We start from the raw sequence: 288,358 nt of genomic DNA on the forward strand, positions 1-288,358 counted from the left end.
GGTAAGTCATGTTCCAGTTCCCAGGAACGGAACTGGGTCATCCCCCAGAGAGTGCCAAGCCCAAGCTGAGTCCCTTCAGGTTGCATGTACAGGATGAGCACACCTGTAGCTAAGCTATAATGGACTGGTCAGGGTGTAACCTGCCATCCCCATGAGTGGCCAGACACCAACCTGGCAAACCATCATCCACAGGCTGTTGATGTGGGCCTCTGGAACCAGCAGCTGTGCAGCTGAGGTGTGGCCTGGCTCTAAAAGCAGTTTAGTCACATTTGTACAATGTTGCTTTGACAGGTGTCACTTGAAAGATTTCACCTGTAAAACTGGTAAGATCTACATACACAGAGTATTGTGTCTCTGCATCTTTGACCTTCTTAATCTGCAGTTTGGATAAACAAACCCAGCATTACTGTCTTGGATAAAAGTAGTTGTATGCTAGTCAAGTTTTAGATAATTACAAGGTTTCCCAAAGCTCCAGAGCTAGGTGATTGAAAAGAGTGCCTTTAAAGGGAGTAAATCAACCTTTACTACAGGCCTTGTCTATGTGCCAGATTCCTTCACTGAATATTCCTACTGGTCTTTAAGACTTGCCACTTATGTTTTTGAGATCTGCACATCCTTTTTCCTCTCCAGCCCACTTCAGAGAGACAGTTTGTTACTGTAACTTGCTAAGGCCTTTTGATTCTTTTAGGGATAGAGATTTTCATTGCTGTAAATTTTGATATGCCCTCTTTGCAAATATGAAGTGCATTAAGCAATTGTCCAGTGTTTTTAATGCTGTGCATCACAGTCATACTCCTCTGAATCACTCCAAATAAAATGCATTGGGTTTGAGTTACATGTATTTATTTGGGATGCCTGTAATCTTATCCGTGCATCCCACCTCTCACACCCCATTTAAGTGGTCACAAATTTATCTGTTGAAAGAAATGTCATACAATGGTAGCAAAACCATCTTCTTTTGATGGCCCAAGTAGGCAGGAATAGCAGTGATAATCTTCAAAAGTGAAGTGCCTTCATACTACTGGTTAGGAGAGTGCATGAGGCTTTTTTTCCTTGCCATTAAGTGCTCTGCTAGGGTGATATTATCACTCTCAGCCCCTCTGGACCAGTTTTTGGGAGAGCTTCTGGCAGTGGGCAAAGCATGGCGCAAAGCTAGAAGTATCTTGGTTGCCAGAGCTGAGCTCAGTTCAGATATTGAGACATTGAAAGCACATACTAGAAAAAGAAAAATACCAAAACAATGAAACCCATATTTTAACTTCAAGATGCAAATGAATGAATGAAATAAAGAAATAAATTAAATGGAGTCTGTAGCTATAGACATTGGTCTTAAGGATGTGTCTCTCATGATCAGCTCTTTGGCCTTCCTCAAATTAACTCTTACCATTTCTTGTGTGTCATTTCTTGGTTTTTTTCTCTGTTAAGAACAAGCCTGAGATTGTAGCAAGGGAACAGAAGGGTTCCAGTGGCCTGTAGTCACTGCCAAATGCTCAACCAAATGTTGCTCGTAAATACAACGAACTGAGCACATCTAGGTAATGATTGATGTTCTACGAAATCTAGTCACACAATCAAATATTAAAAAAATCTTTTAGAATTTGGTACCAAGGCAAGTGCCAGTTGTTTAGATTTCATGTATATTACTTGTTAGTTTTTCTATGACCCTTTGATGGAAAAAGAAATGTCTTCCTTCAGTATTTCTGCTTTAAACCATTTGTGACTTGTCTCAGAGGTATATTAGGATACAAAATGAATATGTAAGCAGAAAGTGTCATATATTATCACTTCTGTCCTCCTTATTGATTGTAAACTGCAAACACAAGACATTCTCCATGGAAATATGTTGATTCGTCTCTAGATGTAGCTGACAGTGAGTCAACAACATACTCTTCATGTCATCCTTTTCTTAAATCAATAGGGTGTTTTTCTAAATTTATAGCGTTCTTTTTTTAGAAGGAACACAGTCCTTCAAACCAAGAAAAATATATGCCACCATGGTTAATACTTTAAAGAGTCTCTGAGCTTCCCTTGAATGAGTCATATTTAAAGGAAGTTGCTGTATTTATAGCAAATAAACAGCACATATATTATTCTGAAAATAATGTTTTCACTTTATTTTTGCCTGTTTTTTTTTTAATCAAATATGGAACAATATGTAATTTAATTTAAATGAATTAAAATTTAACTTGTGGAGCCTCTCTTCTGTATTTGGGCTGATAATACCCTGTAATGTATTAGCGTATACAGTTTACAGTAGTAAAGTTACTGATAGTCAGCTGGCCTATGTTCCATAATTTTGGAGGCTTTTAAGATCAACTGATTACCAGCTACCTAATAGTCTCCAAGTACTCTATTTCTTACATGCAACTTTTATCTTTAAGTAGGAAAGATGATGAAAGCTATCTGCATGTTGAAAATGTGTAAAAAATGCTTCTAGTTCCATTTCTAACTCATTTAATATTTTTGACAAAGTGAGAAGGTTATGTTTATATAATTTTTTTTCCCTTAAAATAATTTAAATCTCTTAATCAGTAGGATTGAGTTGTTAGAGAAATAAATTTGGTCTTCTTTTTATTGTCTAAAAGCATCCTTTATCAACAGACTACCAAAAAGGCAGGGAAAATTTAATTTATTTTTTACATATTAAAAATATATTAGTATCAATTCAGTTCATATTATATCATGTCCTCTAGTTTAAGTAATTTTTGTGAGACATGGACAAATATTACATTATATCCAACAGGCTTACCCAAACGTTTGTGTTTAAAATGCAGCATGCAGGTTTCTCTCAGAAGTTTTATGACAGAACATAATCTTTTCTTTTAGCCTCCTCCAAACTCCTGATGCTTTAAAAAAAATAGAATTTATATTTTTCTCCAAATTTTGCAGAGGTTTAGCACTTTTTTTTGTCTCTTTTTTTTTGCCTTTTTGGATTATGCAGTTGGCTATTATTAAGTCTTTGATATATGTGTAGATGGCAAAGGCACTAAAAGTGAAACTTCATACTGTATCTGAGGAGCACATTATTTAGTAAGTTAGATGCAACTTCATTGTTAGGAGAGCTGCAAAGTATCTCTACAACAGATCTCAACCAATGAATTAGAGTGTTGTCTTAGAGTCCCTCATCTGCAGCTGTACACCACAGGCTTAGGTATACAGTAAAAAGAATTAAATGGCCTGCCCTTTTATCTCCTGGCTCCTGGAGCAATTCTGAGAAAGGTAAAAATTTTGAGATGTTAGCTAGGTAAGATACCATCACTGAAGTCAATTAATTGACTGTGGATATGGGGAGCAATATGCATTTCTCTTTTTGGCTTCATGAGTCTCTCTTTGGCCATTTCTCCAGCTGTTTCTCCTTGCACTAATAGTAAGATCTTTTCTGCCTTCAGCTGTTCTCATACAAAGCCATATAGATTGAAGCACAGCTAGACTCGCTGTTGTGGGCAGGAGGAGCTTCATAAAGTTTATTAAAGAAGACCTCCTGTTGAGTCACAGGGTGCAGAAAGGGCCCCTTTGCTCTCTAAACTTGTTCTCAGAGTAGCCTGGGTGTGGCTGGATCCAATCTTAGTCCCAGATTTTCAACAGTCTATGTCTAAAGGATTGTACATGTGTAATTGAACTTTGTCCTTCAGGATTAAGGATGGCAAACCAGATTTATTTATATAAATATACATTATTTATTATGATAGCAATTAGACAAGAAGATATTTATCAGAATTATTTATTACACAGTATAGGAGCTATAGCAACTATTTTAATATAGGGTATTATAAAACAATGTTGAAGCAATTTTATTAAAGCACTTGTATTAATAATTAAGTAGGGATCGGTGTTATTCACCCACACCAGTGACTGTGGGCAAATCTCTTGCTCTGCCTGAAGAGGTTGCATTGAGGGACATCTCCTCTCGTGGGAGGAACCTCCACACATACCCTCCTAGAAGGAATGCGTTAGAAGACTCTGCTGCTAAAATTTGGGACTGGGCTTTTATGGTAGAGAGTGACTGACTGTCAGTCATATGTCTCCAGGCCAGCTGTGTCAGTTCAGCAGCTTTAGATAAGTTTTGGTAGTATCACTTGTTAATTCCTTTATCTCGGTACTTTACCAGTCCTACCACATCTTCATATCACTATCAGAATGCTTAATTTTGGGAATAATGAGTCAGAATGGTTTCAGCTTTATTCAACACCAAAAGCAGTATGATTCCCCCTTCTTCCTTTACCACTGGTAAATGGGGCATTGTTCAAGATTTTTTACCGCATTCCAGGAAGAGCATCCTGCAAGCGCTTGTGCATGTTGGAGGGAGAGTTACTAGCACATTTTGGAAAGGAGTGGCTACAGTGGGAGAAGAATACAAGCTACTGAAGGCAAATCTTGTAACTGAGTATGCTCATAGTAAGTGGTAGATTTGAGCTGCCCATGCACAGCTGTTTGCATTATATTAATACTTTCAGAGGCCTCACTTCTAAGAGAGATTCATTTTGACAGGAATAGTGGTCAAGTACCAGTCAGCAGTAATAGAAGGACTCCAAAGCTAAAGGGAAATGAAGAGCTGAGAGCAGCCACAGCAGAGGATGAGTAGAGCCAGGGCACAGTCTGATCTGAGAGCGGGATAAGCAAAGGAGACTGGTAATAGCAACAGAGTTTATGGAGAGATCATAGAGCAAAAGCAAGGCAACAAGCCAGAACACCAGTGTGGGGGTGGGGGTAACACCTATAGGATAGAGCAGCCTGAGGCTAACTGAATCATCTCAAGCCACAGGCAGGGCTTGTGAGTGGGCTCTTATCACTAGTGCACATCATGGTCTAGTGCACCATTACAGCCTTTTGGTGCACTAGACCATGACGTTGAGTTTTTAACCTGATCAAGCCCAAATGGAGCTCTTAAAGGACATAACTTGGCAGGCCAAACTTTGCAGTGAATATCTAATTACAGGGTGTAATAACCAGATGAAGATTGTTCTGCTTTGTCATGTTTAGGGTATGCCAAGTTAAAAATCTTCTGATAGTTTCAGCAGCCTTAGGTAGGCATTTGGTCTCTTGTAAATATTATGTCTTACTGCCATGATAAGAAATAGGCTAATGATCTCTCTCATTTTTTTAAATTTGGCCTAATGCATCTATCTTCATGTGCAAGACAAGGATGAGTAAGCTTGTGTTAAGCCTTGAGCAAATGCTGAAGGCCAATATTTCCCCCTTAGTGCATACTGGTAATAGTGGAAGATATTGTTAAAGCCGACTTGTTCTTGCATGCAACTACAGGACTGAACATTCTGTACTCCAAAAGATCTGCATGAGTGCCTAAATCTCCGCCCTTTAAGTCATGTGAAAGATTGTATCATGATGAGACTTTGGAAGAAGTTGCCCAGAGAAGCTGCAGATGCCCTGAATTGTTCAGAGCCATGGTGGATGGTCTTAGAGGGAAGCGAGCCTGCCCATGGCAGGGAAGTTGGACTAAGTCATCTCTAAATTCCCTTCCAGCCCAAGCTGTTATATGGTTCTATGTGTGTTTCTTCTTGATTCTTGGAAATTCTCAATTTTCTACTAACCTAAAGAAATCAGAAACCTAAATAATCAACTATTTGCCAATAAAAAACTATAAATCTTCATAGGGGTTATATGCCTTTAATTGTATTACCCAATCTCTAATTTTTCATACAATTACGTGAAATGAAAAAGAAAAAAGCATTGGAAAAACACAGGCATGAGAGATTTTGAAAAATACTCTGCTAAAGTCTGTGACTTCTCAAATAAAACAACAGCCAGAAATCAATGGGGCAACAGACAAGTGTGAAGGTATACTTTACATAGCCTTTTGTCTTGAGTGCATGTTGAAACTTTCAGTGGCAAGAAAATGTTCAGGGGACTAAGTGAGAAGAGTATAAATGTTTTCTGCTAACATTATGCTATACATTATAATAGTGGCAGAATCTGGTCCTGGAACAATTAAAATCTCAGTATATTAAAGAAAAAGAACACAATTCTTTGTTTTACATGCTAAGTTTGTCTCTATGACTTGATGGCCTGCTACTAAAGGAGGTGAAAAGACAGTGATAGTACAAACCTCATTTTCCACCCCCAGGGTATGAACCGTGTTTAACTGATGTGCTTTTTTTTTTGCATTTTCTAGCATGTAATTGGAATTTGCACTCATGAAAATGTCTTACAGTGTTTAGGTAGCAACATATTATTGTTAGAGAATGCTCACTAATTATCTCTATTGGACTTCCTGTTTTAAAGTCTGTATCTAGGTCATTTTTGAGTGCTTCAGTGCTTCACATAACCACTTCCTATTGAAAAAGTGGAACTCAAAGCATACTCTAGATCACAGGTAAATTTAGCAGTGGCAGGTAAACATGCCTATTTAGATTGTGCCAGCATCAGCTTAAGTCAATGAAAGTTTACACTTTAGTCTCACTTTGGCTTCTAAGTAGTTGTAATTGTACAACTCTTCTGATTTCATACTTCTGTTCTCTGAAAAGAACGTTGATGCTGTAGAATAGAAAATGAAGCTCAAGAACTTTCTTTTCTGTGAAAAAGTGTAGAAAGGAAGAGGCTGTCCAGAGAGATTGTGGGGTCACCTTGTGTGGACATATTCAAAAGCTCTCTGGACACAAGCCTAAGTAACATACTCTAACTAAATTACTCCAGTGGTCTGCTCTAACCTTATCTGTTTGGTGAAAATAAATGGTCCTTTCTCTTGTTTTGTTTTTACCTGAATAAAGCCACTTGTATTTTTGGCATATAGTAGAGACCTGAATACATAATGTACACAAAGTTAGTAATTAAGACCCATGAATGGAGTTATATCCAAATAATTTAAGTCTCTATAGCAGTAATTTTTAGGCACTACTCAGCATGTAAGTAACCACGTAGGGCAAACTTGTATGACAAATGAAATTATTTGGTATCTGAGTTCATGGGGATTCTTCAAATAATCTGTATTAAAGGTAAAATTCCATGGATATATTAAAAAAATAGGTATACAGTATATACAACAAAAACAAAAACAGTCCACAGAATTCAGGTTATTTATTCTTGCTCCATTTTGTTCATACATATATTTTAACATTAAAAAATTAAATAAAAGCTACTGCATAGTTCTTCATATTGTTTATGACAGTATTCTGTCTTATAAAATTTGCTAGAATCTTTAGATTAAGTTTTAAAATATTAAAAATAAAAATAAATAACAATGGATTCCTGAACCTCAGCTGTAAAGAGGAAAGAGTAGAAGCACCTTATTTTTTTGGAATAATTCACAAGAAACAGATTTTAGAAAGCCACAATGGAAAATGCATCCTAGATACCTCAGAGTTGTTCTGAATAATTTTACAAATGTTACACTTACTTGGATTCTAGTTTAAGAGTTTTTTCTTCTCCTTATGCCACAGAAGCAGCTTTTTACTGTTTAATCCTACTTTATCTCAGATACTTAAAAATTTCTGTGAAATTTTCTGCTTGGAACTTTTGGGTACTTTAGACCTTGACAGTCAGAGTAGCTTCAGTTTCCTGTGTAATGTGGGTATGCTTCTCTTAAAAGTTCATTTAGCCAAATGACCCTGAGGCTTTTTTCATTGCCTTTCATTTGGTACCATCTGCACTATCACTGACATTATTAATTAAGTCAATGTAGTACCTTTCTTTATTCTGACTTTCCCCCTGCAGTCAAGAAGGGTCATTTCAGACAATAACTGTAACTCATCTTTATTCAGGTGTTTAAATGTAAGACATATCTTAAGGCCCCTCATTTAATTAATTCATTGACCTCCTTCAAACATGAGAATTTATTTTGTCACACGTTAATTAGTTTTTCACAACAAAGACAAACTAAGTATATGGTTGTAGTGTTTGTGTGGCTAGTTAAAACTAATTTAGCTGTTGCAGAAGAGTGACACCATTCATTGCAATCAGAACTGGGGAATCAAAACACAATTGGATACTGAGTCCAGGCTGTAATAAATATTTGTTTTGTGACTCAGAGCTGCAGGTGACTGTAATATCTGAAGACTTTTATAGTTAGAGGATGAAATACACTTTTCATTTCATAGGAAAAAAAAAATACATAGAAACACATAAAGGTAAAGATCTGGCATTTGAATAATGTTGCCTTGTTAGTGAGTTGTGATGTAAACCTTTCAGCATGCTAAGATGTGACCTTCTATAACCAGTTTCAAAAATTTCAAACCAACTTACTCAATACGTACATTTTATTCAAACCTTAAACACTTTAAATATCAATTCAAAAATACTAACTCTGATAAATTTCTTTCTTGATGGTTACTATTTAAAGAACTATAAACATTCTTAGGGTTGTTGTAGCACCTTTTTTTTTTCCCCCAATAGTCACAGGGATCAGTAACACCCAAAGATGGTGTTACTGCAAAGTACAATAACATCCAAAATATCTTCACTATTTTCTCTGCCTAAAACAGTGTAAATTCTTTGGGAACTGGGGATGTCTTTACATGGGTTTATTACTGCATCTCACCTATCTAGCTCAACTACCAGAATTTTCCCTTTTAATAGATCAGTAAACTTCTGATGTCACTGTCTAGTCTCCTTTCTCCTGACAGCTCTTCTGATTTTGTAAGAGTTGTTTTCAGAAGCACAGTCTTTGGTTAGTACAAAGGAAGGAGGAAGTCTCATTAATAATTGTTACTAATTTTCAGTGAGCCCTTAGATCTGATTTCTGTTTTACGGGAAATTCTCTGAAATACCTTATTTTAGTCAGCACAGTGTTGAGAAGAAGTTATTAAAATTCTATATAGAGATTTGTGTTTAGTCAGCTTCCTACTGTTGTTCTCCTCTCATCTGGGATGTTAACACCAGAGAGTTTGATTTCTTTAGATAGCTTTAGATAATTTTTCTTTGCAGTGTAATTACTAGAGCAGCACTGTGATGTTCACAGAACCCACAAGCTCCCAGACCTGAAACACTAAAAAATGACTGTGGAGAACCTAAACTAAACTGGTGATGCGAGTTTGATAGAGGTTCTTCCTCCTTTAGATAGAAATTAGGCTCTGTTTCCTCTAAAAAGACTTGGTTTTGCCAGTTAATTCATATAAATACCTTTACCCATAGAGAAAATAAGGGACTGTGGTGTTCATTTCTTCTGCTCTCTCTTGTTATGTTAAATACCGAAGACTTTAATGGAAGTTGAAGGATAATTTTTAATACAATTAAATAACAGTGAAGTAATGATACTTTTCATTCCCATAGCTTTGAAATGTAAAGATAATTATTTTCCCAGTTCTCTGTAGAATAGGCATGCATCATTAGCCTTTAAGTACAGTGAAGTACAGCAAGGTTAAACAAATTTTTCAGAACTAGGAAAAAAATAAGGAAAACCAAGAATAGCACTCTAATTTCTTGTCATCTTGTTCTGTTCTGTTTTCACAAGATCAGCCTTTATTAAGTTGTCATCTAAAGCACCTTTAACAGGTTATACCCATGAAGAATTTAAATTAGAGGCTTTGAAAGTTTATTTAGGAAATTAACTACCAAGATAGGGGATATAAAAAGCATTGCACTGATGATGAGTTTTGTCAAGTGTACACAATTTAAAGTCCCTGTCATGCTGCTTGCTTGGATGCAAATTTCTTGTGGGTTTCCTTTTCATGGTTGGAATGCTTACCAAAACAAAATCCAAAATCGTTATGTAGGAGAAATACCTAGGCTGTGATACTTCTGGGTTCCCTTAAGCAGAAGAAGTTTCCTGCTGCTTTAGGGAGCCCAAAATACCAGGAGTGTCCTCTGGTAGCTTTTGCACTACAAGCCTTACATTTTTCTCAAGGCGAAGGAGTGATCTCTGATTTATGGCATGCAGGGACAGAGCTCTTGGCTTTTCTTTGAGCCCACTTTTACTTGCTCGTGTCTGATTATGGGGAGTTGGGCAAAACAGGAACAACCAACATTTATGTTTTTTTATTCTTCAATAGATTTTATCAGATTTTGTAGAGTTCAAGGTGAAATTGCTAGAAGCAAAACAGTCTCCTGGCAAAATTTTATGAGAGATATCCAGTCTAGGCAGCTTTACAAGAAAAATAAGTCTTAAAGTGTTTTGTTTGCTTTTTGTTTTGCTTTTTTTTTTTTTTTTTTTCCCTATGGGGAAAAAAATCCAACCAAACCAAAAGCAGCTTTAATATTAAGCTGTATAGCCAGTATACCAAAGAGGGTTCCTGAAGTGAGTTAAAAACTACAATCCTGACATTTCTATTTAGATTTTTCTTTAGGGAGATCATTTGGATGAGTTCAAAAGCTGTTTTCATGAGTTTTTTGCAATTTTCTTCTACAGCAAAATTTAGCTGTTTTCACCAGGCATCACTGCAAGTTGCCAGGAAAGTGTCAGAATTCTTCTCAGTAAATCAGATTCTACAAATTTGTATCAGGTAGAAAAAACATTTGCAAATAAAATGAGTCTTATGACTAAAGAAAAAAAAAGTAACAAATCTAGTGATGGGGAAAGAAAAGTAGTGTTCTTGCTAATGACTATTTAATTTTATCTTTGCAATTTCTTAAAGACTATTATTTATTTATATCCTTGTAGTAAGCTCTCCTGTTTACTAATCTAATAATTGGTAGGACAAAATGCTTTACAACCTTCAAAATATTTCTGTGATAGATGAGCATAAAAAGGTTGCTAAACTCTATAAAAGATAATTTTTTGTGTAATAAAATGTTTTGCTCCCATATTCTTACTACGTATTTTTTATCTTGTAGGGTTAGCGAGCTCTCTAGTCTGTGCTTAAATAAGTCTGTCCTGTGGCACCTTGAACCCTGAAAACAACTGGACAAAATCAGTTCTTCCTTTAAGCCCCAAATGCCACTAGTGAGGCACACACTGCCAGAGTGGACCTCACCTTCCCATGGTGGAAGGAAGGGTCAAAGCTGCCTCCCTACAGAGCTTCATTCCTACACTAGCTCCCCAAAGCGGCAACACTAAGGAATATTCTGATTAAATACAAGAGTAATTCAGGTAAGACTTGAAATTAAAATCTTTTTCCGACTTATTTTTTCAAAGAGACTGTCATGGTTGTTCAATTTAAGGGCTGTAAACAAGTAGTGCAGCTCTGGCACTGGCTCCAGATATATTAGAGTTTTGTTACCAGACTGTACATCTTATTTGCTGGAGGTCTTAACACTCTACTGTTAGAATCCTTGGCACTGCAAGGAGAGGAATGCCTGGTACTTAATGCCTACTCCTTAAACATGTAGACCACACTTGAAACATCTCCAAGATGTAGTCTGTGGTTCAAAGCAAATGCTGCATTCTTAATCAATAAAGGAATTGTGATGCTGCGTTTGCATCTCTCTCTTTGTTGAATAAAGCACTCTTGGGAGGATTCTTATTTTGGGAAAGAGATATTCTGGGAGATTTAGGAGAAATCTTGGTACAAAGAAAAGAATTACAGGGTTAGACATTGCTTGGAATGGATGCATTCTATAAGAACACAAAATAATAAAAGAAAAAATTGTGCTTTAATTTGGGATTTGTTATATCTACATCTAACATAACAGACCTGAATCCAGAGTGTGTTGCAAAACACACACATTCTGCTGCTGGACTGTCTTCTGTCAGAATTGATGCTGGGGTTTTCTGCAAACTTATGTGGTAAGAAATTATGATTATAGAGCTAGTCAGGCTTCTTGTCCAGGGACTTAATGAAGGTCACTCAGGATCTCTGTCTGTAAGGCACACTAAAATGTGTCACAGATGAGAAGAAATATGTAGACATTTCTGTTCATTTAGAAAAGGATTGTGTCTGCAAGCATAATGCCATTTGTTTTCTTTCTGAGATGTTTTCTTAGAGAAATGTCAAAAGGCAAAACCCTGAGGGAACCATTGTGCTATGATTTCTTTTATATTTAAAGATAGTGTTCAGGAGAAGCAGTGCACTTGTTAAAAGGGTAGGTGTTTTAATCTGAAGTGAAAAATTGAAGGCATTCTGTAAAAGACTTGAAAACAAATTCATCATTTCACACATTAGGCTATCTAGAGATGAAATTTTGGCACAGTGTTTGAGGATAAATGGCATGTCTTTTTGATCAAAGTTTTTGGAGATTAGCTGAATATTAAAAATGTAAATATACTCACATCTAACAGGTATGTAATTGGCAAGAATGATCAAAGTATCCCTTCAAATCTCTAGACAGATACTAAGTATGTATTTTCCTGTGTTCAGAATTTTACTTTTTTTTTTTTCTTTTTACAAGAGCCTCTTCATCTGCTCTTCTTCAGGAAAAAAAAATCATTCTGACATAGAAGACTTCTTTTGAAAAGCTTAAAGAGGAGCATTTGCTATGACTTACTGATCCTTTGGAAGCACCTGATAGTGGCAAAGCCCACTCCATCACTTAGGAGTCTGACAGCCCTGGAAACAGGCTGGCCAAACTGCATGAATCTGATTTTTGCATTGCTTACATCCCTGTACTAGCAGCTGTTGTCATAGTATTAGCCTTCTGTAGTCCTCATGTAACCTCTTGAAACTTATATGGGCTTCATGCTCTGAGATTACCTGCCAAATATTTAAAAAAAGAATCATCATCACCTCTCTCTTTCTTTTCATTTTCCACCTGGGGAGAAAATAGCTTGATTAGTTTGGGTGATGATAGGAAGCTGGAGGAAATCCAATCATGATTTTTCAATCTGAAGGGTTTATTTCCTTTCATTTCATTCATTTCCATTCAGATGAAGGTAATGAGGTTATGCAGGTCTGATTTCAAAGGGCACAATTTTGAAATGATGGGTTTTGCTTAGGTACATTATAGCTTTAAATTGGTGATTTTGATGAAGTTGCATAAACTAGAGTATAATGCAATATCTTTCTCCCCCCCCCCCGCCCCCGCCACCCGCCCCAGAGATATGGTGGCTCAGCAGTGAAGACATGCAGTGGTTTGTTTTTTGGTTTGTTGGGGTTTTTTTCTCTCTCCCTACTAGAGCATACAAGAACAGATCTGCTGAGTAGGAAGTGCTATTTTTACATAATCACTTTTCAAACCAGAGCCTCACTGTAGACATTTTGAAGACACCAAACTAAGCATTCTAGCAGTCACTTACCCTCCAGCTGCAAAACTGCATATAAGAAGCTGTAGTGTAGGTAATTAAATAATTTAGTAGTCTCCTCTTTATCTGTTCTGCTGTCAGCTAGCTGAAGTATTTCCCAATAAGTGTTCTTCACATTTCTGGGGTTAGCCATCCAAAATTTCCTTGCTTACATACAAACAGTTTATGATTTCCATAAATTTTTTTTAAAATCATGGTATCTAAAAATAATGTAAATGTAGTTATTTTGTTTTGAAAATTCTTTTTAATTTACTGGGATTCTTTGCCATAACATCTGAGCATCTAATTTGTTTTCATAATCAGCCCTTTGAGACAGAGAAATGTTATTGTTATCCTCATAATTCAGATGAGAATTGTTCTGCTTAAAGCTGTCCAGGCCCTGCATAAAGGAGAAGGGAAATAAAACCATCTTTCATATTTCAATCTGAATTGTTCAAATGCTAATGAAATAGCAAACATGATTAAAGTGCTTGTTTACAAGTTGTTGCAGAGGCGTCCCTTCCTTGACCATGAGACTTCCATCCTCTCGCTCTTTTTTTGTCTCCCTCCAGCTGCTGCCATTGACCTGCACTTTTTATTCTTTGCACCCGTGATAGGGGCAACATATTTTCCCCCTTTTGACTGAGGCTGAATTTCTCTTTTTGTCAGGGTTTGTTATAATCTGCGATGATTTTTAGCAATTCCCTAAAAAAACTCTCTAGATTGTTTTTGAAAACAATCTATTTTTTCCAAGAAAAAAAACCTGTTACATGAAAGACAAACAAAGCCACCCCAAACACATTCAGAAATCATAGCTCCAATTAATGATTCAAAACATTTGCTGAAAGCCAACCTTTTGGCTAGAGAGCATAACTTTTCAGTTAGTTAATTAGTGGTTAAGATATGGTAAGATATCCATAATCTTTCTTTATCATTTCTGCAGAAATTTTTACTTAAGAACATAAGGCTCACTTGAGGCAAATTAACCTCTTTGCATCTCAGCTGGATTACCCAGTGTTTATGATAAACAGCTGGCATTAAAAAAAAAAAAAAAGTGTCAGCAAAAGTAGTAAGAAATACAAGGTATTTTGAAAGTTTTCTGCCACCCATTCCTTCCAACATGAAGCAGAAGAAGGTTTTTTTAATTCCTGAGAGCAGTCTCCTTGACTTTGATAGCTCAAATTTCAGAGCACTCTGTAAGTTTTTATAGCACCATAGCAAGGGACTGCAGGGCCCATATCCAGAAATGGGCTTTGAGCCAAGTTCTAGTTCAGTGACTTATGGGCTTTGTGAGTAGAAATCTGTGTGCTTAAATTCAAAGAACTTTTTATTTGTGTTTGAGACTTTCTCAATTCAAATACTGTCCTTATTAACCTTAGAGTTTGAATTAATCTTGCTCCATAGTTTCCAGTTAATATATATTCTGCCTATCAGAACATCTGTTTTAGACAAATTAGCCTTTGCTTCAGAGCACAGTTCTCCCTGTTCGTAGAGCAGCCTAGATGATGCTGAAAGTTAAGATCATTTTAGGCTTAGCTGAACAAGGACTTCTGTCATTTGTGACCAACAAGGTGTTTTTCTGAGTTCTGAGACAATCAGAAGGAAAATGTGCAGAAAGTGTCAGTGAGTCATTTGTGTATGTGCCTCTGGGCATTTATCCTCTTGGGAGGACATTTTTTCTCTGATTCACTGAAGCAGAATGAAATAATATTTTAATTTTAGGACTGGACTTACACGTAAACATTGTACTTTCAAATTGTAGAATTCTGATATAGACATTATAAGCTAGTAATTGGCTATGCCAGTGTTCAGATAAGGAAGCAAACTCACCCTGGATGAACAGGCAAGTGAGTGCATCCTACCCTGTAATGATATTCTGAAATTCACTTTGAAAATGACCCAATGGGCTTCTGCAATCCAAGGAATATATTTAAGGCACTGCACACCCTTGCCTTGTAAACACACGTAAAATAATTATTGACTTGTAAAATAATTATTATGTTTACATTCTTACATCTGAAGTTAAGTATTTATCTACAAACCTGAAAAGCTGGATGCTTTGTATAATGGGAAGATCATTGCCTGCTATATTCTTTACATCCTTGTGTAAAAATAAGTGTTATGCTGAAGAAAATACTTTCCATTCTTACTATTTGATGACTTACCCACATCTTAGATGTCTTACTTTTCTTACATAACAAAGTTTAATCAATGACCTCAATGATAATTCAGTATTTTTGTAAAAAGGAATGCATTATTTTACATAGTTTATTCAATAATCTTTAATTTTACTGCATTTCAGAAATATAGATTATTCCAAACTTTGTCTGATAGGTGAAATTAAAAAAAAAAAGTTTGTTTACTCTTTTTTTTTTTTTTTTTGTTAAGAATATTCTAGAAAATTGCTAGTGTGCTACACTGAAGAAGTGGCTATTAGAGTATCTGGTGACACATAATACATATAATTATGCATTGATACGGTAGTATGTGAACTTTCCTGTTTATTGCTTTTCCTGAAGATACTGTTTTTACCTGAAGAACAGAAATGCAATACTATTATGAAGTAGCAAGACATTACTTGGTAAAAAAGAGTTTGTGAGATAACTTAGTTTTGAATGTTGAAATGGACAATAAAGTTGTTTTCATGTGTGAAGCTTAGGTATCATTACAAATGCTAAAATCATCAGACTGTGGAAAAAAATGCAAACATTAAGCGAAATGCAATGAAAGGTGTCAAAGAAGTATGAGAAATGGTGTTTTCTTTGTCTTTTCTTCAGTCATTTTCTTTCAGTTTTAGTGACAGCATTAATTTTTCTTGATTTATAGAAAATTAGAATTTATAGGTATTAATTTAGAGGCTGTCTACATGTTAAGTTCTTTGAGATGGAAAAAATATTCAGAATCCTTATACAAGATTGCAGACTAGTAAAATGAAAGTATATTTTTCTAATAAAATTTTTAAAGGACAAATGTACTTCCAGCTGTGCTATATTTCTGTGACTAATGATATGCAAAAGGCTGGCTTCTCAGCTGATGGAATTCAGTATTACTTGACACTAGTAAGGCAGAATCCACATAAACACTAGAAAAACCTGCAGTGTGTTAGCTAAACATTAGGAGAAATGAAACCTAAAACTATGCAATTGCTATCTGACAAATCAACATTCTCCTAAGTTTTTCATCATAATAATTTGTGAAGGGGAAATATGTCTTCAGTTCTAATAGTTTAGTTTCCATCTTTGTTTACATGTGAGAACTAATTAATATACTATATTTCCCAATAAAGGAGCTACTGTTGAGAAGTACCTGATAGATGCTGCAATTGGGATAGTTCAGTTTGTAGTAGGCTTTTGATTCGTAATATGAAATGTCCAATATCGTCAGAAGACCAGAGGAATTATTCCCCCCTGCTTTGGAATTGTTTACCGAGCTGCATTTTATTGAGGCACGGCATGCCCTCTGGTGGCACACAAGCTTCATGGCAAGGTAAAGCACTGGAAAAATGGGAATAAACAGTCGAGTGTGCAGCCGCTCTTCTGCTCTGATTTTTAGCTCAGTGACAGAGCTTTTCCAGCGATCTGCAGCTGTGATAACTTTTGGCAAGTGGCTGAGGTTGGTAGTCAGGCTTTATTCAGCGCTGCCTCAAAGAGCTAGAAAGCTCCTGCAGCCCTGCCGTGAGCAAGTGGTAGTGCCCTTGGAATAGGTAAGAATTCTGCCAGTGCTGAAGCAGATTAAAGTCAGATTGAACTTGGAATTGCTCTCCCTTTAGGACTAGAAATAAAACACGTATCTAACTCAGAATTTAGTCCTGTGTATCTTTATTGCACACAGAGGACTATATAGCAAAGACAGAATTTGTCTTGGTAATAAGTCCAAGGGCCTGTCTTTAGCATTTTTTCAAAGTTCATCTCAATCTGGAGCATAGAAATTGAACAGTTCTGTTGCTGACAGAGATAAGAATCTTTTAAAATTATTTTCTTAACCTTATTAATGCTTTAAAATCACCTGTTGTGAATCTATATCAGTTTTTTTAGCACAGTTATTGGAATCAGATGGTGTAAATACTTCTTTACCCCAACAGGTAAACACATGGAAAGAAGAGTAATCTAGCCTGTGTTTTTGTGAGGATTTCAATTTTTGTAGGAGATGAAAAGATTATTGAAAAGATGATGAATAGAGAATTGATATAGGCAATCTCTTCCCCTATTGTCCATCCCCTCCCACCCCCAACCTATTTACCTGATACCTGATACTGTCTTTCTTTGAAAAACTGTAAATAGAAATAGTAATGGAAAAAAAGTAAAGAAAAATATATGGAGTGGTAACTGGAAATGGACTTCAAGCTGCAAGTACAGGTACTATCTCTGGCTGGTTTATTCCTTCAGTGTTCCAAAAGACAGTATTTTTTGCTCTATCAAAAGGATAACAGAAACATATATGCTAAGAAAATAGATAATTTTTTTTGACCCAAGTTTTTTATATAGCTTTATAAATCTATTGGCTTTTTAATGGAGAAGTCACTTTCCTATGGCATAAACCTTCAAAGTTTTTAACCTTTACACTCAAGGCAAAACACCAAGTATTACCAAGACATAGAAAGAGGAGAAAAAGAGCCCCCAGCATTTATAACTTACACAATTCCAGCAGGAAGGAAAGAAGGATGGACATATAGGGCTTTTTAAAAAATCAAGCATTCTGTTTTGTTCCACTCCAGCTGTATTTAAATACTACTGCTGCTGAAAGGTGTTGAGATTATTCAAAATAAACTGATCTAGACATTAAAGCAAGTTTTGCCTTTGGTTAGATTGCTAGTGACAGTGTTGTGGGTTGCAAAGGGCTGATTGTGAAATCAGGCGAACAACAATAATTCAGAAAGTTCATTTTAATATGACAGAGCTGACTGGAGGCTCATTATAAATACCAGCTCCAAATAAAGAAAGGCAGAAGGGAATTGATTTCAGTGTTTTTATTGCTAGAAATGACAGACACACACACAAAGTGAAAATAAACAATAAATAAACAAAAGCAACTTTGCTTTGTAAAAGGTCAAGCTTGTTTCACTCACAATTTTGATTTAAAATTGTTTTAAAACCCCACAAAATTCAACTTTTACATCTCTTTGACTGAATATTGTTCCATGTATTCAGAGAACAATATTATTATTTTTCAAATCATGACTGTTCTGTTACCCTGCTGATGTCTTAAGATCTCTCAAAGGAATTCATGTGAAAGCCCTGTTTTGTCATTTAACCTGAGATATATCAACTGGCTGAGAAAACTATGGTCCATTTTTAAGTGCCTGACTGTAGTTTAATTTTTAAAAGCCTTAATGTATCTCTCTGCCAGAGCAGTAAGTGTAGATATCTTGCCCCTTAGAGCACATCTTCAGGTATTTTAGGGGAGTGACAAGTTCAGTCTGACTGCTCTGAGCTGAGTAAAAACTGCATAGCCCATAAGATGAAGACAAGACAGACAGTGTACAATTTCAGAGCCAACACAAATAAAGTTCTCACTGTATTTTCTCTACATGTGACAACTGAATAGTTATTCTTCATACTCAGTGCTTGTATAGTAACACTGGATGATGCTTTCTTCCTCCTGAAAGCCTTCAGTGATTTTGTAAATGTATAAACGTCAAGTAAAAAATGTGCTGGATGATCCATCTAGTACATCTCAAGCCATTAGCTCTGGTTATTTTGGGGATGAGCACAGGAGGATCTAGAACTTCCTACCTGGAAAGTGTAAAACATGCCAAGAGAGGTATTTGAAGGTGTTCACTATTACCTACAGCAGGCATGGGGCCCCAGAAATCAAAGGCATGTCTTCCAGAGTTATGTGGATGCCATTTGGCATAGCAATTTGAACAGAATCTGAAAACTCAGGAAGCTACTAGGATAGCAGAACACTGACAGATTGATGGTGTGGTAAATCCCTTAGTCAAAGGCGATCCTAATAAGCCTTGAAGAGACTAACTCAGAAAAGGTTAGGGGAAACAGAAATTCATGGCACACATTAAAGTTCAAATGAGTAATTGTCATGTGGATTCTGTTTCGTGGCTTACCAGCTTCTCAGGTTTGGAGCAGAGCATTTATTTTTTTGAAAAAGCTGGTTGCATTTATAGGGCATTCTGTCCCTGGATAATTTTATTGACAAATTGCAGTTTTATCTGCAATTGCTCAGACAGTACTATATTGATTACCTTTCACCTTATATTGTGTACTCCTTAAAGATCAAATCACCTAGAGTACATTAAGGAGTAAACCAGCTTTTAATTGGGTGCCTTTTTATTATACTAGGTAGTTTGGATTAGTGGCACATCAGTGTGTGGAGTGTGTTTACAGCTTCCTCTATTACTGTGCTTCCATAATAACTAGAGGAAGGGAAGCTGAGGCCTTAAAAAAAAAAAAAAAAAGGTAAATCAGTTAAATCAGTTTAGATATCTATTCACTCTACAGAGAGCTTAATTGACTAAAATATGATTAAGTTAATGGAGTGAGGTCAGCCAGTAGTATAACTATAGATACTTGTTTAAGACTAAAAACGTGCAAATCAAATATGTGAAACAAAGAGAAACAAGATGCAGATTTCCCTAGACAAGAAGAAAGCACAATGTGAACCAAGAGAGCTATAGGTGCATTAAAAAAAAAAAAGATGGGGAAAATGCCCACAAATAAAAATTAGATTTATCTTAAAACAGGCCAAAAGTGATAGAAAAGGAAAACAACAACTATATGTGGTGCTGTGTAAGGTGACTTTAAGGTGTCACACAAAGGTGTGATTTTAGTCACAAAATCTGAAGTGTAGGAAGACAATATTCATGTCAACGATTGATTATTTTTATTGCTACCCAAGTCCTGTCCTTTGCCCCAGCCATGTTTGTTTTTTCTTCTTCATCTAGTTTTCCTGACCCATCTCTTATTCTGTGGGAATCAATGACCTTTGCTTGTAGGGCTTTCAGTTCATCCCAAAAGGAGAGAAGACACAAGAATTTCCAATACTTTAATCAAGGTATTGATCTGCAAGTGATCTGCAAGGGGATGTGTTTTGGCCAGGGTTTAACTTTCAGTTTATGCAGCATCCTCAGACCAATGCTATACTCATGCGACACCTTTTCTACCCAGGAGCTCAATAAAAGTGCAAGAAGGGTTTTCAGTCTGTCTTTCAGAGCTGATGTTTCTCCTTCAGCCACTAACTGTACTAGGTCCCAGCAGGTGACAGGATGGAGGAGGGAGATGAATCATTTGGATTCTGCTGCCATGGACTGACTTATCTCTGACTTATCTGTGAAACAACTGATATGTCCTCCCAGAGATGTAGCCAGCAGCCCCCGCTTCAGGACGCTTTCTAACACAAGGCCTCTGCCTCCTCCACCTCCTGTGAGCATCAGCTTTGTCAATCCAGTGCTCCCCCACCTGATTGGTAAAATTATTGAGGATGCATTAATCCCCAGAGAATTTGTTTATGCAGTTCATCATGTTGTGAATTATTTTTAGTCTCTCTTAGTCGCTTCTGGACAGACCAATCACAAAAACAGAACTGCAAATCTTACTGTTCCACTTGTGCTTCTTTATTGTTTCTCATCAGCACATGCTGATGAACACATGGCTCAGGCACAGTGAGACTAGAAGGTGGGAGAACACCCCAGCAAAATCATCTATGATGATTGCTGGAATCATCATAGAACCATAGAATGGTTTGGGTTGGACAGGACCTTAAAGATCATCTACTTCCAACCCCCCTGCCACCTTCCAATAGACCAGGATGCTCACAGCCCTGTCCAGCCTAGTCCTGAACACTTTCAGGGGTGGAGCATCAACAGCTTCTCTGGGCAACTTGTTCCAGTGCCTCACCAACTTCACAGTAGAGAATTTCTTCCTGGTATCTCACCTAAGCCTACTTTCATTTTAAAGCTGTTGTCCCTTCTCCTGTCACTCCATTGTCCTCTCCAGTTTTCTTGCATAGTCCCTGTAAGTACTGAAAGGCCACAACCATCTCTCTGGATCTTATTGAGCCTCAGAAGAAGAAAATTCCTAATTAATCTCCCAATAGTCAGAAAATCTTTTAGTTCAAATTATTTACTTTTGTTTTTTTCTTTGTTTTGTTAGAAAGGAAAAATTAACAGGTAGTACAGATAATAGACTAGGGCTTCTACCTGGCAGCATTTTTTACCATTTGCACAGAATGGCTGACTGGCTCAGAAATTCCATTTTGGTATCTCACATCCTGTACAAGTTGCCCCTGATACCCCAGCAGTTCCAATTGCCTTGTATTGGCTTGGAAGTTGCGCCCTGACACCCCTCTGCTCCAATCACACTGTGTGCAAGGCATCAGTGAACACCCACACTGGGACCCTGACAAAAATACAAAACTCCCATCAATATTTTTTCAGCCAGATCAGCAGGCTGGAGATTTTAGCTTCATTACAAGACCACTAGGTGGCAATTTAGTAGCCCTGTTTTAGATGTTTAATATATTTGATTTCTTTTTTGCTTTAGATACAAACTTGATGAATGGCAAATTGAACAGCATTCTGGAAAACCTGTACTGGTTGTTCCTGCCAAATATATCAAAGTCTTTCTGCTTATCACACTTCTCCCAGAGATTCATTAAATTCAGGGAATGCCTCTGAGCACTCAGTAAACACCTCTGGCCAGGTGGCAGGAAAGGTAATTGACTATCAAGAAAACAGAAGAGTCCTCCTAGCTCTTTAATAAATTTTTGATGTTGCAGGCTGTATAGGAGTCATAGATGTATATGCCATGAGGAGACTGACCCTGTCCACAGCCACAGCTAAAGGATCATGACATAACTATCTGCATACACTGAAGGGGAATTTCTGTGGCAGCACACCAAAGACAACAGGAGAGCTACTGTGGCTTTTGCCTGGGTCTGCCAAATGTGTTCACAGTGACCCCACAACACCCTCACCTCAATAACTGTAGATCAGGAAGATGGTATGGACCACTTTCCCAGAGATTCAAAGATCCTAAGAAGCAACTATTGTGTGGTTGTCTGAGAGGACTGGATTGCTGCAGAAAGCATTTCAGGTCTGAAAGATTTAAGACTGGCATCTAAACAGAGAGAGGGGGTGAATGACTCAAGTGTATGTGTCTGTGAGTTTGTACAGTTATTTTCATTGCAAATACTATATAATGGATAGAAATTTTTGTGATACCACAAGGTATATACCAAAACACAAATAAAAGCTGCATACAAGAAAAAATATTTTGACTGTATACCTCTTCTCCTTTGGGATAATGTTTTTTTTTTGTCCCCTTGTTCAGTGTTGAGAGTCTTTATGAATTTTACTTAGCAGTGAAGTGATGCTGAAATAACTGATCCCAGAACTTTTGTGAAAACTATTTATAGTAGCGCCCACGGTTAATGATTCAATAAGGAGGCTTACAAAGTATTTTTTCCCAGTGATCTCAAGTGACATATACTAAAAGCAGTGAGCTTTTGATGCGCTGACATTTGTTCCTGGGGGGAAAAAAAAAGGGCAATAGCATATTGTAAAATTTCAGCCTTCAGATGCTAAAAATAGGAGGAAATGGAAGAAAAGAATTGCTTGAAGTCAGAAACCAACATAACAATATGTAGTGCTTCTGTAGCTTCAAAGCAGGCTGACTCAGAAGCTAATGTTTTGGTGGAAAAGGTCAAGAAGAAAATGGTTTGTGATTTTCAGTGATCTTTATATTAAGTGACTCTTAGGTTTACAATTACTGAGCTGCTACCTGATGAAAAAAAAAAATCAACCAGTCTGTTAGTATAAGAAAATATTTCAAATGAGTGCAGTTTAAAAGTTTTAGGGTGTGGGGAGGGGGGACAGAAGAGATAATAACATGGATGAAATGTAAAGAAATGTTTTGTGAAGAGTGCTTCAATCCAGATGAAAAATAGAACAAAGAATGCTCCCAGATAGCACAGTAAGAGGAGCCAAATTGATCAATAAATAACTGCATTCATGATAGAGAGATTGATACCAGTTTAGAATTTCTTATTTTCTATTTCCATTTTCTATAGCTCCATTTCAACTGCGGCTTTCAGTTGTAAAGGATCTGAAAAAGGGATTCTCACTTCAGGTAGGAATATCTTAGCATTGAAGAGAATCAGCTGAAATTGGAGCAGGGTGAAGAAGAGAAGGCAGCTGTTTCCAAACCACGTAGGAGAAAGAACTTGCTTCTTTTATGTACAACTAGGAAACTGCACTAATTTTTATCAATAATGAATATGAAGCAAAAAATAGGGAAATAAATCCCAGGATTTATTGGAATAAGAAGGTTTGAGCACCTCATCAATGTATAAACATCTGAAGGGAGAGTGATAAGAGAATGGAGCCAGGCTCTTCTTAGTGATGCCAAGCAATAGGACAAGAGACAATGAGCAGAAACTGATGCTCATAAATTTCCACCCGAACATGAGGAAGAACTTCTTTACTGTGAGAGTGACCATACAATGAAACAGATTGCCCGGAGAGGCTGTGGAGTCTTCCTCACCAGACATGAGCTAGAACCATCCGCACCCAAACCTGTGCCCTGTGCTCTAGAACGAGCCTGCTTGAGCAGGGAGGTTGGACCTGGTGACCCACTGTGGTATCTTCCAACATGACCCATTCTGTGAATACATTATAAACCAAAGATCTTAGATTTCCCAAGTCGTGGGGTTTTTTTAAAGTCGAGATCAAAGAAGTTGTAAGAGTGGTGCTGCTGCTTTTCGTTCAGTGACTGATAACAGCCGCTGGTTTCGCGTTTGTTCCCAGCCCTTGGCCTGTGTTACCTGCTGGAAATCCAGGGCCATCAGCTGAAGGAGGGAGTTTACCAGAAGGTACTGAAGGACAAGAAAATGCTACGATTTATAGAGATGTTTAAATGTTGGCATTTTTCTATCTGGATTCTTTCTTTCCCTGTGCCTCGCGGAGACAGACTCACCGCCAGCCGCCGTGGCGCCCTCTCGCGGCGAGGGTCGGTACTGCAGCGCTCCCGTGCGCTCCGCCTGCGGCTTTGGGCGCCGCTACAGACAGACAGACCGCGGCCCCATCCCGCATCTCCCCGAGGCTTCCTGCACCCCAGCAGGAGAGAGTCCCGCCAAGAATCGTCCTGTGAGGAGAGGCTGAGAGGTTTGGGGTTCTTCAGCCTGGAGAAGAGAAAGCTCTGGCAGACCTTAGAGCAGCCTTCCAGCGTCACCAGGGGGTCTGTAAGAGATCTGGAGAGGGACATTTTACAAGGTCTCGTAGTGATAAAAGAAGGGAAAATTACTTTAAACTGCAAGAGAGCAGGTTTAGATTTGGTATCTGGAATAAAATCTTTATGGTGAGGATGGTGAGATGCTGGAACAGGTTGCCCAGCTTCTCCCAGAGAAGCGGTGGATGCCCCATCCATCCCTGGGAGTGTTCAAGGCCAGGCTGGATGGGGCTCTGAGTAACATGGTCTAGTGGAAGGTGTCCCTGCCCATGGCAAGGGGGTTGGAACCAGATGATCTTTAAGGTCCATTCAAAGCCAAACCATTATGATGTCCCACAGTTTTATTGAACAGGTAGAGGGAAGCTGAATAGAGGCTGCAAAGCTCTCTGTCAACGGCTTTCCTTATTGACACTGCTTCTTTGTATTAAGTGGTTGTTAGTTACACTGGCAAAGTCTCAAATTTGAAAATTTTCTATTAAAAACTCAATTAAAAGCACAAGAAGTATTTTTTGCTTGTTTACTTCCCATGTGCAAACTGAGAAACTTCATGTTCCGTCATAAGTAGTAGCAGTAGGAAACTACTTTCTGTATTAAAGTCCTAGACAATTCTTTCAGAGATATTTTTTCTTTCTTTCACAGAGAAAAATTATTTTAGAATACACTAGAGAGTACTCTAAAAATAAACATTGTCTTTAACATTGAGAAACAGTATGGAGATTTTATTTTCATCAAATACGTGGATTTTGTTTCCTGACAGCCATTTCTTTCTTTATCAACAATTAAAACAATTTCATAATACTTTCTTTTTGATAAAGTAATAATTTTCCAAACACTCATTATTTTTCCCTTTAAGCCAAGACAAATTAATATATTTACTATATTTTCAGCATTTCAACATGACAGGCTTTGAAGCACTCTTTTTTTTTTAACAGTGATTTCTGTGTTACTTGTTGCCTGTATTAATTTTCTCCTTTAAATAAAAAAACCCAACCAATAACCTCTTTCATTCCATATCTGAAACTCATTAAAAAAAACAACTCAGATGCACTGTTATCTAAATAACATACTTAAAACCTGAACTATGAATAGAAATTAAAGGCTATAGAGTAATTTTTACCCCTCATTTTTGTGAATTATACCAGTTGTCTTCCTACTTTATAGCTCTCTTTTATCTTCCAGCAGTGACACCCCCATCTGACTTATGATCTCTCCACAGGAAGTCATTGAGTGACACAATAGAGTTAATGAATTGGTCTTTCACCTCCAAAAACCTGATCTAAATGCTAGCCTGAGATAACGAGCATGATGGAGTTCAGTAATGTCAGCAGAGTATTAACTTCTGTTTAAAGGAAGAATGAGCACTGGCAGGAAAATGGATTTTAAGAGAGATTTGGAGCAATTGCACCTGCATGCATTATGGCAACTCCAGCCTTCCTTCATTAGAGTCATATTCACATTATCCCTGTGCTATTTGAATAGAATTTGGCAGAGGTTTGTCTGCAGTGTATCATTTATCAGGGATCTTTCTAGATATTCAAGTTCCCTACCATTCTAATATCTGAGCACTACACCTTCAGTACCAGAGAATCAAAGAAGACCACTTAACCAGTCAAGGGTAATATATTTTATCACAGACATCCATAATGGCAATGTATTTCAGGAAAAAAAAAAAAAGCCAAAACAGAAAACAACAAACACTACCATCTAGGAAGCACTGGGTTAACTGCAGAAGTCAGCAGGACTGAGAGTGTTTATCTTTCCACCACAGAAAGGCCAAATACAGTGTATTTCACTGAGGATCATCATCCCTGCCTAGGAGGATTATTGGGATGTCCTGGGGCATTCAGAGGTAACTCTACAGAGGGCCTACAGAGGTGTAACACCTTCGCTCATTTTTGGAGCCTCTCCCTAGCTGCAGCTACATCAAGAAGTCAAACAGAAAAAGAAAATCCCAAGCAGCAAACCCCAAAACTCACCACCAGCAAAAATAAGTCCAAAAAAAGTAAAATTTTAACACAACAGGAACAGCAGAAGCTATCTCTTCCTCAAATTTATCCCCAGTGAATTTCTTTCCCTGTGTATGTCCTGTGTCTTTGGGAGAGAGATGGCAATATTCCTGACTGCTCCTTAAGACTATAAGGGAGAACAAGATGCTCAGAGTAGCTCTGCTGTTGCCCTATCTGATTTATTTCCCTCACACAACAAAATTCAAGCTTTTACCTCAAAAAAACAACAGCAACAACCACAAAACAAAACCGTTACCAACGAAACAAATGTCACCAAATCCCCAAATCCCAACCCAACCTAATCCATACCAAAAAAAACAAAAAAACAAAAAACCAAAAAAACAACAACAACAACAAAAAAAAAAAAAAAAAACAAAAAAAAACAACCAAAAAACCAAAAAAAAACCCCACAAATCAGGTATTTTCAAGCTAACCACTGAAATTTTTCAAGGCAATAGAACCCTGAAAAACCAAAGGAAGCAAGATTTTAGAATAGTAACATAGTTAGTACCATCATATGTACACAGAAAACAACACCTTTACCTCTTAGGCAAATCAGCTTTACTTTTTCCTGAGTGGCAGCAGCATGTGAGTAACTTGTTCCTTGCACAGTCATTGGCCCCTCACACTCTTACACAGACTGACATTTTGTACTCACCAGTTCTGTGTCTCTCTGACTTTGAGCTTCCAATCCCAGCAAAATATTTCTATTACAGCAGGCATGCTGTAAACAGTTTATTACAGCAGGCAGCCTGTAAACAGGCTGGTATTCTGTTAGCTTAACCATTACCAGGGATTTTTTTAGTTTCTTCTTGGTCTTACCATTGGTTTGGCTTGCTTGTTTGTTTTTCTTTCACAGCTTTTGATTCACCCTTAATTACAGTCCATAAAGAGCTTTAATATAGCTTTGTCCTCCTCTTGTGCTCTCCTGCCCTCCCCTCCACAGCTGCCTGCAATACCCACCAAGAGGCTGGTTCAGACCCTCAGACCCCTGTGCATGTGTTTGTATCCAAGTTTATCTGAGCCCAGACTATGCCTGTCTTTGATCAAAGGTTAATTTTAAACTAAAGCAGAAGTTTGTCCCCAGAGTTTACATAGTTTATATATTTAGAAGACAAATGTTCTCTTGGCTTTTGTTATTCTATATTAAAACAAGCCAAAATCCATTTGGGTATGACCAACAGGGAGCAGGCAGTGGTGTTTGCGCTCAGTCAGTGCTCAGGGGCCAGCAGAACTGCAGCAAACCTATGCCTGAAGCCAGGCAGGTCCATGTGTGTGGATACCTGCTCAGTGCCACACTTAGAGTATTTATTTAGTCTTGCCCCTGGGGGCTTGTTTCAGCAGCAGGGATCAGCCCACATCCACCAGGTGCATTATTTTCAGCGCTGAATGGATTTGCTTTGGTCACAATACAGGTGGAGAAAATGCACCAAGATGTGTGAAGCAGGACCTCAGTCTCTTCTCAGACACGCTCCCCGGTCACACAGTTTAAGAAGTTTGTAGCTGTTAAACAGATGATCTCTCTTCTATTCATGGAACATTGTTCTTAAGAGCTAATCCTTACACCTGGTAAGTTTCCAATAGGTTTGAAGGTTCTATTTGGGTTTCCAGTAGGTTTGAAGGCTTTATTTGGGTTTGTTTCTTTTGTCTGAGACCCAGAGCTGTAGGGTTTGGTGTAGATGACTTTCCCTGGTGGTATGACCTAGAACTTGCTCCAGGTGGCATGAACAGAGCACTCAGCAGGGCACTGATGTGTCAAATGCTGACTAGGCACCACTGAAGAGCTGAGTGAGGCAGACAGGAAATGTCCTGTGCACCAGGGACTGGATGTCATGTGTGGGACGTGCAGACATGCAAGCTTCAAGTCCTGCAGGGCCTGGCATGAGCACAACCCAGGAATCACTCCTTTAGAGTGCATGTATGGGGAGAGGAGGAATGAAATGATGTTTGGGAAGGAGTTGTCTTCTGCTTTTTCTGCCTGCCTATTAACTCCATTTGTTCTGTGCTCCAGCTGAGAAGGAATCTCTTAGATGTACCAGCACATACTGTCATGGCACATTTGCTCAACTCCACTAAGATTTGCTGTGATTTTGTATCATCTTAGATATTTTTAAAATTTCTTTCTTATTTTTCCTTTCTTTTATTTTTTTTTAATAATTTTAAAGGTGCATTATGATAAGATTAAAAGGATTTTTTTTTTGATATATGGGGAGTATATCAGTATGCCAGAAGTTTGTCTTAATTTCTTTCAAAAGTGTGTGTCAGGTCAGTGGAAAGGAAGTCTCCTTGCCCTGTCCTAGATTCAACCACTAGGTCTTCCTCTGCCTTCTGGAGTTGCCACCTTCCCCAGAGATTCATGGACATGATCAGAGAAGGGAGGATTCACAACTGAAGAACAGGACCGATAAAATGATAAATGGAAGATCCAGCAAGGAAATAGCACAGAAAACAGGCATGGGTGGCTCCTGAAGAGAACAACATCAAAATCATCACCAAAACAGCAGATGAGCTAAAAAATCATCCTTCCCTAAGGTTTGAAAAAGGACAGAGTGGGCACTTGGAAAGTCACTGAGCTGTGAGTTTGAAACCCAGACTGGATGTGAAGGCTGCCTCTGCTGTGATACTTGGGACTGAAACACCCTCAAATTATCTTTGGTCTTCCCTTTTAGTTTTAAATTTTCTCAGATTTAAAAGTATGCTCTTCTAGCATCTGTTCAGAAATAAACTGGCTTCTGAATATATATATACATACAACTCCTTTATTATTCTGAGAGTGGTTACTTCCAAGAAAGGAGTTTATACATGTCTACCTTACATTGTGGTGTATTCAGGATGAGCATCTAAACAGTTCCAAAATATGTCTCCAGTACTTGTTGGTGGCAGTAATTGCAGCCTTTCACTGTGCTCCTGAAGGAGGGAACAGGTTCAGGTTCTGCAGCTTCGTCCTGCTGCTTGTTTTGCTTAAGTCTTTTGGCTGTAGAGACTGAACAGACAACTCAGAGATTTAGGAGTGTGCTTGTTTATGCCTTCCTTTTCTCTGAGCGTTGCATATTCACGATTGGATTTCAAAGTGTAGCTGTGCAGGATATCTCATGTCTGGATATGCTCAGAACAAAATAAGAAATGGCAGAGACACATTTTACATGGTGCTGTGGTCAGGTTTATAAATCTTGCAAGCTTTCCAAATGGTATGTCATCTTAAATATTGCTATGTAGCTTCTTCATCTTCAAAGATTTGCATCTAGTCAGCTGAAAATATGCAAAGACCAGGCTCATTTTCATCTGCAGAATACCAAGTAATGTACCCTAAAGAATTCCATATTTGTGCCAAAAAATATGTACACAGAAATAGCAGTTATATTTCCAATCTTTAGGTTTGCTTTTTAGCAAGCTAACAGAAATGGCTTTGTTTTAAAATCAGCAACCATGTCTATAAAAAGGTATGATACACCAGAAACATTAAAATAGCCTTATAGGGATACACAGTATGTCTCTGGTGATAATACTAACAGTGTGCCTTGTGCACATAATTTTATTTGCATGGCGGGCTAGCAGAGTTCTGCTTCTTTTGATCATATGCATGGTGGAAAATTGACCAGATTAATGTTCTCTGGACAAACTGAGATTTCGGATACTCTGATCAGTATTTTATTGACCAGAGTAAACATATCCTATGATTTTAGCTGGCAGTGAAATGGCTTTGAAGCTGTAAAACAGGAAAGAAACACAGGCTGTGTTTATAAGATGTTGAAGATAGAAATAAGAGAAAAGCAAGCAGTGATCTTAAAGCATTGGCAGAATGTTTCCTCTAACTCAAACTCAACAACAAACCACAGGAAAATGTGTGGTTTTGAACTTTCTTGAGAAGTGCAGTGTGCCTGTTCCTTAGGGGAGGAAATGTGGCTCAGCAGTGCTGCCAGGTAGCAATGAGCTCTCAACCCCCCAGCATTTAACAAAGAGGCAGCCATGAAGGGATAGGTGGCTTCTCTTCCTGCTGTAAGAAACCTACCTTTTGTTACTTGAAAGCACTTTTCACATTTTTTTCATGGGTTCAAACAGAAACCTATCCAGAATTTTTTGTCCCAGGATTAATTTCCATTTTTGCGACACTGGAGAATTCCATAATTCATGTGGATAAACAGAACCTAGCTGTGAGGAGTCCTGAGATATTTCAGTTAAACCTCATTCACATGCAAATTATTTGGAATTCCTGGAAAATTCAGGACAATTATTTTGCCAGTTTTTTGAATCTAACCAAACTGACGAGACCTCAAGGCGCTCATCTCAGTCCTAGGGCACAGAGTTTAGCTAATAGTGACATTTAAGGTTATTTCAGCAAACTGTCCTTGCTCAAAATAGACATATCCATGTTTTCAGGATCTGAGAGCCAGGATGCAGTGAAGAAAGGGTAAGAACAAGAATGTTCTCCCACAATGAGCAGAAAACCTGCACTGATCTCCAGAATGATGAAATAGAGAAGATCCTCCTGAGCTACTGGCAGGAGCAAACAGAAGGTTCTGCCTCTTCAGTTTACTGCAGCTGAGACTTGGAGATAGTTTGGATTTGTTATTACCTAGTGTTGATGTTGTCATACTGCAACATGCACATAGTCTGGAGTTTCTGGCATCATTGTGGCCTTGAGAAACGTGAATTAAAGATTTCTTTTAATAATTTTACTAGATGATCTACTGGCAGTGCTAATTTTCACTGGAGAAAAAGGAAGTTTTCAATTCTTTCTAAATTTAAGGAGACAATAAATCTGAAAGAAAGACAATAATTCTGTGGTGTAGGTTTAGACTTTGCAGTTGTAGAACTTGCTATTTTTAATTTACGTTCAAGTAATTTAGATTCATTTTTGAGGACAAAAAGCAGATTAGAAATCCACAATGTGCTTTCAAAAGCTTCTTTTATCTTAAATTTGACTTATGTGGTTACTACTACTGGGCTTTGTTGCTCAAACTATCTGATGAGTTTCTTAAGTAGATTTTTTGAAAATCATTGCTTAAAGCACAGCTCTCCTCAGAATACCTATAAAAATAAAACAGATGAAATAAGAATTAAGAGGGAAAAATAATACTAAAGAATCTAATTATACTTAATAAGATAGAAAGTTATGGAGATTATTTAAGAATGTCTTTTCCAGTTATTTAGAAAGGAGAGAACATTGAAACCCAAACTATTACTGCCTGCACCCAGGCCCTTTGCAATAAACTGCAGGTTCCAGGACCTGACTTCGGAGATCTCTCATCTCCGTTTGTCCCGACCATCCTACCCCCCATCACTCCTACAGACACAATTGTTCATTACTGGAAATACCAGAAGAATGTTTTTAATCAGAATTTAGCAGCAATGTTTGGATGCTTTCCTGCTTTACAACACTTGGTAGGAAACTAAATCAGATGGCTGAGTGAGTGACTTTGAATGTCTGTCACACATCAGAATGGGGATGTGGAATTAAGAAGAGCAAGCTCAGGAAAAGTGCATTGTTCTGGTGCCATTTACAGGTGTGGCAAAAGGCCTTGTTTACATAGTCCAGAGGGAAGAGGGAAATACCCCAGCTGGCAGGGACTGTTCCTTCATAGGCAGAACTAGCAGAATTGTTGTGATCAACTACATGGGAAAATCCCTGAAAATGAAAGTGAATATTTGCATAGATCCATACACACATACCATTTCCTTTTTTTTTTTTTAATTTAGTACTATTTATTTAAGTGCATGCCATATGGACATTTGACTGTTTCCTGCTAACAGTATATACATGCTGCCTGTGATCATTACCCTGGAACAGGAAAATTGGAACTTAGAAAGGATTTTGTTAATAAGCCTTTCCTAAATGACACTTTTACAGTCCACCTCTCAAAGGAGTACAGTGCCAACTTTGTTGTGAGGCAGATGGTACTGAAAAAGGTGGATGTGACTCTGATAATTTAGCAGGGAAATTAATTTATGTGGTACTAACCAGCCTCCAAATTGGGTTTATTGGCTCATTACAGTTACTCCAAAACCCCAAAGCTTTATGTTTGAAAGAAGCTGAAGGTTATTTTCAGGATATTTGAGAGAAAGGGAGAAAGAAAGCAAGTAAGAAAGCAAGAAAAAGAGAGAGAGAGAAAGGAGAAAATTGACTGAATAAAGAGGATCTGTATTAAAGGTAAGATGACAACTTTAATGCAAATTTCAATGAATGACTGCAGATCAACCAAAGAATGTTGAAGAAATTCTCCTGTCTGGTAGGGAAATGCATCTTTATCCACCTTTCACTGTTGTAGTATGAATGTTCTTAGATTATTAGCATTGTGATTTTGGCATCAATACACCTCCATTGCACAAAGCAAATGGAATGCACCATGGTCTAGCATTACAAGAGATATATATTACCATCTTTTTTTTAATAAACAAAATGTGAATGTCCTTATAGCAGAACAAGGACATTGTGTCTATTTAGTATGCTAAAGTGAGTAAATTCAGAATAAAACTTGGACAGCAAAATGGAGATCATGATTTATATTTCAGAATTTTATGTCAGATGGGTAATCCTTATATTATCTCTGCTTGGGGCATTCTATGGCCCATCATTATCCTAAGGACAATTAGGAGTCTTTACTACCAGCCTGCCTGAGGAAACAATAGTGTTCCTAGATCTGGTGCCTTAAACTTTTTTGCTTCATTTCTTTCAAAGTAATTATTTGTGCCTGTAAATTACCTACTCTGAAAAGGATTTATATAATGCATTGAAGTTTGCGCTGTAATCTGATGAGATTTGTAAAAATTTCTTAAATTCTAGTTCTGAATTTCTGTTAGGATACTGTAGTCAACTGTTGTCTTCAATAATTTTTTGACATTTCATGGAATATACTACAACTGCAAGACTAATAAAACACTAGCCTGTGACTTGGTTTTAGACATCTTTCCTTATACTTCTGCTGGGAGGGACCTAATAGGTCATCTAGTTTCAATCCCCTGTTATGGACAGGGACAGCTTTCACTAGATCAGGGACTACTGTCAGTTTGAATCCAGTACTCCATATCCTGCCACCACTTGCTCTTGTAAACAGTCTCTCTCCATTTTTCTTGCAGGCTCTCTTCAGACACTGAAAGGCCACAATTAGGTTGCTCTGAAGCCTTCTCTTCTCCAGGCCAAATAATCCCAATGCTCTCAGCATTTCCTCATGGGAGGAGTGCTCCATCCCTATAATCATTTTGGTGGCCTCCTCTGGACTTGTTCCAACAGGTCCATGTCCTTCCTGTGCTGGGAATCCCAGGGCTGGATGCAGCACTGCAGGTGAGGTCTTAGCAGCACTTAGTTTGTGTTTAACTCAGTAGAAATTATTCGAGTTGTATAAAATTAATTTCCTATGGATTTTTTTCACGAACAAGTGGTATTTTTGTCTTTCTATTTTTATCACAGTCTTTTTTTTTAACTTCATGGAGTGTAGGTTTTAAAAATATTAGCAGTTTGTATCCAGGCACACCTGAGCAGAAGAACAAGTCGTGATGTGGGTAATACTCCTAGATTAGAGTGACTCCTTCATATCTGTTGGATGGGCTTTTTATAGATCCTACACTACAACCTGAAATTTGCAGGATGCACATGATTGTACTTTACACTTGAAACAGGGCCACTCTCATGGTTTCCTTGTTTTCATTCTGTGAGCTTATATTTATCATCAGAAAGAGAATCACAGAAAATTTTCAAAAGGAACAAGATTATGAGAGCCAGAAGCTTGGGGGGGGGGTGGGGTTTGTGGCTTTTGAAGTTTGAGGGGAGGGCTACTTATATGGTCAGGTGACTTAAAGTTCCTTTTCAGATAATGAACAAAAATTTCTGATGCTTTTTGAAAGTGGGAATGTTGCATAGAGGCTCATGTGTGTCTTCTATTGCATTTCAGTCCTGTACTAGTACTCATTTTCTCCAGAACAGATTGTCTGTAATTAGTTGAAATAAATACCTGCTATGGAGTTGAGGACATCCTCCAGAAACACTTGGCAAGAATCAAGGCTTCCCAAATCCCAAATTGAGACTTAAAATAGTCCTCCCTAATCATGGGGATATTTATATTTGACAGCTCAACCTTGTTTGACATAGTAGTTTTCAAGGCCTATGCTTCTAGTCCACTTTTCTAGAAGTAAATTAAGTTTGCCTCCACTTCATTCTGTTTTTGCCAGCCTGATTAGGTTTCTCATAAAGTCTCACATGTGGGATGTACAAAAAAAGCTGTAATCACTTCATGTAGCAAGTGAACGTGGTAAAGGCTGTGCCCAAGCTCAGAGTTCCGAGCATCTCTGTAGGTGCACACCTTCTTTGCAGAGAACAATTCCCTCCCATGGTATTACAAAGAAGAAAGAGTTTTTTCCAGTTCTGCTACAGTCAGCAGATGTAGATTTAAGTGGTTGAAGTGATGAAGATACATTGGATTCATAAGTACAAGAATTTCCTCTCTGCTGGTTAGGCTTTCCTTTCAAGTACAGCCTAATCCTTCCATAATTTATGCTGAAGACTCTCTACCTGTTCCAGTTGCCTGACTTCTTCCAAGTGTCAATATGGTTGTAAACTTTTGAAGGGCAGTTAGAGACAAGAGAATTCCATATAAAGCTTGATGAAGTGAAATGGAGCAAGGAAAGAGAAGGGCTTCTTATCAAGTGGTTTTCAGCAGCACTATTGGAGGGTGGAGTAGCTCACTGTGAAAAGCTGTTATCGTCCAGTTATCTGAATAAAATGCAGTTGTGGTGTGGAATAGGTGCATGAGGCCCTCTTGCAGCATCACACTTCTCTTCTCCTTGCCTAAAATTAAAGGCTAACTTTGAATGCTAAGGTCTGAGTCTCTCCAGATGACAAGGTGGAATCTTGAGGAGTCTGGTAACAAGCAACAAAAACATAGCAGATAAAACTTTGCACTTTAGGGTGGAAAAAATACAAATTAAAGGACCTGTTCCATGAAATACTGCAGGTTTTCTGTTTCCTCTAAATCTATGGCAGTTGTAAGTGTTCACTGCCTACAAAAGATAAACGGATCTATGGTATAATACTCAGAGATTCCCATGGGAACATTTTGTGGGATAGCATAATTTATATAACCCCAAGTGTGAATCCTCTGGACCAAAAAGTCGACGCACTCCTTTCTGATTTAACTCCTTTCCTATTCAAATGCTGATGTCCACCTGCAATACTATATTCTTATTTCACAAAAAAAAAAAAAAAAAAGGAAAAATAAATAGAAAGGAAACAAACACTTTAAATGGCTTTTAAAATCCCATACACCATATTTTTGATTGTTGTAATTTTAAAAGATTATCTCTTAATTGATTAACTGTAGCATTTTATAAAGCCTAGATCACACTTTTTGGAATAATCTAGTAGGCATTGCCACTCCAGGTTTTAAGTGACTATTTTGAGCATATCAAAGACAGATTTTCAGAAAATGGCAATATTTTATCTATAAAGACTGAAAGGCTGAGAGAATTTGAACTGCTCAGCCTGGAGAAGAGAAGTCTTTAGGGTGTCATAATTGAGGCTTTCCAGGATCTAAAGGGAGCCACAAGAATGATGGAGAGGTGATTTTCAAAAGCATGTAGTGACACAACAATGGGCAATGGCTTCAAAATGAAAGAGGGTTGGTTTAGATTAGATATTAGGGAGAAATTCTTTACTGTGAGGATGGTTATGGACTGGAACAGGTTGCCCAGAGAAGCTGTTAATGGCATGGGGGTAATAACTTGATGAAGGTCCATTCCAGCTCAGGCCATTTTGGGATTCTCTGAAGTCAGATGTGTTTTTCCTCATGCTTCACAGTGTTCCGGGTCTAGGTGCAGACATGCAAGGAAGACACACAGAATGAGATGGGTTCCTTGCTAATGCTGTGGGGGTCTGCCATCTCTGGTGCACTGCAAGAGCTTGTAGGATGAGGTTTACCAGAATATCTAATTTTCTCTGCTTTAAGCCCTGTTTCTGAAGTGTCTTTGCCTTAGCACCAGAGTCTGTCACAAGACATATTCTGGGAAAACTCTGAGGTTCAGGATACCACATGATTTCAACTTGGTCCTTGTGCAGGTGCTGTGCTTCAATAACATCTGTCAGCTACCCCTGAAGATAAAGTGCCAGCTGCTATAGGAACCACACACCAAAGTGGCTCTGCAGGGCCCTGTCTGGTGTCCTGAAGTGCTGGCAGTGGGCCAGCACAAAAGAGCTCAGCTAGCACCATGCATTTTCTCCCCCATAAATTCTTGGGGATCTCTATTCTTCCTGGCATCCTACTGTACTAGCAGTCAGTTCCTTGTGCTTTCAGCAATACCTCAATCAGGTCTTCCCCCATCTGAATATTGCTTGTGCCCTAGTCTCAAATCAAAGATTTTACAATAGTAGCTCTGAAGTTAATTTTTTTTCTTTAACCCCAAAAAGAGTACTGACCATGTATTTTTCATTGTTGGGGATGTACACTATTTAAATCCCTAAACCTGAGTATTTGTTATTTAACTGGTATATAAGGTTTGCTGATATTAGGAAAGAAATGGGAGTCCATTTGTTAGTGAGAGTTTTTTGTATGTATCCTGGCTTCATAAATTCTTGACTGTCAATCACCCATTGTCTTGGTTCATTACACAGACCATTTCTTAAGACACACCACAGCAGGAATTGTTTTCATTTTTGTTCTGCTAATCGAACCTGATTTGGAAAAACTCAATGGAAGACATTGAAGGAGCCTTAGCTTCAAATGAAAAATATGAAACAATTTATTTCCCATTGGGGAAAAATGTGGGTTGGATAAGAAAAAGGCAGCAAAAGAAAGAAATGGAGATAGATATAGAATCACAACTCAGTCCAGAGTGTGAGAGCATAAAACACTGCAGGAGTAATCCAGGTAATGAACCAACAGTCTGAGAAACCCAAGGGGAATTTTCAAAACATTTTGTCTTTGGAGAAGATAAAAATAATTTCCATAAGAATTATATTCATGGGCTTACAACCGACACAGATATCATATACTACGTTTTCAGCCAACTGTTTCTCCAGTATGGCTGAATAGAACTTGTTAAAGCCCTTCTCATAGATAAAGGACATTGTTCTGCAGCTCATGTAACAGAAATATCCTTGTTTCAAGTCCTGTTGTCACTACCCTAAAGAAGGATTGCTCTCTATCTTTGATACACAGCAGTATTTCCAGATGACAGCACCACTACAATGTTTAGTTTGTTCAGAGTTGAGCTTGACAAATAATTTATGATGCTTCTCAAAAAACTCAGTATCAATAACAAAACTTTTCTCTCTTAATAAATTTCCTACAAAAGCTTCTGTGAGTATTTTTCATATTATTTTTTGTAAATATGCCTTAGAATATGGGGAGCAGAAGAACCAAAACACTGATTATTTGCAATTCACTTTATGAGTAGCATTTGTTTTTGTGCATGGATATTCAGCACTGTGATTATCAAAACTCTTTGTGTCAACAAATTTTTCTTTCAGTGATTAAGTATCAGGAAAAAAATCAGGAAAACATCACAATCTCAGGATTATAAAACTGTGATTAAATGGTTGCATTATTACCAGGGAAAACAAAGTACAGCATTTGGTATAACTAGGTTGTCAAGTGCTGAATCCATTATTCTTGGGAATTCTATGAATTACTATGATTTTTATAAAAAACTTATGGAAGCACTAAAAATAGCATTTAGCATAGCCAGAACTTGAAAACTAAACTGGCAAGCCAGATGAAACTGGTGTTAAAAGCAAAGCAATGATCACTGAAATATTTGAATCCTTCTCTTAAAGGGGTGGTTGGAAACCATGAGAAAAAGAGTTTACAAAAATCTTGATGCAGACCCTCTGCACTGCTTTCTGGTCAATGTATAAGACTAAGCAGGAATTCTTTGAGGCTGAAAAAACCGGAATTTCTCCATGTCCAGCCCTACCTCTTGACTGACAAATCTGACTCTGAACTTCCTTGGTGAGGGCCCCCTTGCAGCTCTTCACAGTAGCAAGGTCCTTCAGAGTTTCTTTGGACCATGACACCTCTGAACAACCCCCCAACCATCAAGTTTCTGCATTCAGCAAAATCCAGATGGATTCAGAGTTGAGGGTACGAGATAATTAACCTCAAAATCTGTTTCCATCCTCTTACTTTGAAGTCCCATATTCACAAGTGTCAGAAAGCACAGGTAGAAATACTGCTTAAAACATGAGCAAGTACTTTCTGTTGCTTAATGCAACCAAGGTCATTCACTCTGGAGTACCTGCTGTAGCTGTGGAAAGATGTGTTGCCTAAGGGTTTGAACTGAAGGATGCAAAACTCGGTTACACTGATATTAATAGAATACAGCCAGATGGTGCAGTCATCAATAACCTAAAAATATCCCTGGTGCATAGTCAAAAGCAAAGTAGCATGAAAATTAAAGTTTAAAAAATGCATTCACCAATAATGTCCTAAAAACCCTTTAATCACACCCTGTGTTTGCTGAAAGGTCAATGCAGAGAGACAGTGAAAGTCTTTGGCCGTGAGAAGTCATTGAAAGAGAATCTTACCCCTCACCTACTTGGCTGGTTTCATTGTTGTGCTCTTAAACAAGTGAGTTAGAAAAAAATGCTTTAAACAGTGTCTTTAAATGACACCAAATTTTTGTTAAAAACATGCACTCATCCTTCTGTATACCTGGCCCACCAATGAGTCAAAATTCGTGTGACAAGCCTGATTCATCACTCCTGTGTGGGTTTTGATATTGTTTCTAAACCCTTCTGCAGAAAGGGCAAAAATGTGCCATTCTGGTGCAGTCCTATTTGTGCAACTGTTAACTGTCTTGAGTGGTAATCAAAATAATGGTCTTCAAAATCAGAATATATGTATTTATGTTTATATGTAAAGCTATGAGAGTACCATAACTAATGTATATAACTAATATATATATATATATAAAACTGATAGTCGTTCAAGTTATTTTTGTATATATACATATATGCATACATATACATGTATTTGTGAGCAGTGATCCACCCTGCCATCTGCACAGCAATAGATCTAGACCTCAGCTGCTACATTTTTGCATTACTGTAAACCTCTCCATCTAAGACTGTGGTTGATCACTGAATTAAAGAAAGCAAAACAAGCACTAAGCAATAAGCACAATGTCTATTTCAATGTTTACTTAAATGCTAATAAGATTTTTAACATGTTTACAGAAATTTATGAGGAAATAGTCCACATTTAAGTCTTAGCAATTAGTTAGTGCAAGCTTTACATTCAACAATATTAACTAAGGGAAAAAAAGTACACACATGCATTTTTTAAAACCCTTACCTGGGATGATCTAGAGTTTTGATTTTTTTCTAGGCCCAGGGGAGAAAACACCACCAAAAATAAATCAATTTTCATTCTGCTAATCCCCAAAGAAAAAGGCTGATACAGTGCATTTTTATTTTGGGCACATAAGCTATTTCTCACTAACTCAAGTCTTTTTATAGTACATGTCAAAAGGCAAGTAGGATGGGTTTTGTTGGTGTTTTTCTTTCCCCCACAGGTATTCCCTAGCAATGGATTTGGGAGCCTTTGTTCTATGCAAAGTCAAAAATCTCCTGCATGCCTTCAGAGATCTACATGCACAGGCTCTGTAAAAGAGTACATGGAATTTCTCAGGGCATGTCAGCTTTTATGAAACTGAGCATTTCTTCAGTAACAAGAGAAGTAAATGGAAAAAGACACGGCAGGAGATTATACTTGTCAAGTGGAAGAAATAGCACAACTGCCTACCACAAAGCCACCTCAGCCCCACGACTGCCTGTATAGCTCACAGAGATAAGTCAAATAACAGTGCTTGAAATGGTGATATGCAGGAAAGACTCGATGAATCTTCAGAGCAGGAGAAGATCTAAAGATTTTTTTCTTGGTTTTGGAGATTTTTTTGTTTGGTTTTTTGCTTGTTTGTTTGCTTTTTGGTTTTGTTTTTTTAATTTGGTTTTGTTTTTGTCTTGGCTCACTTTCCCCTCATGTTCTGTTCTGACAACCTTCTCACAGACTTCCCTTTTCCAAAGCAGCTCTGGACTGGGTTGCTGAGACCATGTGGACTTGCTTTGTCAGTGGTGGCTTCTCTGAAGTATGGAAAAAAGTTATTTTAGAGGGAGCAGACACCATAAAAATGGGACATGAGATAAAGGTTGGGATGTAAAGTTTGGGGTGTGCTAGAGATGGCACTACATGTAGAATGCTCCTATACATGACCGTAAGAAATGCCCAAATTATGAAAGAAAAAAGGCCCATTTTAAAAATGCTTGAGAGCTGCTGAGAAGAAAAACATTTGAAGGAAATGAGTAGATAATATAAGGCTTCTTTTGCTCAAGAGGGCAAAAGGCAACTAATGCAACTAAGGCAAGGTGTTCTGCTCAGCCTCATGTCTCACTACATGTGCATATTATAGAAATGCAGCAACATCAGAAGCATGCATAAGAATGTTATCTGTGCTGATTTTTCATTGGTGTAACCAATGATTGAATCTAGCCCAGATTTATGCAATTCTATCCAAATCTTCAGCAGCTGCTTCTTGGAATGATACTTCTTTTCCTCAAAGTTTGAACCATTCAGAGTAGAAAGGAACAACCCTAAATCACACTGAAAGACTAGTAACAACTGAAATGAAGGTAAAACATATGATTTTTATAAACCTTTGTTTATTTTTTATGCAAAAATAAGACAAGAGTTGTTGTGACTTTTCTTACAGTACAATATTTCAGCAGCTATAAAACCTGAGACTTCTTTTTGGCATCACCCAAAAAAAAACAATTGAAAGACCCAAAATATCCTCATTACCAGAATCCTGTAATCAAAGGCTCACAGTGCCCATGAGAGATACTCAGAAAGTATTTGGATTTATATGTTAAAAAGTTAAGAGGAATACATTAAAATTTTTTGGGGTTTTTTAAAGCCAATGAAAACCAATTTGTTTCAAAGCGATTCACTGTAAAAGCCTGAACACCAGTATGATGTTGGGCCTGTTTTATGCTTCCCTTTTTCTCAGAGAGCTGGTGATACCCTTATTTTTATGAGTAATTTTTTATTCATGCTCACTTCAGGGATGATTTCTGAAGTTAGCAGTGGTACTTGTGAAGGAAAATCACTTTTAAACATCCAACTTTTAAGGATAAATTTTTCAAAGGCACATAAGTGACTTAGGATCCTACACTAATTTTCAGAAGTGATTTAAGCCCCCCAGCCTAGTTTCCTGACAGCCAGAAAGATTTAGGATTTGAAAGGATTTATTTAGATGGTTTTCAGCATTGTTTGGCAGAGATGCACAACACAGCTCCTCGACCGCTCACAGCTTGGAATTTCAGCACCAACTTGTCTGTTTGCAGCTTGGGATCCCTGCATGGGAATTGCTAAGCTTGTAAGAAAGGGATTTTCAGCTTTTTAAGGCAAACAGCTGAGCGAGAAAGCTGCCTGAATTAGCCAGTAGTGCAAGGCTGAAGAATGGGGCTTATGTGTTTGAGCAACTGATGTGATGCCAGTTTCGAGGTGGCTCCCCTCGCTCAGGATCCTTGGCTGGGAGCTCTGCTGGACGTGGGCACTGCAGCCAAGTCAACTACTTAAGCAGCCTGTGCCCTAGTTGTCAAAACCTCTGCTTGTCTTGAAGGCTGTCTCTGCTCCCTTATTCTATTATTCTCGTTATCCCTCAGCTGTCAGGTAGGCTGGAATTGAGCTTTTCTTCCATCTAGAGGTGTCCCTGTATTTGCTTTTCTGCCATGGTGCTGGGAGACAGCCAGCCTCAGGCATGCTGAGGACACTGCTGGGTGGGTAAGCCAGTAACAGAAGGATGTTGTTTAGATAGAAGGATATATATGTTTAGATGTCCAGGCTAAAACCCTGGTGTCAGGGATTGAAGAATCTTTGCTTGAGGCAGGGCTCAGAGCAGCTCATTACTGTAGTGCTGAGGTTGAGATTGGGCTGATTTGAATGTGATGGATAGCAGCAAGTGGGAAGATATCATTACTGATTTGCACTGAGGGATTCACTGTGATCTGGTTTTAAAATAATCAGTGAAGCCTCTTCAGGTGCATAGTTTGATTGTATGACCTGGTTCAGAAGAAGTTGTTTTTGAAAATGGAATTTATCATCATAACCTATTTATGCTGGGATCCCTCAAGGTGATCAGTATCACAGTATTGCACAGCATAAGTTACTAAATATTTAGGTATCTAAGTATTTGTGTGAATCTGAATCTTACATGCTTTAAAAATCATGGATGTCTATCAGTATCCTCTAATGCGTAAATATCCTTACAAACATAACCCATAACTTCCCTGAAACTCTGGGGTTTTTTTAATTAGAAATTGTTCTGAACATCTGAATTGCAATTCACAGATTTGAACATTAAATTATTATAAACATATTTTAAAAACCCTCTAAAAATAGTTTCTTATGAGATAACTCTTAAGCTTATAAATATTGAGGCAGCTGCACTTTCTATTTCAAACTTCTTTGTAATGGAACATGGCTTTATTATTTCACAGTTTGTTTTGAAGTCCTGCCACCTATTGGTTTATCAGAGCACTGATCAGGGCAGCTGGATGTCTCCCTGTGAAACTACAAAGGAAAATGGATCTTACAGCATCAAACCCCTAAGCACTAAGAAATCTAACAAGTAAGCAGAAGTAATTTAGCCCCTTTTCAATTGCCAGATAATTTGGTAGTGCTATATTTGCACCCCATATGGACAAGGCAATTGCTAAACCTTAGTTTCTCTCCTTTTGAATTTAGAAAAAAAAAAAATCCTCTTTAAAGATAAAAACACTGAAGCCCTGGAATCTTATTCAGAGTATTTGCAGACTACACTAGAAAAATGTACATATGTTCATTGATGCAAAATAGTTTTTAAATATACAGATATGCATGCACTACGTTTACTTGTTTTGAGCCAAATTGTGCATAAATAACTTCTCTCATAGCTGCAAACAGATCAATCACTTTGCCTGTATTTGCAAATGCCTTCTTCTCTACCACTAATACACTGCACTGGGAGAATATTTTAGAATCCTCTTGCAGCTTATGTTAATGTTATCCTGGTACCACATTACTTTCAAGGTCCTTACTATAACACTAAAAACTGGTAATAATAAGAGTATCTGGGTAGTGAAAGCAGAGCACAGACAGAAGATAAGAGTTACATGAACACTGCAGGACAAAAGTCTAAGGAGTAAGTATCACATGTATGATAGCAGAAGTAAAAACTGGGTGAAAAAAAATGTATTTCTAACCTTAGAAATCTCTAACCTTCTGGTACTGAGATATCTGAAATTTTGCTATGAAAGTGAAGATTTTCCAAGACCAAGCTGAACCTGCTTTTAACTTTAACTTTTCTTAACACTTTGTTCAGGAGATGTTTCACTTTTGGGCAGTGACCGTTGTCACATTTACTGCCTGATTTCTGTCTGGTAGCTCTCAGGGCAAAATAAAACAAATAACCTCCTGAGTAGAAGAGACTTGCAGCTACTGAGGGCCAGTCACTCAACCAGCCGTCTGCTTTCCCTGCTAGTACCAACGCAGAGCAGGCAAAGTAGCATTGTACAGAAGGAGCAATGATCAACTTGTCGCAGCTGCAACCATAGACTGCATAGAATAAGGCATCATTGTCAACAAAGCTTGCCCTGACAGCTCAATCAAGGCATGTTATGCTTATTCATGCAAAAGGGTCTGCATGAAGAAGACAAAATATTTTAAGAAAAGAGCTTCAAAAAATATTTCACCCACAAGAAACTTCCAATTAGTTAACGGTTCTTTAAATATTGGGGAAACTGCTTAATTCAGAAGTCTTGCTGTCTTCTGTTCATTATTTTGTGTACCCAAAAGAATTCACTAAAGTGCACTCCACATGATGACAGTGTGACAAGGGCCAATTTGTGAATAACTTGTCAACAGCTTGAATGAAACTCTAGAAATCCATAACAGGTGCTCGATAGCTATAATCGAGTGACAGATGGATTAGATACATGAAACCACAACAAACTGACTGAATGAGAGAGGGAGAGAGAACAAGGGTGAGAGTGGGGGAGGTTCATTAACTATAGAAGAGAGCAAAAATACATGAATTATTAAAGAAGCAGCATGAGCCAATTTGTGTGGATGCTTCCTGCTCATCTTCAGCAGCCCTGGGAAGAGGAGCTGCAATGCCAGCTACTACACACAGCAGCATTGGTCTAATATCTTGACTCTAGGCAGGGGTGTACCAGAGCTTGGCACTGGCCTTGATTGCAGAAATCACTGTTGTATTTCAGTACACACACAAGAGCTGATTCAGCAGTGTACTTGAGTGCAGGCCTTGCTCTGAGCATGTGAATAGCACCATTAAGGTCAGCAGAACAACTGTGTTAACTCACACCAACACGTTTAAGTGCCTTGCTGAAATTTTGCTCTCTGTTGAGGGGTACAAAACACAAGGGGATGAACCCCAGCTAGTATAAATGGTTGCAAGCCCCCTGGGTGCTGCTGACACAAGCTTTGGAGTGCCTCTCAGGGGCACAGGCAATGATGAACCAACACTTCTCTGCAGGCTTTAGGTGAGCAGGCTGCCATCGGGGCCAAACCTGGCCCCTGCAGGTCTGTTCCTGTGCCAGCAACCCAGAGGGCCTCTCACCAAAGCCAGAGGTTACCTGCACCCACCCCCACCTTTCCCTGGTAGGGGACCCACAACACCATCAGTGCTGGGTACCCTGTGTTTTAAGCAACCAGAGCCATTGATAGGTGCTCACTGACCACACACAGCTTTGTTCTAGGTGTGTCAGAATATTATATTTAATCCCAGAAAAGACACATTCTACTTAACCAGTGCCCAGCCTTTCTCTTCTACCTGGCCCTAATTGCAGGCAGGAGGGGGGCTCCTGTTACCCCTCCTCATCTCCAATGACTGTTTCCTTAAATTAATTTTTTTACTTTAAATTAAATCTTCCATTTCCTTATTTTCCTCCTGTGCACCATGCTTAGTGCCACAATCCCAGATTTGCAGTTATTCTATCCAAACAAGGCTTTTCCACAGCTACCTATTAAGGGAACAACCAAAACCTTGACAGCTGGTTTGCTTTTATAGAGTGACGTATCTTTTTTGTTCTGTCACAAATCTTGCTGTGCCTAATATCTTCCCTCAGACAAGAAATTGTGACATTTTGGAACCTATTCAGATGACAAACAAAATACTGTTCCTGAATATTTCAGGCACGAAAACAAGACTTGCTTTTGTAAAAGAAACCAAAACAAACAAACAAACAAAAAACAGTAGAAACTTGATTTCTATTTCCCTTCTCCATAAATGTAATGTAAACATGGACTAAACTACTGCTTAGGAAAGGGATTTGCTGTGCAGTTATTATCATACCAAAAACCCCTGTGATAATAAAATGCAGCCAACATTTTGCAGTGAATGTTGGACCCTGAAACCATTTATTTTCTTGCACTTTGGCATAATACTTATGTTTATTATATATTTACTCCTGCCACCATCCAGGATGCTCTGTTTTCCTGAGGTGAGACTATTCCTTCTTGCTGTGGGTAGTGATCCCCAAAACACCACACTAGCACACTCATACTCCTATGTCAACCTTGGATCAGTGAATTCAACCTGTCAGAATTAACCCAGGGAAGGCACTATTTCAGATTTGAATGCCTTTCAGATCCTAGAAAAGAAAAAAGAAAGTTGAATTTCTAGATCCAGAATGTAGGGATAAGGCAGTCCTGCTTGCTGCATTGATGAAATTCCATTTTGTTTCATTTAAGCTCAACTTTATAGTGTTTCAGCAGCGCATAGCTGCTTGCCTTGAAGGATTGCCTGAAGAAAAAATGATTTTTTTTTCTCTGAGCTGTAGTAATGTTCATCTAAAGATATGACTGGAAGGCTGAAAGAGCATAAGATAGGGGGTGAAGAGATCCTGAGCTCTGATAAAGGAACTCAGCTGTAACCACTGCCAGGGTGGTCAGTAATGATAATATAATAGCTAACACCACTGCTTAGGACAGTGCAGAAAGGCACATGTAGCAAGCAATAAAAGCATATTAAAGAAAATTGCAGCTCTACAGACAATCAACTGTGTTTCAGTGTCTGGAAGAGTTTGTGTGCTTGGGTAGTTCTTAACCAATGTTTCTACAGAAACAAAACTAAGATTGGAGAAAGTTTCCTCTTCAGTAAGTGAATTTCCTCATTCTACATTCAGATCTAAATAAATGTTCCTCTCCTTTGGCTGAGAAACCTATTTTATGTATATTAGCCTTGGATCTAACAGTGTTTCTCTGTTCCAAAGTTAAAAACCCCAATCTGATTGCACGCTCTTATGTCTGTGCCTCCTTTGTAATGCACACTGTAATTATCACCATGCAGAGAATTTTGCCTGTCTACTCCACAGCTGTTTGTGGGTGAAACAGCAACTCTGTGTGAGCAAGTACACAGATGTTCAGCTATTGAATCACTTCTTTGCAATCCAGACCTGACAATAATTAGGATGTCAGTGATCTCCAAGCATCTGACCAGTGTTGGCTCTTTCTTATTTTGAGAAATCAAATTAAACTTTGGCCTGGTAGATTTTAGGGTACTGAAGCAAAAAGTGATGGTTGTGTAGACTGGGAGAAACTGGCAATTGCACCTTGGATCTACAAGGAGATGATTATTTTGAACCTCTCTACTTTGCCTAACCCTTTTGAGGAAGATCCAAGGCTAATATACATAAAGAAAATCAGCTTCTTTCACTGTAATGAACAAGTATGCTAGACAATGGTTTGGGTTTGGTCTGGGATTTTTTGCACCTATTAAACCAGCTACAGAACTCTGTCTGAACTCCCCCAGACTGTGTGAATAGCTGTACCACTGATTTACACTTAGGGTTTTATTGAGAGCATTCTATAGACCACTGCAGGTCTTGCTCAAGTCTACAGCTAACAGCTAGATGAAAAGAATGTTATTAGCCCCCCATTTCACAGATGGAAGGTGAGAAAGAAGCAGCAGCAGCTTCTTCACAGTTGTGGATTCATACACTTGTGTAACCAAATGGCAGACAAATGCCTGTGCACATCTTTCACTTCTCCATGAATAGGAGTGAGAATTTGCACATGTGCCATTTGCATGTGGTCAGCTGTTTGAAGTGTAAATGGTGTTAAACCATGCAGATTTGCTTTTCAAACTTATTCCATTAAGACACTTTGCCAAGACTTGTAGGTTGTAAGTGTTAGATCCAGGAACAGCTGCAAGGAGAGCACCTTTCCCCTTGCATTGTGAGAACAGCTGTTGAAAGAGGTGTTCTCCTGATTGAATACTGTAAACAGAATATAGCAACAATCTAAAATGATTCACATTACAACTTTTGTAAAATCCAGTCATCTAGATGATTCATCTCCTAGTAGCCCATATGAAAATGAAGAACTTTAGAAAGTCATTACTTTAGCTTAAGTAACTTTTTCCTTTGGCTGATCGAACCTGAGGACACCAGTTTCTTCACAGGTTGATTTGGCTTAGCACTTCAGCTTGAGCCATTAGAGAAAAGGAATAAAAATGTCACACAAAAAATTTTCCCACATAATTCACCACCTTCCCAGCCAACTCATGTATGTTATTTCTATGTCAAAACAAAGGAGGCATGAGAGCACAGTTTTTACCCAAATACTTTTCCTGTTCTGTCTTCTGGACCGAAAAAACCACAAAACCAAAGAAAACTCCCAACACAACAAAGCAATCTAAAACATCTCATCAAAACACTCATTCTTTATTTTCAGCTTATGTCAATGATGCAGAGTGAATCACAATGTAAGGACTGGGTCTAGGTTCTGAATTTTCAAAAGTTGTTTTAAAAGTCCATGAATCTAACCATAATCAACATGAACAGACCTCCTTATATTTAAACATGAAGTTAAGAGTTGTCTTTAAGCCAAAAATCCATGTGTATATTGTAACTTCTAGGTACATTTGAGACCTGGAATAGTAATACTTGGTTGGATCCTAGATTTCAGAGTTAGAGCTATTCTGTGTTACTGAGGTACATGCCAAGGGCTGCATGAGAATGTATTAGAAGATGTGTTGAGCAGACGTCATGTTGATTTTCAGCTCTTCTGCATCTTTTTGGGGTATCTTAACTTACAGACTGGCTTTGATATTACATATCACTCTGAAATGGACAAGAAGTCTAAAGGATGAAAGACCTGAATCAGATTTCAAAGATGTGTATTCATACTACAGGGGAAAGAGAGAGAGTATTAAAATTTTGGAAGCTGAACACTTGTGCCCCTCAGGCCAATGCTGTACATTCAGCAGCAGGCTGTCATACCCTAATTGCCAGTACCCCTTTGTGAATCAACATCTCTGAGAAGCCAATTCTACACGAGGCTTCTTTAATATACATTTTCTCATTTGCCCCACGTATATTTCAGTTTGCCATCTGATAATTGGAATTGTGTGGGTAGCAGCCGGTACCATCTGGCTTGTTAATAAGTAGAGGATAAAAATGTCTAATGCCTTGCTCTACATAAATACAAGAATTACCCTACAAATAAACAGCTCCCTAAAACCTCAGCTGATGAGAACAAAAGAAAATAGTGTGGTCTTAGCTCATTAAAAAAACACTGAGGAGAGAATGAGGGAGCAGTGGGAAAGCCTCATCACTTCCCATCTGAAGTTTTAGTGTAACTAAAACATATGGGGAAAATAATGCAAAATTAAAAGTGATAATGCACTTTTCACACCAAAACATATTGGGCCACTATACAAATGATGCAATTAAAACTGCTGCCTTCAGGAGCCAAAACCTAAGCTGAATAAGTACGGTACAATTAAAGTTTTCGATTTAAAACCAGTGAAAGATTTATCATAATGAAGCTCAGAATAGAGATAATATGTCTTGGGGGCATCAAAGCTAAGCTATAGAAAGCCACATGTCCTACAACATGGAGTTAGAATTGGAAGACTGACATCAGCAGATTTTAGGGCACAGAAAGGCTTACAAGTTCATTTGCACGTGAATGGCCAAGACCGTGCAAAATCTTGCATGTAAACAGTGTAGTATTGTAATCACTACTTTAATTAACAGGAAGGCAGTGCAAAGCTGTCTGCATTGGGGAAATAAACTCTGATCCTGTGGGCTGGATGCAAAAGCTGTGCTGTTGTATTTGGAACCTGCTGGAACTTGTACAGCGCCTTATCTGGAGGGCTTCACGCGCATCACGACAATGTCCCCTAATCTGGCAATAAAAAGGGCATCATGAGCGGTGGCAGCCGGGCCAGCCAGCCAGGGCTGCAGTCACGCTATGCTCCCAAGATGGTGAAAGGAGATTTAAGCCTCTTGCAGGAAAAAAACCCAGCAAGAATTGCCTGCAGCCTGGCCTGGGTATGGAGAGGGGGAAAGGGAGGAAACACAGCTGGATGGTGGCTACCTGGCTGGGGCTGGCAGTACGTGGGGAGGTGCCACCAGGCAGAAGGGAAAAGGCACACAGCCAGCACCTGGGTTCCTCCTAGCCACCAGCCACCTGCACCAAACCTCAGCTTGCAAAAGCAGACGTGCTGGCCGTTGCAGTTTTGCACCTCTGGGGTTGTTCCCAGTAAGGCTTAGCCTACCCTGCTGATGTTGGGTAATACCTTCATTCTTCCAGATATAAACTCATCCCAGGAGGAACCAGAGCCTGGAGGTAGCATGTGCTTCCCCAGGAAGGAGAGTTAGTAACACTACTCCTGATGGTCCCATAGAAAGCTGGAGAGGGTATTTAGTGTGACAAAATGTGTAAAGACCCACATTTGGAAAACAGTCTTGTTCTGCACTGGGTGGAGCAGATGTGGTGTGACTCCCAAAGCACGAACATGGTTTTCTACCCTGTGCCCCAGCCCTGTGGTGTCACTATAAACAGTCCTATAGTCACTGCTGCTCTACCTTCATTCTTGCTGAAATATTTACCCTCACACATGAGACTTGCACTATTTGCATCCTTTGACACTGCTCCAAGCACACAAGCACAGTTCTCTGGCCAGCCTTGCGCTAACTCTTGCTGCTACTCTGAGTTGTACGTCATGCTGATCTGGAGCTGGCCCTTGCCAAACAGAAGCTCTAACAGCTGAACCTCCCTCCTCTTCCCTCTTCTCATGAATCATAATTTTGCTCTCATAGCAATCAGCTGATTTTTCACAAAATCTGTAGGAGCTCCATTATCTCAATAAAAATACTTCTGCTTTTATAGCCTTTGCTTCTGCTGTTTTGAAATTTGGCTTCTGCATTTTGAAAATTTTGTTTGAGACTGGCCAGCAGCACTAACTGGAAGATATGTTCTAGGGAAACCATAAAATAAAAACCAGGGCAATAGAATGAAGGCTATAATAATGTCTTATTAAAAAAAAAAAAGAAAAAAAAGGGGGTGTGTGTTATATGCCCTTACACATCTGCTCTGGCTCTTTCTTCCTCGCTGTACTCATGTCTGTACCTCATGCCCCTGTGTAAGACTGCTGTTGCTCGTTCCCAATGCACTTTGTAGTGATTTTCACTTCCCAGATGTGGAAACAGAGCTAGAATCAAGTATCTTGCTCAGAGCTACCTAGAAGCCTGAGTAAGGTCCCAGTCTGGGGTATCTGAGGTGGTGTTTTGTCTCCTGCCAGCTGGAAAACACAAGGTTGTCCCCTCATAGTCTTCAGCACTGGTGCTCCATGTGCGGTACCTCTGCCACATGTGTCTGTGCAGAGCTCAGCTCTTCAGTCTGTGGAGATGGCACTGCACTTCCACTGAATGAATTCAATTTACACTCATCCTTCTGGTAAGTTTTTTTTGAGCTTTTTAAAATTTTCATTCCTTCCCTAAAACCTTTTTGACCATATATCAGAATTAAGGAAACTGACTCCCAATTCTAGGCACTTCCCTCCCAAAGGAACCAACTTCATCCTGTATCTAAAGGATCAGATTGATTTCATCTCAATAATTTTGAAATCAGTCTAGAACCTTGGTCCTAATTCAGATTTCTTTTATTTTTTTTAGAAGTAAGCAGAGGGTGCATGGAAGATGCATGTTACTGTAATTAGGAAATATTGCTAACCAGATAGCTTCAACCCTAGCCCCGGCTTCAGAGAAATGTTTGGACAGACAATATCATCAGTTAAAAAAAGAATGAAGTTAATTCCTTACTTTTTTTTTTTTTTTATTTTTCTTTGAAAAGGAAAAAAAAAGGTTTTAAAAAAATAAAATAAAAAAGGTGCTCACAAACAATAAATGAGGAGTTTGGTAAGGTTTAGAGCCTGGCTTGGGGAAATAAAACTGATGTTTTCTTCAATACCTGGGATGGGTACAAGTACCCACCTGGAATTTTATGATGTATTGTTTGTAAAAACAAATGTTAGCATGATACATATATTAAATATATATAGATATATATAACAATGCTATGAAATAATATGAAAACTTAGTAGCTGGTAATTTGGATTGGCCAGAGAAGAGAATTTGGAAAAAACCCTGCTTGGCAAAACCAGCTGTGCATTTAGCTTCTAAAAATTAGGTTCCTCCAAGGGATGTAAAGCTGAACACCAAAAGCTGGTTCTGGGCATGAAAAGCTGGTTGGAAAAAATCTTGTGCAGTAACAGTTTCAGGAGCAGACAGCAGCAACCTAAATAATAATTGCTATCACATAACTGAAAAGTCCTGAGATTTACTTAGACAATGTCCCTGGGAACATTGGTTAAGAATGAAATGCAGTTGAAGCAATTTGTACCATGAAGTCAGACAGGAAATCAGACTAATCCCTGATGCAATTATGTGTAAGCTTGGCTGTCTAAGACTTACTAGAGCAAAAGAGACAGAAGAAAACCAAGCCAGAACGAGATATTGAAAGGTACTGAAAGTAGGTCACTGTCCTACATTACACAAAGGCTATCATCCCACAGTATCCTGAGCAAGTTGAACAAAGGACTTTGTCTGGTGCAGATCTCCTGACAGCATCCAAGTTACACAGCTGCAAAAATCATAAATAAGTTTAGGCATAGGAGAATTTCTAAGACAGGTAGAATGTATTGCACTGAATAAGTGCAGGAGGAAACCAAGGAGAGGACTTGTGTCATATCTCTGTGTCACTGCATAATAGCAAATTCCCACCAAGAAATCCTGTGACTTATTAAAAGTACAGGGTAAGTAGGACAAAGAGGCATTGAGCAGAAAAGCCATGACACTGTTAAATCAGCAAGAGAGAAGAGATGCTTAATTAATAAATAGAGATAAAATTACAATAGAAAACAGAATCTGTTTTCTACAGAATCTATTTTCTACATCATAGACTCAAAACTCTTTATCATGGTTAGTTAAGAGAGAGGATAGGCTTCCTGAGCTGTCAGGACAGCAGATACTGACTATTCTTTCTCCCCTTCTTTTTCATATTTAAATCTTCTACTCAAATTAATTTAAAAATTGGAATTGATGTATTTCTACTGAATTAAATACTTTCCCCCCTTCTATAGGCATCGTTACAAAACAATTGTTAAAAATGGAAACTTCAGAAGATGAAAATGGTTTGAAATGTTGCTCAAAAACAATGGGTTTTGTTGTTTTGGTATGTCCCCAATGCCCCAGCTTATATTAGTTTAATAATGAATATAGCTTAAGTGTTTATTCTTTTTTTTTCTTAATGGAAAAAGACCATAACTTCAACACCAAAGCATTATCAGAGCAAGTTGTTTAAAGATGAATGTAGGTAGTCTTTAGATAATAATAATAATTTCATCACTTAACTGTGGATATCGTATTTCTATCCAATACCATTAGGAAAAGTATTTTTCTGCTCACAGTCCTTGTTTCAGATTGCTGGAAATATTTGAGATTAAAGCATACTTTTCTTAGGTGTATGTAGAGCCCAACATCCTCATAGCACTGCCTTTCCAGAATCTTATAAACAGCAGACAATCATATTTATTATAGAACTTTGAAAATTACATGAGAAGAGTTGTCTGTCTGACAATAAAGCTTTCTAAATTTGTAATTTGATTTTAGGAAGCCAGACAAACTGAAAATATTGGCCCCAGTCTTTATCTGTTTAGCATTGAGGCACATTGTTGAGACAGACCTGTTTTCTGCTTCATCTGTGATGTGTGAGGAGAGTGTCCCACTAGTGTCCCGTGATATGAAGATCCACAGCAGAAGTTTAATAGTAAATTTTAAGAACCCTTAAAAATACTATTTTATTTTAATTGTCATATGACATAAATAACTAATGACTGGCTTAATAAAAAGAAATTGTTCATAGTGCCCTCTGAACTCCACTGGAACAGAGCTTCCCAGAACAGGTCTGTCTTCATTCTAGGGCTTTGCTGACTCTACAGCTTCAAACCTGGCAAGATTTGTGAGCATCCCAGATTCATGTGATACAGATTTTTAAATTCCCTTCTAGCTAAATGCAGTACATGTAATTTTTTATGTGTCAGTCCATTTTGGTTTATCTGAATATGTCTATTCAAATAAATAACTATCAGCTGCTTTATGTAATTTAAATTTCACTTCTTTTCCAAAGGAAAATTATTCTCTATCTGTGGAAAGTTGGAATCTGAGACAAGAAATGCTCCTGAAGCTATTATCACACATCCTAAATAAAACTGTTTCCTGTTTTTGCTACAACAAGCAGTGAAAAAAGAAAGTCCATTAGATGGACATATAGTCTTTCTAAAACCAGCACATTTTTATTTCTGCAATGCCTGAGCTCTGTAATTCTCAGCAGAAAATTGCACCGGAACAGTGGGCGGTTCCAAATTGCTGGAAACTTTACAATGGCTTTTATGTCTAAACATCATTTAGCAGCTGTTAAAGGTCAGCACAAATCCTGTACTTTGTCAGTATAAATGAAGTCTACAACTGCTAAGAAAAGAATGCATTAAATAATGCAGTGATTTTCATCTCAATTTTTTTTTCCCTTTGGAAGTGAAAGGGACCTCTTAAGTGGTTCTGTTTCTCTCCTCCTTATTTCAAATTGACAAAGTAAAACACTAATTAAATTATTTATATCAGAAATTTACTTATGAGGGTGACACATTTTGTACACAAAGCAAGTGAAACATATGACACATCCTATAGTGCCAGGTGTAGCTAAGAAAGTGTAATATAAGTCGGCATTTAGAGGCTAAAAACCCAACAAACTTGCTGCAATATTTCATTATCAATTTTATTTCCTACCATACACCAAATGTACAGCACAGAACACAATTTTGTTGTTTTGATGTAAGAAATATTAATTGTATGAAGAAACAGTATACAAACTACTCCAAATTAAAAAATGCATACATCATTGCTCTTTACAAAAGGTCTAATTTACAGTATAGCTCATCAATGCATTTAAACACAAAAAAAAGAAAAACAGAAAAAAAAAAAAAAACAGTGCACATTACAAAACACATCAAGTACAAGGGAGGCAAATAAATACAAACATACTTCACAGAACATCCTGAGCAAACAACCAAATACAGATAAATTAACCTGAAGCCATAGTAAATCATAATAATAAATACATAGGTCAGTAAGAGAATTTTTTTTACTTAAATAAAATATATAACAAATTTGTTAAAATATTTAGTAAATTAAACTTTAGTCTTTGTGATGAGTGAACTCATTTTGTATGCATTTAACAAGTATAACAAATGTTTGCTTTTTGAGTTTTTAGCAAGAACAATAACTTTAATAGCAAATTTTTGTTTGGTGTTCTCCTATTTATATTAGACAGCACATATGGTAGCTTTTGAAAAATCAATTTAAAAATAAACACAGCTCCTAAGAACACACATTTTCCCCTGTCTAAACTAAGATCGGAGAGTTGAATCAACCCCCCCAATAAAAAGCAAGCCCCACCTAATGCAGAACAGTGACCACAGTGCATGAGAGTTGAATCACTTCTGGATAGTACTTTTGTGCAGGAACAGTAATAATATAATTGTATATGTCAAGCCCGTGAATGCCATCATATTCAATCTAAATATAAATGCGGCTAATAAAAATAAACACTTTCATTATAGCACGGAAAAATTAAACACACGCTAGATCCATGTATACATTTACACTGAGGCACATATGCACATGAGGTGTGTGTGCATACAAAAAAGGCAGTTTAGCTGGTTGTTTATACCTTTTTCTTAAAAAAAATAAATATAAAAAAAACTTCTGAAACAATGCTTAATTACTTACAATCCCTGAAATAGACATTGCCTCTGTTACAGCAACCGCTAGTTTCTGACGGATTCAGAAGTTCCACACCCAGGCTAACCGGATACCTCTGCGCAAGTGCTCGTCTGTCCACACCTCCACCTGTCTGTCTGCTCTGTAGCACTTGGGACCCTACCAGAAGACTGCTGACAAATTCAGTGTCAGCCTAGTCTTAGTGAAGAAGGATGGGAGAAACCAGTCACGGTGTTGCTACCGGTCATTCAAAGGGACGAGCCACCACCGTGGTGCCAGAGGGGTGTTGCTGCCCTCCAGAGAGACCGCTGCCTTCTCAGCTGCCATTACCTTCAAACCAGTATTAAATGCCATTTCAGGGGAGATGTGTTCGACTCATTATGTACAAAGACTTTAGCTTGGGATGTGTTTGCGTTTTTTCAATCCAAATCCATTGCAATACTGGTCACTTGCTCAAAACCTCAACGTCTCATACTAAAAAAGTACCAGTACCTACCTAATTACCCTTCTTGTTTAGAGATAATTGTCATTTCCCTCCATGAGCTAACTCTGAACAAAAGCTGCAGTGGTAAAATAAATCTGAAGTTCTCTTGAAACATTTTAAATAATCATTCTCATAGGCTAAATCACACAGCCAAGTCAAGTGCTTTGCTGATTGCTATATTTCATTATTGCTAACATATTCTTTAACACACTGTTTTCCAGCATACTGTGCTTTTAAGAGCCCAAGTTCCCCACTAGTGGGCACCATTTATCTTCTCATTCCATGCATCTTCACATCTTGTGTTACTGCAAACCCATTTCTGATACAAAGCCATTATAAAAAAGCAGGATGTGAGGAAAATAAAACTAGAACCACGGTTCAGTCATTTGTTACTTTCATAGGTTTTTTTTTTTTTTTCTTCCTGTACAAACCCAGCAAGTTATTTAATTTACAGTATAGCTTTCAGTCTATTTAAAATCCCATTGGAAAATAAATTAATAAACACATTTGTAAAAATATGGCAGGCCGCAAAAATGCTGTTAAAAGATAAAAAAACCAACTCTTTGATTAGAAATAAATAAAAAATATAAAAAATAGTTGCACACACTTTTTACATTCACTTTACAAAAACTGAGTGCAAAAGAAGAAAAAAAAAGAAATTGTACTGAAATAAATACAATATACTAACAGAGTGCATTGCTGTTAATACAAATAGTCTGTTGTGGTTTTATTCTTTTTTTATGTCAGCTGGGAAAAAATTAGTGCAATGTTGCAATTGTAAATGCAGCATGGCAACCTACACCCCTTAGCAGTACATGAACTCCTAACAGATCCATCTGGAGTTTACTGCTGTTAAGTAATTTCTGTTGCCCAGCAGCTTTCACATCCTACACATGGATGCCCTTCACTGCCTGTTTGATACTTTCCAGCAGAGCTTTGCATTCGGGGGAATAGTCCCGTTCCAGATTGCTGTACATGTCTGTGAGTGTATTTACATATGCTTCGAAATTCTGCTCACTGATTGGCCCCTAAATGAAGACAAAACAGATTATAATTGTAGGAGGTAAAATCAAGGCCGAAAAAACCCAAACACCCAACCCCAAACCATGCCAAAGGAGCGATATGGCAACTGGGGAGAAGTCATGAACAGGGCAGCCATCCAAATTAATGGAAGGGTTGTGGAAATTACAGGAGTTGCAAGTCCTGGGGAATCCATACTCTGTCCAAACAAGAAAAGGGGTTGGAAATATTATGGTTAGTGTAACCTTTTTTTTTTTTTTTTTTTTTTTATTGTGGTCTATTTGTCTCTGGGATTGTGACTGGCATTCTCCCTAACTGCGCTTTCTTAACCTTCCAGTGGCACTCTCGACATTTGGAAAGGGGACTGGAAAAATTAATACCTCTGTAGATTTAGCCTTTGTTTGAAAGTGAGATGTGAAATTCTTGAGAAGATGGAGCTTGGTTATCTCCAGAAAAAACATCTGTATGAAACAGGTTACAGTTTTGATCTGGGAGCTAAGTCATTGAGGATTCTCATGAGAGTGAAGGTTTCCCTCTTTGTGAAGGGTGGGTGTTCAGACAGGGAGGTTTGAAGGAAAAGCCTACTTTGCACAGTGTGGTACAGGGCAGAGAAACCAGGGCTGGCTCATTCCTGAAAGAAACTGCACCTACCACCACACAGACTTCATGATCCTGCAGCTCTGCAAAGCAAATCAGCCTAAAAGTGCTCTCTGCTAATGCAGCTCCAGGGCTCCTGCCAGTCCCTGAGCTTGCTCATCTGCTTCAAGTGCTGGCAAAGCAGCCTCAAAAGAAGGTGCTAACCTGCTGGCTCTGGGCTTACCATCTGTGGCAGCTGAATGTCAGCGAGACTGGAGATAAGGGCTTGGCTTAAGCCAGCTAACTCCTTCAACAGGCTCTCGTTGTTCTGCTCTATGAGTTTGTTCTCCTCTTCTATTGTTTTCAAATTGCTCTCCATAGATGTGATCTAAAAGAGACAGGCAGACGCAAACACAGACAGACAAACCTTGGCAGCGTTGTTACTGCAGTTTGAACCCAAAATATCAGCTGGGTGATTACGAGGGAGGCCATGATGAGTCTGAAAGTAGCTATGCTTTTTTTTAGGAGAGATGTAACTTCTCCACAGAACATTCAGAGCAAAGAAGAGGTTGCATTTGCTCTGAAATGAGGGGCTTTGCTGCTGGTTCATGGAGAAACCCTGTGGCAGCAAGGCACTAGAGAGTGCCCCAGAGTGGGAGGAGGGAATTGAGCTTGGAGAGGAGGGTCAGTGTGGTGCTGGGATGTAGTGTAGCCTCAGGGCTGGAGGAGGGAAGGAGAAAGGAGGCTGATGTTTCCATTGTTGTCCTGCTCTTTCAGCATCCCTGCTGCTCGACCACAATGGCAAGGGCACGGGTATTGGGTATTAGCTGTTGTGCTGCTTTCCACCCTGCTCCTGGGTGAGCTCTGGGCTGGCTGGGATTAGCAACAGGCCTGGTGCTGGGAACAATGAGAAAAAAATAGAGTGGAAAGGAAACTGAGAGGCTGAGCATGTATCGCAGAGATGATCTCTGACCAACAGAATGCAAAGGAGGGTTTCTGAAAGAGCAGGAAAAAGCAGCCGAGGTAGAAAAAATATGGTATCTTTTTAAAGTGAGAGCTCAGGTCTGAAAGCTTAGATGTCAAAAGCAGTGCTGAAAAACAAAACCAGTAATGGCAGGGTCTGGTTCCCTCCTGCCCTGCTCCTAGTTCCGGGAGCAGACAGCTCAGCAGGGCAGAACCAAGGGCTGCCATCCCTGTGCCCCAGCACAGCTCCCCAAGGCACTGACCAGGGCAGTCATACCCACAATTGTCATGCCCACCCTTCCTTATTAGTATGCAACTCTTTGCACTACTTAATTGCCTCCTGTCTGTGGCCACTTTATTTCCTTTGCTCATGCACAGCTACATAGCAAAGCTCCCCGGTGTGAGAAACCCCTTTTTGTGTGCCTCTCTTCCACTACAGCCCCTCCTCTGGAGGGTGTCCATAGCAGTCTAACCCCTGGCTGGGGTAGTGTAAAAGGAGGTAGGAGATTTATGGCTTCTGCTGGAGTTCAGTTCAGGCTTTGCTGATCAAGCTGCCTTCACCAGGGAGAAAGTCCAGCGTGAAGAAACTCCCTGCACAAAGCTGCATTAACTGGGAAATATCCATGTAAATAGCTCAGTGACCACCAGAGAGAACCAAGTGTCCTGAGACAGTGAGCACAGCCCCCCTGCAGTGCAGCTTGGGCTGGATGTTCCCACAACTGCTGTGGTGTGCAGCCAGATTGTTTAGATCCAGCACAGGTGGCACAGGCTTCTACCTTGTTTAGACCATACACTCAGTGGTTATTGCAAAAACAGCAGGGCTCAACACTGCCCATTCCAATGTGGTGCAAATAGAGGGGGGTATGGTTACACTCAGTTTAGTTTAGATCGGTTTGGATCTATATTCAGTTCACAGATTTAATTTTATTTCACTCTTATTCTGAAAATTCTGAAGCTTCTGCTCATGTTTTTACCCAATCTGCCCAGGTTATCTTCCAGCTGTATATGGGAGTCTGAAGGGATGGAGCTATACAGCTCACTCCATAGAACCCCTATCAGAGTATTAAAGACAACTTAATCTCTCCAGTATACAAAATAATGAAAGAGAATGACTCTTGCATAACTCCTGTCAAAATCCTCTGCTACACAAACTAGCAAAAGGTATACATTCTTTACCATCTGTTGCCTGGAAGCAAAATTCAAACTATTTGAATAATTGATAGTAGGTGAGCTAAACTAGGAAAATTTTCTTAGGTACACATAAGAACCCATTAAATTCAACTTTCATTAAGACTTGGAGTGGGTTTGTAAGAGGAATTATCATCCCTAAAAACTCAAGTCATAGGACCTCCCTGGTTTGGTGAGCAGATGTTTGGTCAACAAAGGAAAATGGATGTTTTGTTTGGTAAGTATTTTTCAGGTCTGCTTGCTAAGATTAGCTACAAACTGTCCTGAATTTGTCATTCAGCAGATCTTTAAGAAAATACCTGCTGCTCATTTACAGAAAACAATAAAAAAGGAGAGCTTGGTAAAAGAAGTGCAGAGGAGACTTCCTATTTTTAAACAAAGCATTTACAAAGCATTTACATATTTATCATGCTTAAACATAGCATAGGAAAAGGTTTCACATTTATGGCATACCTGAGTTTGAAGTTTCATCATGTCGGCTTCAATTTTAAGATTGGATTCATTCAGCTCTTTTATTTCCTCATCCAAATGTCTTATTTCTTCATCACTCTCAATACCTGTAAATAGTTGAAAATAACAACATCAGATTTAGGGTGTCCACATGTAAATGGATGTATGAGTAACAAGCTGCATTACCTGGTACTTAACCATAGCAAAATAAGCTTTTCAACAAATAATTGATCCTTGTATTGCCTTTTACTTTGATTTTACTGTCAAAATTCTTTCCTTCCATTAAACATTTATATGAGCTGAAACATAAATGGGGCAATCTTAGTCCTAATTTTTTCACTATTTCTTTTTTTTTTCACTGCATCATGTAACCACAAGCTGGAGGGTACAAAAAGGAAAAATTGCCAAGAAGGGGGAAAGTTTATCATAATACATGAGAAGATTTTTATGTTTCTTCGATGTGGGGAGTTTTTGTTTGTTTGTTTTGGTTTGGGTTGGAGTTTTTTTTGTTTTGTTTTGTTTCAAAAGGAATGTAATAGCAATCCTTCTTTTTCAGGAAATACACCAGGGCGACATCTTCGCTAGTATTATAATTGTTCACTCATCTGTACCTGTTTCTGATTTTGCAATAATCTCTGTGGGGGCAAGTTCTTGTGCCAAATAACTTCAATAAGCACAGCTTTAGTTATATCTGATAAACAGTGAAGTTTAAATAATAGGAAAGGGTGAAATTTTCAGAAAGCTAACAAGTATTACAGGGGAAAAAAAAAGGAGAAAAAAAAAGGAAGCCAGTCTTTTTCATCCCAACAAGTTAGGTAGCAAAGTAAAAAAGCTCCAGTTCTTTAATGAAAGCCTTATCCTGAAAAATACTGAGCTTTAGCAGCTGCTGGCAAATGCATGTGCCTGTTTCTGTTTAGTATCACTCTGAGCCCAACTCTGCCTGGAGATTTGTGCCACTGTTGTTACTGCTTTAAAGCCTAGAACTGAGTCTACTGGGGAGCCAGCGTGGGAAATCTGTAAGCAGTAATGCAACAGTTTTCCTCAGCAGTTGGAGGCTAAAGACTGAATTTCCTGAATCCTGGCTCAATGCCCAACTTGCTAAAGCACATTGTATAAGAAGGGAGACTCCTACACATTTCCCCCTGCAACTCTGTGGTAATTATTGCTTTGCACTTAGGTTAGCTAAATTGCACAAGCCCTGCATAGATACTAAACCATGTAGGAATGAAGTTAGAGATGAGTCAATTTCTGCCCACAATATTTCTCCCTTTGTACCTTATTAATCAGATAGCTAAGTCCTCCTGATCTGTAATTAATTGTTTATTAATTAAAACAATATTGAAAGGGTATTCAAATAAAAAAATAATGCTCTGGAACAAGAGCATATCCTCAATGTTCAGTTATCAAGATGTAAATGAGAATAATTTTATAATCTCTCATGCAAATATTTTTTGTTAGTCACGATTTTTTATTGCTAGAGACAAAGTACTGAGAATTAATGCCAGAATGGCATAAAGGGGCACAAGTATAAATGGGAGTCAGGGCCCTTCTATCTAAATAAATGTCATCATTTTTTACAGATTTCCTTACCGCCACTTGCTTTAAGCTTGATAGTCATTAATTCTTCCGAAATTTTGCCCTTTTTTATGGTTTGTGCATTCAGAGGACAACCAGACAGGCTGAAACCAATAGGAAAAAAAACATTAGCACCCACTTGAAAATGGCAACAATCCTTTCAGGCAATATTATCATGCACTTGGACAGACCTCTGTACCTAAGGTCACATCAGTATCTCCATTATAGCATGGCTTCAGGGAATGACATAACTCATAAAGAGTCATTTAGCTGTATATTCCAGCTTGAAAATCGGCACAGAAATCTCAATCTACGGGTAAACAACTCTTAAGCATATTTCAAAATGATCAAAATTGCAGTAGCAGCTACTGTTAAGTTATATGAAGATGCATATACAGAATTCTTTAAATTCAAACACTTATAAACTGTTTATATCAAGGTATTGTTCTCCAAAGGAGAGGAGAGTATAGAATTTAAAATGGCAAATTTACTATCCTAAAAAAAATTAGTTAATGGGATGATGTCCACAGTGCCCAATTATTGTATCAATTTGTTGATACATAATAATGATCAATACAATAATAACTCTGGATATACCCTATAGGCTGTAATAGCTTTTTTGAATGGTTCCATTATATAGTCAGTTTGCTTTTTAACCACTGTTCACATTAAATTACATTTTGCTATTTCAAAGCTTACAATTTCATCAGCTGGTAATTATCTGAGGCAATTTTTATAGCCCACTAAAGGGCTAAGAGGAATTGCGCTGTCTTAATACTATCTTTATAAATAACAAAGAAATACCCATATGCTGAAGAACTGGCAGCAGGATTTGTTTTTAGGTGTTTCTGAGTAAGGAGAGAGGGAAAATTTTGTTTGGTGGATGTGTGTGTGTGTGTGTGTGTGTGTGTGTAAAAATTTTTAAAGAAGAGAATCCTAACAGACATGGCATTTCTATATAGAAAAGAAAAAAACAAACAAAAAAGAACAAAGCAGCAAAACCTAAGCTTTCATTAGCTTGGCTAAAAGCTACACAGAAAGATGCTATTTCTTCAGTTCTAAATTTCTGCTTATGATCTCTGCCCAGAGCAGATAGCTGACTGGGAGACTGTTTGAAAGCCGTGAGTTACTTGTGAGGTTTCTAACGTCCTAGGAAAGGATATCAAACAAAGTTATATTCTCTATGTCATTTTAACTAATGTGATCTTGAGAGTGACCCAGTCTCATACAGGACAGGAATCATCTGTACTACCAATTGCTACCAGCTAAAATAGAGTTTTTGCTACTTGCTTAATTAGTCGCAATTTACAGTAGTGTCCTAATGAAAAGACTTTTAGATGGGATGTAGGAAATAAAATTAGGATAACATTGCACTCTGACTGAATTTATTCAAATGACCATGGGCATTTCTTGTTTCAGAGAAGTTGGCTCAAAGTGTTAGGAAGAAAGCAAAGGAGACAGAACGTAGACTTAAGTACTGTTAAAGACAGAAAACCAAACTTGCCAATCACACCCTTTGCTTACTTTTGATTCAATATGGTCAGATTATTTTTCACAGTGATAGATGGTGTTTATTGTTGTTAGTTATATGTGTGACTTCTCTGCAAGGAAAATTTGTGAGATTGTTATAACTCCAAACTTTTTTAATCCATACAAGAGATGCATGCTTATTGTTTTTCATTTGTGCATCTTTAGCTGCTTAAATACAAAGTTTATGAGTATAACTTTTCCATTGGTAGAAAGAAGAAATGAATGACTCTTGGCTAAAGCTTTTCTGGTGGCATTTTCTGGTGATATTTCTCTTTTCTTTGGAAGACATGCAGACATGCAACTCCATATTTCCCCAGGAAAGAACTCTACTTAATTTTAAAACTCATAGACACTGTACTAATCTTAACACCTTGGAAAGTCATTCCTCAATGAAAACATAGAAAAAACATAAAATTTAAGTCTCTCAAATTAATTCTCTTTTGTATTACTTTACCTGCAATGTTATTACTCGAATGACTTTAGCACAATTCATTCTGACTCTAAACCCACATGTTGCCAATTCAGAGTGGAATGTTAAGGAAAAATAAAAAGAGAAAACACAAAGTTATACCTTCTGTGGGTGACAAAAACATTATTAACATGACCCAGCCCGTTGCAGCCTGGCAAAGGACAGTGTGGCAGCTCCTGTTTGTTCAGTTTCCAGGATAGCGAAGACCCATTGACAGGACTCTCCTTCTGTCTCTTGGCAGCCAAAGGACAACCAGAAGCAGTGCGATGAGAAGTGTATTTACCTGATATGTGACCTTGGCCATCACAGCCTATCACTGGGCATCTACAGAAACACAGCAAAAGAAGCCTCATTTTCACTGGAGACAGCAGGTAAAGGCATTCTCAAAAATTTGTGAGAAAATCATTCTGGCTGCCTTCGCTACTTTGCTTTAATGGAGTAAGAGTTGGTTCCTGTTAGCACACTGTACCAGAGCAACCAACTCTTGTCAAGCTGGGTTATGGTGGTTCAGCTGATCTTAAAATAAGGCAATTTAAAATACAGCTGTAGAGACTAAGGAAATAAGACATTCGTTTAAATAGTATTTTACTGGAAAACAAAATTGAAATTCTATCCTGGGCAGTAAATCACATTTCTTCAAGTGTATGAAAAGTCACCATTGTCTCCTTTCTATCTTGGTTTCTGATATGAAGAAGAGGGTGAGTTCCTGTAACTGGAACACTTGCATAGAAACCCTTGCAAATACTTGCAAAGAAAGGAGAGGGAATTTTTTGTGCTGCCCTGTCAGTGTTGTGCAGTTTTGCATGTGTCATTAGCAAGTATTAAGACAATATTCCATACAACTAAGTCTTCACTTTTATATTCTGGCTGTTATCACTTACAAATTTTAATGGAATTTGCATTCAAGCCAGGAATGTAGTGAATCTCTTCTGAGTTTCCAGTTTTCACTTTAAGTGAAATTTTCATTCATAGATATAGAAAAGACCCAAGAATTACAGATATTTAAGTTCTCTGGAACATATTTTTAAGGTGTCACTCGGATTTAATTAGCTGACATGTTTCACCTCAGTCAGTAACAATTTTCCTTCATTTTGCCAAATTTTTCAACCCATTGGCGTAGCACTCTTTAAAATAATTGGAGCAACACAAGCAGATACAGCAATCCTTCCTCACTGTTCAGTCTCCTAGGTGATGGACTCCACCAACTCCACAAGAAGCAGAAATACTTGGTTTGGTTCCAGCTCTGGGCACTATTTTCACATGGTTGAGATTAACTGGGGCATCTCCCTATGGTTCACCAAGTCCTGAACTCTCCCAGGCCATTTCCCCCCTCCACTGGTGGTGGAGGACCCCTGCTTCTGTACTCACTTAAGTTCAGGGTCTTCTTTTTCTTCCTTGGTAGGAGTGACTTTGATACCTCCTTTCCTGGCACGAGGACAGCCAGACAAGCTGAAAGAAGCACACAGAGTAAGAGCCACCTCTTTCTGCTGCTGCCAGCCGAGAGCCCTGAGCACGGCAGCCCCATGTGATGAGATGGTTGTTACCTTCTGTGGGATGCATAGTTCCCTGTCACATGGCCAGAGCCATCACAGCCAGGTGTTGGGCACCTGTGGAATAATACAGAAATTACAAATTATAGTCACAAAGATACAGAGTAAATAATGCACACAGTCTATATTTTATCTAGAGTGGAAGAAAGAGCAGCAGAGCTTTTGCTGAATAACTAAACCTACCTCTCCCTGTTTTGTTTTTTTTCCCTTAAATAAGCAGAGTCCCTTTTTTAGGGGAGGTTTTTTTTTAATAGCATAGTTTTAATATGGAATGTGAAATATATTGTATATGATCTGTTGATCTAATGACTTTGTATCAATGTTTGCATCAAACATTTTTCCTTGTACAGAATCAACATTGCAAAGAAGAAAAAAACAGTTTGATATAGATCTATCTGTAAATTTGCTATTATGTGTTTTTTAATTATTGGTATGATGTTTTCAGGTCGAGATATAAATAAGCACTTTGCCAGTATTTACAGAGAGGGAAATAAAAGCAGAGAAGCAGTTTTACTTTTGGCCATGGGTAGACAGTAACCAGAATTTGAATTTCAATAATTTGTGTATCCTAGCACTGTAAGCATAACACAGGACCATCTCTTTCTTGCTTGAGATTCAGTTGGGTGTTCAGCTGAGCAATTGGATTATGCTTATTTCTCATAGTTAAGGAGTTGCTCTGTGCATGTGAGACAAACAAGCATTTTCAAGTATGAATTTTTTATACTGAAACATCCTGACAATAAAAAGAAAAAAGCCTGCTGGTTACTGTGCTTTTGCCAGCAGTCTGGCCGGCTGACTTCTTGCTTGCTGTGCCCCAAAAGGCGACTTGGGTCAGTAGGTCTTTCCACTGACTTCTGTGGGGTTTGGAGCAGGACCTCACAGGTAATACCTTCCATCTCAGAAGTACAGAGATTTTATTTTTGCTTTAATTTTTCTTTCTTCTTTTTTTTTTTTTTTTTAATTTAAGGCTGTTGTATATTTGTGGAGTGGTTTGGTTTGAGGTTTTTTTCAGAGAGTATTAACATACCTCAGCAAACAAAGCAGCACCAAGAAACATTTGCCTTAGAAGTTATGCCAGCCTTTTCTTTGTTTCTGTATTATACAACACAAAGTTCTTATACTAAGCAACCCTAAGGGACTTTGAAATGCTATTATTTCTACAGAGCATCAGAATTACATAAGAAGTTGTGCCAAATAATGTTGTACTGAACCATTAAGGAAAGTTGCAGGGTTCACTATTCTCTTAAGGGTCCCAGTTGTTACTGAATCTTTCCTGAGTTAGAGATTCGTGATTTCATCTTGTCATTGGTAGGCTGCCATGGAAAACACCTACAAATATAATGGTAATAGCACATCTGAGTGTGCAGGTGCATCTCTTCACAGAATATTTAAAACTAGTTTTCTGTGAACAATTAATTTGTCAAAAATCTGACTTCTTTTGGACATGAGCAAATTTATGCATTTATTCAAGCAAAATTCAGCATTATTTCAAATGAAGAAAAGGGTGAATTTTTTAAATATAATATCAAAACATTTCGTGATGACACTTAGTGAACTATATTTTTGGTGGAATGAATTACCTCACACTGACAGCAAAGGTAAAGGTGGGGGTTTGCAGAGTGCCTGGACATGCTTGACTGTGTAGAACTAAATGTTGACCTGTTTAAGTGTGGGACAAGGACTGGGCACAATGTCATGTGGAGCAGGCAGCAAGGGCAGATGTCTGGAGAGTGTGAATGCTCACAAGTAAATCCAGAACACCTGCCAAAAACTAAGGAAATTAATTTTGGCTACTTGTTTTATCTGATGCTCACAGATGGAAGGGCTCCCTGCATAGACTGGAGGTGGACTTTAATTCAAGAAAAGCTCTTTGGGTGAGACATTCAAATCGGAAAGTCTGGGAGTTGTGAATATACTTATAAAGGACACTGAACCAAATTTTGTATCACCCCATCTGTAGTTAGCACTTCTGGCAGCAGACAGATTTCCAACTGCATTGGAGTCCAAGCTATTCTGGAGGTCACTGAAGATTTCAGGCTGAGATATTGTCAGAACTAATGAAACTGTAAAAGGATATTTCAGGTGGGCTATAAGTAAAAAGCTTTATTAGCAAGACTCTTAATCTTGGCCACTGGGTTGGGTTTTCTAAATATTGGTTATATCTTTGTATGGATTGTGAAATTCCAGAACACAAAATACACCAAAAGTCTATTGCCTTTCAATTAGTAAAGCTGGGGAATTTCATCAGCCTTTAAGTGGTCTTTGGACTGGTGCCCCAGCTCAGGGAGTCATCCTCTATATTCAATTCCTGTGCAGAGCCAAGAAAATAAGATTAACATCGAAGGGCCAGAGGTCTCAGGACATCAAATTAAGAGATGTCAACCCTCAGGTGGGTGTAGGTTACAAGTTCTTGTACAATTCTTCCAAATCTGTTATTCAAAAATAAATCTCTCAGTGATTTCACATATAAATTCTTGCAAATGGACATTGAGTACCTCCTATTTTGCCCCTTTCTCCAACTCGAGGATTGCTTTATCTTTAGGAAGATTAACTACAACTACATGTAAAATTTAAACACTGAGCTGCAAGTTTAGGAGCATTTCTGGTACGTTGTCTCCCTCAAAAGCTCACCAGAGGTGTTGGATATGACCTGTAGTCAAGGCAAACCCATAGAGGTCAGCTGAGAAAACCATTTCCTGAAATTGTTATACTGCCTATGGAAGGCAGTATAACTCAGTATAAATCAGTGTCAATGCTGTATGTGGAACCCATGTAGGAAAACTGCTCAAATCTCTCCTAAAAATTGACATTTAACCAGTGCAAATATGATTCTATGGGTAGGACTGACCACCTATTCTTAAAAGTCTCTGATATGTAAGTAAATGCCTCTCTAAAGTACACATTTGAAATTATTTAAGGCTAGATAAGCAAGCTCTTGGATTAAATAGGATATCAGCCACAATTATGCCTTTTAGCTTTTAAAATATGAGTCATCATCAAATGTATGTTTTAAATTGACCACCTCAGATTGTTCTGAGCAGCAAGAATCCTCATATAGAAATTTTCTTGAATCTGACTCACAGGCCCACTTTCTGAGCAGATCTTCCTTATTTCCAAACTGTGGATCACATGGAAGCCTTGTATCTTTGCTGGCATAGAGTTTCATAATTAAAGCCAAAATCTTATCTTGATTCTGGCAAATTAAACATGAATAACATTTGGGAAAAATACACAGCTTTTTCATATTCATGCCTAACTACATGAGGGTACTTTCCTGGCCTGATTCTATGAGCATTTATGCCCTCTGCTCACACAGCAATGTTACAATTAACTATTGCTATCACTATACCAGAACAAGCATGATTGCAGCATTATGGAAAAAGATTTAATTAAGACAGAAGCAAAGTTTTGTTCAAAATATCACCTGAACTACGTTTGCAAGAACCTAAATTAAGGTGGTACATTTGTGAAAAATTATTTTATTTAGCCTATTTTCCTTTTGCAAATTGTCTGTGAACAGATTTTGATTTTTGCTCTTTTTCTAGTTAATTGAAATTAAATGCTAACTGCGTTATGCAACATATTTCTGTCTGTGAAATGTCCATGAACTTTGACTTTGTCTTTCACAACTCACTTATTATACATGGCGTACAGTGTGCAGTTTGTCATTTAAGTCATATGCTGTTGCTCCTCTTTCCTTATGGCATGACCAAAACTCTAGAAGCTTTAGTGGAAAAATAACCATATTGGTATGCAAATTTACTTATTCACACATGAATGGGGCGGGGGGGTGATGCATGAGGAGCAACTATTCAAAATATTTGTGTGAGTGTCTTTGTATGGCAGAAAGCCAATAAAAGCAGGGACAAATAGATATGACTCAGCAAATGACTTCAAATTTGTCAGCATTTTTGCAAGCCAGTTCCTTGCTAACCGTTCTGCTCTTTTTAAAACAAACTAAACCTAAATTTTATACCTTTGAGTATCAGAGATGTCAAAAAATGCAGCATTGTGCCAGAGTGCCAGTTTACCTACTGGCTTTGCAAACTGCTTTGGACAGCTGCCTGCATAAATGGTCTTTCTTTGCTATTTTGCTGCATCTCCTGTACATTCAACTTCATAGCTTCCATCAGTTCAGCATTTCAATTATAACTGAAGTTGTAAGGCTAGGGAATGAGACCACTAACATTTGATCTGGGGAAGCCAAACACTGCTCCAAGCCTAAATGTTGCCACTTCTGCTATTAATACTATTAGAAAAGGAAAATAGTCACATGATCAGACTTTATTTTCTTCTATCTGGACTAGAGATGAACCTAAAGGACAGAAAGGACAGTCACGGGGTTCTCCCCTTTTTACATGCATTCATGAATTTTTCCAAGCCATCTATTAAGGGATCCAATTTACAAGTTGCAGAGGGAAAGCTATGAAAGAACTCTAATTATCCTTCCCTTTCCCCCACATCCTTATTGACAAAGCCAATTCAATAACTAGATGACTGGTTGCCAGTGCCTCTCTTGACTACAGATTTTTGAAATATTCATATGTCCCTATACATCTGTCTATATAGCAAAGCCTGCACAGTCCTTTTGTAAGTGACATTTCATGGTGAGAACTATGCCAGCATAAAATCATATGACTTGATGCCTGCTTCAGTGGCATTAAACTCATAGTATAGGGTAGTGACAAAAAAAAAAAAAAAGATTTGCAGGTATTCTGGTCTCATTTTTAGATTTATTCCAACTAGATTTATTTCTAACTAAATAATTCCAATTAATTCTATCTGGATCAGTTGCCAGATCCATCTTACATATTAGATATTTTCTATTCCTCTCTGATTCAGAAATACTGAGAAAACTTCATTTTTTCCTAGTGTTCACAATTTTTGTCCCCCCAGGCCCTGATTAATTAGTGAAAATGAAGGGGTACAAGAATAAAGGAAGGCAAATGGAGAAAAGTAAATTTTATTTCACACAAAAACTTTGCAACCAATTCACTACACTTTTCAGAAAAAGGTGTGATACTGCTCAGAGCAATTCAAATTTACAACTTAAATAACACAGGGAACATGTTTGTCAGAGATAAAGAACAATAACATTTGTGCTATTGTCAATACTTACTTGAGCTCCTGAGAGTTAGCAGCCATAAGGGATTTTAATGTCTTGTCAGCTAATGGGCACCCAGAAACACTGAAAAGAAAACCTGATGTGAAATATTTTACTAAACCAAAGCTTTTTTTTTTAATCTAAAACACCAACATTCAGACAATATATGATTTATATTAGTTAAAATTATACTCTCAAACATTTAATCTCGGCAAAGAAGGACAAAAATAAGACTGTGGTTCTTAAATCACTAAAAAGATTATGTAGTTTGGGACAAAGGTTTCTAGCCCCTGTAAATTTTGCTGTGGGGGAGCAGTGGTACACAGAATCCATCCTTTACGTTTCCTATACGAAGGACAGCTAGAGGATCTGCTCCATGGGATTAGCAGAAGGGAGAAATCATTTCCATTCTGTTCCCAATGGAAATGCAGGAAATTGTTTTTTCAACACCCAGGTTGACAGTAGGCTATTTTGAGAAAAATATTTAATATCCTCAGGTTAAAATATCAGATTATTAATTTAAAAGCCATTCATAAAGAGGTATGCAGAAACCTCATTTATAATCAGATGAAACAGTGTCTGTATAGAGACTGCTTGTACACTCAGGGAAATGCAAACTTCACTAAATTACTTTTCTGCAGGTCTCAGCTGAGCAATGCAGCTACAGTAATAAGCATGTGCTGCTTAACTGCCTCAGTGTATTAAGTCCACACCTTCACAAATATAACAAAATCAGGAAAACCAGCCGCGTTTCTCTGTGGATTGTTTTCTGCAAATTGTTTTTGAATACTTATCCATGGTTAGTACAAAGGGGTTCAAAGATGACAAGGGCTAGAAGTAGCTCTATTTCCTGTTTTAGGCTTCCTGTTGTTTCTTACCTGCGGTGTGAGGCATAGTTTCCTGTTACATGACCGCTGCCATCACATCCTGGGGTTGGACAGCTACGCAGAGAAGAAGGAATGAGAAATTAGAGGATATAAAATGCACCACACAGCCCACCATACCCTGCAGTGAATTATGTAATGATCCTTAGGGCAATCACGTTCATCACTACACACTGTCACGACACTGCAGTAATCTAGAAAAACTTCATTCTAGTTTTCAATTATTACTTGACACACAGAGGGAAAGAATTTCTCCTATTTCCACGGTGCAAATAATTCAAACCTTTATTTTATCTGCATAGAGTTGCCTTTGAATAGGCATTTTGCTTACAAAGTGGGTTCTTAAAAAGACTGTTTTATTATTGGCACAAAATTTTCACAGCAGTTCATAAATGCTGGAGCTGAAGTTTCTGATCTGACCTCAAGTATAACATACTGGAGGCCAGAGAACAGTAATATTTAAAATAATATCTTTCACTTCTGACTAAAACGAGACACCTTCTTTAGAAACATATCCAATATTTGTTTACTGATACAAGTGAGAAAGGTGTCAGGATTGCTAGCAGAAGAGAAAGCACGTCAATATCACACATCTGAAGTTCTGAAAGAGAACAAAACTTTCTCAAGCTGTTTCTCAGCTGAACTGAGAAATGATAAAAAGGTTGCTGTGGTTTGGGAATGGTACTCTCCAAATTAGTGTTCCCACCAAGACTCTCTAAACCATAGGCTGCTTGCTCGCCCAACCCCACCCCCCTCCCCCCATCCTCCTTCCCCTGCAGGCTGGAGAGTAGAATTGGAGGCACAAAGGGGAAAGCCACATCTCAAGATAAGAACAAATCACAGGAAAGAGCAATGAGATAACAAAATGAATGGCAACAGCACAAGTATCCATAAGAAAGTGCACAAGGTAGGCAAATGATTGCTCAGAACAGAACTGGTGTTACCCAACCCTGTCTTTGCCAAGTTTACTTGACTGAGAGGAAAACCTTCTCCCTGGGTGAGGTTATAGAATAACCCCCAGGTCCCAGCCACCCCACCTCCTGGCTACTGCAAAATTTAACCCTGTCCTGGCTGGAACCAGGTGTATGTTTAACAGAACAGATATACTCATTTAAATCTAGGGATGGAGGAGATGCTGGAGAAGATGTCACTGCTTCTCTTTTTCCTCAGCCCTTCTTCAGCTGTAACACTGAAGTCAAGCTGGGATACAATCCTCTGCAAAAGGGGAAAGCTACCAAGAAATGTAACTTGTGCATGGAGAGGGAGGTGAATTAAATATACCATTGTACAGTACTTTGAAACACTCTAACCAACCCTAGAGAGTTGCCTTATAAAGAACTGGTTTTCTTTCACTGGGAATATGGATAAAAAGGGCAAGCAGATGCTGCACAAAAACTGTTAGTAGTGCTCCATGCTAATGAAAAAAGGGGTGCCTGAGATGCTCACCTGGCTATTTTCTCTGAGCTGGCAGAATGCTAGGAAGTTTTTCAAATCTGTAAAAAAGCCTTAGGAAGACATCAGCCTCATTTTCACAGCCCATTTCAACCTGAGCCATGCTGTTATGGCCAGCAAAATTAACATGGCAGAATAGAAAGCACATACTAGATGGTGGGATTCATACAGTAGTTTGCTCCAACTGTGTGCTAACCATGTTCAAAATTTTTCTCTGCAAGTGCTTATGTCATTTTAAAAGCTTCCTCATGATGGAGCCAACTGTACTGAATTTTTCAGTAAAATATCTGAGCTCAGTGGGATCATAGGAATTTAGTCTGATCTCTATATTGCCTATGGATTCTTCTGATAAATTAAAACTATTCTTTATTTAATTTTTGGCACAATTAAATTTTAGATACCTGTTTTTAGATACTTTTTGAACCACTGCAAGCTCATCATTGCCCTAGTTAATACTTTGGTGTTATTATTTAGGAGGGTAGAAAAGTATATTATAGGTATCTCAAAACAGGTCAGTATCACAAAGGAAAAAATACCACAAAAGAAAAGCCATTAGCCTTCAGCAAATAAACTCTCCGTGATTTTTGTATGCATTTATTTTAGAAGAAGAGGCAAGACAACCTGACCTGTAGCAATTTAGGTCATGAGCTATGACTGCAGATATAATGTGGTGAGTAGACAACATGCAGACTGAATGACATGGGGGGAAAGAATGGCTCTTCACAGCAGCTTGCCCCAAGGAAATGTTAATTCTAGAGACACAGACAGATCTAACAGCTTCAGTGCCACACAAGTTGGGTGACATGACTTGTTTATTCATGGGTGAGCCTGCAGTTATGGGCTATCATCACCAAGTGATCTGGACCACCCTTGTTCAGAGAGACCTGCTCTGCTTTGGGACAAAAATAAAAGTGCCATATAAATGATTGCTGAGTCCTTGCTGACTATTGCAGTGAAAACTCTGTGTTAATATCAAAATGATATTGATGTGAACTCAAATGGATTTTGTGAGGAGCATAGATGAGATTTTTAAAAAGTGACTTGTGTTATGAGCTGCTTGGGAAAATTTTAGTGAGAAATTCTAAACTGAAGCAAGCTGTTTTATGCAGACAGATGTAATATAATTATTTTGCTGTTCTAGATAGTAAAGTTTTGGAACTTAACACAGAGCAAGTAGATCTCAGTAACTGGGAAAGAAAGTATTAGCCTATAGTCCCAGGGCGTGAATTTCTACAGCCACTGGATTTTCAGCAGGACTGAATGTTTAATTCTGCTTGGAAGGAAGCAGATGAAGGACTTAAACCTGTTTCCTACAGGTTGGAAAGCCCCATTCTGCATTGTATTTTTTCTTTTTATGAACTCTGCATGTTTTCTGTCTGAGAAATCCTAACTGCTTCTACACAAGTTCTAAGCAATGGGTCTATAATGACAATTGTTCAATTAAAGTTTATTCAATTATATAGGCATTTGCAGAGGCAATCTGTCACACGTTATGAAACTGTGTGTTTTGCAGAAGGAGTTAAGTGCAAGTGCCCACTTGTTACCTGTCTATCTGAGGAGTGAGGAGTGGCACCCAGGATAAATTTAGTCATTATTCTGTCCAGACCCCCAGGCACATTGTGGCTTGTCACAGCTCCAAACTTCACATCTGCATAGCCACAATGCCTACTGCCTCCTGTAACTCACACTTCCCCTACGTATAGAAATTATGCCATATTCTTGCTGTATCAATTACTACTGATTTTTTCAACCACATTTGTACGGTTAATTTTTTTGAGAATAATCTAATCTGATACAAATATAGAAAGATATAGAAAAATATACTGGCAGGGAATTGTGCAAATCTCCCTGCTCAGCTCCTGCAAATCTACTTCAAAACAGAAGTCAGAACAGCAGCATAGCAGTCTTTACCAGGGCAAAGGAAAATGCAGCTGTTTTTGTGACTCACGTGATGAGTTCCTTTTTGAGATCTCTTGAATGGAGCTTGGGTTTAGGACTGGGTATGGAGACATCTCCCGGGTACTTCTTTTCCTCCATGTTTTCTGGAGAGCTCACTGGATCTTTCTGAAATATTAGTTGAGAATATAACAAAAAGTTTTCACTTCAAGTCCTCCCACACATTCAAGAAACAATTTGTCATGGCAAGAGAACCTCTTTTAAACTTAAAAAAAGAAGAAAAAAGAATTTAAAAAGAAATGATGGAGAGAAATTAGGAAAGTTTAGTGTAGTTTCAGGTTCTTACTGGTAGACCTTTAAAAATGTTGTGTATTTTTGAAAGCAGATGCTAGTTTGAGCCATATGTAGGAGAAATTTGTGTTTGTTTTATAAGATGGTGATAAAGGCCAAAGAAAAGTACACAGAGAAAAGAGAAGTGGTTGCTGGTACAGCCAAACTAGACTTTGGCAGTTAGGTTCTTTTTATTTGCTGTGTAAGTACATTGCTGACTTTTGAACATGGTTGGTGTGGCCATTGCATCATAAACTACAAAATTGCAAAAATAAATTTTAAAAAGTGTCATTTACATTAGCAAATGTTAATGCAAAGCTTTTTAGGTCTGTGGAATGGAATGTCCTGTTATCTTATTGAAAGGGCAGATTCTTGTTAAAATAAAAAACATAAAGAACAAAACAACTTTGAAGCTTTCTTAATAGCAGGCTGCTAAGGGTAGTTCTTGATTTCTACTATTTGTAGATCTAAATCATCACTACTACCATGCCGTTTGGTGGATGGTATGAGTCATGAGCACTTGCTCCGTTGGGAAGGCATTTTGGAAACTTGGAGTTCTGGCAGAAAATTGCATTTTTGTTTTCTGAAAAATCTTCTTTTATAATTTCAAAATAAATTGGTTTATACTGTTTTGAGACTTAATGCCTTCAATTATTATTGTCTTTATGAAAGATAAGGATTTTCTTTCTGGAGGGATGCTCAGTAGCTATTTTATCATTCAAGAATTCTCCAAAGTTTATGGCATCAATTATCATTCCTGTATGAATCTCTTCCTGGACTTCACATTGGTTGTGCGATTCCATTCCAATACTCAGGTGTTTCCCAGAGATTCCCATCTGTAGGAGCAGAAACTGTTGCCCATGGTTGAGAGGGGAAGGTCCCAGATCCTGCTAAACTCATGGTGCTGGTGCCATGGATGTTCTGGGCTTGTGCAGCTGAGAAATGTGCCAGGACAGAGGAGCAGGCTTGTCTGGAGAGCTGTTAACACAGAGTGCAGGCCTGAGTGGAATCTGGACTGAAAAGGGAGTTTCTGCCTCCTGGGTCTTGTAAGCTCTGCAGGGGTGTTTCTTCTGATAAAGCTTCCATATGGTCCTCAATTCTGGCAGCTCATCTTTGCCTGTTTGGAGGCTGGATCCTAAATATGACTTTCTTCTGCATTCTGCTGCTGGCTACCTATTGCCTCCTGTTACTCACACTTCCCCTACATATAGAAATTATGCCATATTCTTTCTGTATCAATTACTACTGATTTTTTCAACTACATTTGTAGGATTAATTTTTTTGAGAATGATCTAATCTGATACAAATATAGAAAGCAAAAATACATATATTCAGCTTTACTAAACACACAGTAATTAATGAGTAATTATTTTAAATAAATAGAAAAACCCTCATATATTTCAGGCTTGGGGAATTATATTTCTGAAGGAGAACTTCAGATAAGGAACAACAGAGAAAATTAGCAACTACAGAAGGTCTTGATGTTAGTGCAGAAATAATAAATGATTGAAAGTCTTCCAGACATGGGAACTAAAATGCTAAAATGCAAAAGTAGAAAAATGTATGTCAACTTTGTTCAAGATCCAAGAAACATCAAAGATATTTTCCGAAGTTGGGTTAAATCTTCTTCCCAGTGGCCTACAGGGGTAATTTTGGCAGTGGCATATAGGGTTGATTTTGCCATGGGTATTTGAATTCCTGACTGCTTCTATCCACAAGTTCTGACCTATCTTTCTTACAAACACATAAGTGCAAGCAGGGATCATCACTGGCACGAGTTAGTGTAAAATCAAAAGCTCCCCAAGGAAACAACCAAAAATTCTAACCCCATGTTGCCAGCTAGAAGGGATCAGATGTCAAAATAACTTCAAAAAACACAGATAAAATGGTTTCCACTTAATTTAATGGAGGTTAAAGAAGAGTGGTTTATCAGTTTCCTGTCTATCAACTAACTCTGCCAGGCTACATCTACATCACTGTACTGATGTGTGTTTCTAAAAATTTAAAGCATGCCTTGCCTGGATCCCCTGTATCTAAACCAGACCTCTTCCACTTCTTTTGAGAGAAGCCTGGATTAGGGGGTGGTGAAGAGGATGCTCTAGCACTCCACTGTGATCCTGTTCTGGGTCATGTACCTCAGGATGCAAGTGCAGCCCACCAGAATTGCCGTACTTCTATGTGCTGCAGGCTGTGTTAATATTTTCATATGTGCAACTTATATATGTGTAACTTGTCTTCTTTGTTTCAAACGAAAGATATTCTGATCTTTTGCTGGTGATGGACCAGAAAATTTTTGTGTGTGTGACTGTGTATGTGAGTTATCATATCACTCTTTGATACCTGCTGCACAGAGCAGACTGATGGAGAATTATGTATATCCAAGGCTTGACAAAACTATACAATATTGCAGTTCACAACAAGATTTCATGGTGAAGACTGACTGAAGTACACCTATAGCCACCAGTATAACTGATATAGAGGACTTAGAATTGCAGTATTTTCATTTTCTATCTTTAAATAATTAGATTTTTTCAAATCTTAATGGTGAATTTCCTGAACTCAGCTATTAAGATTTCTAATTTTTTTAAACTAAAGCTTTACACACACACACAGAAACAACAACAATTTTATACAGCTTTTCTCCTAGTGTATTTCCCAGGAGTAAGAGAGATGTACAGACATTTAAATAGGTGACTTCTTTAGTCACCTTTAGTCATTTTCTTCGTTTCTTGAGGGACACTTGGTGTTATTCAATCAACATAAAATCTTCATATGTGTAGAAGCTGCAAAATCAGGACAGTGCAAAGGAAATGCAGGCAAAGGAATAATTAAACTCTGCCTTTTTAGAACCTTACATCACTACATGTGGCCCAAAAGGGGTTGCATCTGCCTGAAACACAGAAGGTCAGAAATAAAGAAGAAATATTTTTGATCCACTGCACTTAAGATTAAAAGTAGATCATCATATCTTGGCTTGTGTGCTTCTCCAGCTATTTATCCTTAGAGGGAAAGATAATCCTTTGGGAAAACACCTTTAGCACTTCTCTCTTTCTGATATGTTGGGTGATGATCATTACAGCTAGTCAAGCCCAACTGTATGTATAATTTTTCCTTTTCCATTTGAATGGATTTATAGTTAAATGCTATTAAAATCTAAAGAATTTCAGACTAAAAGAAAAATCAGAACCATCCCAATTGGTCCAAGCACTACTATTTCCTGCAAAGAGCATGTGTGTATTCATGCATGCACACTACTGAAAGAAAGCAAGCAATGATACTCCATTAATGTACAGATGGAAGTTTATATTGATTTCAGCAAAGACCAGAACATAATGGTAACATGAATAACAGATAATAGCATCTGGCACTTTTAACATTTTTAAGCCCTGAAATCTTTGGAGAACTGACAGTTGAACTAACTGACAGCTCTAGTTATTTCTCAGCGCTTTCCTTTTGGAGAGATTTTGAGCTTTTTCCAAATTCAAATTTTTTTTTTTTAAGGGGGCATCTGGACAGGCTATTTTGCTGAGAGAGAGAGAGACAATATTTTCTGGAAATTACCACCAAAATTAAGCAACTGTTGTGCATATGAACCAGATAACAATGAATTAGAAATAGATATAATCAGTCATTTTCTTTGCATAAGGATAACTGCCAGTCTTTGATTTTGAAAACAGAGCCTCTGGCCCTGTCATCACTGGATGTATCAAGGCTCCCTGGGACAGCAAAATCACACAGCAGAGATCTGGGGCCAGATCCTCAATTAGGGACAAAATGCTCAGTGTCAAAGCAGCAAGTGCAAGGGGCACCAGTGCCTGAGTGCATTGGACCATCATATCCTGTCGAGTACTTTAGTTGCCTCCAATTCCCTGTGCTGGAAAGAGACAGAGAAACATCCAGATAGCCATTCTAGCCTTGTGAAAGTCAGGCATGGACTGGAGGGGATGTGGAGGTGCTCCTGTCTTGGCCCTTTTGCTGAGCTGTGATGGCAGCAGGGAGGAAGAGTGATGTGGCAAGTCCCCTGCCAAGTCTGTGACACCTGATCCCAGCAGCAAGGCAGTCCTCTCAAAGCTGGGTGTGCTTGCTCATCCTGCAGCACGAATGGGATGCCTCCTGCTTCAGGTCCAACCCTCTCCTAAACCCTGGGACATGGATTGTTCTGTCATTGGTGAGATAAAGAACATCACTAGCCCCAAAGAGGAGACTGCAAAGCTTTCAAGACAACCCAGCCTCCAAGAAATGCAAGCTTTTTCAGTGGACACATTGCAACCTTCTACCCAGGGCAGATAGAATTTTTTTACTCATGCAACTGAATAATCTTTAAATTCCAGGTGGTTTTTGAATTGGATGCCTTAAGCCCCTAACCTCAATTGTAAATAGCTTTATCCCATCTATGTCTTCTTGAAGTGTCGGATTTGGGATTTGGACAAAAGATAATTTCATATTAATATAATGATCAAATTCTATTAATAGATATATAAAACCAAACAAGGAGTAAGTAGTATAAAACCTTCCAACTAGGGCATCTTTTATTTTTTTCCTGAAAGCTGCAACGTAGGCTTTTATCTAATCAGCTTTTTAAAGAGCTGGTGGTCCCTTCCTGATTTAAGAAAAATGAAAGCAGTCCATATCATGAAAGTCAGGCTCATGAGAAAAAAAAAAGTTAAATAAAACTTGCCAGCAAAGTAGTAGAATAAGACAGAAAGGCCATAGTAGATTATGCTGCCTTGTTTTCAAGACAGGATAAACAGACATGAAAGAGCAAAACAGAAACAAAACCAAAATCAAGACAATTATTGATTTGGAAATGACACTCTAGAAGATTGATCACATAAGTTGCAAGTTGGAGATCTAAGATTCAGTGGCTGAAATTTATTGCAGAATGCAAAATATAAAGTTTTCCAGTGAAAGAATATTACAGGCAAGGTTTTAAGTATGAGTTTAAATGATTAGATAGCAAGTTATCTTGAAGTCTAAAGAGTTGGTAAGGAAAAATTGCCTTTTGTTTCAGTGTGAAAAACTCTCTTGGTTTGATTTTATTTGTTGGGATTATTTTGTTTTGTTTTTCCTTTTTCCCCTGGTGATTGCTAGTCCATTTGGGTGTTTGTGTTACAGAACTGAGCCATTAGGAACAAAATTTAAAAAGCAGACTCTAATGATGGTAACCTTTGTTTCCCTACCTTAGAGACTTACAGACATTAACAAGTAGGCTCTGAAAGCAAGATTTTCCAAAGTGAGTAGCAGGGGGATTTTTTATATCCCATCCAAGAGACCATTAAAACCAGATCGATGTTCACGAGCCTCTACCTGTGGAAACTGATTCCTTTAAACTGTGCTAGATGGTCGTAAAGACTCTCTTATGGTCTCTCATGCAAGGGAAAATGTCACTCAGAAATTGAAAAAATACCTCTTTTTCTTCTTCTTTCCTGCCATGGGTCTTGCTGTAGTTGATTGGTGTGTCCCAGCCTTCCTGCTCACAAAGTGCTTGGTAGAAGGCTGCATTTACCAGGATGCTACTTGCTTTGAAAGGAGAAGAGGAGGGAGTGGGAAGTGCTGTGCTGGAAGAAGTGAGAGGCATAACTTTGTCTTGGCTTCGATTCTTTTTCATGCTCAAATCCAGAGTGCCATTTTCATCCACTTCTATCTCAGCTCCCTGACATGCAACAGGAAATAGAGACATGTTTAGACACGGACGTGGTAAGGCTGTAAAATAACCATGTGGTGCTTTTAAAGGATAAATATAAATGCACTCTTTTATTTAAATTTATCTGAATCTAAACCCAGCTTTTCGATTTATGTCAGTTAATGTCCAACTCTTAGGCAGACTTAAGAGTAGCTTCAGTAATGGTATCCCTGCATCTCAGCTTAAACATAGTAAGTAGAATTTAAATAAGATGCCACTAAACCATAACCTATACACCCTAAATCTAGTTTTATTTAAAAAAAGTTTAGCTTTAAATCTTCTTGATCTTTTCACTCTTACAGAGAACTATGACCCCAATTCACAGTTAAAAGCATTAATGCATTGTTTAGGTCATCAACAGCATTACTATTACATATCCTCCCTTCCCCCCACACCCTGGAAACATTACAACATCTGCATCATGGCGGGGGAGAAGGAGGGGGAAAGAAATACATCTAAAAGTAGCACAGTAGGAGAATTTTTCACTGGGGATTTCTACATCACTTGAAATAACATACTGCCTTTATCATAACTTGATTAGGCCACTAAGGCACAGGTCTGCACCGAGACCATTGGACTGGGAGGTACAGGAGGATTTTAAGGAGGTTCTCCCTAATGGAGATATTCTGCCAGAGTTAATGAACCCTTTGCATCCTGGGGAGTACAGCAAAGAGCAGCCTCTAATTGCAGAGGTGTTTGCAGTTTGGGGAGAGACCCAAACTCTATTTCTAGTCAGGAAGAAGCTCTTCTGCTTACCAAAAGGGGCAAATGCTGCTTGGCTGTACAAGAACAAAGGAAGGAAATGTCACTGTTCTGCCTTACACCATTTGGTCACAGAAAAAAGAGGACAAACTCCTCTTCTTGCAATGGTAAAAAGCTGCTGAAAGTGCAATTTACTAATTTAAGTAACAAAAAATTTGCCCTCATGCTTAATATGCTACACTGCATATTGACATATTTTCTATATACGGATGAACATAAGACTAGTCCTTGCTATTGCCAACATTTGCTGAAGGGCATGTAGGGGAAAAGATGAAACGTGGCTTCTGGAGGACTACTCAGTAGTCTAGTTCAGTGTTTTCCTTAATAATGTGGAAAAAACATTCAAAGGCTATGGAGATAAATAGCAATGTCAGAGACCTGCACATAGAATACTGTAATCAACACTGGTCATTGTCATCACTACTATTTTTAATTTGCATCACCACAAAGCTTGGATAACACTTGGGAATTTGGGGTAGATGTGTTCTGTGCTGTTCAGCTGTAGGAGACAGCTGTATAAACCTAGATTTCCTACCTTGAGTAATAAATTGGGAAACTCATGGTGTAAGTGAATCACCTAGATGTTGTGCTGTAAATAGAAAAGGGTCAGGTATGCCCAGGGGGCAAGTTTGTCTGTCTTTCTTAGACCTTTTCCTCAGAAAGACATTGGCCGGAGAAGCCCCTTTCTTCTTCTGACCATTAAATATTTCTGGGGCATGATGATTAGTCAACCATCCAAATGCTAAAGATAGGGCAGTCAGACCTGTCCTTGCTTGAGGATCTTAAGAGTTGTGGTGAAACAGGGAGCTCTTCCCTTGTGCTGAAAGTGTGACATGGCCACGCTGGCTGGACTGAGGGTGTGAGCTTCCTTAGTGCAGCCTGGCCTTCTACCACTGGCAGATGGCTAATTTAAAGGTAAGATTGACTAAATCTTCTGAATTAGAAGGAAAATATTGGTGGTAGATGACAATTTAAGGCCTGACAACCTCTCTTCACTCAGCCAGCATGGCTCCCTTTTGCATCCACGAGCCTGATGCAGATGCCCACCTAGACTGAAGCACCAGCAAGCCATCTGCTTGTCCCTGGTTCAGAAGCTCAGGCACCTCTTATGTTTGCTTCTCCCACACAGCCAAGTTCACATTTTCAATCACACAGCTTAAAGAGAGAGATGTTTTATTATATTTATGGGAAGTAAATACACTTCTAATATGTTCATACTAAGACGCTTTTGTTATATCTTTCTGCCCCTTTTTAGTAAATAGTTTAATCTCCTGTGATAGTTTTAAGCCCTGAATTTGACAGTGCAGCTTATCCTGGATAATAACTTAGTAACCACAACATCTTATGCCATCTGTATAATATCAAATACATTTTTATACCAGCATTAATAAACCTTAGTTACAAAAATCCAAGATATTAACTATATCAGTGCCAAGCACACGCTCCAGGATCTGACAATGCTGCTCTGCCATGATCGCCCCAGTGTTTTTTGGCTTCGTAGTTGATATGTAACTATAGCAATGAAACAGAGCTACAGTAATCAAGTTTAATGACCAATGTAAAGTAAAATGCTAAATATTGTAGTTGCTGACATTTTTCATAATAAAAAAACTTGGGTTAAGTCTGCACAACCAACATTCACATAAAATTCCAGACCTCTGTGACAGATGGCTTAGGAAAGGAAGCCATGTGACTGGGCTGCAGTAGTTTTATAGTGCAAAACCCATAAATAGTGCAGATTCTCTCTACTGACAAAATATCAACTACTCAGAAGGCAACAGCAATGGCAAGAAGGACCAAAAACAATCAAGGTTTCCTTCTTAATGCAGTTTGTCAGAGAATAATATTAGAAAATCATTCTCTTTGAGAAACAGATACCAATGGCCTCCACAAGGAGTTCTGACTGACAAGCAGAACATTTACTATCATGGATATTTAAAGCTTTCTCAACACTTGCCTGAAATTCATGCAGAAGTTGGGTTGTCCAACACGTACCTAATTCCAATCAGGAAAGGCTGGGCAGTGTGTTTGTGAAGTAGTGTGCAGATGGGTTTTAAGTGAGCTCACAGATGCACACCACAATTAAATAAAGTCATGGGAAAAATGTCCCCCTTTGCCCATTGCAGGGCTGATCACAGGTTCACAGCATGGCTTTTTACTCAGGATGGCATAAAAGAGCTATTGCTTTGGTGCCTTCCTAGCAAACTCCAAATGGCAGAGCAAAAAAGGGGAAGTGAGAGTTATTGCTCCAGTTTACATTCTTACTCTGATCCCACCCTCCTCTCAATATGTCTCCTTTGCTTGCTTTACCACATTTATTTTTTGCATCAACTTTTAAATTGAACTAAAAAGACAAAAATGGCAAATGGGAAAAAATGTTAGAGCAGTGCTCTGACATGCTGACAGAAAGTGGCACTTACTATGCTTAGCTCAAGCTTGTAAAGGCTGTGTTCCTCTCACTGAAGGCAAGATCTTATTACTGTTGACTCTAGTGCGTGTGTGAACAGGCCTATATTTATCCATTTATCATGACATAGTTAAAATACAGCTCCTAAAACAATGTAAACTGTTCTGATTATTCCTTAAAACTGTAAGCAAAACAAAGATGAAAATGTATTTTTTAGCTTCCTAACTTATGTTTGTTTTGAGCTGTGTAAATCTTTGAAGCCTGATTTTGATCTTACTAACATTTATATTTACACTGGTGTAAACCAGGAAAATACCCTCTGAAACAACGAAGTCAATGAGCATGATAGGATACACACATTAATTAAATTCAGCTTTCTTCTTGCCTACTATCTCATATGTGACAATCTAATCCCCCCACCTCACGTTTTACAAGCAGCTGATAAAAGGATTCCAGAAAAAAAAAAAAAAAGAAAAATGATGGGAGCACATTTTCTTTATTCCAGTAGCTATTCAGTGAAAAGATAAGATACATACAGTAATTTCTTACCAAAAATGAAGACTAATATAAATATATAAACCAAAACAAAAAAAAATGGCTCTGTACTCCCCATCTGCTTTGTACAATAAAGTCAATCTTTTTTTCAGCCTTATCTTATGACATAAATATTAGGGAATATTTTCTAGTACTTACTTAGGTCCTGTCCTTAGAACTGAGTTACAACAGCTAGGTCAATAAAGGATGCTAGTTTTTGTGTCAGATTTCTCCTCCATTTTTTCATATGCTTTTGGACCATCTGATCACTCATAACATTTAATACTCTCCAGTGTGTCTCCAGTAATGATTACAAGTTAAGCTTTATCTCAGCTGGATCAGAAATAGTAAATTATTTTGTCTGCATGTATCTTATTTCAGACCTGTGACATCAGGGACGTTGTGCTGTGACATGTAAGAGAATTCATGTTTTCTTTAGTTGGTATCAGCCATGGAACTTAATGCCCAGCAAGTCCAAAGGAACAACATGATCAATGATTGTGCATTCCTCCAGCAGTTCAGTCTGGTTTGGAAAGCTCAAAAGAGCTCTTGAGTTCTGGTATTGGGAGTAAATGAGACTCCTATCTTGCTGTGTTTTTGAATAATATTCTTAATACAAGTCCATCCAAAATGGTACAATCTTTCCTGTTCCCAACCAACAAAAACACATGCACCAGGTCCTCAATTCTTCACACTTAATTTTAAGCAACTGAGTACTTCTGCAGAAAATTAAAACATTAATTTGGGTCAAAATGAGAAAGCATGTAACAGCCCAACAACATCTGAGACAAAAACGGAGTCACAGTTTAAGCCCAGAGCAGTTGACAAATTAAAAAAAGCTAGCCAGGAAGGTACTTAGAGAGCAATATGCACAGCAGTACTACAGGATGGTACCTAGTGATGCTCTTGGATGATTTTTCATCCTGTTTTTAGGCTTTAAGGTATTTGGAGTAAAGTACTGCCTGACAAACATGCTGAGTGCTAACTACAGTTTTTAAATAATTGATGCAATTTTCACTGTCATCAGTATCCAAGAATGGAGAGATGACACAATTGTGTTGAAAAACTAGAATTTAAACTTTAAACATTTTTAGCAAGTGTGATTTTATTTTTACTTTTTTTTTTTTTTTTGTTGTTTTATTTAAAGGCATAGTGTGCATATGCCATTTTGTCTAAACAGGTGGGAAAACCACCAAAACAGTCAACAAAATGTTTGGCAAGCAGCAGTGATGAGGATACAGATAAACTCTTGCTTGCAGCTGCCTCACTGAGACGTGTGTGGTGAGGGCTGTAAACAGGGGAGATCCCTGGAAGTCAGGATGATGTGGATTCTTACACAGAGCTAGAAACCGCAGGCTAAGCCTCCTAGGGGAACCCTTCTGCTGACTTCTGTGGGAGCCGAATGAAGGAAGCTACATAAACTGCAAATCAAGTACAACCAGGAGACTGTCTTGGGCTACTGACTGCATGAGAATTGCCTGGTTGGCATTATATTCAGGGGAAAAGTCTACTGCAGTCCCAGGCTGTATGGCTCAGACAGTGCAACATTAATGTGGTATTAATTATTTTGAAAACTGTGTCATCAAAGTATCTGATGATCTTACTATTTTGTATGCAACTGATACATAATTCATAGATAAGGTTTAAGATTCATTTTACTGCTCATTTCAGAAAAAATGTATTATTTTAATGACTTTTAAAAATTATTTTTAAACTTGGGATATTTGTCAGATCACCTTGAACATAAGGTCTCTTTGGAAGTGTTTCTTGCCAGTGGTACTGTTAATGTGGAACATGACTTCTCTATCCTTGCTATGCTTCTCTTTCTCTTCTGTTGTCTTGGACTCTCCCTTTTGAACTGATGTGTAGAGAATGAGAAATACATATTTGAATACCTGTTAAATTATTGACATTTGTATTTTATTACTATGTTATAAAATACATTTACTCTTTCATTTAAATATTATCTGTATATACTGGAAAGGGTTGAATATTCAGGGTAAACCATTTGACTTTCTAGGAGAGGGACAATGCTTTGGGGTCAAGAAATAAAATTTAAGAGGCAAAATAAAAAGAGAAAATTGGGAACCCACTTGTGCTAAAAAGCATTTTGTTGTTTTCCCCACTTGTTTAAGCAAGGCAACATATGCATGCCTTGAACAAATACAAGAAAATGCCACTTGCTTGAAATGTTTGAACTTTAAGTTCTGCTTTTAAAACTTAGAGGCACAATATTTTTACATCTCTGACAATTGTGCTACTGGCAAAATATTTCCAGCAAGCCTGAGAATTCCTCTGCAGTCTCACATGTCCTTGTTCTACCACCACAGAGCCTCCCATCTGTAAAGAGCCAAGGACTGGATTGCTGCAAGGCTGCCTGATGCTTAAACACCTTTGCAAGTCAGGAGCTTTGATCTGCTGAAGTATGGACAATGCTAATCAGGTTTTCTTAGAAAAAGGAGTAAAAGGGTGTTTCAAGGGGCAGGGCTGAGACACTTGACACTTGTTCAGAGCTGTGGGGCTCTGAACATAGCCACTCCACACCGTTATTTTCAAATGTGTCAAATGTGTCTGCTGTGAAGTAGAAAAAGGAAATATTTAACTCTGTAGTACTGCACTGCATTATTTGAGTCAGTTTCAGATAAAGTCTCAAGAGGAGCTTTATACTAATCTAAAAATTTGTAAGATATTCTAGCAATTAAACATTTACATTTGTGGCCACCACCAACCACAAAACAACTCAGAAGCACTAATAAATAGTATTTTATTTTTTCATATTTTAAAATTAGAAAGTGTCTTCATTGAGGAGAGTCTGGCAACTTAATTCACAAATTTTTGGTTTGAATCCTGTATGTTCAAGGTAATAAATATCCAAAACCAAATAAAAATGTGTTTTGTGTACTTTTGGACACCAAATCTGTTTGGGGCTTACTTGTCTGTATTTTGGCCAGAAGCTAATTCTGATTCTTCTGTCAGATGTTTTGTAGCATTATGCCCTCCAGAAAGTCTGGCAAAAGTGGAAGCAGGCAGATAGCAAGGTAGGCAGGTGATTTTCTTTCAGGCTGGATTCCTGGCTGTGAAAGAGGAGTCAGCTATGTGCCCCAAGTGCCCCTCTGTATCATCCCTGTTATGTTCACTTCCATTCAATCCTTCCCCATGATTTGGCAACTGTGAAGCAGGTACATAGGAGAAAATCTTTGGGTTATGCCTGGTCCCTTTACTGCTCTTCTCTGGCAACAAAGGTCTATTGCTGAGGTCAGCCAAAGGCTGCTGCAGCAATTTAATCCAACCATTGGCATCAGTTTCCATTTCCCTACTAGAAGAAGTCTCTATTAAAGACTGGATGGAAGAAGGATTTTTGCAGCGGATATCAAGGATAGATCTGTCATTAGGAAAGGTTCTGTGAGCAGTCTCTGGAACAGATAATGCGTTACAGGGAATGCATGTGGACAATCTAAAAAAGTTGACCCTGTGGAAGCTCCCAGCATTGATTTTAATGTCCAAAACTTCACACACAAGTAGAAATCAAAAGCAGCAAAGTAGAAGATACCACTCTGCAAAGACACAAGGCTCAGAATACCTAACAAGGTGTTATGCTGGTGGCAAAATTATTGGTTCCACTCCAAAAATAATAGCTAACCTCCTAGCAGTGGTGAATAAACCCTCAACCAAAATATAGATCAAGAGCTGTGGAAGACACACATAACCAGAATGAGCCTTGTGAGGCTCAGATAACAGAGCGATAAGGTAGAATGACATTGACTTGCAGAAAAACATATCATCTGTCTTTCAAAGAAGCACACCTGCTATGCTGTGTTTTGACAAATGCACCTCTATTCACTCCCCAGTGACTTCTCCTTAAGTTCTTGTAATGACTCCCTCTTATCTACAAAGAGCTTTCAAAAGTTTCATTGCAGTGGAACATGTGTGACTTTAATGTAAATAATACACAACAGTGCTCCCACACCACTGTCATCAGAAGAAAATCTTGTCTATTTTCATCAGCATTATAATACTATGTAATGGCACAGAAAATAAGGCTCACAGCTCACACAGCACCATTTGTAAATCATAAAGATCTGTGAGGAAATGCAGAGCAGAAAACAAAACACGAAAGCCACACAAACATCTACAAAATTAGGCAGCTTTCCATTATGACAGACTTGCCCAAATTATCTATCTCCAAACGCAGTGGGCCTGATTCTCCACTCTTGCCAGCAGAAAGGGGAATGTTACCAAAGTCAGTTGTTATTCCCCCTTCTCCACCTTGCCAAACTGTTAGGGGCTCCAAACACAACAGACTCCATAGGTAGTTCTGTTCCATTGCTAGCAAAATATCTCCTTGATTAATCATATGATCTTTACAAATTTTTTTTTAAGTCAGTCTCCAAAATAATGGCAGGTTTCAGAGGGAGGAAAATTCCTTCTTAAAACAGATCTTACTCATTATCCACCACAGATTGTTGTTGGATAGCAAATAACCTTTTTCTTTTTTCCTCCCAGAAAACTCCCCCCCTGTAATTAGGGCTCAATTATGAAAAGAATTAACAACATAATTCCTGCTATTTTTTTAGTTTTATCAGAACTGGTCACTGCATTACTGGTTTGGTTTTTTTTTTCTCTCTGCCTCTCTTCAAAAGAGCATGCAAACAGAAGCCTCCTTTTGGGGGATTTAATGCAGTCACTAACATGAAAGACAGTTTATTCGCACAGTTCAGTAGCTAGCACACCCTCCAGGTTCTTGGACTACCCTACCTTGGCAGACAGACTCTGTGGTTTGTTGGAGAGGATCTCTGCTGCTTCCCTGCAGCGGGTGGAAAGGTTCAGGATAGCAGCAGCTGCTGCTATGTGGGTGTCTTCACTACATTGACCGTAGCTATAAGAGTTGGCATGGCAAGGGCTCTGTGTGTGGGCGCTAGCACTAGGCAGTCGATTAGAAAATTTCACTGGATTTGAAAAATGCTTTGCTGTTGAAGAGAGATTTGATTAGCAATTGCATGTATGAAATTCTCCCCGTTAAATAGTTTCGCTTCTCAGACTACAATTTCATACATTAAAAAAAAAAAAAATATTCAAAGATTACATTTAAAACAATTGATTTGCTATTGCCAGTAAGGATTTACAGTAAAAATGGCTTCAGAAACACAGTAATTTAATTTTTCCTTGAGAAATACACATCTGTCAACAAACCTTCTGAGATTTTTTACTCATATTTTACTTATCCTTAACACAGGCATTAAAAACAATGATGTCCAAAGAAAGACTGAGCAAGCATTAGTCTAGTATCCATCAGAATTTGACCACCCCAGTGGAAAAATGCAATTGTAAATGTACACTTATAAAGGCTTCCTCTTGGAGCTCTATTGTGCAAAAAAAAAAAAAAAAAAAAAAAATCAACAGTGACTTGTCCAGTCTTAGCTAAAACAACACTGCTAACTCTACTTAGATGAATAAGTCTGTTACCTAAATAGCTTTGTTTATGTGACTAAGGAGAAAAAAAACAGGCTTTTGAATGAAACAGAGAAATCAGATAAAAAACATTACCTGTAAGGAACATTCAGTACTAAGTATTTTGTGGTAATATTTAGAAATTTAAGGCTATCCTTTAAGCAAATAAAAAATAATGAGCATATGAATGATCTTGGTTTACAGTCTTTTGTTGGCTATATTTGGAAAAATACACAAATTTATTGGGCACAGGGAGGTCTCTTGAAGATTAAGTGCTAACAGGTGAACAGAAAAGCACTTTCACAGACAAAAGTGGTGTGTGTGGTTCCTTGTTTTCTTCTGCATCAGCAGCATTTACTCTAAAACAGTTAGAGAGAACTCTGCTCTCTCTTCTGTATTTTGGAGCTTGAGATGGCATAAAATGTTGCATGGAGAACACAGCACTAGGATTTCAGCTCTAAAGAAGCAATAATCATTTCTTTTGTCTCCAGCCCTCACAGTGTCCTACAAAGATAAACTAAGAAAAATCCAAATTCTCAGCCTACACCCAGATACATCAAGAACATTTCTGTATATGGCCATCTGCTCATTCCCTAAAGATCTGAGCCCCAAGGCTCTGGATCCCTTTGGATGTAGAGCTTTGGCTGAGTGCTTTCTAATGCTAAGGCATAGGAGGACTCATCTTCCCTCAAACTTGGGATGCTCTGAAAGAAATGCTGGTTTATGTGCTTTGACTGGAGCTGAATGCTCTATTCCATTTCTCTAAGCACTAGAGGCATCTCAGTAGAGCAACACATGAAAGCCTCATGATCCAGTCCTCCCTTTCTCTAGTGAAAATTAAAAAGGATTTATCTACCCTGCTGTAAGCACAGCACTGTAGCACAAACAAGACTAACTACATTTTTAAGAGTTCCTACAATCAATTTTGAATTGTATTTAAAGACCAAAAAATGCATTTTTAATTACCTCTCCTAAATAAAAAAAAGCAAACCAACCAACCAACATAAAAACCACCCAAGGCTTTAAAGGGTGTATGTTTTGTTAAAAAAAAAAAAAACCAAAACAAAACAAAAAAAAACCCACCAAACAAGTTTACGTGTGCAGAATCCACAGAGGGCTAATGATGGGCTTTTGTCTGGCTACATATTTACATAGGACTCTGAACCCATCACTACATCATCAGCTTCTTATTGCCAACTTTTGTATATCTGAAGAGTTAAATCACTCACCAGCTCTTTTACTTTCACCTTTCCATTAAAATAATATCTGCACATTGCAATCTTTGCAAGAACAACAGGCTGTAAACTTCAGCTCTGATATACTTCATACATAAATTGCATATATATGTATTTGCATTTGTATAAAAACATTTCAATCATTTTTTTCCTTGAAATGAACCTGTGAAATAGACATACATCTGTGCAAAGAGACAGCTAATAGGGAATATTCAATTCTACAAACAAAATTGGAAAATCTGCCACCCAAGAAGCTGGCAATGCATATATTTGCTTTCATTTAAGCAAGCCTATTTTCCAGGTCAGATAAATATCTATTTTTCATTTGCAATTTTAAATAGAGCATTTGTATATATACACACAAAAACCAGATACCTACAAATATATATGTGTGTTTTTGTGTACTCAAACATGTACACAAATAAATATAAAAATATACAAAATTTTATCCATATATAAAACATACATAACATTTTATAGTATTAGATGCATATTATTATTAACTAATATATGAATTTATTCATTAACAAAATTATTTTGCTTTTCTGTTCACCTTACTATGAATGTTCTTCTTTGTTGAAGTGGGACAAAATTTGCTTTCCTATTTCATTTTCCTTATTGTCATTAACAAAAGAAAAGTCAATTAAAAAGTCTTTTGTCACATTGTTCTGGATCTGTTTTCTTCTAAACCCACAACTGATGGAATGAAACATTTGTTTTCCATTTCCCTCATGGAAACAGATTTTTTTTTCATTTATTTAAACTAAAGAATATTTTATAATGGTCAATTCAGTGGCAGAACCTTGCCAATGTTTCCCATGCAGAGTCTGAAGAGCATCTGCAATAAACTCTCAGTGTTTGCACTGTGGTACCTCATTTTTACTGAGTAGTGCCTCAGCAAATCTGTAAATAATGCAAGAGGAATCTGGATAACAATTTGATGCATTGGGTATGACTGCACTGCATATATGATTTACTAGAGAAATATGAGGTACCAAACCAAATTCAGCCCCGGCCTGGAGAAAATGTAGCTGGGGCACATGCTCATCTAGGAGGAATAATGCCTGTATAGATTCACCTAAATGGTACTTACAGTACCTTTGAAACTTTACTTGGATTTTTCTGTATTACAGTTCATTACACCTTGTGCAGACACGTTCCATGGGATTTGTCATCTACCCCATAAGATACCTCCCTTTAATCAAGGAAGAAGGTAATAGGTAAAACATAAAGCATTCCTTTTTACTCATCTTTTCCACTGATAACTGCTTTTAAAAAGAAACATCAAAAAAGTAAACTTTGTAGTGATGATATTTAGTGTTTTGAAATTCTATATTTCACAAATTAGCGATTCTATCTAACATTCTAGACACAAGTTTTAGATGGTTTAGATTAAAGATGGTTTCTACAGACCTTTTTAGAACTCTAGAAGTTTGAAAGCAGAACAAACAAAAAGGAAAAAAAAACCACATTTACATTTTGCCCCTTTTTCAAGAGAAAATTGAATTTTGAGCTTACATTCAAGAAACTGAGGTGTTTTTCGACCTTGTGACGCAGGTGCTGTTGTGCGTTTGCCAAAGACTTGTGCATCAAAACTGGCATAATCAAATGGGACTTTCCCAAACTTCTCCTGCTCTTTTCCCAGTGTGCCTCTGGAGGAAGTGACTGGCTGTGAAGTTCTGTAACTGAACTGAGATAGCTCAGGCTGCTTTGCTAAATTTGTCCTGCAGACAAGAGGAAAAGAATGAAGGAGAAAGACGAGAATGTCTTTAAATAACCTTGTCTTGAAAAATAGGATATGATTGCATCTCATAAGCCACAAGTGTGCTATGATCACATGCAAAACTTACTGGTGGGTGTATACAAGAAATAAACAACACAAACACGGGGGCTGACTAGTAGTCAAAAAGTACCTTGACTACTTCACAAACTAAAAGATGGGGGCATTAAAAATGCAGTATTGTTTAATAGCAGTTTGGGCTACTTACAAGGAAGTTACTGACTCACTGCTAGATGGCCACTTCTTTTGGTTCTGAAAACTTGACTCATTTTTTTCTAGCTCTTAGTTTTTTTGGACCAGTATTGTTCTCACTTCACTGCCAATGAGTATGGTATAAATATAAGATGATCTGAAATAATTGCTTGTGCTGTTTGGGAGGAACGAATGATTTATGGTGTGTTATTCCATTTAGTTAATGTTCAGTAACTACTTGTCTTTAGTAATTTCCTTAGGACTTTTCATATGTAGAGTTAAGGCACGTGCAGTTGGCAGACACATGGACATAATATTCTGTAATGGCTCTGAAGGAACCATTAGAGCTGATCATGTCAATAATCCACAAATTAAAGTGTCCCCAAATAGACCTGAATATAATAGGTTGTAATGGTCGTGGTGCCAATGATGTGCAAATTATGTGTGTCTGTAGGGTCCGTATAACTCAGACAAAATACAATTGCACTAAAAAGTGTTTCTCCTTTTTGATGTCATTGTATAAAATATAAATTAAAGCAATTAAACCGATAAACTAAAAATAAAGAAATTCTATGAATTGTTCTGATCAGGTTACTTGTTTGGAAGCAAGATTTAATAGGAAATATTTTATTGATTGTCCAAAGATCTGTCTCTCATCTTTAATGTCAGCCATGTGCACAAGAACCAACAGAAAGATGGTGGTTTATTTTAAGAATCAGTTTTGCAGAGGCCCATCTTGGGGAACTGGGTAATCACTGAAGCCAAAATCTGAAGTGGGTGAAAGATCTGAGGACCAGTCAGCCGAGTTTGTGCAGAACTAAGAGTTTGTTTGTTTGGAGAAACTGGTTTGTGGGGGCTCCTACCTGTGAGTCTGATCATGGCACTGCCCAGCTTTTGGAGACTCGAGCTGGTTCTTTTCCTGGGACATTGCCAGCTTTTCAGCTGCAGCAATTGGACAACCAGAAAGGCTGTTGAAAAGCAAAGGTGAAGAACAAAGAAAAACAAGGAAAAAAATTGAAATTAATTATTTTGCAAAGGACATCTGTGTAGTTTTTCCGTGGAAACCAGTGACTTAGATAGTCTGTGCACTTAAGGGAACTGCTGCTGCTATAGCCCAGATTCATCTGTTTTTTAATCCTTAATGCAAAACTGTGAAATCTGTGTATTTTAGGTGATATATCTGGAAACTGAATCATGTAGGAGTTTTCCACAGTTCAGCTTTGATGTTTTGTGTCTGGCGAGTCACTAGTAAATTTTTTGACAAATGACATTTACTTTATCAGCTAAACCATGCATATAAGCCTCCTGCTGATTAAAAGAAAAGTGAATTTGGGAAAAAAACCCAGGGATATATGAGAGACTGTTACCAAAGAACACATTTTATCATTTTGAGTTGTGCTAGCTTATATTTTCCTGTTTGTTTCATTAGATTAGAACATGTTTTCTTATCCTATTCATGGGTTGCTCATGATACAGCTGATGTGCTTCAAAGATGACTAGGGATTTAAAACAGGAAAAACAAAGGGAAAATATCAGCTTGTGCCTTATTTATTCTTGTAGACAAGCTTTTCATATGTCTGATAAAGACTGACTTACTAATTTTAGTATTAAAAGAGTATGATAATTGTTAATTTTGGTGCAGTATCAAATCAATCAATAAACACAAAAACCCCAAAATCTCACAGAAATTCAGATCAACAAAGAGAGTTGGTTTTGAAATTCTTATGTCCCAAGTTTGATTTTAAGATTGACTTTACATTTTCCCAGAAGCAGTATGATGGAATATACTGCTTCCAGCAGAAAGCAGTACTGACAAGAGCTGTGCTGACAGCAGTGGCTTGCTGGAAACAGAGAGTGGATCTCTGCCTCACCTGCAGTCCAGCTGTGATTACCCAGCTGCCTGTCTGGAAGTCTTTTCCCAATTTTACTTTCTCCCTCCCTGCAGGCAGCATGTTAAACAGACAGGAGTGTTCCAGGCAGGAAGATGGTAATCCTGAGGGTAATAAGTGGAGCTTTTGAACAGATTTCAAAATAGTTTACTTAAAATTTTCTGGTTTGCTAAAAGGGAATGTGCCCTGATTGGAAGTTCCTGTCAACGGCTAGCATGTAGCGGTGCAAAATAAATGGGTTTTGGTTTCCATTGGGTTTTCCAGTTGTAGCAATAATAATGCATTTTTTTTCATTCCTTCCCCTTGTACAAGATGATTTTTCAATGTGAGGACTGTGATGAAAATGTAGCTTTAAATCTTGCCTATGAAAATACTAGTGGAATTTGAGATCCTCTGTAGCCATTTTTTATGTAATGGAATTAAACATAATTATTTGGTTATAAATAATACAGGCTGCCCTTGCAGTTCAAAGACACTCTTCAGTGTAGTACATAGCATCTAATTCCAAGATGTGCCCATCAGTTTACTCCCGAGTACATGTTAGGTTTTCAGGGGACAGGAATTTTTCTGATCTACCTTCGGTGTGTGTTGCGATTGCTGTTGACATGTCCTCTTCCAGTGCATCCTGGGGTGGGACACTTTAAAACATTTTCATGCATGGCAAGAACTAAACAGAAATAAAAAAAAGAGAAGTTGGTAATAAAATGCATCAATTAAAAACATATATCTTTAAAAAAATGAACACATACTCTTTGAACCCAAATTCTCAATTCTTTCACATTTTTATCACAAAAGAATAGGGGAAGCAAAGGACCTACAACACAGTGACCATGGTGCCTCCAGTATAAACCAGTTTACTTCTATATTACTGTGGTGAGGCTTCCCACATGCACAAAATTCTTTATACCAACTTCAAAAGAACATAAGAGGAAGTCAGCAAAGGTGTTAAATCATGAAGCCTTTTATACACTGGAAAAAACAGGTGACAGAGGAGCCCTGGGGCACACAGTCCATGTTCCACTGAGCTGCAGTCCCTCTCTCACCTAGGAAAGGAAAGCTCTTGAGAACAGGAAGGCTGTTTATACATTTTATCAGATATTTTAAGTATCTCCCTTTGAATGTTACACCTTCTGGTCACCTGAGCAGTGCTGGAACTGCCTTGGACCAAACAGTAATAGTTCCAAGCACCAGCCTACGCTCTTAGCAGCAATTACCACCTCTTGCCTGTACCTTTCTAATGTCCTTGGATGTGGATCACCTTCACTAAAACTGACAAATACATCCATGTTAAACATTAAACATCTTACAGTGTTTCACAAAAGCTGACTGTTCATTCCAAGGGTTTGTTCCACCAGGAACCAAATTCTACCTTTTTTTTTTTTTTTTTTTTCCATTAGGACAGAGCACATCGAATTGGAAGTATGATAATTTACAAAGACTTGTTAATTTTAAGTTTTTAGGAAGTTAATGTTGCTAAGAACTTCTAAATGCAGCCTGCTTAATTCAGCAGATGTTTCCATGAATGCAGTTTAGTATCAGATTTTAAAAAGGGGAGAGCTACAGTTAGGAAGAGGATTTTGGTAAAGTGCAAATATCCTTTTAATTTGTTGTTATGCATACCACCACAAAGAACAATCTGACTAATTAGGTTGTTTAAGTGGATAGTTTCATGTAAAGTTTTTGGCTTATTATGCAGCATTTCATTGCATCTTGTTGCAGGATTACACACACACACACACACACACACACACACACATACACACACGCCAATGTGATCAGAGCAGCACAGTCAGAAATAAGCACAGAAATTCAGGCTAGACTGGGCAGAAAAGGGTTACTGTGATGCTGTCATAAGACAGGGACCTGCTGTGGACCAGCACTGGGATGTACTGATGGAAATAACCTTTTTGAGCTCAGCAGTAAGGGGGATGCTAAAAACATCTCTGCATAAGCATGCCCAGGCCTCTCATCTGTTGGCAGGGAGAGCCAGCAGCTTCCCTGTGCGACTGCAGCAAGCGCGGCCTCGGCTCCAGAGCAAGCAGGCAATGTCTGTGCCTTAGCAAAGGTGTGAGCAAGCAACTTCCTGAAGGTTCATGGGACTGCAGCATGCAGGTCTGCTGCCAGCATGGAGATGGGTTGTCTGATCTTGTTCTTCCCAGGCTACCTAAGGAGCCTACTGCTGTTTGTAACCGTGCTGCTGAGGAGCACTTGAGCTGCACAAGGGTGGCAAGCAGGGCTGTGCATGAGCTGGAGGGCAAAGAAGGTGTGATGGCTGCTTTCCCAGTCTCATCCTTCTATCTTATGCAGAAAAAAAGGGCATTCCTCTCCAGTATAAGCACACACTACCCACAATACTGAGAGAGATCCAAGTGTTATTCTGGGCTGCAGGGTGATGATACTCACTTTCTAGTGGCACTCTAACTTTATGTGGGCAGCCTGAGAGACTGCGGTGGTGAGGGTACAGCCCAGTCACATGCCCTGTGCCATCACATCCTGGGATGGGGCATTTGGTTTCTCTCTTTTCGGGCCTGGGTGAATCTGCAGAGAAATCAGACAAAGATTTTGTTTGGATTTAGCCCCAGTCTGTACTCAGCTGAGTGATCCTAGCAGTATGATATTCTCTATTTTCTACTTCAGATTTAATTCCTGTCCAAAGTTTTAACAGGGATGTATGCAACTGAAACATCACTTCAGGTTTTCACAGTGTCCTTTAAACAATGATTTCCCTCTCCCAACATGCCATTTATGTGCTAAATTATATAGCTTTAAGATTGCAGTATCATTTATTCCATTCAGAGCCTCAAACAGGACAGAAGCCACAATCCAATAAGCCAGAAAACTGGCAGCATGAGCCAACAGCAAGATCTATAAAGGAATAAATAAAAAAGGAGAAACAATCTTTTGCTCTGTTAATGTCAGACTCCAGGAAGCTGGGACAACCAAATAAAAGCTGAGGTGTGAAACAAATAAACAAACAAACAAAAAGCATTTCAACCAGAAGCCATTCCTTAAATATCACAGATCTCTAGGCTGTAGGTTCTTTGTTAGGAAACTGAATACATGCCACTTTACATTTGAGAGGCAAGGCAAGCAGCTCCCTCTGGTACACATGGCAATGCTGCTTTGTGGAGCAGCCCACAAAGACACTGAAAACATGGAGCAGCCGATACCCTTTCAAAGGCGAGGTCTCAGCCCAGCCCCACTGCTACCACTCTGTAACTGCCTCCCAAATTCTGTTTCAAGCACCTAGAATTGTGCAAGAAGCACTGGTCAGAAAACCTTTATTTGATTTCCAATGCAGGATCAAAAGTCTGGGCGCGAAAGGAATGATTTCTGGTCCAGAAATTCTCTTGTGAGAAATCTGGAGGAAGTGGCCGCATAAATTGCTGAGGATGGTTTTAGCTCCATCTGTGATTGGCTGCCAACAGCATTTGGTGCTGGGGGAGAAAACAGCTGCAGCCAGCACAGGGAGCTGCCTCCTTCAAGCTATTTTTTTCTGGACTATGAGGTAGAATACTCTTAGGGACAGAACCGCCAGGGACAGCTGAGGGTTAAAATTCCTGGCAAGTTTTTAGATCCCAAAAAAAAAAAAAAAAAAAAAAAAAAAAAAAAAAAAAAAAAAAAAAATGGGGAGGAAAGAAAATAGATTCAGCATCATCAGGAGACCACATGCTTTTTAGAATCACTGCAAATGGAAAGTGCTGCAATAGTGAACAGAAAATAAAGAGGGACCCAGAAATATGATTTAGTGTTTTCTCTGGTAATTGGAAAGGTTTATCATGAATAGATTTTTTACTGATCTAGCATCCAAGAGTGAAAATTAAGAGCTGATGGATTTGGTGGTAGATTTTTAGAAATAAAACCCAGTTAATTATATAAAGTGGCAAAATTATGTGCCCGATACAACATTGCCTGCAATCATGGTGTTTATACAACCCGAACAAAGCCTGGTGTGTTTCTCCATGGGTATTACCTCTGAACTCACCTGGAAACCACAGCTAATTATATTATGAGGTAAATCAGGAAGGAATAGATTCTGCCATTCTTACATCCCTGCTCTTTCCTATGTATGCTGTGAGAAAGTCACATTGACACCAATGTCAGCCTGGCCAATACAGCTGCTCTCAGGGCAGGAAAAGATATCTATGAAGTTCCTGTATATGCCAAAATCATCTAAGTAAATAAAGATTCACCTAGCAGAATTCAAAGGTAGATTAATACTATGCATGCACAGCTTAAGACATGCTATGAAAACACTGCTTGAGACACAGAAATGAGATGTCTGCATTTTTCTCCCTAATACTGCAGGAAATGTTTTATAGTTGCAGCTCCTAAAAATGCCTGTCAGTTCTCTTTCACACTAAATGCTTTAGATAAGTAAATTACTATAATATTTACAATGTCCACAGGGACTACTCTAAAGTTGCATTAGAAATACCAAAGTAAATCATTTATCAAAAGCAGAAATAGCATCAGTGCTAGGGTGACCTGGGGATGTTTGCAAGGCCAAAAGGAAAAGTCAAAGGACAGATGAATGTATTGTTACTTACTACAGAAGGGAGTGTGCTCATAAAATGACATCTCTTGATGCTCTGTAATTATCCTCAATTGAGGAGCTTCATACCAGACAACCCAGTTTATAAATCAAACCCAAATATTTTAAGTTTCCACTTCTGGAAACCTGATTAAGTGATGAAAATTGAATTATGTTCCTACGGGTATGTAGGATATAACAAACCCTCAGAAACAATAAAGACTTTGGAATTTACTGCTGTTTCTGCTGATGGCAAGTGAGGCAGAAGAGCATGGCTTGTGCTTTCCTGGCTCAGAAGTACCAGATGTAGAAAAATGTAATGTTGATTGATACAATAATGATCAGTACTAATATACTGATATTATACCTATACTTCACTATACTACACTATACTTGATACTAATTAAGTAGACTGAATTCAGAAAACACATGGCTCAGGAATTAGCTAATATTCTTGGGAGAGGCCAATTTTTCACCTTAAACTTGCCCTTGAGTACTGTTTAAGTGCCTTGCCTTTTGCCTGCTGAAACTTTGGAGGTTTGTATCAGCACCCTACGGAGGAGGAAGCAGAGGAGGAGGAAAAGGAGGAGGAGGAAAGTCAGTGCCAGCTACACAGGCCTTTTAGTACCCATTACTGATGATTTCACATAGCAGTTTGGAAGGGAGCCAAGTACCTAGCGTTTAACCTGGTTAGACGTGAGGCACTAGTGCGAAGGTACATAATTAACAAAATTACCAGCTAAATTCCAGATTCTTTACTGTTGCTATAAAACCCAGCTCAGAATCCTCTATCAGTCACGGGACAAATGCTTAAGCCAGCAAGAAGAGCCAAAAATACTTCCTTACGTTTGCTGCTAAATATCTGTCTCCCACCAATGTCAATAACTTTGGTTTGTCTCCTTTCCCCTGCTAGATGCTCCAGAAGAAACCTATCCAGTTCCTTGTAGGTGCTGTGGAACACATGCCCTTGCTCTGCCTGCAGAGCGATTGCTTGCTCTAGCAAACTCAAGTTCCCTTTCGTTTTGTCCAGCTCAACTGACACGTCTGTGGTTTCTGACAGGCACTCGTTGTCGTCTTCTTCACTTTCAGGGAAGAGGTTTGGAATTCTCTTCTCGAAAGCATCAGAGTGAGGCTCCTGGGGTGCTCTTAGCTCTGTTTCTGAATCGCAGAGTGTTTCACAAGGACCATATTCGACCTCTTCCTTCTTAATTTCTGGGACTTCCAGGATGCTGGGTTGATTACACTCTCCGATATATTTCTGAGTTACATGGGGCTTTACACTAGTTTCTTCCGAGAAATTCGAAGAGCTATCCCACTCATTGTCCATAATTTCAGAGTTACTTTCATTTTCCTCAGATGAACAGTATTTTGGGTCAGAGATAGCAGTCTTTTCCTTTCCTTCAGCTGAGCTAATCAGGTAACATTCATCAGCTTCATCATTTTCTGTTTTTAATGATTGAATGCCACTATCATTTAAATTTTCTGCCACTGTTTGACTGGGTGCATCTTTTGCTACTTTTCCCATGTTCATCAAAGATTTGGCCACTGCATCTTGATAGCTGGAGTAGTTGTCTTTTCTTTGACTGGGATTTTCTTGCCCACCCAAGTGAGGGGTTTCCTCAGATGATTTTGTAGTACTCTCCTCTGTATGAGAAAAATAGGTAAGAGAAATATGTAAGAATACTATTTTTTGTATCTTGTAGAAGTGACATGAAGACATTGACTTACCAATCGCTGTTTCATTACTCAGAAAGGTACTCTGAAATGATCAAATTCACACCAAGGATCTGTTTGAAATGACTACTTGTAGGATGATGAGAAACCCTTCTAAAATGATATATACTTTATATAATAGTTCCAGCACTGTGTGAGAAAAAAATTAAATCCCTGTTTCTCACTGATGGTGAAAACACATATTTTCTTAGAACACATGCACATGCACACAGAGTCATATACATGTATGTAAATATAATGTTCAATACGTTGATATTACATATATACATATTATATATATATATATATATATATATATATATATATGTACACAAGCACACAAACACATTTTAAAATTCCTCTGATCTATTTTCACTTTTATTTCATCTAAGATTCCCAAATATTTTCTCAAATTAAACCATTATTACTTTCCCCTTCATCCCGGATGCCATGAAAGACCTTGATGGAAAAATCCTCAACACTTCAAAAAGGGCAAGCTCCTGGTCACCACTGAAATTGCCACACTAAGTGATAGATCAGGTCATGCACAGGCAAACAGAAGTGGTTGTTATGTACAGACTCATAAAGGACTTGTTAAAGACACCACTGAAATGCATCCTGTCTTTATAAACATCTTTCCTCAGAAGAAAAGCAGCAGCCAGCAGGTAATAAAGGCTGCATGTAGGAGAGGTTGTCAGTGTGGAAGACAATATGCCTTTTGTATCTCATTTAATTTTTTATAAACATTTCCTCTGACAAGGACACTCAAAAATACATCTCCATCATCTTCCTTTCTGGTAATTATCTCTCTAAAATCAACACTGGTTTTGCCAGGATCAAGTAAATATTGCCATAGTAACTAAAAGCATTTTTGGATGAAGGGAAGAATTTAGTCACAACACTAGCCCCTTCAATAATGCTGATTATAGGGTACATTCTTTTGTTGGGATCTATTCAACATAAACTGAAAAATTTAACATTTTACTTCCTAGAAAGGAGGATGAATAAACAAGTGTAGACTATTTCATAAGATGTGTCTGTCCTTTCCTGAATCAGAACAACTCCAGGTTTAAATAATAAATTAAGCATAGGCTAAAATGCAAATGAAGTTTCTCTCAATAACACAGTGAGCTATTAAGAGAAAGTGTAAAGGGTTATGATAATTTTAAAGTATTATGAACTACAGAAAACAAATAAAAAGCATTTTCAGTGAATATGTCCAATTCATTGAACTATTCTCTCAATCCACTTAACTACCCACATGTGTACAATAATGATTTATAGACATTATACCTAATTATGCATATTTGGGCTGTGTTAGAGTGCCTAACAAAAGCTCTAGAAAGCAACAATTACCTCTGTTGCTTAGCTACATAGTTTAAAATATTCCTATTAAGTGCAGATTATTGTGGAGGGGAAAAGGGGGACAAAAATGCACATGTGCACCACAATGCATTTCACTTTACTGCTGCCAAACTGTTAGCATTTTGGGTCATTTCCAGTTTACATAATTGTTTGGTTCAACTGTTTGTTATATGTTAAAAGAAAATATTGATTAATTCTTATTCTTCTTCAGAAAATTGGACTCAAGCAGGGAGAGGTGGCCTTGTGCACTGTGTGCATAAAGTTGTATTTAAAGAAGTGTCTGCAAACCTTCATGTAACTTTTCAGCAGCTGGTCTAGTACCACACACATTGCAGTATTCTGAACAAAGTGTGCCATCTTTTCACATCTCAGCAAGTAAGAATGATGATTTGGCTCTATAACTAACTTTAGTCAAATGGGTTTCCATTATTCGCTGTTCTGCCATTTGGAAAATAACAGAATCCCATCAGTGGGTAATTTCAAAAAGGAACAAGATCTATCTTAAAAGAAATCTCCTGCCCATCAAAGGAAAACAAACCAAAAAAAAAGAAAATGTTCAATGGTGAAAGGTTTTTTCAGTTATTTTTATGTGTGAAAGAGGAAAAATATTATAAGCTCATGCTACAAAAATGTTTGTTCCTTAAACAATCAGTAATTTTTAAAGCAATCTTTAAAAATTTGTCGTTGAATCAGTCTTAATGGTTCAGCTGTCCCAGCTTTGCTTTTTACATCTACAGGCTATAAATTTACTTTTAAATAATCAAAACTCAGCTTAGTTTACAGTTGCATCAATCCATGAGCTGAATCATTAACTGATCAAGTGAAAAGAGTTATGAGTTCATAACAAAGTGAGCAATATTGCACTAAGAAATCCCAAGTACCCAAGACCAAATGTAGGTTTTCACTGAAATTTGTTTTGTAGCTGGTAAAATTTATGCAAAAGAGATAGGCTGCATTATCACTGAACAAGCAGGTTGGAATATATCATGTTAGTATCAAATAAATCTTTTTGAAATCAGGTGGGATTTTTTGTTTTGACTGAAGGGCATAGTTTCCCTTCTTTTTTATCAATGGATTTGGTCCAACACTTGCCCTTTTTTAAAAAGGGAACCTAAAAAATTAAATAACTTAGCTTTCTGCCACAGAGTCTACTTTTACACCCATCATAACAATTTCCCTTCATCAAATTCTTCAAGATGTGCAGAGAACAGAAAAAGGGGAAGAAAAAAGATGTTACTGAGTGCAATTCTGGATGGTCAGGAACCAGGCTGAATCAACATAAAAAAATTAGCTAAAATGTAAATATCTAAAAAAAAAAAAAAAAAAAAAAGAAACAAAACCAAAACCAAAACCAAAACCAAACCCCAAGACATGAACCATACAGGAACTCTTAGTCAAACAGATTCCCGTCTGGTGTTAGGAGCTAGAAACTCTCCCTGCAGCCTTAACAGGCACTGAGAGGTATGGAGTTTTTTCCTCGATTATTTTTTCTTAAAAATGTCACTCAAAAGACAAAGACATTGTGTACCACATTGTTAATTAATGTTCTGCTTGAAGATGGAGCTACCTTCTAGGCTTTTACAGCAATGGGATGCAGACTTTAGGGCAAATCTCTTCCTAGACGATTTACAAGTGACGGATGACTGAAAACTTTTCTGTAATAGCCACAAAGACTTCCACTGATTTTGGTAGAATCAGGATGTGACTCTTTAATGTGAAGGACATTCTTCTTCCTCTTCTGTGTGTTTTATCGTAATCATATGTATAAAATCTATGGTGTTTGTTTTGTTTTAAGGGATTTCAGTTTCAAGTGGATAAATACACAAAAAAACTAATCTTAGTTCATTATAAAATAATAGGATATGCCAGGCTGGAAGGGACCTTAAAAGACCATCTAGGTCCAGTCTTTTGTGGTAAAGGGACCCTAGATGACATGATCTGCCACCTTGTCCTTCAAAAACATTTGATAGTAGAAACTGAGTGGAAAAAAAATTATCTTTTAATTCTGACAGCAACCAACAACTGAGTGACATTTAAGTTCATTCAGTGTACATATTATCTGTGATTGCTAATTTCCCAGTGCCAGATCACATTCCTTTTATTTTAACATTTGCTGTGTGCAGGTGACTGCCAATGTCTTCCTGATATCTTCTTGCTTGTCTGATTAACTATTTTGGCAGGACTTCTTAGACAAATATGTGAAAAACAATTTGGTTTCAGACTTTTTGTTCAACTGGAATATATATGTATATAAAATATTAGAAAGGAACAGTAATCAAAACATTCTATGGCTATATTGTTCTATCCCCTCATCCCTGTCTATATTTTCCAGCATACACATTGTGGAAGCTGCTATAAATTGTTGGATGTGTTTGGCTTACCAGTGTTGGAATAACAGGTATAAAAGTGCTGAGTCTAATAATCGCGTTAAACAGAACACACACAGCAGTCACACGCATGACATTGCTTTGCTAAATGTTAAAGTCAACAATGTTTTGCTAAGCATTATTTTTCCTTCCTAAGAGCTCTATATATTCCAGTGAAAATCTGCTCTTCAGAAGTGTGTGGGATGGTGGTGGGCTTAAGCTTGTTCTTTCACAGAGGTAGTGGAGAAGCAGATGCTGCTCCAAATCCGACCTGCTGCAGTAGTTGTCTCTGGGTGACCTAAAAGGCATTTACTAGACCCCAGGAGAAGTTATTGTACAAAATAAATGGAAGTATGATGGTAAAACCTGGACAGAAAGGCACCATTCCAACTTTTAGAAGTCCAACATGTCCTGCATCCTGTTTCAAAATACTGGTTTTTTTATCTCCCTTCCTGTGGAATTCAAGTTCAAGTGGAGTTCAAGCAACTACCTGGAGTTGAGCTGCTTTTGAGGACACTGATATCTTCCTGTAACTCTGTCCTGTCTTCATTTTCTTCTTTGCATTCCAAGCTGGGGCTGTAGTGGCGGGGTTTCATTAACAGGGACTTCCTTTTGTTGACAGGAACTCCTGATATCTGATCTTCTGCTTTTCTCTTCTTAGCCATGGAGCATTTGTAGGCACTGCAATGATCAATTGCCAGGGAAAGAGAAAAAATGGGAGAAGTGAGGAGCAAACTGTTTTAAAAATAGCACCACCCTATAGTTTCATTCAATGTATAAAAGTGAGGATTGACAAAATGTTAAATCACTTGCAGTTTCAGCAAATTCTGTCTAGCAGATATTTAATTTTAGCTCAGGTAATGAAAGTCCAGGCCACAGGCAAGTCCTGTTTCTTTTCACTGATGCCAAAATCTTTTTGGGGGAAGGGGAATGAGGAGTAAGACAAAACCAAAAAATAATCTATGACCCAACCGCCTTAAGGAAAGGATAAACAAAATTGTATCCTGTGTTGATAATCCAGGAAAAGAGCTATAGGGGAAAATTATACCACCAGTTAACCTGAGCCTTTGGTTCTTAACCTTTACATCAGTATAAGCATGCAATTACACACATGGAATTCAACAGCATAAAATCTGTGAGAAACACACTGTACATTGATAACATGGTGCAACAAAGTTCTCTCTTTTAATATTTGTCCTGAGCATTGGTTTCATTTAATTTACTCCAGCCATAAAGACCTGGTTTCAGCTCTACTTATTCTCTGTAAAGACAACTTAAAAAGACTCCTGCAAAGGGCTGTTCATCTCACTTGAAGCTATTTCTATGTGATAAAAGGGGGAGCTGTTCCCTGGGAAATGTCCTACCCAGTTCAGATACCTAACTTTCAGATGACTGACAGGAGGAGGAATGGCAGGAATTTAGAGAGGAAGATCTTTAGCAGGTTTAATATACTTTTTTCAGCTCCTAATAGACCCATATATTGATCTGAATATTCACTTGGTTCTAAAGTTATTTCGCCAAACCTTTGTCACTGTACAAAACTCGATGGCATGTAGGTGTTACAACATAAAACACTTCCCTAAAGAGGCTGGAATCTTCAGCACTCTTTTCTTAATAATTTTTCATGTAAGTGATTTGACATGATTTTATTTTTCTCTCTCACACAGTATACCAAGAAATTTTTCGTAGTATGAATAATACTGTTCATATTATATCTGTCAGAGATGAAAAAACTGCATATATGGATCTGTGTAATCCACTCAATGGTTTCTCCACCTTAGGTACCCTCAGGGTGCATTACAAATCTGCACGATGCCCTCAGGTGATGGATTTTGCATTTAGCTCACTGACTTAGCTGCAAGATTTGCAAGGAAAAGCCATGTATGAAGAGAACTCCTATTGGTTACACATATTACAAGCTCAACAGCATAAATTCATCCTTCCAAGGTATCTTATGTGCACTAAATTGGCTCAGGTTCTGATTGTTTTGGGTGAAAGCATATGACTAACTTGAGCTTTTTGTTAAAAAAAAAACAACGAAAAAACCAACAAAACAAAAAAAGTGGTTTTGGCTAAGCACCTTTTTGGCAATCCCTCATTTTAAACATAAAGGACATGTAAATACAAAGATCTTCATTTTAGGAGGAATGTTAAAATTTCATCATATACATCTCAAACACTGGATATTCTTGATCTTCTGGAGGCTAAAATGCTATGGGCACCTGGAATCCAGGAATATGGGATGGTAAGCATATGCTGTAGTTGAAGAAAATATGGCTTCTGTGTTATTTCTCTATTTATGAATAGAGGATAACATGAATGTCACAATAAAGGTCAGAATCACAGTAGTATCAATGTACCTCTGGAAATAATGCCCATGTAACAGATATCAGAGGTGGATGCAGTGTCAGAAAATATTCATAATTTTTTTCTAAGGAAATGCAGTTACTTAGTCCATATTTGTGAATGGCATTTCATATCAATCGTGTTGTTCCAGGAAAATTGAAGAAATGACAAAAGTTTGAAATCCCTTCATACACAATTGTTTTTATCAACCAAAACCTTCACTAGGTGTGCTTTTGATGTCTCTCATTTATTTGTCAAGTTTACCACCAGTAGCTACTGTGAAAGTGTTTAGGATATGATGAATTTCCAGTGTTTAATTCCCTTTTGACAAAACTACAGCTGCTTCTTCTACCAGAATAATTTATAGATTTTTTTGGGACAGGAGATCCAATTGGATCATGTAATATACTCTCCTGGGCAACACAGGTCACAGAACTTCACCTATTTCTTCAGTTTTAATCCTTTAATTTGTCTGAGTATTGTCAAGATTAGACTAATCTCAAGGGAAAATGTGACAATATGGTAAATTTGTTGCTGTGTTCTTGCTCACAGAGTACAGTCTTTTTCCAATAACATAATATTACATGTCCCACATTGGGGACTGGCATAACACTTAAGACGTGTGTTTTTCACCACAACAGGGAAAAAGAATCAAACTCAGATGTCAGCAGGCCATGGTCAAGAGCAGTGGGAGCACTGCTGCTCCTGCCACCCGCAGATCTGCTCGGGAAGTGAGGGTACAGGAATCTCACCTGGCAGAACCACCACGGTTTGCAGCAGTAAATCAAAAGATGCTGCATCAAAGCTGGGAGAGGAGGCCCACACATCTTCCTGGGAGCACATTAGTCATCTTAAAAAATGTCTCCTCTATGAAAGGCTGTGATGCATTAATTTGTCCTTATTGTATCTTTTTCTGTACATGAGCTGTCACCCATACAGATTTTCTCCATAGGTCCCATAATTTTTTATATATACATTAGATTCAACTTTCATTGAAATCATTCCTGACCCCATTCTGATTACAGGAAGTTGACAAACATAGTTATCACTTACTTCCTAGGAAATTCAAATTGCTCTCCATTCCCCAGGAAGAGATTTTCCAGCTCTTGCTTTTGCTGATGGTCCTTTAAACTGCTGGTTTTGAGCTTTAATTGCAATCTATTAGTTTGCAGGAACCAGCTTAAAGTTCTATCACATATCAGAAATTCCTCCCATTTTCTACCTTACAGTGCTTAAAATGAAAAATTTAAATAAAACCAGAAAAAATTCACAAGTGGCAGCTTTTTCAAGTACACAGGATTTACTAAGGATTTGATAATGGAAAACAGGAATTCTAGTACTGTGAAAAGAATATGATTATGCCTTTGTAACATTCATGTCATGCCAATTTCACCTTTGTCTTTAAAAGTTTCTATTTCTCTCTTTTCCTTGCGTGCATTCATACATAAACTCACATGTAGGTTATCACTGATTTGTCAAGCTGTACTTTGTCAAGTGGTAAACCTATAATTTAGCTTCTCTATTACTCATCTCTTAAATTCAACATCTAATAGTTTTGTTGCTATTTATCAATGGCCTGCTTGTTGTCATGGAACACTGATTCAGCTGTCAAGGTTATTTGGTAATCCAAGGCTCATAAAACAGGAGAAGCTCTTTTTGTTATGAGCCCAAAGCCAATACATAGTTGGGGTTTTTTCCCAGTTAAACTGTGCTTAAATTTTATGGGTAAAAAATCATGTCTGTATTATCTAGAGTGAGCAAAGTTTTTATTATATCTTTTTTAAGAAATGATTCTGTTACCAAAACCCTTCTTGTGTCAATTATCATAGTGTGAGTCAAGAGGTTAAAATCTATTACATTTAGGACCTCGCTGCATGTACTGAAAAAAGCTCCAAGATAAATCTTTCATAGATATTTCATACCTAAATATATTTTGGGGGAATTTAATGGGTAATTCTCTTTCCTTTATTTCTTTTCAGATCACATCTTGCAGACACAGGCAGTACTGCCCATTGGATCCCCACCACAAAAAGTCTCAGAAGAAAGAGAGACGTTTTAAGCAGTCCCAAACACATAAAGCTTTTCCTAAAAACTGTCCGTATTTGGTTTTTTGTTGGGTTTTTTTTGAGTTTTTTTGGTAGTTTGTATGTTATGTGGATTTGTTTGTTTGTTTGTTTGTTTGGGATTTTTTGAGTTTTTTTCTTTGTTTTTTCTTTTGGTTTGTTCTTTTTTTTTTTTTATTTTTTGTAATTGGTTCATCTAAGTGATGTGTTTATCAAGCCTTCAACCTGACCTTTAACCACTTTTTAGCCAGCAAGGATTTGTTGAAGTTAATCTGCTGAAGAAGACTTCCAGACTTCTGAGGATTTTTTCTTATTCACAGTAGCCTGCAGATTGGCAAAGCATGAAAACAGAACAAAGAATTGCTATAGCTGGTAAAACTAGAGGTACATTGAGCCTGAAAACCAGTGTTTAATAATGCTTGTAAAGGATGTCATGTCAAATAATGAGACCAGAACACACCACATCTCATGTACACTCCTTAGATTCAAGAGAGAAAATAAATGCTTTTGAATATCAAGGCACTTGATTTCCTACTACTCTGTAAGAATCCCATACCTTATGCAAGTTTGTGCAAGAAAACTTAGTGGAACTTTTCAGTTGTGGAGAAAATAGTTTTAAATTCATAACATGAATTGGGTTTTGACTGTTTGCCTAACTGCTGAATTACAGTTAAAGGAGACAGCATCTTCTGATGTGCAGAAGCATTTGACTTCACACCAGTATTTACACAGAGAAGTCTAACTATTTCTTAATCATATTGTGGTTAAAAATATTGCCAGATGTTTTAGCCCTAAATTAGGGTTTTTTTCCCAAACTAACAGATGCCCTAAAACAATGTAGTCAAAGACTACATTTTCCTTGTAGGAACGTAGAGTTGGTATTTGAAAATTCAGGGACACTTGCTACTCAAAGATGAAGCAATAACATACAAATGTCTGTCATGGTTTGTCTTTTTTCTAAGATTTTTAAGAATCAGAAGTATCTGTGGAAGATAAATTTCGAACATCTCCCCATCTTAGTCTCTCTTTTATATCAGTTTGTTCTCCAAACCACACAACACCTGTATTCTATCTAATTCTTTAGCATAAGGCTACAGCAGTGAAAATATCTGATCACCTAAAATCACAGAAAAACTTTGAGTTCCTCATAAACTGATGATGATAAGGAGAATTTACTGACACTGGATACAGAAAGGGGATGATTTGCTCTTAGGATGGATCACATGTCAGTTCAAATTATGTTGCTGATATAATTTACATCAACCATCAATGACAGAAGTTCATGAAAGGAGCTGCAATATCAGAGTTCAAAAAAGAGTGCTGGTAGTCTCATCACTGGAAACTCAATAAATTGGAAACCCAAACAGGTGTTGCTAATTACAGTAAATTCAGATGGACAACAGATGTTGACAAGGAAGGGGGAGTATTACTATGACTCAGTGGTTTGTCTTCAAGTTAAAACAGATCTATATTCCACTTTCTTAATTAACTCTCATTGTTTGTGAAGACTGTATGTAAATCTTGTAGCTCAGGGAGAGTGAAAGTGTTGTCAGGTCAGGTTTTTCTAAATAGGACAACAGACAGAAAGATGGTATTAACAGTTTCAAGAAGTCAGAGTCTCCACAGAAAGTCTGAAAATCCACGGCGCCAGCTGGGTCTGCAAGAATTTTTCCAAAGTCGGGTCTTAGGGTGATGTTTCCAATGCCATGAAATCTCTTACTGAATATGAAAGAATTCATGAAATCTAACTGTATACAAAATCAAATCCTAGCTTCAGAAAACTAGATACAAGAGACTTTAAAACACATAGATTGGTCATGGATAATAGATAGATAGATAGATAGATAGATAGATAGATAGATAGATAGATAGATAGATAGATAGATAGATAGATAGAGATGATATAGATATAGATATAGATATATAGATATGTAGATAGATATAGATAGATATATATAGATATAGATATAGAGATATGTAGATAGATATAGATAGATATAGATATATAGGTCTGTTAAAAATTTATATATATGTGAATGTTTTTCTAAAAGAAAGCAAGAAAAATGCATCACTTTGGATCATGGGCACTAAATTTACAAGTTTATAGACACTTGGAAAAAATGATACCTAAACAGTAATTCTGCTTACTCTATCCCACTCTAAAATCCATATATTTGCTGGATGTAAAATTAAAAAATTCTCTCAAAGCATATAAAGAAAATTACTTGGGTATTAAAGAAGGATTTCTTGACCCATTCCTTTTATATTTTTTAAGAAAGATGCTTGATGAGATGCTTTTCACTAGTGAGAATGCCAGTTAAGTACAGGCTGTAATGACTTTAACCCATTTGTGTACCTTTCAACTCTCAATCTCAGAAGGATTTGTCTTTCAGTACTTCCTTTTTATCTGCTGTATGGATTAATAAAAATGGATTAATTCATTATGTTAGGATTTCAACTGCACTGTGTTCTGATGTTCCATTCTGCAATGAATTTTCCAATTCCAAACATCTTTCTACTCAACACAGTATGAAACTGTGGTTTTGTATGTCCATGAATTCATCCCTGAATAGTGGAATATGATGGAGCAAGGGATAAAAGAAATCTACTTACTTAAAAGAAGTAAAAGTGCGATTTGTGAACTGTAGGGTGATGAAAAATTGCAAATGTCCAGAAACATCTGTTTGATTTGCAAGTTATAGGTAGCCCCACATCGACTACCTGAAGAACTTCAAGAAGTAAGACTTTGACTGGCAGCTGAGAAAATTGCCATCAAGGTTTGGGCTAAAATTCATTAGCAGCCTAAGAACAAGCTAAATCAGAAAACAGCTGTTTTCTTTCTAGCTATTTTAAATAATTTTTGAAATTGCAGAAAATATCCAAACATGCAAATGAAAAGTTATGGATTTAGGTGAAAATATTAAAGTACATTTGTTACCTCTAATATGAGATTTACAGATGAAATTTTGAAGGCTAGTCCTAGAAAGGACCACTGATTTGTCATCACTGACAAGAAATTAAACACATATTTGCCCCAACTGCTCATCTGGAGACAGAGTTATTGGCATTAACAGTTTCTTCTATTTTATAGAATTAACCAAGCTACAGGATTATTTCAGATAATTTTAACATTTGGAGTCCATGACTGAGTGTATTGTATTTTACTGATTCAGACTAGGAACTGCAGAGAAAAATCTGCAAAACTATTTCAGCTGGAAACTCCTCAAAAATACATTTGTGAAATAATTCATCAGGTAAAAAACATTTTCTTCCATTAACATTTTAAAATATTAAAATGGAAAAAATATTAACCAATAAAATGTGTTGAAAAAATTTCTCTTCATTTGGGCAAAGAGAATTGGTTGCAATGAAGCTTAGAACCTGAAGGACTTACTCCAGTGATAACTATAGAGAATCTGACTGATTCTAATTTTTTAACAGCATACAAAACACACAAAAAAATTAATGTCATCTCTTTGTAGGTCACATACTTGGCTCACAAGTCGTATCTGTGAAAGGGACAGAGGCTGTTCCTGTGTTCTGTAACAACCATTCCAGGGTTAAAGAACCTTCTAGAACCATGGAGATTTTATGCAATGCTCTTTTTTCTAAAGTGCCAGAGTTGTGAAAAGTTCAGTCCAGGGCTGGACAAAGATGAAAGGAGATATAGATGGGGAAAAGATAAAAGGGAATTTTTTATTTATGAACACTAATATAGGGAAAAGCAGATCAGTAACTTGGGGATATTAAATGTCTTCTATTTACACAAATGGAAGGTTTAGCTAGAGAAAAAGGAGCAGAACTGGACAGATAATAATGTGGAGAAAATATGGTATCATAACTGAAAGCTGGCTAGAGCAAAATATTAAAAGTTGTATTTTATTTTAAAAAGACATATAAGGAAAGGAAAGGAACTGTCATAGCCTTGTTGATAAAAGAGGATTTATTAGACCCCATAAGAAGAGGCTGGGGGGAAACTGGTAATGGTGTTGAGTCATTATGTACTGAGCTTGGAGGTGTTTCAGGCAGTAAACTGAATGTTACAGGCCACCTGACCAAAAAGAACAACTGGACTGTGAAACGATTGAGCAAATGCAAAGACACATGAAAAAAGAGTGGAACAATAAGTCAGCAGTAATAGAGGAAAAAGACATGCAGTTATGGTGAAATTCACCCATGCCTCAGTCTCCTGCCTCTGTGGTCAAAAATTTCAGGCTGCAAGAGGTTAATGAAATGGCTATTTATTTTTCTTTTCAAATATATATTTTTTTTATTCAACTTATTTTATTATTTTTTCAGGATTCTCCAGAAGGGAAAGACAACTCAGAGAAAGACAACAGGGATTTAACTTCTCTGATTTTCTTCTTTTCAGTTAATAAGCTTGTAGGATCTTAAGGATGTTCAGATCATATGAAAAATATTACATATAAACCCTCAGTTTGAAATACTATGTCAAGGAAATGGATGACTTTTTCATTCCATAAATCAAGAACTCAAGATTGTTAAAGTTGTATGGCTGGACCCTTTTCTAACAGGTAAGTTATTTTCAGTAAGAGCCAGTTTAGAGAAAATTTAGTTATTCTGTGGAGCTCAAGAAGTTCTTAAATTCAGTATCATGAATGAATGCCCAAGATCTGGGCCAAATCCAGCCTCCCTAGCCTCTTTTTCATTTACTCACTCAATCTGTCTAGGTTCAGTAGGTCAATAAATTCCAGTGGGACCCAGGCCAAGAATTTGGCTTAGAATGGATTAAGTTTCTAGGCAAATCTACAGATCATCCACACAACCTTTGCATCCAGAAAGCCTTGCACACGAGTGGTCAGTCTGCTAGCACTAGTAAATGCTTTAAATAAAAAACATATTGGCAACTGCAGTCTAGTTAAAGAAGAAGTAAAGATCAGCTTTTTCTTTGCCAACAGAGAATGGGACTGTAAGCAGCTCATTGTCAGCAGCCAGGACCTCCCTTTAATGTAGCAGGAGGTCCCATGGCTGCATTCCTTCCCTTTCCTTGCTATCTCCAGGCTGTACACAGTCTGTTTCTGCTCACTTTTGCTTGGCTGAATCAACCCTTGACATCAGTCAGAGGCAGCAATTCAGCTAGCCATAATATTTAACTCATGATTGATATATATGAGGCAGGAGTTATGGGCTGGCATTTCCATCTCTGTGTGGCTTGTGGTCATCTACAGGGAAAAGATCTGCCATAAGAGGAAACGAACATTTGGGGCTGTAATGTTCTGATGCATTCTGTCAGGCAGCAGAAGGCATGAAGGCATATACATCCCTAAATTCCTGTGTAGGTTTGGGAGGATAACATTTACTATGTGCTGATAAGCACAGAACTTGTGATGGGGAAGACAAGGACTCGTGTAATATATTAAATTGCATAAAAATTTTACTCCAAGACAGGGAGTATTCTAAAATACAACTAGTTTTTTTTCAGGTAAAAAAAACCTGAAAATAACTATCTCAATCTAGCAGCCACAATAATGTGATGTGGATTTGACATATATTATAATAAACCTCTTACAGAAAAACATAAATTGAAACTAAATTATAATTACTCTTTTTAATAAGAAATGGAGGATTTAAGTAAAAAAATTGTAAAACCACAACCAAATATAATAGCAAAGAGAAAGAAACACTGAGACTGTGGATTTTGGCTATAAATCAACATGGTAGACATCAAAAGAGGCCTATAATATGCTAGAAATATTTCTAATGTAGTTGTTTTTAAACATAGCTATAAAAGTCACCTATAAAACAAATACACATAAAGTATCAACTAATCCAAATCCAATCCAAAAAAGAAATCTGAACATGAAATGCTGTCCCTAAAAGTTCTGAATAATCCAGGAAGAAAAGACAGAGATCACAGTACATAGATCAAAAGGTCTGAACATGTATAGGAATTAAGCAAATTATTCAGCATAATTAACAGTTCCAACCACAGTTGTCTCAAAAGAATTATGAGATACAGTTCTTATTTCAACTATTTTAGGGGTTACTCAGAACAGTCCACTGATTATTTGAGTCAAAGAACTGTAAACCCCAAGGTTACCTGCAAAATCTTAATAGTCATTACTTGTGGTCACCCAGAACCATGTTATGGTTTACTGAAACAGAATGGTGCTTCTTATTACCTTATTACTTTACATTCAAAGTGACATTTTAATAAGAGTGCAAAAAATTATCTGATCTTCTCTATACACAAGTTGCAAATGTTTTATGTAAGCCTTAAACCAGTCACATGAATATTGAAAGAAGAAAAATTGGAGATGTTTGAATTTTTACTTTCTGCTTTGTTTTTTTTTTGCTGTTAACTGTTGTCTTGGCTACTGGTTTAACAGTACTGAAAGAATAACTTGGTTCTGAGCTATGAAAGCACCTGGACAGTGCTGTAAAACAGTCAAAAAGCCTGAGGTCTATCAACTCATTCAAACTCTAGGAAAAGAGGAAAGGAGGAAAAGAAACGAGATGGAGAGGCAGAGTGAAGGGAGAGGAGGGATGACAGCTCTGTAGATTTCACAATTTGATGGATAATTAGAGGGCAACTGGGAGGTGAAGGAGGAAACAAGGAAGGGAGTTAGACATGATGGACTATAAACTTGATTGCCATTACAATTTTCATTATTGCTTGATATTTTTTAGTTATGATGACTCTTTTGACATACAAGATATAATAAGGATAGGGGAATTCTAACACTATTTTTGTCACTACTATGACTGTGACAATGTACTGTGACTATGTACTTACCTTTGCCTTGCAGTAAATTGTACCACATAATGATTGTTCAGTGTTTATGTTTGACTGTTCAATGTTTTCTATCAAACATCAACTACAAAACCATTCTTGTTTAGTGTAAATATAGATTTCAACAGATTCTTTGAGGAGAGTAAGGTCTAGCACATCAGATAAAGTTCCTAAGGAACCTAACAATTGTCAGAAAAGAATAGTAAATGAACAATATTTAATGGGAATTGAAGAAAGCATGATTCATAATAACATGACAGACTTGCTTATACCAAAAATCATGGAGCAGGAGACAGAGGTTAATATTTTCAGCACCCCATAACCATTTCTATTTCTACAATGGCTAGGGCAGGGAAGAACTTCTTTTTCCAAGCTAAAGAGCAAACAGGAGGTACTCTAACTCACTCTGTTAACAGATCTTGGGAATAGCTACTCTTAAGATTAATGCCTATTGTTTAATTGATGATCACTTATCAATAGAAGCAGCATGATACAGAACTTTGACTCAAGTGGAGTGCTTAATCCAATATAATACTTAAGAAATACTTAAATGCCAAGGTGGCACATCTCTGCCCCAGCCAGTCACCATCATGGGGAGCACTGGGAAGGAGAACTGAATGCATATGCTGTCAACATCAAATCTTCAATTGCAAATAAAGGACTTTCTATGAAGCTCAGACATGTCTGGCAGTAGCTATAACTACTGACCATCTTCATTTAACATTTACTTCTAAGTCTGTGTGAATTCAGACTTAGAATTTGTTTCAGCAAAGCACATTAAAGACTGCAAGAGTCCTACACTTTCTGCCAGTGGAGACAGATGAGACACCAAGAAATGCAAGAGTCCACCTCAGTTTCTGTTCCAAATGTGCTTATTCAGGATTATGTCAAACGTGCTTTTCCACAGCAGTTTCCAGAAAATCAGTCTCTGACCAACTCCTGTGGAAACAGAAGCCAAGCCCAAAGGACAAACCTGACAGGTTTTCCAGATGCTAGCTAGGAACAAACAGATTTCTCAGTCTCTGTCTCATTTCTAAGCAGTGCTGTGGGATAACAGCACTGTGAAGGTGATAGCTACACAAATCAACCACAATCTCAATTCTTACTAAGGAACACCTTGGAGCCTTTTTATGTGACTTTTCTTCATGTGCTCAGTTCTTCCATCATCTGAATATCGCTTTCACCTTCTTCTCCAGTCATCTGCCATACTACTGCTTTTTTTCCCACAAATCCTTCTTAAAAAATCTGCTTACTTTATGAAGTTCAGAAAAAGATTTGCCAATCAGTCCTTTCTGAATGCAGCTAGGCATGAACAGGCCTTTTCTTTCGTGCCATGAGCATTTCCTTCTATCTACCAAAATCTCTGCCTTCATTCTTCTACTGGTTGAAACCAAGCTCAGTTATAATTGCATACATTCAACTTAATAGTTCTTAAAGGAAATCAGGTAAACATTTGGCAATTTAGAATAAGGAAAAACTACCAGGTAGTTAAGTGGTTTTTAGCATGATGTCATATATTCATACACAACAGTATATGAATGTACCTCTTCATTACAGGTAAAATAAAGGAATACATTTTTGTAATACAATTTGGTAACTTTCTGAGATACTTCAGTTCCATTGCTTGCATGGTTGCTTTGCATGTTTCTCACCCTCCTAATCAATAGACAGCCACAAAAGGGTGAATTGTCTGGTTATTACTTCTAACAAGGAGATATACAGATAGCTCTGCTCTGTTAGTCCTCTCTCTACTAAAGTATTCAAGATACTCATAACTCTGTACATTCATAATGAACAGTTCAACTTCTCTGAATATCTAAAATGTCTCCCAACTCCTGGAATAAGGGTTGCAGATCAAAAAAGTAATTTTCCTTACTTTTGAAGAAGCAATGCAACAGTGCAGAAAGGGGAAATGTAACTATTCCTACCAAATAGCAATGCTGTTCTCCATGATTTGAAACACGTTGTGGACTCTACATTAATCATCAGTGACAGAAGCCCAAACCACTTGGTTTCACCTGTATCTAACTCAGAAAAGGTACCACTTCTATTCAGATATGGATTTAGCCAAACTGATCTATTCTTTCACAATTTTGTGCTTGGATCAATCCAATTTGCTCTTCCTTGGTCTGACCCAGATGCCACTCCATAACCTACAGATGGTTCATTGTACTGTATCCCATCTGTTAAATAAAACACAGTAATGAGAATACATCACTCCAATAATCCTCACTTTACTTTGGTTTCCATTCTAATCCTGAACACAGCTGAAGGTCCTGGTCCTTTCATTGGTCCATGACAAAGTTGTCTAAGAGAAGACCTCTTCATTCTGCTTCTCAGAGAAGATGGATACAACAGAGCTTCTATGCCCAAAATGTGTCAGATTCAAACTTAAACATATGGAACAGAGATCTCCCGGCTTCAGCACTCACTTCTACCACACATTGTTGTTTGCTATATTTAGCTTGTGATAAAAAGATTCATGTTTTTTTAAAGGAAATGGAAACACCACAGCAGTACATTCCTAAATAAAAAATTAAATCATGTTGTTAACATATGAATGATCAAGACTTCAAGGGGTAACAGTTCTGTTTTGAAAGACTTACTAAGTATAGCATACTATGCTTCAACACTACAGCACATATAGTAAATACTGTTAAAAATAACCCCAATAAATTTGAACTAATATCACAGAAATGTTAATAGTGTTCATGTAAAAAGAAAATTGTTTCTATTTTACTGAAAGTTGGGATTCCTTAGGGTATATAGTTATACGAAATAATTGTAAGTTTGACACATAAATCATTGTGTATACCTGGAAGAAAAGTCTGTTCTCTGAAAAGTGAAAGAGAATTTTTAGTTATTTCACTGAGAAAAAAAAAAATTCTAAACTCCAGCCCGTCTCTTAAGATAATCTTTCTGAAAATATACATTCTTATGCAGAAAAGTAGTCCTATTTTTCAGAAGATGGATGATAACAACAACATTAGCAAGTTTTCTTGGTGAAATCTTGGCTTTTTTGAAATTAAGAGATTTTTTGGCATCGAATTCCATTAAGAAAGATTTCAATGCCTGAAATTTAGAAGAGAGACATTTTCATGCTTTATTGAATCTACTTGGTGATTGAAACTCTTTGTTTTGCTTTTCATTTATTTTATTCTCTACTTTTGTGAAACAAAAGTTACAGAATAAGAAAAGGCTAACAAATGCTCTAGAACCAATCAATGTTATGAAATTAATAGTAACACAAAATGAGCATGTAAGCTTATGTAGTGTCTTTCATGTAGAAGTATCCCAAGGCACTTCGTAACAGAAACTCAATAAGGAGTGCAAAAGTGCTTTGTCAGATAGGATAAGCCAGGGGAAAAGGGGAAATTAATTAAGCATGGATTTAAATTTCTCAGCCAACACAGCATTTAGAACCTCGGTCAGAAAAGTCTGTGGTTCCAATATCTGTATCCAGGGAACACAACAGACTATTTCAGTCTTTAATTCTTGAGGAATGTTCAATAGTTTTCCCACAATGGTATGGGTATGACTAATAGGAATGCAGTCCAATGCCTGCATTTCCAAAGATCCGTCCCTGCCTCTCTCTCTCTACTTTTTCATGGACGAGTAGATCCATAGAAGCTGATCACCTGACTGGTATTCCAGTCACTTGACTGTGGAGACAACCAATATGGAATTTGGTACAGCAGAAATCATAAATACCAAGTTAAGGGCTGGATAATGCTTTTCTGTGATGTTTAGCTCACTGTTGTAAACCAGTGTCTGTTTCCTTATGGAGGTAGTCCCCATCTCTGACAGGGGGTTCTGCTTGCTACACAGTAGCATGTGTTTCACAAGGTAAAATACAGTTGCTTGGGAAAAACTATAGCAATCAATAATACATAAATCACAGCTTCCCTGATGTTGCAGAAACTTACACATCCTCTATTTTTCAAACATTTTTCTCTTAGGAACACATGGACCATCCCTTTTTTTGGATGGCTGCCTCTTCGGATTAATGCATCCTTCTGGTGCATAAATTAGCGATGCACAGAGGAAAAAAAGGAGAAGCACTAAATCTCAGGAAACTGAAGCCATACAAAAAAATGAGATTCACAGCAGAGCTGAATGAGTGACTCACCATGAATAATTTATCCAAAAAGTTAGCCTACACTTCTGCTCATGGAGTAGCTATAAGAAGCTTATAATTTCCTCAGTTTTATTATGAAACAAAACCTTAAAATGTTGTATGTCTTCACTGCAAATAACTTCCTGTAAATATTTTAAGTCCTATTTTAAGACATTGGGCTTTTTTGGTTGATCAAAGTAATCACACAATGAAGTTTCTGTTCCCTAGATGGATGAATCCACAAGCATATATTTTGGGTTCCTGCTGTGATTAAGCAAGCAGCTCAGTAACATGATGAAAAGTGAGTGTAGGGAATATAAGTTAATTAAAAAAACTCCAAAAATCTTTCTGCAATTTTTTTTTTAGTACTTACACTGAAGATGTAGTGAATTGTAATTCTGATTAATAACTCTAGGAATTTGTAGGTACCTCTAAATATTTTCTTTCTTGGAGATTTGGTACAGAAAAATCTACCAGTCTTTCCAGATGGTAAGCTTTTGGATCAGTTATTGGGATTTGGTGCATGCTTAGGTAGATTAAAGTAGTTATGTTGAAATTTTGCTAAATATTTGCAGTATGAAATATCCTTGTGTATTTTATGGTTTTGAGTGGGTTGACATTCTTTGTCCACGCTTGAAAAATACTCCCTGATACTTCCATAAATTACGAAACCTCAACAAATACTTAAGGAAGAATGAGCCATTAGTGAGTTTTGAATTTACAGGAGTATCCAGATCAGTTTTATAAAAGCCATCTAGTGAAATATGTTATTATCTCTTATAATGTTCAGATATTGAAATAGTATAATACATGTGACAGGAAAGAAGACTGAAGAGTTGAAGATTCACCAGAAATTTTTTTTTGTGTGCCCTAACACAGGCTGAAAATAAAGACGACATACCACAGTCCTACCCACGTCACATTAGATTTGATTATGCTTGCATAATTATTGCTAACATTTTGCTTTAGTTTTTTGGATATATAAAAAGTGAATCCACATAAATTGTCCTTTTTCAGATCTATGCTAAAGCTTTAGAAAATACATTTGCTTGATTCTTCATTTTAAAGCAGTAGCAGTGGTATAAATTTGTCAATATGATAAGAAAATAAAACTGAAAAAATAAACAATGTAAATTCTTACCTGAGCTCTTGAGCTATAGAGTCCACTTGAACTGTTAATAAAAGCAGGAAAGAATTAATTAGTTTACACTTCCAGACTTGTGCTCTCTGCAGCCTTGCACCTGCCTATCTGTAATGACAGAGGAGTGGCTATCAAAACACAGGTGGTTATTTCATGCTAACCACAGGATTGTAGCTACTAGTGACAAATGCTGAATGAAGGTGTAATTGTCCCAGTTATTTTAGGATGCATGAAACCTGGAGTATGATGTTCAGTGGAGCAATAAGAAAAATAATAAAAATAAAAGTAAAAGCAATGACCTTTGTTTTTTCCCTAAAATAAAATGCAAAATCCCTAATTTCCAGAATGTAAAATAAGCTTGGGAATTGCAAAGGCTGGTGTTTACAAATTCCTGCCCACACAGGAGCATACAGCATATTGACAAGGCCAACAGGTGTCTCTAAGGATTACTCATATTGCAGAGGCAACTTTTGTTGTTTCCACTTCTGGGGAAAATGTTCTTGATATATTAATTGCTATAAGAGTGCATGCACATGTATAAGAACATGAAGAAAAAAAAATCCCTTAAGTTTTAAAATTGTGTTATTAGCCTTTTGAGTGCAAGGGTATGAAACCCCTGTTAGCTAGGACTGAAGTTTGCTCTGCCAGCCAAACTGTTTTAACTCACTGTCTGGACCAACAGAGAAGACATGCCCTAATGCTGGGGTGTAAAGAACTTCCCTACTCAGAGACTTTCCAAGTTCTCTCTTTGGTACTCTTGGAATATATATGAATTTTGTATTAATTTCAGTGATCACCAGTGAGGGTTGCATCAAAGTTTTGATATGACAATGATTATGTTTTTTAGAAAGGTTTATCTCTATCTATCCCCTTATCTGCAGTCAGTCTGCAGTACTTCAACATTTTTCCTCTGTCTTTTCCTGAGTGAAGTCTAGCACTTTTTGCCCCTTTGATAATTTGAAAATAGAGAAGTAATACCAAACCACTCTAATTTTTCATTCTGAACAAAACTTGAACCTGAAGACACAATATTAACAATTCAAATTAGTGAGTTGTGACAATGAATAGAGGTAGTCTGTTTTACACAATCTTTAGAATCAACAATTCTCATTAAAATTAGAGTGAAGGATGGGTGCTTTGTGCCTCTGAAAATAGTCATAAGCAAAAATGTTCACAGGATAGGCAAAACTTTGACATTTATTTTTAAGTACATCCATTTTTCACTTGTTATCAAGAGCCACAAAAACTGTTATGAATTAAAATAAAAAGTTATTTTCCTGGAAGTGCTGTAGTGCTAGTCAGTCATGTTTTCCAGATGTTGAGATCATTAAGGGATGTTTATCTCTCTGTACTGCATTTCCATCTGTTCCTTACAAAAAGAGAGTAATATCTGGGAAATAAAACTATGTCATAACTTTGCAAATGAAACATGAGCACCAATACTTCAAAAAAACCCACAAGATTCTCTTCTGCCACATGCACCTGCAATTTTGATAAAAGAAAATTTACCTCTGGACCATTTACACAACTATTTTATAGATAATTAATGTCCATAGACAGAAAAAAACCATTCAGGTGGCTGAGACAAAGTTTTGATATACAATTTTTTAAAGCACCCATTCAATGTTGTCAACTCAGCTCACTGCGGAAAATAATTTTGGGGTTTTTTTTGATTTTGTGGGGTTTTTTTGGCTTTTTGGTTTTTTTGGTTTTTTTTTTGTTGTTGTTGTTGTTTTTGTTTTTGTTTTGCATAATAAAAAGTGTAGCCTTTATTGTCTTTGAAAAATAACTCAAAGAAAACAGCATCAGTAGATTTTTTTTTTTGGCTTTTCTTTATACCATAGCTAATAACATTGTGCCTCTTAATGCCAGCAGTCTGTGTCCTGCCCTGATTAAAAAAAGCAGCTGTAAGGAAGCTACAGAGTCTCTGAGTGCACATTAAGGGCTGTGCACAGGAACTGTGATATTTCATGGTGTTCTGGGCACAGGGTCGTGGAGTGTGCTTGCTAACTCACCCTTGGTTCCTTTGGAGCGTGTGCGCAGCTTTTTATTTTCCCCATCTGCATCCATCTGTAATATTAACACAGGGTCTTTATTCATACCTTTTGCCATTGAGAAAAAAAAAAAAACAAACTCCAATGCTTTTTTTTTTCCACATTTCCAAAGGCTAGACAGTAATAGAAAAAAAAAGAATAATCATGCCTTATTAATCTTGTCAAAGAGATAAAAAGCCATCTGTGAATATCTAGTAAATACCTAGGAGATACCTTTAATGATGCAGATTTGTTTAATAAAGTGATAGTTATGAGTGACTCTGTAAGGTTTAATGACGAGGTCTACAGGTGTTAGTTGAAGGCATGAGGTTAGAAAGAGTAATGCTGCATGAGTGCTGCTTTCAATATCCACCTCCTGAAACAAAAGGTCCCAGAAAGCTGCCATGGCTACAGGAGCTCTGCATTTTCATTGCAACTGAGGCACAGCTCTATAGCTATGTTGGAACCTGCATTTCTGACAACTTTGTCCTTAAAACATGAAACCTTCTTGCTTGACAATGCATAACTACACATATACAGCTTTGAAATTCTTCAACACTTAATCAACTACTTCTTTAAGAAGTTTTGCTTGAAGAAACAGTGAATTGCAGATTTATAAGATTTTTTTGGGGAGAATTTAATGTCCATATTTGTATTTTGTATTAAATAAAACCAAACCCAAACAACCAAAAACCCCAGAACCCTCCAGAAGTCAGCTGATGTCATAAGTTTTCTAACTGAAATAAGAGAATCCTTTCAAGATCAGCTGTTCTCACTACACATTTGGCTACATCTAAACCCAAACTGGAAATATGCACCTTCTGGTCTTGGATGTGGCCCAGACACATAATTATAGGGGTAGGCTTTCAATCCAGGGATTTTATTGCAAACCCCTGAAATTCAAAGGGATTAAGATTTCATGTTTTGGTGTCGAGAACTGCAGTGACATATAGCAGATTGTACAACAGTGCAATTTTGACCATGTCCAGGGAGGCAAACTCCTTTCTAAAAGTAGCACTTTATTCATAAGAAAGACTCTATCACCAGGAATTTTTTTTCTAAGCAAAATTTTGGGAACTATGGAATTTTTCTTCAGTCACTGAAGGAAGCTTGCTATCTGTCTTTGACTTGAATCTCAGTTTCCCTGTTTGTAAAATGCTGATGACAAATATATTGTAGACAAAGCAAGTCCCATGGGCTTCTGCAGATCAGTTTGCAGACACCAGTGTCTGATTTATGAAACTGTGTTGGGTGATAGGTAGAGATGGAGACCAGAAGTTGCCAGGCACCTCTCCCTGGAAAATGTCACAAGATAAATACTAATGTCAACACAAGATGCTGTCAATTATTTCACTTTTTCTTTCTGAGGATCTGCTGAACTGCACTGAACTGAGGAATGATGCAAGAAGTCCTGTTTGTGCCTTTTTCCATTTATAGAGTTTGAAGATCTGAGTATGCTTTATTTTTAGCTCAGTATGACTCAGATTACTGAGTTGTTTTGAAGGTCTTATCTGAAAGAACATTGCAGAATATTACTAAATTGACCTGAGAAATAAAAAGAGTAAAGTCAGCCTTTCTTGGGGATAAAAAGTACTTCTCTAATTTCCTGGGGTTTATTTGTTTTTATATGTGTTTGAACGTTATAAGCAGATATTGGAATCAAAATACCAATTTGAAAGAGAGAACACAAACATTTGAAAAGGGCATTCATGGACTTGAAGAAGTTTAATTCTAGAACATAGGGTAGTGATGTCTGAAATGAAAATATAAATTGATGGAAATGCACATCAAAGCCAGACATTATACCTTTTCTCTGTTTAAATTTACATCTGATATTGATTATTAGCAGAGAAAAACATGAGGAGCTTCTGTTTATGTAGGCTGATGGCAGCCTTTACTTGCTACTACACTCAAAACCTGGAGAACGAGTTTTTGCAATGTGACTGCAATGGTAATGGGAAACATGGCTCTGTTCTCTGATGCTGAGTTGTGATTGAAGGCACTGACCTGCCATAGACTTATAATAGGGGAGCAGGTGTGGCAATGATGGACTTTAATTTCCTTTAATAAACCTTTTATGTGCCACACTTTTACTGCCATTCTATGCTCTCCAAGGTCCTGCACATAATAGGTTCATTACTTTTGATTACTATAGTCTATTGAGACAAACAACTCCAGAACACACTATATATTATGTTCAGTTAAACCAATATAGACTATTTATCCACTGTGCATTATTTCACCTGCAACTCTACAGACAAAATTAACAACAGCTCCTGTAAGCTAAAACTATTAAAAGCACTGGTACTCCTTTGTCATCATTTCATAATAAATACCACACCAATCACAGTGCTGCTCTTTTAATTATGAAACAAAAAGTGCCCACTGCTTCTACTGAACAGCAGTTACTTTGGTCTAAACAGCAGGTTGCATTGTGATGAATATTTAAAAACTGCACAAAGAGTGAAAACCAATGATAAGATCAATGCAGATGATTTTTCAATTGATTTTCTTTCCTTGTAAAAGTTTCACACTATGAGATATCTTTTTATCAATTCAAACCTATAATTTATAAGACAGTTTAGCCTGGTGCATATACCTATCAAAATAATCATCATGTCTGTGTTGCACAAAAGACACCTTAACTTACAAAATAGACCTATGCATTAACTTGAAATACAAAACAACTGAATAAAACTGAAATCTCTAAACTGTGCCAGCAAAATAAAAACCCTTCTCTTGCTCAAAATTTGAATGTACTATCTCTGGAGCTTGGTAGTTCTTTTAGAGACTGCCTGATACTGATACAAAGTGAACAAAGTGTCTCACTTCTGTTTTTCTTCTACATAGTAAAAACTTTACATGAAATTACATCCAAGGATGGTCAGCAAGAAGCATTCAAACTTTCAAATCACTCATGGAACAACAAAAGGATTAAATTCTGAGAAATTCTAGCCAACATTTTTAGAGGTACTTGTTATGAAGGTGTTAATTTGAGACATGTATTTTTACTGTTGTAAGGGTTGGATGGATTCTGGAAGGTGCTTCATGCTGTCATGGCTGGGGGATGGTCACCCTTCCTCACACTACATGTGTTGTCTTGAGTCAAGAATCCATAAGGGGTAAATATAATGGTCATGTCTGTACAAAATCCTCACACAATATCTCACTGATAATTTTTTTAGCCATCAGGACCATGGAGATAATGAAATGTTTGCCAGGAAAATTTTATTGGGTGTTATAGTCCCATAATTTTTAAGGGCAAGCTTAATGAAAATAATGGCAAGTGAATAGTGGAACTAAGTCCACTTAATCTTTGTGGTTTATAGCTATATTCTCTGATTTGATGGATTTTAAACTCATCTAAACATTTTCTTTTCAAAATTAGTTGAAGCTAGCTAATGGACTCTAAAGAAATTAGTGGGAAATACACAGTCAGAAACACAAGGACAACGGTGCAGCAGCTCTGCAGTCCCAAATCATTAAGCAAGTAGGCTAAGAAATAAATGCTTTCTGCTTCAGTCATACTCCATTTCTGTGATCTCAAAATTTACTGAAGATATTGATGTTGAATTATTTTCTGAAAACATGTTCCAACAAATCCCCCAAGGTTTATGAATGCCCTCTGCCTGACTTTGTGAATTTCATTCTGATCTTTTCTCTACTTTTCCTTCAATGTTGATTGAGATTTAAGTGTAAGTCAACAACTAGACCACAGAAAAATGACTGGAGTCACTGAGAATACCCCAAATTCTGCTTGGCTGAAACTGTAATAATTTGCTATTTAACTGCTACTGGGTATTCATGTTTCTCCAGATTAATTTACTGGTGCAATAGCAGCAATCATACTTTCTGAGCAAACTATTTCAGAGTTCCTGGCTGCAGGAACCAAATGGCACTTCTTTTGTTTGTACCATCCCACTGCAGCTAACAGACTCAAGAGCAGCACCTGGAAATACTTCCCTGAGTGAGAGAATCAGGATTTGGCTCTGAGTTTGGTTTTTTGTGTGCCTGGAGTCTGCCTGTGCACATGTGCATGTACTGATGTTATAGTAGGATCCAAGAATATGACTAACAGCTGAAAATAGGACATGTGCAATAAATTATAATAATAATAATAGTAACAACTATTTCAGTTTACTTGCACATTTTTTAATTTGAATTTCAGAAACTAAATTGACACTACTATCTGGGTAGGATAGTTTTACAGCACATTACTGTGAAATAAACTATGGCTTAGGGAAGCCAGTGCTGCTGACATAGGGAAAAGTGAAATGCATCTCCTGGAAAGAGCTCATGCAAGAGCTATGCACTTTGTAATTTCCATTGTAATCTTCATACAAACATGGCTTTCCTGGAGTGGGTTTCACACTGCTAGAGTGTCAGTCTGTTTCCTTTTTCATAACCAGCTAGAGGGACAGAAATCGCCAGTTTATCTAGAGATAAAGAGTATAAATTTATCACTGCACTGTGAGTTTCTGACTTAAAGTTATACCAGATTTTCAAAATTAAATTCAGGGAACAATTTCACTAGGACAAACTTTACCTGATTTTGAGAGGTCTAGAGAAATAATCACTTTTCTCTACTCTTTTTAATTTGTGAATTACTGAAGTTAGTATTGAGATAACAGCTATATCTGTCACAAGCTTAGTGAAATCGGTCCGAAGAAAAAAACTCACTGGTTTTTAAAGCACCAAAAATCCATTCTCAAGTCTCCAACACAAGCTACAGACTTCAAAGATGAAGTCAGATTCTGCTAAGGACAATTAATAGGACTGTGCTATACTGTATCCCAAGGTGACATGACACTCTGTGTGCTTTTCCCTACAGTAAATAATACCCCGAGAGCAAAATTTTCAGTGGTTTGGATACTCATATTTTGATATTTCTTTTCACTAACTCATGTAAGATTTTACCACATAAAAAGAGAATAAAGTGATAGAGAAAAATAATTTCAATAAATCTGAAATCAAGATTTCCTCTAGCCCACCCAGAAGAGCAGATTGCCATTTGTCTGTATGTTTGTATGTGTGCTGACTGAATCTTTCTCTTAGTCTATGTAAACATTTTTAATATGAATTACTAATCTCACACTGATGGTGAGAAGTATACTGAGAGAAAGAAATGCAGAGAACACATCTAACAGCTTCTAGAAAAAGTTGTGCATTTTCATTTCTGGCAGTAAGAATAATCCAGAATCCAAATACAATCTTTTTTTAGGAACATTGCTTGTAGTGTGGTTAAAGTTTCTTGCTCTTCTTTTTCTTTCTTTTTTTTTTTTTTTTTTTAATAATATATTGATGACCAGAAAGGAAAAATATTTAGAAATATGTTCCTAAAGACCATCACTAAAAACATGGTTTTTTGGTGATTTTGACTATTCTTAACCAAGGAGTCATTGCATCTTTATTTTTGAAAATTTTGTTTTAGTCAAAGCTGTGCCTGATTTCTCTAGGAAAAAGTTGAATGACATGGAAATAATTGGTTCAGCTCTATGAATTTCTTTGGAATTAAAATAAGTACATGTACTAAATGCAAACTTTAATGTTTGTGTATAACACATATAAATCATCCCATCACAATTTGGCATTATATAGTGTGATTGAATGGTGTACCTGTTTTTGAGAAGTAGATTTTTTTATATTGAATTCACTACTTGAAAATATGCAGAGACAAAATAAGCCTTAGATCAGAGGCAAGCTTGAATATCTTTGTAATGAGGATGATTTATTTTGATTCTCACTTCTGATTTCTGAGTTGTCACTGCTGTTGTATACTTCATCCATGCAACTTTGCACAACTGGCAGTGCTGAATATAAACCAAAGCCATATGTTTATGTCCTTTTGCCAAACGACTACAGCAAATAGTTCTATTATTCCCTTAGGTAACCAACATGTGCCAAGTATTTCTATTAGTCTTCTTTACCAAGGCTTTAGAGGGCAGAGTCACAGCTTCATGAAATTAAGGGGCAACTGCTAGTTTTTAAATTCAGAGAAAAACCATATAGTATACTAAGCTGAAATGCAGCTCAACCCAGGCTACTTTCTAGAGGTTTTTCTTCCTAGATAATTATTTTTTCTTCAGTTCAAGATCTTGTCACTATTTCCTGTGCTAATATATATTAAACATAAGTTTTCAGAAGAAAGAGAGTCAGCAAAAAAAAAAAAAAGCTTTGATGCTTTGAGAATTTTTTAAGTACACTAAAGTTTTAGCCCACTCAACTGTTATATAGTTTAAAAAGTCCCAAACCAATAAACCTTATATGTATATAAATCACCAATAATTATCAATCAACAATTTTAAATTTAACCAGTACACTGTGAAATATATTCTCATTCCTGGAGTCATATAGATTCAAAGATACTTGTGTTACTGTCAGTATGTACGGCTAAACAAGTGTAGTTCACAAACTTAGGAGCTAGAATTTCTATGCATTTAAAAAATTCCTCATCTCTTCTACTGTTTAGTACTGCTATACTTGACTGTTGAAAACTTTCTTAAAACAGCAGATATTATGCAAGGAAAGTAACCCTAGTGCATGAGGCTTGACACATGAAACCACATAGTATTTTACTACTAATATATAGCCATATTTCTACTCAAATTAAATTTTGTAAATAAATTATCCCACCTTTGCGTGTTTCCAGTTGAAAATATGTGCAGATTCCAAAGGTTCAAATTTGTCACACAGCCCAAGATGCCTTGCCTGATTTAACAGATAATCCTCAAATTCATTCTCTGGAAAAAAACAGACAAAGAAACAAAAACAAAAACAACAAAACAAATAAAAAAAACCCCAGCTATACTAAATAACACATAGATGAAACAAGACACTCTTTAAATCAAATGGGTAAATAATCCAGATGCAATGTTTTCTTCAGCAGTTTTACTAAGATAGGGTGTAGAGGAATCAATGGTGCTTCAAAAGGCATAAAGTGTATTTTATTTTTCTTTTCTTATAATAGTTTCTTTACATCATTAATGCCCTTTTCATGGCTTATGAAATAGACCTGCTCTAAGAAAAGTTTTTCGTCTTGTGTTGACAAAAATCTACTGTTTTTATATGTAGAAATCCTTATTCAAATGTTTTAATTGCATCAGAACCCCTTTGACTGAGTGGGATGGCTCAGTTCATGATGTGAAATAAATGAGAAGCATTCTGAAACATTTTAAAAGCAGAAGGAAACTCCTCCATTCTATTTTTTCTGACTTCAAATATTAAAATTTAAAGTTTGGCAGGCTGAAATGTTCTCAGCTTAAGCCAAATTAAGGAAATCTTTGACATTTCTCCATGCACAATTTTTATTCTTTGCTGTGAGGGATTTTATGCTAAATCAACAGTGACAGCAAGGGAAGTAGAGTTGCAAAAGTTTTCCTCTGAGTGTACAACACCGAGATCCTTGTTTTCAGAAATACTGAGTACCCAAACCCTCCTAAAGCTTAAAGTTTTAGTTACCTGCAACCTGGAAGAATCTGACAATGAGCAGGTATTAAGGGCAAGTTTTATTTAGAGGTTGCTCCTAACACTAGTGACCAAAGCATTAAAATTTTGCTACCAGTTGCAACTTTGGAGATCTGTTTCACATATCCTCCAGTGTATTTTGTTAAATAGATCTATTCATAGATCATTCCAATTATGACAAAATTTGCAAATAAACTTTCAGAACTTTAACTGTTCTCTTAATGATATCTGGTGATATCTTTTTCAACAAAATTTTGAATGTTACATTTCTTAACTTGCAAAGGCTCATTCTAAACAGATTCTCAGGGAAGCTGGAGTTTCTTGAGCAACTGATTTCAGCTTGTGTCCCAAAAGATAGGATGTTTGTTTCATCCCATCAAGTACTTTTAATTATATTTAGTACACTTTGAACAAATAATGAAACAGGCAACAGATGTAAGATGACAAAGGGAGAAAACCCAGAACAAACAAGCCCGATACCAACAGGATTTTTACAGCTTTTTTAAAACTACATTTTACCAGAAAGAGATGTTGTTTTTCCTCAAAGCCTTATTTTCCTGTTATTCTATTTCAACATTCGTAATAAAAACCCAAAACCACAAAAGAAGTCTCAAAGCCTTCTACCTTCCTCTTCCTCTTTGTTCAAAACACACTAACCTAAAAGACCTCTAAGAGTAACTACAAGGGTGACCAAAGCTTTCTATAGACTTAGCAGATTTTTGTCTTAAAATTCTAGCAACTTAAGTATTTATTAACAATATATTTTTCCTTTATTTTTTCAAAGATTTCCAATAAAGAACCAAATCACATAAGGGAGTAGCTGCAAACCCTTTGAGTTCCCTGATGTCAAACTCATTAGCATCCGAATAACCACACAGCAGCACATCATCTGCACAATTGCAATTTTTTACTACTTTTAATAGCGTTTCTCAAAGGGCTCATTTTCAACTTTCTTCAGTGGTTAGTTGGTTCTCTGGGGAAAAGGAGCTTCCTGACGCTCACAGCTTCCACTCAGCAACCAGGCCGTTTGCTGTCAGAAGCATCAGCCCTCTGCCCTAACCCCATCTGCTGTCTCTCTCATCCTAAGGGACTGAGAGTTAAGGCAGCACAGCTGAGATCCACTTGGAAAAGTGCACAAAGGACAAGGAAAAACACACTCAACTTTCCACATTTAGCTTTACATAATTAGCTAGTGTATTGAAAGTCCTCCCTATAAGAAAAGGAGTTTGGACTGGGATGGGTCCGGGGGGAAGGTTTTAAAATCGTGCTGAAGAGCTACATCCAACAGTGGCAAAACACAAAAACTTGCACCCTTCTGCTGTGTTTAAACACAGCAGAAGTTGCTGATGGTTAGTAAGTTTAAATGTGCTGGGTTTGATTTTTTTCACATTACAGGGTGCTGGCTGCCATTCAGCTGTTTTGTGGGTGAGTATCCTCATTTGAAGTTAGGGTGTCTCATAAAAAGTCTGATACAATGTCATGCATCTTTCATGCTACAAACAGGGTCTGCAGGATTATGCTGCATCATGGGATGTGGCATGCCCTTAACGTAACATAAACTGTGTGTCACCCCTGTCCTCACTCCAAGAAGTAAGTTCTATTTCAGATATAAATGTTGGGATCTGATAGTTCAGGTAGCAAAAAAAGGCTTGGTGCTGATTTTACAGGAATATCAAGGCCTTATACTAAATCTCTTTAGGAAGCTTTATGAGTTATAAAATTGACCATGGGCCACATTTTGAGGTGTTGCAAGAAGTGCAAAAATCTGCAATACCAACTGGAGAAAATAAGGTCTCAGACACAAGAGCCCACAAAGTACATCTAACCAGGTTGTTAGTGGCATTGATGATCATTGTTGATAGAATGAGGCAGAGCTAACTTATTTATTTGTCAATCAAGGTTCCTTGGTGGGGTCACTCCCCTTGGGTCCACATGTACGTTCATTTGGCCCAATCTATTCATAGCTTGCATTAACTTATTTCTCTTTTTAATCAAGAATTCAAAACAATTTACAGATGGTAAATTATGCTTACACTTCAACTGTCTATGCCCCTGAACAGTATTTTTTATTCTAGAAGGTGAAGGCTACTTGCCTATAAAGAAAGCTTCCATCTTTTCAACCATCATCTCAATTCAACTAGAATAATAAACTTTATAAACCCACAAAGATGGAATATATGAGTTGCTTGATTTGTCTGTGTAATTGTTCAGTGAAGTCACCTGGAGCCTTTGCAATTCATTCCTTGGTTTATAGCCATTTCCAGTGCTACATGATTTTGTACTGACTCTGAAGTGCCATCCTACTGAGATCCATGAGTCATACCAGGATACTGATGTGAATGACAGTTTAGGTCCTGATCCTCTACATCAGATGTTGGTGACAAATCCCTTCAAACAGCTATTTTTGTTGACCCATCATCTGTGGGTAAAAGTCCACTCATTCAGGTCAGATTACCAGAGCTCCTGAGGATTTTAAAATGAGAAAACACATATTGTACAATCACAAAATTATCTCAGCAGAAGTCCCAAGTTGTTTTCTCTATCAGAATTTCAATACTCAAAGCTATACTATATTTGTGAAAGTTCCCAAAAGCTTTTTTAAGCATAATACATTCCATTTCCAACAGGTTAATTTCATTTTCTCTAATTTACCACATCCCTGGTTGATATATTGTAAATGTGGGAATGAATAATGGCTTCAGTCTGTGATTTGTTAACTCAGAATAAAAGTAATATCTAAACAAAATCCAATGTGCTCACCATTATGATTCCTGAAAATTTCTTGTGGTTCTACAGTGACGGTGAATTCTCTTTCCCAAGACAAAATAGTGCAGTGTACTTAGTATTTGAGAAAATAACATGTGAAAGAAAGATACCAGTACAAATAAATAAAGATAATACTGGCCTTCAGTCAGATCTTTATCCTGTACAGTCTGAAGTCTGTGACTTTGCACATTAAGTTCTGCACGAGCCACAGGGAGATCCTGAAGTACATGTAAAATGTTCAGCTCACGAGTAACTGAATTTCATTTGGCTTACACAATCCCTGCAAGAAATCTGCAGGACTCTACTTGGAAACATTTTCTTTTTTGTACATAATTTGAGCTTCAGAAAGGAGTTTCCTTGGGGCAGACTACTTGTCTTTGCTCCTGTTTCATTTACTACAAAGTACATAGAAAGCAGGATTATTGCTGTTTCAACAATTGCATTTTCTTTCTCAACCTTAATGCTAAACTTTATCTTATTTTGTTCTACCCTGACATGAACAGAAGGTCATGTTAGCAGTGTGGGACATGCCGGTAACCCAGGCAGTTGCCCTTCCAGTATCTCTAAAAAACTTCACTTCCCCTTATCCTCTCTTTTAAACAGGGCAGTAACTCCAAAGCCAAGATCATATTTCACCAAGCAGAGTTTAACTTTCACCTGATTTAAGCAAGAAACTATCCCTCAAAGATGCCAGAGACTTTGCTGTAATTAACATAACTGCATTTAGATGCTATTCATGACCGATAATTCCAACACCTTGTGAAAAAAAAAAAGGTTGCAAGCTGTAAACATTATAAACATATTCAAATAAGCTTAACGCAATCTGCCATGCTTATTTCTGCCTAGATCATGGACCAGCGAAATGGTTAATGCAAATGGATTTATAATTTGCTTTGGGGGGCCAGTTTCTTCTCCTTATTTATTAGCCCAGCTGATGGGGCAGATTTGATGAGGCACTTCTGGAATAATTGAGTCATCACACAAAGAAGGCTGCTAGCATTCAGAGTGGTTTTATCAGCAGCAAGCAGGCCTGATTACTGACAATTACACTCTGATCCGGTGATGGAGGAGAAAGAGCCAACGAGTGGGAAATGTCCGTGTTTCTATCCAGGAATAATTTCTACATTCATTTTACATGCTAAGTGTTTCCTATCTCTGCATAATAAACTGTAAACAGGAATAGATGGCACAATGTCCCTTAATATTTCCTGGTAATGAAGACACAAATGTACAGTGAGTGCTGATAAATATAGATGAAACATAAGCTATTCTCTGAGTCGGTATTGTTACCTTTAGAATAAATGCATTTTGGTGGTAAAAGCATAATCATAGCTAATGCAAAAAAATGACAGAAGATTGAAGCTGTCCTTGTAACTACACAGAAACTTTGTAAAAGTCCTGTTAATCACGACTGCTCTAGAGGCTCATAAGCTGAAGGTGATATACTGGAAAGAACATCATTTTGTTTCTCAATAGTCAACTAAGTAGGAACTCTTTTGCTTCGACACAGTAAAGGAGAGCAACAGCAGTGACCTCCATTAACACTTCAGGGATAGAGCACATCTCGATGCTAAACTGAAAAACAATGGAGCTGGTCCTAGAAGACATCTTCACCATGATAAATTCTCATTTCCCTCTCATCAGCTTTAAGACAGTGTTTATAATGAATAATAGAGCCAGACCATAGATTTCATGAGTTGTGTTAAGCAATGCATTATTGCCTTTCGAACATTATTTTTGTAGCAATTTAGATGCTGTAAAATGACAGTTATAAAAAAAATTCTGCAAGCAGAACTTTGAAAAACTGTGTTTCAGGAGAAAAAAATGGGAGAAAACATGAAAACAGACATAGTGGAGAGTTGTAAAGTAATTTTATGTTTGTTGATGGGCAATTATAGATTTCAGCTAGAAAAAGTTAATGTCCTAGTCTAGGGAGAGTTTTCCTTTTTAAGAGTTGATCAGGCATGAAACACTGAATAATAAACTTTTGCATGCTTGTTTATTCCTTTTCCTCTTCCTAAACTAATTTATAGCTTCAAAAGAACTAAAAGTTATTCTCCGCTTGCTAACAGTAACTATGGCAACTATATTTCATTAAAGTAGCCACTTAACTTCAAGGCTTCTGTTACAATGATATGCATTATTTTGAGTAAAACCACTCCATAACAACCTCATGATTTCAGAGTAATTTTAAAAGAAAGTTCAAAGAGTGTGCATCGTTGACACTGGAGCGCAGGGTTTGTTTTCTTCTAAAGCATGTTTACTCTTTCCCAGCCAGGATGACTTTCCCTGTGGAGTCATCTCTGCTGCGAGGCGCTGCGTGGGGGGACCGCTGCCGCCTTCAGCAAGAGGTGGCCACGCTCTGCTCACGGAAGAGCTGCCCAGTAGTTGCAGAACTGAGGCCAGCAGGAGATGCCTGAGCACACAGATCAGCACAACCAAGATCAACGAAATTGTTTGGGTTTAATTACTCCGTTACTGCCCTCTTCCACGGCAGGAGGATCCTGGTCTGATTGTGGTCTTTGGGGCACGCCTGCTGTTTAACTGCCACTGTCACAGTCTTTCTACTGTACCTGATTTTTCCAGTTAGGAAGTGATGGGTTTCAAGGGCAGCTTTGTGGGGTGCTGTTATGGTTGCACTGGATCTCTGTAGAATTTCTGAAGCTGGTTAGGTTCAGGAGAAGTGGTCACTTCTCAAACACAGGCTTCATCTAAGTTCCTCTATTCATTCCCTGTGAGTTCTGACTGTTCCAGCCATATTTTTTTAGAAATATTTTAATAGTCGGAATTAGGACATCATAATTCTAGAAAAAAAATCGCTAAATAGCTGACTTGACATTTTCTGACATGGAATCAAAAGGAACAATAAACTTAAAAATGCAATCTACTTTTACTAAAAGAAATACAAAACTACCACTCTGCTATCCCGTGCATTCATCTTGCCCTTTCTGAACAAGTTCTCTTCATTAAGCATGACAGGCATGTCCCAGGAAAGGGAAAGTCACACAAAGGGAAGAAGTGTGCCTTCCCTCAACATGCAAATCACATATGTTCATTAACTTCAAGAGTGCCATGTGAAGTACAGTCTGCCACCATTTGAAAGACTTGTAATGACCCTAACTGCTAAAGATAATGGGGGCTTTCTTACACTACTGCATTGCCCTGAAGATCTTAGAAACATGTTGAAGAGAAGAGGAAAAATAAAAACCTCCAAGAATAAAAACACCACCTTGCAAATCAAAGCAAAAATTGACTAATATTTGTTGGATAAAAAAACATGCATGTCAAATGTTCCTCAGGACAGACTTCTTATGCAAAAAGTTTTACTCATCATATGTTTGCATCAGGTAAATGGAGCAAGGAAAAACATATTCAGTTTATTCAAACTTATGATAAGGGGTCTGCGTCACCAGGAGTGGTGGTTCAAATTCTCTTTTCAGAGCCTTTTATGATTCTAAAGTGAGACAAATATTATTTCCGAAAACCACACCTGCCTTCTGTCATAGGCATAAATAGAAGGCGCCATGACTGAGAAAATAACTGGGAAAAAGGGATTCTAGAATTCTCCTCCTGCCTCTGCCACTGATCTGTTCTGTGTCCCTCAGCAAGTCTTTTCACATTTCAGTTAAAGGAGGATAACAGTGTAGAGTGCTGTAAAGTGCTTTTGTGCATTTCTAAACATACTTTAATGTAGCAAATATTATTTTCATCATCATGGATTCATCAGTTAAGCAGTAGCTCATTTAACTTCCTCTGAAACTCAACTTGAAATGTTTCCTCTTTCACTGCAGGCTTTTTTAAAAATTAAAAAAACCCCAACAAAACAAAACAACCCGTCCCCCTCACCAAAAGAAAAAAAAAAGAAGAAATATAAAAGGACAGCAGTGAGAAGGATGGGTACTAAAAAAACATATGGTGAACAGCAAAATAATTTAAAACACATTTCCTTTCTCTTCTCTCCTAATATCTTAGGCAATCTGGATATAACTGTAATCTTTACACATCAGACACTTATCAGAAAAATCTGTTTGTTTTGCTGTATAGAGAAACATTCTCAGAGAAAATATCTTTAACTCTTTTCCTTCGACTATTTTTGCTCTCATTGCTGAAAATGTCAATAAGGTGTGTGTGTATATTTATAATGTCTGTGTAAGTATAAATATATACATTTCAGTGTATATAAATTTATTTACATGTTTGTGGCAACATTAAGTTCAAATATTGCACACAACAAGCACTGCATTTAATTTAAAATAATTTGAAAGAGGAAAGTTTGTTTCAATGTGAACCTCAGATGTGTGGTAAGAAAGTTACCTGTGGTACCACTGAACAATACTGAATTAAGAATAATGCTACAAGAATATAGCAGTACTATTTGTAGTACTAATATGTACCAGTACTAATTGTAGTACTATTTTATATTAGAAAAATAATAGTAACAATTCTATTGTAGCAAACTGGACTATGGCAAGACAAAAAAATCATCCTGTGGAGAGATGTCTTACAAACTTTGTCACTTAAAGCTCAGATTCCCCAGTGTAAGCCTGGCTGCATTGAAAACAGCCAGGACACTCTGGTGGACCTCAGTAGCAGAAGCTATCTGCAAGTGAAAGCACTCACATACACTGGGTGTTAATCACACAGATATACAAATACACACTCCTGGTCAGAAGGTCTGACAAAGTGAGGAGATTAAAACAATTTTGCATGTGACAGCTGTAAATAATAAGCAGCAGTTTAGAAATTCCAAGAGCACTAAATGAAATTTTGTTATTTTAGGTGATAATTATTTCGTTCTTGATAGGTAGGCCTTAATCAGGTGTCTGTGTGAAACAGTCCGGTTTGTTTTTTGGGGTCTGATTAAACCATGGGCTGTGTCTTGAGTTGGTACCTCAAATGTTAAAGTGTGTGCAGGAAAAGGGATGGGCTGAGGGGTGGTTTTTGTGCTCAGGGCATAATCCTTTTCTTCTCTTTTTTATTTTCATATGCTGTGCTTACCTATTCAGGAGACAGGTTTTTGCTTTCTTTTGAAAAGGTCTGATAATTTTGCATCAGAACTGTGTCCTGACACAAGAAGTTGTAGCAGTGACTTTTAAATAACCAGCCTCACTAAAGACTCCATTATGGCAACCAACAGCCTTAAATCACTTTGACAGTGCATTTTCTGCACTGCCCGTGTACTTGGAGGCTGTCCTCAAAACATTGAAAGCTGGGACAGTATTCATGGTTAAGAAAAGTCCAGAAGCAGCCAAACAGGTGGGCACTTCTTTCAGAAAAGGCCTTTTTAGATAGAAGACCTTTTGTACACTGGTTCTATCCTAGGCCCTTTTCAGGGGCTACACCTGAGAGAGAAAGTGAATTATCAATAACATTTTTTTAAAGAATCAGTGGTTTAACACTAATTTCTAATCAGATCCTACAGAAAGGAACAGCTCGCATGGCAGCTGTACTTTTCCCAGGGTTAATTACCTTTCACTGCTCTCTACTAATGAGTCAGCTGTTCCTGTCATCACACAACTACACTGTGTTCATCTGTAGCTCTAGCTGTGGACAAACACAGTAGCTAGAGCCCTGTTTACATATTGGCGAGGTTTGTTGTGCAAAGAATTTGCAAAGCAGTTTAAAAAAAAAAAAAAGAAATACTTAAAACTCCTTCCAATCCAATTTTTTATTTTTTTCATGGAAACAACATTGCTTTTTGGGCAAACACCATGTTCTTCTGGTTACCAAATGCATCAACAGGAGTAAGAATCTAAGGACATAAAAGCTAATGAAAGGGGTTTTTTTGCAATATTGCATAATAATTTGTATCAGGAAGATTAGATCCTTGTAGCCATCTACCTTGTCTTACCTAATTGTTGAGTGAGGATGTTTATTTATATATTGCTGATCCAGGAAATAGAAAACTTTTAAATAAAATATTGGTTTAAGTAGTATAATTGATAATAGCACAAGAATTAATGTAGTTAGGGAAAGAGTTTGTATTATTTTAAATGACAAATTTTAATGAGACAATGATTTAGGATTTTCAGTAAACTGTTCGTGGTTTTTATGCAATTCTAAGAGGTAATGCAATAGTAAATAAATAGAACACATAATTTCCAGCTAAGTTGAAGGGGATGTATTTTCTGTAGCCATATAAGATCAAGAGTAGTCCTCACTACTGGTTATTTCAGCTTTCTTGTGGGAGGCTACAAAGACTATGGCTACAGACAGGCATAGAGACAGCTCTTCCAAAGTTCAAGTCCTGTTTGTATCAACATTCAGAAGAAGTTTTTTGTATAATTGAGGGCAGGACTCTGAACTGGTGCTGTCTTTATAAAATGATTTGACGCTGAAAATTTCTGTGTGGAGGTTACCCTGCTCTGAGGAGATTTCCTCAGTGTAAGATCTGCAGGTGTTAGCAGAGAAAACAAATTTTCACCAGACACCAAGGAGACAACATACACACACATGTCATATGAGTACATGTCATCTGAGAATGAGCTCAACTATGTGCAGTTTCATCTGCAACTATTCATGAAGTTATCATTTGAGGCTGAATTCCTTGCTAGCTGTCACATGAGATAATGGAAATTGACAAATTCGTAGCAGGAACACAGATATCTTAATATGAAGATGGAAGAAGAAATTTAAGCTTAGAGCTCCAGGTAAACCTTGCAGGACTGACAGCTGAAAATATGATGAATTTCCTTTTGAGAACACCAAAGCAAAGTACCATGGCAGTCCAAGGGACCACTGCAGTGGCCATCTAGGAAAAGAATAGTACACTTTCCTTAGAGCATTACTGTAGCAAACCGCTTCTTTCTGTCAGGCAGCCTAGGTTGTGCACGTTGCATTGACAGCTCAAACACTCTGAGCAGAGAGAAAATGTGAGCTGTGTGGTTTTGCTCTTTTAAAAGGCAGATATTCATTTATTGCACCATTAGAAGCAATTCTCCTGCTTGATTTTGGATTAAGTGAAAGTGAATTTCCTGAAGGTGCATTAATTGGGTTTAATGATTCACCGAAACCCCTGATCACTCAGGTCAGACCAGGGAAAACTGTTATGTAATGCTCTTTTTTCTCAGATTCTTCTCCTGACCAGATTATTTCTTCTTCCAGCACACTGTATTTGAAACAAAAAAAAAAAAAAAAAATTCCCAGGGATAGCATGACTATTCTCCATATAGTCAAAGTCTTCTCATGTTACTGGCTTTTCTTAGGTTTCCTGAGTTCTCAAGAACTTTATATCTCCTTCATCCACAGGCAGGAAATAGGGAAAAATCCTTTCTACTTGGTGAATAGAAAAGCTTCACCTTTGGAATGAGTTTCACCTTTCCTGAGGTCTGGTCTGCTTAGCTGGGATTCTATCATTACCCAGGCTCAATATGTCCCTACTAGAAGCAGGCTTCATGCTGTACACTGAAGGAACTTGGAATGCTAGAAGGCAGCTTCTCTAAAGAGTCTGCTGAGCTGATGATATTCCTCTTGTGGGGATCTCTGTGGGAAATTCAGGAAGAAGGAAAAAAAAAGGTGCCAAAACCCATGGTGTCTTCCCTACTGTTTCCTCTTATAAACTTCACTTCTTTACTCCTAAAGTATCATGTAAATGTGAAAGACAGGGATCATCATGCAGCTAACAAACAGATACCAAGCCCCAAATAAACAGGGAAGAAAGCCTGTGACCTGGAGGGTGTCTGCAATGCTGAACTTGCTGTTTGTAGGCTGGCAATCATTGATTGAAAGCAGCTTGCACTTCCTCAATATCCCAGTACTGTATCCCATGATCACAATATAGGAGCATGTAAGTCACATTAATAACAATAAAAATAACTGGTATTGCTAACGTTGTTGCTATAAATAACACTGGGCCCAAAGCATTCAGGGCTAAAGCTGTTTATTCTCCCATGCCATTCAGAATGACTTAGGGATATGTAAGAAGACAATTTTTGATGATAGACACTAAAGCGTTGATTTTTGGGAAGAAAAATCTGAGAATATTATGGTTTATTTTTAAGTTTTCTGAAGAAATGTTATAACATTATAAAGGTTTGTGTTTATTGAACTGGTGCCAATTCATACTACAATTAATGGCCACAATCCTGTGCATGATTTTGATTGACTTTGACTCTGTGGAGGTGCTACTGGAGGTTCACTCAGCCTTTGCAAAACTCCTCATTTCAAAATAAGATCAAGCTGAGCATCATCTTCAAGCAGAATTTACTCCTGTGCCTTTCCTACCCTCAGGGAAAGAATCTGAAAAGGCAAAACAGCATCAGAGACCCAGGTATCACTCCCTGCTTCCAAGGCCCACCTGTGCCTTCTGTGGCATGGATTAGGGATGTGCCTGGCCAGATACTGTCCCATAGGGACCATCCACTACATAAGGGTTAGCACAGATCTGTGGAGTTCCATGCAACTTTGAAGCCTGAAAGAATCATGAACTGCCCACTTGGAGAATTTAAGAACCTTGCCTTGCTCTGAAGGAACTTCGAGAAGCTGTACCTAGGAATTTAAATGATTATTTGTTTAAAAATCACATGCCTATGTGTTAAAATCATGGGATGATAATTCTGTAAAAATCTAAACTCGTGTCATCAAATCTTTTGAAAAATGAAAGAAAATAGTTGAAATCTATGCAAAGTATGCACAGCACCTGCAATTTTAATCTGAAAGCTTCCTTATAGGTTTTATGAAAGCACGGGGAATACTGAATCGCTATAATCAACCACTGAAACAGTGCAAAACCATAATCAAATCAATCTTTCTATTACTTTGAAGTTTGAGAAACAGAGTCTTGAAAGCCTGAGGAGACAGAGAAACCACCCCTAAAAGTGTCTCCGGATGCTAAGTGGTGACTAACAGGAAAAAGAAAATGTCTGGAAATGCTTCTATCAGCAGTGTTTAAAAAAATACAACAGATTCAAGGCATTTTTGAATTAATGGATATTGTTAAATCTTCACAGTTTGATTCTCTTTATTTTTTTAAGCAGTTTTGAGAAAAGAAAATATTTCCTTTTTTAAAAGGAAATATAATGGCTTCTAAGAAGGAACTTATACCTTTCTTTTTGTAAAAATTACATTTCAGGAGCAAAATTTAGTCCTGTGAGCTGCACAGCAGTATTTACTTCTGTTATTCTGCTCTCCTGCAATAGCTAAGTAGACAAAGATTTTCATCAATGTCATGTGAGGAGAGGAGCAAGAGAAGACTTTTGATCTACGGTGCATCATGTTATCCATATCACTGTCTTGTATGAACATGTGAGAAATGTTTCTGTGTAGAGACGATTTAAGAAGAAATCAAGTCCAATTTGGAGGCTGGATGGGAAAGACAGGATTCATCTTCATAACTTTGCATGCCTGAAAGGCAAATATGTACTACTGAGGCAATAACTGCTGGATTCCCATGGTCTCTGGGTAGCCTGTAGGCAACCTGCAGGCATCTCTGAGGCTGTGTAGATGTGTGATGCATCTTACTCATTTCATACCCTTCAGAGTGAGATGAATTGCACACCAGAAATGTCTTTTTCCTCTGACTCTAAAGGGAATCTGGATGACTGGCTCAGGTCTAGCCACTTCCACTGTGCACACTGACATTTCACCAAATGGTGATTCCTAACCAAGGAGCCTGCGCCTATCACTGAACAGCGTCTTAAAGCTGAAATAGCGCCTATGCCGTGTGAGCTGTGTTGGGAAGTAGGGCTGGGAAGGCAAGAGAAATAGAGCAGGAGAGCATCCTCCAGGAAAGAAGGCAGTGCCAGTCCTTGTAGGAAAGAGCTGGCAAACAGCATGAAGCTGATGAACAAATAAAAGGGAGCACTGGTAGATGTTGTAACTTACAGAAATGGAGAGTTAGCCATAGCTTTGACATGAGCAATGTGGTGTCAGAGATACAGGAGAACACAGTGCCAAGAGGCAGAGGAAAAGGTCAGCATGATATGGTAAATATTTCTCATCTAGATATAGCAAAAGAAGACAATCAAGCTCTAAGCAGAACAGAGAGAGACGGAACTCTAAGCATTGGTATGGACTGAAACACCACCACTTTAGTATTTGCATTGGAAAATATTTTAGGAAGGAAGTAAAGTAAGCAAATTCATCACATGGATTAATGTCTGATAAATGGAAAGGGTCTGATATGAATAAAAGTTGCTAATAGAACTTAACTGTGTTTCTTTTAATATGAACTGCTGCACACCAGACAAACCTGATGTTACCAGCACAGTGGATTTGCATTTAATCCTTTTGTATTGCTTTGTTTTAGCCATACACAATTCCACCTGTCTTGTTTAATTCGGTGTCATCAGTTCTGAGACAAGTTTTCAACCATGTACGTAAATAAATTAAAACCCAAATTCCTTCTTGCTACTTTTGCTGGCCTTTGGGAGTTAATAAGAACCAGATTTTCAAAAGTTAAACTGCCATTATGCCTGCATTGCTGGCCACAAACATGCCCTCTTTTTAGCATGTGAGGTGAGTGTTTAGGCAAAGAATTATTAGCACTATTCTTTGCTTGATTTGTGAGTGTCAAACAAATCTGAGTCATATGCACTCAGTGAAATGCAGTGTAAAAAACAAAATGAAGAAAAATATTGCATTATTATTATTATTATTATTATTATATATTTTTTTTTTTTTTTTTTTTTTTAATTTCATGTATTTCCCTAAAGGAAAAACCCTTGATGGTGAAATTCATCATATCTAAACAAAAGTCTGGCAGCTTAAGTATATGAACGGGGGAAGGGAGACTTATTTCCTGAGTTTCAACAGATGTCATACTTAATTGGTTGTGAAATAAACCAGAGCTACTCTCGGCCTGTTTCCCTAGTTTCAGCTGTGAAGACACTTTTAAACATGTGCATTTCCCTCCTGCTTCTCATAATGAGGGTGTGGGGTGAGAATCAAACCTCCAAAAGGAGTAAAGCAGCGTGCATGTTGCACACAGGCCTTTAGATATACTAATTAAGCAGAAGTGAAAGTTGCATCTTTTGTCCCTGCAAGATACACATCAATACAGAATGAGCCAAGACAACTCTGTTGAAGGGTTACTGCCTTTACCCTCTGCTGATATCAGGAAGTCACTGGACTATCCCATTGTGCAGATCGCTTTTCCATCTTCCTGTATTTTCTCTCAAAAACACTCTCCTAAATCACAGCATTCTCAGTATATTACAACTAGTTGAAACGGGATTTTTTTTTTATTTTTGACAGAGACAGCACCTTAGAGGTTGGGATTTTTTTTCCCCTTGTGGTTGTTTTCTGCTAGAATCAGCAGAGTAACACCACATTTACCACAATGGCATCTACAAAGATGCCAAACTATGTGTAGCCAAACTATTTTGTGTTTGACTGTTTTTTCTAAAAAGAAAAAACAGTCAAACACAAAATAGTTTGGCTACACATGGTGATGGACACAAAAAAACTTCTCACAGACCAGAAGCCCAACCATTTGGAACTGTGGCTAACCACCAGTCAGTGGTATGCTAACATAAATAAAGTCATTTGTTTCTAAAGGGCTATGGCAAAGAATTCTAGCCTTTGGTGTTATGCCTTATTGGATGTAGCCCTCTAAATCAAAATGCTCTTTTGAGCTTCACAGGAAAAAGCTAAATACATGATAGGTGCCTCTCTGTGAAACTCAGTAAACAAATTAAAAAAAAAAATGGAATAATGTTTGTTAAAACATTTCAAATGGAAATGCAATGAGAATTGTGTAAAAAAAGAAAAATTAAGGCCAAGGTTAAATACATTTAATTCACCTGTGGCAACCAAACTGAACAATATTTGTTCTTTTAGTTTAAACTTGGAACCCAGATCCCAGAGGTGCTAGGAGAGAGCTTTAATCCCTAGAAAAAAATTCAAATTCCCAAAGTGTGTGATGAAAACCAATATAATCCTTCCTGAAGTGAGAAGCAAAATAGAAAATACTTTTTTTTTCCCTATGAAAACAAGAGCAGTCAACGTGATCTTTATTCTTTTAATGTTTTACAGGTCTGACTTTCGGCAGATGACCTCTCTTGTTTGTCCCTACATGTTTTCCAAAATATAAAAGTGAAATAGAGTCCCAAGGGCACTGTACTTGAAAGGTTATGAGAGTTAGAGAATTTTAACCATGCCTGCCAAATCAGCAGATGGCTTGTGATTATAATTATATGCATCAATAAAACGAATAATCTTTACAAAATTTGAATTTCTACTAAAGTAAGGGATTTAGTAAGCAGATGCAACAGAATGCATTTTCTTTAACCCTTTTTGTAGACAGTACTGTTTATCACAAAAATAATGGGAAGGTTCTCCATAGATTAGCTTGGACATACACTTGAGCAATAAATATATGTTTCTTTTGACCAAGTGTCAATGCTATTTAGTGTGATTTATGTGCTCAGTTGCACTCTGTTCACTAAATGTTGAATGCTTATATATAGGATGATTCCCATCACACACATTCTTCAAAATGGTCTTTAATTTTATAAAATGTTAGAGATGCAATGAAAATGTCATGTGCACTCATTCTCTCCATTTTTGTTGCAGTGCTTGTTCTTTCTGTTTAGGATTTGGTGACTTTCCATGCCTCTTATGGAGCCTGAGTTAACCACATTATTAGTGAAGAAAATACTTTTCCCCCAAATATGGGGTATTTAAGAAAGGTGTTTTGTGTGTGTGTGGTTTGGTTTTGTGTTTTTTATCAATTAGAGAAAATAATTTTTTCAATCAGAGAGAAGAAAACATTTTAATAGGAAAAAAATCACTACTGCGATTTTTTATGACCACTGATTTTACTTTCAAACTTACTTTTGTAAAAAGATCATGTGTGTGAGATTCTGTCAAACCTCTGCCTTAAGGAGGAAAAAAAATCACACAGTAGAAAAAAGTAAACAAAACAAACAAAAAAAACCCTAAGCCAAATTTATTTCTGGACTGCCCCATAAAAATTCTGTTTGAAGACATGATATGCACATCCTTTAATACTTCTAATATGGTAAGGAAGAAAAAATTGAGAGCAATAAGTACATTTTCAAAAAAGTCCCATTTGGCACACTGTAGCTATCTCCCTACAGTATTTTAACATTTTTTTAATTCAAATATTTAAATGAGAAATTTAATTTCAGGAAGTTATATATGTTTGTCTTTTTAGCTCCCCACGTATCTCTGATGCGAAGAGTGCGAAACAATATTTTTCTGCTCATTAAAAAGTGGATTTTTACTTCAGAAATGACAGCACCATTACTCTGTACCATGTAAATCCTTCTTAACATAAGGATTATTGACCTGATAGTCCATAACAGTGCCTTTGGAGCCATTACTACTTTTCTGTGCCAATCCAGATGCTGTACATGTGCTTCAATGTGGGGGCAGAAGGGGCAGCGAAAGTGTCAAAATTTCTCTTGAGATTTAGGGAACTGACCCAGTGACTCTACCACTGGAAAACGAAGACCACTGTTTAGAAGAAATTGGGATCTCCAGTCCTCATCTGTACCAATGTTTTGAAAAGGTTCTAAAGCCTTTTTTAAATTTAAAGCCCAACAGAGAAGAGTTCAGATACATGCCTTTAAATGAAAATCTAGCTCTTTTTCACCAAAGTTCCTTATTGAAGGGAAATGTTCAAATATGAAACCAAACCTGAAATATGTGTTAGCAAATGTTATTTGAATCTCTTAAGCAAATCAATAAAACCCTCATCTTCAAAATGCTTTCACACCTGCTTTACTGTATTAAAGTGAGCCATGAACCTCACCTCAGTGGAATCATTCACATGTATGAATGTTTTTGTCAGTGTTCACCTACCCAAGAAGGTAAACTCTTTTAATTCTAAAGTAACTTTTGCTGTTGGGTTATCACCTTTTCTTGAATCAGAAATCTGTTATTTAGAAAGGCAAGAGTGGCTAGTATCATTAAAAGTCTTCCATAAATATAAAAGAAAGCAATTCTCCTCTACTCCAAAGAAATTTGATGTGAATACTAAAAACGTTTAAGAGGAAAAGTTTTTTTTATTATTATTAATTAAACAGTATCTGTAATCTTAAATACTTCAAGGTAATTAAAATCCAGAAAGACTGACTTTGCCCATGTAGTTTTTAATAATCCACAACTATGCGCACAACAGATATAAAGTGACCCGATCCCAGGTATTTATGTACATTTCCAAAATCAATCAGTTCAGTAAAAAACTTTGGTCTAGATCCTCTACATATATTTGTCAAAATAGCAGAATATAAAGTTTTGTCTGCATATTATCTTCTATATTTTTATTTTGAAGCGATAGCATCAGGCCTTTATGAGGATATTGCCACTGCCTTTGGAGATACTTGCTAGTCAGTAATATCAGATATTTTGGGATTACTGCCTTGAAAAACAGTAAACATGTAAAAAAAAGCACATTAGAATTGTTCAAATCAACTGCATAATACCATACAGTTTTTCAGATCCACATACACAGCTCATACCAGAGTTTGCGCTAAGGTAAAGGTAGAGGCCTCATACTGGATTGTAAAGTCCAAAAAAGTCGAGTGAAAAGTGGTTTCTAAAAATCTGGAGCGTTTATTAGTTTATCAGGGAGACCAGATAAATTTCATTAATAATCAGAAATCAAGTTTTGTTTGTCTTTTCTCTTAGGTGTAGTATAAGACTGACAAAGATGAGGAAAAAAAATGAAGCTGTGAAAAACTGCTGAAACTTACTGAGGCTCAACCTGTCGGATTAGAGAGTGCAATTGTCTGATTGCAGCAGTATGATTTCTGCAACGCTGCTGCATTTGCCTTACCCCTATGAAACCATCCTGTGCTTTTAACAGTATAAATAGCTGAACTTATTAATGAGGTGAATGCTGAAGCATCAAATACCCTTTACTCTCGTTGGTGTAGGTATGTAAAAAGGATACATGACTGTGACACAGGGATGTGCTAATTTTTAAAAGCTGTAGGGATGCACTTGAACATCAAATATGTTGGAATGTTTTGTTTTCAGTTAAAATAAACTGAAAACTTAGTATCAGTTAGTGTATTTTAAAGCAAAACTGTTGCAAGACTGAAGCTTGCTAAATCTCTGTTGATCTAGGTTTAAATTATAAGACTTAAAAATCTTGTTTTCTGATGCCTGAATATCTCTTATTTGCTGAGGTAACACAAGGAAAACATTGCTGAGATGCACACAACTTTTAAAAATATAGAGAATAAAATGGAATATACAAATTTACTTCAGTTTTGTTACTTTCTGATTATATTTTCTCAACTGGAATTACTGAGAAACGCAAAAGCAGCTATAACTGCAGGCATACCTAATATAAAGGTGAGTATGGTTTTTGTCTATCTGAACTTTTTAATAAGTATGCACACATGTATTTGTATATATGCATATGCTCATACCCCTTTGCAAGGAATCATCAAATGTGTGTGTTAGAATCTCACATTTTATCAGTGTCTGTAAGCTGTGGTGATAATTCTATTGCCCATGCAATAAAAAGGATGTTCCTGGGTAAGCGACATATCATAAGGAACTGACTTCTGTGACCTGTGAAGAGTTTTAATTAAGTGAGCAGGTTATCCTGATATGTCTAAATACACATATGTTGACAAGCTTTTTTTCTAAATTAAATAAGTCCCCCAAAGAAAAGCAAAGAAAAGCAAAGCAAAACAAATTAAAAAAAAAAAAAACCAAAACAAACAAAACAAAGAACTAAACCCCAAAAACCCAACAAAACATCAATTGTAATGCAGACTGATATCTAAACACCACTTCTTTAACTGTGTGTATTTGATAAAGACTTCTAAAACATATGGTTTGCAGTGGTTTTGCAGGGAAGAGAGAAGAAGCATTACTTAATGCACGCAGGCATCTTGCAATAAGATCATGTTGTTTTGAAGCTAACATCCCCTGAGCCTCCAAAGTGCAAAGCAGACAGAAACATTTTAGTAATGCAAACAAGACTTTCTGGCAACTTCCTGTTGCCATTTTTCAGTGAAATAAAGGGTCCTGAGGTACAACACTGAAACACTTCTAGCAAAGATTTTATCATTGGTTACACAGGCAGGCACCTGCTATTATATCAGCTGAATATTTTGCTGCTGTGTAAGGAAAATAAGTAATGACTGTGAAACTGTTAAACAGTAATCTTCAGCTCTAATTTCAGCTCACGTAAAAGACAACACAGAGAAAGACATCATGTAAAAATCTTTTCTAAAAATCCCAAAATTATAGTAGCAACTTCATTTATATCTGCATACTTGTAAAAACTGTACCAGGGATTTAGGGGTGTAAGTAGCTGCCTAGTGGATTGAAATTTTCATTCATATATATATAATACAATTTCAGCAGAATTTTACAGAGAGGTAAAAAGAAACTTTCTGTCTGTAAAGTTCATCAGATGTAATGTACATCTGAGGCAATGATTACAGTGTGGCAGTTCCTACAAGTAATATTTAATTCCTTAGACTATAATTGAAATATCCAGTTCACAAAACACACTGTTTCACGTTACTTTCGTAATTCCAGAAACTTTTGAAAGCTGACAAATCAGACAGAAAGAAAAGGAAACAAACAAACAAGAAACAAACCCAACCATGATTCCAGAGACATTTTTTCTCCCCTTCATGAAGTGACAGGGGGGGAAAAAAAATCCCTTCATTATGACCTACTTGTCTAGAAACGGACTTTCAACCCCATGGTTAGGCTAAGATTTGCTCTACTTTCTCCCTAGGGCATAATTGTCAGACTGACTTACCGTGTGCCTTTTAGCCTTTGTTCTGCCTCTCACGCTGACATCAGGGAAGCAGTGATGTAGAATAAAGCAGGGGTGGGCTAGGTTAGTCCACTGTTTGTGTCGTTGTGTGGTGTGCAGGGACACTCTGTGATACTCTAGTGAGCTGCTAAGCTTTTTTTGTAGGCTTTGTGTCATTTACTTAACGACCAATCTCATTAGCTGCCAGGGTACAATGGGCTGATGCATTTTCTATGTACATACTCTACACAGTGACCCTCAAGGTTGCCGAAGGTCTATTTAATCAGTCAAAATGCTGAATATATTTGCAGTAAATCACAAAAAAAAAAAAATTACAGGACTACAGAGGTATCTCATGAGTGTTTACTCTTTCCTGGGAGTTATTTGCAGGTAATAAACTGATAGGAGTTGTGGGCAAAAGCAAGGGCAAAGAAGGGAAAAGGGCACTCACTGGGTTTGCATTGGTCACCTTTAATTTAGGGAACCTTGGGGGCCCTGCATATCGCTGTGTCTCTGCTTGTTAATTTCTCCACGCAGTTCATGCTTCAGTGTAATCATGTTATCACAATTAAACCCCTTTAAATAAGAAGAGCAGCACTAACAAAAAACCACAGCCTTTCGCACGTTGGGGAGGGGATGTGTTTGTGTGTGTGCGTGTGTGTGATATTTATTTATTAACTTCCTTACTACAGGCAACCTCAGGGCTGGCATCTTTGCATTTCTAACCTCTCGTCAGTTACAAGGTAAAACCCTTTTAACTCTTATGAAAAATGAAATGCTGAAAAGCCCCATGAATCACGACAGCTGTCCATAAGTAACAGGGAGAGTTCTATTGTCCAACTTGTCCCTGGATAAAATGAATACTTTACAGCAGAGGCTGTTCAGCTTGGCTAAAGAGTATGGGGAGAAGGGGAGGAGGTCACTGGAGATTTCGCACACTAATTTAATCTGGGAAAAGGACAGGCACTGCATCTCACTTGAACAGACTGGCGGCAATCTGGGCTCCCACAGAACTATCTCCTTTTGCCTGTGCTCTATTTATTCCTTATCTCTGTTTACCAACCGCTAGGTCCCTTTCATTCACACCACGAGGCCGTTCTCCTACTATCAGTCAGCAGCTGACACTGTGGAAGAGCCTCAAAGGCAAAAAAAAAGGGATCAAAACTAAACCAAAGCTGTATAAACAAAGCAACAGTAGAAGTAAATGCATAAATCCTAATTCTTAACCCAACCCACAGGGTGCGAACAGAACCTTTATAGTAAATCCAACAAACCCACCACAGTGAGCTATGGGCTACAGAGGAAATGGGAAAAGCCAAATATCATTCATGAAATCACCATCTCAAGCAGAAACATTGAAAATAGGCATTGGAAGATATTTAGCTGGTTTCAGGATAACAGGTTCATCAATTCTCTGTATTCCTCAGCAAGTAATGAAGCACAGGTTCACCTGTGTGCCTGGTATAAGATGAACAAGTGATATTTCCACTTGACCATCTTACTGTTCTGGAGCCTTAGCTAACTTGGCACTCACTGCTTGAGATTTAGATTAAATTAGAGGCAACCACTTAAAAAAATCTTTATCTGGAGATTGTGGTTATTTGGAAAACTTTATAGCTAGAACTTGAATGTCAATTTATTGTTTAAGAATTTTTCCAATTAATTTTGCCTTTAAAATGCTGGATTTTTAAATATCACCCTTTCTCAGTTGTTAACTTAAATTTTTCACTCATACTCTATGCTTGTAGCACTTTACATGAAACTCAAATGGGTAAAGACAAGAAAAAAAGATTAGGCTTGTGGCTCTAATAGAAAACTTGGGACTCTAATAGGAAAGCAAAGAAATACACTCTGCATTTGATGTTCTGGGTTTGGATTATTATAGTGATTTAACTATGCATAAGTCTGCTTTCTAATTTCAGTGGTCCCTTATTTTGGATTCTTAAATTGACTTAATAAGACACAATCTGCAAATATTCATAGAAAGACACCAATATTGTTTCACTGAAACAACCTAACTTTTAAAACATACACAATCCGTAACTCTCAAAGTAGGGATGTTCCTTCTGGGAAAGGAGAGAGTTGAGAACTATTCTCAACTTTTTAAGACATAAAAATACCCATTAGCTGTTTACAGTCAATATACTGTCAACTGACTGATCAAGATAATTATAACAATTACCAAGAAAATCTTTCTCACTATCAAAGATGATCAACTGGACCTAATTTCAGTTTTGATTTTCACCTATGTGAATTATGAGCAATGAACTCTTTACTATTTGGATCCTTTTTTCCAAATGAATTAATGAATTAAATTTATCCTTTCACCAGCTGCTAGGCAGCAGATGGAACCATTTCTGAAGCCTTGTTGAATTCAATCCATAAAACTCATTTCCTAGGATTAGCAGTCCAAAGTTTCTTTTAATGTTTATATACCGCTTGGGATTTTGAATTTCATGATGTTAAACTTTCAATTTAACTATTTTTTTTTCATTTCATATCAAACAAATATGATCGTTTGGATTTCTATAGCTTTATAACCACACATTTCAGGTCACATAAGGACAAGAATTCATTTCAAAAGCAATCAAGTAATGCAAGATTGGGATCTGCATGGTTTTTTTTTTTTTTTCCTTTTGTTTTGTTTACATTACAGCACTACCATAGAAACCATTTGTGTTGTACTCATAGATTAATTCAGACTGGTAAAGTTTATTGTCTGTAACTTTGACAAAAAAAACTTTGCATAAAAATTTAATCTTACTAAGCAATTTTTGCAAGTGACTGTGATCTGAGGGTGTATTTGCTATTCACAGAAAGATGACATGCTCCTGAGTTAAGTCTTTCATGCGCATTATTTTTATAGTCGACTTCATTGTAAGGTGGGTGGTTTTTTTTCTGTTTCTGAGGGGGGCAATAAAAAGTAGCAAATGATGGCAGTTTTGTAAACACTTCAGTAAAGATGTTTTTCAGTGCAGTAGCAGGAAACACCAGTCAGATGCAGTACCCTGGACAGCTCCTCTTCTATCGTTTTCAGTTTTCTCACCTCTGCTAAACACCTCTGTCACGAGAATCTGAGATCAGGGGGCTTGAACTTCAATTTCGTTCACAAAGATCCCTATTCACAGATCTCTGAAAAAATTAAGTTATAATTTAACTAAAGTTTCTATTAGAAACCTATAAGAGAAAAAGCCAAACAAAAAGGCACTCTCTCCCGCTCAGCTTTCAAAGACATATTATATTAAAAGTCTTAAGAATAAAACATCATGATGTCAAAGTCTTCCTGTTATTCAACAAAGTAAATAAAACTTAAAAAAAAAAAAAAGTGATCCGTTGTTGTATATAACAGTGATTTCCGCTAATTTGGCACAAGAAATCTATATTAATCTAATAATGCAGTAAGCCAAGAAGGCCACATAATAATAATTACCATTGAGTAATTGAATATTTAGAAGGAGGAGGAAAAAAAAGGAAGACTGGTAATCTTAGCCTGCAGGCATGAAAGTACTATAACACAAAGATGATATTTACAAGTAACAATAAAATGCTCCAAATTGGGAAGTTAAGAGGCAAAGCCTATTTTTAGAAATTCCTGACTCCAAATTTGTATTATTAGTTAGTCACCTTAGAGCAGAAATATATTGTTATCTCAGAGAAAGCTTTCATCGCAAATGCTGTAATTTTCCTTTAGAATTACAAAACCACTGCACAGCCAAACCAAAGAAGACACATCTAGGCAATTAACTTAACTAATTTAATTGACAAAAGAGGTAGTAAATGGTCATTTTGAATCCCACAAAGATCCTTAACTGAGAAAGTTCACCCCATACAGTTTTACAGTTTAAGGATAAAATCTAAGGTTTGTGCTTTTATAATTTCTTAAATGAAAAATCCACAGCACCTTGCACAAGATTGTCTTGCTATTTACATATGAAGGAAGAGAAACATCTGAACTAAGTGCTTTGTTAAAGACAAAAGAAAGTCAGAGAGAGAGAGAGAGAGAGAGAGAGCTATTGCTGATCAGAGTGTTAAACAGACTTTCTCTAGCATCAAATGCTATTTCATAAAAATTATCCTCCTGCAAAATGCTGTCCCAGAAGGTCCATTTCATCCTTCAACCTTGCCTGATAATACTGTCATTTAACTTTCTAAAGATTTTCCTGACACGTACATTCATTCTGAAGTACAGTATTCGCTTTTTTAATCAGAAGCTCTCAATTCACTCTCTGAATCCCAAATAATTTAAAGGACAGAAATGCCATGCTTTGAAAGATCCTTTTCCCCTTTGAGTAAAGTTAATAAGCATATTGATCAACAATTTTCATTTCAAAAGCATTACACATGATTTTAAAGCGTTCTAAAACATCCTGAGAAAGCTCTCTGGTCTGTAACACAGAACTGCAAATGAACCTGCATCTATCGAACAGCTCCTACAAATACACTGGTCGCACTCTCCCTCTCCCACTTCATTTTTTTATCTCTCTTTTTAAAAAAGCCAGTATTTAAGTTCAGTAACTTTTCAAAATGAGAGAAAAAGAGTCCTTGTGATCATTTCCTCAAATCAAATAGCCAGAGCTGCAAATTTGCACAATTGTAAAATGTATATGAACAAAGGCTTTACTGAGGCAGTATAAATGCAATTACACCATGACATTTTATTCAGAAAGCTGTCTCAAAGCAGTTACAAGTAGCTATTTTTTAATTGGGGCCCAAAATAGCATTTAAGATAATGACCAAGCATACATTGTGGAAGAAACAGCATTAGTGTCATTAAAAAAAAAAAAAAAGCCAACAAAAGTTTGCAGAGAGCATTTTAAACATGGATTAAAACCCCTCAAACTTCTTAACACAAATCTCTTAAGATTTTAACATCAATAAATGGACAGGATTTTTTGCTTTTTGCAAGCTTAGAGCACAAACAAACAAAAAAAAAAGACAGAAAGTTACTAACAGTACAAGTTGCTTAAACATCAACGGGTTCATAGTGTGAAAAAGTTGTTAAACTTACTTTATTTTTGTTTCCAAAACTTATATGTTTCTCCTCCCTTGTGTGCTGAACTGTGCACTAAAGCTGTGTCTTTGAAAGGTAGTTCCCATGATATGACATCCAGCGCCTTTGACTGCCTAGAGATAAGCACCTGCGTTTGTGTCCCCTCTTTACGTCACACCTCCCTATTCAAACCTTCTCAATATGATTCACATTTGCACATCAACAGCCTCATGCGCATACACAGATTTTTTTCGGCTCTGGGCCCAAAACTTTCACTTTAATTTTCATCACATGATTGCTGTGGCATATGTCCTTCCAAACCTCCCATATATCAGTCATCATGCAAATGAGATGGAATATCACTCCTCTGCAGCAGATGGCCAGGGATGATAACAATGGCTCAACAGAGGAGATTCAATGTCCCTGACTTTATCGCCACGGCAACAACAACCTAAAATATATGTAATGGAAGTGGTGCTTATTAATTTTGCAGGCTCGAGTGTTCTGATTTTGTGAGTGAATGGGCTGAGTTAAAAAGGGGGCTGTGTCCTCCTGCCTCTAGAAGACTATCTATAAAAGCCAGGGACCTGGAAATTATTTTCAGTGACTAAGAAGGCAACAGCCTAGCAATTATTTGAGTAATTAGGTGTAATTCCTCCCTGTAGGCCTTGTACCCTCCTGTGCTTGTTTCACAGAAGCTCGTGAATTAGACAGGCACAGATACTGAAAAGAAAAGTGCCTCAAGATATAGCAGGAGAGCTTGCAGGAACTAAGCTTCAGTGATATGACACTTGGCCTCCACCAGGCTTGGTAAACACAAGCCCCAAGCCATAAGTAAATAGAGGCCCCACTCCACAAACACAGACCAATTAAAATTACAAAGGCAGCCACACTTCTGGGTGGGGCTGGGGGAAGCTTTTTTCTGCCGTGGTCTCACTGTGAGTTGCACACATAATGGTCTCTTAGTTCGGAGCACTGAGTCCCATATTCCATTGCTATCTGTCACTATCAAACCCCAGCACAAGGCTCTGTCCAGGCTGTGAATTTCTCCCAAGGGATTGATCCTGCACCTTTAAGAAAATGTTTCAAAGTGAATTTTCTGTGAGCTCTCTTCTGAATGCAAACCAGGAAGAAGAAGTAAATGCAGCAGTTTGCTATTTTTCTTCAACAGATTAAGAGGCAGGAGTACTGAGCTCCATTTTACTCCTGAGCAAGCAAAATCTCCTCAGTGTCTCTTCCATCCTGTTCATGCCACAACTTTTGCATACTTTAATACTTTGGGTGTGGGAGTAACCATTTAATTCCTCAGAAATACAGTTCAGTTATAAACTGTAGGTTTAACTAAGAAAATATACTTAAAGAAACTATTTGTCTTTTGTTCTGTTCCCCAGGGAAGACCTTATAAAAATGGAGAATCCTTTGTCTCCCTCTGCAGTAGTGGGGAGGATGTTTAAGTAAAACTGATGAAACATTCTGGGAAAGGAGTGGCTCCATCACGTGCTAGAGATTTAGTGCAGAATTGAATCAAGGAAACTTGCTACCCCTTACATGAGATAATCCTCCAAATTGGTAAGATTGTTGAAAGCAATTTTCAGTGCTCCCCTAGTAGCCTACATTCCCTGAGCCTTAAATCTAAAACCAGAGAGGAGACACCACTGAGTGGCATCTGAAGGAAAATTGAGATACCAGATGCTTTCTTGAAGTGAGTGATACAAAACTACAGAGGCAATGCTGGGACTGTGGATTCTTCTCCAGATGTGTCAGGGCTCAACACCACCTCAGCACTGCTCATGTTCTCTGTTAGCATTTCCATTTTTTTATTAAATATTTCTTCCAACTAAAAAAAAAAAAACAAACAAACAAGAAAGGAACCAATGTCATAAACTTCTGTTGTGCACCCATGTCATAAACTTCCAGAACATTTATTTGCTTATTTACCTGGTGTACATCACCCAGCACTCTCACCTTCAGACCTAATAATAGACACTACTGGAGTACAAATGTCATTAGCTACCACAACAATTATTTGAAAAAAAAAAATTTAATGTAAACCTTATTGTTCATCTTTACCTCACACTTTGGTATGAAGTTCGCAATTACATTTTCCAAACATAATGTTGTGGATGGGTTTTGTTTTCCTGTTTCAGAAAAGCTCAGCTGAAACGAAAACCTAGATTTTTTTTTTATGTGTAAAAATTTCTTTTATGTGTTTTTTATATGGTTTTTTTTATGCTTTTTTTCTGTGTGTATGTCCATGTGTGTGTACATGTGTAATTGGATTCTAGAATTCTATATTTCCATGTTCTTTACTTCTGTACATTTAATTCTCCACCTTGCTAATTTGAAATAACTCATGAATGAGGCACTGAGGTGAGATGCAGAGATCGGTTTGGTCCAAGCCTATGCAAAGCTCTGAAGCTCCTTGTAGTGGAGCAATAGTTGGACAGAAAGGCAATTCAGAGAGTACTTCAGGAATGATGCTTTCCTGACAGCTTGTGTTATTTATGGGACTGGCCACTGTCTTCTGAACCAGATGGAGCTCTTTTCCTAGTCTTTTTTTTTTTCCTTTTTTTGTGATCTGCTGTGCATGGCCTTAATTGATCATAGAGATTGGCATTTGGGCCACTGTCTTTATTTTCTCCAGGGTCAAGTATATGCACCTCATTTACCTTAAAGATACAGCTCATTTAGCAGAGATATTCAGATCCCCTTGAACATGGGAGGAGCATGCAACTGGGAGGATGAGTAACATTTGTACATACAGATTACTTTTCCCTGTTTGATATCTATTTAGTTGTAATGGAAGTGCCATGGATATTGAAAACTACATCCTAAAAAAGGATTTGGAAGGTATTTGTTACATTCCACTGAGACACCTAAGAAGGAAAGAAAGAAAGAAAAAAAAATCTTTGTCATTAAATCAATCCTAATTAAAGTTCAGATTTAACACAACTTTGCATTTTGCATGGTTTGCAGTCCCATAAGTTATGGGAAACTGGAAGATGGGATTGTATTTAGCATCCATTTAAAAAAATGTACTTAGGATTAAGATGTAAGTGCTTAAAACTTAGCAAAACTTTAGGTTGCAACAGTCACACTGCTTTAATCCTCTAAGTGATAGGAGGTTCTAAACTAGCAAGTTTAAGACTAATTGAGACTAATTAGGAAAAGGAAAAAAAAGCTAAATTATCCCTCAAACTGCTACTTAGGCAAAAGTAAAATGCAATAGAGAGTGATGGCTTGTTGCAGAAACACAAATAACACAAATGTGCATTGCAATATGCAGTAGTTACTAATCAGACTTGTTGTGATGAGAAATTGTGCTCTCATGGTCAGGTGCACTACTTCATAACCTTCAACTGATAAATAAAATACTCTTCAAAGACCATAGATAAAATTATAAATTAAAGGTGGTAGTACATCAGATCAAGCAGACTGACAAAGAAAATTTCCTTGTAGACTGTACAGCAGTTCAGTCTGCTATTCAAATTCAGGGAAAATTTCAAAAACTGCTCAGAACTTTAAATAAGTACCATGAATATTGCATTAAATAGTACTAAAAATTCCAATGTTTTCACCTGAATTTAGTTTATCTTCCTGTTATGAAAGAGAGACTATCACAGTGAAAAAAGGTAGTTTTCCTTTGTCTGCAGAAATAGATGTACTCTCTGTATCCCCACATCTTACCAAATGATATTACAGAACTGCTTAAAAGAGAAAAACTTGTTTATACTTCCTCCCAAATAAAACAGAGATGCCTAAGAGACATCATGAGACAAAAATAGAGAGTGACAATAATTATAAAGAAACTTCAACATAACAAATGTATTTCTACTTCTGTGAACAGCTTTTAGCCCAGCAGAATCATAACTAAACACTCTGGAAAGGGAGATGTATTGAAGAAATCAGAGAGATTACACGAGACGTATTGAAAAACAAGCAATATGGGAGATGGAGCTCACTGCTTCACAAAGAGATAAGGGAATGAAATATTCTCTGCTGGTGCCAATAAATTCATTGCACACTTTGACATCATCAAGCACCAAGTGCAGAGTCATTATAGACAATAACATTGCCAAAGTTGCCAAACCCATGAAGCACCTGGTTGAATAAAAATAATAAATCAACCTGGAGTGAGTTATTTTAGCCAGCTTATGCTGAGGAAAGCTGGCAGGGATATACATAGCATAAAAACTACAAATCATTAAGCATTCAACTTTGAAATGACATTTAGAAAATGTGCTAACTATGTTTGTACAACATATTACTTCAAAGTTTCCATTTAGAGGAATAGAAAGGAGGAAGAAGAAAAGATACCTGAACTAATATTAACAGGGGGAAAATTATCCAATTAAAATTATATATTGGCTCATAGGAATGTAAAGGTTTTCAGCATGTTTTCTGGGAAATATTCTATTCACTGAAATAACAGAGAGATTTCATCTTCTCTCCAGCCAATTTCTTTCTTAAATGTTTGCTCAACATTGCCCTAGAGAAAGCCAGCAAATTTTGAAGTACTCCTTTCCTGCCAATAAATTATACCACAGAATGCTGAAAACAGACGTTTCAGGTGAGTTTTCTCAAAGTCTCCTAGTGAAGGCATGCACCCAATTCTCTTAAGCTTTCTATAAAAATGCTCAAAGGACTATGGAAAACTCTCCAAGCAAAGGATGTAAAAAAGTATTCTTAATGGGGCTTATTGATGGGATTGTACCTCACTGAAAGCAAGATTAGAATGTTGCTGGTTACAGTTGCAGTTTTATGAAATTCAGGCAGATCTTAAACCAGGGGGGAATTTGTCTTTTTTGCAGTCTTATTTACTTTAATATATAGCCTTAATAAGTAACTGAAAGCAGTTATTTAATATTCACTGAAAATTAGGTGTAGGTGATGTCAAATATGGATTAAGCCTTTCAAAAACTCCCATAATAAAGCTAAATACTAACAAATTCTCTCAGCTCTTGCTGCTAATTAAAAAAAGCTCTCAAACTTATCTTTCTTCTAATCATCGTATTATTAAATGCATAAATATAAACCTAATAATCATATTGCTATTGTAGTAACTTTCTATCCTAGATACTATCCGATTTTCATTTGCATTTTAGACAGCTGATCAGCTGGAAAAATTATTTTGAGTCACAATATAGGATCTTGTAATAAATAAGTAATTTTTAAGTCCTGACTCAGAAATAAAAATTATTATATTTATGTAAACTTTGTTTTAGAGAACTTTTGATATTTAAATTATTGATCTGTTTCTGCCTATTTTAAGGATTTGTGTCTGTATGTGCCATTTGTACCTTTCACACACTGTCATAAATTTTGTAAGAAGTAAGGGTGTAGGATACTTTTAACTTCTACTGTTAACCTCGAAAAACTTCATCATGGGTATTTGCATCATCAGACTCTGGGAATATAATTATTTCTACCAGAGCAAATGACCCCTGAAAATGTTACCATGAAGCTCACCTAATCTAAATAGTCCTGAGAAGTACAAATCTCAACACAATTTTGTAAATATCCTGATCTCTGACAACTGCATCTTTCCCTCAATTCCCTTCATATTTTTCATTATGTGTATTTTAATAAAGCCTACCTATGGCAACTGGGAGCATTCCAGTTTCTGTTTGGGAAGAATTTTTTATCTGATTGGGACTTGTCTTGCAGGCAAGTGTGTCTGCTTCCTCTGTTTCTGTGGCTCACATTCCACAGTTTTCCAGATTAGGGAGTTCAACAGGTAAACACCCACCTGTCTTGCAGTCTAAGTTCCTGTCCTCATATTTCCCTAGGCTTCCAGCTGTGGTTCTTCAGAATTTTGTAGTTGATAGCCATGCCCTGGGAGAGTGCCAAGGCAATCTTTTCTGCTGCCGTCTCAGCTACAGACACAAAACTTCAGCACCTATTGCCAGCAACGTCTTACCTGATCCTTGACAGCTGCTTCCTCCAGGGAAATCCTGCATATCATTTTCCTTTCTCTTTTCTGCTTGTGCAAAGAACAGCCTTATTCTCCAAAGAAAACCCTAATGACACTGTAGAAACAGTGATCTTAGTGTTCCTGGGGTATAAAAATTCTACATGGTGGATCAAAATTCAAAGGGGTCTCAACATTAATTATCACCATGAAAGGAGCCAGTCGAAAGAAGTATTTTTAAACATATCTTTTGTGGATATAAAGACAGAAAATATTGGCATCCTCTTCCTTTTTTAACTCATCAGGATTTTGGCACAGGATTTTCCTTCTGCTTCTACATTTTTAGGATCAATTTTATAGATATATCCTACTAAAACCAATCTGACTTGTTCAGTAGAACCATCTTCCTAGTACAGAGAATTCTATTATATTTTTAAAACCCTGTCAGGTTTCATTGTTAAAATTTCTAAATTTATATTATTGGGGTTTTTTTCTAATACCATTGAAATAATGTTGCTGAACTTTGAATAACTTAACTGGAATGTATTCAGAAAGTTTTGCTATAAAACACAGAAATCTCACAAGGAAATCCTAAGCATTGCATGAAAAGGATCCAAAGTCTGTGTATGAAACATTTTGAGTAGATGACCACAACTGGATTTAAATTTAAATTTTATGCACCTTTTTAGGACTTGAAAGTACCATTTTAATGCAATAAACAATTACAACACTTAATGCTATAACACAGCGTGTGCAAACTTTGGCTGTCCAAACCACTATAAATAGGCACATGTAAATTAATCTCTTCTTTCAAGTATCCATATACAAATATATTCTTCATATAAACTTGTAAATATATATATGTAAATTTTAGGCACAATTTAATTAAACTTTCAGGGCAAAAAAGTCTTTCTAACGCTGAAGAGACAATTTTAATAGAGTGGAAATAGTACTATAAACTTTTTCTAAACGGTTTGCATAAAAGTAAAGGAGAACAATCAGAGGGTTTTTTGTCTTCTTTTTTTTTCTCTGTGAATCAATGAGATCTACAAGAATGCCTGGTCTTTAATCATGAAGTATTTAAAGAGCTTAAATCCAGAAAGGGATAACAACCATCTGAAAAAAGGGGGAACTATGTTTCCATGGACTAGACTTGCTTTCTTTTCTTACACACTTTGTTGAGCAGCCTACATGGCCAGAGGCTATTCTGGACCTAATCCTAGGAAATGAGCCAAGCGTGATAAATAAGGCTGAATGCTGGGAGTGGCTAGTGTAAACCACTGTGTCATTAGTAACTAGCCCTCAGTAACTAAGTAATGTTTTCTTCTGGCGTTTCTAAAAGCAGTCTTTTAATTTAAAGCTCAGTCATTCCCTCTGTGTTGGAAATGTCAACCAAGAATATGCAGAGAGCCCCAGAAACTAATCACTTGCTCAAAAACTCCAGGTAGATCAACACATGAATTATGCTCTGCTGTGAGAGATACACCACACTCCCAAACATGACTTCCTTTTGAAAATGCTAATCAGATTGCCTACTCCTGTGTCCATAAAAGTCATCAGCAAAATATTCTTACTGTCACCAGCAGCAGAAAAATTAGGCCCATCCCTCCTACTAGAGAAAAGCCAATGTTTTTTTCTCCTAAATTATTTGAAAACAATTTCAACTAATAAGGACAGATATGGTAGCAAGTGTAAAAAAACTCAAAAAAACCCCTAAAAATTTAAACATGTTATTTTTGTCCTTACTCGCTTAAACTTTTTTACAGTTAAAAAATTTGTCCTCAATTAAAAAAAAAACAAAAAGCTTAAAATGAAACCTAATCATCACACTCGTCTACCCCACTAAATAAACAAAAAAATCCTCAGCTATTCTTCTTTGCTTTTGGAGAAAATATGGCAATTTGTATTCCAATTTTTTCAAGCCAAAGTTACAGGGGGCTAAAATAGGGCTTTATAATGGAAGTTGATTGCAACCCTAACTATAGAGGGGCCACTGCCTTTCCATAATAAAGAGCTGCACATTTCCAAGGAGGGTAGGAGAATACTGCTCTGCATGACTTCTTGTAATTTTGCTTTTTTAAATTAAGGTTGTGTCTCAGGAACTTTCTTAGTTTTTTTCTGAGCATAAAGTTTGATATTTCACTTCATGTGGTTTTAATTCTGATCCTAGAACACTGGCATTTTGCAGTTGCTATGTATTAGAAATAAGGAAAATTATGAGGCTTTGCACTTTTTCAGAGCTGTGATCCCAATTAAGTTTGGAGTTAGTGGTTTTTGGGGTTTTTCTGTTCTTTTTTTGGGGGTTTTTTTGGGGTGGCTTGTTTTTGTTTTTGTTTATATGAATCAAATGAAAAGGCCATGCAGGCTAAAGCAGCATTTCAAACATGTTTGGATTTCATTTGCTTGCTCCGTATTGTCTCCTTGCTTAACGGTAGAATGATTCTTGGCTGTTTAAATTTCAGTCTGGAATGCATGCTGGCTGTTTTTCTCTTTTCTGGGCATAAAATGGGTGAGACCACAGAGACAGTGTCAGGAATGTAAACTGTGACCATAATAACCAGTGCCCAGGTATGATATTATTAGCCTCAGCTTCTACTGCACAAAGGTTTGACTAGCAGTAAATGTTTTTCACTCATCTGGGTGTTTTACCACCATTAAAGGCTGCTGACAAACAAGAAAGAGCAAGTAAAAGAATGAGATCATGCAAATATAAACTGGGATTGTTTTCAAATAATCATAAGTCATATTGGTGTGGGGTTTTTTCAGTGTCTTCAAGGGAATACAGAGGGGATGAGACGTGGACATCCTTGGAGAAAAGATTTAATTGCAAATAAATTCAGAAATCTGGTCTGGTCTCCAAAACTTTGGTGTACATTTAGGTCCATTCATATCTATTGCTCCATTGTTTCAATCTGCAAAAAGCCATGGAGGTGGATTTTGTGTTATGTCTGGATTAGTGAACCTAACACTTTTAAATCTTTTCATAACAATGGCAGGTGAGAACATCCTTTCAACTTAAAGAGCTTTGCATTAAGGCATGCAGGTTAAGAGCCTACCACACTTAAAAGCACAACTCCTGGGTAAAAAGGCTCTTGCCTTTTTTGAGATAGCAGGCAAAAAATCTTCACTTGTACAAAAGGCAGGTTTTTTTCCTCATAGTCTGGAAACTCTGGAGCAGAACTATAATGTACCAGTGAGGATTGCTAAAAGATTCATGCATTTAAATTCTTTTCTGCAGTATTAAAATCCTAAGTGACTATGGAGGAAATTAGTTTAAAAATTTAATTCTAACACACATTTATTAATTGAAATGATGGAATAAAGGACTGTATTTAAAGACAAAATTTACATTTGACATTTACAAAATGTCTCCTAAAATTACTACGTAAGTATATAATACATCTTTTTTTTGTGTATTCTTTCCCTAGAATACTCTAAAGAGTAGGCTTTAATGTTAAAATTGTCCTTTCCAAATATTAATGAAAACAGCAGTATTGTTTTTCAAAAGTCTTTTTCAGAACACAAAAGTGTGGCATTTCACACTTGAAAAGGGTGTTATTACATTACTATCAGAGAAAACTGGAACCATGCCTTTTTAGTATCCAGGAATACCCACTACCCCTTCCTTTCTGGTTTAGGTATTCTAAGTGAAAAAAAAAAAAAAGAATTAACAGGTCTTGAAGAATCAGTAACACTTTTTTCTTCTTCAAGTCCATGTATGAATAGACATGTGAATAAAGATGGGAAAGACTAATCATAAACCATCAAACCATACATGGAAAACATTATTACTTTGTTTTAAAATAAGTTCTAAGTGTAGAATATTTCAGTACTTTTTATAAAGTATCTAAACCATAACTTTATGTATCAATTATAATATCAATGTTTGATTGTCTTAGTACCACAGTGAATTCCCATTTCCCCACAGGAACAGATGATAAGGGCCCACATGATAAGGATAAAAATTTAAGTCCCTTAAATAAAAAAATTAAGACAAATAAAAAAAGTTTAAAATATTTTAAAATTTCAAACAAAATACTCAAAATAAGCAATTGAAGAAATGTACATTTAGGTGAATTTATCCAAATGTGAAACTAGTATATCTTCCTTGCTGTCAAAAAGAAGTAGCAAATGTAACAAACTTTCTTGCTAATTGAAAATCCTCGTCTTCATAGTTCAACATTGCACTAAGAAAAAAAATGCAATTCTTCAATTCTTGTATTAAGAATACAAATGCAATTCTCTGAGTCAAGCTTTATTGCTCATTTATTCAAATGGTAGTAAGAACTAGATATTTAAATTGCTGTGACTTTCATCTGTCTTTACTCATCTAGGTTCAGCCCACATATCTATTTTAATTTATTTTATTGTATTTTGATTAAAATACTGTGGTATAAGCTCTATAGACCCCTAACCCCATAGAATACATTGATCTTAAATTAAAACTTAGTAAAGCCAGAAAAACTACCAGAGTGTGAATGGATCAACCAATATTTTTAATTCAACTTAGTAGATGCCACTGGCTATAAAACAAAATGCAATCACAAATTTGCCAAGAATGGAATAAAAAGAAGCATTTGATTGTTTTCCTAATTAACTTACTAAAGACATGACTAATTTTATAATATTTTAAAGCCTCCATATGCTCTAATTTGCATATTTCTGTATGTCAGTTAAGGAGAGAAATTTTTCAAGGGTAAGCACTGTCAAACACAGAACAAAAATCAAGGAGTCTGCAAGCCTTCTTCACAAAAAGTTTTCTTAAATCCACAATCGGAGTTAATACATTACATCCATAAAATACAAATTTAGACCTTTAATATGTCAGTCATTTGCTTAATTAGTTATTTCTGTTGAAATTATTTTGTTCTGTTTCTTGAGGAGTGAAATTTACCATAAATAAACAGTACATCCAGGAGTTTAAACACACCAGACTCATTCATACAGAACACTAAACGTTCTGTCACCAAGAAAAATGCCTGTCACAGGGGCTTTACACATTTCAGGATATCTGACAACATTCCTAGGAAAAAAATTGCAGTTCATTGTGAAATGTTGATTAGGAACAGCACACAACTGCATCGTAATGGGGAGTTTGAGTGTTATAACAAGTCTGAAATTGTGTTCCAAAAAAAAACAAACAAAAAATAGTCATTTCTATTAAAGAACAAAATAATTATGATTTAAGGGACAGTACAAAATCTTAACACTGTATCTCAAAAATCAGCTTTGAGACACTGCTTGTTAAAGAGAGCAGGTTTAATGTGCTGTGAGACTTATGATTTAGTGATTACTCACCTTTAGGTTCCTATATGGAGCATTGCAAAGGGCTACCTGCCCTTATACAGTATTCACATAGGAATGCCAAGATCCAGTGCAGAAGTGTTACCTAACAAGCTCAGAATGTATCTTCTTTCATTAACTTTAGACCTTAAACAAAATACAATATTTTTTTGTGGCTTAAAAGTATATAAGCATCTGTTAGCAGAAGCCCTTTATTTCACATAACAAGAGAATTCTGTTTATAATGTGTCACCAGCTGCTCAGTCAAAATGGGTTCTATTAGAACTAATTTAATTTTACATAAGTTGATCTATTTGCATTCTGAGTCTCCAGTTAAATGACTAGGTACTATTTTGTAGACTGATCCCGCTTCAAGCCTCAGTGTATGGACAATGCTTAATCAGTGTGTACATCAGGAAATAAACATAATCAGCAAGTGCACTAATTAAGCCAGGAAAATTTTGCAACATGCATACACTGTATGGATTAACAAGGCAATTCATTAGAAATCTTAATTATGGAATATTATATTTTCCGTACATTTTATTTTATGATGCTTCAGATGAGTTTTCTCTAAATACAGAAGCCATCTACACTTCTCAAAGTACACAGTGAGATCCTTTTAACTCAGGCACATCTGTGTAGCCTCTAGTCTGGAAGCCTCCATGGAAAACGAGCTTTGTTATCTCCAGCCAGATAACCTGATATGCTCTCTTAAACAAGCGGCTGCTAATCAGATGTTAATATAGAGATAATTTAAAATAAATACGAAATAAAACATATAGATAAAAAATTCTTTTGGCCTCTTGTGAAGCCTCTTTTAATCCTTAAGAGTTTTTAATGTGTTTATTTCTGAAAAGTCAACAAATAGGCACCTAGAGCTTGAGACACAGCACTCAGGTTTTAATGCAAAAAGCTTCCATTGAACTCAGCATGCTTCAAGCTTTCAGTGTAAACTGGTGGCAAGAGTCCAGTCTGAAGCAGAGATGTCAATGCCAAACCTGCCTGGTGGTAAATACGTGGGCTCCTCTTCTCTGGGTAATAACACTGCTTCTTTGACTCCCTGTCCAACAAAAGTTGTGTCCTACTGTACAGCTCTACATAAACTTCTTGATTAAGGGGTTTGTCACATGGAATAAAGGAGGTTGGTCTCCTTGGAAGTACAGAGAATCAACCAAGCAGTTTGTATCAGCAGAAGTGGACTATATGAAAAGCACTTTATCTCTCAGACTGAAGTATTATAATATAGCTGACTTCTGAAGTTGTTCTACACCAATGGAGAAGGACTCAGAATGTAAGCATGGCTCTCTCCTGTGCAGCCAAGGATGTTCCAGAGCTGCACCGTACCACTTCTAAGCCTTGCATGTACAGCTTGCATTTTGCAGGGAAAAATGATTTTACCATGATTTTTAACTACAGAGAAGTGGCTCCTGCAGCACCTTCTGAAGATGAAAAGGGGCTCTGTTTCCACAGCAAAAGGACACATAAATATGTTTAGCAAATAAGAAATGTTTTACCGGATGGAAAGTTTATGTGTAGGAAAAGATAGAAAGTTCATCTCTCAGATTCTCCACAGCCAGACAGCCCCATGAAGACCTCCTGGAGCACTGGTACATTTGGCTCATAACTCCAGTGTGAAAATGGGAGAAACAGAAGGGTTGAAAGTCCCCTAGGACATTATTTTTAAACCTTAGGTTAGAATACCATGGAAGGAGGTTTCTACATAGGCCCCAAACATGGATCACAGCTCTCTAACATGACGTAAGGTATCCTTCTTGTCCTTTTATTAACTCATTCTTTGCTCCATTTTCATCTTCATCTCGAAATCACTCATGGGAAGTGCACATACATTTTCAGCTCTATAGATGCAATCTGCATAAACTATCAGGAGATTCATTGTTGGGAAATATTCTGGTCGACACAAGAATGGCTGAAATGAGGTTATAAATCTTTGCCATTACCACAGCCAAGCTTATTTCTTAGAAAATAGGTGAAGCTAAATTCCAGCGCTAATTTAGTTTAGGTCTGGCTGAAGAGTATCAAATGGGCACACTTCCATGTGGTTATTTTACCACAGTACAGGACCAATTTTGTTCTTATTTGTACTGTGCTTTGGATGCAAAATATCAGTTTAAACTGCTAGGGTTTCCTGCCCTTGATGTCTCTCTATTAAGCAGAATAAGTCAGTTGTAACTTTATCATTCAGTTACATTAAGATGAGTAAGGTCTGGGGGCTTTGACTGTAAACTAAAAAACTACTGTCAAATAAGAGTTACACTCTGGTCTGCTGCTAGCAGAAATGCCAAGGAGAGCCCATATTAGAATGGTCCCTTGGCATCTGCATGAGTCATAAACGTGTCTTTTGGCCACTGCTTCATTTATTGCTCATTATGTTTGTTGTGGACTGGTAAAGCAGATACAAATAGAAAAATGCTTACGTAGTATGACGGACAGATTATGTTTAAACATTTTCAATAGTCTAACCAGAACCTGACAAAGTAGTTATTATTGGAATCTGAAAATTCCCATCTCCTAAAGGACTATTCATGTATATTTAGGGCATGCTTACCACCTTATTTGTGGCAACAGGCATGAATAAAACCCAAAAAACCTCTACAAAAAACCCATAGTCTAATATATTCAGTGAAAGCACTTAGTAGAGATATGAAATATTCATGTGAGGGACACTGGGCTTAACAGCACAATAAAAATGCGTTCCCAAAACAGAGGCCAGATCACTTAAATGAGATGGAAAAGGATATGTGACAGCACCAAACCCTTGTCCAGAGTTCTGGCCTAAAGGCAATGAAATAAGTGAATTGACAATCTGGGTAAAGCTTTTGTTGTTGAGAGTAATAATTCACATATTCTTTGCATGAACATGACAAGTGAAAATTACTTTTACATCCAGTTCTTCATTCTGTCCTAAATCAGCCTATGATACAGCTAAAGTTTTTTAAAAGGACATTGGCCATCATCACAGTCAAACAATATGGAAAATAAAAGATTAAAGTTCTGAAATTTTCCTAATCCTGTAGTAATGCTTCTTTTCACATCACAGATTGTATCACAATAAGTACTTACTGCTTTCTTGAGACTGTTAAATTATGATACTGCTTGGGTTTTAATTTGAGCTTAAACATAAAATTGGATGTCTTTTTAAAAAACTTTACTTGAAGTATAAATTAATTTGCATTAGTTTATCAGTTACAAAGTATATTTGCCTTTGAGCAATGACTTTGTCACATCATCAAGTCATGGAAAATTCAATCTGTCATAGGCTGAAGGGCCAAACTATAATAACTTCATTAGAGCATCACAAAGGGAGACACAGGAAATTATATTGACGGTAAATTATTCCTCTCAAATCTCAACAGTTAGAGGACTTTTCTAATAATATCAATTTAGAAGAATACAATCCTATGTCATTGCTGATTTCACAAAATGTAGAGGTCATACTGAGCAAGTGTGGACAAAACTATTTCTCCATTTGACTGTTTGCTAAAAGTAGAGATTATCCCTGACTTTGTTCAGGGACTACATTTTTACTTCTGTTATCTGAGGTCTGAGATATCAGAAATGGTGATAAACAGAAGTTGCTTACTTGTAAACAATGCAGGTACTCAAAGCATGCAAAACTCTTTTGAAATAGTTGTTAACATAGACCTTCATAAGGCCCAAAGTCTCTGTTCAGAACTGTGGTATTGCTGTCCATATACAGAACCACATTTAACAGATTTAATAATTAAATTATGAGATATCATCCTGAGCTACATAGCAAGGGGATTGCACTGTCACACAGGCAGGTGGAAATTACATTAATGCCATTGTGAATGGAAATTTTGTGGAACTGGTTTGATTGAGTCTACTTGGTTTAAGCCTATGGCTCAATTTAACTCAATTTTAGGTAAATTTAAATCAGTGAATTTTTCAAACACTTCTGGTTCACTATCTCACTGACAAAAGCATTCTGTAACCACCAATATTTGCACATATAAATAAATATTTTGACACATAAGACAGAGGATTTCCAGATGCCAAGAGCCAATATTTGAAAATACAGTCCTAAATGTCATATACTAACTACCCTTGATTGATGCACACAGATCACAACAACTTCACAGAGAGTTCTACACGCAGATTGATGCTAAGATATGACTGTAATAAAATGAACATTAATCTATGAACAGTGTTGTTCTCCACCATAGGGCAATGGTACAATCACTGTAAACTTTTTCCATCTGTCAAGTGCACTGCAGTGTTTGTGTGCCTACACTAACATTCTTTCATGTTTATACCAGTGGTTTTTGAACACCATATTAGACTGAATTTAAAATATATCAAATAAAAATACGTGGTGTAAAAAACTGGCTTAGAAAGAAAGAAGCCTGTAACTTGCAAACAAATCTGCCTCCAGGCTGAACAATGAATTTCAACTAACAACATTAAAATCACTGAAATATAAATATTGTATTCATTGAAATAGTAGTCTCTGGTTCCTCATATGGTAGAAAAAAAAGCTCATACTAGACTACTGACAGAAGCACAGTTGAAAGAAAGTGGTCAACCACCCTACCAACAGTGGAGAAGTGAGATCTCCAGTACTTCTCTTCCAGTCCATCAGGTTTGCTCTGCAGTCTGAGGTTATATTAGTGGTATGTGAGTTTACAGAAGATTTTACTTTTACAGGAAACATCTCAAAGCATGTTCATGGCATAGGCAAGTGCATTGAAGGAAATAATGGAAAACAATACTCTAATACTCTTCATTTGCTGATAATAATTGAATTTAACTTAATAATATTATTAGATCATTTAAAAGCTGGTTGAATAATGAAAATAATTACTTGTGAGTATTTTAGTACCAGTTGATGGAAAAATGAGAATAGGTCACAAAATTAAACATTATTTGACTCTCTATACAACTAATTGAATAATGGAAACATTTATTCCCCAATAACATATTCATCTAGTACAGAAGAAAGGAAACAAACAATTTGCAAATCAGATCTGCATTAAAAGGATCTGATTAATGTCTGTAATATTGTCCAAAATTTTTGTTATTGTTACAAAGAATATGAAAGCTTACTGAAATAATATTGTCATTTACAATGACAGAATCTCAAAAGGGAAATAATTTGGCTAGAACACACTGGTATCATTAATCCACTGTATACTTAACTTGATGAATGGAATGACATTTCAAAGCACAGAAGGAAGAATAATCTCATTTTAGGTACAGGACCAAGAACTAGATGACCTGTTTTCTTCTCCTAGTCCTATCATCAATTTTCCCAGGATTTTTACCTCCTTAGCTGGAAATTACTTGTTTCTGAGCTAATTACTCCTACTGAAGGTGAAGCTACGAACTTAGTTGAGTGAATAACTAAGTACCATTAGCTACCTTTGAGTTAGGGCAATGTAGTAACATGGGTATGATTAACTGAGGCTGAGAAGAATGGAACACCTGAAAGAAACAATATTCTTAGAAGGTATCTCACTTCAGCTTCCTTGAGGGTTCCTGTGAGGGGATCTTTCACCAGTGAGTGAAATCAATGATTAAGTGTGAATAACTTCAGCAGTTGTTAATGTTGCTTGACACCTTAAAAAATTATCTGCCTGGAATGCATAAAACCAAAGTGGTTGGAAGTAAAAACGTAAGACTGTGGAAACCATCTGCAAGTGGTGATTAATGCAATCTTCAAGTTCACTTAACCATTGCAGGGTGATGAATAAATCCCTTTCGTCAGGAATCTCAGTGCATTGGAAATGTCAAGTTCCCAATGTCTTTGTCTATGAGAAAACACCAGTCCTTGGGAGATGCAGTGTGCCTCAGTACAGCCTTGGTAGGAGCTTGGAAAGCTGTCAGCAACTTCACCCTAGATGAGCAGAACTCAGATCTTCTCTCTGAGCTTTGTTTCTAGTTATTATTAGCCAAACTGTTTGCAAGAAAGACTTTCCAGGGCGCAGTTCTAGGTGAATTTTATAAAGGGTCTTTGCCTGATTCTCTTCATCCACTTCAATTTATTGTCTATGTTCTCTGCTCCTGAGCAGAAAGCAAACTCAAAGGGTGCCAGATATCTGCTCTTAGCAGAAACAGGATACGGGAACCACAGCAGGAAATAAGAATTAGAAAAAGGGTAATGTTGTTATAAAATATTAAAAAACAACAGAAATAATTTCTTAGGACTTGAGAAAGAGTACAGTTTCATCCTTGAAGGGTCAGATGTCTGTTAATTTTGATATGAAAAGGACTGCAAAATATGTAAACAAACATAAGACTCTAAGCACAGCTCTTTTCCAAATCAAAGCAAAGGCTAATAAAACAAAAACCTTAAATACATTTTTTTGATTATTCAGTAACAACTGTGTTATTTTGTATTAAGGCACAATACCAAATGTCAACAAGAAAAATCAACTTGAAGTTAATGTTTTAACCTTTTTTATTCTGATGGAATTGGATTTCCTCCCACACCTTCCCTTTTCAAACAGAATTCATGCAAAACTGTCCACTTCAGTGACACATTTTGACTTTGACAGAACTGCACATACTCTGAGCAACAACACCAGTGAGCCCTTAGCTATAAAGCTGTACAGAAATTAATGACTTGAACAAGCTTGCAAAGCCAAAAACTGAATTTTAATATGGACCTGCCCTTTTTTCTGTATCTTCCTCTTCAGAGTACAGTATAATACAGGTGATGAATATTTATTCAACCCTGATTATACTTGAGCTGCATTAGTGTACTTTAGATTAAAGCTCTGTTGTTTCTACTGCCAATTCTCATGCATGGTAATATTTTACATTTTAGATCTTTTGATTTACACATAAAAATATACTTATTATAATGTCTGCCTTATTAACCCTCTTTTCTGCTCTACCTTCTATTCAAGGTAGTATTGTATTCATGCAGTGGGTTATTACACTTACAGAGTCTCTTGTTTACTGCAAACGTAGAAATTGCTATAATTAACTATGCATTCAGTACAGAATTTAACTATTCAGACTTAAAGTAGGATCTTATTCTTCTTAAAATATTTAATTACCAAGAACCTGGACATGTTTATTTTTAATTTTGAATTAGTATAAATTTGAAGCTACTGTGCAGCAAAAAGAGGTGGTGTTTTCACAAACAGCACAGGTTCCTACAAGATAGGAGCAACAGGAAGCCGGACCATGCAGCACCTTTAGATGCCAGGAATGTGGCTTACTGAAGCCATAAATTTAGTAAAGCACCTGTGAAAGCCACCCAGATGTCATCTGTACCCTCCAAGACTGTATTTTTTCATCAGTCTTCTCATAGTATACTGGGTTTATGGACATGTTTTATAAGATATTGGAGAGAGAGGAATTTCTGAGTTAGTTCTGCAGGTTGGTATGGTTGGGTGGAAGGCATGAAATACACAGCTAGGTAGCTGATATACCACCTAATGCCCCATGAGCTGGTGCTACAGAGAAGGTTTGCTATGCTTTTTTTTTTTTTTGTGTATTTTTTCACTGTTTTGGGTTTTGGGGTTTTTTTGTTTTGTTAGTTTTTTGGTTTTTTTTAAATAAAGCAATATAGAGAGGATCAAGCATCTCTGTTAGTCATTGTCACCCAGTATTCTGAACCTAACTTCATAATTTACAGAGCTAAACCTTACAGACAAGTGGAGACTCATCTCCAAGTTCTTCGGGGAGTGAAACATTTCTTCCCAGCCCCAAAAAACAACTAGTGCAATTGTAAAGAGTATGCATAAATTTCACTGTAAGCTAAGATTAGAGCAGAGGAAAAGTACTGTCATCTCCCAAGTACACTGTAAATCAACTATTTTCCATCTATTTCAAACAATTTGTCAGGAAAGTGGTAACATTTACCACCATAACCAAAATCTTAGGAAATGAAAACACACAAAAAACCAAAAAAAAATCAGGAAATAAAGCAAAAAACACAAATCCACACTGAAAAATTTCTTTCTCCTCCTGGCTTTATATGTTCTCTTTTCTTTCAATATCTCTTTCTTCCTCCTCACATAAAAAAGTTAGTTTTAAAAATATAAGAACAATGAAAAGAGAATTGGACATACCTGGAGGAAAGTCAAGGTAAGCATTCTGCAGCCAGACAATAAATATCATGCCAGAATCTGATACTCCTGCAAGATCTTCCTTTCAGCACATGCAATGAAGTGCTTCCAAGGTACAAGCACACCTTATTGGAAAGCACATATATATTTGCTATACTGCCATTGCAAATAGAGAATGTTTTCCTTATGTTTGTGAATCTGTCAGCATCACTTCCTCTGAACAATTATCACAGCGCACCACAGCACAAATGGAAGAAAGTAATGGTGGTAAAAGTCACAATATCTGAAAATGCAGCTATGTGAGAAATTAAATACTGTATGACAATATGAAAAAAGAGGATTGAAGAGAGAAATCAGGTAGGTCATTATTCATTATTTAGACCTCTATATTGATAACATCTCTTTGTGTCTTCCTGAGAACATTTATAATGTCAGTGAATCTCTGTATAACAAATTTCCTGACCTGAGTAAATAAGAGGGAGTCAAAGCAAGAGAAAGAACAAAACTGTGCCAAAGAAAATGATGAAGCAGAACAAAGGCAGACAGTAGCAAAAATTCACCCACCTAAATAAAACTTAGGAGGAACTTTTTCAAGCTACTTTGATCTAGGCATTTGTAGAAGGCGAACACGTTCTCAGTTATATTTCCTACCGAGATGGTCTAGAGACAAAGAGAGCAAGCCCCTCCCTACCAAAAGGTGTATTTTAGAAGGGTGGGTTTCAGCATTCCCTCAAGAGAGCTGTCACCTCACTGCAGCTGAGCAATTTAAGAGTGCAGGTCCATTTGGACTCTCAGTTTGTCTTAGAAGACCAAAAATTACAGATACAAATGGCACTTATGAAGAACCTAGAAGACCTGTAACATCCTCAGAGACCAACCCAAGCAGTCAATTATCATACCCCAGGACATGATTTCCATTATGAGAAAAAAGGCAGAGTAACCAGATTCATGGTGTTGCAACTTAGCTACAAAGAACTTCTGAAACTCATCAGAAATTAAATATTGATGAGACAGTGAATATTAAGGAACTCAAGCAGTATGCACTACCAGAAATTAAATTGTTAAATATTTTGGCTAACTGCCATTTCAGTGATCATTAGACTGAATATTTGGCTAGTAAATTCAGTATCTTTAATTTTAATCAGATTTGAGTGTTTGCAAATGATGCAGCTGTTGCTATAAAGATAATTAAATAACCAAATAGCCAACAACTTTAATTTTAGGTTTGATTTTTTTTTTTTGAGATAGAGATTTGAAGATTAGAGTTATTTGCAAACTCCTCAGACCCCACTGCTCTCATTACTAAGAAAGAAATAATCTCAATGCATGAACTATGTGAAATATATTTATTGTCTTAGGCCACTGCAAGCAAAGTATGACAGACTTCACAAATCTCACCATCATAAGAAGCATCTTTGTTCCCAGTCTCAGCAAAAAGCCAAAGGAAACCACAGAGATGTAATTACACACATCTCCTCTTACAATTGGTGCCACTGAAAAAGCAAGTTGATGGCATGGATCAGTAGGAAGGAATTCACAGTTCTGACTATTTGCACTGACTGTTTTTGTTTACTTGTTAGTGGTCCCTCTACACCAAGCTGTGGAATTACAAATAGGATTACATCTCTTATTCTGAATATGATGACTTTACTGTGTAACGTCACTGGAAATCAATATATATTCAAAGAAAATCAACTGGCTCTAAGAGAGTCTCCCAAGATTGTCTTGGCATAAAAGTTGTGATAACTGTCTGTACAAGTTGCTGCTGATGTTTGTCTTGGGAGACAAATTGAGGCTTGATCTATAATATCAGAAGCAGCAAAATCTATATAAGAAAATAATGCAAAGTGCAGCTCTCTCCTCAAGTTTGTGACATCTTGCTTTGACTACACTCATAAATATAACATCTTGAAAAAAGAGTATCCTAATGACTGTAGGTCACAGGGACTATCCTGAGGGATATCTAATCAGGGAGAATTCCAGCAAGCATTAAACCCTAGGGAAAACAAGAGTTGCTTATGCAACTCTGGATAGTGTTTCTATTCTCCAAGTACAGATCCTTGTGTGACTTCAATAGGTATTCACATTCAGAAACACAGTATAGTAGCTCAGAAAAGGTCAAATCCCTTAAATAAAAAATAAAAATTCTTTGGCATCTCCATAAAGCAGCACAAGGCACAGCATGAAATATTCCAGGAAGTGCAGACATAACTTGACTCAGTAGTGATGATATTTAGATTCAAGAAAAACAAGAGGTTTTTTAATTAAAGACTTACTTTCAGCATCATACAGAATCTCTCACTAACACTGGCGTGAAAGTCAAAAACCCATCCTAGGTGTCATCAGAGTAGCCACATTTATTTTTTTGGTTACATTTGTATGCTAATCACATAAGAAGCAAAAATAGGCTTAGATTGGAAATCAAAGATTGGTTGTATACAGGTAATAGAGTGCTCGAATGCTTTATTTTAAGATAGAAGGCTCTTGAACCAGGCTTTATTATTGAACTAAGACTATCTATCCTTTTTGACACTTTTTAAATTAAGTTCTTCCTCTAATTTATGTTTTTGTCAGCTTTCCTCCCTTACCTGGCTTTAAACTGATTTTTTTCTCTCAAAGTAATAAACTACTTCGGAGAGGAGAGAAAAAATTTTAATGACCCTAGGAATTCAGATTAACAAAATGGATCATTTGTATACAGCTGCAGAATTACGAAACCCTTTGAAGTGGAGAGAGTCTTCAGCAATACACTGCTTCTACACATTGCCATAGCATTCCTGTTTGTACTCCCTACATTCTCAATTCTTGACATGTTTTAGCAGTACCTCATCCTTTTGGTGCAAAATTACAAGGGCAATGTTAAATCAAAGGGATAATGTTAAGGTCAAGACCGTCAACGTACTCTTTTATTTTTAATGTTGTGACAGATAAACCCCACTAGCCCTTGGACCAAAGCACCAAACAAAAGTCTGGGTGAGCCTGGATTTGCACCACCAGTCATGTTTGACTCTTTACTGGCTTCACAGTCTGCCTCCTTATTATTACTAATCCAACCTGCTTTCAAGCATGGTCTGCATCCCATCTGACTTCAGCAGAGATGCAGGGAGCTGGTTCAGGCAAACAGAGCAGGGTAACAGCTGCAGCCTGATGAGTGGTGGCAGCCAGATAATCTACTGTGATGTCTTGTTGGAGAAAATCTGGGACAATATAATTTCCCCAGTTTGACATGGAAGCCTTGTCAGAGTAACATGAGGCTCTACACAGCACAACCAGCCTTCAAATGCTGTAAGAAATACTTATTTCTCTAATACAGAAATCAAGATTGCACATGCATGCTCCTAAGGTGGCCTCACATTTTCAGTAGTTTACACGTCACAGGTATGAACACAGATTGCAAAAAGAAATACCTATTCAAGAGGAAAATGATAGCAGCCCACATTTCTTCCCTGCTTCCTTTCTCTCTTTTCCTCTCTCCAGTGTGATCTTAATTTTTCCTATCAGTGGATCATGCTACAGGCTTTTCTGAGGCTCTTTTAAAGTAAATAAAGGCAAAATAATTTTTTTAGAAAGGAGTTACTAATTTGAAAAATGATCTGATTTTCCTCCATTATATAGAGTCATGTTCACAATATCATGAAAACATCAACTTCTCATAATCCTGTTTCATTGGTATCTTACTTTGGCACATCTTGCAGGGCTCTTGGTTTAGTATGAGGAAGAATTACAGGCTTTAAAATCTCTGCATTTTTACAGAATAAGGCTTCATTAAGGCAGTTTCACTCAGACAGAAATCCAATAACAACTTTAATAGAAATACTATTTCCAGGCAGGTCATTCTGTGGACATTCACTTTCCACAGCAGAATATACAGTCAGTACAGAAAGTAAGTATACTCAAATAAAATGAAAATAGCAATTAGGCAGGATCTTAGCTTGCCTTCAGAACCTCAGTGCGTCCTTTTAGCTTTGTTTAAAGTCTCTATGACTGTCAAAAACTCAAACTCCCTTCCTGGATTTTTCAGCAGATCTTGATTCAAGAACATTTTTCAGATTTATTTTGTACTGATAGTTGTCTGCTGATTTTATACACCTTTTCATCAACTTTGGCCATCAGAATTTAGAATAATGTAAAACGAAACATCAGGTAAAGATTATGAATGCCCTGTGTGATTCACTGCCACAAATTCTGTTTACATTCCAGACTATTTCTTAAAGTATCTGTGTGAGTGCCCATCCTAAGATGCAAATCCAGTACTGGTGTTTTTTTACTTTCTAGTGTGGGAAGGATGCTATCTGACTCTGGCATGGCCTCCTATAGAAACTGAACCATGAGGACAAATGGTAGAGCTGAAGCCCACAGTGATTACACAAGTGCTAACAGATCTGATGATATGAAAATAGTCTAAATTCACCTGATTCATTCTGATTTCTCTGCCCAAACCTCCATGAAAACAGTGGCCTAAGTATCCAGAGAATGATCCTTAAGTGCCAGAAACTCAAGATTAAGTAACCCGTGTGAAAAGTTTAATTTGAAAAAAGAAAGCAATTCTGAAAGCATGCAATGTCCATTTCAACTAACAAAAATTAAATGAATGAAAATCAAGTTTAATTTAGGTACTTTGATCTAAAATTTAAGAAACATTCATTTGTGAAATGTGTGCAAGCGAAAAAAGAATATAATCAAGTTGTCTATTTATCTGTCGAGAAAAATATTGTTTATGTCTGTAGAGAAAATATTGTTTGCAGAAACTGCCTAAGCTTTTCAAGCCTATATGTTTCAGATGTCTCTTACAAACATATTACTCAGATTTTCCCCATTTAGGATTTGGTGATTGAGACTTCTCAGCACACAGATGCCATCATTTTGGGAGAAATAGGGACATAGAGGTAAACTAATATTGAGTGTGACTGTACTTGTTGTGAACAAAAATTAGATAGCATTGTACATTCCCAGTGATCATTAGAGTGAATAGAGTGAGTAGAGAGAAAAATGAACATATGCAACTTACTTTGTTGCTATATAGCTACTAGTAACATAGCTCTGTTGTCTAAACTGAATTAATTAACTTTTAACTAAATTTGCCACTAGATTCTCCCTGAAATACCCAAGTATGGAGTCAAGCCAAGAGTAGCTTTAACTTAAAATTGAATTTCTGCTACAGAAAAGGTTATCATTGAGAAGAAAAGATTGGAACACACTATGGTTTCATCAGTAGTAACAGCAATTTGTATAACTAAGTACTTAAAATGAAAGGAGCATGAAATATATTTATGTATGATAGATGCTGCTCAGTCTCCTCATGAGCACTGATTTCTGAATGAAATCAGGATCTGATGCTACAGAAGCAATTGAATTAATACTTTTGGGGCTGAACAGATCTGTCAGGAAGAGAGACAATGCCATAGAGTGTCATTGTCTTTTCCACTTCACTATTGATTCTCTGTCAGCACACAATGCCCCTGCCTCGCTGCATGGTGCGTACTGGTGTCATGTGCCATGTTTAACACCTGGGCTCACCAGAACTGGGGAAATGTAGCTCGACAGTCCTTGCCACTGCGTTAGCTGGACCAGAAATATAACTTTTCTCCTTAAAAAAAAAAAATAAGGAGGAATAAAATGGTTTCTCTAAGATGACTGATAGTAAATTCTGCTATGAACAGCATGCTATGCTATATGCTGTATTATGTTGTTTTGAACCTATATTATCTTCTGTGCAGGAAAGAAAACTCCCAATTGGAGTCTTGAGGCAGATTGTGTGTCATGCTCACCGACACAAGCACAAAGTGCAAAGGTGTTATTACTGAACAGCAAATATGATCTTTTACCATGGCAGGAAAAGTTACATCAAGTGTCATGCATACAGAATGCCTAGTGAGGTCAAGAAAAATTACACGTTTGGTTGTAAACAGCAAAGTGCATGCCCTGGCACTATAATGTCTGCTCAGCCTTTCTGTGTGACTTGGGATGTTTGCTACAAGGCATGCAAGTGCTTTTGCAGTAGGTAATAGCATATTCTCAGAGTAATATGACATGCAGTTAATACATGCACTAGGGTAGATGTTTTAAAAATGTTAAATTTTTTCCGAGCTAGATGGGCAGTACCACTAAATACCTCATACCTGAAAATTATCAGAGTCAGCTTCATTCATGTCTGTATTGCTGGCCACAGTGCATTTGAAAATACAAGTGCATTTTGCTCAACTCATGTGCAAGTCATCACAGAGGACATCCTCATCGGCATATGAAGGAGCTGTGTTTATGCCATTGAGCTCTTGATTTGTATTCTGTTCAATATGTTTTCTCAGTTCCACAGTTATGCTTCATGTTCATGGTATTGTGATGCTTGGAATGTAGAAAAGCTAGGGTCTCATTTTTCTTTCATATATAGTATAATGGGAGTGGTGATGGCAAAGTAATTATGCTTCTGGGTTGCCATCTAGGTATCATTAGTACTAGTAACAGAGATGAAATGTGCAAAGCTGCTGAGGTATTTAATGCCATCTCTGTTAGTGATGGCAAAACAGCAGTACAGTTGCATTCAGTTTGTTCACACACAAAATTATTCCAACGTAATGTGTGTCACAGTACATTAAAGTAGTTCAGGATTTTCATTAAAGTTTTTCTTTTCAGTATGTTGCAAGTTCATCTTAACAATTTTCTTTGTTCTTAAAGCAGATATCTCAATTCAAATGTGAATTTCATTTGTGTGAGAATGTTTGCCAGAATAATAATAAAATAAAAATGGGAGAAGCCACATGCTCTCCTGCATAAATAGGTATCTTTAAGAACATTTATTCAATGAATCTTCCAATGTGAGATGGCCTAAGGCAAGTTTGGATGTGAGGATGTGAGGAATTATACCAGAAAGGAACTTTGACCCAAAGGAGTCACAATTCCCTGTCCAGCTACGCATGTATAGGGGAAGAAAGGTTTGCAATTTGTAAATGCCAGTTGTTGTACAATTTTGGTCAACTCTGCCATGTGGAGGATGCAATCACAGACCTTTACTTAGAGGCAAACACCTCTAGGTGAAACAAGGCATAGGCCAGTGGGAAAACACATGGTGCAGAGTACACAATTTGCTCTTCCTCCTTATCTCAAGACACAGTCTGACATCTGCAACATGAATCAGAAAGTTAGAAAAGCTTTGGACTTTACAATCCTACAGTTTTACTACATGGCTGGCCAAAATCTAGCATGAGACTGGAAGGGTTTGAAGGAAACTCACTGCAGAATCCACACCCACAACCTTAATCACCACTTAGAAACACAGCTTGTGGGGTTTTTTACATTTTAATTGGTGTTTTTCCTAGATTTTTCATTTGTGAGTAAGTAAAAATAATAGAAGTGGTCACTTTGATTAAAAGGTACCTTGATTTCCTTAAAAGTAAGAATTTCAGTTTTTGCTCATCAAAAGATAAAATACACATTTATTAAAGACAGACTTATTTGAAAAACAAAAACCAAACCAAACCCACCCCAAAGGATTAGTGAAATCACTTAAGTGAAATCACTTAAGCTTCAAAGCTTTTGAATGATTTTGAACAAATACTGCCTTTAACCTCATCTCTTTTTAAGGGAATCATTCTGCTGGTTCAGAAGCAGGAAACATGATTACACACACATGTCTTGTTCATCCTACCTGTAGGTAGCCTCTTCTTTACAGAGGCTCAAACTAACTTCACTGTGAGCCATCTTTTATACAACAAAAGTGTAAGATAACCTGTTGCATGCTATTAGATGAGTTTTTAAATGCATGTTGTAAAATGTGGTACATTGATTTTTAATAAGTCAATAACTACTTTAGGTGTGATTTTGAAGGGGTTTTTGAGTTGGTATTAATTTAAAAAGCCATAAAAATTCAAACCATTAAAATACATTTGCATTAAACTCCAAAGTTGTACCAGAAATGAAACCATAATAAAATATATTTTAGAAATCTCTGGAGCATTTGCATTCTAAAGGATTTTATAATAAACTATTTGTCAGGGTTCGTGCAATTGTTTGCAGAATCATTTGTCCTTAAAAGTTGAAAATATCATGAGACATGTGTAACTGACTATATAACAGTAATTGATCTACTGATACATGATGTCCATCTTTATCTATGACCTATAACTACTACACCTAAAAGGACTCGAAATTTTCTATATTTTTTTTCTGGAAACTAAAATATATCAGCAGGGAAAATCTTTTAGAACCTTAAAAAAGTACCTAACAAGGTAGGATAGGAACCATTAAGTCCAAGTCACTATAAAAACTTTAACAGCAAAGAATGTCATTAAACCTCTATAAATTCTTATAGCTCAGTATTCTCCTAGAATGCTTCCACAGAATGTATGCCATGTTAGGGTTTCACAACAGGTCTTACAGAAATCTTAGTCCTGTTCCCAGTAAAATCATAGAATCATAAAATCATAGAATCATTAAGGTTGGAAAAGATGTCCAAGATCATCAGGTCCAATCTTTGACTGAACACCACCGTGCCAATTAAACCACACCACTAAGTGCCATGCCCAGTCATTTCTTGAACACTTCCAGGGATGGTGATTCCACCACCTTCCTGGGCAGTCCATTCCAATGCTTAACCACCCTTATAGTGAAAAAATTTTTCCTGATGTCCAGCTGGAATCTCCCCTTGCACAGCTTGTGGCCATTTCCTCTTGTTCCGTTGCTAATTTACAGAAACATAAAATATCCTGAAGTGGAAGGGACTCAAGAGGATAACCAGAGTCCAAATCCAGGCCTGCACAGGACACCCCAAGAATCCCTCATGTGCCTGAAAGCTCTGTCCAAATATTTATTGAACTCTGCCAGTCTGGTGATGTAACCACTTCCCTGGGGAGCCTGTTCCAGTGCCCAAACACCCTCTGGGTAAAATCCTTTTCCTGATATCCAACCTAAACCTCCCATGACACATCTTCAGACCGTTCCCTCAGGTCCTGTCATTGGTCACCACGGAGAGGAGATCAGTGCCTGCCACTCCTCTTCCCCTCACAAGGAAGCTGTAACTGCAGTGAGGTTTCCCCTCAGTCACCAAGTTCCCTCAGCTGCTCCTTGTATGGCTTCCCCTCTAGGCACTTCACCACTTTCAAAGCTCTTTTTTCGACAAAAAAGTTTTTTAAAAGTTTTAAAAGCTCTAATAGCTTTAAATTTTTTTTGTATTGTGCTGCCCAGAACTGCACATAATGCAGAGTACAGTGGGATAATCACCTCCCTTGAGGAAGGCTGGTGATGCTGTGCCTAATTCACCCCAGGACAACGTTGGTCTTCCTGTTTTGCCTGGAGAAAAGACTGACCCCCACCTTGCTACAAACTCCTTTCAGGTGGTTGTAGAGAGTGAAAAGGCCTCCCCTTGAATTTCCAGGCTAAACAACTCCATCTCCCTCAGCTACTCCTCCTAAGATGTGCTCCAGACCCTTCACCAGCTCCACTGCCCTTCTCTGGCCTCGCTCCAGCACCTCAGTGTCCTTCTTGCAGTGAGAGGGGGCCCAGAACTGGACACAGGATTCCAGTTGTGTCCCCACCAGTGACAACTGCAAGGAGATAATCACTGAATCCCTGCCCTGGTCCTGCTGGCCACACTATTGCTGATCCAGGCCAGGATGCCATTGGCCTTCTTGGCCACCTGGGCACACAGTGGCTCATGTCCATGGTCCAGTTGACCAGCACCCCCAGGTCCCTTTCCACTGGGCAGCCTTCCAGCCAATCTGCCCCAGCCTGTAGCGTTGCACAGAGTTGTTGTAACCCAAGGTAAATTAAATTTCCCCAGAAAAAAAAGCTAGGTAAGTACAAGGTAGTCATCATTTAACCCCATATTTCACTGCAAAAAGAAGCCTTAAAATTAGGTGCAAAAATATGCTGCATGCAAAGTGGAGCATGCTGGCATTTGTAGCCAGAAGACTGTTGAAGGTAATACGTAAAATGAGAAATGAAGGCTTAGGCAAAATAGATGTTTTCATTATCATCACCTTTGATTAAACTCTGTTAAAAACTGTTTAGCATTAACACAAGCATAAAAACCTGGAGTATTTAGAATTTCTTGATATTCACATGAAAATTAAAAGAATAAAATGGTGTGAGAGATATTACTCAAAACCCCTATTGAATCACTAAAACCTAACATGAAAAGAGATCTCAGGATGTGCTTGCACAAAAGTCCAACAGACAAAAAGCCATATTTTGCCCTGTGTTAATAAGGGGAAAAAATGGTTGACTAGACGTAGAATATATGCATTATCTTTGTTTAACAGGTTAGAATATTCTCCTGGCTGGAAGCTCCCTGGCATATGTGAGGGTGAATCAGGACATGTAATTCTCAGCAGTTTCACAACTTGATGGCATGCTGCCAGAAGAGCCAGCAGGTCATTGATTGTTATTGGGGAATCCCCTGACAGTTCCAACCCCCAGGAAAAGAGAGGGAAGGCTGGGCAGCCAGCCAGGACTTCACTCCTGCAAAAATCCCAAATGCCTCTCCCTGACTAGTTATGCAAGAACCATACAAACCTTTGGTACTGCTGGCACCCATGAAATCCGTGATAAAACACTGAGACAATATCGAGTTTTCTTAAATTTACTTAAATTGCTTAAATTAACAACAATGCTACCTCAAAGGGGCTTAAAAATATCTTTTAGTAAACACCTTCTATAGCATGAATATTTACTGTTATATCTTACCTGAACCCCAAAACCAAACTATTCAATTATCTGAGCACGTTCATGTGACAGTAGTAAAGTAATATAGCCAGTGGTTGTCACTTTGATCACTTCGGTGCTGTGTGATGCACCCAGTGGGCATGTGAAATGCATTCCAGTAATGTAGGTGGATGTATAGGTTACTGTACATTTTGATATTACATCCAAATGAAAGAACTATTTATTCAAAGCTGTTGACACCAATAGATTGGGCTTCTATCTTCTCAGCACTGAAGTGGTTGACTGATTTTTTAGGAAAACAACTTATATACAATGGAATACAGTGCCACACAGTACAGAAAATAGAGTCTCCACCAGCAAGGACAAAAGTCAATAATTATTTCAAAACATGACTGAGTGAAAAGAGCATGTCCTGGTTTGCATAACACTTAGTTTGCTCAGTGACTGCAAAGGAACAAAGAATTAACCTTCAAGGTGGATTCTTCAGTCTAATTTCTTCTTTGTCTTGTCCTTTTAACACACTTTTCTGGACACATTCTGGTTTCCAGAGGTACTGAGTTCTTGATGCAGAACTCAGAATATAATGCTTCTATATAGCAAGTTTTCAAGATGCTTCTTTGGGCATTATGTGTGTGAGTTCACACATGTAAGAATTATGAGAAAATAAATCAGCTCTGTATTTATTATATCAATATTTGGACATTTTTTAAAAATAATTTTTAGTACAGTATTGCCTGTGAACATCTTAAATAAAGTATTTCTTAAGCATTGAATAAAAGCAGAAAGTGAGATGAATTGCACTCTGTAAGACTTCTTGAAACCCCTGGGTGCTTCTTTACAGTCCTGGAGAACCTTGAGAGAGATTGTCTTCTCAAGAGGTGTTAATACCATCAACTAAACCAGCCAGCTGATGGGGTCTTTCTTTGGACTTCTACACAACCTAGTGACTAATGATCTAGAAACATTTGACTGTCCTCAGCATTTAAATCTTCAAGGAAAGGTAGAAATACAATGGACATCAGTTACTAAACATTGAACAGCTACGGGTTGCTATTGCTTATTGCTGGGGAAACAGACTAATTAACAATTTCTTGCAGTTAAAAAATCAATACTCAGCATAAGAATGTATATTTCACCTCAACAAGTCATTTTATTCAAGTCCCTATTTTGAGTAAGTTAATAGGTATTTAATTTGAGGTGATTTAACCATATTCATGTCCAAGGCTATTGATAGGCAATCAGAGGTAACAGAACAGCAGAAGTTACGTGCAGGCAGCTGCAGCCAGCAGAGCACAGCCAGAACTTTGGCTATTCAGAATCATAGAACCATGGCATATTTTGGGTTGGAAAAATCCTCTTAAGATCACAGAGCCCAACCAGTAACCCAGGACTGCCAAGCCCTCCACTAAACCCTGTCCTTAAGTGAAAACAACAACATGTGTTTAAAAATGCTCATTAGAAGCAAATGCAAACTGAATCTTTGAACTCATCTTCAACATCAATATCAGAATCTCCAGGTCTACTTTTTCTTCACATAAACTATAACACCAAGATGTTTACTCTCCTTAGTCCTTTAGAAATGTGCAAGAAAAAAATGACAGTAACACACTTTGTAAGGTCAGTGTTGGAACCAAGTCCCAAAAAGGAAAATATGCATACCTAGTTCTCAAGACTGTCCCATTCAGAAGTCAGTGCACACACACACACACCACACCCACACACCCACACACCCACACACACCCACACCCACACAAACACCTCCTTCCTCCTTCACAAACCCCTCAGGTTTGCACTGAAGTGATACCAAAGCTGCTGTTGGCATCACCTTAGCAGCTGATTTCAGGCTTGAGCAAACACAGTGAAGGAGAAGTCAGACCACAATTCCAGGTACAGCTGTGAATGGTGAATCCCTCCCATTCTAAAAGAGCATTTGGTTAACTAATGTAATCCACCAAGCACTAGTGAAACATCACAATAAAGAACTGGAAGTTTTGCATATTTGCTGAGAATTGTCTGAATTTCTTGATAAATTGAAAAAATTAGGTTTCTCTGAGATGCAAAATCAAGCACAAACTAAACTCCCTGGTAAAATGCAAGGGAGAAACCTAGAAAAGCATCTTATGAGGGGATGAACACAAAGTGATCCCCCAGAAAAAAATGAGAACATTGAAATGCAAAATATCCTACTGACAGCTCTATGTAGCCAGCCCTATTTACAATGGTGTGCAAGCACAAAAAAAACCATGTAGCCCACTTATGCAATTAAGGCTTGGCAATTTGATGAAAATATCATGGAACAGAATTGATGTGAATTTGAGCACCCTGCCAGCTCATTGGGATGGAATTGGCAGTCAGGAAAAGAGACGGGTGGTGTGATGTGCACGCATGAGCCTGCAAAGGCAAACTCTGGGCTCCAGGGCAATTGCCAGGAGTTGGTTATCCTGCAGGAAAACAGGGATTTTAACAATAGTTAAGCTCTCAAGGGAGGTAGGTTCTTCCAGCCTTTGGATAATTGAAGGAAAAATAGTGGGGGATAGATGTATTATCAACCTCAAATTGTCACAATCCCCTGAAAAAATTTAAAACATTGCCATTACAGAGGTAGAGGCAAATTAAGTGATTTTTCTCCTAAATTTAATTGTAAAACTTTATGCACTTCACAGTAATGTTTACCTCTCTGGCAGTTAAATGCTTCTTCAGATTAACTCAATACTAAATAGAAACAAAATGCATCACACAACAGTTCACATATGCATGATTTTCTTCAGTGATTTTAAATTTATGCTCAATGCTAAAGGATCTACTGCATGTCTAAATATTTGCAGAAATTTAAGCACATAAAGGAAAAAAATAACATGGCAATAGACCATCAGGATTTATGAAATTCTACTTTAGGATTTAAAGTTATAGCACTATTTTTCAGAAAGAGCCAGGAAGTCTCCCCATATATATATTATAGTTACATAATAATATTTTCTAAAAAATCCTTCCTCCACTAGGAATATTTTTACTCCACCATGGAGCAACAACTGACCATTCCTGTAACAGATTTGGCACAGAACAGAAAGACAATGAAAAGTTAATTATATGCCAATGTAATAAATGTTTAAGCATCCTGAAAAATAGTCTTGTACTACATTTCATTTCAAAAGGGGGTCTATTTTATAAGGATATTTTTTACTTGTATTCATTACTTATTGTCAGACAGCAAGCACTTACTGTCAGATCTCACATTGTGCATATTACTGTATGATAGCAGAATGGTCACAATTCTACAAAAGCTTATAAATTCTGCCAATAACTGGACTTGCTAGTCAAACCCAATTAACTTCTAACACCAGTTTGCCTAGTAAAGCATCCACTTAGTCAGAACTCATTTGTGCCTTAAAACTGATGCATTATACATTTTTTGAAAAGTATTATTTTTTTCAGCATGTCGTTGGAATTAAATATATTTATATACAGCTGATTAGAAAATCTAAAGTTACAAATAAAATTAAGCTGAATCTTTAGGTTTTACAACATTTGAATGTGCTGTAAGTACACGGCATTTTGAAGCATCAAGCAGTTCTCAGCTTCCTGCTGTGTCCCATATAGAGTCTCCATCACTATCATCAGTCATGCATAAAATAATTGTTTTTCTGCTCTTACAATAGGACCAAGAAAACCCTGCATTCTGGTTGAAATGAAAATGAAGGCAACATGAGTAATCACATCATGATGGGTCAGCTGTTGTGTACCGAACATCCTTAAAAGCAGTTCAATAATGGTACCTTTAACAAAATGTTTATTTACATAATCACATAGGTAAAAATAATTCTTTTTTAAAAAAGAAATAACATTTAAAAAGATATTTTGGGTAAAATATTCAGAAAATCAGTGATGAAAATGAAAGGTTCTTAACAGTGTCTAAAAAATGGTAAAAAAATCTACAAAGAATAAAAAAGCAACCAAGAAAAAGCACCCCAAATTTACACATCTGAGATAGCATGAATGAAGAAATTAACAATCAGAATTAAACTTTCTATTAACTACTGAATTGTGTTGCGACAAAATAGAAGTAAAGTGAACACTAGATATTATTTTGAGTTTTTTTGGAAACACATTTAAAATAAACAAGTTTAATTTGAGCAATCCATTGTTGCTTAATCTGTTAGCAGAATACAATTAGCATTTATGTAAATTTTTTAATTGGTAGACTGCTTTCACTCTGGCTACTATCTTTAAAAACCTTGAAGTCAGTGAATTAATATATATTTTATTTACTTAAAAAGTAAACTGAACCTCAATTAGAAATAAGATAATTTTCCATCCTTTCCATAAGCAACGGCAGATCTGGGATGCAGAATACTGTTATTACAGCATTTAGTTCTTCACACAATGGTACACTTGGATTCCATGCAAGTGCAGATCAGTAAAGATTTAATTACATTAGAGAATTCTGTTATTGCATTACTCTGCGTTTGACTCAGGTTAGCTCTTCAATTTTTTTTTTTTATAAAAACTCCTTGACAGAAGTGTCTGGCCTTGACCCTTGAAATGCTTAAATATGTGCATTGTTTTACACACCTTAATTGCCCCCTTAAACTCAAGTCAATTTAAGCATGTAAGTGTTTGGAGGGTAAGAGATGGACAGGTTTTTAAAAGCACCTCAGTGGTGTGAAGAAAAAAGCAAACATTGCACTGTGATATATAAATACAAAGATGGAGAGGCAGTGTACAAATAGGAGTGTCATGTTAGATTCGTGAAGTCATCCTTCCACTCCACTTGGTTCTGGCTCTATCACACAGAGTTTTTGGCAGGGAGATGTGGATCAACTGGAAACAGTCCAGAGGAAAGCAACAGCAATGAATTAGGTTTGGAAAACAAGATTTGGAAATAAAGACTGAAGAAACTGAGTTTGTTTATCTAGACAAGTGAGACATTTCAGAGGATGTAAGTTGTTTGTTGGAGTTTTGCAGGCATTATGTGAGAAAATACCCTCAGAAATTCTCTGCAGGTCATGGATGTGTAGGTCCACAGTTACAAGGCTGCATGTCTTATCTTCTAAACCTTTCTCTATGTATTTTATTTGTGTGAGGTTTCCCACAAAAATCCCACTTATATATTCAATAAATGAGAATAAATAATTGATTTTGCTTCTGATTGATTGAAATGCTATAATCTGTTGATTTCTCCTTTGTGGTGGAATTAATTTAAATCCCCAAATAACATCTAGAACTGTGCTTAATTTTTTCTTACAAACTGATTTTTCAGAAAGACTTGGGGGGGGTGAGGGGAGCAGAGGGGACACAAACTAGTTATTTTATTTTCCTTTTTTGGATTGATTTTGTCATTTTAGGGAAACTAAATGCTTCTGAGGTAACTAATTTGATCTCAGTTCACAACTGTGGTGAGTCACTCCCACCATATTATCTGTGGATTACTGGAGTTTAATATTCTTACTTGCAGAGATTAGGAGGCGATCAAAAATGAACAGAATGAGGATGCTCATCCCTAATTATCTGTATTATGACAGAGAATCATTGTTTTAAGTTGCAAGGTTATTGCTTATGAAATCGTTGTGTATAAAATATTGATATTACAGTAATACTGTATTTTGACTGTTAGCATGGTGCATGCCGTCTGTATGAAACATAAGATCTGGCAAAACAAAAATGTTTTTCTAGGAGATTTACAAAGTGACAAGTTTTTTTATTATTTAAGCAATCCTAAAGATTGAATAAATACACATTTTTCTTGCAACAGTATTCCAAGAGTGAATGCCTCAGTAGCAACATTAATCAGGAAAAAAATCTGTAATCTGTAGCATTTGTCATGTAATTAAAATGATAAAAAGCCGGTAAATAGGAGGAAAATGGCTGTCTGAAAGGAGTTGCAAGTAGGCAGATATCCAACACATGCTCCTACAGTGGAAATAATAAAGCAAAGCTAATGCATTTATTATTTTGTAAAATTCTAAAAGCAATAGCTCCTCAAACAGTAAATGGATATGGAAATATCCCAAGAGCTCCAGCTCTTTATTTTTTCTTTTGAAATTCCTGCAGTGTGTTTGGATCCTACCTGGGATTTGTTCAAGCCTCTATAAAATCATGATGCTCCATGTACCTTTCTTCCTTCTGTTGCTGTGCTCCTCCTTTAGCTCAGTCTGTATTGTAGGACATCCCATTATCCTATAGCAGCTCACATTTCACCTTTCACACTCTGTGGTAGGAAGGTGCTCAGATTCAACCTAGATTCATAAATGCTCTGAACTATAAGATAGAGTCATCCTCCCTCAAGCAACTACTGGAGAGTGGTCAGGCTCCAGAAGGAGACTTGGAGCAGCTCAGAGGGCTTGTATGATGTCATCTGAGGACTAGGCATTGCCTACCTGGAAAATCAAAATTTTCTTTGATATCCAATGACGTTATGTTATATTTTTTAACCAGAGAAAGAATCAAAGGGAAAAGAAAAAAAGAGAGAGTTTTTGAGAGACAGACAGCAAGAACAGGAAAATATTTCAGGAAACCTAATGACATAATGTTTCCACCTGAGTTGAGACAAGAAGTTGAAACCATGTCTTTTACAAGCCAGGCATTAAACAAACTTCCCAGAAAGTTTCCCTCTAAGTGACTGAATATTTAGCAATTTATACCACATTTATAACTCTAGCTTGGTGGTGATGGGCGGGAGGATGGCAGAGTAGGTGTTCCTGAAACAGACAGAATATTTCTGTACAATTATATGCAGAAGAAATTTTTGTCTTAGCAGTTACAGCACTACCATAGCATTCTACAGAGCTAGAATGGCTATATCTTCTCTCATACATTAGTAAAAAAGCAGAGGAGCCCTCATGTTTTTAATACCTTTTCAAGAAGATAGGCTATCCCTGTTAATGAAATGCTTGAGACACAGAATTATCCAGGTTCTAATCCCCGGTCAAAGTCAGCCAGAAGAGTAGCCTAAACCTGGTACTACACACTCATAAGAAACTCCCTAATTTTGGGATTGTGATGTGTTTCAGGTTAAGGGTCTGCTGCCCCTCCACATTCAATTCTAGATAAAGGTACTTAGGTATTTAGCTCTCAGCAGAAAGTTTGGTAGCATTAAATCCCTGATTTTGAATTAATGAATAATTGAGAAGTCCTGATGATCTCTAGGTATGGTCCTGCTCATACTCAATGAACCTTGTGGTGAGAGATTGTGGTTCACATGGAGGTCCAGTACAGTTCGAATATTGCCCCAATATGGTCAATGACAGAACTCCTGTTTCAAATGCTACGCAGTCAGTTTTCAACACCATAATTAGGAGTGATGTCACATTGAGCCGTGGGCGTATTTGACACAGACACAGTTCAAACATTTTCTTCTCAAAGTTCTGAAATTCCTTGAAAAAGTTCTTATTAATATCTTATTATTAATATCCTTTCTTCTGCTTAAATCCAAATGGTTAATTTGAGCTTGACTTTTGAAAATCTAACCATAGGGGACCCCATATATCAAGGAAATATTCGATGTTTCCTTAAGATTATATTGCAAATTACAAGGCAAATTACAATATAAATGCAAACAGCATATGTTATAAGCAAACAGAAACCTGTCAGAATTATAGTAATTCATGAAAATAACAGCCTATTGATCTGTTGAATCTAATCGAAGAGACTAACAATTGACTAAACATTCAGTATTGCATTTAATCTTTTTATGAACAGAGCTTTCATTACCACTTATTTGCATGTACTCCATTTCAATACATACTCTATAGTTATATAAGAATGAACATTTCTAGGGAGAAAATGGAAAAAAATACATGTTTCATGCTCACTTAAATGGAATAAAGCAGAAATAAGAAGCAGGAAACACGGACCTTTGTGGGCACGTTATCATTATTGCAAAGGACTTCCCTCTTAAGACTGTGCCAGAGATTTTATCTGCGTTTTTTTTTAATTGTTTGGCTTGGGATTTTTTTGGGGGTGTGGTTGGAATTTTTTAGGAGAGAGAAAAAGAAAAATGGTGGGCACAAAAGATTTATAGAATTATAGCCAAGAGATAAACCAAAAGAAACATTTCTGATTTTCCAGCAGTACGTTAAAGGAAGAATTAGTTTAAATGGAAGATCCAGCCTTGTTGATCTGTACATGACCAAAAAGAAAAAAAAATCAGTGCCTAGTTATGAATTTAAAAGGTTAAGGCAATATAAAGGCACCAGTTGTGTTCAGTAGGAGTAAAATATAGTACTTGTTTTTTGATAAATAGATATCTGGTTGATCACACACCTATCAAAGTGCTTCTAAGATAAAAGGTTTTGGGAGAATCTCAAACTGTTTTCAATTAATTAAGTCCCTCCATCTAGCATTGGCCCTGAGATATATATTAGATGTGGATATTACATGAGGAAATAAAACAGGGGTTTTTTTTTAAACTGGCAAATAAAGCTTCAGGGAAGTCTAGTTTTACTATCACATTTTACAAAGCGCTGTTCCTTAAACTAGCCCCAGATGCACAGTTCAGGTCCATGCACCTCATCTCTCCCACTTTATGTGAGGTGATAATATCTTTTATTCACAAAGCTGCGAAAGATGTCCTTGAATGTACCAACCATAGACATTTATCTCGTTAAGCCTTGATTATAAAATTCTCCCCCAAGATCTGATGGACAGGGACCAATCCAGATCTATAAAAGTTTCATTAGCTCTGGAGAAAGTGTCTCCATCTCAGCAGCCAAAATAACTTGTTTAGAACCTCTGTACTGGGACACTATTTATTAACCATAATGTAAAGGGCAGATTTGATCTACAGACTTTTATTAAGGATAAAGTAAAACCAGGAACATGCCTGAACTGAACACAGTTATTTTTGGATTGTGGTAAAGATTAGACACCACAGCTGTGGGTGCAAGTCTGGGAGAAGCCCATGTAATGAGGCACTGTGAACACATTAAAAGACAATCCCTGGCTCTAAAAGCTTGTTGAAAAACAACCCCATCAACAGCACATTGTACTTTGTTGGACCTCTGCCCTCTATTTTCTATAAAGTCTTTCTGGGTGTGTATCTAACCACATATTTGGAGAAGGAACTACACTTAGAGGAGGAGAGATTGTGATGATGAGACAGACAGATGGGGGAGCACTGCACCAGGGAGATTAATGACAAGCGTAACATGAAGTAATTAATCACTTGAACATACATTTCTGGGAAAAAGATTCTTAATGGCAAATTTTCAGCAGTACAGTCCAGCTTTTCCAACCTGTTTATACTTTTATCATTTAAAACTAGCAATCTGCTTGCATTCATGAAGGTCACAAAAATATTTATAGTTCAGGCCTCTTCACTCTAACTGCAAGGCAACTTGGCACTGCTGTCAGGAATTCTTTCGTACCAATAAGGGACTCTTAGGTGTTACTACTAGAGAAGTATGATTGTGTTAATGAAGTATCTGCAGGAGAGGGAAAAGTGCCATTTCATATAGATTATACTATAATCTTTCTGCTTAAGCCAGTGAAATAATTTCCTCATTTATTACAATAGCTGTAATTATAATAGCTGAATCATCATTAATAGCTGTATAATGGCTCTGCAGTTATTAATACTGGTACAAAATCAATTTAAATTGTCAGAACTTTTGTTATTATCCAGTAGTTATTAAGATGCCTTTTACCTACAACTTCTATTTGCCCCCTAGGAGTGCTGAAGTGTTGGGCTTGAGGATATAGAATGAAAAGTTATAAAATCACTGAAGTAAATTCTATTTTTTCAGAAAATTTAAGAATAACTTCAGCAAGTAATTTTCATTACAAAATTTTTATTACCAGATCACATCAGTTCAGAAAACCTGCCCATCTGGTCATCCCCAAAGAAAGGATGAATTACTGTACTGATGGCCACACCTATGCTCTGCTGTGTTTCACTATTCTCCCTTCTCCCTATGCAGTTTTCTCCTTTCCTGGAGCTCTTAGGGTGTTTGATTATGTTAAATGGAATGTAATGAGTAATATACAACCTGATTTTCTCTATGAGTCAGTTGACCCTGTAAGACCTGGTGTTTTAGGCTTCTTGCAGAAGAGGAATTGTGCTGAATAATCCACCTGTCCTATCAAGAATATTGGTTTCACCATCTCCTGTGAAGCCACTGAATCCTCAAGTTTTACACCTGTCCCATGAATTCATCAGTCTGTGCACAAAATGCTGTTTCTCAGTGTAACTGAAAGAGAATATGTCCAGTGTAAAAAGGGTTTTTGTTTTGGTCAAATGAAGGTCACATTCAGTTGCATATGAAAAAATATGGTTCCAGCCATGAAAACACAGCACCATTACATATGAGGAACTCTTCTTTGAATGAAGAGCAATTCATCTGGGTCACTTGAGGAACATATCATATATTTACGTGTAGGGGAAGGCTTAAAAGGAGGAAAAAGGAGGGCAGAAACAAACAGCCATAAAAATTCATATAGACAAGAATTTACTCTCTGTCCATATCTGAAGAGATCCAAGGAAAGATAATAATTATAAATGAGCTGTGAGTCAAATGACTTTTTTTTTTCCATTGGGCTGTATCCAGTTGATGTGGAACATTCTCCCAAGAAAATGACCAGACACCTTCATACAGACAGTCCTTCCAATATCAGAACTGTATCAAAACACATAAATATTTCCTTTCATTTTCTCATATTTAGATTTACCTTCAGACCATGACTCTGATCAAAATTGACAAATAAAATTTTTTTATGAATCAGAAGTCAGGATGACTACATTTATATTCAATCCTATTCTGACACTGCACAGTGAGGGTGTCTCAGAAAAAATGCTATCTTAACCACATATCAAGGACAGTACAATCTTATGCTCATTTGTGTTAAAAAGGAGCAGACAAGTGTCACAAATTATGGGGCTTAAATTGAAGGGCAAGATTATCACCAAACAGTGCTGCCTGACACCAGAGGAAAGAAGAAAGAAAGAATAGTGCAGATCAGTGAGTTTTGCACGGGCTAGAGAAATTTGTTGGGGGCTGCTGTGCTGACAATTTATTCTGTGTTTTATTTAATACACTCTGGTTGCCTTGTCTTTTGCCTTTTGACATCCAAGATTCACAGGCCTGTAATGACATGCATTAGTTAATTAGTTAATGTTTCTAAAGCACTTTGAAAATGTAAAGCGTTGTGTTGAGAGCTACGTATGAGAAATTGATATGAGGATACATTTAACTGTGGAAGTGGGAAATACACTTTTCAGATGTGTTATTAGGGGAGATAAATATTTTTGCATAATTAAACTGGACTATTCTGCTCCCTGTAAATATACACAAGATATATTTGTGTCATACCATGCAGCTACAGCATCACTGAGATTATATACACAGAAAACCACTATTTACACATTCATTGGAAAGTACATCACAATTCTATGGCAAAAGGTACAGAGCTTCCTGCAATATGAGAGCTGAAAATTTTCAGACTACAGTGGATATACTAGGGAAATGCTATATGGGCATTATATTATGTGGGTTTTTTTTTTTCTCTTTAGTGCTATGAGATAGTGCATATTCATTTTTTGGGGCAGAGATGGCTAAAAGGGAGGAAGAAGAAAAAGGCAATTTTGTATGGGAGGAATTTTGTCAGACCACTTGACTGCAGTGGTCTTTAAATTATAGAGACTTTTTAGGGATATCTAAAATTAAGACCTAAGCCAAGGGGTTCCAAGGTGCAGCATTTAAGATGTAGGCACCTGTGTTCTGGCAGCCTGTACAGGAACCTGCTCTGTGCAGCAATGTGGACTTGCACATACTGCACAGTACACTGATGAGCCTGATTTAGCTATGGAAATTGTAAATGAGGATGTGACCAGCAAGTACATGGAAAAACATGAACATGCTCTCAGCTGGCATCAGTCATGCTGATATAGGGCAGCTCATAGTCAGTCCAGATTTGAGTACTGGAAAGCTTTGGCATTTCCATGCAGGATAGCAGCACGTCAGGTGTTTTTACAAAAAGATTTAAGGGACCCACTAAACATTTATGTGTGTTTCTAGTACAGAAGCCATCCCATTATCATGCATTTTTCCCAACCAACAATCTCTGTGTTCTAGATATATCAGACAATGATAAGACCAGATAAGAATTCTTTTTCATGTTATAACTAAAGATAAAAAATGCAACTGCTGGGAAATTGGCAAACAATTTGTAGTAGTTGCAGTACAAGTGCACACCCTGTGTCAAACCACATAGGTCACCCAGTCTCATGTTCTGGCTGAAGGTCCATGAAGAAAAAAAAAGATATATGACTGCATCCACAGGAAGTAGGTTCAATACAGAGTCATAAGGGAAATTCTGAGCACTCTTAAAGCTGACAGATACTTTATCAAGTTTTATCAAGAAGAAACTTTATCAAGATTCATCTGAAAACACACAGTTTCCTTATAGTTCATATTGCAAGGAGTGAGAGATCATTATGAGAAATCAAAAAAGAAAGAAGCAGCAAAGTCAAAGCAAATAATATCTGGGAAATGTCAAAGACATTAAAATAGTCTTTTTCATTACAGTGAATGATTTGACTTTATTTTTGTGAAGCAGTATCTAGCAATTTGGAAAAAAAAAATACTGTGTAGGTGCAGATCAATGTCTCAATTTAAATAAATTTAGCTGGCATGTGTCTGTCCATCCCCCCATATGCTTCAATTTCATTAGATGAGAATTTTCTGATGGAAAATATTTAGAATTTTTTTTTCCTAAGAGATCATCTCAACAAACTATTTTATATTGGTAAAAGTTGAAAGTATATCACAGAAAATTTAATTTTCAATTAATAAACATAAAAAATTCTGGGTTTATTAAATATTCTTCATCATCAAAGTGGATGTACAATCTATCCTTACTCATACTACACCCTACTGTCTATCATTAGTTTTGCCATCACATTTTCACCTCTTTCCATGGTCAAGAATTTATTTTAATGGCAAAAAAATCTTCAATCCTCACTTTATTTAAAGACTGAAGATGGACCTGCTCTTTGTTAATTAATGCATCAAGTTCTGTCTATTTTTCCAGCTGTCTTTTTGCTAATTAGAGAGAAAAATCAGACTTTACAGCTGCTTCTGGTATGTTGGTTTCCATGCCTTTTAGTGGAATCAGGATTTTTTCTTATGAAGTTTTATTTCTTTTTCCAGAAGCATCTAAGCCTTCCTGTGGGCACTGAGAGGACTTTATTGTTACATGTGGTAGAGGCCAGGATGTCTTTACATGGTGGGAACACTGAAGGGCATATTCTAGGAGCTGTAGATGCCCCTTTATACTCAGTCTGCTCCAGAATTTCCACACTTCTGGAATACATTTGTAGTCATTTTGACGTACATACATTTTTCAGATGTAAGAAGACAATTTTGCAATTTTAAGAGCCTCTCTTGATAGTTTTTTCTTTCAGGTCTGCTCATAATTGTGATGAATGTAGCATTTTTATTTCCTCCTGTGCTGTGTAAGAGCAGGCAGTTGCCTGCTACCCTTTCCCACAGCACTATTTGCTCAATGCCTCACCCACTCTAGAAGCATTTTCAATCTTCCCTCAAGCTAAGAATAAATAGATAAAAAAAGCTGCTAATACTGAAGACTACAGTGATGGAAAATAAATTCTTGACTGAGGAGAACAAGTAAAAACCTTCTAAAACAGTTGATATATTTTGTCATCATTTTTTCTAGTGCAGGAATTTGTCTCACTTTTGCAAAGGAACATCAATTCATAAGTTGACAGTGTTTAAATAACAGACACTTCTGAACTAAATAGTAGAAGTTTCTTTCCCAGCATTTTTATAGCAAACATAAAATACAGGGGCAACAAAAGCTATGCTGTGCCATTTTCCTTTGAAAAATTTTGAAACAGATGACTGTGATCACCTTAACCACAGGAACACGTTACATCCAGGGAGGGAAAGGTAGGCAAGACCTGCAGTTTGCTTCTGTCTGTATCACTGGAACTGCCTTATTCCAAGCCCAGAAAAGCTGCTTTAGAATCACCCTTTTGAAGTGAAACCACATTTACCTTTCTTTACTTGCTCTGAACTACTACATGCAGTCAATCAGTATATCTGTGAGAAGAAAGACATTAGACTTCCAGCTGTGATATATTTTATCCTGTGCTTTTCCTGCACCACTTCCTTCATTACATCTGTTACAGTTCACTCACAACTGGAGATTGTAATATATCTGTCAGCTACCCTTGGGCAGATATCCACTTTAAATATGCCTCCAGATTTTACATTCTGTGAACATATCTGAAACAAATGAAATATCTTTTTCTGGAGGCAACCACTTTCTCTGTCTAAAAAAAGCTACTCAACCTCAGTTTTATTCTTAACTTTCCTAGAAGCTGTTAGAGTGCAGATTATTGTCCAAAAATTTTTTTATGTACCTTTTTGATGTCAGGCTGACCCAGGGTATTAGCAGGCCACTAAAGAGTAGCAAACACTTCAGCATGTACATATGCAATAATGAGGAAGAAGGTTAGGATAAAAAAATAATAATAGATGGGTATCACACACTAGTGATGTTAAAGCATGTAATGTGCAAAATGATACTACCATTATGAATTATGACAATCTGTGACACTTATGACACAGGTTTAAGTGACAGACACTGTAACAGTTGCTCTTTAGTTCGTTACAGACAATGGTGATGAAAAGGATCGTTAAAAAAAATAAAACAGTGGCCAACTATTTGTAAGATAGATAATATTTTTGGATCCATATTACCAGACAAGCAGCAATATACAAGCAGTTTATTAGTATTAAAGTAAAATCTACTCATCTCTCTTCCAGCCAGTTCTTCCCTCACTGGAGAATTCCTTATTAATCCCTTTATTTCTCAATCTAACCCATGATTCCCCATAGCTCTCTGAAGTCAAGACAAACTGGACTGACTTTTATTTCTTTTCAAAACAACTAAAAAATTCTTACCTGAGATCGATTTAACATGACCTATGAGCCTTTGTTTTATGCTGTTTACTTCCATCTATTTCCTATTGTCAACCTTTTCTAACTTTTTTTCTGATGAGGCCACAGTTATAAATCCAAATTTTTCTGTTCCCTATTTTTTTTCCTGTCTGAAATGTAGCTCGAATTTGTATCACTCCACAATTTTATGGTGGAGACATTAATATTTCTTAATGCTTTCTGTCTGATTGTTTATTTATATTCCAAACTTTTGGGAAGGACACAATCTTTTTGTCTCTCATCTCCTTCACATACACATACACATACAATAAGCATAGTGAGATTTGCTTTAGTAAGCCTGCCTTTGCTTTTGTGCTTAGCATTGGTCCATAAAACAGATATAATTTGGATCTGTTTTGGGTAAAATATAATTTTAAGCACATCTGCCTTCTTCATGTACTGTTAAGAAATTAAGAATCTTCTTTTCTAAAGCAAAGACATGGGCTGATTTTTCCTTCCTTTATGCCACCAATTTCTATTCAACAAATTCTTGTTTTCTCCTTTCCCCATTTTTATAGTTTTCTGCTCAAGATAAATGTTTTTTAAAAATTCATTATTCAGAACAGACTTCGAGTGCAATCGTCTTGGACTGGAGTGTAGATTCCAGGGAGATTTTGCAGCTCTGACTGAGAAAAATTTCATTGCTTTAAAACTTGACTTCCAAAACTCTTGATTCCAGTTGATTTCTCCTAAATTCTTGAAGTTTTTTTTAATTGAAAACACTTGCATAATAGGACTAAACTAAAATTTCAAGGTCTATTCTAAATTTCAGAATAGTTATTTTGAAAGTTTACAGTTTTAATGTTTAATATAGATGATTAAAAAATACATTTGCTGTGATGTTCAATTTACAAGAAATTGGAAGTATTGATAATATGGGTTTTTTTCAACTGTATCTTTCCACAAGAACTTCTTGAGAAGATTATCTTGCTGTCACAGCTGACCCATAGTGAACACAGGTGTGTTTTGTCTTTGACTCAGAGTCAGCCACAGATGCCATAGAAATCAAAATCTTTCAGTTGCAACTTGATCTAATAAAATACAATTAGAGTACCATCAGCAGGGAGAAATCTCCCACACAGCCTGGTGAGCACCCTGGAGGGAATGTTTTTAGTATGGTGCACAGTAAATTAACCACTAAGCACCCATTAATGCTAATGAGAGCACCATGGTTGATTTCCTGAGCACTGTGCTGAAAAGATACCTGTAGGTATTGGTTTTAAGCCTGTCTATCGTCCATTTAGTCTAATAAAATGTACAGTAAAAAGAGAGCCAACCATCTAATTCACCTATTAAAGCTGTCTTTACAGTGCAACTTACACAAAGCAATCTGTTAAAGAAAATAACTCCAATACAGATTAATAGGAGACACTTTTCAAATACAGAACATATATATTTGCATACAAAATGCAAATCAGGTATGCAAAAGGAAGTGTAAAATATACTTTAAGACTGTGATCAAAGACCTCCTGTCCCGCCCTAATAGCTGTAGTCATCAAACACAAGGCAGCAAGGATGCTGCCTGAGTCTGTCACTTGTATTTTTATTGTTAATTCCATTTCAGTGGTGAAAGTCACTTAATTGAAGCTTCTATTTTCTTTTAAACTGTATTTTGAATGTTTGAACTTCAAGATATAATGATAAGAAGAAGCTGCAGCTGTTGCATCCTCAATGATGGATTTCCAACTCATGCTACCACAGCCATCTCTGATTACACCAGCATTAGCTAAGTTGTCCATAAGATGAGACAATTCTATTAAGCTACAGGATCAGATCTCGAGGAAATGTTTTGTAATTTCATTAAAAGGGGATATAATTTTTCTTCCCATGCATTGGTCAGGACGTGTAGGAAACCAGTCCTACAAACCCTTACAATTTAAATAGCTTTAAGTAAATAAAAAAGTGAAATACACTTTAAAATATCTTACTTAGGTATAGAAAAATGCTGATTGTGTTTATCTTTGTACTGTGGCCACATGACTGTAGTACTTTTGCCAGCTTGCCCTCATCTCTCCATAATTAAGCTGCAGTTCCTTAATCCTTAGTGCTGATTGTACAAGGATAGAAACCCTGAAATGTGATGTTCCTTTCCATGGACTATTCTACCACTGCTGAACACTTATGGTGATTTGGAGCTGGCACTCCCATCCTTTAGCTCCTAGAAAATTTTGCATCAAAGAAAGAGAGAAGGAATGCTTTTAACATCTTAACATCTTTTATTCTTCTATTTTATTCTGTATTTCTGCAGTTACATAGATTACGAACAGGCTGGTTTTGTTTTCCTTCAGCTTATCATTTTAGGTATCACATTTTTAATCTCCAAGGTTCTCTCAGTGCAGAAAAGAAGAGATATGGAATCATCAGCAATTGCCCAATTTACAAGCAAATACATAAATTTTATTATTTATTTCTTACAGTGTAGCACTACTCAGTAATCAGAAACACTGTGCAGGCAGAGTATAAAGACTCTCCCCAAAAAACTGAAAACATAACCTCAAAATATATAGCCAAGTGGAAGGTTTTTGTTAGAAGCTTTGGCATAGCTTCACTGTTGGGCTTCAGCTATTATATAGAGCATTCTGTTCTCACTGAAATTGTGAGAGTTCTGCAGCCTGCACAGTCAGGAGTAAAAATACCAGAGAGCCAGATCCATCCAGATATAAACTTGGACAATTAAGTCACCACCTCAAAGCAGTTTCATCTAATTGTGTTCAAATGCGCTTAACCCTGCACAACTTCTCTGTTAGGTACTAAGTGGAGATGTTATTTCAATGTCATGTTGGTGCACAGGTTTTGGCAGGGAGAGAGTTCATTTGCTTCACAGTAGCTGGTAGGGGGCTACATTTTGGATTTGTACTGAGCACAGGGTTGGTGACACAGGGGTGTTTGCATCATTGCTGGGCAGGGCTTGTGCAGTGCCAAGGCCTTTGCTGCTTCTCACCCCACCCCACCAACAACTGGGCTGGGGGTGCACAAGGACTTGGGAGGGGACACAGCTGGGGCTGCTGACCCCAGCTGACCAAATATACATCCCACATCATTTGGCATCAAGCTCAGCATATGGAGTTGGGAGAAAAAGAAGGTGTAAGAGAATGAGCATTTGAGCATTGCCTGGCATTGTCTTCCCAAGTCACTGTTACAGACGATGGAGCCTGGCTTTCCTGGCTGAACATTTTTCTGTTGATGGGAAGTGGCAAATTAATTCTTTGTTTTACTTTTCTTGAAGGTGTGTCTTTTCTTTTACTTACTCCACCAACTTTACCTCAATCAGTAGGTTTACCTCACTTTTACTATTCTTATTCTTTCCCCAGTCCCATTCGAGGGGAGTAAATGAATGGCTGCGTGGGGCTTAGCTGCAGGCTGGGGTCAAACTTTGTTAGTGAGATGTACAATTAATATCATCCCGGGCCCCAGAGAGGCATGTACATTACCCTTTAACATATATTTGGAGGGGCGCTATTTTTGAAAATTCAGTGTAAAAATCCTGCAGTGAGAGTGTAAGCTCTTGATTGTCAGCGTTGTCTCCAAAAGGCTTTTTAAAAGGCTTATTGGCTAGCAGCTGTTCATGGAATGAACCATCATGGTTTCATGCACATAAAGAATCCTTAGGCTTCACATTAATGTCACCCCTTTTAAACTCAGTCATGCTATTCAGTTTCTCTAATGTGCAGACTTAGGGAAGCATACAACACTACAGGTCTTTCTGTCATGGTAGAAGACACATATACACAGATATTGAGCATGCAATTCTCCTTACCAGTTCCACCCTCTGCCCCCTGTCACATCTCTACTCAAGCTATTTCAATTGCAAATGAATATTTGCTAAACAATTGCCTGCTGAAATGCTGTATTGAGACACCTTTACCTATGCTGCCATCTAATTACTTTCAAAATTTTCAGTTAGGTTATCCTCACTTTTTTCAATGTTCCCTCTGCCACATTTTTTCTCACACCTGCTTTATAGTAAGTCAAGCACAAATCAGCTAATTTTCCTTCCCTTAAGAATGCACAGACCAGTTCCAGAATCTTGCTTTAACTTGTCTTAGAATGATTGAAACTAGGGATTCAATTCAATCATCCAGGCTTTACTAACTTTACCTTTGAAACACTCAAATAAGGTTTCATCAGATTTTTGCTTTCAGATCAAAGTGATAGAGCACACAAAGCATTTCAGCTACAATAATGCAAAGGTGCCCTCTGGGAAAAAGAGCCTAGATTTTCCATGTTAATGGTCATCCATTCTCTAGATTATATTGCAAAGCAAAAATTCAGAATGTTAGTCACACTTCAGGTTTCTCACACCAGGTTAGATTTTTCCATGCCTGCATGAAGCAAATGTCACTTATATTCCTAATCCACATGTAAAGCTGATTCTCTAGATTTGCAATAACAAGTTTATGTGATCAAATAGATTCTCATGAGAATAAACACCAAGAAAAGTCAATGTTTCTTGTCTGAAGCCCTATCTGTTTCTCAAAATTCTCCTGACCTGTAAAATTAAAGTATAGCTATTTTAATAAAATACAGCAAACAGATGTGGAAAAACAACGTTGTGAAAAAGATAAATTTGGATGAAAGCAGAAAAATAGAGGCTCTTCTTCCTAAAACAATCTATTTCCAGAATTCTCTATAAAGAGTACGAAATAGTTTATAATTTTCAGAAGAATAAAAGGCAAAATAAAGATGCACCAATTCTTCTGCAGGAGACATAAACTCAGTGAAGGCTTGACTATTTCTTCATGCTATGCTATTTGATAACAAAATGAAAAAAAAATAAAATGCTGGCACTTCAAACTGGCAGTGTGGCTATCCACTTAAAACCCTGTATCAGATTACCAATACCATGTGATGTCTTATATAAAGCTGGATAACATTCATGATCAGTTTGTATCCAGTACAAAGCCCCTCATAAATAAATAGGGCTAGAGGCATGTTTTGATGGCAGAGGGCATCATACTGCTCTGCTCTTATTGAAAGATGGCCCTGGTTTAGTAAAGATATGTTTTGTTGGCAAAAAGTCTGCTATCATCTGGTTAAGTGGAAGGATGTTCAGACATGAAGCTGAAGCAAACATTTAAGCTTAATCTTGAAGGCAAGTGATTTGCTTTGTAGCATTTCAAGGCTATTTATTTTACAGTACAGCAGCTTGTTTGCCTGGAATCAGTGTGACTCACAAAATCTTGTTAAAATGCAATATTAGGAGGAGGAAAGAGAAAAATAAGAAAAAAAGAAAAGGAAGAAGAAACAGAGCAAGAGTTAGGAGTTAGAAATGTAAGTAGAAAAAGAAATAAAGATTTAAACAAAGAGAATGTTAGAGAATGAGAATATATCAAATAAACATACATTTAACTTTATATTCCATTTGAACCCGTTATCAGAGCCCTTGCTTACTCTGGCCAGCAGTTTCTCTTGCAAATAGCTTCACAGGCATCAGTGGGAAAATTTCTGAGAATTACTGCATTTTTATGTCACTTAGAAGTGAACTACAGAGTCTTTCAGATGATAATTAACAGAAAAGAGTACAGAGTAGTCAGAAGGAATATATATATTCTATAAATTCAAATATCAGAGTACCAAAAATATAGACTAGTATTAACCACTGGGAACTTAGAATTAATGGGTCTTTTAATACATTTGGATTCATTCCACACACAAACACACAAATATTATTTTGCTTGCTATTTCACCCATTATTTTTCTATAGCAAAGTTGATTAATTAACGGAAATTATAAGTCTTCGTTCATCCCTTCCCTCCTGTTCCCCCCATGTACACCTCTTTTTTTTTACTCTAACTCAGGGAAAACATAAAGCAGCTACTATTTTAAATGGAAGCAACTATTAATTTATGAAGATACTAGTTAACATGAATACAAGCAGCCAATTCTGCATCTTTTATCAGAGCTTTGAGCTATTAGGTCTCACACTGACTTGATCAACCACGTTTTTTTTATGCTACAAACATGCCTAAGTGTTAGTCTACCAGTTTAGCTTATCAATACCATTTTGTGAGGACACTTTCTCTGAATTATCTAGATCCTCATAAAATTTGTCAGTAATGTTACAAAGAATCTAACTTTGATATCAACTTCAGTTAAAGAGACATGAGGTACTCATTTATTCTCAAATTCAGATTTCTGACAATACATACATGCATCAGTAACCACCTTAAAATTTGTCTCATTTGAAAGATATGTTGCATTTCAGATTTCTATGTTGTTATTAGATGTTGTGAGACATTTTCAACATGAACTGAGCACCTCACTAGAGCCTCATATTTTCCTTGGCTTAGCTGTTTCTAGGGTGAGAGTTTTGCTGTGTAAATGGCTTGCTGTTGCAACACAGAGAGTCAGTGGCAGAGTACATGAGAGCTGAGGATCAGTTTTTGAATTTTCAGCAACCAAAGGTGACAGGATCCTTAAAAGGGGCTCATTTGAGGTAAAAGTCAAAGAAGCATCTGCCACTGCAAGTCAATGGCCAACAGCCATCATCTCTTCATCATTTGTATGTAGATGTGACAACCTCCATCTGTCTCTGTTGCTTGAGCCCAAGCAATCACAGGATTTAGGGAAAACATGTAGGTAGATGGAAGAAAGGCTTAAGACCTGTAAAAAAGGATGAATTACTCTCTCATCCTCACTGACTGCAGTTTTAGCTGGTGGAATGAAAATACAAATAACAGACAGAATAAAAATATTGAGAGCAGGGAAGGAGACAAGTGAAATGATCTCACACAGACTCCATTGATGGCCATATCAGTCTCCATCACATGCAGAAGTTGTGCCGAGAGGTTCACATGTGGGGCTGTCAAACATGTGAAAAATGACTTTTCCTAGCACTGAACACTACCACAAGAACAGATTATAAAGAAAGTTGATAGACTGCTCGCTGGCTTTGGCCAAGGAAGTTCATCACACTGTCTATGAGTCCCTATACAGGGAAACAACCAATTCCAAAAGGTTGGAATCACAGTCTCCCACTCCACTTTACTGAACACTTGAACTCCCCTCAACTAGGGAAGAAACATAGGAGGGTTGTATGTGCACAGAGGCCTTTCAATGCTTTAGGCATGACCTGATGATATCTAACAAAATGAGAAACAGAACCAATGAAAACATGAGGTCTTTGTGCAAAAAAGACCTTTAATTAAAACAAAAGAATATTATACAGATCTCTTACAAAAGCTTTCCACAAATACATTCATTTTATTGGCTTAACATTTGTTATTCCAGTATATCCAGTTTTGACATTTGTTTTTTTCATTTTTTTAAGCAATTTTATTATGATGTGAATATTTTTTTATACATTGTCATTTGTATATACCAGTCTACAGGGAAAAAAAGGAGAAAAATGTATTATTTCTTAAATAATAAAAAGGAGCACCAATCACATTGTATTACTCTCTTTACTCATAAATTAAGTGCAATTTTTTCTTTCTGTTTCAACTAGGAGCAGTTATTCAGAATTTAAGAATGCTTCCTGCGAGCACAAATTGAGAATAACTTTTAAAATAAAGCAGCTGCAGCCATATTATACATTTGTAAAACAAATCTTTTGAGCTTTACTCTGACTACCACGTTTGATGAATTTATCACCACATCCTTTTATCTAGTGTTCAACATCGAAGAAATTGTTTGATTTTGTAAGGAGCAGATATGAAGAATGATTCAATTGCCCCAAAATGAGATGTGGTTGCTCCTAACATCTAGGTATAAAGCATCAGAAATGTGTTAACACTAAAAATAACTTGCAAAGCCAGAACAACACAATGGAATTTAAGAGTATGTGCAGACATACTAGAAAAGAGAATTGGTGGAGGAGCATAAAGCTGCAGATCTTCCATCAGTCAATGCTCAGAACCCCTCCAGGAGGTGCCAGGTGTGGCTCACAGTAACCTGGCCATGGGACCTTCTGAAGTCACAAGTGATCTAGCAGCAATAACTGGTGTTTCAGCAAACAAAAGAAGCAGCTGGTTTCCTTAATGGATCTTACAATAAACCACATCAGTGGAATCCCTCAGCAGGTTGAGGTGAGGAGATTGGTCTTTCTGAAAAACAGGCTTGAGCATGCCTAGAGACATCGGGACAAAGTGGCCTGGAGAGTCATGGATGGGGAAAGCCAGTCTGTCTGCTTGCAGATGACCCCAGCGTCCTGTCTCATGTCCCCAAAGACATGCAGGCAGCTATTGACCAGTTTGAAAGTTCTGCAAAGCACTTTAGACTTAGAGTTCCTCTAAGAGAAGTGTGAATTCAGTCAAGGCCAGATAAGGCTGACTCCGCAATGTCCAGGGTAATGAAAAATCCCCTTGGTTGTGTGCATTTCAGATGCAACCTTGCAGATGCCAGGGTGGAAGATGACAGTCTGGAATATTGGCTTGGCTGGTAATCAGGTACTGTCTAGGGAGGGGATAAGATAATGATGACCCACAAGGGAGGGCCATCACATAGCACTTGTCTCTACCATGCCTCCCAGTTGAGAGATTTGGGCTGCATATCCTTGATAGGCATAACCTTGCTATTATGTGCTTCCATCAGCTCAGTCCCCGGGCTCTTCCGTGTTTAATTGAATAATTCCATTTGCAGGACATGATACCTAGCTCCACAGTTCTGGGGCACAGTGTATTACTGGCACTGAAGTTAGGATAATCACAGCTCAATGGCCATGTAGCTTGTCTACACCACGACACAACCCCTCAGGTCATTATTTGCACAGGGCTCAAATCAGAAACTGAAACACTGCAATAACCTTAAAGCTAATCTTATCACATAACCAACAGACTTTAGGGGGAGAAGATTACTGCTCTGTTCTGGCAAACTTGGATAATATCTCTATTGCTGTCCTGAATTTTCTCTATGAACTCTATAAAGCAAAAGAAAGAAAAGCAAATAAAAAATTAAACACTCAATAATATCCTGTCTCATCTGTGATATACCGCTGTACCAGCCTCTGCTCCCACCTTAAAATTTATACATTGTCTTTTACAAATAAGGAAATTCTGCAGCTTTTACAGCACTTTTGAGAAGATACTTTATCCTCACAATGACTGGCAGCAGAGAAAAGCAACTTAGCAAATGGTTTTTTCATGGAGTAGGTGAGCAATAATCTATGAGAAACAAATTGTGATACTGCCACAGCCAACACACAGAATAAATCAGAATCATCACACTACTAATTCAAATTGGAGGGTATTAAACAGGATTTCCTACAACTAGTTTGCACATTTTTTACACTGCATTCTTCAAAATATTCCTCCAAGATGTGCAACTAATAGGCTAAATTGATGAAACTCTTCCAGATATCACAACAAAAAACAAATATAAATTGCTTGAGGTGTGAAAGACAATTTTAAAACACTGTAAACATGAGATTTTCAAATTTCAATAATGTGTTTTAATTTTAAATTCAAGGTTGCCTATATGAAGTTTCGCCATTGCAATTTGGGTACCTGATCTTCAAAAGTTCTAAGTATTAAACAGCATTAAAGGTGAAAGAAAAAGGCAGATATACAAAGCAAGCATGAGTATTTCTATGGACTTTCTATGGACTTCTAAATACTTCCTTCTAAAATCCAAGATCACAAGTAATATATTCTTGGATATACATTTGATAGTTTGAGTTTTACTGCAAATAGAAATGCCAAATTCAAAATGGCTGAATGGAAAAAAAAATTTCTTACTTCCTAGTCATGAATATGCCACCATAATATCTTGGTTTTTACTATACAGCTTTATTTCAATGATATAAAGAAGCCTTTCTGAGACATGAAAATGTTGTTGATAATAACTTTTTTGTTTATGAAGTGATAAATTCTCTCTCACAGGTCTTCATTCTCATCCTGCAGAAATCTGATTGGCAGGTATGCCCACACCAGAAACTATCCCTGTTATTGCAGGTGTATGATGCAGAATGCATTTTCTTTGATCATGACCATGACAATATGAGCCACAATGCATAGTCTTGCTATGCAGTCTGAGAAGATATATAGGTGATCTCTTTCTCCATAGAGGTTCACAGAGGCAAGTTTACTTTCTGTAGGAGTATTTTACAAAGCCATTTTTAACTGTTAGGATATATATGTTGAAAAATTATATTTTTAGAACAAGATGAGTTTGATTCTTAATTGTCCTCTTGAAATTTGCCAATAATTTAATGTGACTACAACTAAACTGTGAGGTTCATTTCATGTTTTTCTGTAGCAGGCCCAAAATTTTTGAACAGACAACCTCTTGGTTTTATGAGATAAATGATTGATAATGAATTGTTCTTTGCCTTCGTGATATCAGCTCTGTGGATGGTTAGGCTCACAAATAACTTGAAAAATTGCAAGAGCCCAAGTGTTGCATTTGTTTTGCTGTTCAGATCCAGAAGGCAACACTTCTTGTTCAATAGTAGTCCATCCTTTTCCCCACATCACACAGTGCTGATGAAGTCAGCAGGGATGGGATGTGCCGCCCAGCTCCGGGCTGCAGGCCATGAGCCAGCCAGCAAGCTCCTGCAGCCAAGGCTGTGTTTATTGCACCCTCTTCTACAGGGGCCACTGCCTCACTGGGGACAACTTCTGCTTTCAGTAGAGCAGCAGCTTAGGTAGTGAGAGGTGACATTTTTCAATAGGAATGCTTCTCGTGTTTTTCTCAAGTACTTTGATACTAGCAAACAAAGCTAGCAAGCTTGTTCCAAAATGAAGCATGCAGGCTGAGAGGAGAGGAAGAGCATTTACAATATGGAATTGATCCATTTTAAGCATTCTAGTTGGCAAATGTGTCAGAGAAAAAAAAAAAATCAGAGTCTGCAATAGATATCTGGCACGAATCAGAAACAATATTTTGTAGGTGGGCCCAGCACAAAGCAAGGTCCATTAGGCTCAAAGGACGCTGCAACAGAACAATGGAAGCAGACAGGAAGTCTGCACTAATAAATATGCCCATTGGGCCAGTGCCACTGCCTAGCATGGCATAGATACATACAGAAGGATTATACACTAAATGGTGCAAGCACAGTCCAGTCCATCTGTCATAAACATTAAGTCCAAAGGCCACAGGTGCAGATGGCACTAAAAAGTAAAAATTACACCCAGACAGAGACCACTTCATGTAATATGGAGAAGAAAAAAACAATCCAGAAAAACTAAACAAAACAAAACAAAAAAAAAATTCTACTGATTTGTTTCCAATCAATAAATGTTCACAGAATGTCCTTGGCAATCTCTGCTTCTTCCTTTCCCGCTGTCATTTTACATGCATAGCATACATTTTATTTCATAAAAGTACTTTGAGCATTCAGGATCATTTTTTATTCACTTAAGTAGATTTACCAGATATTTTGGCAAAAGGTGAATAATTTAAAGTATGATTCAGTCCTTCATTCTGGTATATTGAGAAGAGAATGTATTTTGCCTTTGGAGAGGGAATGTTAGACTCCAGGTATATTTTGCTTGAGGAATGTTCCCCTAATAAAAAGCATAATAAAAAGGAGGACAATGTGCTTCTTTCCCTCATAGTCCAGATAAACAGAAAAGAAAGTTGCCTATATCAAAACTTTAAAGAACAACGAATTCCTGGTTTTTATTAATTTTAAATAAAACTTGCAGAGGACATTGACTTCTCATACTGAAATATCTTTAATACATATGTTATATATCTGCAGATTGTGTACATTAAGGTGGGTAAACATCACAGAACACACTCTATTACAGTAACATTTAATTCATCATAATTTTCTTCTTTTACAATCACCACAGGCAAGTAACCAAATATCCAGAGCTAAATGAGACCAGGCCACCCAAAAAAGGGTACTAAAAACTCTTCCTCCAAGTGAAAGTAATCTTCAGAATAAATTTTGGTTCTTCAAGATTTTGTCTTTATATACCGAATTAATTGCATTCCAAACCTGTGGAAGTCAGAATTTCTTTTCAGCCATACTTTGAGGCAGTTGTAGAACTTGTACAAGCACTGGTCAATTTGTCAGCTGATTAAAGGAAGGATGCCAATTCTATAGCAGCACTTACAAAAGAGTTTTAAAATTGGAACCAAATGTTTATATCTTTGATGGGATTTTAACATAGTGTTTTACCAAGAAACAAAAGCCATCTAAGAATATAATCATATTCCAACTGTATAATCCCACTGAAATTCCCCCTGGAAACCTCAGTGTTGTTTCAGAAAGAGAAGTATTTTCTTTGATACCAGTCTCTTGAACTTTTTCTTGCTACAAGAATAAACCTTATCTTTCCATTTTAGTCAGCATTGCCCATTGTGCCTCATTCATTCTGCTCCTGAAATCTGACCTCCATAAATCAATGGAAGAAACCCTGATGTCTTTGCAATAGCAATATCTATAAGATTGTATAAGCAGATGTACAGGTTGTGATACCTTTTCCCTTCACTCTGGACAGTTTGTATAACAGCAGATATGGTAATCACAGAAATTATTATGCATGTTTCTTTGTTGTACTTGCAGCCAAGTACTGTATAGACCTAATAATACAGAAATGAATCAACAGAATGCTATTTCCAAAACATTATATATATTTTTTTTAAAAACCCAAGTTGAACAGTTTTTATTTGTTAAGAGGTATATACCCACTAAGTCTGGGTTTGAGTATGGTCTCTACAAGAGATAAAAATGGGCAGCCTCAATGTCATTTTCCTAAAGTCTTAAGTTTAGGTAATTTAGGAAAGAGGTTTTTGTTTTCTTTTTTAAATAAGTGTGAACAGTGACTTTTTTCTTCATGTAGTACCAGAGGATTGTAGTATTTAAGTCTTGCCTTACAGCTGTGATGGGATCCAATGTCTCATAACCAGAGCACATTCCCATTTAATTCCCATTTAACAGCTGACTACCCGAAGTTATCTGGCTTTACCATGGATTAGAACTAGGGACTTTTCCAGTATCCAGTTTCCATGGGCTTAATCCCACACTGATGCTTCAACAACAGCTGAGCCTACAGCTACTCCTACTTATTCTGTTCTCCTTGTCCTCAGTAACCAGGAATGACAAGAAAAAAACTTCCTGTCTCATGGATAATGAGTTGCAACTGTGGTGCAACTGTGAGCAGATGAGACCTCACACTGCCATATTTTAAGTCAGACAATTCTCATATTGCATACAAGAACTAATAAATGTGATGCCATATCCAGCCTTCCAACAAGGCTTACTTGTCACAGCCACTCTGGTGACATCTACTCAATATTAGAGTCCTCATTTCCTTATGGCTCAGAACTCAGACAGAGTTTGCTCCCATTTCCATTCACACACTGACTCCCAAGTAGCTCTGGCAGATGGGTTCCTGTGCCAGGATGCATGGAAGGAACCTGAAGAGGTTTCAGCCATACATCACCAGTGCCCATGCCCTTATCTCTTCGTCTCCCTTTGTGCAGCTAGACACCAACAGCAATAACCAAGGGTGATGATATTGGTGTTGGGGCTCAGCAAAGCAACAAGGCTGCTTCCACCTGGAGTTAAATCAACTGAACAAGACATGCTGAAACTATCTGTGCAAATTAAATTAAAAAAATGATTGAGAGATTATAAATGGAGAAGTTAATAAGCTCTATAGATCCTGCAGTGTAGCTTCACAGGCACTTGAGAGACAGTCATATGGTCAGACTTCACTGACACTTGAAGAGGACCACTTCTGCTGAGTGCAGTCGTGCCAGGTCAACAGTGCCCAGGGAACTGCAGCAGAAATTCCATGCAAGGTCATGAGCACACTAGCAATGGTTTCAGAAATACTGACCTAGCAAAGTGATGCAGCAAACTGGGGTCAGTGGAGGCGGGGGGGAAATTGAGACTGTTATTTGGGAGGAGCGTGAAGCAGGAAATAGTTAACTGGAGAGGTGAAAAAGAACATATAAAAATAGCTTTTAGAAGTTATGCAAGTCCTGTGAGCAGTGCTGCTTGCTGGGTAGTCCTGCATTTGATGAGCCAGCCTGAGTCAGGACTACAAACCAAACTTGTAAACAGACAATGCAAATATCAAACCTGCTTCTGCAATAAGGAGGAAGCGATCTGGGCTGAGGAATTTTCCTTGGCCTAAAAGGACAACATCTGGACAGGACAGATTGAACATTCTGGAACAACTCCAGGACTGATTACATTGGTATCTTCCCAGCCACTTCCTAATATCTTTCACAGCATAAATCCCTGCAGTAAAAGATTGATTACAATGTAGTCTACATTCCCAAGTAGAGTGTTTTCTAACAATGACCCAAGAGGCTTCGTTTCTTTGCTTCTACTTTTAGCTCCCAGTCCTCACTTTTAGTCATGTTGATTTGGCATAAGGAAAAGGTGGACTTACAAATATTTGTTAATCACTCTCTTTGTTCTACTGTTTTCACTTCCAAGCAAAAATGTATCAGATTTCTCTTGATTTCCTTTACACAGTTCTTTCTTCATCAGCAAAAATATTCACATAAAATTTCAGGGGAAAAGAACAAAACAGAGGATAAGCACCATCAAATCAAACCAAGGCACAGCTCATAATCCATAGCCATCTCTTCCCTATCAACAGCATTCACCACCCTGGCCAAACAGCTGTACTCTGTAAATTTCCAGCATTCCAGGAACAGTGCAAGAACTACTCTGCAGAAAGAATCCTCCCAGCAGACATAGGAGATTCAGAAACCTGAATAAGCGCTAAAATGCCATTTTTTAATATTTTTCTTTACTGTCTATGTGAAAGCAATACTTTACCCATACAAATTAGTAAACTACTACTTTACAATTACTACCTAATGGGAGGGGAATCTCTTTCAATGTTCAGTTTCATTAGAGCTGCTTAGCAGCCCAAGCTCACCTGATGCATTGAATGGTGAGCTTCTTTAGAGGCAGGAGGCACTACCCACTTACAAGGAAAACATTATTTCAGAAGTTGCCACACTGTTATTTTCTTAGGATTGCTCTGCCTAAAAATGATTTTTTTTTTACCTGCAGGCATCTCTTTCCTTGATTAAACAAGCCCTTCTTTTGCAGAGCTTCTTCACAGGGCATGTGCTGATGCCTCCAACCATCTTCATAGTTCCCTGCTGAACTTGCTCCAGTTGGTCAACTTCTGCCTTGAATGGAGGTACCCAGAACTGGATGCATTGTTCTAGATGTGACCAAATTAGTACCAAGTATAAGGACATCACAACTTTCTTTGATCTGCTGGTAGTTGCCACAGGCAACTGTTTTTTTTCTCTTCAAGACTGTCAGCATACAATGTTTAAGCCAAAGTGCACCAAGACACTGAGGAGGTTACTGAACCAGGGTGGGCTTCTGGACAGTCCCCTAAGGAACTCAGATAAAAAGTTAGAGCATGAACCATTAGCCCCTGGAACTCAATGATCCATCTGTTTCCTACTCATGTACCTGTCCCTCCATCTAGTCCACAAATACTCTGCATCACTATTAGGATGTCATAGGAGATTCTGCTAAAAAAACCTGCCTAAGTCAAAGCAGATGATATCCCCTGCTCCTCTTAGGCATTAATCCAGTCAACCCTGTCATCTCATTGCATATTCTATTGTATTGGTTAAGAATTAAAATCCATGCTACTCCAGATCACTTTTTCATAAAAGAACATAATATAATCATACAATGCATAAACATTCATATTCTCTGTGGTCATCTTTACCACCAAAATTAAGCTGCCAGAAAATCTTTACTCATATGTTTTCTCTGAAGTAGCATAAATCTGCTAGCAAAATGGAATATCTGTGACACATGAAATCACATGATTAACACTTCTAGAGGAGCGCTACTAATAAAATTATTACTGAGAAAAATAGAAAAAATATTTCTGTGAGTCAAGTTCATGGGAAATGTGTTTCAGTTTCATGCTGTTTAAAGCTACAGTTAGTATTTTTCAGACTTTAATCCATATTTCATCTAATTTTAATTAAGTGTTTTCTTAAGTTTAAGCGCCTTAATTCCTGGAAAAAAGAAGTCCATATTAACTTGTTGAGATCACAAAATATATTGATGAGCTCCTAAATATAATTTCCCTGCAGAAATTTCATAATGTTCTGTACAGATTAATATTCATATACAGACCCAAAATATGAATGTATTGAGAAAAATATTATATATAAAAAAATAGATAAAAAGTTTTCAGAAGAGCATGCTTCTTTTTCTGGACCAATGTGAAATCTCCAAAGAATAGTAAAATGATGTATTTAAATAACAGCTATTTATTGTATTTTTACAGTGTTGGGAAAATCTAGCATGTAAAATTAAAACTGCGATGCGCCATCAAAATAAAAATGAAAAAAATAGACCATGGAAAAATAAGAAAAAAGAAAAAGTTCATGAACTTGTTGAGTATTTTCTATTTTGTGAAGCCTATTCTTAATAACTCCTTGAACTATATTGACTAATTACAAACATCCACTACAGAAGACTTTGATGTGTTACAGATTGTTGATAGATTATTATGTACAGTAGAGAAAAATATGGGATTCAGTGTCAGATGAGACTTGTTAAAAGCATAAATATCTTTTGAAGTGATTTTGCTTGTAAACATAAACGTGAATATGTATTACAAAAAATGAATTCACACTTATTTTGTTTACAGTTAGCAGTGTGAGTATTAAACTCTTAGAATTGCATATGTGAAAGAGAAATAACAGAAATTTTCTAGGAAAGGGGAGTGATTTTCAGAATTTCTAGAAAGCCCTAATACTGCATATTCCTCAGATTTAATGTTGAGATCATACAATTCCTTAGCTTTAGGTCACCAGAACCCATAAGTTGGTTGCTTTTTTTTTTTTTTATTTCCCAGGGTGTGTAAGACACTCAAAACTTCTATCAGCTCTGTACAGATTTCAGGGTGAGTCAAAGAATACCAAGACTTTAGACTGGAGTCTAAAGTTTGTTCTTGATAAATTAGAAAGCAAAGAATTGGAAAAAAAAGCCTAGTAATTGACTTGAGATTGTGAAAAGGGCAGGTAACAAACTCCCAACAGAAATCCAGGAAAAACTGAAAAACACTCAAACACAGCTGCACGAGCCAATCTAATATAATCAGGGAAAATCACCATTTCTGATTCTTAAAGCACATTAGGAATAAAGGTGCCTCCTTGGATATGTTTCAGTAAAATGATAGAACCACCAAAAATTAGACTGTTATATTGACATTTTCTTGAGATATATGTCTACATTTCCTGATGGCAATTGCTTAGGCTGTCCATTTATTCATTAAATGGTTGAAAAATCTGTATTTTTTCCTCCCTATTGAATGTTTGAAATTAGGGTTTATTTGCCTACATATATCATTCCAGTTTATTTGCTCTAATTTATTTATTTCACAATCTGCAGATTTATAATGTAATTACCAGCAAGGAGTCTGAATTTATTCAATTGTTGGTGCAAGGGCCACAGTTTCCTTGTTTACATGAGGAGATTTTCACTAGTGCTGCTGTCTTGGTCACTGGATCAGTGCAATTCCCATCTGGACACAAGCCCACATATTTTTTGATATGTGCCTAAACAGAATACAAAGCTTTATAGCTGAATGACAGATACCTTCATTTCAGGTAGCATAAAGATACTGGTACACTCATATGCACTAAAAATAAAGAAACATATCCCTGAGTCAAACAAACGTAAATGTGGTTGTATAGTGCAAGGATAATTTATGCATAGCTACTTTGCAGGGAAGAACTTCTAAAAACCAGAAAAAAAAAATAGATCAAAGACATCAAAGAGAAGGAAAAAAACCCCACATGATGTTACTACACCTGTATGTATGAATGTAATGCCACAATCAAGAAAATATCAAACATTGATCTATGAGAGATGGGAACTTCAGGGATAAGATAGACCTTCTGTTTCTTGGTCATGAACAGCTTGGCTGCAATCTTCTGTCTTTGATCAGAATGCAGATAAGATCACCAAACTTCAAGTAGAGCTTTACACTTGACTAAACTACACATTTTCAGCAATATTATTTTGATTTTGGGGGTTTGTATTAAATATGATACAAAAAACAAAAAAGGCAGACCAGATGATGAATTTTAACAAACAAACTTCATTGAAGCAAGAGTCTACTTGGACTTGTGGACTTCAACATCAAATGCCTAAAACCAGAGCACAGAGTATTATAAATAATAGCTTAATTTCAACCACTGCACTACTTTTTGGGAAAGGCATTTGAGGAGAAGGGCTCCCTCCTAAAAATAAGTAATAAAGAGAATCAGTTACTGCAATTGAGCTCTTCCACTGTGGCTCAGTTAAATACAACTTCTCACAGCTTTTAACAAAAAATGAGAGAGAGATGTAAAAGCTAATTGGAAAATATCATTTGTCAAAGTGCTATGGACAACAGAGGCCAATGTGGGGAAAGAAGGTGGATTTGACTTTTGGATTCAAGAGTATTTTTTCAAAACACAATCAAATCCAGGAGTGAAATCAGTATTTAAATTATTCCTTCAGCTTTAAATAAGAACTGAATTGAGAGGAATTGAGTGTGAAGTTTAAGTAAAAATTTGGACTCATACTGGAAATTGCTGTTTGACATACCATCAGTTGTATGCCACCCTATTAGATTGGACCCTGTGTTATGAAAGAAATGAGATTATTTCTAAGTTTCCTTTGCCCCAGTGAAAAAGAAAAAAAACAAAAAAGGAGAGCTGTAGACTTTCTGGTCTCACCACTGATTCAAACTCTGAAGAAGCACTTCACTGGCTTCAGCAAATCCAGTACTTTATGCTGCATGTATAAAGGGAGATATTGACATGAAAACCTGGGGATTGGAAGACCTGTGTGTGATGTTACACAGAGGATCGTAGCGAAAACACATCACGGGTCAGATATGCAACAGCAGCTGATAACACCTCTCTCTCCTTCCCACCTCAATTTATACTGCTGATAGCTGCTGCAGTTAGCAGGAATCCCTCCCCTTCAGTAATCCTCCCTTTAAAGCCCCTGGGAGCTTCCTTCACGCTCATGGCACACGGCACAAGTGCCTGTGAGGAATGGTTGCAGAGTCTCTGTCTGGTTCCTGTCACTTTTAAGAGCATGATAAAGCAAATGAAAAGAAACTATGATTTTCAAAGGTGTTGGATTCTTTCCAATGCCTCCACAATCAATTTAAAGAAGCACATGAAAGGTAAGCAGAACAAGTGAAGAGGATTTTCAAGAATATTTACTCTTTGTGTGGCTCTACTCTCTTTAAAGGTACAGGAAATTTCTCCCTAACATCATAGACGGCAGATGTAAATTGGTATCAGAATCAAAGTAGAACATAACCCCTTTTATCTGGTGATAGCCTTTTTTGCAATTCCTTGATATTCAACAATCTCAATTCAATAACTAGCTACTTTTCAAAGTACTTAGTTAAAGTGTAAAGAAATAGAATAGGGACAGGCAGGTTACTCTTTTTAGATCCACAGAAAGCAGTTTGAACAGAAGCTTTTCAGAGAGAAGATTTTGCTGCTAATATATATTGAAGGATCTTTTCATGCACAGACTATAGGCAGTGATTCTTTTCTTTGCTTTAAATCACAAAAGGAAACCACGAGCAAACAATGGCTTTAAAAAGAGAAACAAAAGATAATTCAACTTTATATACAGAGTCTGCCTCCCCTCAGTCCCCTGCATATCTGTGTATATACATGAAGAAAGGCTTTTAAAACACCACGTAACAACAATTATCAAAATTTTTACTAAAACTGAGAGTGATTCTGTTGTTACTCTAAGTTCAAATATTTTAAAACTCGTTCCCTAAAAATTCTACTTTCTTCTACTTTTTTTTTTACTACATAACCATCATCTAAATGTAGTTATCACTACAATATATGTAATAAGTATTACTTCTTGGTTTCAGTAATGATTCCACCAAATAAGGTTTCCAGCATCTGTCTGCTAGCTATAACATGCAATAAAATGTGTTTTGTTGCTTAAATGGATCTGTTTAAGCAGTGCAACATTATCATATTATCACAAGTATGCTTAATCTATCTTTTGAAGAGGATGTGAATATTGCCTGTAAGCCACTGTAAGCCTTTACCCCATTTTAAAGGAAAAGTTAAAGATCAAAAGTAGAGAGCATAAACACACAAAGCCTTGGCACTCTCCTTCCATTTCAGCACTCTGCACTGACCTCTACCGGTTTCTCCACTTTAGGTTTCTTCCGTGTGAAATAATCCACTTTTATTGAACTTCTGCACTCTTTTCCTCAAATTCTGGGATGAAGTAAATTGCATCCCACCCTGCTAACTTCTCCCTGACTGAAGGTCATAAAAAGACCAAGCTTACACCTACTGGTGGAAGTTTATCTTTAGTGAATGAGACACTAGGAAAAATCATCAGTTAAAAAACGCCTCATAGTACACATGCAGCTATAGGTAGATATTAAATCTGAAAACTCTATCTTAACACATTAATAACTAATAATTTGTTCTCTTTTTTTTAATTGAACTGCTATTTCTTGTCTCATGTGGTAATTAGATGTTTGCTTTATAAAATCTTGGTTTTTATTATAGAATTCCAAGCATCTGACCTATGATGAAGCTCAGAAGTACTACAGCAACACAAATACCAAAGTTGTGAATATAAATTTAACATCTTTAGTCATGCCCACTTGAAATACTTCTGCTTCACAGAACATGCTTCTCTCTAGAAGGTTCTTCAACACAAACATTTGCGTTAATTAGGGCAGACCTTGCAGCTTTTATAACTACACAGCAATGTTTTGAAGTGCAGTAGCAGGCTTGGCAATATAAAAGTATCACTGCAAAAGCTTTGTCAAACTAAAGTCATTACCCTGTTTTACTAGGAGGAGTGAAGCACTCACCACATCATTTATACAACCAAATGAAGTCCAAACCATCCATTTTTTAACTGATCACAAGAAAAAACAAAGCCCTAGCTCTTTATGTGTTTTACAGTAAAAAGCACCTCTAGTTAGTCATAAGTAAATGAGCAAAGTTTTCCATCCTCATTTACCAAGGAACACTTTCGTTGTCAGCAAAACCCCAAACTTTCCAATTTTAAAAGAATATTTTTAGATCTCTTTGTTATGAAATTCTTTAAGTATGAATAACAGTTTTATGTATCATGAGAACTTCATTTCCTCTCACCGCTCCACCAGTGACTCAAAACAAACTTTTAAAAATTTTAAGTCACCTATACTGAAAAAAACCCTTCAATTGCTGACCACAAAAACAAAGAAGCTTTGTTGCTCTGTTGATATAGATAGTAAAGCAGATCACATATTGTTAATTTCATTTCAGAACAGCTAGATTTTTACTATTCATGAAGCTATTTTTTGTAATAATGCATTTTTCATTAATTTTCCATAAATGCCTTTCTAGATCCTGAATGTAAACAAATCACTGGGATATTCAGCATGAATCTACAATATTTTATACTGTATAGCTATCTGACTCTGACATCCTCTTTATTTTGGTTGGTTTTAAATCACTTGTGTCTCTCACTCTTGTGTCTCTCTCTTCTCCCCAGCATCCCGGAGGTGCCGGTGCCCCTGCGCTGGCCAGCAGAGGGAGGAGAGGGGGTGCCCGCAGCGCCTGCAGCCCCCAGGGCACCGCACCCCCCTCTGCTCTGCCTCCAGACACGGTGACAAGCAGCAGCCTCAGCTCCACTGATGAGGTTTTTTCTGTGATGAAAATCCTCTCTTGGTCCTGCCCAGGGAGCTCGGTGTCTCTGCTTTGTGTGGCTTTGCCTCTTACCTTCTCCCAGTGGCTGAGGATGGGTGTCCGCAAGGTTGACGTGTCCTGGTCTTGATGGGTTTGTCGCCACTCCGATGCTCTTGCTGTTGCTCCTAGGACTTGGATGAACAACTGGATCTGATCTGCTTGTTCTGTGCTGTGTTAGAAAGAAAACACTTTGATGCTCTAGAACTGGGCCTTTGCTCAATGAGCAAGTACATGATCGTTCTGAGATTTGCAGATCAGCCTCTTTTTCCACATGTGGGAAATTGAAAATCTCGTTAAGACTTCCTTCAACTCACGAAAGAGTGAAAGACATTGATTTTCACTGAACAAGGTGTTGACTGGGTCACCATGAGACCATCTTCTTTCCAAAAGGCATTTTAAAGCAGTACTTTCAGTCAGCTCTGCGCAAAATATTCCACAACAGCCCCAATAACTTTTTTCCTTACCTCTGGTATCCCAGTGAGGTCACATTCTGTTAAAAACATCCTGTCAAGCTTGGTACAAAAGGGCTCCAAAGAATCAGAATGCAGAAGCTATGCAACTTGCTGACTAACTTTGCTCTGTGTTATTTACCAACCACACAAAGAAAATGCTGTCTATTCAAAACACAGTTCAAAACTCTCTTCACAGAAAGTGAGTGAACAAACAGTCCCATGTCCGATGCTGCAGTCACATCTCCCATGAGCCCCGGTGATAGCTCTGGGGCATGGGACGGAGTGACACCACCAGCAGTCACTACAAGGCACTTTTGTAAACAAGTTGTGTGTGTGTGCAGAGAAGGAGGAGGAGGAGGAGGAGGAGGAGGAGGAGGAGGAGGAGGAGGAGGAGGCGGGTGTTACTCTTCCTCTGTCTTAGCATTATGCCTTATTTGCTTTATCAGGTTGAAGTAGAACTTCTGTCTTGCTTAATCTACTGAGTGTATCTGCTGTAGTCCTTGCACAGGGTTTTCCTCATTAAAACTTTTATTTTCTCCCAGCAGGGATCTAAAAGGAACATATGGAATTTGTGCAGGGTCTAGATTTGGGACACTGGAGCTCAGTTAAGTAGCAGAGGTTAGTTCAGAGTCTTCCAGACTCATCACAGAAACTGAAAAACTCAGTGACTTCATGACCAGAAAAAAAAACCCAAATGGTCTAAATATTATTTTAAATCAATCTATTCTTTGTAAATTCTTACCCCACTCATCACCCCAAAGCCACACCTTGGCAGAGAAGCAGAAATGTCTTTTTCAGCCCTGCTTAAGAAGAGAATTACCATACAGACCCAGTGCTTGCAGTATTGATCACTGGCCTCTACTCACACCAAGACACTCCAGTGCCTTTCCTTATACTTACAATAAATCACAAACAACTGTTTCCAGATTTGGAAGGATAAATTATTGTTCTCATTAATCCCTTTGCAATTTCAGTCTCTAACTGTCAGACCACCACTGGAACCTTATTTTTGCCACACAATTCAAACCATCCTCACTTCTTATCTCCAAGATGTCCCTTCCCATGCTTGATTTTTTTTCCTTAACAGTTCTTCAGTGAATATTTTTCTTATTTTTTCAAAGGTCTAAAAGACAGGCGTTATAAAACACCTGCAGTGTTGGTTTGTGAGAGGAAAATATGACACATGGTGACATTATGCTGTAAAATAAACTCAAGTTGGAATTTTCTTTTATGGGGTCTTGATCTGCACTTTTATAAATGTTTATAGGTTTGTGACATAGGTTATTCCAAATCAGTATTCCAGGAATAATTATCATTCTAGGAATGACATGAAGCACATTCAACTGCTGATATTCTTCAATAGCTGAATGGTCCATGACCAATAATTGGATAACAAAAGTACAGCTTTTACATTGTAAAGGGTTTCTAGAAATACATAAACTCTTGAGATACCTAGATACATTTCATTCATGCAAACTTGAGAACAATGTCTCTAAAATACTGATGGTGAATGATCTTACAGGTAAAATTGTCCAAGTAACTCAGGATTTTTAAAACAAATATGATTGTTTTCACAGTATCCAACAATCAAACAGCTTTTGGTTAGAGCTGTGATTTGTCAAGCAGTACCATTCTCCAAGATATCAAATGAACCTTCACTTGTCCATAATAGCTGAAGACACTATACCAGTTGTGATTGCTTTTTAGTCAAGAATTTAAAAAACCAATAGGAAGTTTCCCACTGGTCTTTGGGGATTTTTTATATTTCAAGTTTACAGTATAAGTTCTTCTAATCTCATTAAAATTAGTCATTTTTAATAGCAAAGTAGTCTTCCTGTTCCCAATAACCTCAATTTTCCACTTAATTTTCTATATCCCAGGAACACATATCCTGCCTACTAAAATACTGCAGTATGCAGAAAGTTGATTATTTTCACATTTCACTATAAGGTCAGAAAGTTTATAATCCCTGTTATATGGACTGGGAAAACCTTAGTTAGATCTTCCTCTAAAGCTTTTTCTGAGCCCTGGTACGTGTTTTTGAATAGGTCAGAACCAGCATACAGAAGGCTGAACACAAGAGCCAGGTCTAAAAACATTAAGACTTTCAAGTCCAAGTATTTGATGACTTTTCTTTTTCTGTTCCTGATCCTGTAACAAAATTTTGAAAGGTTCACTTTATTTTTATAGGGAACACCACCAAACTACACAAGTGAAAGGAATCTAGCAATTAAAATTGTGTTCAGATCATACTCCTTTGTATACTTCCAAGATAATTTTCTTTTTTTTTGTTGATCCTTGTGGGTCCCATCCAACTCAGGATATTCTATGATTCTGCAAATATCAGCAACACTGTTGCAAGAGAGCAAAAAGAAGAGATGTCTCTGTGTTAGAGAGACAGATCATGTTCTCTTGTTCAGTGCAGGGGATTTCTGTTCTTTGATGTCCCTGAGGTTATGTGTGCCAGAAGCTCTTTTTGTCATTTGCAACCTGACATTCTATGGCCCACACACAAAATGGCACTCATTGAAGGGTGCCCTTTAGCCACTGTCCTTCCTGAATCCTTTCTGGAGATAAACACCTGTTCCCTAAATTTTTGAGATCTGGACTGTCAGTGACTCCATTAATTCAACTTATCAGGTTTTTTATTCACAAGTCCCAATCTGAGACAGCAAAGTCAGGCTCAGATTAGAAGTTCCTCCTATCTACTTTCAATCTATTAATTTAGCAAGACCAGCTGCAATCAATATGTGTGCTTTTCAAGAATTTCCATCTACTTCAGTCTCATGGAGAAAGAGGGTTAGAAAGTTTAAGTTTTGGTATTGATTTTCCAAATCCCTCACATGGGAGCTAAGATGTGAGCCTAATAACATGTTTATTGCCAAAGACTCTTCTCTCTCTCCCAAATGGCTCCACCAGGGAACTGAGACGAAGAAAGATTGATACTAATTATGCACAGAGAGGACACCTAGCTGTAGTCACCAGCCTGATACAGAATTCTCTGGGAATGACAGGCAAAGCTGGCAAACAAAAATGGAAGGAGGTAGAAAGAGAAAAAGGAACAAAATGCTGTTTCTGGCTATTCACAAAATTTACCCATGACTTTAAAAAATAAATCAAAATGCACACACACGCACAAAAAGAAAATCAGGGAGGTCATGGATAAAACAGGTATTTCATAACTCCAGGAGCAACATGGGATACCAACCAGTCACATGTTCCCATCAGGTGATTTAAAAAATAAAACAAAAAAAAAAGATTTTTTTAAAATCCCATGCTTTCTCCTGTTCCATGTAATTACCATGAATTGCAGACTGGAGTGATTCTGTAGCAAGGGTTGAGGGGACTGAGGTGAATTTGAAACAGATAAAAGCTGGGTAAACCACTCCAGTAGTCAAGCTCATGCAAAAGTACTTAACCAGAAACAAATGCTGCTGATGCTTTTGTTCTGGTCTTTTACTGAAGCTTATTCTGGCCTTCTGATGTGCCTCCTATAGGTTGCCTCTGCCAGGCAACTGTGCATGTGCTCACAGTCCCAACTGCTAGCATCACATTTATTTATTTATTTTCAACCCAAATAAAGTCTTAATGGCTTAACATAAAACATTTGGATTCTTTTTTTTTTTTTAGAAGCACACTAAATAATAAAAAAGCCAGAAGCACAAAAGGCCATAAGGGAATGAAAGGGATGATTGTTCAAAGCCCTATTAAAAGGTTTGTTGCTTTATTTATATATTTTTTTAACAGCACAATTTCAGAGCCTTTTAAAGAAGACTCCTCCTCCCCAGTTGCCTGCCAAGATAGTACTTAGCTGAGGGAGGGAGAGCCTGCTCTTTAAAAGAAGATGGTATCTATTAGAGAGAGAAAGGAAAGAGAGATATATAAAAAGGCTTTCCCAAAAACAGTTGTCCAGAAGGGTCAATGAAAAGAAACAAAAGGTATGAGATGACAATTAAATGGAAAGAAGATGAGACCATTAAAGCAGAGCACACTGAGAGGAGAGGGTTTTACAGCAAAAATGGTTCTGTAAAGGTCATTTTAGTTGCTCTATTATACAAACCACGGCCCATATTTAGGCATCTGTCAGGTAGTAATTGCACAGCGCTTCACAAAGATTAACCATGAAAGCCCTTTTTCATGAGGTGGGTGGGGGACAGAGACCCTCTGGTGGGCAGGCAGAGACCAGGTTGTTTCCACAGGAGACCAGAAGACCCTTAGGAAGCCCAAAATGTTACAAAACAACAGGCACAGGAAGGTTAGTCCTCCTCTTAGTGTGTTGCATTGTTTCATTGCAGGCATTGAGCAATTTGTCTGGGTGGAAGACATTTCAAGTGCAGGTAAAATATCTGGAGATAAAGCTGAGGTCCATATTCACTCTCCTTTCTTTAGAAGCAAATGTCACAATCTAGGTCTTACTCTTAAAAGAAGTTCCTCCAAAAATTGCCACTGGTTGAAAGCCTGTTGTCTCAAAATGCTGTCAGCAACCACCATCACAGACATGACCACAGGCACCAAAGGTAACTCATGGAGATCTGAGTAAAGGCTGCCAAATGAGCTTTGGCATTAACAGTACAGGGCTGGCACAGCTGCCACTGATGGCATGGCCATGGTGACCTTTGCTGCCAGGGCATGGACTGTGGCTTGTTCTGGCTGGATTTCTGTACAGCTCTTGACACCATTCTTAAACATTAGGGATGAAGATCTCTGGTTTGAGTATGAGAAACCTCCTGTGCAGTTGAGGAAGGAGTGTGAAGAGCTGCACTTTCCTAGTGGGCCACAGTCAGCTACATCAGCTTGCACTACCAGAGCTGTTGGACTCTGGGGCAGTCTGCATCACAAAAGGGGTGTAGAAGCCCTTGATACTTCCCATCTTTTATGAACAAGAAAAAAAACTATTGCAATAAGATATTTTCATTGTAGCTTTGATGCAACAACAACAACAACAACAAAAAAATCATGCAGCTCCCAAAGACAGTTTTATTAGAAACACCTCTGTTCCAGAACTGAAATTTCATCCTGTGAAACTAAAGACAGCTTGCATTTTCCTGTTGGTGTTTTATGATATGAAGCACCCACTTCAGTGACAATCTCCAAATAAACTTGGCTGAAAACATTTAAAGGAAAACAACTGAAAACTTTTCAAGGACTCTTAGGTTCTCAGACTGAGACCCTAAACTTAATATAAGGGTTATAGATTAAGGTGCAGATACATTTTTCCGAGATTATCCTTTTCCTTAACAGGTTATTCTTGCCTGGGTTTGATTTCCTAAGTCTCTCAGGTCCTGAGTTGGAGATTGGGAAACAGAAAGGCTTTAAAAAGTGGTATGCAGTGTGTCTTTCTGCATGACACAGCTCTGAAGGTTCTAGCCCACTGACTTGTGATTCTGAGATCAGAGCAAACTCCAAGCTAGGGTCTTTTTTCAGTGTTACCCTGTTTACTGGGCCCTTCCATGGAATAGGAAAAGATCCATTACCTTATTTATCTTCTGAAGGAAAACAGTGCAATCTTTCCTGAAGGAATTTTTGAAAGTATCTGAAATAATCCAAGGTTATACAGATTAAGCTAACAGACTTCTATTGGAAACAATACAGCTTGTATGTCAGAATCCTATAAATTTTTCATTATTGTATTATATTGGTTTTTAGTGAAACAGTGACTAAACTATGATTTATGCTGCGAGGCCAAGCAGCTCCTTGGAAAATCCATTAAAATCAGTGAAAAGCGACAAAAGTGAAACTGTATCCAGCTGTAAGAACAGAAAGACTTCCAGTACCTAAGGAAATTTACTTTCTATGTGGCATGGCCAGGACAGTGCAATTTCTCTTTCCCATCCTGGAAAGACAGAGGGATCTTTGTCACCTGAAGCTGTTGAGACCCATGTTTCTTGCCTGGAAGGAAGGAAGGAACCGTGGCAATGCCTCCCTCACCAGCGAGTGTCACCAGAGAGGCTCACCACTGGTGAGGCTTGCAAAGACCAGAGCTGAACAGGCAGCAGGGATGGCTGCAGCCATGGCCATGAGCCTCCTGGGACAGCAGATCCAAAGTGCTGTGCCTCACAGAGGTAAAGATTCACTTGGTTCAGTGGTGCTTCAGCGTGCTTCAAAGCACAAGACTCTGTGGGGAACACAGTGCTTGGTTTGCCCCTCAATTTCCAGATAAGCTACTTAAATCCATTAGGTGTCTCCAGGGAATTTTGTGAGTGGAGAGTGCTCACAGTGAAGGTGTTCACTTCAAAATCCCCACTTTAAAAACAGTTTGTGTGAACTAATCACAGTCTAATTAAGAGCAATATGGGAACTGCCTTTTAGGAGAGCCATTAGCAGAAGAGAGACCATTCTGCTCAGAGGCCCCGAGGATGAAGGGGCCACCACCTGACACCAGATGTACAGAAAAGTCTCAGGAGGTTTACAAAGTGGGGATATGGGAGGGTGCTGCTGTTTTTTTTCAGCACTTGCTTTCAGGTTTGAGAAGAGCTTGGGCTGCCACCCAGTGGAGACAGATCCAAATTTTGTACCACTTTTGCTTCCCCGTTCCAGTAGGACAGTTGGCTCTCTAGCTCTCCAGAATGGGAAAGGGAACACCTGAATAATTTTATTGCTTAGTGCCCACCAGTTATTCTGGATCACTATATTCCACCTAAAAGTTCAAACATATTTTGTAAATGCTAACCTAGGATCTTAGAGTCAGACTGAAATTTTGGCTTGCATGTCTGCAGTGGTAGTTTCTGTAGTACAAAATCAGACTGATTGTTGAATAAATTTCCAAAAGAAATAGTGCTAAACACTTGTTATATTATTGTTTCAGCCATAATATAATTTTTATTCTACCTTTTTTTTTTTTGCATTCTTTATGACCAAATATAGGATTTTGCACAGATGGGATCACTTGCACTTAAGTTTTACTAGCAAAAATATACAGCAAGAACAAAGGATATTCTTAAGAAACATTTAAATCAGACTTGAAGTACTGTCAGGATAGATAAGAAAGAAATTTCAATCCCATGTATTGACAGGAAAAATTAGGCACAATTCAACATCTACATGATTTATGTAGGTGCTATATTATTTTTCAGTCTATTAGCTCACTTCTGGCATATTGCTGCTGTAGGAAAAACCTACTTTCTGACTGGTTTTCTTTCTAAGCATACAAAATAGTCTTTCAAACAGTATTTTGAACATCTTTCTTGTGTACAAGAATGAGAAAGTGTAACTTACCAAGGACAAAATTAAGCTATCTAATCTCTTACTAAGTTTTGAGTAGGGAAAACTGAATCTCTGACCTGGTATGTCAGATTTTACAGAAAGCTTCTGGTATCTTGGAAATTTTTTCCCCCTCTTTGTCTGACAGGTGTGCAAATCCTTTATGTTTGATTGAAAATATGATAATTTATCTTGTAGTTATTACTCCTGCTTTCAAATCTGCACTTGATCACACTAAGAAATACTCAGTATGCTTCAGCATACTAAGAAAGTGCTGCTTCAATTTCTGGAATGGCATTAACTACCAGATCAGGAATCTTGTACTTGCTTATTAGCAGTGGCTTCTGTTAAAAGCTCTTCTACTTATTATATTTATTTGCCAAACAAGACAACATTTGTCTGTGGTTCAGGCTCTTCAGACTCTTGCTTCTATTGTAACAAAACAGAGTGTTTTGAAGCCCATCTCTCATTCTTTCATGGGATGCTGTTTATCTCACATTGTCAAAAAACACTACATTGCCACATAGCCGGAAAATGTTCCAAGGAGCATCCCTTCTGGGCCAGGTTACAAAATAAAAGAATGCATCTTTTCTCAGGTTATGAGAGAGCAAGTGAGTTTGTAGGACTGCACTTAGAGAAACAGAGATAGAAATCCCTTTGGCTCCAAGTCAAAGGGAGTTTTCCCTTGTTTTCTGCATTGTGTCTAAACTCTGGAACAAAACAGCAGCTCAAACACTTTTCTATTTTGAAATGGGAGACTAAAAATCTGTGTCTGCACTGACTGCTCTGGTTGTGTGCTTATTCTGTCCCAATCAGTGCCTTTCAAGGACAGAAGTAATTTAGTGGTTTAAGAGTTTGCTGCTGATAAATTCCCCATGCTTATTAGCCCATGTTTGATGGACAGCTTTGTGCCTTCACTTCCCTCTGAACTACAATTTCTGTTGCACAACAGCTTCAATAGGTTTGGCACTTCCAAACATTTTATTATCTTAGGGCACTCTTTACATTCAGCTACATAGCAGTGTTTTCTTAAAAGATCTGGCCAAAATTTTAACTTGAAAATTTCCCTGCACCTCTAGGAGAATTTCTAACAGTTTAATTAAAAGAGCACAAAAATTTGGAACGCAAACAATAGAGAATGTATAGCAATGAACAAATCTGAAATCATGAAGTGGGGTTCTCTTTCCAAAAGTTCTGAACAATTTCTGGTCAATATATTTTCATACCACAAGAGGGAGACACAAGAACATAATTTCTTATTTCAAAATGACCCAATGCCTTTACAGCCTGTAAATTACAATTATCAGGAAAGTTGTCTAGACCATTTGCTCTCTCGTGAACACAGTATTAGTTCTGGAAATGAATGGGCTGGCATAGAGGAGTTCCTATTCTATACCACATCATAGAAAACAGACTTAAAATTCAGGGATTCTACTGATGCACATGGAAAAAAAACATGCAAGAAAATACCAAGTACCCTCCCAAGTAGACAATACAAATGTTGAGCTTTCCTCTACAAAAGGGTTTTTTCTAGGAATTCAGAAGTGATGAAATATTTCCCATTAAATTGGTCTTGTTTTTGAATAAACTTGTTATGGCACTGGCATTTTATTTTAGCCATTAGGTGGTATCATAAGAAAGAATGCTGCGATAATTTAAGACAAAGGAAACTCAGCTAGATGGGTGATTTGTGTCACCACAGGTATCAAATTTCAGTTAGTCATTTGTACATAAAATTATGTCGATGGAACAACTAACAATCCTCAAGGACAAATAATATCCACACAGCATGTGGACACGTGGATGTTTCTAAATTTGTTTTGGCTCAGAGCAATGCCTCAAAATTCATTTCTCCACCACTTTTTCAGCTGGATTTCTCTGAGTTGCCAGTCAAATAAAATGTAGCATAATTTTTTCTTCAGCACTGCAGTAACTCAGTATAACTCTGTTTGGTAAAATATATCACAGAATGGACTGAAAGCTGCACTACAACATTTTCAAACCAGTACCAATAGTGATCTAAACCAAGGTAAGGAAACACTGCAGTGTTGAACAGCTGTGTTGACAGCAACACATGGATTCAAACAATTAATTCATCTCTTGGACTTATCCCAGGTAAACTAGAGATAGTAGTTGTTTTGGCAGCTGTTGAAACTCATATCTCTGTAATTTCTAAAAAGCTAAACTGAAGAATTTAGGAAAGAAAGAAGAATGCAAGACAGAAAGCAGAAAGCGTTGAAAGCAAAATAAGTCCTCTTAATGTGAGTGGTACAGAAACTTCCCTGTAGTCATCATCACTGAGCTTAATAATCTAAATATTATTTTATGTTCCCTTGTTCTTCAAGAGAATGATATTCTCTATAAAAATTTAGTACAATGATAACACTGGAAAATAGTGAATAATTCTACGTTTGAAGACATAAGAAAATCAGTTTTTCTTGTTTATTATTTCAGTACAGAAACCTCCCTTCATTTTATGGGTCAAATGGAACAGATCTGTATTTCTTTAAGAAGGGATTAAAAAATCTGGAATTATTCAACTTGTTTTCAAAGGTCCTTAATATAATAGAGTGCTCTGCCTTACAAAACCATTTGTTAACAGTCAAATAAATTAACTTCTTGAAAGAAGTCCTTGCAGAATTTTGACATACTTGTACATCAGGATATGTAGTGTTATTGCAATGCATTTTGAATTAGCCAGTAATTGCTCAAAGCTGAATTAAAGTTGTTCAGAGGGTTGAATTCAGAATACCAGAATGTCTTGATAGAAATAAATTAATGGGAAAGGGAGAAAAAATAATGTATTGCAACCCCATCAGGACAAGCTTTTGTTTGATGAGAATAGTTGATTTTGGAACTAGTGAAACAGTGTTTTAAAATTGAAGCCAGTGATGTTAGAAGAGTGCAAAGAAAATAGCTTAATTTATTGAAATTTTTCAAAATCTTTATTTGTAATGAAGATTTTTTTTAGTATTATAAGCTTGAAATACTAATGTTATGATAAAAATTATTTCAGGATATCTCTACAATGCTTTTGGAATATGACTATTATGTTATTGTGTCAGAGAGTCTGACAAATAAAACTGAACCCTGAAATACAAACAATAAGATATTTATGAAACTTCCATTAAAAAAATTTTGCTTTCTAAACACTACAGTAGAAACTAATAGCATTTAAATTATAAAGAATGCAAAATGTATTTGAAAGGAGATGATAGATGGATTATGACAAAAAATCCTCATGTTCCTCAAAACTTAAATTTGAGTGTGAGTTTCATAAATGCATACTGCATCTTAAAAGGTTAAAAAAAACCCAAAACATTATAATCTGAGAAACGCAATTGATTTAAATGTGGATTTGGGGTCTATAAATAATAATTTCAGGCAACTTATATCTGTAAGACCTAATGACTGATCCATTCTCTTCCTTTTTATGAGTTTACTACCATAGGAGATTTTTCCTTCCAGGAAAGGGAATGAAATAATGAAATCAGAGAAGAAATTGGAACAAACACTCTGACAAAGAGATATGAGAAAAAAAAATTAAAAATCAGAAAATTTGCAAATATATTGGCTACAACCAAATCTACTAAGATGAAATGAGATGCAGGGAAAAGCATTAAATCTTGCCAAAATTATTCCCATCTAAACCTGAAATTCAGAGGGAAAAGTTAAACAAAGAGATAGGAAAAGACATTGAATAAAAGAAATGCTAAAAAAAAAGAGAAATTCTGAAACATAGTGAAAACAATAAAAGTGACTGGGATGACATGTAGTGCAAGGAAATGGACCAAAGATTGCACAATTGATCCTCACTGAAATCACAAGAGAGCAAAGTCTAACAAAAACTCTGGAAAGGAGATATGATCAAAACAATGCAATTGAAAGAAACCCAGAAAATTTGGAAATAGAGTGTCAACAACCAAAGGGACTGAGATGAAATGAGGGGCAGTGAAAAGGACCAAAAATTACCAAAGCTACTCCAGTTAAAATCCTGAAATCAGGGAAGAAAGGTAAAGAGACAGGAAAGGACCTACAGAAATGAAATGTTCAAAAAAAAAAGGGAAAATTCTGAAAACAAGTGAAAACAATGAAAGTGAATGGGATGGCAAGGAGTTCAGGGAAATGGACAAAAGCTTGCACAAAAAATCCTCATTGAAATTATTGAAGGAAAATTCTTCTTTTGGACATGATAATTTATGTTTGCAATAATTTCTCTAAGATCAGTTCTTTTGAAAAAAATTCCAAAGCCAATATTAAAGACATGAATTTCGTGAATTTCAAGTCTTAAAATTCTTAATCACATTCCTATACAAGTCATCCACTAGGAACTATGCAGTGAAAGGATCAATTTCCAGCATGGCTTCAAACCAAAGGGTGAGGTTGTCCCCAATGACCATGAATCCGTGAATAGCAAAGTACATGTCAGATAAGAAAATCAGAATGCCTGATATTGTGCTATCTTGAAAAAAACCCCAAACCCTAGAAACCTTAAAATCACTTCTTCAAAACATATGACCTCTGTAACTTCTTTCAAATTATGATTGTCCAAAAAAAAAAAAAAATTCTAGAAGATAGTGTTTGATTTTTTTTTATTCGTTTTTCTACAGACAAAAGTATTTGTGAAAAAATTACTTTCACTACAAGGCATTAACCAACATTTTTTTATTTCAGCTACCTTAACTCTTCTTAAGAGAGAAGATAAGAGTGGCTCAACCTGCCTACAGAGAGGTACATTGGAATAGAGTTACCCCAGCTCAGACAGACAGGTGTTTGTAGACATGGCCTTACTGCTGACATGTCATGACATTCTGAATATAATTCAACACATTTAGAAATAAATAAATGCACATTTGGTACTGCAGCATGCATTTAACTCTGTGCAAGATGTGAACTACCGTGTCTGACATTTATCTTCCCCTCTCAGCATCCGACTCCTTTTCCAAAGGAAGTCCTCAACAGTCAAGTATTATCTCTGAAAGAATACTCTGAGGAGATCAGCTGGAGTTTTATATGAGGCACTAAACTGCCCTCAAGGAGCTTACTTCTACATGGAATCTCTATCCATTTCATTTGGGTTCTCAAGAAGGAAAGTCATCAAAGCACAGAGTTCCTTGGTTTTGCTTTTCAAGCAGCCTAGCAGAGCAATTGCAGATGCATGAAGAGACCAAATAACTTACAAAAACCCCTGTGAAGTAAGATTAAAAAACAGTTAAATGTTTCCTTTTGAACACCCTTCCTCCAGGTCAAAAAGTCAGTAACACAAGGTGAAAGTCAGGTAAGCATATAAAATTATGTGTAAGCCAAAGGATTGGAGTCAACCACACTGAGATTTCTAAATTGATTAATTAATTAATCAAATCAATAAAAATAGAAATTTACAGGAATACAGTCGTTCAGAGGAAATAAACTCTACAGGGAAGATTTAGTCAAGAAAACCTGAAGTGAGGGCTGGGAGATATTTGAAATGGTTTTTCTTACAGTGAAGAAAAAAAAGAGGCAATCAGTAATTAAATACTGAAGGAACAGAGATTATGGGTACAAACATTTGTGTGGTTATAAAAGCAAAGCCAAGCCTCAGAAGGCAGGTGGTACTGAGGTAAATGCAAGTTTGAATAATTCAGGTTTCTGATTTGGCTGAAGAATTGTGATACCTCATCCTGCTGCTGTCTGATGTAAGGGAAAACTGAATTTCCTCACTGCTCCCTCCAAATACTCACTAAGAAAAATGGCACTTGATTTCAACACTTGGCTGCCTACACCAGAGGCTGGAGGTTGCTGAAATGCACAACTTCACAAGGAGGCAGGACATTGATTTCTCCCAAACAAAGGATGAGTTTAATGAAGCTGCTTTTGGGTTTGCCCTCAGATGGAAGAAATGGATCCACCCTTAATTTGGCAGGCTACTGTCTCAGGAATGTGTGTCCCAGAACAGAGTGGTGAAACCTTCTAGGAGGGCAGTGATGTTAAATGACTCAAATCCACCTTAAAAGTCAAGAGAAGGCACTACTCTCAGCAGAGTCAGTGTTCAGAGAGAGAACATCATCAAGAAACTCTTTAATAATAGCTCTGCAAATAGATGGAATTGTACATATGCTATTTTTGTGAATGTTCATGTTTTATGGGATTATTTAGTAAAGCTAAACTTTCTGTAGGTGTTGATTTTAAGCTCAGATATTAGTTAGCTTATTAGCACTTAGCATTCATAAATTCTGTCCATTAACATTCTGTTGCCATGGTCATTAGGAGAGAAAAAGCAAAACCAGAATGTGAATCAGAGAGAAGACTCTGCATAAATGGGTGAGTGGTGTGAGTGGGGTCATGTCATGAGAGATGTGGTAAGAGAGTTAAAAATTTAGTCTAAGGGTATAATTACAAAGACAGTAATTCCCCCACTTCTCAAACACATCAGAATGGATGGAGAAGATGCTTTTATTTCAGCCACTTTCCCATTTTATTGTCCACCTAAAATAAGAAAAGGAGTATCTCATGGATCTGTTGGGAAAAGGGAAAAAAGATGTCATTATGATCACTATTTTTAAAATCATAATACAGTATCCACTGTTCCTCTTTAAGGAAAAAATTAAATCTGGAGGTAGAATTAATTAATTTTTTCAATCTGCTCTATATGATGAGGAATATATTCCCATCAAGATGTGCAGATGACAGAGTATCTGGCAAAGTTTCTGTCTTTATAGGACTGGTAGTTTCTCTTTAGCCCCTTACTTCATTTAACCCAAATACACCTCTGGGCACTAATAGCACAGATTAACACTTGGGCTGTTTCTGTACAGGCAGCTTGAACAGCAGAGAAGGAAAAATACTGAACAGGTGTCTAACAGTGCTGCAGTTGGGGTTTTTTATAATGATGTATAATCTATCAAGTAGCCTTTGCCAAAGTAATGATTATTCCTGATTATAGAGCAGAGAGGAGTCAGTAAGTCAGAATTGATTGGGGAAAAAAAAAACCAACAAAAAACCCAACAACAACAACAGCAAAACCAACAAAATGCAAAAAAAAAAAAAAAAAAAAAAAAGACAAAACCTCAAGGGACAATTTGTTTTGCAAAGCATTGCTGCCATGCCAACCCTATATCAGATATCTCTGACCCAGTTCAATTTGGACTTGAAGTTTTGGACTCCCTGGTACAACAGTTCTCTGCACAAAATTGGAGAAAACTGAATATAAACCACACCTGCCTCTTCATGATTTTCTGTGGTCACTAAATCCAAGAATTGCCAGAAATTGTATCTTCAACAAGTCATTAAATGATAAATGTTTTGGACACATTCTTGTAGAAGAAAAGTATTAAAAAACTATTTCTAAGGAAAATATCTAACTCATTCCTAGGAAAATCCTTCATCCTTGTGTTTTGTTCATGTGACAATACAAAACTAAATAGCTCAAATAATATGCCTGTTATTATATATTAAAAAAATACTTTGATAACTCTACTGAAGGCTGATTAAAATTCTAGGACAGCACAACCTACAAATACTCTTTATGACAAAGGATTTAACAATAGGATAGTTTTCTCTGAGAAACATTCTGGCCATTTTTCTGAAGGTATCCACAAATTGAAATTGTACCTTGGGTGTGAGAAAAATCTTTAATTTTGTATAATAGTTGAAAGAAATGGAGAAAGGGTGGGGGGGTGGGGGGGGGGGGCAACCCACCCCCCTCAGGTGTTCACAAATACTCATGTGGCACTACAGCATCTTGACAAAACCAAAAGACATTAATTTTACTTTTGAAATTCTTATTGTATTTTAGTTCACCCTATCTGAATCACTCCCTCAGTTTCAAGAAAAAGGTTTCATAAATTTATGAAATGGAATGTTAATGGACAGAATATATGAATTTATGCTGTTACCCACCAAACTTAAAAATGAACACAAGTACAGCTTTCCTTCATTGATAGCCAAAGGGAAGTTGCCTTTCCAGCAGCAGAGGTCATGTGCTTGTGTTTTATCATCTAAGGAAAATCATTCATTTTGAAAACATAACATTTCCTATCTGGCTCTACATAACACCTTTTAGTTTTAATTGCCTACAAAACCCAAGGACAGAATTAAAGTTTCTGTCATGTAATTATAAAATCACCAGCTAGCTCTGTTTCACATTAACTTTTCCTCTTCTTTCTTTAGCATTTTCCCCTTCTTTCTTTAGTATTTTCCTCAGCTCCCTCCTTCTTTTAAGCACCCATAATAGCATCCTTTCACACAAAATTTATTTTCCTTTAAATAGAAAAAAAGACACTCTTACTTGTTGGAAGTTAGAAAAACAGCTCCAAGGGCACGGTGACACTATGCAAAAGGGAAGCTTATAATGACAAACTTTTGAAGACCTCTGATCTTAAAACCTGACCCTTACACAGACATACAAGTTTCCACAAACTTTGAGCTCATGTGACCAACTTTATCCTCAGCAGCAGCTTCTTCTTTTCTCATGGATTCATATTCAAAACTTCCACTCCAGTGTACACAGATTTACTTACTGTCTGCAGGTTACTTTGCATTTACTTCCTCCTTGTGATCTTTATTATTTACTCCCAGTCCTTTGGCACTGCAAAATACTTTTATACATCAGTGCAGTGCCAAAGAATTTTCTCCCAAAGAGCTTTAGCCTTTTGGGGAGTACATCTTCAGAAAGTAGAGGCAACACCAGTAAACTTGTATTACCTAATTAAAAATTAATTTTCTGTCAGATTCTATGACCTTGAAGGTCTTTCCCTAAGCCAAAATATTTTTGATTATATGATTTTATTAAAACATTCCAGGCAAAATAGAAGATAAAATTCATGACCTCTGTTTGGGATAATATCCTTGTAAACTGCCTTAAAAGTGCACTTTGAAGTCTGAAAGCTGCATGTAAATGTCTCCTTGATATTATCTTAGATTGAATATTAAATGTATTTTAGAAATTTATATTTTAATATTTCAGTTAATATTTGATTTTGTAGTTAGTTTATGCAAGATATAAATCTTCCTTCAGAAAATCCTCTTGGTTTCTAATATTCAGAACTTCCTCCCACTGTCTTCTTCTTGTCAGATCTACCTTGATTATTTTATACTCTTCAGAGGAAAAGTTAATGAACTGTGGATTTCAACCACTGTTATGTGTATGTGGAGTGCATTTTTTTAATTTTTAGAACTATGGTCTGCTTTCACCTGCCTGTATTCAGTGTCCATGTCTGCATACAGCAGCTAGCACAAAATTCTTGCCTCGCACATTCCCCACTGGGGAACTCTGCTTCTGCCCAAACTGGCCTACACCAGAACTTAAGCACCAGTGCAGCATATCATATGAGAGGAAAAAAAAGGGGAGGAAAAAAGATATATTCTTACATCCTTATTCATACAACACTGACTAGAATTGCCTTTATCAGATCATTTTATTTACTAATCCATGACTAATGCTAGAAATTGGTTTTTGGTCTTATTTGGTATTGTATTTAGCAAATAAGACCAAAAACCAATTTCTATAATATCTGCATATGCTCAGAAGGATTTTAAAGTGACTTACTTGTTATAGTTTAACATCAAATCTATGTCAGTAGGACTTTGCCCATTGACAATGCTGGAATGGGATCCATGTGAAGAATTTCCCTTTCCAGAAATGTAAAGAAAGGAAAATGGTCACTTAGCACAATGGAGCTAGATGTGCTGAACCTTGGGCCACAAGCTGTGAACTTTCACCCAGATATCCTGAATTTTTACCTACTTAAAAAAGTACCAGGGCTGGTTCATACTGGAAGATAAGGAAGCAAGGGAGGTTGAAACTGCAGCTTGGGAGATAAGAGAACCAGCAGCCAGCCTAGAGACAGTGGAGAGACCCAGCAAGGAACATCAAGACTGCAGGTCCTAACTTAATCATTGGAACATGAGGGGCAGGAAACTTAGACTGTAAGATTTTAAATGCCTCATTTCTTTCTTCTGATTCCCCCTCTGGAGGAAGGAATCTGCTGGAATGCATTCTGTCACCGTACTCTACAAATTAATTACTTGAATACTGACTGAGATTCAGCTTGGGGAGATCCAGGGTCGAGCCAGAAGGGAAAACATCTGCCTCAGTGTGTGTGTTTGTGTGTCTGAAATCAACACCGGGCACTCAGCAGCTGGTGGAGCTGTCCCCCATGGTGGCCCACCTTAAAAATGCACTTTGAAGGTGGGCCACCTCTGGTGATGTGGGTGGTTGAGTGTGTGATGGCTTCCACTTTCCCTGACAAAGAAGTTTCACTTCTGTGTTGAAAGTGTCCAGGAACAAGTTTCAGCACTTTGACTTTATGAATCTTAAGCAGCGTCCTTATACAAATAATGCAAATTTTCATAGAAGAATTACAATTAGCATTTCCTTTCCTGCTAGTGACATCTGTGACAAAACAGAACTAGAAGTATAAGATCTGTATTTCTGTATTACTTCTTCCTCCACCAAGTACTCTGATTATTATTTAGTGTCTTATTAGTACTATTGAACATAGACTCTGTATACTTCTCACTCATAAAGAGAACAACAAAAAGTTCTTTTTAGTGGGGGGGATGTTGGAATAAACGTCAGTCAAAGATAGAAAATTTAAAAGTTTTTTCTTTTGTTCCCACCCTCAGATGTTTTCATTTATAGTGTTTCCTTACACATAAAAGATGGGAAATAATTTTTAATCTCTAAAACAATCAAAGGATCATAAATATTTAGGAGATCCTGCAGGACCAAACATAACCCCCATCTAGTCTCCTGTGAATATTTTTAATGAACTGAAAAATAAAAATGACTCATTTTAAAAAATAATTTTACAGTTTCTCCTGTTTTTGTAAAAGCTCCAGGCAGCCAGAAACTTGGAGTTTGGTGTTACCTCAGGCAAACATCTATGAGTATGCTTATCTCAAATACAAATTAACCATGTCACAAGTTAAGGGCTAGGTTAGAGACTTTACACAATGTCCTTGATAAAGCCATATATTATCCCACAGGCACAATTCAGCATAAATACCCATCATTCTACAATCATTCTGTTAATTAGCCAGAAAATGCAATGAAAGTTTCAGCTACCAAAAAATACCAAAGGTTAGAAAAGGCTTTTAATCTGAAGTTTTCTAATTAAATCACAGACCATAAAGTATTAAAAGGGATTTAATATCTACAATTATAGGAGGAGGGGATCAAACCTGCCAAGGGAACAGCACAATAAATTAATGCAGTACACTTCTGTTCTGTCAAATGCACACTCTTGAATGCAACTGGGAGGAAAAAACTGGTCAAACTTTCCAGTCTTCTGCACTGAGGCTCTTGGAATGGAAGATGAACCTATAAGATAATGACAGGAATATTTTGGAAGTGTGGACCAGAGTGGGGCAGTGTAAAATGAGTTTACTGAGATCCATTCCCTATGAGGTTTGTAAAACAGACTAAATAGACAATAAAATTTATGTCAATCAGCAATTAGGAAAAACTGATTTATATAACAGCCAAAACAGTTATTTGCTTTCTGGGTTGTTTGCATGAAGAGTTTTGCATTGATGATTGCTGTTTGAGTCTTCAGTGCTGTCTTCCAAAAACCTTGTTGAAAAATTGTGATTAAAGTGCTGGTGTGGTGCTGGCTGTGAGCAAATGGTCACTGACACAACATCCAGTGGAAATAACTGTGGGGGGAAAATTCAATGTTCTGAGTAATGCTACTGGGAAAGACTGACAGAAAAAGACATAATCACATTACTGACAGAAGGAAACGACTCAGATAGTGTCTCTTCCAAACTTCACCCACCTAAAAAAATTCCCAGCTCTCTGTAGATTTATACTGTGGGTGTTAACATTGGCACAGATCACTCTGATTACCCCATGTCACATGCAGTAGTGACTGCCCTGAAGTGATAAATAGGAGCAAGAGCAACAGGTCTCACTGCATAATGATCACAGTGTACTGATAGTCACATAATTAGTGTCTTAAAAGTCACTGAAAAAGGGAATGTGGACCTTCAAATTAAAATCTGTATTAAGTCAAAGTTCCTTAAGGGACACTTCAAGGTGATAGCAGCTGCAGGAATAGATGAACATAAAGTACCAAGCAGTCATAAAGGAGTAAAATGGAAGAGTGGGAAAAAAAGCAGAGGACTAAGTATTGCAGAGAAATGAAAGCATGATCATACAGCAGTGAAAGCTAAAAATGAGGAAACAAGAATAAATGTAAATCAGTAATGGATTTTTCTTTTAGACAGGACATGGGAGAAAACAAGAATTACCAGTATAATGGAGATTAAAATTTAAACCCCAGGTATTGGCTTATAAATAGCACACATCTCTTGAAATAGAATTAAACAGACCTTTTGTTGTCTTTTGGTTTTAGGGTTGTTTTTTTTTTTTGGGGGGGGGTTTTTTGTGTTTTTTTTTTTGTTTGTTTGTTTGTTTGTTTGTTTTGTTTTGTTTTGTTTTGTTTTTTTGTAAAATTGGCAGCCTGTACTCATAGCCATTTTTTTAAGGTGAGGGACAATAAATTATTAGTAATAATAGTAATAGTAACAATAATAAGGTGCAACTGAGGTACATGTTCATATGAAGATGAATACAAGCTGCAGAGATTACACTTTGAGTTCAAAAGTGAATTCATTGATCAACATAAACCACACATATACAAATGCCATTAAAATCCCTCCTAAATTTGCTTAGGAAAAGCTCATATTTAAAGCCATGAAATAAGCAAAAGGCCTATCTGCATTATTTTTTTCTGTTCTTCTCTGATGTTTCTGTCAATTTTGTTGTTGTGAACTAAAGCATTTCTGTGAAAGTCACTGACAGCTTCTGAAATGTTGAAGCTTTTCTGGGGGTTGGAGAGAGAAGGAAGTGAAATGCTATTCTGGGAGGAAGTGGTTCTTTTTTGGCAACGGATTGGATCCTTACCCACACTACCTGCAATGTCATAAAATAAAAAAAAAATGTGACAGGTTCTCCAGCTGCTACAGCTGCTCCAGAACTCCTTCTCAAATGTCCCCAAAGAAGTCATTTATCATAAGTGAGGAATTAAATAGGATCATTCTTTCCAGTCTCTTAAAAAAAAATAATATAGGAAGCTACATCAGCTTACAAAAGGCACCCTGTGACCACAGGACAATATCGTCTTTAAGGACTTTAAAGATTTTAAAGAGCTCTTTAAAGTCTTTCAGATTTTGCCAAATAATCAAACCATGATCTGAACCAGGAACTGTCAAGTCCTTAACTTGAAGAGAAAAAAGAACTGGAGAAATACATTGGTATAAATCTCTTTTCTTGCTTATGGGAAAATACACCACATAGCCCAGAAAAAAACAACTGAATGGTCTTGGAAAAAGGGTCTTGGTTTTATCTTCAGCAGTTTCAAAATGGCAGCCCAGAGTTACAAAACAACAATCATAGCTGGAATTATATTTGTATTATTGTATTTTTTTAACCTAGAGCACCACAGCACATCTTGCTAGCACTAACCATATAGAAGTTCTTCCCTTTTTTCTACAGGGATATTGTTTGCCTTTAGTGGGGAAACTGCCAATTCCTCATGGAAATGGAGTAGTGGAAAGGTCAAATAAATGACAAAACTTTCTGAATCTCCAATTTAATTTCTCTAGCCCTCCAAAGTACTAATTAGTAAATTAATTAGACATTAAAAATTCAATTTAGTCCATTAAAAACTATTAAATTAAAAATAAAATTTACTAGAGGAGATAAAATATTCTATTTCTTGTGGCTAAAATTAGCACAAAAGCCTCTTCACAATCTTTTATTATTACTGCTTGCTTTGCAAGGGTGAGTTTATCCTTTTGCTTACCTATCCCACAGCAACACTGCAGCAGACTCTGCTGTCAGACTACTCAAACATGTGAAAGGGAAAAGTGTCTGTACACCTCCTTCCTTTTCATGTGTGCTCTTTGAGTTCATCTCCTCAAATAAAACCTTCACTCTACCTCCTCAAAGCCTGGAGGTTCAGCTCTCACCTCAGCTCTGCAGCCAAACAGGGTTACAAAACCCCAGTGCCTGTGCCCCTGAGACCATGGAGTAGGCAGAAAAACAGGGATATTAAACATATGCTTTTCCACCCCTTTCCCCTCACAACCACATCAGTTAGAGCTACATTTTCACATATTATCAAATAAGAGAAAGGGAGATGCCTCCCCTATTTCTTTTTCCTAGTACACCAAGAAAGAGGACAAATCTTTTGTAATATAATATAGATTTATCAGAGTAAAAAAAGCACAATTTTATGCCACTTTTGTTCTGATAAATTTTTAGCTTCCCTGTTGAGTCAGAGGATGTCCTGGCCTTTTTGAGTTGGTATTTTGCTAATCTATGACATATTTATCTGATTGTACGTGGGATGCACAGTAAAGATGCATATTTTCTTCTCTGAGACACAAGTTCTTGTCATTTTGAATTGTTTCACTTAGTGAATTATCACACAGAGTTCCTTAGTTTAGTTTAATGACCAAATGCTCTGAGGATCCTGTTTTGGGGTAAAGATAAAAATAAGCAGATCTTCTACTGCTGTTTTGAGAACTGAATTCTAATTTCTTCTATACTTCAAAAAGTTTTGATTTCAGTTCAAGGACTATGAAGATCAGAAGAAACTTGGAGTAAACCAGAATAGTTGAAAATAGAATTTGCATGAAGTCCACCCACTCTTAAAAATATTACTTAAGGTTTATTTCATGTGTCATTGTGTACTGTTACAAACTCTGAAAGTTTTCCTAGAAGATTTTTTAAGATGCCAAATGTATAGCATGGTTACAAGAAATCTAATTTACTAAAGAGAATAGATTTCATGAGAACAGAATTTAATGTCAGAAACTAAATGCTACATATTCATCAGTAATCCCAAAGAAACATGGAAAAATAAAAAAAAAAAATCATTTGAAAATTAACAAAGAAAAGTCATAATTTGTAAATACTTGAAATATTAAAAATACTAAAGAGCAAAGAAATGGTCTTATATTTTCTTGATTTTAGGGCAGAATGAAGCTAAGGGTTTTCTGACAGACATGCATCAGTCATATTAGTCTAATATGTGCTTGCTTTTAAAATTAAGGAATTCTGCCTATCCTTCTGTCTGTTAAAAAATCAGTATCAAAATCTTTATACATTGAGCACTAACTTTTAATGTCTCTATTAAGAACACCATAGGACTCTCTAAATAGCAAACAACATATTCTAGCAACAGTTTATGTGGGACTAATCAAAGAATTTTCCAGCATTTCTGCTGTACATTTAAACTTTGTCAAGTTCTCAGGCAGAATACTCCATGGGGGCCTTATTTCCATTTTTCACTACAGCATTACTGAAAATCTGTCTTTTGTTCCCTGAACTCTTACATCATAAGTAACTCTAATACCATTTCACTCAGTTCCTGCTTTGTGGGGTGGGATTTGTGGGTTTCTGAATTTTTCAAGATGACTGTTAGTGCTGACAAAGTGTGCCTGGCACATTTCCAACTCATTTCTCCCTCCATCAAAACTTCATTTTCTGTAATGTTTCTTCCTATTTGTTTCTGTCACTCCAGCACTTGGATACCCACAATAAAGAGTGACATTAGGTTATGCAGGCATTACCATAATGGTGCATGGAGCATGTGGAATGTTTAGGGATTAACCTTAATGGAAATAAGTCATACTGAGCAAAGTCAACTTTTATTTTTAATGAGGGCCAACACCTAGTGAGAAAATAAGCAATAAGACTGAATAAATAAATAAATACATGAATGGATACTTATAACCTGTATATACTGGATTGAGAACTTCTGAAATTAAGAGTTGAACTCTTTACCTCTCTAGCAGGGGAGGGGGGATACTTCCCTTGTGTTTGGTAATTCCTCTTTGAATGCTCAGGGCATATTTAGATCTATTTGGTGTATTTAGGGACTGGAGTCATCAGGATGCTGTAGGCTCATTTTCTCAGATGTTTAATTTTTTTTATAATGGCCTCTGACAAAATTCTGTAGCACTTTTGGGCCAGCATAAGCTCTTTGGGGCAGCTATGAGAAACAGTGAGGAAACCCAATAAAACTATTATTATTATTATTATTATTATTATTATTATTATTATTATTATTATTATTATTATTATTATTATTATTATTATTATTATTATTATTATTATTATTATTATTTCCTTGGGCTTTTTGAAGGCAAGACACTCCTAATGGCTTCCACAGTAAAATAAATTAAATCCACCTTTAAAATATAAGGAAGTCATTCGTGACTGATTGTAAGAACTGACCCGACCTCACAGGCAGTATAAAGATTATTGTGTAAAGGCAAAAAAATAGAGAAACTATTAAAAAAAATTCAATTCTAAATTTAAAGAAAATTAAAATAACAGTTCCTAAGTGAGGTGTTTTCTTTACTCTGATATCTTCTAAAATGGTGTCCTTCATTTTCACAGGCCTCATGAAAAGGTGAAGTACTTGTAGTATACACATGGGAAGGTGATGATTTCTCCTGAAGCAGTGGAGGATCATGGAATATTAAAATGTAATCCTCCTCTGTAAAATTATTACACAAAACACTAGAACTTTTCAACCCTTTTATCCTGAACCACTCAGAAATAACTTAACAGCACATTTAGCCCTTCATAAGATCAATGTTGAACTGCCTGTAAAGGATGAGAAGATTTGTGACAACATCTCCTAATTCAATGCATTGGACTGGCCTCTAGTTCAAAGGTAAGACAAAAACATATGCAGAAGTTCTGAACCCTATGTGTCTTCTCTATGGGAACTTCTCAGCCATGAAACTTCAAAATCCTGTTCATTCTTAGCAATTAAATACTTCTCAGGGTAAGTGACATTAATCTGGTTAAATCTTCTTAAAATGAACTACTTCAGCACACAAATTGAAATCACACCAGGCCAGAATATTTCATAACATGGGAATTCTCCTGGTCACAACACAGGTGCTTGTGGAAAAATGTCTTTTCAAAGGATCAAAAATAAGTGTGGGTTTTATCTAATCATGCAACTCCACAGGTATTCCATTCCCAGTGGAATTTAATTTACATTGCAGTAACCTATAACTGCCTGCTATAGCCTCCATTGGGTCATTTTGCCATCAGAGGATGACTTCCTGCTTTCTCCCAGTGTTTGCTTAGAAAGCTAACTGCAGCATCCAAAAGTCTTTATTGCCACACTGTAACAAAACATTGGGATAAAAATAATCTTATATGTGTATAATATACAGATTTATTTGACAAAATGTGAAGTTCAAAAGTAAATGCAGATCTTCTTTTATTTAGCTATTGCCTTTGGCTGTATATAAAGCATCAGATTTGGATTTTAATTTTCTTAGTGAGGCAAATTATTCCTTTCAAAATCATAAATGCATGCTTGTGACCTAACTGCTTCCATAGTAATAAATCAAAATATTGCAGGGAATACAAGCCCCACGGAAATCACAATGAACACACTCTTCATAAAAGACTCTTTGCAGAAAGAAAGGAGAAACTAGCCTAAAATATAAGCAGCCTTGTCTGAATAGAGCAGTCATAATTTCCATGAACTGCTAGCAGGCCTTCAACAGACTGCTAATTCATATTTCCCCAGCAAGGAAATTAGTGCAGTGTGCTATTATTGGAGACTATGCACCACAGCACGTGGAATATCTTCATACAAAACACCCAAGTGAGGAGAGTACCTCCATAACCTTGCCAGATGTAAACTGTTCTTAGTAGATCCCTTTGAGTTTGTCCCTTTTGTGTAAGAGTATTTCCATTGATTTCAGAAACAGTTTGAGTCAACAAACTGAATTTAATTTTAATTATTTCTGAGGAGTAAATCCAGTATTATTTTGTAGTTGCAAACACATGGATGAAGGGTATTTTAATGAATTAGAATAGCTATGTAATAGTTGCCATGAGTGCTTTCAGATATATTTGTACATAAACATAATTTATAACTAATACTAAAACAATGGGATCAGCATTTCACTTAATAATTTTTAAACGAAAATTAAACAAAATAATAAGAAGAATTGGAAACTGCTTCTTTCCATGGTTCTTTGCTTTTCAGTGTAATACCTGCTGTGGATCACTAAATCGTACTATGAAGAAGGTACTAGAATTTAGAGCAAAGCTTGAGCTGATGGCAAAAATCATGTTCACTTTTTTTCCTGCTGTGAATGTATAACAGAAAACACTGTTTCATATGATTTACTTCTCTGAGTTGTTCAAATATCACCTCAGCCACAGTTACCTATCAGGATCCTCATGAGGAAACAAATGGGGATGACACACATCATTTTTTCATACAAACACAGAATCTTTACTTATTTTCAGAAAACTCCATTTGTAATTGTCCAGATTGTTGGTTTGCCCTGCAGTATTGCATCATTTTTCTAAAAACTCTCTCAGGTGCACCTTTTGCAGTTACACTCTTAGCCATAAGAATAGTAAATCAAGGATTAGAAATATTTTATAGCTGAATTTGTACCTTGCAGAAAGTGGAATAGGAAGATTTAATGTTTAGCTCCACAGGTCATTTCACTCTGAGCACACAGGGTTCCTTTTCATGAAAATGTTTTGCCTGTATGCAAAACCTGAGAGGTCCCCCTTTCACTGCTTTTGCATATCCATCTGCTGTTTAAGAGCCACAAAAAATAGTTACCAAGCACCTTGCCACTGCCTACCCTGGGTATTTTTCATAATATCTGTAAGGTCAATGAGGGTGAAGTTCTAGTTCTAAACATGACATTTCTAAAGTGGAAAACATTTATTTTGTTGTATTCTGTCAGTCCACTTTTCTGGAGAGTCATTCTTTTCTTGGTGTGAATAGGCAAATAATATATTTTCCTAGAAATTCCTGATATGTTTGTGAAAAAAGTGCACATGAAAATCTTTAGTGAAGGCTCTTTTTTTAGCTTTTACTATTTTGCATGCTGAAAATAGAGAATAGCAGGGTTATAAACCACCACAGAACACACTGAAAAAGAATATGGTTTGAACAAATTTAAGACAACAATTTCTTCCTGACTTTATATGATAGATGATCTGACTAGAAAAGGGCAGGGAATTTCTAGCAATTAGCTGGCTGGTTTTATTATGCATACACATAGTGATATTATTATCTAAGGGGCAGTGAAAGCTTCTTTCTTCTGTAAGGAATATCACATATTCACCTAATAAAAGAAGAGAACCAAAAGTATGTTTATTAACCAAGAGAATGATTGTTACTGCAGCAGAAAATATCTACCTCCAGTGTAAGCTGCAGGGATCAGTAATAATGGTGTCTAGAAGCCTTGAAAGGGAGACTGGGTCTAAAGCTAGGATATCCAAAATGCAGATACCCTGAGCATTGCTGGATTACTGGAGATGGAGAGAGATGGGGAGACTCTGATTTGGTCAGAAGAATCCAAATTTATTGTGGAATACCTATGCTTATATACTATTTTAGGAAGACTAGTAATGTTTTACTACAATGATTGGGTTAATCATCACAAAAATGAACTTATGCATTTTACAACATCTCTTGCTTGTAGAGTTTGATGCAGTTTTCTTTTCTGGTAAATCTTCTTGCAATCTTGATTTAATCTTCAAAGTTCTGCTTGCTCTTGTCAAGACACCCTGTTTCAAATCTCTTATGCTTATAAGGTCCAAGGTACTCTCTGTTTGGTGTGTCCCAATGCTGGATCAAGAGAGAATGGATGAGAAGGTAAAAAAGTACTTCATTTGGTACAAACAAACCATAGACAGATTGCCTTCTGTTTATCCACCTGCATCACCTTGCAAAGGTACAAACATTTGTAACTGTGTTGCCTCTTTTAGCTATTGTAAACAAGTGTTCGTAGATGCATTTAGACTTTAACCTGATTTGCATAAAGTGCCATTTTTCAAGTTAGAAAATACAGTTTGCTCTTCATCCGAGGGTGTGGAGGATCTTTAAAACAGGCCTGTGGCACAGGCAGTCTCCACTCCATCCAACAGCATACCCTGAGTGAGCCAGGCAAAGCCAGAGTGGGGGCTACACAATGGGCAAGGTGAGTGAAAGTGTCTTCTTGTGGCTCTTAGTGCCACTGAAACCTCCCTCACATTCCTCAGAATGACCTGAATGTCACAAAGAGAATGTCCCAGGGATTCCAAGCTGTGCCCTAGTTCATCAAAATTCAGCTATTACAATTTCTAGCAATATAAATTTGGGCTAGATTAATGTCTGGTTTATTCTATCACAGTAAAAATCTAAATTCTTTGATGGTAAATATTTCCCTTCTTCTACATACCATAGGTACATGATTTATAGCTTAGACACACAACTTTCAGACCACTGAAAGTTAGAAACCTCATCTCAGAAAGGTCATAGTTATGGAACTAGGAAAAAACAAGATTCAGTTTCTTTGATGTTCATCTGTTGAACCTTTAAGTTATATTTTAAAGCTTAATACTGTGATCATGAGGTCTAGCAATTCACACCTGAGACTTTCCTGCTATTGTTGAAGGTGCATTTTAAACAAGAAAGACACAATTAAAAAGGTTTGTTAAATAATAGAAAAAAACATAGAAAAACATATCAACATCCCAGATATTTTTCCCCCATTTATGAATAAAGGCCTTTTCCATGACACAATTCACTAATTAAAGGCCTATGTACAGTTCTGACATTTTGCCCTTACCCAATATATCTGAAATTCATATTTCATGTGCAACACCCTCAGCAAATAATAATGTGAACAAAATAATATCAAACTGCCACCTGATGAGATACAGATTTATTGTGTTGACACAAAATAGATAGTATTATTTCATCATTAAACATTATTAGTCTTATTTCATCCTCATTCATTAAGCATATTTGTCTGTAATTACTGAAAGATACTATATCATCATGGAGCAGTTAGAAATACTTTAACATTTGAAGCACTTGAAGTGTGTTAAAAGAAATTTTGGAGAATGAAGAAGGGTGTTTCCACATTTCTAATATAAGATTATAGCAAGTGATGATAAAATACCGTTTTATTTTATTCAGAGCAGGTGCACATTAATCATCAGTAATTTATAGTCGGCATGACTAATACAATCAGCCACCAAAAAGTAACACTTTATATATTCTCCTATTCAGCATTAATTTGCAACTTCATTTATAATTATCAACTACTTTAATCAGAAATAATAATAATCAGAAATTTTCCTATAGAAAATTTCAGAGTCTACAACATAGACATTTCTTTTTCATATTCTGAACCTTATTTACTGAGTTAGGGTTTTTAATCATTATTTATGATATGAAAGGCCCATCAAACAATCTGTGGGCTGTAACAGTTTCATTTCACATCAGGTTGGAGCTATAATTGTCCCAGTCCTCAGCCAAGGATGGGATGGGGGTGGAGCCTGGAGCCGTGTGGGCGTGTCGAGGTTGTTATTCCATGGAGCTCACTTCACCTCTGGGGGGATGGAGCTGAGGAATTCTCACTTCTGGGAAAAAGAGAGTGTGGCTTTGGCTGGAAGAAAAAGACATGGTTCAGCAGTGAGAAAACACAACTGCTGCTGTCATGAGCTTAACAGAGTTCAGTTTCTAAGTTCATAAGGATTTAGAAGCCAGTAGCTGGCCTGAGAGCTCCGCTTTATGGTGTAGGGATGGTCAGTTTTAACTCCTGAAATGACTCATTATTAATTCCTTAGGGTGAATTTGAAGAAAATAATCCATTCAAGAGAATAAAATTCTGTAATAGAACACAAAATACTTCGAAGGTTTACCTTGAATTTTATTTTGATTCCTTATTTAAAATACTGGCATTAAGATACAATTTCCTTGTTGTAATGTAAGTCAGATATAGTCATATTTAAAGGCTTTGACTTTATATATGCACATATAATCTTTCTTCTTTATAAATTATAATAATGAACAGTAAAAGCACAAAACCTTATTAAAGAGAAATAGCATTCTTCATGAAAGCTTTGCAAAGTAGAAAAGTTGAAATCATCAACTTCCTTGAGAAGCTCAGTAAAAATTTGGTCTTGTCTGAGCTGTACAATCATCCACTTAGAAAGCCTTCCTCTTCTGTCTTCACCTCCTTTTCACTCCAAGTTTGTTTATGAGCTATGGTCAAATAGAGACAGAGGTAAACAAAATTTAGTTTATAAGAGAGCTTTGCTCTTCATAATAGAGTTGTGCTCTTCAGAGAGAAAAAATAACTGTGGAGAAATAGAACAAGTACATTGTCATGAAAAGTCTACATTTTCACATAAAAAAACCTGAAAACTTGGCAACAGGAGAGTTTCTGAATTGCACAATTCTCCACGAGAGTACAAGGTTTCCAGATTAATTTCTCTGTAACTTGTGACAAAGGAAAGCATTGGATAAACATGATCAGGTTCCTTTTGTGGTTCTGTTTGGTTTGGTTTGGTATGTATGAATCTTTCTGAATAAAACTACCAAGGAAATCACAAGACAAGTGCTGAATCACCAGTCAAACACAGGCAAGTGCCTTGCCTGACACATTCATCCTGATCAACACCCATGTGTTGGGTACAATTCCTTGAAGCAGGCAAAGCACCTAGAGTTGCCAGTGCAAATGTGGGTGGAAAGCTGAACTGACTAACCTGTCAAAACATTTTACCTCCTAATATGAACTTGAAAACTAATTGTAAGGTCTGTAAATAATCTGCAATTTCCCTTGATTCTGACCAGCCATTTTATGGCTTGACTTTCAAAAAGCCAGTCTGCCTCCCCTTCAAAAATCTCTGCCTGCTCCTTAGTAATCTACTGAAGATTAAGGTACATCATGCATTTAAAATTAAAAAGACTGGCATAGAAAATGTGTCATCCCATTTGTTGTTACCAGGGCTAATGGAAGCTTGGATTTAGGAATCCCTCTCCATAAAGCTGCTCCCTTTACATTGCCTGCCTCGACCAGGAGTCACAGATGAGTCTTAAGTGTGACCACAGCAGTGCTAAAAGGGACAACATGAATTTTGGTGGGAAAGGCTAAACCACACATGAGGCTATGCCACATCTGTCCCTGGATTCCCTGTGCCTGTAGGTACAGGGCTTCACTGGCCTGAGGAGAAAAACCTCTTTCCACAAAATAAATCCCAACTGAGATGCCACTAGAGGGAGAGCTGACCATATTTATCAACAATATCAAACTACCATGTATGTCTTGATGTTACCAGTGGATTGTTGAGCAAGGTAGGGGCAACCCCTTTCTGTTTCAGACAAAGACTACCCCAATTTAAAAATGCTACAGTTATATGGGTAGGCTGGATTATGTCAATAATCTAGGAGAATGATGGAGACAAAAGTGAAGGGACTTTAAAGAACATTTCTACCCAATGCAAACAAGGCCAGTTTAATTCATTTTACTCCAGGCAAGTGTTCCTAAGAATCTCAGTAATGATGACTGGAGTTTCTGGATAAAACATCACTGGTTTGATCATCACACATAACTATTTCTTTGTTTAATATTCCTCTGAGATGGAAAGGTGTTTTCTTCCTGTTAACCTACACATTTCTCAGAGCAATTTAAACTCAAGTCCTGTCTTCATCTCACAGTGTCTGTGGAGAAGATTTTGTCTCTCTTTCTTGGTTAGCAACTTTTAAAGTTTCTAAGGGTATTAGCTGACCTCACTCCCCTCAGTCTTCTCCTGTGTAAATTATTCTAATTTGTACAACTGGTCCTTACACATGACCATTTCAAGGCTCTGATTATTCCCATTGTTCCTCAACTCAACATTCTCTCAATGAGAATTCTCTCCACACCTTTCTTAAACTACATGCCTCTAAATGCAGCCAGAAACTTTTATATGCACCATTGATTACTGTTACTAGGGTGTTCTTCCATACATTTTTCTAGTTAAACTTGCAGCTTGAATAAAAAAAAATTAAAATTCACTCCAGAAACACTTACATTTACACTTAATGGGAGTTTGATTTTCTAATGCAATTATGACTGAATATTGGATAATTACTTTTGATTCCATCTCCAAGTCGAAACTGGAAAGTATGGACCAATAAGAAAAGAGATTCTTCCAGGGTCAAATCCAATGGGTATTTTTAAAAGCACATGTTCCCCTCTCAATTTATGCACTTGTGTAAGAGGTGTCAGGCTTATTTTCATCAGGTTTCCAGGGCTTATGACAGTGTATTCAGCAACTGTGGCAAAAGGCTCCTCACAGTTTAGTATTGTTTTAATTGCTTCTCCTTTGTGCAAAAGGCCTATTGGTTGTGGAAAAAAGGTACATTGGTGTAATCTGGCTAGTTCCTGACAAGTTCATTGTTTTATCTCCTAGGTGCCCAGCAATGTTTTCCTTCAACAGTCTTTTTCTAGGAATTGCCACAAAGTCAAATATTTAAGCATTCCTCATATTTCTAGCACTGATTTTTTGAAAATACACATCTCATCAAGTTAGGTGATTATTAACTAGATGGTGCCATTATTCTGTAATTTATTATTTTCCTATATCCACCAGTGGTTTTACCTCTGTTTTGAAATTTTGTTGTCTGCCTGATTAGAGCAAAAGATCCTTGGCAGGCAAATCCTTTTTTGCATTTCCTTTGGGTATGTGCCTGAGGAATATCTCTTGGTATTACTATTTTGCAAAGCTGGTGGTAAAAGGGGAATAGTCCCACTCTGACAATGAAAACTACAGCAATCAGCAACTGATTGTTGGTCTAAGGGAACAGTTGAAACTTGAGTGTCATGGGAAGCAAGAATTTGCTTGGATTGGAACAAATGAGTGAAGGAAAAACTCTTGGTGCTGGTGGAAATTCACCAGGAGAGGAAAAAAGACTACAGTTCCTAATGAAGAAAGAATGATTAAATAGCCACAGACTCTCCTTAAGGCCACCAAGAATTAGCACTGAGAATTCCAGGAACAATTTAGAAAAGAGTGATGAGAAGTTTTGGATTTTTTTATGCCTAGAATTCAAATCGTACTTACTTCCTAACCACCTTACACATTTCAAAAATAAATTGATCATGGTGGGTGAAAGACACAAATACTCAATCAAAACCAAACAAATAAACTATGCCAAAGTCAAATTTCTGCTAAAGCCCCAACAAGCCAACTGTTATTTAGGCTATTCTGAATGGCAGAAATCTGTGAGTTGTCTAGCACTTCTAAGAAAAAAAATCTTTTTTCTTTTGCATATTTTTCATGCTTTTCAGATTTGTTCTTTTTAAAAACTATTTTTAAGAATAACAGGATATGTCAGCTCATCATTCATTCTCTGTAAGCCCCTTCTAACAACATCAAGAGTCATATTTTAATAAAGTATTCTGAAAAGCTTTCCTGGAAAGAGACCAGTTTATCACTTAAGCGTGTTTTCTTTCTTTGATTTTTACATTTACAGAAACCATTATTGTAGAATTCCTATCTTTATACTGGTTGAAATCCATTAAAAAGTCATAAAAATGTTTTTTTCTATTCAACCTGATTCCCCAGGAATCAGGAAACATTTGGGAATTTTGGAAGATAAGTAATACCCTCTTTTTCTTTTTGGCTATGCAAGATTGCCAAAATATCCTGAAAAAAGCTCAGAACATTTTTGTCTCAGCCAAAGCCAAATCAGAATCTTGTCTGATTTAACCTGAAACTGACAGAAATGTTGAACTAAAGCTTATCCAAAGCAAAATCCTTTATTTGCATCTTTTTCCTATTAAAACCCAAGACTGGTCAGAACAACTCTCTACCTCTGTTACTATTGTTTCAGGGGATTTTGATCATGCTTTCTGTAATCTTATTCCACAAAAGCAAGAGTTGATAGTATTTATATGCCTTTGAAATTTCATGTTTTATTTATGTTATCTGTGCATTATACTTCTGGACTACTGTGATATCAGCCCTTGGGAAAATTAAGCCCTTTTGCTGAATGGACTCCAAAACAGGTTTGGAAAGCACCACCACAATCCTTGTTTACTGAAATATCACCCTTATTACTTTTTTTTTCACTTATTAGTAGGACCAGTGATAGATTTGGCTGCATGTAGAGCAAGGATTTCAATTTCTAATTTAAAGAATGATAAACAAGGGAAAGATAAACAGCTCTGCAGGAGTATAAGGTAACATGTTTTTTGCCATTTTTGACATTAGTTTTACTATTGCAAATATGGTGAACAGAGGGGGTCAGACAATGGTCAGCAAGGAGCAGATGGAGGAAACAGCAGCACAATATTTAAAGCAGTTTAGAAGATTATTACAAAATAGTGTAGTGTAGTATTGGGAAGTGGGGGAAAAGGCATGGAGAGGGAACCAACAGGCTCTTTGAATTGCTCACCAGGTGGTTAACATTACCTGTACATGTGATGTGAGAGTTATTGCATTTGAGGGAAAACTGAAGCATGCCTGGCAAGAGTTGCTGGCAGCAGGAATGTCTGCACAAGCTTTTCTGACCCACTCATGTTCCAGCAAAAAGTTTCCAGTCATACCTTTAAAGCTGGAGAGCTTTGTGCCAGTGAGCACACAGCAGGTGACACTTCCCTGCAGGTACCCAAAATGCAAGATTGGGGCTGACAGCTCCACTCATAAAAGGGGCTCCCTCTCACTGAAAAGAATGTGTGTTGATGCTTGTGCCTCTTCCTCCCCTTGGGATTTAAACACTTGCAGGAGAGAACCACTTACAAATGTGGTCATGTTCAACTACTGCTTTTCATTTCCATAAAGTCATTTTAGAACCAAAGAAAGTCACAGTAAACTTTGTTTAGGCACACAAACTGGATTGGTCTTCTCAGTCAATGTGTCCAAGACACAATATACAGAATTACAAAAGAATAAATATAATAGAAACTAGGATGTTAGTCCAGCATTTCTTATAAAAAGAATGTTTTTATAATAAAAATACACCATTGCCCACAGATCCATAATGTTTGGTTTACTGGGGCCTTTTCCAGCAGTTTGGAAGATTGTCTGCTCCAGAATTTTGTTTGGAATTTTATTCCCATTTCTAACTCCTATAAGAACTCCACAGCTTATAGGCCCATCTTCCTATCATTGCAAGTTCTTTGAAGGAATCATAAGTAAAATGAAATCCCCTATGTTTTTAAAATTGGAGGTTCCTTTAAACTCTCTGTGGTTTTCTTATATTCACCATCACTTTTCTGGAGATGGAGAGTTTTCTTCAAAAGCCTTCCTTCCAACAGCCTTATGTTTAGGGCTCCTCCATAAATAATGATGCTCTGGTTCATTTCCTGGTTTTGGAAAAAGAAAAATTGGCAGAGGCTAATTCTTCCAATTAACCATTATTCAGAGACTGGCAGGTAGTAACAATGAAAATAATTAGGGAGAAGGATTGACACACTGGAATGAAATATTCCAGAGGAGTTTTTTCACCTATGGGCAGATTAGAGTAATTATTTCTTTCTGTTTCTGATCCATTAAAAAATAGTAACTACTTGTACTTTGGCAATGAAATAAATAACTGTTGAATGGATTGGGGGAAAATGTCAGGGTTGTCTCACCACTAGACAGGACACCACAGTTTTTGAGTCAGGAAATGGAAAAATATAAAATAATACCTTGCTTGCAAACAGCATTGCTTTCACTAATGAAGAATAATTTATTATTTGATTGTCAATTGTTCTAAGCAAGTCTTTAAACTGCAAACATAAAATCTAGTCAAATGAACATTATTTAATGGCTTCTCCCTGTATTCCTGATGTAAGGATACACCTGGCCTTGACATGTCCCGTCACAAAAATGACATGAGGTGTGATGTATACAAACTACAGTTTGGAAGGTTTCTGCATTGTGAGAAGAGATAGTAAAAGGCAGACTTAATATCCAACATGTATTAAAAATTACAGTGAGTAACAGAAAACACATTGTCTTACTGATCCAGTATCATAGAAGATTAGGTCATTTTCCTGTACAGTACCTTTCTTTCAGAAAAAACGGTTTGTTGTAAGTCATTTTTTAAATATTAAATAAGACATGATAACAAACAAATTATTCATAATGTGATTTTACACAAGACAACAGGAATAGCATCTCCTCCTTTCATGTGTTTCAATATAGAATTAATTGCATTAACAGAGATCATATGTGAGTGAAAAAACAGTGCTGAGTACAAATGCAGAAAGGCCTGTTAAATTATCTAGTTGCATTTGGAGTATGCATCAACCTGAGGAAGCCAACTCAGTTAAAACATATTCACTGCTTCCTCAAAGCAAGCAAATCACCTTTCATAGATTCTAAGCATAATTGGGATAGAGACGGTGTCAAAATTTGCAAAATCAAGATAATTAATGGAATAAATAAGTTCAACTTATTTTAAAGCTCTACAGATTTCTTGTATTTGTTTCCTTTATGTGGTTTTGTTGAGCTTAGAGGTTTTTTGTAGTTTTTTGAGAGAAACCAAGGGCAAACTTTTAAATTTTTTTCCTAAGGAATAGGACCTTTTTTTAACTTGGCTTGTAGCTTTTTGATAAAGACCCTCACAGAACACAACAGCACAGAGTGCTGCATCTGTTGGATGATGGCAAACTAAGCCATGGGAAATCAGTGTTCATTACACAGAACAACTGAATTCTTTTAGGTGTTGCTGATTACTCTTTTATTAAATGTTTACAAAAATCTCTGTGAAGGACTCCAAAGAATACACCATGGAATAGCCCTAACAGCAGGAATTAATGGAGGGTCTTTAGTGATTCTTCAGATTCTCACCTGAGAGGCAATAAATTGGAGTTTAAATCAAGCACATTCATCATTCAGGCCAAGCATCTGAATCGTGACCTCACACAAGGCTATTACTACTCATAAGAAAAAACATTAATCAAGCTAAAATACCTTTCAGCCAAACAGGTAGAAAAGTTGAGTTTAAGACTTTTGCAGGAAATTTTGAAATATTTTTAAAGTGACCAGGTCACCCAATTAACATCTCTGCTTTATTAGAGGTGTTCTGACTGACTAAGTGCACAGGATGTCAAAGAATTTATTTCTTGCAGGCTGACAAGTACTTGAATGCATATATGAAACCTGGAAGTCTGAAAGGCAAAACAAAAAAAAACCTGGGGAATTTATATATGCCAGTGAAATGAATTGTAGCTCTTAATGAATTGTAGCTCTTGTTCTCATAATGCTGGTCATTGTACATGTACAAATTATGAATCACATATTTTATTTCCTTGTGACTTGGAAGAATGCCATTTTTCCATTGAAGTCAGTTTCTTCTCAGTGCCTACTTTGGCTGTTTGGATAGAAGGAAAGCTTGCTGCAATTAATGTTTTGTTTAGTGTCCTGCCAGGAACTTCTTTCAGAGTCTGAAATACTGAAAAACTCTAAACTAAGTACTTAAATGTATTCATTTCAAGATGCTTGAGCATGTGTACATAATCCAAAAGAATCTTGAGCAGTGTGTTCAACATTTGTTAAAACCACTGGTCTGAATGATCAAGATCCCTTTTGAGATTTTCAGGTGGACTTGCTGCTTCTTCCCTGTAACCATATTGCTCACTAAGTCCTATTCTTACAAAACACTGCATCTCTCTCATTACTTTTATTAGAAAATAGTTTTGGAACCTCACTGCAGTGATAACTCTTTAGTGTAGTCTAGTTTTCAGGCTAAAGTAATTCTGATGAGTTTTCATACACTTCTTTCAGTGCCTTTTGCACCTCCTTCCATAAATCTGTTTTTAAAAAAATTAAATTTGATAAGGATACAGGCAAACAAGACAATTCAGATCTCTTCCCTGTTTCATACTAATTCCACTTTCTCACATTTATCCCAAGCCAAGTTCAACTTTCTTGAATGTCACTGGCCATAACCTTGCAAAGCAATTCAGAAGAACTCATGTTCTTTCTACAATGATCCTGCATGTGCCTACCTCTGCTGAGGTAAATAAGAATTAAATTTATCATCTCCTGGCACTATGAATGACTCATGTTCACAAGATAAGTGAATCACTGTTTCATGTCCTCTCCAGCTGTTGAAAGCCAAAATGTGCCTACTTTACATCTGTTCTTAGTAACTTTTCAGCTTAAATATTACATTTTATATCAATCACTTTTATTCCAATCCTTTTCCTTGAGGGTAAAAGATGATCTAGGTATTAGTTATCTTTGAGATCTCAAATGTCCTTTATATTGATCACCCCTCCTAGCCCTGCATCCTCAGTGAATTCCCTGGCACAATCATTAACTGAAGATAGCAGAGTTAAACTCCTTGAGGATTCTGTTTAATAATACCTTTATTTGCAATCAATACTTGTCTTTCAGTGCTGCTAGCTTTCCCCACCTTATTAGCTGGCTCTAAAACCTTGTTATTATCAAGAATCTAATGTTCTCTGTCCTAACTTGTCATTCCTTGTCACAGACTGGCAATAGCAGCTTAAAAATGTAATGACACTAAGCTTCAAGGAAAGTTATTATTTCTTATCCAGTCAGTTCAACTGAGCATGGACATAAGGGGAAACACACAAAAAATTGCAACATGCAGGGAGATCAAACAAGCTCCTTTACCTGTTTCCCAAAGAACAGGGTTTAATGTACCAACATTCACTACATAAACAGTGTGCTTAATAGAACTCCTCTACATTTTTGCTAGACTATCAGTGGTTTAAAAAAATCTACAGCTACAAACTTCAGTGAAGCTGAGATCTGTGCTAAGCCCTAAGTAACCCCAATAAAGACTGGCTGAAACTCTTGCCCCACCGAGTATGAACACCCTCTCACTGCAAAGCTTCAGCTCACAATTTGGGAAAAAATGTGGTAGTGGCCTTGAAAATCACCCATAACTTGGTAAAAAATTCTGAAGAATTATGAGGAATCCTTCAGTCTGGATTGGGGAAAGATAAGCATCATTTTAATAATTTATTTTGATATTTCAGATATTTTGGGTTTTTTTAAAAAAGCAAATGTTATAATAGAATGGATTGGATCCAAAATTGAAATAACTGTGGTTATTTTAATTTTGCCTGATTTTATTCCTAGGAAAGGCCAAAACCCAGTAGATGTTTTCATAGCTCTGTTCCGGCCTATTGTTAAACTGACTGGTGATTCTGCACTCTTAACAAAGATGGTATACGTGCTAGTTTTATCTACAGAAGGAAATTTTCAGTGAAAGTATTTTTCAGTAGAAAGGAGGAGAATGAAGTTATGCTGATTGGCTTAGAGGGTTTTTTTGTTTGGTATCTAGTTTCATTCAAACTCAACCATATTCAATATGCCTCAGTAAAGAAAAAAGAAAATGTTTCTTCTTCATAAGCCTTTAAAATATCTTATCTTAACAAAGCATCCAGATTTTCTTCAGTTTATCTCCTTGCACATTTATTCACCATGTTCTACATTCTAAACCTTAAGAAACTGAATGGAATCCCAAGAATAAGCAGAATGTTTTAAATAATTCCAAGTTTGTAAGTGGCCTTAAGATATGCTAGTTTATAGCCAAACATCAAAATATGCATCAAGAAAGTTATTTTTTTCTTCATTTGACTCTAATCTATAGCTGCCATTTACTAAAGTTTTCACCAAAACTGGTATGTAAGGAACCCAAGATACTGGAATATGAATATATGAAGAGCAGAAATATATGAAGGGCAGAAAAACTCAACACAATACAGAAACAAAACTAAAGGAAAAACATTATGATCTTTTAAAAGATGAAATAAGTTAATTTTGCTCTGAAGAGTAAACTCTGCAGTAACGTGAGTGATTTTTATTTAAAAGGGAAACTTTTAGACATATTCAAAGGCGTCCTCATTGCAAAAAGTCTGAGGTTTGAGAGTAGCTATAAAGTTCCTTTGCTTTGGTAAATTTATGATCCACTCCTGCTAACCATGCAGTGTACCCAAAGCAGAAAACAGGACGAGGGTTCTACTTGGACATCCTGGTAAAATTCCCCTTCTTTCCACTGATTGTGCAACTTGTGTAGAACTATGAGTTAGAGCTTGAGGGTGTATTTTTTCTCATATTCTTGTAAGAACTTAGAGATGAAGCCAAGGTGGCACGTCAGTGCTTGGCGAGAGATTACAACAGATCTCAGCACATTCTTGCTCAGGGGTGGCCTTCTGCCTGTCTGAACGCCTTAAGCTGAGGCTGCCTGAACAGACTGTGCTGTTTCTGGAAGGTTAGTGCTGCAGTGCTTTCCAGGTACAAGAAATTACCATTTTTGTCATAGCATGACATCTTGTGGACTGCTGGTAGTACTACCAAAGGACTCCCTGTTCTTATCCGAAATACTGCTCCCATCAAGCAAACAAGTGCACAGAGTGCCTGTTTCTTTTAAAGCTGACTGGGTCATATACACAGCTGTCATCTATTTATGGATGAAAAACATCTCAGATGATGAGCTTGTGAGAAAGAAGATACATAGGCAGAACCTATTTTACGTACAGGCACATTTAATGTACATCCCCGTGATGGCAAAGTGCAAGGCTCAGGACAGGGGAGAGCCTTTGGTCCCTGAGCACGTTCCTGGCAGGGGAAAGCTTCCAAGACTGGCACATTCCCATCTTCAGCCTACATTTTTTTTCTTATCCCAGGTTCTGGCAAGCAGTCAGAAAAAAGGATAAGGAGCTCTTGACATGTTGTCTAGCAGGCAGGTGGTAGGTCTCTCTTTCCAAGCCTCCGTGGAATGAAGAATGGAATGGACAGACAATATTGAAGGTTGAGGGTTTTTTCATCCTCATGCCTAAAAATGGAGAGTACTCAGGATTATTTTAAGATTTAGGGAATGACTAGAACTTGCTTACAAGGCATGTGAGCTTGCCTGGTTGTATCACTGGCCCACATCACTGCCTCCTGATTAAGAGTAATGGAAAAATCTGTCTGATCATTAAGCTCCTGACTACATTTGAATACATCCCCACATATACTTCATTTAATTTTTTCCTGAGTGACATATTCAAGGAAAATCTGCTGCTTTATTTCAAATAACAAGACAGCACAGAGTTATGAGCTGACAGAAGAGTTGAACTGTATGAAATCTATACAGTCTTTTTATATTTTTCCTCCCACAGGACCTGAGGCCGATAGTTTTAGCTAAAATGTTTTTATGCTTTTAGATCCCTTTGTTGCTTTTTGAGTTTGCACACAGGGTCTCCAAATCTATTCCCTCTGTTTCAGGTCACCCATTAGCTCTTCACGTGTAAGAATGTACCATACACCCTTCCAAGGAGCAAAAGATTTTGGGCAAGGAAAGAAAGCTGTACTTTACAGAGGAACAAAACCAACAAAAACAACCACTACCATTATTTAGATGACACTGTAAAAAAAAAAAATAATCATGAACAGACACATTCCACTAAAATGAAGGTGGATGCTGAGATCTTATTTATGGACTTTTTTTTCCATAGTTTAACTTACCTTTAGAGTTTTGATCAAGCAGAGAATTGCAAAAATGCTCTGAGAACTTGGCAGGAGTTTCCTATTCTGACTGTATATGTTCCAGGGAGGTGGAAGTTTTGGCTAGGTATATAACCTCTGAATACCTAATGTAATTGAAGGGAAATTCCAAAATTTTCTCTTCATCAGTATAATTTTTTTTTTCCTAGAGAAGATATTCATCAGCATAAGAATGACTTTCAAGTTAAAGTCTCATCAAATGCAGAGAAAATTCATCAAAATGAGGTAACATTAAGGGTAGGATTCAGCCCCAGATTAAGACCTTGTTGGTAGTGACTACATCTCCACAGCCCTGGAAGCCCAGAGAGTTATCAAGCTAAATTCAGCTGTCAGCCTCAAGCTGATTCCCATGCTGTACTGAACACAGACAAAAGATGTGTTGTAACCTGATAAGTAGCTGTACCATTTTTGCAGACACATGGATTTAAAAAAATCAAAAGTCACCGGGCTAACAAAGCGCAATATCACTTGAAGCACAAATATCACTTCGAAGCACAGAGCAAAGTTAGGTATCATCATGAAAGAAAAAAAAAGCTCTTTTTCCAAGGACATGCTACCAAAGTAATTGTACTCAGCTGAATTTGACCCACATTGCATATTAAGCCTGGCACAAAGTATGAACATAAGGAGAGCTAGGAATGATGACGTAAAACACTAAATCTAGCCTTCAGTGGAATCTACCAGCCTCGCAGGGTCAAAAGCTGAGCTTTGAAGACTAGGGGGAAAACTAGCCTTTTTCAAATATTTGCAAAACTAGAATGTTATAAAATCCCTTTGATCCCTCCCCTGCCCTAGCCATGCTTTCTAATTCTCAAGTGATTTCTTAAGAAAAGAAGCAAAAAAAATCATGTCCCACAGCTTATACATATTTATTACCAGTGTGCAGCTGAAGACTAAATACTTGTGTCTATATAAAAAACGATGGTAATTACTTAGGCATCAGTAACATAAAAAAAGCCAGAAATATTAAGCAAGAAGTTCATCAGAATTAATAATAAAAACCCCACTATGCATTTCAGTCTCCATTTTTTCTTCCATTCCTTCTTTCTCCACGATATATATTTTTTCTGCTTAATCATTAATCCCTCCTTTCCCTGTTCCCAACTCCTGGCTGCAGTTTGCAAAATGACCATTGAACTTGATCAGGCCAGTCTGCTGGCTGTATAAAGAACATTATGTAATTTTTGCTCTACTTTTGTTGCTGCTCCTAGCTGTCTGCTATGTCTGTTCTTTGCTTGTGGGGATCTAAACCTGTATTACCATTTCAAAAATAGACTTACAAAAGAACTTGAAAGGGCTGTGTGTAAGATATTGGCAAACGAGCAGTATGCAGTCTGTAGTTGAGTTGTTTGCAAAAGCAACAGAGAGATATTGATGCAGAGAAAAGGAGGAGACAGGATGAAGAGAGTGTTTAGGAGAGAGAGGTGAGTGATACCATTTTTTCAATCCAAAGTGTATCTCCTAGATAAAAACTGTTATCAGCTGTTACAAGTAACTACCAATAAGCTGCCCCTGAAAAGGAAAGCACAGACATTTCCAACACTTAATTTTCCAGCTACCACAAGGAACAGCACACAACATTGCAGCAGCACAACCAAGCCAAAGCAGCTTCTTGTTCCCAAACAGCTGTAAATCACAGTACCAACCACTTCAGTGGGCAGCATGTTCCAATGTCTGACAACTCTTTCCATGATTAAATTTTTCCTATTATCCAATCTAAATCTTCCCTGGCACAACTTTAGGCCATTTGTTCTCATCCTGTCACTTGCTATCTGGGAGAAGAGATCAGCTGCCACCTCCCTAGAGCCCTTTCTCAGGTATCTGTAGAGAGCAATAAGGTCTCCCTTAAGCCTCCTTTTCTCCAGGCTAAACAACCTGAGTTCCCTCAGACACTCCTCATAAGGCTTCTTTTCTAGGCACAAGCTGCCTTAATTCAGTATTTTATTCTTCTGAACAGAGATTGAAAGCCAGCTCAAGTTCTTAATTTGCTTTTCCTTTATATCAGGTCAAAGGCACAGTTTAACTTTGCATGACTGTGAAATCTGTGGTTTTCCTGGGTGTTTTTAGATGTTTATAATAGAATTTTATTTTTTTTATTTTTAAAGAGAAAATCATAGCTTTCTAGAACTACAGTGACGATAATTGCTACAGCAGCTGACAATGACTCCATTCTGTCTCCAGTTTAGCAGCAGAGTCTAAGTACTGAAGTAGATCAGGAGTACCATTTTGATAATTTTTCACCAAGAAAAAACCCTCCAAGAAAGAAAATCGTGTATTCATCTTCTGTTTGAAAGGGACATTCAGATATGACAGCAGAAATGTCAGGATTTTTCCTAAATTACTTCAATCACTCCCATATATTACACACCATGCCTTTTTGTGTGTCTTAGTCAACAAAATTGTATCAGAATTGTTCTAGACTGAGTAAGGAGGAGATAACTCTCACACAAACATGTTTTACACCTGAGTCACTTGATGATCAAACCATTCAGTCTTAATTGTTTAAAAACCAGGTCTTAAATGCTTTAGGAGGAATGTGGTACTGTTAGTGGACATAGACCAGACTTGAGTCATTACAAAAGATGTAAACAAAAAGAGTAATAAAGGTTATAAGAGATGCAGAGAATAACCTATGAGGAAAGGTTGAAATAATGGAGCTTGTTTAGTCTAGAAGAGCAAAGACTGAACTGGGATATGATAACAATCTGCAAGTATGTATAATGCCCTTTCTATGGAGGAAAATGATCAACTGTTGTCTATGTTCACCAAGGACAGTGCAAGCAATAATTTACAAAATTTGCAACAAAGGAGATTAAAGTTTGGTATTAAGAACAGATCTCCAAAAAGACCCAGCTAAATAACAGGCTTCCTGGTTTGGAAAAGGTTCAAACAGATTTTCAAGAGTAAATTGAAGTTTTGGACTGATTCAAAATACTAAAAACAGTACTGCAAAAAAGTCGTAACATTTAGGCAAATGACAATCCATCAAGAAGGATTAAATGTGATACAATTTATTTTAGAAAGAACACTTTCTGTTGCACCAAAAGTCAATTAAACAATTAAAACCAGTTTTAATTGCTCAGAAAACTTGGAGAGGCTCTGAATGCCCTGGAGAAGTCTTTTAAATCTTTGCTATTCTTATATGTGATGGAATTCCTCCACATGGGGCATATTTTATGTCTTGTTCACATAAATATAAGGTACACAGTTACTGACAAAGCAGAGTTCTTTAAAATACACTTGGAAGTGGAGCCCTATAGAACTAAAGGACAGCCTTTATTCTTTAACAAGATATAATGAATAGGAAATATCCATATAGTTTGATTATCTTATAAACTAAGCAACTATAGATATAAAGTGACCTTCTTTAAGAAAAAAAATTGTGCTGGAAATCTATTTGCATCCACTAATTATCAGGACCTGTGTGTATAAATCATGAGTAGCCTATGAAATGCTTGTTTAAATAAAAGCCAGTTTCACAATTTATTCCAGAGCACATTGAACTTGACTGGCCTCTCTCCTTTATAAGTAGCTGGGATAGATAATGTATAGAAATGCAACTTAAAAAGCCATATGCACACATTTCTAATAAATACCAAAATAGCAGGTAGTGTGTCTTACATGAACTTTTCCTGTCCTTTCCCAAGAAAAAATTTATATTCATTTCAGTTGAAGGGGAAACAAAAAATTACTTAATGGAATTCTAATGATTAGATACAGTCCTATATAGGCACTTCATAAATATTTATTACTTTTAAAATACCATCTAAAAGATTAAAATATCCCTCTATATATTCAACACAATTGTACAATGTACAATTCATAACTATTAATCAATTCAAACTTATTTTCACTGTTTCAAGGATGGGCAAAAGAAATAATTTTAGCATCCAACTTAAGTGCTGACAATAAATTTCTTTAACTTAATATGGATATTATTCTTGGAAAGATACTAGGACCTGAAAGATGTTAAAACACAGAGCAAGGCTGTTGGGATAAAGGTTATGGAAATTAATGGCATATGGGGATGTGCCAAACCAACAATCTTGTTTCATTACAGTTGGGTGCCCTTAGAAGGAATAATTTTCATATTTGGAATTCAAAAGCTTCCATTTACAGAAGCTGCAGTTAGGATTAGTCATTTATGATAAATACTGGAAGTGTAAGTAGCATCATCCAGTCAAGTTGTCCCAAGGAAGGGAACATTCAATATGAGAGAAAATCTCTTCCACAAACCCATCTGAAACACAGTTGAACATGACTTGATTCCACAATCTAGGTTAAAGGTGGGGAATCTCCTTGCCAGAAGAGGGAGTTGCTTTCGAGATACGCTGTTGGCACAGAGTATCTGTCAGCCACAGCTGACATCAAACAGTTAAACCAAGGATTTTCCTCAGATAGAGCCACAAGACTGTGCAGGTTCTACCACATCCAGTCTGTTAGGAGAGGTTACCTATGTTCTCCTTATTCTGGTTGCTCAGAGAACATACAGGAAAGGAGGGACTCTTCCACTGCTTGAGATCCACATCCAAGAATGCACCTCAGCTGTAATTTTCCTTTGCAGCTCTGTGGACTGCAGAGTTTGTAACGTAGTGGAGGCTGCTGAGGAGGTGCTTCTACTTTTGCAACCTCTGCCCTCTCACACCATGTGGCTTCACTTTTCTAAGATGTAGGAAGCCCTAAAACACCCGTAGAGATACCCAAAATCTGGAGCAGAAATGAAGGCACGAAAGGATCTTTAGAAACACTAATGTTTTGTCTAAATAGAAATTTCAATGCATGTTTAAACATTTTGATACGTGTAATGTTGTTTCTGTATTAGACAAGCATTTCAGGAGAAGGAACAGAAAGCATAATCACCTAATCTAAGAGAAAAACAAGTACTACATTTGACAAAAATTTCAGAAGAGCACAGTGTACAATTTTGTCTTTCGTTTGGATGCTTAAGTATTCCAGTTTTGGCTCACCATGTTTTTTCCAGGAGTTTTAGTGCCAAACATCAAACAGCAACTGTACCTATGTAATCAGAAACATACAAATTAGTCAATATGAATGTAGGTCTATATTCATGGCAATTTCATCAATAAAACAAGAAGGTTTTCAATAATTATAAGAAATAATTCAATAATTTCAACAAAAATTTAAAGATTTTCCTGAACTTATAACTTTCCTACATGCTGGAGATTTGAAAATTGGTCATTCAATAAACTACATTGCATTTGATAAGTTTTAGTTTAAAAATTTTATTAATAATTCTCATTTTCACATATATCCATAGGAAAATATTATCATAGATATATTGACCTGCATTACTTTTATTTACTTTCTTTCTAAGAATTTAAACCTTATGCCAGTGAAGTAAATTGCTAAAGGATCTGATTCATAAAGCCAGATTACTAGGGATTATGAGTTTGTCACAGAACTGGGAAAAAGAAATTAAAAATAAAGCCTAGTATGTGACTCCTTTACCCCTCCAAAATAGACTTCACACATGCCAGTTTAGGTTTAATTATTAAGACATGTAACTACTAAAAAGATAGACTTGGAAGAATCACAAGCAGTTCTATAGGAACATTAGTCCAGTTCTCAAAAGAGGAAAAAAAATATTGTCAAGCAAAAACTGGACAGTATTGATGAAAATATGAAGGGCTGGATGGATGTGTGGCAGCTGAATCTTCATTTTCACAAATTTTGGGTTGCTTTCTATACATGTATTATTATTATTATTATTGTTGTTGTTGTTGTTGTTGTTGTTGTTGTTGTTGTTGTTGTTGTTGTTGTTATTGTAGCTATGTACCTATAAAAACTCTGAACCTCTGCTTTGCACTACATTCCAAGAATCTCCAGAGGCAGTCTTGTCCCCAAGGATATACACACAGCACAGACAGATCTGTTCCAGTTCTTTTGTGACTTAGTCAGGCTGACTATTGATAATCCCTAAAAGATCAGTAGTTAAAGAAACCTAGGTTAGAATTAATTCTACAATAGATTTCCTACAAAGAAGAAGATATTGTGACTAAAGGGTATTTGATAATGTAATTACCAGACAAATTAGGTAGATCTGTTTTTCAACTTGAGGAAAGTGACAGACCTGCAACTATACTTTTCTCTTACTGCTCAGAGAGAAAACTGTTTCATATCTTCCACTTTTTGAAAGAATTGAACATTTAAGAATTCTTTCACTTTTTGAAAGAATTGAATATTTAAGTTGCTAAAGAGCCACCTATATTAGGAGGAAAAGAAGATTACAAAGATAACATATGTAGAGAATAAATCTGTCACATGGATAAAAAGGAAGGCGTTTAAATGATAATTTGAACCCTGAACAACCTGTGGTGACTTTTCAAAGTTGGAACATGGTTATCCACGAAAGCCAATAAAGATAACTTCTAATGTCATCAGCAGCAGGAAATTGGAATAACAGCTACTATCTGGAAGCTCAATTCTAGTTAGAACTAGGATTCAGGGAAGTAACAGAATTGCAAACAGATGAGTGAAGCTGTCTCTTCAGTTCTGTTATCCATTAAATATGTCTACATGCAAGGCCCACAAAGGTGGTAAATACCAGAGAAGTTTTAGTCAGTGCCTAAAAAAAGTGTCTTAGCAGCCTAACCAGTAATGTGTAGGTAGTTACTGACTCATTTCACAGGATTTTGGGACAATATCTGCCTGTAAATACTGAAGGAAATGCCAATTTGATTAAAAACTAAATGTGCCAAACTACGACTCTTTTGGAAGATAATTCACAATGAAAAGCACAGGATATTTTAATCATCATTATAATCATCATATAACCATATTGATTCTTTGAGAATCACCATCAGCAGATGGCTAAATAGTAAATCTTTGGTTTTGGGAAAGCCTGTGTTGCAAGGCTCCTTGCAGCTTAGTCTTCAGCTGGACTGGATGAGACTCTCCAAATGCTGTTCTGCTCAGTTCATAGAACCAGTTGGCCCGTGGTCTTCCATGACTTCCCTACTACTTATATTAATCTATGTCCTAGAAATTTTCTAACTTCCTTATGAAATAATATCCTGCATGACCACCTGCACAGTGGCAGGAACAGTTTCTACTGAATACTTACAAGGCCAGTTTAATGAGCAGGAGCCACCTGGGCTGCACGATGAAATTCAGCACATTTAATAAAGAATGGACTGTCAGAGGTTTATCAATACAGACTCAAATCATCCCACAATTTCAACACTTTACATCTGAAATTGGAAAAAATTTCTTTATCATTTTTCTGGGTGAACAAACTTTATTTTTTCTTTCCTACACCCTGATAAGAAAATGTCAGTATCTTATTAAATGGTGGGACCATCTCACTGAAAGTTACTGTTCTGAATATTCACTTGTGCTGGTTTAAATGTGAAAGAAACTGCCCACTACACTGACAAACATTATTACCTGGAATTTCTCATCACTGCTGACCCAGGCATACTCTTGCATTTTATACTAACACTCAGATTGCTTTGGGAGCCCAGTGATTTGGCTAAGTACTTGTAGTGTGAGTGTACACCCTCCATAACCCTAAGGTACAGGGCAAGAAATGGTGTTACCAGATGTTAACCTAGCATGAATAGTGTTAAAGTAGTTTGTGCTACTTCCCTCCCACATGTCCTATGTGTCCCATATGCCCCACATGTTCCATGTCTGTATGACCTATCCTGTTTCTGCAGCTTTCACTTGCAGCCAGCCATATTTTCTACCAAGACTAGACTGAAGTGTGACTGCTTGACTATTTCATAGCATTGACTACCAGGTTCTTTAGCTTCACTCCAGAAGAGAAGCCACCAGCAAATATCACAAGACTTCTTTCTTCTAAAAATGTGATTCTGCTGACAGAAATGAAGAATTTGCATATATTCACCATTCAAATTTTCAAGAACTTTTTCTCCAGAACTTAATCTTAAATAACTGTTAAATCTGCAAAAATACATGCAGAAATATTTCCCTACCAAAACTGTTTTACATTTTCTGGTGAATATATGACAAAGGATTCTGAGCTATGTTTCTGTACAGAAGTTCCATTAAACATATTTAAACTGAAATAAGCAGCTGTGATAAACTACCACGAGATATTTTAAAATGTTTATAAATTACAAAAGCAGGAAACTTTAACTTTAGAAGATAAGGCTGCACCTGTATCCTGTTTCTGTGTCATATGTATCACATACCAATAAAGCAATCTGTGCTCCTACATATTTCTTGCCACATGCAGAGAATCCTCCTGCAACTTTTTAGAGATAGAATAATGGTTGTGAAAGTAAAATTTTATGTACCCAATTCCAATGACATACAATAAAGCACTATGCCTAAAAAATGAGGTCCTCAGCATGCTTCTAGAGTATGAAGCTCTAAAAAGATTCAGAAGTAGGAAAGCTGTTGATGTCAGGTTTTTAACCAAGACAGATTTCTTTATAAAATCTTTATCGCACATGGCTTGTGGGGTGACATTTTATCAATTCATGTTTTTGTCTCATCCATCCACTCTGCTCAGACTACAGCTGCAACTGTCCAGCCAGCCACCAAAGAGCCTGACATGCATTAATAGCTCCAGCCTTGGATTCCAGTCTGTGAAAGCAGAGAGTAGGAAGCAAGGGGCAGAAAGGTATTTGCAATGCTCCTAGCATTACTCAGGGTTGATAAATAAAAATCTTGGCTCTCTCCTGCATTTAAAGCAGATACATAAATGGTAGATGGGCAAATCTTTTCAGATTTAAGATTTTTTTGTTGTTTTCTATTTGTTTAATTGTTCTTTACTTTAAATTATTATCTAAGTGATCAAGTTTTAGCTAGAAAACAAATTCAAAAATGGCTTTTCAGCCAGTAACTTCAGTGGAATCCAGTTTTTCCCTTTGAGCATTAAGGAATTCACATTTCCTGCCTGTTGGAGCCATACACTCACTGGAAGGGTTGTGAAATCTCTTCATGGACAGAAGGAAAACATTCTAAATGTGCTTTTCTCAAAGAGTTGATTAAAAAACACTAAACCAAAGGTGTGGGCAAGCAGTTGAATCTCTCTGTAACGCCGTGATACTGCATCAGAGGCCACTCAGAGAAAAAAAGTCAAGGTTATATTTTTCTCTTCCCTACTTATAAAGACTTCAAGAGAAACATGACAGTATGCTCTGATGGAAAAGGCTATAGTAGCCAATTTCTCAATAGCAAGCAGCAAGGGCTTTTAAGAATATAAAACCAGAGCTCACTATGGTGACTCAAAGTCAATTTAAAAATAGAATAATTTTCATTCTTTTGCTGAATTCAGCCAAACATTCTTACCATTGACAAATTGCTTGTCTTCTTGACACACAATTTGAAGAGGGCACAAAAACCCATTTAACTGATGATATTTAATGTGCTGTTTCACTCCCACATCCAGTTGTCCCAAAAAACTTCATGCCTTCTAAAATAAGATTACTTACTTGGTGAGTGAGGAGAAAGCAGAGGTTGTTGCCTATTTCAATTTTAGTAAGGCTTTCAACACCATTTCTCTCAGCTTCCTCACAGACAAACAAACTGAGGAAGTAGGGGCTGGATAAGTAGACAGTGAGCTGGACTGAAAACTAACACTCAAATCTAGCTAGAAACCAAGCAATTGTGGGGTCCCATAGAGGGTGAAATTGGGTTCAAACCAGTTTAATGTCTTCATTGATGACATAGGTGATAGGACAGAATGCACCCTCAGCAAGTCTGAAGATGATACAAACTGAGAAAAGTGACTGAAAAACCAGCTGGATGTGCTGCTCTCCAGAGGGATCTCACCCAGCTGGAGAAATGGGTTGACAGGTGTATTGGGAAGTTCAGCACAGGGAGCTGCAAAGTCCTGCACCCACGGAGGACTGGACTCCAGACACCCCCAAGTCAGACTGGGGGCTGAGGAGAGGAAAAGCAGCTGACCAGAAAAGGACCTACACATTCTCATGGACAAGAAATTGAACATGAGGCAACAGTATGTCCTTGTGGAATATAAGGTCACAACATGTTGGTCTGCATTAGGGAGAGTGTTGTCAGCTCATCCAGAGCATTACCAGAACTGATTATTGTCCTCTGTAAATGGAAATACACTTGAAGTGCTGTGTCCAGTTCTGAACTCCCCTGGATGAGAGAGAAATGAACATTCTGGAATGAGTACAGCAAAGAAACATGAAGATAATGAAGGGATTAGAGCATCTGTTATAACAAGACTGAGAGAACTGGCATTATTTATCCTGGAAAACGGAAGGTTAAGGGTGGATCTTACAAATGTGAATAAATAGGTACATGATGGAAGGGGATACAGAAAATGAAGCTGGAGGTAAGAGGAAAAGAAGCAAAAGGAAAAAAATTGCCTAAAATAAGTGCCATTTAAAATTTAGAAAACATTCTTTATCATGATAGTGGTCAAACACTGGAACAGGTTGCCCAGGGAGGTTGGAAATTCTCTATCTCTGGAGACATTCAAAACCAAACTGAAGTCCAACTTGGTATACCTCCTGTAGCTGACTCTGTGAACAAGGCTTTGACAATATGGTAGCTCCTGAAGAAAAATAATGTTAATTAGGGTTGGAATTAGGACCTCTGACTGCTTCTTGAACCATCAAAAAATGAAACCATCAAACAAATCACAAAATACGATTGTTTTCTAAGTGAAAACTTTTTCGGAAGTCAATGTCATAATTTAAGTGTGCCATTATGAAAAACTTGGCTGCATCACTTGAAAGCAAATATTTTAGTTAGTTAGTTCCAGAACATAAAACTCTTTTAGGAAGCTGTGTTGTAGCTCCTTTGAGCACCTCACCCAGTGATGACATTAATTAACACAAGGTTTCCTAAGAAAAACATGCATTGCAAACACAAACCTGCTTAGCAATACATTACATTAATCAAGAGTAAGATTTTTTTATATGTCTGTTTATGAATAGAACCATGTATGGATTCTGTTTTTAAAATGAAACCATTAGAAACTGTTGAGAGTGAGGAAAGTAGAAATAAAAATTAAAAGAACCACTCGTACCACCGGTATGACTGCAAGCAACAGTAACAGGCTGGGGTTTAATACCATTCAATGAGTTCACACACAGAATAGAAGTGCTTGAAAACAAGATTTTCATCCTACCTGACAGGCAGGTAAGATATTCAAGTTGTGGAAAGCAGGTGCTAGAGGTACAAAATTCAACAGCCATCAAGAGCAACTGTGCCATACACAAGGCATCAATTATCACAGAATCACAAGGTTGGAAGAGACCTTCAAGATCATCGAGCCCAACCTGTTCCCTGACACCTCAATTAAACCATGGCACCAAGTGCCACATCCAGTCTTTTTTTAAACACATCCAGGGATGGTGACTCCAGCACCTCCCTGGGCAGACCATTCCAGAACTTTATCACTCTTTGCATGAAAAACTTTTTCCTAATATCCAACCTATATTTCCCTTGATGCAGCTTGAGACTGTGAGTTACTGGCACATTTTCCCAGAAACGCAGACTCTTTGACTTGAGTTCTTGGCTAGATAATCAGTGAACACTGCAAAGGAAGAGAAAAAAAATAAATCAGGCCATTTACCCCATAATTCTATGTAGCACAAAGAACGTAGGAGATATGAAGAAGCCTCCTACACTGATTGCATCATCTCTAGATCACACAGAAAGTGATCGCTGTTGCCCCATATACACAATTTTAAAGTTTGTATGGGAAAAGAAAATGAAAGACAAGTCTCTACTCCTCACCATTCAAGAAGAGGCAATTTTCTTTTTCTTTTCCATTAATTTAGCAGTCTGAGAAAGACAGAGAACATTGGCATTGCCAGCAAGAAATTCCTTGTGATTTCTTTAGTGTACTGACTTTCCACCTTTTCAGTTGCCTCAGTCTGATGGGCCATGAAGTCTAATAATTCATGACAGAAATATCAGTAGGTGAGACAAAGCCTGTTACTACCACTGTAAAGTTTAAGTCACATTGTGTCATGGTGCCAGAAGAATCAATGCTATAGGTCCAAATTCTAAGTCAAAACCACTTTGGTCCTGCTCTTAGGTATGCAAGGCCAAATTTTGAATGCTTATTTGGTAGATCAAGATGATTTTTCAGATCTCCTTGCCTTACTATTTACAACACATTTTTTTGGTGATTGAGATAGAGGATAAATAACAATTTTTAAATCCCAAACTGCAAAGCAGAAGCAAAGGTAGGACAATAATTCCAAAGTAAATTCAACAGGATAAAAAGTCAAGTGGTTCTAATGAAGGAGTCTGATGTCTGTGGTTTGTTAGAATCAAGACAGTTGCTGAGATTGTTTTCAGTGGAGAGAGGAGACTACAGAGTCTGGACCATTTTGCATGCCAGTTATACCCTACACAATTTTCTTTTTTTTTTTAAGTTTATAAAGGAAAGATGAACTGGTCACACAACCTGAACAGGGACAACTTGTTCATATAAGAACATCAAAGATGCTAGAAATGTTTTTATTTGGGGACAAAGAGAGGAAAGGAACAGGAGAGATAATGATCATGAGAGAGATAAGGTGGAGGGATATAATCAGTGAGGCCTGAGATTGGATTACTAGGATACCAGATTAGCATCTGTGATGAGGGGAGGGAAGGCAAGATAAAGGGAAGAGGAAAGTTGCTCAACATTTTATCCATTTTCTCTTAGATTATGTTCAGGTCTTCTTCCAAGAGGAAATTACATTAATTTTTCAAATCTTTCTCTTGTCTTTGTCATGAAAGAGCAGTGTTATGAGGATAAATAGGGATTTGGGCTTGGAATTTTACAATATATTTAAGAATAGACAAAGCAAGATCACCCAATTTGAGTTTTCCACAAATTTCAGAAAAACAAGGACAGAAGATCGTTATGCGAGGTGAATTTATAGCTGCCTTGGCTGGGTGACTTACAATAATAGGGAGTTAAGTATTTGTACTGATTAACTATAACAAATTACTATGTTAAGAACTGATGGAGACTGTGGAGACTGGGTTGTCAAATGAGATCAGAGTGAAAAAAGAACTCTGATAGTGATGAGCTGGTGATAGGAGGTCAATAAAAGATTTCATGAAGGAATGGGGATAAAATTGATAGGTGACAAATAGTTTAGTAAAAGGTACTTTCAGTATGCAGGGAAAAAAATTCTCAACTAAAAATAAAGATGGTAAATTGAGGAAACAGGATAGGTCAGATCCCACTGGTCATCTACCTGTAAACTAAAAATTACTAGGCAGTGAACATAGGAAATGATGAAAAAAAAATAAGACAACCAATCACAAAAATTAAAGATTTTTACAGTCTGGTATTCTACTAAGTTTTAAAATAGTTTCAAGTTGGTGCTGTATAGTTACAAAAACCTAGAGGGAAAAAAGAGATTAGGTAAGATCACAGTGACAGATGGAGATGTCAACACAGTGATAGAATGCCTTAATGTCACTAAATGAACAGCAAGTCTTGATTGAATGAAAACTTTGCAGCAGATGGTGCCTTTATCATTGCAGACAATCCAAAGTGTCTCTATATTACAATTTATAATTTTTATTGATCAGTAGAAAATTTAGTAGTCTAGTTCTATAAAGGTTATTTTCTTTCATGGTGATAGCTCTAAATTTCTGGTATCTTTTGCAATATTTATAACTGCTGCCTTACAGAGAAACCTTTATCTTCAGTTTGCAGAATTTATTGAAGTGCAAGAGTACCTTAGATTTTATTTGACTGCCTTAGATTATGAACTGAACATAAAAAAAAAGTGAGTGAGTGAAAAACTGACATAAGATAACAAGGTATCATGTTATCATATCCATAAAGCTACGGATATTTATTTCCTGAGCCTCTTTATGCTGAAAGCACAAGTTTCCTCTACAGATCCAGCTTTTATGCCTTGGAAGTGTAATCCTTGTTGGAACTCATTTAGGGAAGTATTCACAAGGACAAGCTGTGATTTAACAGACTTTTTTTTATTAATCTTCACTCTGGTGAGCAGAGAAAGTGAAAGTCATTCAGAACCTTGTTCAAAAGATGTCCTAAACTCTACGAGTTCAGAGTTGTTTGACTAGCTGAGGTGCCAGCCAAATGTATTCTGAAAAGAGGATGTAAGGTTTGGGCTCACTGCTGGCTTCCTCTGGTTCAGTGCTATAAACTCTTGGAATAGCTCACAAGGTTAGTTTGACCTTCTGTTCCTAAGCATCCAAGGAAAACACCAATGACACACTCTTCCACCTAGCTTACTGAAGTTAAAGAGGAACTAAAGCACAAGTGTGAAACATACTGTATGTTTTATTCAATTTTTTGTTCCACAGAAGCAGTTATTTGCAGAGATGTGTGAGATTTTTAATTTGCTTGTTTCAAATGTAATGTTTCAGGAATGTAGCTTAATTTCTTGAAAATAAAGTATGGGTTTTTGGATTTGCCAATTTTTTGATTTCTCTTACTGATTTATAGGTGCTTTTTAGCTCATGCCTCTCAATTTCGTATTCTCTTGCTGATTGTGTCCCTTTCCAAGCTGAGAGGTCAATCTCTTTAGAAAAGGAAAGAATTAACAGCAAGTAAACCTGTTTATCAGCAATTGTCTTTACTCATTCATTAATATGAAGACCCATTTTTTAAAAGTTTAACAAAATTCTATTCATGCCAGCTTTTCAAGGCTGGAGAGTGAGTGAAAGAGGCAGGAATTCTGGGAAATTCTCTTTTCCCAAAAAATGAGAGAAATGTCAGGATAATTTATATAGAAACAGAGCATCAAGTGCTCTGTGAGGGATATTTCCACAGCTCAAGGCTGTTCCATGTGGTTGTACCCTGGGCTGTTTGATTAGAAAAGCAAGGCACTGCTAATTTTACAGAAGCCTTCTCCTAGTGCAGTACGTCACTTTACTGAGTACTCACTTCTAGGAATGAATACAAAACAACCAAACAGAAGCTATGAAGACCTTAATTCTGATCTGATGTTGTTCAAATATGAGTGTTCACATCACAAAGAAACCCTCAATTCTGAATAAATATTTGCTTGAGCAAATAATTTTGCAATTTTTTTTTCCAATATTAGGAACTTTAGCAAGAATATGCACATAAGAATTTCAAGAATACATACTCAAGAGTTACATTATTCTAGTTTGTATCTTAAAGTTATTGTCTATCCCCATTCTGAAAAGAATACACAATAGAAAGAGGCAAAGATCAGGTCTCACTACCTCTTCTACAGTTCATTCATTTATTAGTGATATTACTACCTCATAACAACCCATTCTTTTCTCATCAGACTCAGCAGCAAACATCACAGCATTGACTTACTTGGATACTTTAACTTTGCCAGAAGGGAGAATAAAAATTTTTTAGTAAATTTTACCTTTTTAATTGATTAAAAAGGAAATGCCAGTACATGCACTGCACTGACCAAAATTAGCCACTTATATTTCATGAAGCCCAACTATACTCTTGTTGAAGCTTGATAATTATAATGTTACCTTTTAAAGTAATCATATAAGTTTAGAGTTATTTTCTCTGGTTCTAATTAATAATGGCTCTGGTTCTAATTAATAATTAAAAACATTAGCAAGAGCTTTTTAAAGAAATTTTAGGCAAAGTTCAAGAAAGCATAATTAATTAATGGATCAGAGGTTATATTTACCCTAGATATTAATTAAACTGTTGCCTTTAAAAGGCAGACAGAAGATTTTTGTACTTAACCTAAACATTTTTTTAACTTTTTCATGGATTATGGTGATCAGTAATGGCTTTTGTCTAGTAATAATAAAATATCTACAAAGGTTTGCTCTGGCTCCATGTGGAAATTTCTCTCAACTTCACACAAGTTGCTGAACCTTTGATGGGAGGTTTTGTGGCTTAAGGGGAAGAACAGAGTGAGGTGCAGCCCCTCTCACATCATTCAGCTCAGCTGGGTCCTGCTAGGAGATGCTGCCCAGCCCTGGGGATGAAGGGAGGGCTGAGTTCTTCCCACAGAGGTGGGAATTGCACTGTGGGTCACCAGCTGGAAGTTCTATCCAGGCTGGCAGACAGGGACAGCTGAGCAGGCTCTGCAGGGAAAGTGAACAGTGAGTTGAAGAAGTGAACATCACTTCTGTGTTTTAGAAGAGAAACTGCTGCACCAAAACTGTAAAGGGCAAGTTGAAGAATTAGGTTCATTGCAGGGAAGAAAATAATTTTCTGGAATAATGATTAATAAAATTTAAGGAGAAAACTAAAATAAGATGGCAATGTGTACAGTAAAAGTACAGTAAATAATTCAAGTATCTGCAGGGATTTTCTGATAGAATATATTGCAGATGCTTGCTCATTACTAAAATTAATCACTATACTTCCTTTTAGAAATTATTGTAATGGTAAATTGGTTGGGAACCTTTGACAACTGAGAACATATATAATGATATACCACACAAATACACACTTTCCAAAAAGCCCCCCAAAAATGAAAAAATACAGTTGAATTCAGCAATTCTAATATCTAGTTAATATTGCACTTAATAATAGTCACTGCTGCATGTCATTGTTGATAAAGTTTCAAATGGAAGAACATTCAAAGTTTATCTGAAAAAAAAATTAACAAATTTTAAAGCTTATATTTGCTTATCAAAAGATAAAAGGAATTTTCAGCTATGATTCATTTATGTATTATCCATGTATGCAGTCAAATGTGAGCTTTTGAAACACATTTGCTTTGAACAAGAAATGACTGCAAAAATGTTTTCATCTTGTAAGGTTTTACACTACCTACGATCTGAATTTTTTGTTCCTTAGCCACTTACATCTTCAACAGGATGTGCTGTTCCTACACATTATTTGCCAAACAATTTGGCATATTTCTAGTCACAGGGAGGCCCAAAATCTGCTAGTTAATTTTTGTGGAGTTGGCATCTATGCATGTTTGCCTGTAAAAATATGATTGCTTCCTTCCTTCATTTATTTATTTCCTGACTTTAATGGTTTTGGTTAAAATATTAGTGCAAGTGCCAGAGAAGTTATTTCTTGAAATGAAAACTCTGTGATTCAAAAGAGGGCATATATTTTATATAATTGAAAACAAATCCTTCCTTAGCCTTAAATATATGCATTCCTATCCTGATATTTTACAAAATAATTTGTATTTTTGGGAAATAAAATGCAATGTGCTGTTGAGATTATTGTACAAAAGTCATCTGTACCAAAAAACCTTTGTCTCACAGAAGACAGATGAACAAAGTTTGGCTTCTTTCACTGTGAATCCATAGTCACAATGTGGCAGAATATTGGGAAGTTGCTGAAGAACCCTACTCACAGGATCAGGTGCAGACATGGATGAAGCCAGGGTAGAGGAGCATTGATTTCTCCAGGTGGTGCCAAGAAGACACTCGGGATGGTTCTGCAGTCTAACTCCTGCCTATGAATGTGGAGGTGAAGGAAGAGAAGGATCTGACTGGCCAGAAAACATGAGCCCCATTCTGCCCCTTTCTCAGCAAGGGTAAGCCCAGCACTAGTCCTTTGCCCCTCTACCTCTGTAGCTGCCACCTGGAAGAGTCTGGGGGGCCAACTGAGTAAGAGCAAATGTCAGAGGCAGTAGTTAAAAATGAAGCCTACACTTAGAGAAGATGAGAGAGCTTTGGGCATGAAAAATGATAATTAAATTAAATTCAATTAAATTCCTCCGGCTGTAAATGGAATTTCGTCTTCTTTTTCTATTCATTCAGTCCTTGATGAAGTCAAAAACAGATTTTAATTTATTTCTAGTAAACAAACAACAGTAACACCTAGTATGATTACCTCATTTTCAACTGAAAGTATCCATGGTACAAAAATGGTAGTTGACGTCTCAAATCAAAGGAGTAACACTTCTCTTCAAATCATGATATTTACAACATGCCAGAATATTTAAATTACTGTTCTGTCTGTATCTATCACTTCTTTACAAGTTTCATGGTGCTCTGATGTTGGAGTGTTTTGAATAAGAGATGCCAGGTTAAATCTTTTCATCTCTTACACCAGTAATTAATTATTTTCTAGTAAATTCTGCTGTCTGACATAGGCAGTCTCACAGATGATGATTTAGGTCACAGATGTACGATATAGGTCTGATATAGGATTAGGGTTACAAGAACCAGGCCTCTATTTGGTACTGAAATGCACATATTCCCTGATCTATGGGAGTCTTTTATTCAGGTTTTCCATTATTCACCAAATGTCTTGTTATATATGCAAAGGATCAATTTTTTTTAACAGGATCAATTTCTAGACTTCACTCCATATGATGCCTTCTTTTTTTTCCTTTTTGCCTCACTTCCATAAGTTCCAACTCTTAAAGAGCACATGCATGAAAAGAAACTGACTTCCTCATTGGTCATGACCTTTCACGCATAATATAAATTCATATATTATGATTATAGTATAGCTACAGTCATTCAGAAGTACTGCAGAGAGCTATTTGACATTATTGTATATAGAGTGAGGGCAAAGGGAGTTGAGCTACAAAGAGAACCAACTGTTTTTATTAATGCACAATTTCATAACTAATCGTTTTGGTGAAGCATAACACACATCTTGGGAAGTGATGTATTTGTGTTAGACTTTTGTAAACCCAACTAAGCATAAACACTTTGCTTCAAAGCATTCCTCTGAGGGAATGGTCGTATTTTAACAATATGCCCAAAAATCTTGTCTTGTTCAAAATAAGTCTTGTCTTTTTGTTCAATATACCTAAGGGGAGAAATGTATTCTGAGGTATACTCCTGAATAATAGCCTATGTGAACACACCTCACTTTGGCTAGCTAAAAATCATGACATTAGGTAGACACAGTCTAGTGATGAATACTTTGGGGTTCTGAATTTTGTTATTAAACAGCACTATAAAACTTGTTTTGCACATAAACCAGGAAAATACTCCAAAGTTTCAGCTTTTGCAGTTTCACTAGATTGACAAGAGCAGCTTCAAGAACAAGATGTATCATCTTGTGCATTGTCCAAGGCCATAGTAAATGATGCATTCACATATGATCCATGAAAAAAGGAGAAAGTCATTAGCTTGGATTCTTTTTGTGTCTTTGTGCACTCAAGGTTAATGTTACCTACTACCTACTCGTTCTTGGTGAATCATGTTCACTGGCTTGGTTGGTGTGGCTCACTGACAGGCAGAAATGGAACAATCCTCAGATTTACTGGAGCCGCTAAACTGGGCTGTCAGTGTCCATATCATGTAGCATTCTTGTTGGGTGTTGGCCTTACAATCCCATCAATTTCAGTAACCATTTGCTAATAATACTAATCCTTTGCCTTGGAGGATGTGCTGGATGTGTGGAGCTGCAGGAAGAATGGCTGTTGGCATCTCTACCACAGCTGGGCTCAGAAGTTTGACTAAAGGTGTGTTGCTGTGCCCCAGTTTCATAATGAGCCTGGTGAGGAGGAAGGATCAGACTCTTGCAATTGCTTTGCACACTGAGGTGTGCCTTCAGGTTTCTCTGGAATTTACCGTGTTGCTTTGGTTTGTAGGAATAGAGGCAAATGCCTTAAAATAGGTTGATGTATGAATTTCAGCTAAACTTTCTGTTTAATGTTATAATCTGGAGATTATCAAATAGATGTGCTTCAAAGAAATAATGAAAGAGAGTGATAAAGTGATTTTGTGACTATCTGGTAAGAACTGGAGAACAGCACAGGAGGATAAAGCACTGCAGTTAAGAATTAGTGACACTGGAAAGCAGTCCACTACTTTGAAACACAAATCAAAGGACTGTCTTTTGAATACAACACCATGTGGGCAACAAATCCTTTCCAAAGGTAATTGATACTATCAAGGGTTGTGTGATCCCACCACTCAGAGTTGCTCTCTCCATGCTGGTTTTTTTCAGTCATCTTCCAACCATAGGACTCCTAAAGCTGCTGATTGAATGTAAGAGCAAGATCTTGCTCTCTTGTTCCCAGTCCATGACAAACCAACATCCATATCTGTACTACTAATAATTTTCAGAAAATTGATTTAAGGTTTTATAATTTCTGGTTTATAAAGCTTAAATATCAAGCATTAAATATAAAAAAACCTTGTGGAATAATCACAATGTTACTGGAATAAATTAAAACATGGCATTTACAATATGGAGAACAATTGAAGCCAAAGGTGGCAGTAATCTCTGCTGAGGAAACTGTTACTTCAGAGGTATGTTCTGCTGAATTTGCAGAATTTGCAGTGTTCTGGGCAAGAATATTTAGAGTCTGAAAATAAAAGAGTCTGAAAATAAAGTCTGCTAATTCTTAATTCTAATCTTTTCTCATTCTCGTTACCCTCATCAGTGCTGTTCACTGATCCAAAGCCTTTTACTCTATCAACTTTAAAACAAACCTTAATCCATTTATCCCTACTATTTTCACCTATATGAGCTGTACTGATTCTACATTTCAAGTACTAACAGATATGCTGTAGGCCAGCAAGTACCAAATATGACTTTCACATCAGGTTTTACTGGGAAGTGCCAAACACCTTCAGAACTTTTCAAAAATTCCTCAGTATCGCAGAACCTCTTCTAAGGCCTACGGGTGTTAGAATGCATGCACAAGTTCTATACTGTTCTTCTGGTTTATTCATACCAATATCTCAAAAAACTGAGTATTGGCATCAACAAATAAACCTTCATATAATTCATTATTTCTCATTTCAGTGAGTACTTTGTCTGGAGAATGAGTCCTTATTGATGGCTGCAGAGAGTCTGACTTTTGATTTCCATCAGTGATTAAGATCTAATTCTCTTTTAAGGAGACCAGCTGTGGTTGGAAATTCCATTTCATGAAGCATGAAGGGGATGTGCTGAAAACAGGCCCACCAAGTGAGCATTATGGTACCCCTTGTGACCCATGGCTTATTTTTCAGACAGAACATAAACTGGACATGTAAAAATCTCTCACTGGCAAATACACAGAATTTCACCAGTCACTGGATTTTGCAGCTTGAATGAAAGTACTTTCCTTGCTTCACAAACTTAATTAGGAACAACCTGATTTTATTTTAAAAAGAGGAAGAGTCATGGAAGGGTCTTCAGAACTTAACTGCAGCCATATAACATCTGCAAAAACATGGAAGCAAATCCACTATTCTTTTATGTGTTCCACTAAATCAGCTGCTGGCCATCAGGGTTTGGGGTGGTCTATTTAGGCTGTCTTTGTCTGCCTAATCTCTCCATTGTACAATCAAGCTAACAAAAACATATCTGGTCAGCAAGCAGTCAGCATGGAGGGGCAGCAAGTGGCACTCAAGCGTGGCTTAGTTCTGACTCCCTCCAAGAATGTATCAAAATTCTCCAAGGAAAATTCTACAAAAATATTGTGCAGTTGAAGGGTCAATAGTTGGTGGATTAGCACTTTATTCCCTGGAATAGGGATATAGGAATGAGCTCATTAACAACAATATTTATTCCTGGAACAGGGTATAGAGACAGCTACTCTCCTGCTGCTCAGTTTTGCTTCCCTCCTGCAGTAATTCCCCAGGGCCATACATTCAATTTCCTTAGACCATGGTGTCATTTGGCAGTAGCTGCACCTTTAGCAGCTGTTGCTGGATGTGCCACGCACGGATCCAGCCAGCACACTGGAGCCTGGTGCCCTCCCTGAGGTCCACTTGTGCTGCTGGGATAATCCCTATTCCCCAGATGTTTGTTACTCCTCTCCTCCTCATCCACCTCCCAAACCTCCTCTGCTGCATGCAGTGTACTGCTGGAAGGAATTTTGTGAGCTCTTTGTAGTTTCTTCAGGTAAAATCATCCAGATTAATGCTGCTTTCCCAGCAAATTGAGCTGACCTTAGTGATGTTCTCGGCATTACTCCTTAGAAAGTCTTCAAAAAATGGGAGCACAATGTATTCCACCTAGCAAATGGATTAGAAAAATGAACTTTGAAGACTAAAACTTATGCTTAAATTATTAATTTAAATTAGTTCATAGTTGAAAATGAGCTACAATTTATTATATGGTTAAATGTTAAATTTCAGATTGAAAAGCATTTTTATCTCAGAAACCTAAAAAAACTCTTCAACATTGGAAAGAGTCTATTAACTTCCAGTATTAGTATTTCTTCTATTGAATCTTCAGAATTTTGTCTTTATTTCATCATAAGATCAATTATGAGACAATTTGTTTTCTGATGATAACAAAATATAATTTACCAATTTTCAATTTAGGAGCCCCTAGCATTCATTTTTTAAAATTAAAAACTGTATTTCAGTAGTTGATGTAAAATTTAAAACTTTTATTCTTTGAGCAGCTACGTTTTTTTCTATAAATTGTTCTAAAGATTTGGAAAATAGAGTCAAGGAGGGGCATTCCCAAGCACATACAATTACAAAACCTTATGACTAAGTTTCTCTATGTGTCCTTTGTAGTCTCAATATGCCATCTTCTTACAAACAAGCACCATTTATAAACCAAATTTCTGTATCCTCTCCCTTGAAAAATTAACACTTTTCTTGGTAACAGTTTCATAAATGTGAGAAAAATAAAAGGAGATTATTCTACAGTTATTTTTCGTGGATCCATTTGTGTGATCCATTTGGGCTCTTCCCTCTCTGCTGACACAGACCAATTACACACTGGAGAAAAAGGTCCCAAGCTTAATTCTCCTTGACTTTGTGTGTGGATGAAGAAAATGACCTGTTTAGAAGAGTAGTTTTCACCTCTCAGAAGTCACATGGAGGCAGCTGATTGCAATACATTTCAGGTATGTAGGTTAAAGACCTTGTTTTGAGATATAACTTGATATGGTACTACCAGGTGGAAGGGTTGAATAACTGAGTAAGATTTGAACTTTGGGAAACACTGAGTTCAACTCAATGGGGTTCAAAATGGAGGTAAAAGGTAGCTCTGGTTTTAAACTGCCCATGACCTTAAAAACAGAGAACTATATGGCCTATATAAGAAAAGAATTGTGACTTCAGTGAAAAATTAGGTTAGAGAGAAGAACACTCTCCCCTTTGGGAATTACGCATATTTTAATAGTAAAAAATTGTATACATTTAGAAAATATATCAAGACACAAAATTCAAGAGCTAGTAAAACCTTAAAAAGAACATAAGATCCAATTGAGAATTCCAGTTCAGTGGAATTAACAGTATTGAGTACAGAGTTAGACATGACTGAGAAACCAAGTAGATCTGATGAGCCTAATTATCTAAACCAGGCATACAGAAATAAATACAGGAAAGTTCATACCCTAACCATCAGAATGAAAGAAAGCAGATTTGTAATACAATTAAAATATAGCAAATCTCTAAACCACATAATATATCATAGTACATCAGAAAACTCTTCAAATACCAGCAACAATTGCCCAGTTTCAAGAAAATGTGACAATTAAATGATTTTTTTGGAGTGCTCCTCACAGGAAAAAGATTTCTCCTCCCATCCTAACCTTTAAAAAATCACTTTGCCTTCCTCTAAATTACCAGTCCATTTGGCTAAGGGAGATTAGTCCCTATGCAACACTGGCAATGTCAATTCAAGAGCTGAAAGGCATGTTTTAATAGTTTGGTGAAGAATGGACTGTGGCTTGTTAGGTCTCACGCATGTGAGTTGCCTGTCATTCAGGAGTAATCAATGCACCCTGCCTGTGTTTGGACTGCTGCTGTGGGAATGGCACTCTGTGTTGTCAGGGTACCAAAAAGACCTTAGTATTCAGAGACATGTAGGATAAGAGAGCTGAGGTCTGCTGAAGATGGGACTGTAATGTGTTCCTTGTAATGGAAACAATTACCAAAGAAACAGAATAAGACAAGGAAACAAAATGGCAGATTATGCTTATCAGTTCACAGCTATTTTAAGATCATCATCATTTGGCTAAAAGTGAGGCTGCCCATCTAACCTTTCCTCTCTTCTCTCATTACACAAAAAGCTCTGAGAGTTGCCTGTTTCCTCTGCCTGGTATTAAGAGATTGATTTTCCCATCCTTAGTGTGCAACCCACATGAAGAACAGACAGCTGTGCTTTTCAAACTCTGCTTCCACTTCCCAATGTGCCTAATACTCCTGCTGTGCTTACTCAACTTAGATAATTTCTTCCTGCTTGCCTTCTGCCTCCATAACGACTTAATGAAGAACCATGAGTTGGACCATGTGACCCCAAAGGTCCCTTCCAATTTCAGGTACCCTAAAAAATCAATAAATTTCACACCTTGGAAAAAATGTGCTTACAGTAATTTTATTAAATTCTAAAATTTGGAAAAATGACATAGTTCACAAGTTGTTGTATTACTTCTGTAACACAGAAGTACTTGAAATTAAATTCTAAATATGAAAAGTCTGGTAACATTTTGTTTGAATGGTAGAATACCCACCAAGGACTGGCTTTCATTTCATTCATTTCATTTCATTCATGCATACACAGATTGTCCAGAATTTCACCTATATACCCTCACCAGTTTATTTGCCTAAGGAAACAGAAATTCAAAGGTGGATCATAACTGAATCAAACCAGCTTACTCTTCCATCCCTACTAAAGAGTAACTAAACATTTCCTTTTTAGATGGATTTTTCAATCAAGGTGCATTTGACCCTTTGACAAAAATTTTTCACAATATGAAACTTGGTGTTCTTTTCCTCCTAGAGCATAGTAGTCCTACCTTTTCTGTGTAGCAATTGTGCAGCCAAACTGTAGGCTCATAATAAAAGGTTGTCCAAAATTTCATGCAGCTTCATGTTTTGAGGAAATAACAGATTTTTTTTTCTACTCTGTAGTAAATATTCTGCACTTTTTCCTGTCAATAAAAATACATTTTTTAACTGTCTATTCTTTCTTAATCTGAACAGTCATCTAAATTTTTATTTCATAGTAAGATTGTACTATCTGGGACTACTGAGCCAATTTCACCTGTATGCACATCCATTTTCCCTGAATCAAAACCTGAACATTTTATGAGACCGGTTATAAGCTGCAGCACTGAAATATGGGAGGCTCATATCCCAGGGCAAGGATACACAGCTCAAGCCTGTATAAATATACATGAAGTCTTTATTTCTATGGGTGTCTTAGTGCCAGTTGTGATACTGAGGGCTGCAGATATCAAGCTTGAACCAGATAGTTTTCATTTTTCCTCTGCCATCAACTTTCCAGACAGAGTGCATTACAGCTCTTTCCTTGCAAGATGTTTAAAATGTTTAGTTCCAGGAACTAAAAAGTTTTTTAAAAAATATGTTATGGGAATGCATTGGCTGGATCTATGATCCTTCAATAGCAGACAGCCACCATCCACTATAAATGAAGAGAAAAAATTCACTTTCTTCTAACCAGGATTCTTCAAGTTCTTATTTGAGCAGATATCTTGCTTTAACAGATGCTTAACTCCCAGTACTTTGTGTAAACTTTGTAAGGTGGTTTTGCACGGTCATGTCTGCTTAGCATAAATGGATGAGTGTGCCATGCCTAAAAAGCTGTAAATGCAGGTCACAGGAGAAAAGGACTGCTTGGATTTATGACAGCGATAAAAGAATTTTAAGTCAAGCAGCATAACAGGAAACTGCATAATCTTTTGTTTTAATAACATTTCCCCTTCCTTCAGGTGTTAAGTGTCTGGCTAGAGAGAGATAAATCATTTTGCCTGAGATACTACATCACTTTGCAATAGTACCTTAGGTCTGTGATCAAATAGTACTTGAGAGCATCTCTGCCTGTATAACTATGGTTCAATTTTTGTCTTTTTCAACACGAAAACAAATGGATGTATTTCTTTTCCTCCAACTGCCTTCAACGTTCCCTGCTCTATTTAGGTCCAATCTGCTGTGTGTTTCAAAGCTGCATTTGAAACTTGTGAATTAGCCAGACTACCATGTGAAGGACAGTTTCCTGATGGTGGGAAAGAGTTTGAAAGAATGGCAGCTCCCAAGATTTAAGAGGTGCTGCAGGGTGTTAAGCTCCATAGGAGA

At 37.0% G+C, this 288,358-nt stretch overlaps 1 protein-coding gene across 3 annotated transcripts; it reads right to left on the reverse strand.

The window, feature by feature from the left end:
* Positions 1-56,712: 56,712 nt before the first annotated feature.
* On the reverse strand, positions 56,713-222,120 carry ST18 (ST18 C2H2C-type zinc finger transcription factor). 3 transcript variants are annotated; one of them, XM_030231818.2, is made up of 23 exons: positions 222,058-222,120; positions 221,627-221,762; positions 129,808-129,914; positions 123,157-123,211; positions 121,142-121,172; positions 105,211-105,401; positions 100,123-100,920; positions 97,146-97,280; positions 95,319-95,409; positions 93,717-93,821; positions 92,400-92,605; positions 88,954-89,165; positions 80,220-80,465; positions 74,535-74,650; positions 71,129-71,191; positions 70,266-70,334; positions 65,141-65,203; positions 64,965-65,045; positions 63,699-63,920; positions 61,613-61,701; positions 60,026-60,129; positions 57,666-57,809; positions 56,713-56,853 (listed from the first exon to the last, which is right to left on the reverse strand). In XM_030231818.2, the coding sequence occupies exons 1-23, from the start codon at positions 222,094-222,096 to the stop codon at positions 56,713-56,715; spliced, it is 3,444 nt and encodes a 1,147-aa protein (XP_030087678.2). In that variant the 5' UTR covers positions 222,097-222,120. The 3 variants fall into 3 exon arrangements, with proteins under 3 accessions (XP_030087678.2, XP_050826918.1, XP_050826919.1); XM_050970961.1 differs by lacking the exons at positions 121,142-121,172; positions 123,157-123,211; positions 129,808-129,914; positions 221,627-221,762; positions 222,058-222,120 and having other exon boundaries at positions 100,123-100,473; positions 100,558-100,920; positions 105,211-105,394; XM_050970962.1 differs by lacking the exons at positions 80,220-80,465; positions 121,142-121,172; positions 123,157-123,211; ... (1 more) ...; positions 221,627-221,762; positions 222,058-222,120 and having other exon boundaries at positions 105,211-105,394.
* Between the last annotated feature and the right edge of the window lie 66,238 nt (positions 222,121-288,358).

Source organism: Serinus canaria, chromosome 2 (assembly GCF_022539315.1).
Source record: "Serinus canaria isolate serCan28SL12 chromosome 2, serCan2020, whole genome shotgun sequence".
In the NCBI taxonomy this organism is placed as follows: Eukaryota; Metazoa; Chordata; class Aves; order Passeriformes; family Fringillidae; genus Serinus; species Serinus canaria.

Excerpts from the sequence above, each read along its gene's own strand:
- ST18 (XM_030231818.2), bottom strand. The coding sequence starts at position 222,096 with ATGTTTTTAACAGAATGTGACCTCACTGGGATACCAGAG. Across the intron at positions 95,410-97,145 it reads AGTTAGAGTGCCACTAGAAA|TTCTTGCCATGCATGAAAAT; the intron begins GTGAGTATCATC and ends ATTTCTGTTTAG. Across the intron at positions 57,810-60,025 it reads TGATGAAACTTCAAACTCAG|ATCACATCTATGGAGAGCAA; the intron begins GTATGCCATAAA and ends TGTCTCTTTTAG.